This window comes from Dama dama, chromosome 9, assembly GCF_033118175.1.
Source record: "Dama dama isolate Ldn47 chromosome 9, ASM3311817v1, whole genome shotgun sequence".
NCBI lineage: Eukaryota > Metazoa > Chordata > Mammalia > Artiodactyla > Cervidae > Dama > Dama dama.
Window position 1 is genome coordinate 10,856,021 of NC_083689.1, and position 209,331 is coordinate 11,065,351.

General features: G+C 48.6%; 7 protein-coding genes, 1 long non-coding RNA gene, 1 other non-coding gene and 1 pseudogene across 20 annotated transcripts; 6 read left to right on the top strand and 4 right to left on the bottom strand.

The window, feature by feature from the left end:
* Positions 1 to 4,379: 4,379 nt before the first annotated feature.
* TMEM38A (transmembrane protein 38A) lies at positions 4,380 to 38,552 on the bottom strand. The gene is made up of 6 exons (XM_061149942.1): positions 38,385 to 38,552; positions 13,371 to 13,527; positions 12,965 to 13,149; positions 10,169 to 10,256; positions 6,750 to 6,867; positions 4,380 to 5,972 (listed from the first exon to the last, which is right to left on the bottom strand). The coding sequence occupies exons 1-6, from the start codon at positions 38,506 to 38,508 to the stop codon at positions 5,745 to 5,747; spliced, it is 900 nt and encodes a 299-aa protein (XP_061005925.1). The 5' UTR covers positions 38,509 to 38,552; the 3' UTR covers positions 4,380 to 5,744.
* LOC133061518 (eukaryotic translation initiation factor 2 subunit 1-like) lies at positions 7,355 to 9,695 on the top strand (annotated as a pseudogene).
* Positions 38,553 to 39,482: 930 nt separating the features above from the next.
* SMIM7 (small integral membrane protein 7) lies at positions 39,483 to 51,890 on the top strand. Of its 2 annotated transcripts, XM_061149943.1 has the most exons (5): positions 39,793 to 39,877; positions 39,960 to 40,001; positions 40,494 to 40,546; positions 45,057 to 45,147; positions 50,802 to 51,890. In XM_061149943.1, exons 1-5 carry the CDS (start codon positions 39,852 to 39,854, stop codon positions 50,815 to 50,817), a joined length of 228 nt encoding a protein of 75 aa, XP_061005926.1. In that variant the 5' UTR covers positions 39,793 to 39,851; the 3' UTR covers positions 50,818 to 51,890. The 2 variants fall into 2 exon arrangements, with proteins under 2 accessions (XP_061005927.1, XP_061005926.1); XM_061149944.1 differs by lacking the exon at positions 50,802 to 51,890 and having other exon boundaries at positions 39,483 to 39,877; positions 45,057 to 45,151.
* A 16,026-nt stretch (positions 51,891 to 67,916) lies between these two features.
* Positions 67,917 to 108,290, top strand: MED26 (mediator complex subunit 26). Its single transcript, XM_061149945.1, has 3 exons — positions 67,917 to 68,248; positions 104,810 to 104,884; positions 105,569 to 108,290. The coding sequence occupies exons 1-3, from the start codon at positions 68,177 to 68,179 to the stop codon at positions 107,219 to 107,221; spliced, it is 1,800 nt and encodes a 599-aa protein (XP_061005928.1). The 5' UTR covers positions 67,917 to 68,176; the 3' UTR covers positions 107,222 to 108,290.
* A 2,191-nt stretch (positions 108,291 to 110,481) lies between these two features.
* SLC35E1 (solute carrier family 35 member E1) lies at positions 110,482 to 129,312 on the top strand. The gene is made up of 6 exons (XM_061149947.1): positions 110,482 to 110,908; positions 111,313 to 111,383; positions 113,667 to 113,804; positions 114,831 to 114,956; positions 125,608 to 125,853; positions 126,323 to 129,312. Exons 1-6 carry the CDS (start codon positions 110,482 to 110,484, stop codon positions 126,551 to 126,553), a joined length of 1,239 nt encoding a protein of 412 aa, XP_061005930.1. The 3' UTR covers positions 126,554 to 129,312.
* On the bottom strand, positions 117,279 to 117,351 carry TRNAW-CCA (transfer RNA tryptophan (anticodon CCA)). Its single transcript has one exon. It is a non-coding gene; the product is annotated as a tRNA-Trp (tRNA).
* Positions 129,313 to 129,525: 213 nt separating the features above from the next.
* On the bottom strand, positions 129,526 to 133,704 carry LOC133061778 (uncharacterized). Of its 2 annotated transcripts, none has more exons than XR_009694033.1 (2): positions 133,526 to 133,704; positions 129,526 to 132,179 (listed from the first exon to the last, which is right to left on the bottom strand). It is a non-coding gene; the product is annotated as an uncharacterized LOC133061778 (long non-coding RNA). The 2 variants fall into 2 exon arrangements; XR_009694032.1 differs by having other exon boundaries at positions 133,521 to 133,704.
* Positions 133,705 to 133,860: 156 nt separating this feature from the next.
* Positions 133,861 to 153,099, top strand: CHERP (calcium homeostasis endoplasmic reticulum protein). 4 transcript variants are annotated; one of them, XM_061149948.1, is made up of 17 exons: positions 133,861 to 133,998; positions 134,307 to 134,480; positions 139,001 to 139,212; positions 140,280 to 140,417; positions 140,676 to 140,827; positions 142,357 to 142,501; positions 142,597 to 142,686; positions 143,935 to 144,187; positions 145,216 to 145,391; positions 146,995 to 147,430; positions 148,268 to 148,506; positions 149,355 to 149,488; positions 150,142 to 150,228; positions 150,584 to 150,727; positions 150,810 to 150,926; positions 151,411 to 151,505; positions 151,765 to 153,099. In XM_061149948.1, exons 1-17 carry the CDS (start codon positions 133,974 to 133,976, stop codon positions 151,956 to 151,958), a joined length of 2,811 nt encoding a protein of 936 aa, XP_061005931.1. In that variant the 5' UTR covers positions 133,861 to 133,973; the 3' UTR covers positions 151,959 to 153,099. The 4 variants fall into 4 exon arrangements, with proteins under 4 accessions (XP_061005931.1, XP_061005933.1, XP_061005932.1 ...); XM_061149950.1 differs by having other exon boundaries at positions 142,390 to 142,501; XM_061149949.1 differs by having other exon boundaries at positions 139,028 to 139,212.
* C9H19orf44 (chromosome 9 C19orf44 homolog) lies at positions 153,095 to 174,786 on the bottom strand. 6 transcript variants are annotated; one of them, XM_061149953.1, is made up of 10 exons: positions 174,607 to 174,623; positions 170,670 to 170,775; positions 170,398 to 170,510; positions 168,446 to 169,196; positions 166,069 to 166,381; positions 160,590 to 160,663; positions 159,007 to 159,424; positions 157,186 to 157,281; positions 155,409 to 155,575; positions 153,095 to 153,661 (listed from the first exon to the last, which is right to left on the bottom strand). In XM_061149953.1, the coding sequence occupies exons 4-10, from the start codon at positions 169,193 to 169,195 to the stop codon at positions 153,557 to 153,559; spliced, it is 1,923 nt and encodes a 640-aa protein (XP_061005936.1). In that variant the 5' UTR covers position 169,196; positions 170,398 to 170,510; positions 170,670 to 170,775; positions 174,607 to 174,623; the 3' UTR covers positions 153,095 to 153,556. The 6 variants fall into 6 exon arrangements, with proteins under 6 accessions (XP_061005936.1, XP_061005938.1, XP_061005935.1 ...); XM_061149955.1 differs by lacking the exons at positions 170,398 to 170,510; positions 174,607 to 174,623 and adding an exon at positions 174,694 to 174,775; XM_061149952.1 differs by lacking the exon at positions 174,607 to 174,623 and having other exon boundaries at positions 170,670 to 171,123.
* A 255-nt stretch (positions 174,787 to 175,041) lies between these two features.
* Positions 175,042 to 202,830, top strand: CALR3 (calreticulin 3). Of its 2 annotated transcripts, XM_061149181.1 has the most exons (10): positions 175,042 to 175,132; positions 175,345 to 175,446; positions 181,822 to 182,025; positions 189,264 to 189,358; positions 194,166 to 194,354; positions 195,437 to 195,544; positions 195,624 to 195,752; positions 196,696 to 196,788; positions 202,374 to 202,545; positions 202,702 to 202,830. In XM_061149181.1, the coding sequence occupies exons 1-9, from the start codon at positions 175,042 to 175,044 to the stop codon at positions 202,515 to 202,517; spliced, it is 1,155 nt and encodes a 384-aa protein (XP_061005164.1). In that variant the 3' UTR covers positions 202,518 to 202,545; positions 202,702 to 202,830. The 2 variants fall into 2 exon arrangements, with proteins under 2 accessions (XP_061005164.1, XP_061005163.1); XM_061149180.1 differs by lacking the exon at positions 202,702 to 202,830 and having other exon boundaries at positions 202,374 to 202,586.
* The last annotated feature ends 6,501 nt before the right edge of the window (positions 202,831 to 209,331 follow it).

Genomic DNA, 209,331 nt, shown 5'->3' on the forward strand with positions numbered 1-209,331 from the left:
TCTGTGAGGTCCCTAGAACAGCCAATGTCTTAGAGAAAGAAAGTAGAACGGTGGGTGCCAGGGCTGGGGTTCGGAAATGGGATGTTTGTGCTTAATGAGGATAGAGTTTCAGCATGAGAAGGTGAGCAATTTCTGGAGATGGACAATGGTGATGGTTGCATGACAATGTGGATGTACTTAATGCCACTGAGCTGTGTATTTAAAAATGATTAAGATGGTGGGAATTCCCTTGTGATCCGGGCTTTCATGCTGAGGGTGTAAGATCCCCAAAACTGCCCAGTGCAGCAAAAAAAAGAAAAGGTTAAGATAGCAAATTTCATGTTGTGCATTTTACAATAATAACAACAATACCATGCTGTGTATTTTACAGCAATAATTAAAAAAACATGTTGTGTATTTTACAATAATGATACCATGTTGTATATTTTATAATAATAATAAAACCATGTTGCGTATTTACAATAATAATACCATGTTGTGCATTTTACAATAATAATAATACCATGTTGTGGATTTTATATTAATTTGATAATACGATAATAATGCTAATAGTGATGGAGGTTTCCCAGGTGGTGCTAGTGGTAAAGAACCTGCCTGCCAATGCAGGAGCCACAGGAGCCGTGGGTTTGATGCTTGGGTTGGGAAGATTCCCTGGAGCAGGAAATGGCAACCCACTCCAGTATTCTTGCCTGGAGAATCCCATGGACAGAGGAGCCTGGTGGGCTACAGTCCAAAGGGTTGCAAAAAGTTGGACTTGACTGAGCAACTGAGCACACACAGAATAATAGTAATAGCAATAGAAGAACTTTTCTCTCAAGACCAAAGAAACTATGGAGCCTGACTCCTGCTGCTAAAATTACTCTGGACTTGAGAGCGGGCCATCGGAGTTCCCGCACTACCCCAGATGGCAGAGTCAGCTTGCCCAGCCAATCATCCCCCAGCCAGCCGGTGGCTTGCCCATCCCCTTCCCAAAATAGGCCTAGAGGCTATTTTGGTACAATCTGTTCTCTCATAAAATGAGATCCCAGAACATTCGTGCTGGACTGCAGGGAGCTGGCTTTCTACCAGCAGCCGGCAGGTGATAGATGAGCCAGAGCAGACTCTCTCTGGGGACTCTACAGAGCTGGCTTTGTGATCCAACTTCAGTGGCTCCTGCTGGTAGTCCTAGGAAGAAACTGAGGGTCTGAGAAGGGGGTTCACGTGCCCAAAGCCACACATCCTTGAAGGTGAAAAGACAGGATAAGAACAGGTCTGAGAAGCTTCAGAGCCTATTCTGGCTTTCCTTTTCTTTTTGATTAAGTAGAATTCTCAGCATAGGTCCTGTGAGTTTTGACCATGATCAAAAATCAGAACAGTTCTGCCCCCCTCTCCCCCTGAAACTCCCCTGGTCCCTTCGATGACAATCTCTCCTCCCACTCCTAGACCCTGGTACGCACCGATCTGTTTTCTGTCTCTATGTTTTTGCCTTTCCTATAGCATCCCAGGGGGCTTCCCAGGGGACTAAGTGGTAAAGAATCTGCCTGCCGATTCAGGAGACACAAGAGTCGTAGGCTCGATCCCTGGGTCGGGAAGACCCCCTGGAGAAGGAAATGGCTACCCACTCCAGTATTCTTGCTTGGGAAATCCCAAGCACAGGAGAGCCTGACAGGCTACAGTCTGTGGAGTCACAGAGAATCGGACACAACTTAGTGACTGAACAATAACAACAGAACATCCTACAAAGTGAGCACACAGGATGTAGCCTGAGTCTGACTTCTTTCAGTGAACAAATGCATATGTGATTCATCCACATTGCTGCATGTGTCAAAAATCCGTTCCTTTTCTTGGCTGAGTAGTTTTCCATTGTACGATCGAGTCATCGTATGCTGTTCACCCACTCACCAGCTGAAGGGCATTTGGGATATTTCCAGGTTTTGGTGATTACCAAAACCAGCCACTATAAATATTTCTTGTGTGAACTTGAGTTTTTGCTTTACTTGGAAATGGGATTGCTGTGTTATATGGTCAGGGATGTTAACTTTTATATGAAACTACTGTCTTCTAACTGTCTTCCACTAGCAATGCATGAGCATTCCAGTGGCTCCAAATCCTTACCAGCATATGGCATATTGAGTTATTTTTATTTTTCTCACTCTAAACAGTGTTGTATTCATTTTCTAGGGCTGACTTAACAGAACACTATTCACAGTTCTGAACACTGAACTGTTCAGTTGCTCAGTCGCTCAGTCATGTCCGACTCTTTGCGACCCCATGGACGGCAGCACTCCAGGCTTCCCTGTCCATCACCAACTCCCAGAACTTGCTCAAACTCATGTCCATCGAGTTAGTGATGCCATCCAACCATCTCATCCTCTATTGTCCCCTTCTCTTCCTGCCTTCAATCTTTCCCAGCTTCAGGGTCTTTTCCAGTGAGTTGGCTCTTAGCATCAGGTGACCAAAGTATTGGAGCTTTAGCATCAGTCCTATAGATAGGGTGACTTAACATAAATTTATTTTCTGACAGTTCTGGCAGCTAGACATCAAGGTGTCAGCAGCACATTTGGTTTCTTCTGAGACCCCTCTCCATTTCCTGTAGATGGCCATCTTCTCCTATGGCCTCACATGGCCTTTTCTCTGAGCATGTCTGAGTTCTAACGTCCTCTTTTCTAAGGACACTAATGTCACACATCTATTCTCTTTGGTGAACTGCTCAAATCTTTTGCCCATTTTTTATCAAGTTTTTTTCCTTATTCAAGTTTGTTTTCCAGCTTTATTGAAATGCAATTGATGTATAGCTAACTGCACACTAGGGCTTCCCAGGTGGCTCAGTGGTAAAGAATCCGACTGCCCATGCAGGAGACTCAAGAGACCCAGGGATTCATTCCCTGGGTTGGGAAAATCCCCTGGAGAAGGGCTTGGTCACCCACTCCAGTATTCTTGCCTAGAGAATCCCATGGACAGAGGAGCCTGGCAGGCTACAGTCCATGGGGTCACAAAGAGTCAGACACAACTGAAGCAACTTAGCATGCACACACACCTGACTGGTATATAGCTCCATGAAACCATCACCATAATCAGGAAAGTTAAGACCTCCATCACCTGGAATTTTCTTCTAGTTCATTGCCATCCCTCCCACCCCCACCCCCATCTCTCTCTCTCTCTCCCCAAGCACCCATTGACTAGAAGTTATTATAGATGAATTTGCCTTTTCTATAATTTTTTATGAAGGGAATCATCCCATATGCATACTTTCTGGTACAGCTTTTTCCCCCATCACAATGCATTTGAGGCTCATTCGCGTTATTGTTTGTTCCTTTTTATTACTGGACACTATTCATTCAGTTTGTTTCTTTTTCTTTTTGGCCACACTGTGTGGCATGTGAGATCTTAGTCCCCCTATCAGGGAGCACACCCAAGCCCCCTGCATCAGAAGCATGGAGTCTTAACTGCTGCACCACCAGGGAAGTCCCCATTCACCTTTTGATGGAACTTTGTTCGTTGTTTCCAGTTTGAGGTTATTATTTAAAAGCTGCTATGAATATTCATGTCCATGTCTTTGTGTGGACACATATTTTAATTTCTGTTGGACAAATACCTAGGAGTGGAATGTCTGGGTTAAAAAGTAATTTTTAAAGAAACTGCCAAACTTTCTTAACTTTACTTTTTAAGAAACTGCCAAAGTGTTTTCCAAAGTGGTTGCACCATGTTATATTCCCACCTGCCATGTATGAGAGTTCCAGTTTCTCCATATTCTTGCTAACACTTACTGTGGTCCGTCTCCCTAATTTTAGTCCTCTAGGGGGTGTGAAGTGGGATCTTTCCACCCATTTACCTGATGGCCAAGGATATTGAGCATCTTTCAGGTGTTTATCTCTATGCCATCCTGTGTATTCTATATGGCAAAATGTCCACCCAAATCCTTTGCTCCTTTTAAAATTGAGTGGTTTCCTTGTTAGTGAGGCTTAAGAATTCTTCATATATGCAGGATCCACTCCTGTTATCAGGTGTGTGATTTTCAAAGATTTTTTCCTAGTCTGTGGCTTGACTTTCATTAACTGGGTTTTGCACAGAGTCTTAGCTGCAAATCCCAACCATTAATCCCATTAATCATCCAACCTATTTTGAAGGGTAGTGATAGTCATCATCCTCTTTTTCCCAAGCAGCAAACAGGCTTAGAGAAGGGGAAGCCTGATGACCTACAAATGGAACAGTGAGGATTAAACCCAAGTCTACCTCATCCAAAACCCCACAGACTTCACCCACTGCCTCCATCTCCCCCTGGTGACTAAGGACTAGCATGAGCTTCATTCTCCTAGAAATTCCATGTGTCTCTAAGTTTACAGACTCCCATTGTGCCCTGAGGCCCAAAGAGCAAGAATGAATCAAACAAGCCATCAGGATTCTTTCACAACAAATTTATTTGCTGATCCTTCACGCTGAGCCTCGACAGACATGCAAGAGGAGGAATTTGGGGGCCCTGCAGCCTCAGGACCCACCAAGCTCCCGGGCATCACCAGATCAAGGCACTTTCCCAGTAATTGGGCAAAACCTGGGACCCCAACAACCCAAGGCCTATGTGACACAGCCACAGGCTGATGCCCTGAGCATGCCCTGAGCACCCACATGCAAAGAACAGTCCCAAGCCGGCCAATTCTGGGCCCAAATCCCACCTGAGACTGGCCATGCCCCACCCACCTACCCCTCTCGAATACCCTGGTGACCTAGGCTGAGGTGGAGGTGGCCAGGAGGGGCGCTCAGCTCCCACCCGCCTTGCTGTCCCTGAATCAAGTTCCCAGCCTGTTCAGTAGCAGCACGCGGTTTGGCACATAGTAGGCAAGTCTTTGTTGAATGACTGAGCGAGCGGCAACGAGGATGCCAGCACTGAGGGAGGTCTCATGGAGCTTCTGGAGTCCAACAGTGAGTGCTTGAAGCCCCTGGACTAGAGCCAGATCTTGGAACCCCCGCCTGGCCAGCTGCATTTCTTTGGTTTAGGGGGCAACCTGAAGCCAAGGATCAGAACAAGCCTCCCCTACCCTTCCACGCTCTCAAGTCTGGCCTAGACACAGCTACTGAAGGCCTCCTTTGTTCCAGGTAACTTGTGGGGTTCTCCAAGCCACAAACGCAAAAGATCTAAAACGCAAAACTGTTTTTTAAGCACGATGAACCTCCATCAAGGCCTCACCTCCTGACTGCATTGTGCTTCTGAGCTTACAAAGCTGGTTTGTCAGGTCCAGCCTCACATCTGCCCTTGTATACAGAATGGGGTGAGGGGCCGCTATACTGATGGGCACGCAGGGCTCAGAGCAGGTGGCAGCTTGCCCAGGGATGCCCAGGAGAAGTTGACAGGAAGAGACGTGGAAATCACAGCAGCTACCTTACAGCAGACAGTAAACATCCATCAAATGGATGAGCCTCAACATGGCTTGAAATTCTTTCAGAGTCAAGGTGTCATTTTAGGGAGGGAATAACAGGACCAAGAACATAACTGCCAGGGTTACCGGTCGGAGCTATTGCTGGGATTCTGTGGACTGCTCCCCCAAAGCTGTAACTCTATGGGGACCTGGCAGAAGAAGAAAGGGACTCCCATTCTTATAAATGCCCTTCACCCCCCATAACTCATTTAACCCCCCACACCAGGCCCGGAGGGTGGGCTGATGGCCCCAGTTTGCAGACAGGGAAGCAAAGGCCTGAAGAGGGGAGAACTGAGCCCAGGTCCTGGGTCTGGATCTTCTCCCTGGTGCCCTGAAGACCCCCTGGGTTGCCCCCTAATCCGCCTTCTTGGTCTTCTTCTTCCTGGAGCCCTCACTCAGCTCCTCCTTGGACTTGGTGGGCAGGGGTGAGTGTGGGGAGCCAGGCCCGCTGCCACCCTGGGATCCACCGTGGTTGTTATGGTGATGGTCGCCCCCTGAGGCCGACCCAAACAGCACGGGGCAGACGTAGGCTTCCAGGACATCAAAGGGGGAACTGTGGGAGTGGGTGGCCGTCAGGAACACCTGAGGTGGGATGACAGAGGGACAGGAGACAGCGAGAGAGCCAGCAGGAGGAGGAGGCAGAAGCAGATTGGGATGGGGGGATAGAGAGAGGAGATCAGAAAGTCAAGCGCAGAGGGAGCCTAGACTCAGATTTCTGGTGGCATGCACCCCTAGGAAGGTGATCGATTATCCTGCCTTTTGCAGGATGCAAAGATTTTGGTGCTTAAAATCCCAGCCAAACCGGAACAGTTGGTCGCCTTTTCCCCAGGAAAAGGCGCACACCTGGGCTCAGAGAGGAGCTATGCTTGGTCTGGGGTCACTCACTCCCTTCCTCTATTCAGTGTGGTCCCCTCCTAGGGAGCCAGCAATGAAGTTCCCCAGCTCCACGGGGCAGGGAATGGTGTGTGGCCCCAAAAGACCTTTCCTGAGTAGGAAGTGACTCCAACTCAAGGCCTGAGGGTTAGACCAGCACCATTCCTAATCCAGCCCGCTCTCCATGTCCAAGGCACAGAGCCCCCATACTCCAAACAGACTCCATACTCTCCTGCTTCCATCTTGGCCTTATGGGGTCCTCTGCTTGGAAGACCTTATTCTGCTCACTCTCACCCCCTCCTGCTGGACACTGATCTTCTCACACCCTCCTCTCAGGCATGAAGCTACTGACAAGCTCCTCCCCACCCCCAACCACCTCGACTTTAGGGCTGTCCTTTCCCCAGACACCCCAAGGCTATCAGCCCAAGTTTCCCATCCTCAGCCCAGGAAGCATGGGTCAGCATTAGCCAGGATGGGAGGACTTACCTTACACGATACCATGAACATGGTGAAGATGAAGATGAGGCTGGCTTTGGACACTGGGAGCCAGCGGGTCTGCTGGAGGGTGAAGAGGATGGCTCCATACAGGCTGGCCTTGGTGGGGCTGGATGGGGTGGCTCTGGTTATCCGGAGGGTCTAGATTGCTCAGGGCTTTGTTCCTCTGGCCCAGAGCCCCTTCTCCACCCACCCCTGCTGTGCCCAGCTCCCACCCCAGCTTCTCCGGGGTGCACAGTGGGAAGATGCTCATGTGACATGGACGAGACGGTACCTTCCTGTGCAGTAAAGAGTTAACTTGGTGCAAAGAAAGCTCTCTCCTCTGGCCTGCTCTTGAGAGGTACCCATGAAGTTCTGCCTGATAGGAATGTCTTTGTTCACCTAGGGACTCTAGGTCATACCAGATGATAACGATGTGATTTCGGGTGGGGTCTAGGGCCGCATGGTATCAGCTGAACCTCTGGAGGGACTGGAGACTGAGGTTGGCCATCCAAGATGTCAGTTAGGTCCATGTGACCAAGCTCCAGGAAAACCCCTGAACACCAGGGCTTGGGGGAACACTACTGGGTGCCAATCTTAAATACATACAGTCACACATGGATCCTGGGAGCAATAGGTGCTGTTCACACAGCTCCTTGGAGAGGGGACGATTGGAAGCTTTTCTCTCCCTGGATGCTATCCCTTGTGCCTTGTGCCTTTGCCAGTTTTAATCTGTTCCCTTTTACTCTAATAAACTATAACCCTAAGTATAACAGCTTGGCCAAGTTCTATGCCTCTTCCTAGCAAATCATTGCACCCGAGAGTGGTCTTGGGGACTCCTGAACAATGCACTCCCCTGGAATGTGGGATTATGACACACAATTATTATTGATTTTCCTTTTCTTCTTTGAAGAATAGGCTTCCAGTATTCTGACTTGCCCATGAGCTAAGTGTGTGAACACACCTCTCATGAGGATAAAATGAGACAATGCCATGTTTTGCAACATATGACATGGGAGGTTGTTTTCACTGGCACATGTTGTTGATGTTCAGTTGCTAAATTGTGTCTGACCCTTCACAATCCCATGGACTGCTGCAGCATGCCAGGCTCCTCTGCGCTTCACTATGTCCCGGAGTTTGCTCAAACTCATGTCCATTGAGTCAGTGATGCCATCCAACCATCTCGTCCTCTGTCATCCCCTTCTCCTCCTGCCTTCAATCTTTCCCAGCATCAGGGTCTTTCCAACGAGTCAGCTCTTCACATCAGGTGGCCAAAGTATTGGAGCTTCAGCTTCAACACCAGTCCTTCCAGTGAATATTCAGTGTTGATTTCCTTTCTGATTTAGGACTGGTTTGATCTCCCTGAAGTCCAAGGGATTCTCAAGAGTGTTCTCCAGCACCACAGTTCAAAAGCATCATTGGCATATAGGTGAGTCTTTTAATGTTGTCATATTTTAATGGCAATAGCTTTATGGAAGAAAATTCAACTAGCCTGATCCTTTCAGGTGTTTTAAAAATGTATTAGACTGACGCTGAGGAGAGTCGGTGGCTGCTGAGGGCTGATTGAGTCTGATCTCTCCGACTGAAGAGCGTGGCGTGGGACCCTGGTGTGGGCTTCACACACATACCTCTAGATTTTATCAACACAAATTTCCTGAGGTGGAAGATGTAGTGATGGTGAATGTAAGGTCCATTGCTGAAATGGGCGCTTATGTCAGCTTGCTGGAATACAATATCGAAGGCATGATTCTTCTGAGTGAGTTGTCGAGAAGGCGTATCCGTTCTATAGACAAACTCATCCGAATTGGCAGGAATGAATGTGTGGTTGTTATTAGAGTGGACAAAGAAAAAGGATATATTGATTTGTCAAAAAGAAGAGTTTCACCAGAGGAAGCAATCAAATGTGAAGATAAATTTACCAAATCCAAAACTGTTTACAGCATTCTTCGTCATGTTGCTGAAGTCTTAGAATACACCAAGGATGAGCAACTGGAAAGCCTGTTTCAGAGGACTGCCTGGGTCTTTGATGACAAGTACAAGAGACCCGGATATGGTGCCTATGATGCACTTAAGCTTGCAGTGTCAGATCCATCTATTTTGGATAGCTTAGATTTGAATGAAGATGAACGGGAAGTACTCATTAACAATATTAATAGGTGTTTGACCCCACAGGCTGTCAAAATTCGAGCAGATATTGAAGTGGCTTGTTAAGGTTATGAAGGCATCGATGCCGTAAAAGAAGCTCTGAGAGCGGGTTTGAATTGTTCTACAGAAACCATGCCCATCAGGATTAATCTGATAGCTCCTCCTCGGTATGTAATGACTACAACCACCCTGGAGAGAACAGAAGGCCTCTCTGTCCTCAATCAAGCTATGGCTGTTACAAAAGAAAAAATTGAGGAAAAGAGGGGAGTCTTCAATGTTCAAATGGAGCCCAAAGTGGTCACAGATACAGATGAGACTGAACTTCCAAGGCAGCTGGAGAGGCTTGCGAGAGAAAATGCAGAAGTGGATGGAGATGATGATGCGGAAGAAATGGAAGCCAAAGCTGAAGATTAACTTTGTGGGAAACAGAGTCCAGTTTAAGGAACACAAAGCAGCCTTCCTGGCTATAAACCCTAGACTTAAAAGTTTTCCAGTATCGAAAACTTCAAAGCTGAAAATTTTTTATTTCTAAGTATTTAAATGTTCCAACAGACCAAAACATGAAATGTCCTCCTAAATGTTAGCTGTTTACACACAGTAGCTCCAACACCTTGAGCATTTTTTTAAGGGAGTGGCCTGATTTCACTAGAGACATATCTTCAAGAAGAGACATAAATTGGGCTTATGATTTCCATTTCTGATATCTCCAGATTGGCACCCCTTTGTAGTTTAGTGCCTCCATGAAATTTACCAGAGGCACCCAAAGCAAATAGTTCCAACCTTTCTATATAAAAAGTATCAAGCAAACATTAAATAAATTTCTGGGATATTAAAAAAAAAAAAGTATTAGACTAAATGCCTCATGGGGTCCTGGCTTGAGTCCTGTATATGACCATCTGGTCTTACCCTTTTTTTCCACCTAACCCCAGCCACACTCCCCACCACACCCTCACTTCCCACCCAAAATCTGTACCCTGGCCCTGAAGAACCAGGCAGAATCTTTTCTGACTTGATAGTTGGCAGATGCACTGGCCTCCGTCCAGAGTCTCCTTTGCCAGAAAACTCCTACTCAATCTTCAAAACACATTTCATAGGTGTTGAAGGAGTGTCTTATCCCCCTGAAGCCCTGCCTAACCCCTCAGTAGTGTCAAGGCTCCGCCTCTGAGGTCCCCCAGCCTTGGCCTCTGGAAGCTTCTGGAAGGAGAATCAGGGGACCAAGGCTTCTCAGTTACCAGAGTATCCAACCCAGGGTCAGGCCCAGGGGGTGGGGAGGATGGGATACTCACAAGGACATGTGCAGAATCTCGTTGGTTTCTGGCTTCCAGACCCCTCGGAGCAGCTGCTCAAGGTTGGACATGAGAGTGACACCAGAGCCTGTGGGACAGGGTACTTCTGAACAAGCCGGCCACCCCCAGCTTCCCATTCTTCTTGGCTGAATTCCCAACAAGAAGTTGCTGGAGTCTTCTCCAGAGGAATGTTGAGCCTAAGGTGTTGCAGGTGGGGAAACTGAGGCCAAGAAGGGACAGTCTTCCCAAGGATCACAAGGCATATTCAGAGCAAAACCAGCATGAAGTAATGGGGGTCACATCCCACCTGCAAGATATGTCTTGATCAAATCTGGATTGTCTGCCCTCATGTTTTCAATCCAGGATCTTGAACTGTACAAGAGGCTTCCAGAGGGCTTCCCAACCCCAGCCTCTCTCTCCCCTTGGGTTCTGAGCTTTCAACCTTTCTTGAGCCACTTGCCCTCTGGAAGGCATGTTGTACCCCTGGGGAATTTTCTCTTTAGTACAGGCTTCCTAGAGAGACAATAAGGAGACCCATATCAAGATTTTTGGTTGAATTTCCAGAAGAATCTTCCCATTTACTTCAAATGCATTGGCTAAAGAGGCTTAGACACTCATTGAAGGCGTGGTTGTGCCCACTGAGTTTGCTTCTGGGGAGTCTTTGCCCCAGAGAGGCATTTGGCAATATTTGTAGACATTTTTTATTTCGCCACCGGGGAGGGAGCTGCTACTGGCAACTTGTCAGTTGAAGCCAGGGATGCTGCTCAACATCCTGTAACACACAGGACAGCCCCCACCAGAGCGTGATCCAGCCCTCAGCATCAGATGTGCCTTAGGACCCTGGCTCGCTGGAGGGTACTCCTGGGCATTTGGGAGTACCCACTTTGGTGGGCAGGAAACAGGAATACAGAGCTTAGTGGTATTTAGCACCTGCTCAAGCCTTCTTTCCCTGCCTTCTTGTCACTCCCTGGCCCACCTCTGCAACTGTTACTGTTGAACTGTCTATTTCTCCTTTAACTTCCCTCAGTTTTTGCTTTATGTATTTTGGTGCTCCGTTTTTAGGCGCACATGGGACTGATGCTGAAACTGAAACTTCAACACTTTGGCCACCTCATGCGAAGAGTCGACTCACTGGAAAAGACCCTGATGCTGGGAGGGATTGGGGGCAGGAGGAGAAGGGGACGACAGAGGATGAGATGGCTGGATGGCATCACCAACTCGATGGGCATGAGTTTGAGTAAACTCCAGGAGCTGGTGATGGACAGGGAGGCCTGGCGTGCTGCGATTCATGGGGTCGCAAAGAGTCAGACATGACTGAGTGACTGAACTGAGCTGAACTGATGTTTAAAATGGTTATATCGTCTTAGTGGATTGATCCACCATTATAAACTGTCCCTATGTAATTTTAGTAACTTTTTTTTTTTAGTCTTAATGTTTATCTTGGTCTGCCTGTTAGCATAGATAGAGGAGGGGGAAAAGGAGGGCTTCAAAATAGTTATGAATGTGAATGTTGAATTCAGAGGACCTGGTGTCAAACCCCATCTGTGCCCCTGTAACCACATGACCTTGGGCAAGTAATTTCATTTCCTTCCTCATTAGAAAGGGATGATGCTAACTTTCTGCTAAGGAAGAGTCAAGTAAGATGCACAAGGAGCTCAACTCAAAACTTACCCTGGATTGGGGATCTTAACCTAGAGTCTATGAACCCAGAGAGGAAACAGAATTACATTTTCATTTTCACATCCTTCACTGAAACACAGCCTTTCCATTTATCATGAAGGGAGGCAATTACCTTGGCAGGATTTGCAAGTCTATGACTGTCATCAACAGAACTCATGGATTTTTTTTCTTTTCACATTCTCATTGTTGTAGATGGTTTCAAATACCATTTGTGCTCAACACTGCTTCAAGAGCATGAGACTTATTAGAAGTCAGTGGAAGGTCTGCTATTTAATCACTAGTAAATATGCATAAAAGGCTTCCCATGTGGCTCAGTGGGAAAGAATCCACCAGCCAATGCAGGACACACAAGTTTGATTCCTAGATTGGGAAGGTCCCCTGGAGAATGAAATGGCAAACCACTCCAGTATTCTTGCCTGGGGAATCCCATGGACAGAGGAGCCTGGTGGGTTATTGTCCATGGGATCAGAAAAGGTCAGACACGACTGAGTGACTAAACAATGAACAACAATAACAAATAGACATAAAACTACTAAAGCCTATTTTTGAACACTTTATAACTACTTTAAAATAATAGGTTTCCTTTATTCTCCTATATATTTTATGTCATGCACTTAAGAAAACATAAAAAGGTCTGTAGGCTTTACTGGGCTGACAAAAGGGCCATAGTCCACCAAGCTTAACAGGGGTATGATTTCCTCTCTGTGAGGCCCTTGACAACGCCTGGAGACATTTCTGGTTGTTGCTCTGGTGGCAGGTGCTACAGGCATCTTCGTGGGTGGAGGCCAGGGATGTGCTCAACCCCCTACAACGCACAGGACAGCCTCCACACAGAGAAAGGTCCAGCCCCACATGTGAGTTGGGCCCCAGTTGAGAAATCTTTCTCCAGAGGCATTAGCTATCCTTGCTTCATTGTCCTATTTACTTTTTTTTTTTTTAATCTCTTCTGAACTTGTCACAATATTGCTTCTATTGTTTAAGTTCTGGTTTTTTGGCCCCAAGGCATATGGAATCCTCGCTTCCATATGGGATTGGCTCAGATGGCTGATGACGGCCACTGAGAAGCGACTCTCAAGTGGGGTGACCTCCCTTTGTCCTGATCACTGTCCTGCTTACCTTTGACCCACCCAGTGGCGATCATGATGAACCACCCATGGTGGTAGTGGTGATGGGCGTGATGGATGCCCACGGCGATCTTGCGAACTCTCACCACCTCCTTCATGGCCACAAAGACGAGCTTCACTGGCAGGAAGCATACACACTTGTAAAAGAGGTCCAGCGGGCAGAAGAAAATCAAGTACCTTTAGGGAGAGAATGCCAAGCATCAGGGGGAGACAGACCCTGGGGGCCCTCGGAGACGAGCTTGTGTCCAGACTCAGGACAGCTGGGTGGAGAGGGTGGTGTCAGGGCTAAGTGTGGAGGTTTGGCTGGCGGGTCCTAGTTCCTTCCACCTCCCAGGTGGTGGGATCGCCCTGCCCACCGGCTCTGCTCCCCCACATCCCGCCAGACCCGTGACGCTCACCAGACTGCTGAGGCCAGCAGGATGCTGGAGTTGTTGCTGAAGTAGTCGATCACGGGCTCCCCAAGGAGCAGATCAGCCAGGATGTAACTCCCAAAGCAATGCAGCATGGCACACAGCCAGGACGCCATGGGGTGTTGCTGGGACAGCTCAACTGCTCCTGAGGGGCACGGGGGTGTCCCCACCATCACCAAGGTGCTGAGGGCATGCTTCACCATCATGCCCTCTGACCAGCCCACCCTAATTCAGCCGCCTTCCCATATTGTCCGCCCAAAGCCCTGCAGTTCATCCATTTACAGAGGAAGAACCAAGGCTCAGAGAGACTGTACACATGTCCAAGATCACACAGAGAGAAGGCAGAACCAGGTTGGGGCTCTTTCCTCTGAGCTCAGAGAGGATGATAATTAAAACAAATCATATTTAGCAGGTCTTCCCTTATAGCTCAGTTGGCAAAGAATCCACCTACAATGAGGGAGACCTGGGTTTGATCCCTGGGTTGGGAAGATCCCCTGGAGAAGGGAAAGGCTACCCACTCCAGTGTTCTGGCCTGGAGAATTCCATAGACTCTAAAGTCCATAGGGTTGCAAGGAGTCGGACACGACTGAGCGACCTTCACTTTCACTTTCATATTTAGCAAGCATTCCTGGGTCAGAGGTGGTGATGGTGGTGGTTTACCCATCAAGCTGTGTCCGACTCTTGTGATCCCACAAACTGTAGCCCATTAGGCTCCTCTGTCCACGGGGTTTTCCAGTCAAGAATACTGGAGTGGGCTGCCACTTTCTTCAACAAGGGATCTTTCTGACCCAGGGATCAAACCCGGGTCTCCTGCATCTCAGGCAGATTCTTTACCGCTGAGCTATCAAGAAAGCCCTCTCAGACACTGGGTTTTAGTGTTTATAGGAAGGACTCATTAAATCCTCATTGATGACTGCAGCCAAGTGATCACTCTTATTATCCTACCCAAGGAGACTGAAACTTGTTTTGTTTTGCTTGGCCATGCCTCTTGGCTCATGAGATCTTAATTCCCTGACCAGGGATTGAACCCATGCCTCCTGCAGTGGAAGCGTGCAGTCTTAACCATTGGACCACCAAGGAATTATGAGGAGACTAAAGCTTGAAGAGGGCAACATGCAGCTGAGAACGTCTGACGCAGCTACTCCTGCCTTGGGCGGATGCCAAGATCCCCATAAGCCTATACCTGTACCTTTGGTCTTTCCTTATTTAAAAGAAAAAGAAAAAGTGGGTGCAGTAAAATATACATAAAATGTGCCATTTTAACCATTTTAAGGGTATGGTTCAGTACCATTAAGCACACCTATGTTATTGCACAACCATCCCCATTATTCATATTTATAGAGTTTTCACCTCCCAAAACTGAAACTCTGGCCCATCAAACATTAACTCCCCATTCTCCCTTCATCCCAGCCCCTGACGCCTACCACTCTTCCTTCCATCTCTCTGAACTTGACTATTCTAGAGATCTCAAGTAAGTGGAATCATACAGCATCTGCCATTTTTGTGCCTGGATCCTTTCATTTTGCATAAAATCCTCAAGGGTCATCCATGTCATAGGATATGTCAGATTTTTCTTCCTTTTTAAGGATGAATAATATTTCACTGAATGTGTCTACCACCTTCTGCATATCCATTCATCTGTCAGTGGACATTTGGGTTGCATACAACCTTTAGCTATTATGAATATGGCAGGTAAGAACAAGACCATACAAATATCTGTGAGTTCCTGCTTTCAATTCTTTGAGGTATAATTCCAGATGTGGATTTGCCAGATCAAAGGTTAATTTCATTTTTAACTTTTTGAGAAACTTTCCCACTGTTCTCCACAGCAACCATGCCATTTTACATTCCCACCAGCAATGCACAAGGGTTCCAACTTCTCCACTTCCTCGGTAACACTTACTGTTTTGTTTTTTAGGACTAGCTATCCTGATGGGTGTGAGGTGGTATCTCATTGTGGTTTTGATTTGCATTTCCTTAATGACTGGTGGTCTGGTATGCCCATCTCTTTCATAATTTTCCACAGTTTATTGTGATCTACACAGTCAAAGGCTTTGGCATAGTCAATAAAGCAGAAATAGATGTTTTTCTGGGACTCTTGCTTTTTTGATGATCCAGCGGATGTTGGCAATTTGATTTCCTCTGCCTTTTCTAAAACCAGCTTGAACATCTGGAAGCTCACAGTTCACGTATTGCTGAAGCCTGGCTTGGATAATTTTGAGCATTACTTTACTAGCGTGTGAGATGAGTGCAATTGTGCAGTAGTTTGAGCATTCTTTTGGATTGCCATTCTTTGGGATTGGAATGAAAACTGATCTTTTCCAGTCCTGTGGTCACTGTTGAGTTTTCTAAATTTGCTGGCATATTGAGTGTAGCACTTTCACAGAATCATCTTTCAGGATTTGAAATAGCTCAACTGGAATTCCATCACCTCCACCAGCTTTGTTCGTAGTATGCTTTCTAAGGCCCACTTGACTTCACATTGCAGGATGTCTGGTGAGTGATCACACCATCATGATTATTTGGGTCATGAAGACCTTTTTTGTACAGTTCTTCTGTGTATTCTTGCCACCTCTTCTTAATATCTTCTGCTTCTGTTAGGTCCATACCATTTCTGTCCTTTATTGAACTCATCTTTGCATGAAATGTTCCCTTGGTATCTCTAATTTTCTTGAAGAGATCTCTAGTCTTTCCCATTCTGTTGTTTTCCTCTATTTCTTTGCATTGATCGCTGAGGAAGGTTTTCTTATCTTGCCTTGCTATTCTTTGGAACTCTGCATTCAAATGGGAATATCTTTCCCTTTCTCCTTTGCTTTTCGCTTCTCTTCTTTTCTCAGCTATTTGTATATGCAGGTCAGGAAGCAACAGTTAGAACTGGACATGGAACAACAGACTGGCTCCAAATAGGAAAAGAAATATGTCAAGACTGTATATTGTCACCCTGTTTATTTAACTTATATGCAGAGTACATCATGAGAAATGCTGGGCTGGATAAAGCACAAGTTGGAATCAAGATTGCTGGGAGAAATATCAATAACCTCAGATATGCAGATGACACCACCATTATGGCAGAAAGTGAAGAACTAAAGAGCCTCTTGATGAAAGTGAAAGAGGACAGTGAAAAAGCTGGCTTAAAGCCCAACATTCAGAAAACTAAGATCATGGCATCTGGTCCCATCGCTTCATGGCAAATAGATGGGGAGACAGTGGAAACAGTGTCAGACTTTATTTTTTTGGGCTCCAAAATCACTGCAGATGGTGATTCCAGCAATGCAATTAAAAGACACTTACTCATTGGAAGGAAAGTTATGACCAACCTAGATAGCATATTAAAAAGCAGAGACATTACTTTGCCAACAAAGGTCCGTCTAGTCAAGGCTATGGTTTTTCCAGTGGTCATGTATGGATGTGAGAATTGGACTGTGAAGAAAGCTGAGCGCCAAAAAATTGATGCTTTTGAATGAACTGTGGCGTTGGAGAAGACTCTTGAGAGTCCCTTGGCCTGCAAGGAGATCCAACCAGTCCATCCTAAAGGAGATCAGTCCTGGGTGTTCATTGGAAGGACTGATGCTGAAGCTGAAACTCCAATACTTTGGCCACCTCATGTGAAGAGCTGACTCATTGGAAAAGACCCTGATGCTGGGAGGGATTGGGGGCAGGAAGAGAAAGGGATGACAGAGGATGAGATGGCTGGATGGCATCACCGACTTGATGGACATGAGTTTGGGTGAACTCCAGGAGTTGGTGATGGACAGGGAGGCCTGGCGTGCTACGATTCATGGGGTTGCAAAGAGTCAGACATGACTGAGCGACTGAACTGAACTGAACTGAATGGCTGGTGATACTGAGCACTTTTTTCAAATGCTTATTCGTCTTTTTTTTTTCTCTGCACCACCACTGTTTTAAATAGTTTAACTTATTTATTTGGCTGTACTGGGCCTTAGTTGTGGCATGTGGATCTAGCTGCCTTACCAGGGATTGAATCCAGACCCTCTGCATTGGGAGCACAGAGTCTTAGGCACTGGACCACCAGGGAAGGTTCTTATTGGTCATTCCAATATCTTCTTTGCAGAAATGTCTATTCAAGTCCTTTGTGTATTTTTTAAAAAACTGGGTTGTTTTTCTTTTGTTGAGTTGTGCTCTTATGGAGAAAGTTTATTTGCTTTGACTGGCCCCAGATAGGAAGGTACAGAAGAAATTTGAAAGGACAATCTGATGTCCTGCTTCCAAGTCTTGTCTTATTGGGAGAGTGCCATCAGGGCAGAGGGAAGTCACGAGATACTGGTACCAAGACGGACAGTGCAGGCATGCCCATGTGTTTGGAAGGGTGCAAAAAAAGCAATGAGCAAAGCCAGATAAGGGAGTCCTTGAATATAGAATTATACTGACAGAGTGGGGAGGGAGAGAAAGCAACCCCATTAGCAGCATAGAAGGAACAAAGACACAAGCAAAACTGTCCAAGCACAAATGCCACTTCCTCCAGGAAGGCTTCCTTGCTCTACTAAGCCAGTCACTCCTGAGGACTTCCACTACCCTGCGGACTCCACTCTATTGGTACTTCACACAATTTTTCACATTGAATAAAAGAAAGTAGCTTAGTGGTTGCTTAGGGATAGAGGGGATAGGGGAGATGGGAAGGTAAGAGCTCAAGGATCTGGGTTTCTTTGAGAGGTGATGGTTGCATAATTCTGTGAATATACTCAAAACCAGTGAATGGGATGGTTTAAATGGGTGTATTGGGTGGTACAAGAATTATATCTCCATAAAGCTGTTAAAAAAAATAAAAGGCCAGCAAAGAAAAGATGTACTATATTTCACAGTTTCTGCAACTGAAGATTGTTGCTTTGCTGTTTGGTCGCTCAGTCGTCTCCAACTCTTTTTGTGATCCCATGGACTGTAAGCCCACCAGGCTCCTCTGTCCGTGGGATTTCCCAGGCAAGAATACTGGAGTGGGTTGCCATTTCCTTCTCCAAGGGATCTTCCTGACTTAGGGATCGAACCCGTGTCTCCTGCATTGCAGGTGGATTCTTTACCACTGAGCCACCAGCTGAAGCCCACAGCTGGAGATACACACATACACAAATGATACTAATTGAGTCTTCTTGTTCAACCCAAGAAAGAGCATGTGAAACAATGGACTTAACTAGCAAATAGAAATAGGGACCCCACGCCTAAGGAAGATGGCTCAGTGCATTAGTTTCCACCTTGATGTACATCAGGATTACCTGGGGACTTTACAAACACCTGATCCCTCTGCCCCAGCCAAGTGTCTCAGTTGGTGGGTCTGGGGTGTGGCTAGGCTTGTAGATTTTTTAACGCTCTTGAGTGATTCCTCTGTGCAGCATAGTCGAGCACCACTGAGATAGGGGAATGAGCTGGTCCGTGTCCTGACATCCTGCAGCCCTGATAACCCCAAACTTTCCATCCACGGCTGAGAGGTTGGGCTCCCAAGAGCAATGGTTTTCAAACTGTGTTCCTGGGAACTATGAGGGTTTGCAGAAGCCAAGGAGAAATCAAGTGGGTATGCTGGAGTTGAAATGGAGCACAATTTCATTTAATGCTTCATCTCAGACTTTGGCATAAGATTTTGTTCAAAAAGGAGAATCTGGTATTCACATAGCTGCTGCTGCTGCTGAGTCGCTTCAGTCGTGTCCGACTCTGTGCAGTCCCATAGACGGCAGCCCACCAGGCTCCCCCATCCCTGGGATTCTCCCGGCAAGAACACTGGAGTGGGTTGCCATTTCCTTCTCCAATGCATGAGAGTGAAAAGTGAAAGTGAAGTCGCTCAGTTGTGTCTGACTTTTTGCGACCCCATAGACTGCAGCCTACCAGGCTCCTCTGTCCGTGGGATTTTTCAGGCAAGAGTACCGGAGTGGGGTGCCATTGCCTTCTCCACAGTCATTCATACAAATGTTCATAGCAGTTTTTATTTGTAAACAACTTAAATGGCTTCAATGGGTGAATGGATAAACAAACCCTGGTATATCTGTACCATGGAATACTATTCAATAATGAAACAGGGATGAAATGAACCAGGGATGCAAAAACTATCTGAACAGATCTCCGGAGTATAATGCCCAGTGAAAACTGCCAATCTCGGTTATGAACTGTCTGATTCCATTTATGTAACATTCTCCATGGGATAAAAACCATGGTGATGAGTGGCAGAGAGCAGATCAGTGGTTACCAGGGGTTAGGCTTCTAAAGAGGATCTAATTATAGAGGGCTTCCCTGATAGCTCAGTAGGTAAAGAATCTGCCTGCAATGCAGGAGACCCTGGTTTGATTCCTGGGTCAGGAAGATATGCTGAAGAAGGGATAGGCTACCCACAGCAGTATTCTTGGGCTTCCCTTGTGGCTCAGCTGGTAAAGAATCTGCATGCAATGTGGCAGACATGGGTTCGATCCCTGGGATGGGAAGATCCCTTGGAGAAGGGAAAGGCTACCCACTCCAGTATTCTGGCCTGGAGACACAACTGAGCAACTTCCACTTTCTTTTCACAAGGGAGTTTTCCTGGGGTGTCAGAACCACTCTATATCCTGACCGTGGTGGTGGTTACTCAAATCTACACATGTGATAAAATTTCAAAGGACTGTATTTTTTTTAAGTGCAAGGAAAAACAGCTGAATAAAGTCTATAGTAGGTGTTACTGGTGTCAATCTCCAGTTTTTTTTATTTTTTAATATTTATTTGGTTGTGTTTGATCATAGTTGTGTACACAGGATCTTTCATTGTGGTTAGCCAGTAGGGTTAGCTGTGGGGCACAGGCTTAATTGCCCTGTGGCATGTAGGACCTTAGTTCCCTGACCAGGGATTGAACCTGCATGCTCTGCATAGGAAGACAGATTCTTAACCACTGGACCTCCAGGGAAGTCCCAATTTTCAGGTTGGTTTGTTTGTTTTTTTTCATAATGAGCTATCATTAGGTAAGATGTCATTGGATGAAGCTGGGGAAGCTGGAAACTCTTTGCTTCATTTTTGCAACTTCTGGAAATTCCCTGGTGGTACAGCAGTTAGGGGGGCTTCCCAGGTGGCGCTAGTGGTAAAGAACCCACCTGCCGGTGCAGAAGACCTGGGTTTGATCCTTGGGTCAGGGGGATCCCCTGGAGAAGGGCACAGCAACCCACTCCAGTATCCTTGCCTGGAGAGTCCCATGGACAGAGGAGCCTGGTGGGCTACGGTCCATGGGATCTTAGAGTCAGACACAGCTGAAGCGACTTAACATGGCACAGCATAGCCGCTGGGCTTCGTGCTTTCACTGTGGAGGGTTCAATCCCTGGTAGGGGAACTAAGATCCTGCAAGCTGTGTGGCATAGGCACAATAAATAATAAATTACTTCTGAGTCTTGAACTTTTTCAAGATGAAAGCTATTTTAAGATCCCAAATTAAAATGAAGGTGGGGGGGGGGTCTAGTTCCTTAAAAACACATTAACAAAACCACTAGTGGTACAAGATTGATGTCTATTAGTCAAACTGTACAATTTGTACTACCCACTGAAAGTCTTGCAAATCTTTTGAAATAGTTCAGTTCTATCTTTATCCTGTCATTGTCATAATCTTCCAGTCACCGCGCCCCCCCAACTTGGAACTCGGGTGTCTTCTGGTGTGACAACTTAGTTCATCATCTTGATTCCTTCCCTCCCCCCAGCTTCATTTTCCAGAGAATGAATTTAGAATGAAGTTGTAAGAGACAGTCACTTAGTTCTCACAGCCAGAGGTGGTACCAATGACTATCTTTATTATTTATTTTGTAAATTTTATTTTAATTTTATTGAAGTATAGTTGATTTATAAGGTTTTGCTAATTTCTGCTGTACAGGAAAGTGATTCAGTTATGCATACATATCCATTCCTTTTCATGTCCTTTCCCATTGAGGTTTGTCAAAGGATGCTGAGTATAGTTGCCTGTGCTATATAGTAGGACCTTGTTGTTTATCCATCCTATATTCAGTTCAGCTTTAGTTCAGTCGATCAGTCGTGTCTGACTCTTTGTGACCCCGTGAACCGCAGCACACCAGGCCTCCCTGTCTATCACCAACTCCCCGAGTACACCCAAATCCACATCCATCGAGTCGATGATGCCATCCAACCATCTCATCCTCCGTCGTCCCCTTCTCCTCCTACCCTCAATCCTTCCCCGCATCAGGGTCTTTTCCAATGAGTCAGCTCTTCACATGAGGTGGCCAAAGTACTGGAGTTTCAGCTTCAACATCAGTCCTTCCAATGAACACGCAGGACTGATCTCCTTTAGGATGGACTGGTTGGATCTCCTTGCAGTCCAAGGGACTCTCAAGAGTCTTCTCCAACACCACAGTTCAAAAGCATCAATTCTTTGGTGCTCTCCTTTCTTTACAGTCCAACTCTCACATCCATACATGACCACTGGAAAAACCAGAGCCGGACAGACTATGACTAGACGGACTAGACAGACTTTTATTGGCCAAGTAAAGTCTCTCCTTTTTAATATCTGTCTAGGTTGGTCATAACTTTTCTTCCAAGGAGTAAGCATCTTTTAATTTCATGGCTGCAGTCACCATCTGCAGTGATTTTGGAGCCCAAAAAAATAAAGTCAGTTGCTGTTTCCACTGTCTCCCCATCTATTTCCCATGAAGTGATGGGACTAGATGCCATGATCTTAGTTTCCTAAATGTTGGGCTTTAAGCCAACTTTTTCACTCTCCTCTTTCACTTTCATCAAGAGGCTCTTTAGTTCTTCACTTTCTGCCATAAGGGTGGTGTCATCTGCCTATCTGAAGTTATTGATATTTCTCCCAACAATCTTGATTCCAACTTGTGCTTTATCCAGCCCAGCATTTCTCATGATGTACTCTGCATATAAGTTAAATAAGCAGGGTAACAATATACAGCCTTCATGTATTTCTTTTCCTATTTGGAACCAGTCTGTTGTTCCATGTCCAGTTCTAACTGTTGCTTCCTGACCTGCATACAGGTTTCTCAACAGGCAGGTCAGGTGGTCTGGTATGCCCATCTCTTTCAGAATTTTCCACAGTTTATTGTGATCCACACAGTCAAAGGCTTTGGCATAGCCAATAAAGCAGAAATAGACGTTTTTCTGGAACTCTCTTGCCTTTTTGATGATCCAGTGGATGTTGGCAATTTGATCTCTGGTTCCTCTGTCTTTTCTAAAACCATTTTGTACATCTGGAAGTTCATGGTTCACGTATTGCTGAGGCCTGGCTTGGAGAATTTTAAGCATTACTTTACTAGTGTGTGAGAAGAGTGCAATTGTGTGGTAGTTTGAGCGTTCTTTGGCATTGCCTTTCTTTGGGATTGGAATGAAAACTGACCTTTTCCAGTCCTGTGGCCACTGCTGAGTTTTCCATATTTGCTGTATACATATATACATCCTATATATATATATATATGTATGTATATGTATGTGTATATATATACATATCCATCCTACTACAGTTTGCATCTGTTTATCCCAAATGCCCATCCCTTCCCTCCCCCACCACCCCAGCAACCACAAGTCTGTTCTCTATGGGTGTCTTTTTCTGTTTTGTAGATAAATTTATCTGTGTCATATTTTAGATTCCATCTATAAGTGATATCATATGGTATTTGTCTTTCTCATTCTGCCTTACTTCACTTAGTATGATAATCTCTAGGTTCATCCATATTGCTGAAAATGGCATTTATTTCATTCTTTTTTATGGCTGAGGAGTATTCCCCAGTAGCTCTCTTTAAATAGTTTACTTAAATCCAATGAAAACTCCACTCAATGTGGATGTGAGATAACAAGGTTACAATACATGATCAAAAGACTAATCAAAAGATATAATCAGTCCAGCTCTGGGGATTTTGAAGGGTAAGTTTCTCTTTATTTCTAGTGATTGGATGAGTTTTGTCTCTAAATTGTCAAATCTAGGACTTCCCTGGTGGTCTAGTGGTTAAGAATCTGTCTTCCAATGCAGGGGATGAGGGTTCAACCCCTGGTCAGGGAACTAAGATCCCACATGCCTGGAAGCAGCTAAGCCTGTGTGTTGCGACTACTGAGCCTGCAGGTTACAACTCGAGAGAAGCCCATGAGCTGCCACTGGAGAAGCCTGCAGGCTGCAACGAAGACCCAGTGCAGCCAGAGAAATAAAAATAAATAAAAACTTAAAAACTGTCAAATCTGAAAGCTTGACCTCTTTAGGCCATGTACTAAGTGTGAAGCTATTGATGTAAATAACTGTATACTACTGATACACTCAACAAGTTGCATGCATGTGTGCTAAGTTACTCAGTCACGTCCAACTTTGTGTGACTCTACAGACCGTAGCCCACCAGGCCCCTCTCTCCATAGAATTCTTCAGGCAAGAATACTGGAGTGGGTTGCTGTGCCCTCCTCCAGGGATTCTTCCCGACCCAGGGATCGAACTCGTATCTCTTACATCTACTGCATTGGCAGGCAGGTTCTTTACCCCTAGCGTCACCTGGGAAGCACCCCAACAAGTTGACTTGATCTTAATCCTTCGGTGAGTACAAGGACCTTATCCATCTTATCTGCTGCTGGTTCCGAACCCTCCATCCCAGCCTCCTCCCTTCCTCCATGCTGGGCACCGTGCCTGATACACGGTAGCTAATAATAATTGTGAGTGAAGAAACTCCTAACGCCTGGAGCTTACATTCTAGCAAATGTGGACTGAACACTCAAGCATTGCAGTTATGTTGGGCACATTATAACAACACCCTCCCCTGCTCTCTTCACTTACTGAGTTCCTTGTTTTAAGTGAATTACTATTGTATCCTAGGCAGCTACATACCTTCATAGCATCCTCAAGGCTTCAGCCTCAGAGCCCAGCTTTCCACCCCAGGTAACCTAGGGGTCGATACCCCTACCTACAGAGAGTTACAGGAGGGAAGAGTACGCCCCTCCCCCCTCAAGTTCACGTCCATCAGAACCTCAGAAAGTGACCTCATTTGAAGCAGGGTCTTTGCGGATGTGATTAAGGTAAGGATCTCAAGATGAGATCATAGTGGAACATCTGGGTTTGTCCTGAATCCAACGAGTGTTCTTGTAAAAGGCAGAAAAGGAGAGGTAGACACAGATAAGAAGGTGTTGCGAGTTAAACTCACAAAGAGATACGTTTAAGTCCTAACCCCTGGTATCTGTGAATGGGGCCTTATTTGGAAATACGGTCTTTGCAGATGTAATTAATTCAAGATGAACTCATTATGTGGGCCTTAATACAGCATCTGGTGTTCCTGATAAGAGGAGATGGATCGCAGAGGAGGAGCTGTATAAAGGAGGCAGAGACTGCAGTGATGCAGCTGTAAGTCATGGAACTTCAAGGACGCCTCCGGAAGCTTTTCCTAAGCTTCCTTCCTAGGACCATCAGAGAGATCATGACCCTGCTGACACCCTGATTTTGAATTTCTAGCTTCCAGAATTGTGAGACAATACATTTCTGTTATAAGCCACCCAGCTCGTGGTGCTTCATTATGGCAGACAAAGGAAATTTATACAAAAATCCAGATGAGGGGGGATTCCCTGAAGGTCTAGTGGTTAAAACTCCATGCTTCCAATGCACGGGATGCAGGTTTGATCCTTGGTCAGGAAACCAAGATCCTACATGCCACATGACCAAAAAATAAATAAAATAAGAATAATAAAATAATTTTTTAAAAATCCATATGAGGTCAGAGGCAAAGATTGGAGTGATGTGTGTACAAGCCAAAGAATGCCAAGGATGGCTGGAAGACACCAGAAACTAGGAGAGAAGCACAAATGGTTCTTCTCCTGAAGCTTCCAGAGGGACCCAGACACTTTGACTTTGGACTCTAGCCTTCAGAACATGGAAAGAACAAATTTCTGTTGTTTCGAGCCCTCTAGTTTGTGGTCATTCATCATGGCATCCCTAGAAAACTAACATAGAACCTGACAGATGAGGCAACAGATCTTGAGTGGCTTTCTCAAGATCACCCCGGCTTCAGTGAGGATTTATGAGTTCTGACCGTGTATCAGGCTCTTGCCAGGCACTAGAGAAGCAGCCATAAACAAGAGTTGGTTTAGGGGTTACCTGTGTGGGGTCCGTAGTCTGGTAGGGAAGCAGAATGGTTAAATAATCCCACAAATGGAGGTTGAAACTCATAAGGGGGAGGCACATGGTACTTTGAAGGGTTTAATTCAGCAACTGTCTTAACTGAGGAGGTCAGACTTCATTTAGGTAGCAGTGCTTAAGCTGAGATCTGAACAATGAGCAAGGATTTCCTAGAGGATGAGGGGTGGAAGAGAGAAGATGATCCAGGAAAAGGGAGTGCGTGGGAGAAGGTGGGAAGGGGAGAGAGGGAAGCTAAGAGCTAAGGGACACTCGGCACAAGATACAGTGTCCAGGGAACTTCCCTGGTGGCCCATGGTTAAGCCTTCTCCTTCCAATGCAGGGGGTGTGGGTTCGATCCCTGGTCCGAGATCTAAGATCCCACATGCCTCTCAGCCAAAAAACCAAAGCATAAAAAACAGAAGCAATATTGTAACAAGTTCAAGAAAGACTTAAAATTTGGTCCACATCAAAAATATCTTAAAAACAAATACACAAACACATAAAACTGGAACAACATACTGTCAGCATCCAAGCCTCTTTCCCACGTCCTATGACCAGTGTTCTAAGCTCATGTTGGGGCAAGAAACATGAAGTTCACTCTACTCTATAGAAGGAGCTGCCTTCTTTTCAGATCAGTCAATCTCAGATCCGTCAATCAGATCAGCTGCCTTCTTTTCAGATCAGTCAAGCTCACGTTGGGGAAAGAAACATGAAGTTCACTCTACTCTATAGAAGGAGCTGCCTTCTTCTCAGTCAATCTCAGACAGAAGGCTGGGGAGGAGGAACATCGGCCCCTCCTTGAGAGGAAAGAAGCCCGAGTTTCCCTTGGACATACACAGTTGGGAGGATCAATAGGCAGAACCAGCTGAGAGGCAATTTGGCAACATGGAGGAAATGAGTCACCTGTGAGTCACTTGGCCCCAGCAATTCCATTCCTCACTATTTGCCCAAGAGAGAAACTCATGCATGTGAACAAAGAGACGTGGGGGTGGGGGTGGGGGGCGCATTTCACTGCCACGCTGACAGCCAAGAAAAGCAGAGTCTGCTGTTTCTTGGTGAGGGGTGAGTCACACAGAGGGCTGCCCAGGTGGTTCTAGTGGTACAGAATCCACCTGCTGAGGAAGGAGACATAAGAGACATGGGTTTGATCCCTGGGTCAGGAAGACATCCCTCTCCCTGGAGGAGGAAATGGTAACCCACTCCAGTATTCCTGCCTGGGAGATTCCATGGACAGAGGAGCCCGGCGGGCTACAGTCCACGGGGCAGCAAAGAGTCAGACACGACTGAGTGAGTGAACACAGAGTCACACAAATACTCTGGAATACCAGAGTAGTCATTTTTAAGTGAACTAGGAGCTTCCCTGACGCTCCAGTTGTTAAGAATTCACCTGCCAATGCAGGGGGCAAGGGTTCGATCCCCGGTCTGAGAAGCTTCCACATGCCACGGGGGAACTAAGCCTGTGTGCCACAGCTACGGGTCCTGCACACCTAGAGCCTGGGTTCTGCAACAAGAGAAGCCCCCACAGTGAGAAGCCCAACACCTCAGTGAAGAGTAGCCTCCCTGCTTGCTGCAACTAGAGAAAGCTTGCCTGTAGCAACAAAGATTCAGTGCAGCCCAAAATAGATAAACGAATAAACCTTAAAAACAAAAATGAACCAGAGTTAGGGGATTCCCTGGTGGTTCAATGGTTAGGACTCAAACCCAAGCTGGGAAACTAAGATCCTGCAAGCCGTGTGACATGGCCAAAACAAACACCAACAACACACTAGATCCAGATCTGAGCTCCTCACCCTCAGCGGTGCTGATGTGCGAGGCTGGATCACTCTCTGCTGCGGTGGGGACCACGGATGTCAAGGAGCATCCCTGGCCTTGTCTCATTGGACACTAATAGCCTACCCCCAGTCTGAAGAAGGAGATGGCAACCCACTCCAGTATCCCTGTCTGGGAAATCCCATGGACGGAGGAGCCTGGTGGGCTATCATCTATAGGGTCGCAAAGAGTCAGACACTTCTAGTGTGGTGGGTACCAAACCGCCACCTCATCCTGGTTGTGACAACCAAAAATGTTTCCAGATACTGCCAAACATCCCCAGAGGATAGATCTTCTGGCTGAGAACCCCTGCTCTAGATGCATCAACACTGATAAATCCCGTAAGGCTGCTGCTAAATGAAAAAGCTAGGTTGCAAAATGATATGTTTATGTATATTCTATGTATAATCTATATGTAAAACAACACAAACTGCTCCATGCAGTTCATAAATATATGTACACTGGTGAAGGTATACATACAGGCATGGGAATAATATAGGCTGATTTTAGGGCAGTGATCATATCTAGAAGACTCTTGAGAGTCCCTTGGACAGCAAGATCAAACCACTGAATCCTAAAGGAAATCAACCCTGAATATTCATTGGAAGGACTGATGCTGAAGCTGAAGCTCCAATACTTTGGCCACCTGATGCGAACAGCTGACTCACTGGAAAAGACCCTGATGCTGGGAAAGACTGAAGGCAAGAGGAGAAGTGGGTGACAGAGGATGAGATGGTTGGATAGCATCACTGACTGAATGGACATGAGTTTGAGCAAACTCCGGGAGATGGTGAAGGACAGGGAAGCCTGGCGTGCTGCAGTCCATGGGGTCGCAACGAGTCAGACACGACTCAGCGACTGAACAACAACATATCCAGAGAGGGAAACGGGGGAAGGGAGGGGACTGGCTCTGTCACTATTTCTTAAAAAAAAAAAAAAAAAGATCTGAAGCAAATCTATGTTCACATCTGGTAAGTGTAGCGAACACAGAGGTATCTGTGTCATACATATTCTGTATGTTTGAAATATTTCATCATCAAAACTAGAAAAAAAACAAGGGTCACCCTAAAAGTTGATAAGCAAGAAGGACTTGGGGTGCTCTCCTGCCTTATCATACCAAGCCCCCTGGCGGGGCCCCTCACTGCCTGCCCCCTCCCCAATGGGTGTGAGTGGGGGTCCAGGAACAGGAGGTCTCACAGCCTAGGGTGGAGCACCATGCTCTTTTAAGCACAGTAACCCACCAGCAGGTTCTAGAGGACTCTTAAAAGGTCATGTTCACAGAAGCACTCTTCACAATTGCCAAAAGGTGAAAACCACCCAAAGGTCCATCAACAGAGGAACGAACAAACTAAATGTGGTCCATCCACATAATGGAATGCTATGCAGCCTTAAAAAGAAATGAAGCATTGACAGGTGCTCCAACAGGGGTGAATCCTGAAAACAGGCTAAGTGAAAGAAGCCACAACACAACACACACTGTGTGATCCCACTGACACGGAATATCCAGAAAAGGAAAATCCACAGAGACAGAAAGCAGATTAGTGGTTGGCAGGGACTGAGGAGGGGATGGGGAACGACTGCTAATGGGGACCGGAGTTTCCTTTTCAAGTGATGAAGATGGTTCTTGAACTTATACATGCCATATGCGTGCCTGCTCTGTTGCTTCAGTTGTGTCCAACTCTTTGCAACCCCATGGACTGTAGCCCTCCAGACTCCTTGTCCGTGGGATTCTCCAGACAAGGATACTGGAGTAGATTGCCATTCCCTTCTCCTGGGGATTTTCCCAACCCAGGTATCGAACTCGAGTCTCCTGCACTGCAGGTGGATTCTTTACCACTGAGCCACTGGGGAAGCCCCACATTCCATATAGGTGGGCTCATATAACATGGCCCTTTGCATCTGGCTTCTTTCACTGAGCTCAGTATTTTCAAGGGGAATATTCATTTCCACTGCTGTACTGTATTCCATCATAGGAACAGATCACAAGTTATTTATCCATTTTCTGGCATATATTAATACATACTAAAATCAGAAACCTGCCTCATAAAAGTCGTTTCAGATTAAATCAGCAACACACTTCCCTTTCTCTTTACACCCCCATTGACTAACCACATGTTCTTGGACAAACCATCTTTTTTTTTCCATCTCTTTCCTTCTGTCAGGTGGGAACCCTAATCCCTTCTTTGCCTAACTCCTATCAGGGGTTGGAATCAAATTTTCCCTCCTCCATCTCACCCTGAAGTCACAAGCCCAAAGTACACCCTCTCTGCATCTACTAAGCTCCTCCATTATGAAGCCCAGTGCCTTCTTCCCTCCTCCGGGCATCTATTTAAAACGCTGCCAGCTGAGAGTTAATCCTTGGGAGCAGCTGGTGGGTCCTATAGGGGCCGGGTCAGGTGAGGCCCCCATGTTTTGCAGAAATGGATACCTCTGCAACTAAAAATAACCCCCAGGGGTTGAATTCTTTCCAGGATCTTTCCTTTGCCTGCTGGGACGATAAGGCCTGGGAGAGTGGGGTAGGGGTGTAGGAAGCCTGGGTTTTGCAGGAACTCCGTAGGCTCCTCACTATGCGGGAAGCCTAGTAGAAAAGTCACATGTCTGGGGTTTGCCTCTGCGGCTCACTCTGCAGTGGCTTTGGGCAAATGACCAGCACCACCCCCTCTCACCTCCAGCCTGTTTCCTCTTTTGTGGAAGGGAGAATGAGAGCATTCCCTCCACCAAGTTATGCCTATGATTCAGTGCTATGTTGATTATCATCATTATGCTTTTTAAAAAAGTTAAAGGGCATTCCTTTGGCAGTCCATTGGTTAGGAGCCTGTGCTTTCGCTACCAAGGGCCTAGATCAGGGAACTAAGATCTTACGAGCCATGTAGTGTGGCCAAAAATATAATAAATAAAATTGAAGTATAGTGTATTGATTTACAATATCATGTTAATTTCAACATTGAAACAAGTATACTATCAAGGGTAAAACAGATCACCAGCCCAGGTTGGATGCATGAGACCAGTGCTCAGGGCTGGTGCACTGGGAAGACCCAGAGGGATGGGATGGGGAGGGAGGTGGGAGGGGGGATCGGGATGGGGAACACATGTAAATCCATGGCTGATTCATGTCAATGTATGGCAAAAACCACTACAATATTGTAAAGTAATTAGCCTCCAACTAATAAAAATAAATGGAAAAAAAATAAAGATAAAAAAAGATATATAGCAAAGTGATTCAGCTATATATATATATATATATATACATATTTCTTCAGATTCTTTTCCAGTATAGATTATTATCAGATATTGAATGTAGTTCCCTGTGCTATACAGTAAATCCTTATTGTTTATTTTATATATAGTAATATGTATCTGTGGCTTCCCTGGTGGCTCAGCAGTAAAGAATGTGCCTGCCAATACAGGAGATGCAAGAGACACAAGTTTGATCTCTGGGTGGGGAAGATCACCTCGAGAAGGAAATGGCAACCCACTCCAGTATTCTTGCCTGGGAAATCTCATGGACAGAGGAGCCTGTCCACAGGGTGGCAAAAGAGTCAGACGTGACTTAGCGACTAAACCACAACTATATGTATCTGTTACTCCCATACCCCTATTTTATACTTCCCCTTTCTGCTTGGGCAATCACAATTTTGTTTTCTATGTCTATGAGCTTTTTATCATTATCACTACTTTCCCAGCAACCCTAGAAAGACAGGATGAGTCTCCCCATTATCACGTGAGAAGCCTGGGGCTGGCGGGGACAGTCTGCCCTGAGGATCCACAGCCACGCAGTGGTGGAGAAACTGTTCCCCTGGCTCTTTCCCTTTGCCATGCTTCATTCTGATTTCTTTTGATGGGTCTTAGAGCAGCACCAGGAAGCAGGAGAATGTGGGTTTCAATTCCAGGTTTGTCACCAAAGCACTCCCTCTCAATGAGTGAGCTCTGGCTGCTCACTCCCCATCTGAGCCTCAATTTAGTCATCTGTAGAATGGGGATGCTGTCTAGAGCAACCAACTGTCGCTGTTGCCATGGGCTGAGAGGTTCTGGGGCTTTGGATGTCTGTCTTGGGCAAACCTGGGTGACATGGTCACCCAGGGCTATTACTCACTTCAAAGGGCTATTATTTATTTCATCTTTGAAAGATGAAAAGAAATTAAGCTTAGTGCTTAGCAATTATGTGAGGGTTATTTCTGGAACTGAGCTGAAATGGAAAGTACCTGTGGGTGGAAATTTTAGTGGATGGACTTATACTACAAATCAGATCTGCCTAAGGAAGAAGCACTGATTCTGACCCTAGTTCTGACCTGTGATGGGCTCCATACATTCCCTCTCTGGGGGTTAGTCTCCTGTCTGTGGATGGCTGGGAAGTGCTAGAAGATTTCCCAGCGTATTTTTTTTTTTTTTTTTGCTGTACCAGGTCTTAGGTGCAGTATGCAGGATCTAGTTCCTGGACCAGAGATTGAATCCAGGCCACCTGCATTGGTAGCATGGAGTCCCAACCACTGGATCACCAAGGGAGTCCCCACAGGGCACTCTTAGCACTGCTACCATTCTGTGCTATTTAGTGTGAGGTCCAAACATATGGGAGGTGCGCTCACAGACTTTCTCTAAGGAAGTCTCTCTCTCCTAAGCCTGGAGCTCAGCTTTCTTCCTCACTTTTGGTTCTCTTGGGCTCGCCCAGTAATTTTTAAATGCTCAAACTGCAACAAAGATGTCCTTCGATAGGTGAATAATGAAACCATGGAACAGTCATACCATGGAGTATTATTCAGCACTAAAAAGTAATGGGCTATCAAGCCACAGAAAGACACGGAGGAGCTTTAAATGCATATTGCTAAGTGAAAGAAGCCAGTCTGAAAAGGCTACATAGTGTATAACTACAAGTCTGTGACATTCTGGGAAAGGCAGAAGTATAGAGACAGTAAAAAGATCAGACACTGTCAGGGATTTGGGGAGAAGAGGCAGGAGAGATGAACAGGCAGAGCTTGTGGGATTTTTAGGTTAGTGAGACTATTCTGTACAATACTACAGTGATGGATGTTTTTATTTTAGTCACAGAAAGTATTGTCTGACTTTGCAACTCCATAAACTGTGGCCTACCAGGCTCCTCTGTCCATGGAATTTTACAGGCAAGAATACTGGGGTGGGTGGCTATTTCCTTCTCTGGGGATCTTCCTGACCCAGGCATCGAACCTACTTCTCCTGCATTGGCAGGCAGATTCTTTACCACTGAGCCAGCAGCGAGGCCCCATAATGATGGATACATGTCACTATATGTTTGTCAAAATCCATGAAATGTACAACACGAAGGAACCCTTATGTCAACTACAGACCAGTTGATAATGATGCTGATAATGCAATACAATAATGGTAATAGGACAATAATGATGTTGACAATAATGTTTGTTCATTGACTATAACAAATGCTTCCCTCTGGTGCAGAACATTAATGGTAGGGGTGGCTGTGTGTGGAGGAGGTAGTCAGCCTATATGGAAAACTACTTTCAGTTTTTTGCTGTGGATCTAAAACTGCTCTAAAAAATTGTCTATTAATTAAAAAAAAAGAATGGATGTTCAAACAGCCAACATATAAACGTCAGTTCAGCTCAGTTGCTCAGTCGTGTCTGACTCTTTGCAACCCCATGAACTGCAGCACGCCAGGCCTCCCTGTCCATCACCAACTCCCGGAGTTGACTCAAAACTCATGCCCATCGAGTCGGTGATGCCATCCAGCCATCTCATCCTCTGTCGACCCTTCCTCCTCCTGCCCACAATCCCTCCCAGCATCAGGGTCTTTTCCAGTGAGTCAGCTCTTCACATGAGGTGGCCAAAGTATTGGAGTTTCAGCTTCAGCATCAGTCCTTCCAATGAACACCCAGGACTGATCTCCTTTAGGATGGACTGGTTGGATCTCCTTGCAGTCCAAGGGACTCTCAAGAGTCTTCTCCAACACCACAGTTCAAAAGCATCAATTTTTCGGCGCTCAGCTTTCTTCACAGTCCAACTCTCACATCCATACATGACCTCGGGAAAAACCATAGCCTTGACTAGGCAGACCTTTGTTGGCAAAGTAATGTCTCTGCTTTTTAATATGCTGTATAGGTTGGTCGTAACTTTCCTTCCAAGGAGTAAGCGTCTTTTAATTTCATGGCTGCAATCACCATCTGCAGTGATTTTGGAGCCCCCCAAAATAAAGTCAGTTGCTGTTTCCACTGTCTCCCCATCTATTTCTCATGAGGTGATGGGACCAGATGCCATGATCTTAGTTTTCTGAATGTTAAGCTTTAAGCCAACTTTTTCACTCTCCTCTCTCACTTTCATCAAGAGTGAAAGTGAAACCGGACCGCGCAGAAGCGCGCCGGCTGCGACGGACCGCTCAGAAGCGCGGCCGTGAGGAGTTACCCCTCGCCCAGGGTTGGGGTAGCAACCAAGAGCGTCAGGCTGCAACAGCTCAGGAGCCGCGGCTGAGAGGAGCTACCACACGCCTGAGGGCGGGGGCGGCAGCGGAGAGGAGCAACCCCAGTTCCAAGGAGTGGCTGCTGCAGGGCGCAGGAGGGCTGAGAGGAACTACTCCACGTTCAAGGTCAGGAGGGGTGGCCATGAGAAGATACCCCTCCACCAAGGTAAGGAGCAGCGGCTGCGCTTTGCTGGAGCAGCCGTGAAGAGATACCCCACGTCCAAGGTAAGAGAAACCCAAGTGAGACGGTAGGTGTTGCCAGAGGGCATCAGAGGGCAGACACACTAAAACCATAATCACAGAAAACTAAACTAAGCCATGCCGAGTGGGGCCACCCACATGGTGGAGAGGTCTGACAGAATGTGGTCCACTGGAGAAGGGAATGGCAAACCACTTTAGTATTCTTGCCTTGAGAACCCCATGAACAGTATGAGAAGGCAAAATGATAGGATACTGAAAGAGGAACTCCGCAGGTTGGTAGGTGCCCAATATGCTAATGGAGATCAATGGAGAAATAACTCCAGAAAGAATGAAGGGATGGAGCCAAGGCAAAAACAATACCCAGTTATGGATGTGACTGGTGATAGAAGCAAGGTCTGATGCTGTAAAGAGCAATATTGCATATATGGAACCTGGAATGTTAGCTCCATGAATCAAGGCAAATTGGAAGTGGTCAAACAGGAGATGGCAAGAGTGAATGTCAACAGTCTAGGAATCAGTGAACTAAAATGGACTGGAATGGGTGAATTTAACTCAGATGACCATTATATCTACTACTGTGGGCAGGAATCCCTTAGAAGAAATGGAGTAGCCATCATAGTCAACAAAAGAGTCCGAAATGCAGTACTTGGATGCAATCTCAAAAACGACAGAATGATCTCTGTTCATTTCCAAGGCAAACCATTCAATATCACGGTAATCCAAGCCTATGCCCCAACCAGTAATGCTGAAGAAGCTGAAGTTGAACGGTTCTGTGAAGACCTACAAGATCTTTTAGAACTAACACCCAAAAAAGATGTCCTTTTGATTATAGGGGACTGGAATGCAAAAGTAGGAAGTCAAGAAACACCTGGAGCAACAGGCAAATTTGGCCTTGGAGTACGGAATGAAGCAAGGTAAAGGCTAATAGAGTTTTGCCAAGAGAACGCACTGGTCATAGCAAACACCCTCTTCCAACAACACAAGAGAAGACTACACATGGACATCACAGATGGTCAACACCGAAATCAGATTGATTATATTCTTTTCAGCCAAAGATGGAGAAGCTCTATACAGTCAGCCAAAACAAGACCAGGAGCTGACTGTGGCTCAGATCATGAACTCCTTATTGCCAAATTCAGACTTAAACTGAAGAAAGTAGGGAACACCACTAGACCACTCAGATATGACCTAAATCAAATCCCTTATGACTATGCAGTGGAAGTGAGAAATAGATTTAAGAGACTAGATCTGATAGACAGAGAGCCTGATGAACTATGGACGGAGGTTCGTGACATTGTACATATAAACGTAGGAAGCTGCAAATCACATTTCTAGCTTCCCTTGAAAAATTAGTTCTGCTAGTTCCAGCCCCAATCAGGTGGCGATGCACATGGCTGGATCTCACCCGGGGACTGTCCTCACCTGGCTGTCTTACTCCTTTCCATATGTGACCTGCCAGGCCCTTGAAAGCACGGGAGTTTAAGACTCAGTCTAGATTTATGATTCTTAACTGGCACTGTTAATGTGCCAGTTAACTGACACTGGCAACATCTGGGGACATTTTTGGTTGTCACAATTGGGGTGTGCTCCTGGCCTCTAGTGGGTCAGGCTAGAGATGCTGTGAAACATCCTGAAACTCACAGGATGGCCCCCACCACAGAGGATGATCTGGCTCTAACTGTCACTGGTGTTGAGGTTAGGAAACACTGGTGCAGAAAACTGGATCTCATCTGGGGAACTTTAAAAAATATTAATGGGGGTACCATCCCCTGCAATTCTGATTTTCATGATGAAGTGGTACTCCCTGGACAACAGGAATCTTCAAAGCTCTCCAGGTGACTCTAATATGTAGTCATACTTGAGAACTTCTAGTCTGGGAGGCTCTTTGCATGGATCAGGTCTTAAAGTAGCCATTGATTGTCATTCAATCATTCATCCACTCATTCCCTCAATCATGCAGCCAGCAACCACACCTTCTTCTCTTCTTGCGTAGAGCTAGGCATCTTAGAGGTGAGTCAGATTTGGCCCTCCCTGCCCTATTGAGGAGCTCCAGGTTCTTTTAGTCCATCATTTCTCAAATGTTAGTACACTTGCAGGGATCCTGTTCAAATGCAGAGTCTGTTTCAGTAGGTCTGAGTGGGGAGCCTGCATTTCTTAACCCAGGGGTCACAGATGCTGTTCACCTGAGGACCACACGTTGTGCTTCTTCCTCATTCAGGATTCTCATGAAAGCCTGACCCAGAAAACGCCTGCAGCCCAGGGAACACATTGCCCCATGCCTTACAAATCGTTCTACTACCTCTCACAAGTGCCTTAGACCTAACTACTGACCAAGTTCTCAACAGATCTTCACAGGAGCCAGGTAAGGGAACCCAGATTATTGTACCAATGAGTCCATTTCACAGATGAGCAAACTGACACTCATGTAAGCAAAATAACCTCCCTGGTGTTTACTCACTGCTTTTAAAGGCAGAACTGACTTCCAGTTTGAAGATTATTCCTTAAGATTATTGGCTTTCAGGTTCACAAAATTCCTAGGGGCTCATGCATTCTCTAGCTGGCCCTGCAAACAGCACACAGACTCTGAAAAGAAACCTTTACAGAGGCTTAGCAGAAACACCAAACTGGGGGGCTAATAGCTAAGCCCAATGCCTCCCTTTTCTAAGGGTAGGCAAGTCCTCCAGAACAACTGTAGTGATTCTTGGGGTCAAGCAGACCTGGGTTGGAATCCCAAGGTTGTCATCTACCAGCTATGGGACCACAGGTTGATTGTATATGTAAATTAGCTTAGCCTCTATTTCCTCAGCATCCCTAGGGGAGGAGAGCTTGAAACAAGAGCATGCCAGGTCTCTATCCCAGGATTCAGTTGGCCTGGAGTAGAGATGAGATAGGGGAAGGGGGGGCCCCCAGGAGCCTCTAAGGCACTCTCTCAACCTTCAAGAACCTTCAGGCTCCAGCACTTCAAGTCCAGGAGATTTACTCTGTGACTCCAGCAGGAATGTCTCAACCCCTCCTGCGTGCTCCCAGCCAGCCCAGAGACCACTTTCCTTCCAGACACTTGTGTCCTACATCACTACCAGGCTCCTGCCCTCCACAATTCTAGATTTCCCAATGTGTGCTAGGTTCTGTACTTGCCCAAGAGACCTGGTATGAGCCACCAGGAATTCATCTGCAGACAGGAAATACAGCCCTGTGTTCGGGTTAAGACAATACAAAGCTTATTTTGCTTTGCAAAGTAACTGCTTTCCAAAAGCGCTTATAAAGAAATAGGCTCTGGCATGTGGACGAGCTAAAATAAAACAGAATAGAAACACTCGGCAGGCAGAGGACGATCCTATTTGCATAAGACTGTGCATTTACATCCATAACTACAGGGGTATAAATGCAGAGAAGGGAGGTCTGGAAGGCGGCCACAACATCTACTGTAATTATCTCTTTTTTCCTTTAGGCTTTTCAATTTGATTTTTCTCTTTAATGTACACTAGCACCTATCTTTATCATCTTAAAAAAAAAAAAAAGCTATTTCTGAGAGGATACAAGAGTAATTTACATCTAAGTGGGAGAAAGGATCACAAAGTTTCAGGTCTTTTTTCTAAAGCTAAAATTCTATTGTCCCTTTAGTTTGCTGTTGTGCTAGAGTTATTAAAATAGGAGGAGATGAATAAGAAACACTCCCTAAGCCTTGTATAAAAATAGGCTGCATTCTAAGGAGGCCATTTACCCCTACTGAAAAAAAAAAAAAAAAAAATCCAAGACTCTGGGTCTTCCCCCAGCGATTCTCCAAGAGGGTCTGGAGCTGGTGGGAGGAGGCTGACCCCAAATTACCCTGCCCTAGGGCCGGTCCTGCTCAATAAGTGGAAAGGATCCGGGCCAGAGCTGGAAGAATTCCCGCCGGGCTCCGAGATCCAGCACAGCCTCGGACCAGGCAAAGGGAGAAGAGGTTGCCCCAGAGCCACAGCAGGGAAGCGGCATCGGTGTCACTTTCTCTGAACCTGATCACAGCCCCCAGCACTGCCGGCCCTTATATAGACACTCAGCTGCGGCTTTGGCTCCCCGGCGCCAAGGGCAAGGAGAGAGGTCATGGCTGCAGGCAGCCAGGACTTGTGACCTGGCCAGCAGAGCCGACCCCCGCCTGCGCCCTCACCACGACCTAGCCCCTCGCCCAAGTTCATGCGACCCTCTCCTGCCAGGATTCCTGACCTTCTCTCTCCCCGCATCCTCCCCAGCACCTGTTCCCCACTCCTCTGGACAATCACGTTCCTCTCCTGCATCTGCTTCCCCTCCCCCAGCCCCACAATCCCAGGGGCTTCTCTCCTTGCCCTCGCTCACATCTGTCCCCTCTGCCTGCCCCCACGATACCAGAACCTGCTGGCTTCCCCGAACCGGCCCCTGGAACTGTTTCCCCACGATCCAGGCCTTTCCCCTCCTCCAGACCCCTGGGTTTCCTCCCGTCTCCCGCCCCGCAATGCCAGCCCTCTCCAGCACCCCGGCCCTGGCTCACCTGGCTCATACTTGAGGTAGAGGATGGAGACGATGAAATAGCTAAGGTCGAAAACAGGGAAGAGGGGCACCCGCGAGAAGCTGAGCGCAAGCTCGCCCAGGCTCAGTGCCGAGAGCAGCTCCATGGCGCCCACCGGGTCCCACCCCAGCCCCCGGCCCGGTGCGTCCCGTCGCTGGCAACTGCGCCCCCGCCGCTGGACCCGCCCCCGCCCGCCAGGCGCCGCCCCAACCCGGCCCCCGCGGGAGAGGAGGAGCGACCGCTGGCCTCCAGGCGGGGTCCAGTCCCATGGATCTCGGTCGGTCCAGCGTCCCACACTCCGTCTCTCGGGCCATCATGACCCGATACAGTCCAGCCCGGGAGAGTGGGGTGGGTGGATGATGCCGGGTGTGGGGTCGCTGTGGAGTTTGAGTTGGACACGGAATCTATCCTTGGAGGGGGGCGATATCTGTTCCTCAAGGAGCCCCCTCAGGCGGGACGGATCATTCAGGACCCCACTCCTGTGGGGCTCGGTTAGAACCCACGTCCTCTATGGAGCCCTTGGATCGAGACCGCCAAACCCCCATGGAACCGAATCAATTATGAACCCCATACTCCCGTTCCCCATAGGGTCTTTTTGGTCAGATCCCTCGTCCTCTATCGATCTGTCATGATCCCAGCTCTAAGTCATAACTTCTGTCCCCCGCGAGGAATCACGTCCTCCGAAGGAACCGCTCAGTAGGAACCCCCGCCCCCGGCAGTGCCGCCGGCTAGTGGGGCTCTTGCCTTCCGTGGGGCCCAGGAGGAGACCCTTTTGGAACCCAACAGTCGGGATGTATATGTCAGGGAGAGCCCACTGAGTCGGGATCCATTCCCCTATGCAGTTTAAGATCAAAAGATCCCGTTTTTCCAGAGGCCGCATCCTTTGAAAGCCTAGCGCAGCAGCTTCTGCGCTAGTGGTCTGGAGCGCTGGTCACTCACACCGGCGAGCGGCTTCCAATCCATGACCCAATCCGGCCCTCACATGGCTCCTCCCCCGTTGGGTGACGTCACGTTCTCGCCCCGCCCTTTCTTGGTTACGTTCAAGGCCTGGGGGCTCAGATGGTGAAGAATCTGCCTGCAATGCGGGACGTGTGGATTCGAGCCCTGGGTCGGAAAGATTCCCGGAAGAAGGGAATGGCAACCCACTCCAGTATTCTTGCCTGGAGAAGTCCATGGACAGAGGCGCCTGAGGGGCTACAGTCCATGTGGTCACAAAAGAGTTGGATACGACTGAGCGACTAACACTTTCACTAACACTTTTCAAGCAAGGAGCGGCGCTGTCTCTTCCTTTAAGGGGCTTGGCCTGTAGAAGGCGGGACTCTGCCCGCCTTGGCCTTTGATTGGCTCACCCCTCTCCAGAGCTGCTTCCAGATTGGTTGGCTCATGTGTCTCTCCCCTCCCTCCCCGAGGTTTCCGCTTCCTGTTCTGACGGACTCTCCGGCCGTAACGATGATCGGAGACATCCTGCTGTTTGGGTAATTAGGAGGATCAGCGGATGGGACGTGAGGGCCCTGTACGGTGGGGGGCGGTCTAGGTAACCGTATTCTTCCTCTGCAGGACGCTGTTGATGAACGCTGGGGCGGTGCTCAACTTTAAGCTGTGAGTAGGCCGCGTTGGACCGTGGCTCCATCCGGGGGAACTGTAGCCCCGCCCCAGCGAGCGTGAGCCTACCCTACGACCCCGGCCCCGCCCCCAAGTCCCGGCCTCTAGTTCCGCCTCCATTCGGGTCCGTCCTTCTATGACTGTCTGCGCCACCGCGACTTGAAATCCAGACTCTCAGTTCCCCCAGTATCCCTCTGCTCGCACCCATGAGAGCCTCAGGCCCGTCCGCCGAGAATCTCTTAGCCCTAACGTGTATTCTCAGCCCCGCATCTGGCACCCTCGGACCACCGCCTCCACCCCGTCGATGGCTGTAGTCATAGCTGTGATTGGCGGGGCAAGTGGTGGTCCAGGGAGAATCACTGAACTGCTCGAAGTCACAGCAAACCAGCGGTAGGGCTAGAACTCTCCTCTGAGCTGGGGATCAGGGCCTGGGGACCAAGTGATGTGTTTGTCCTATTGAAAATAGACGCTGTCTGCTTCTCTTTGTAGGAAAAAGAAGGACACGCAGGGCTTTGGGGAGGAGTCGAGGGAGCCCAGCACAGGTAAGGCCTCCTTTCAGGACTCTGAAATTGGTGCATTTCGGAGAGGACAGTTTTTTCTCATCAGTTTTAAGTGTGTGTGGTGGGGGGTGGCCCGAGTTTGTGCTGTTCCTTCTACCCACCTTTGTCATCCACTTGTTTCTCTTACCAGGCCTCCTTGCATAGGTCAGCACTCACATCACTTTTTACAGTTATACTTTTCTTCAGTGTGTGCTATCATCTGGCTAATATCTGCTTCTCACACTTGATCTTAAGCTCCAGAAAAGAGGCTCCAACTTGTTTTGGCTTCCTTGCCTGCTTGAAGTTCCAATATTCCAGTGTGAATGAATGAATATCCTCACAAATAGGTATTATCTTCAGAATGCTGTTGTTATTGTTTAGTCGTTAAGCTGTGTTCAGCTCTTTGCAGCCTCATGAACCAGAGCCCCCCCACAGGGCACCCACAGGCTTCTCTGTTCATGGATTCTCCAGGCAAGAATATTGGAGTGGGTTCAGAATGCTGTAGACCTGTTTAATTTTCAATTAGATTAATTTAATGTTCAATTAGATTAGCTTTCAAATGAGCCAGGAGATGTCATAGAAAAATTCAGATGTAAATTAGAACGTTCTACAACTTGGAGTTCAAGAGACCTTTTGGCATCTGTTGAATGGGAGTTGAGAAGCAGACCCCATCAAAGTGGGGCCTGTGGACTCTAGCTTATCCCAGCCTCCGCCCCCTTATCTTTATAGCCTTTTACCTGCCTGGCCCCTGGTGGCCCTTGAATGTATACTTGCAGCTGCTGCTGCTGCTGCTAAGTTACATCAGTCGTGTCCAACTCTGTGTGACCCCATAGACGGCAGCCCACCAGGCTCCCATCCCTGGGATTCTCCAGGCAAGAATACTGGAGTGGGTTGCCATTTCCTTCTCCAGTGCATGAAAGTGAAAAGTGAAAGTGAAGTCGCTCAGTCGTGTCCGACTCTTCGCGACCCCATGGACTGTAGCCTACCAGGCTCCTCCGTCCATGGGATTTTCCAGGCAAGAGTACTGGAGTGGGGTGCCATTGCCTTCTCCGATACTTGCAGCTAAATTGACTCATATAACTATTTGGAGTCTAATGGGACCTGTACCTGACTATTGTATCCATTCATCCACTCATTCACCTAGCATTTGTTGAGTTCCTGCTATATACTAGCTACTGTGCTGAATGCTGGGAACACAGGAGGGAACAAGACATGTAATTCCTGCCTTTGGGTTGTAGTTGCACCGAGTGGGACAAACAGTTTCTCAACAAAGAGCAGACAGTGAAGGAGAAGATGTCAGGGGAGGATAGCAATGGGGTTGCTGCTCCGGCTTCCTTGTGTGGAGGGAAGGCCCTCTGAGGAGGTGGCATTGCAGCCAAGGTCGTAGGTGCTATGATGGAGCATTGCATGGGGGCAACAGGAACCCTGAGGAGCTGTGACTCTGAACAGACAGTCTGACAGCTCTCCTTTCTCAGCAGCCTGCCTGGTGGTGGTTGCCTTGTTAGGTTCTTCCTACAGGTACTTCATTCCACCTCTGTTTCTAAAAGGTAAGGAGAATTTTCCTGTGTTACAGATGAGGAAACTGAGGCTCAGAAATATAGCTCAACTTTTTTGTGGCCACCCAGCAAATCAGTGACAGCATGAGGATTTGAGCCTGGGTTTTTCTGTCTCCAGAGGTTGTCCTCTCAAATCACTAGACTATCCATCTGTTCATTCATTCATATATGCATGCATTCATTCAGCAGTTGTGTACGTTGCTTACCCACTATGTGGAAGGCACTATTTTAGCTTGGAGGTAGCAGGAGCATTGATGACAAGGATGGTCAGAACAGTGACTTTTCTCTGATTGGGGGCTTCTTGCAAGGCTCCTTCAAGCTAGGACTCTGTGTGGGCTGTTGCCCCTGCAGAGAATGCTCCTCTCTCTCCATCGTCTGCTTGGCTGACCCCTAATATCATAGTGACTGCATTTATCGAGAGCATGCTATATAATGGGCACTGTGCAGCAGCCTTCCCAGTCCCACATCGTCCCCATTTATACTGGAAGAAACTGGGGCACACATAGGCCCAGGTCGCCTGTGCGGAAGGGCAGTAAACTTCAGCCCATCTTTAACGTCCAAGCTTATGCACTTTCTCATTGAGACTTCTTCTGACCCCTTTCCCTCCTGACGCATGCCAGGTTGGGTACCCCATTACAGCTCCCACAGCACTCACAGTGAATAATCAGTTATGTGGTTACTTGTTTAGTATTTGTCCTCCCTGGGAGCTCCTTAGGGTGGGGATACCCCATCTCATTCCTCCCTGTACCCCCTGAACTAGTGGCCTTTAGTCAGCCTTTGCTGAGAGGAAGAGAGGCCAGTTTTGTGATCCTGGGCTCAGAGAAGGGCCTCACCAAGCAGTGCCTTGCAGATGTCCTGGGGATGGACCTGTCTCTGACATTTGCAGTCCGTGCTGGGCCAACACTACAGAGGCTGTGTTACATGTCACTAACCCCGTGACTTGGACAATACTGTTGTTCAGTTGCTCAGTTGGGTCTGACTCTTTGCAACGCCATGGACTGCAACCCACCAGGCTCCTCTGTTCATGGGATTTTCCAGACAAGAATACTAGAGTGAGTTGCCATGCCCTCCTCCAGGGCATCTTCCCCACCCAGGGATCAAACCTACGTCTCCTGCGGCTCCTGCATTGCAGGTAGGTTCTTTACCGCTGAGCCACCAGGGAAACCCCTTTGGGCAGTGCTGGACTTGTCTAAACTATGTTGAGCAAGACCTTGTGCTGCTTTTGTGCTTGGATGGTGCAGCAGCGCCAAGTGGCCATCATGTTGGGTTGCTCTGGAAGTTTCTGGGCTCCCACCTGGTATTCCATACTTCCTAGACAGCCCTGGTCTGTGGATGGCACTTGGGGTGCCATCCTTGTAGAGCACCTCATCTAGATCCATTCATCTCATTCTGGAGGCCTTAAGAGGCTGGGCAATCAACTCAAAACCCCAGAGAAAGGTTCTGGAACCCAGATCTCTGGAATCTTTTTTTTTCCTAATACTTATGTTTTTTGGTTGTGTCAGGTCTTAGCTGTGGCACACAAGAGCTTCATTGTGGCATGTGGGATCTTTCATTGTGGTGCACAGGCTTCTCTCTAGTTGTGGTGTGTGGGCTCAGTAGTTGCAGCACACGGCCTTAGTTGCCCTGAGGCATGTGGGATCTTCTTGCCCCAACCAGGGATCTAAGCTGCATCTCCTGTATTGGAAGGCAGATTCTTAATCCTTGGACTGCCAGGGAAGTCCCTCTGGAGTCTTTATGTACCAAATTCCCTCTCCTTGGAGTGGTTTCTATTCCTTGGCATCAGTGTATACTAGAGTAAGTCGTCACCAAAGCAGAACTCTCATTTTAGTTGCCTGAATTACTATGCTTTTTCAGTTGTAAGGGGCTTCCCTGGTGGCTCAGATAGTAAAGAATCCATCTACAATGCAGGAGACCAGGCTTCAATCCCTGGGTCGGGAAGATCCCCTGGAGAAGGGACTGGCTACCCGCTCTAGTATTCTTGCCTAGAGAATTCTATGGACAGAGGAGCCTGGCAGGCTACAGTTCATGGAGTCAAACAGTTGGACACGACTGAGCACCTAACACTATCACTTCAGTTGTAAATACTGGAAACCAGCTCAGAACCCAAAATGTATAAAGCGAATTGAAACATCCAATGGTAGAATGGTCTTCAGACACATGTGGGTTCAGGGCTTAAGGCAGACCTGTAGCACGTGACCCTCCGCAGCTCTTCTTCCTCCTGGGTTGGTTTTACTGTTAGGCTGGCTTGTATTGATAAAGATGACCCTCGACCCACATTTTTTCTGTGGAGGGCCAGATCATAAATAGTTTAGGCTTTGTGGGCCATCAGTCTCTGGTGCAACAGTTCACCTCTGTGATTTGGAAGCCTTCATGGACAGTATGTAAATGAATAGGCATGGCTGTGTTTTAATAAAGTTTTATTTACAGGCATTAAAATTTGAATTTCATGTAATTAATTTCTTGTGTCTCACTAAATGCTTTGTTGATTCTTTTTTTTTTAAATCTAAAAAAAAAAAAATTTCTTCACTCCTAGGCTCTACAGAAGTAGGTAGCAGAGGCCGGTTTTGGCCTGTGGACCAGCCATGGTTTTCCAACCACTGCCTTAGAGAACTGGGCTTCCATTGTCACAGCCCAGCAACCCTGGGAAAAAGCAAGTGCCTCTTTCCCAGTAGTTGGGGCCAAAGTCCCAGGGCCAGCTCTCATTGGACGGATTTGGGTCACGTGCTTTTCCCTGAGCCACTCAGAGGCTGGGGCCTTGGTCCTCTCGGGGTTGGTCAGTGGCAGCTATAGCCTGAGTGCTCAGGGTTGGGGAACAGAGGTGGCCCAAAGGAAAAGCCATGCTGCTGCTGGAATATGGGGGCAGTGGGTGTGGGGCGGACAGGGACCTCAGAAGTACAGTGCAGTGGTGAAAACAGAAATGTGAGCACTGCTTGTGAAAATGCTTTCTGACTTCCCAGGTGACAACATCCGGGAGTTCCTGCTGAGCCTCAGATACTTTCGAATCTTCATCGCCCTGTGGAATGTCTTCATGATGTTCTGCATGATCGTGTAAGTCCAGCCGTCATCATTGTTCCCAGTGTCGTTCTCTAGAATGATCCTCCTGATGGTTCTGTGTCCTCCCAGTCTTCACTTTTGTGTCATGCTTTCTGCTTTCAAAGTAACTCTCTATGCGCGAGAGGAAACTGGGGTCTACAGGAGTTAAACTATGTCCCTGCAGTCCAGGCTGAAGCTTTGATTTGAGCATGGCGTTCTCCAAGTCCTGTCTGCACCCGGTGCCTCGGCGGGAGCTGCCAAGAGATGACTTCCCTGGAGCCTGTGGCTCCATCACCTCTTGCCAGCTGTTTTGCTTAGCCTATGCTTGGCGTTGGCCAAAGTGGAAAATACGGCTTGAGAGACCAGTTTGCTGCTGGGTTTTGCTCCCACCCTGCTGGAAGCCAGCAGAAGTGTATTCAGAATTTATTTCTGTTTTTTGTGCCTATTTATATGTTCTCATTAGATGAAAAATATCCCGTTGGATTGGTTTTCCTTTCAGTGTCAGGGCCATAATTCCAATACTGCCGTTAATGAATTACGAGACGCATAGTAAACAGACTCGGGGGAAAAAAAAACAAGAGAATCAGGGGTTCTAGGGCATGCTGGGCCCATCCCTGTGTCCTTTCTCTAAAGAGGAAGAGAATGAAAAGTTGGCTGTCTTGAGTCATTGAGATGCTGAACTTAGGGTTGCTGGGTGGTCCTTGTGTCAGCCAAGTAGCTGTTTAAGGGGATGATTCTAGGATTTAGGAGGTCAGGCGAGCAGGGGTTTCTGTGCCACTGGAAAGTATTTTGGAGCCCAGAAAGAGGATTGTAAAGGGCGCCTGACAAGTATTAGTCGTTCAGTTGTGTCTGACTCTTTGCGACCCCATGGACTGTAGCCTGCTAGGTTCCTCTGTCCATGGAATTCTCCAGATAAGAATGCTGGAGTGAGTTGCAATACCCTTTTCCAGGGGATCTTCCTGACCCAGGGAGCAAATCCGGATCTCCTGCATTGCAGGCATATTCTCTAGTGTCTGAGCCATCAGAGAAGCCCAAAAATATGCCTAGAAAGGCCCCTTTGGGGAATTTGGATGAGGCCTACCTAGGTACAAAGAGGGCTCATGAAGAGATCAAGGAATTTGCAATAGTGCAGAGAGTATAACTAAGTCCTCACAGAAAGTAGAAGTGTTGGGGAGCTTCTCCTTCATTCATTTTTTAGTATTTATTCTCAACTGTCTGTTGAGGGCTGTGCTCCAAGATTACATTTGAGACCGAAACAGCCATAGTCCCTGCCTTCAGTGAATGCACTGGTTGCTCAAACGGTCAAGAATCTGCCTGCAATGCAGGAGACCCAGGTTCAAACTGTGGATCAGGAAGATCCACTGGAGAAGGAAATGGCAACCCACTCCAGTATTCTTGCCTGGAAAATCCCACAGATGGAGGAGCCTGGCGGGCTACAGCCCATGGGGTCGCAAAGAGTCAGACACAACTGAGCGACTAACATCTTTCTCTTAGTGAATGCACAGAATAGCAGGGACATAGCAAGAAAATAGGAAAAAAATCAATTGCAAGGTGGAGAATTGAAGGGGGAGGCTCCCAGTTTAGGATGGTCAGGGAGAGGCTAAGAAGACGCCATTGAAATCAAGACCTAAAGAACGAGAGGAAGTCTGCCATTTGCAGCGCTGGAGACAGGCGTAGTAGTGCCGGAAGTGGCCTGGGCAGAGGGGAACTCGGGGTGTCCTCATCACTTTCTCTGTCCATTGGCTTCATCATCCTTTCTTACCTGACCAGCTTTCTTCACTACTTGTGTCTGCTGGCTTGTGACCATCAGGATGGTAGCCTCAGGCTTCATAACCTCTCAGCTCAGCCCAAGGCTAGCTTAGCCAGTAGCCCAGGATCCTGATTTTGATTGTGACTTTATAGATCCCTGACCTAGGCCAGCTCTTTCAGCCTGTGCTCTTGAGTGAGGGATGCTTCTCTCCAGAAAGGGCTCTGTCAGAGAGGCAGCAACTAGCTTTTTCAGGTTTTTAAAAAGTGGAAATCACCTAAATCTCCAAGAACAGAAGAGTCAGGTAGCTGAAAAGATACTCATAAAACCAATGGTGATGACACCATCACTGATAACATGTCTACACAGAATTTTCTTTTCTTCTTTTTGGCCATACTGCATGGTTTGTGGGAACTTAGTTCCCCAACCAAGGATAGAACCTGGGCCCTCGGCAGTGAGAGTGTAGAGTCCTAACCACAGGGCTGTCAGGGAATTCTGCCTCCCTACTCCCAGCCACACACACACTCAGGAAAATGTTTAGAAAATAAAGAAGGTAGGTACCTGTAAGTACACTCTAGCATCACACTCTGGCATTGTGACTTACACACAGTAACACTGAATAAATGCTGAATGAGTGAGTGAGGGAAGTAACTGCCAGTGAGGAAGGATCAGAAGGATCTAGTCCAGCCCGTCCACTGAGGTAACCATGCTGTGGAAGTCAGCGGGTCCAAGGGGATGGTTCACCATTCTGTACACTCACTTTTGTAATTGTTGGAGCCGAGCTCACAAATTTTTTAAAAGTCCTAAAAGCTTGAATCAACCCTGATTTTCATTGGAAGGACTGATGCTGAAGCTGAAGCTCCAATACTTTGGCCACCTGATGAGAAAAGCTGACTCATTGGAAAAGACCCTGATGTTGGGAAAGATTGAGAGCAGGAGAAGGGGGCAACAGAGTATGAGATGGTTGGATGGCATCATCGACTCAATGGACATGAGTGCGCTAACTCCAGGAGATAGTGAAGGTCAGGGAAACCTGAAGTGCTGCAGTCCATGGGGTCGCAAAGAGTCAGACATGACATAGTGACTGAACAACAACAACAAAACGCTTGAAATACAGGGAGAGGTGGAGAAGGCAATGGCAACCACTCCAGGACTCTCGCCTGGAAAACCCCACGGACGGAGGAGCCTGGTGGGCTGCAGTCCATGGGGTCACAGAGAGTCGGACACGACTGAGCAACTTCACTTCACTTCACTTCACAGGGAGAAAGGTGTCTGAATGTTTAGAGACCAAGGACACTGATATCTGCACCCTTGAAACATATCCAAAATTATGTAGATGGATAATTGGGTAGATAAATGGATGGATACATGGTAAAGTGATGTGTTAATTGCAGAATGTAGGTTGTGTGTTTGTGGGTGTTTGCTGAACTGTCCTTTTAACTCTTCTTTATGTTGAAATATTTGTAAAAAATTATGGGCAGGGGAAGATAGGGAGAAAAGGAAAGTGTCAAACCATGGAAAAAGATTTTAAGTAAAACGTGGAAGTCAGTCTTCACAATTCAGTATTTTGTAGTATTTTCATATGGTTGTGCAGTGGTCACCTCTAATTCTAGAATGTTTTCATCCACCCCAAGGGACACCCACTACCCATTAAGCAGTTCCTTCCCATTCGTCCCTTCCCCACCCTTAAGCAGCCACTGATCTCCTTTCCGTCTCTAATGGACTTGCCTGTCCTGCATATTTCACACTGATGGAGTCATATATGGCTTTTTGTCTGGCTGCCCTCATTCAGCATAGTTTCTTCTACGTTCTTCCATCTTGTAGTGTGTGTCACTATTTCATTTCTTTCTATGACTGAATAATAGTCCATTGTATTGATATGCCACAGTTTGCGCATCAGTTGGTGGATATTTGAGATGTTCCCACTTTTTGGCTATTTTGAATAATGCTGATACAAACATTTGTGTACAAGTGTTTATGCGGACTTAAGTTTTCAGATCTCTGGTATATACCCAGGAGTGGAATTGCTGGGTCATATGGTAACTATATTTATCCTTTTGAGGAACCGCCAGACTCTTTTTCAAAGTGGCTCAGCAATTTACATTCCCACTAGCAGTGTCTGACAGTTCCAATTTCTTCATGACCTTGCTAATGCTTGTTATTGTCAATCTTTTTGATCATAGCCTTTCTAATGGATGTGAAGGTTGATTTACAAGTTAATGTAATTGTAATTAACTTGTAATGATTTACAAGTTAATGACATCGAACTGTTGGCCATTTGTATATCTTCTTTGGTGAAATGTCTGTGTAGATCTTTTGCCAGTTTTTAGTTGGATTATTGCTAAAGTTGTAATTGTAAGGGTTCTTTTTGCATTCTGGATACCAGTTCCTTATCAGGTAAATTATTTCAAAGTATTGCCTCCCATTTGGTGGACCGTCTTTTCTGTTTCTTGATGTGTCATCTGAAGCGCAAATTTGATGAAGTCCAGTGTGTCTGTTTCTTTTGTCGCTGGTACTTTTTATGTTATAGCCTCAAGGTCATTGCCTCATCCAAGGCTTCCCTGGTGGCTCAGACGGTAAAGAGTCCACCTGCAATGGTTGGACTGGTTCAATCCCTGGGTCAGGAAGGTTCCCCTGGAGAAGGGAATGGCAGCCTACTCCAGTATTCTTGCCTGGAGAATTCCATGGACAGAGGCAGGCCAGAGGAGCCTACAGTCCATGGGTCGCAAAGAGTCAGATACAACTTTCACTTCACTTTTCAACCCAAGGTCACAAGGACTTTCACCTAAAAGTTTCTTGTAGATGTTTTATAGTTTTAATAATTAGGTCTGTGATCCATTTTGAGTTGACTTTTGTGTATGGTGTGAGGTAGGGATCCAGCTTCTTACGTTTGTCTGCTGTGTGACCCAGTTGTTCCTGCCCCATCTGTTGGTTTTTCAAATAACCTTTTTATCTTGGAAAGAGTTAGGTTTATAGAAATGTTGCAAAGAAAATACAGAGAATTCCCTTACACTATTAATTGACAGCACAAGGGTTAGGGGAGTCGAGTCTCCTCGAAGTTGAAAATCCAAGTATAAGTTTACAGTTGGCCCTCCGTATCCGTAGTCCTGCATCCACAGATTCAGCCAAGCTTGGATCGTGTAGTACTGCAGTATTTCCTGTTGAACAATCCAGGCAACCAAACCTTAGATCCTATAGTACTGCGGTATTTACTATTGGGAAAAAAAAATCCACATATAAGTGGTCTGGTACATGTTCGAACCTGTGTTGTTCAAGAGTCAACTGTGTTTATTTTTAACAACTCCGTAGTTTTCCCCTGTAGGCCTGTGTTGTAACCTGTATAACCATTCCCGAACTTCATGAACATTTACACAGTTTCTAGGCCTCTCCTGTTACAGATTTTTTCAGTTAACAGTTCTCTAATAATTGTTAACTCAAAGCTCTTTTTCATTTATGAAAGTCACCACTGACTTGCAGTGATAGAGCATGGGCTAAAATAAAATGTAGATACTTTTTAGAAGAGTTACTTTTTTTAAAGTGTACAGTTGAGGAGTGTTAAGTGTGTTTACACTGTTGTGTAATAAAGTTACTTGTAAAATCAGAAAGTGGTGTAAAATAATCTTAGTAATAGTATGTGTCTGACTCTTTGCAGTCCTGTGGACTGTAGCCCATCAGGCTCCTCTGTCCATGGAATTTTCCAGGCAAGAGTACTGAAGTGGGTTGGTATTTCCTACTCTAGGGGATCTTCCCAACCCAGGGATTGAACCTGCCTCTCTGAGTCTCCTGCATTGGCAGGTGGGTTCTTTACTGCTAGTGCCACCTGGGAAGCCCTTAGTAATGGTAAACAGAAAATATTTCCTGACAGTGTTTTCAAGGCTACAGCTTCCCATCCTCATGGAGGTTTGCCCTCTAATTTTTCCAGGCTGTTTGGTTCCTGAGCTCCAGATGCAGAACCAAGAATACACCTTCTCAGAGTCTCTCTTCCTCCATTCCTGACAACTTCAAGAATGTTCCTGACCAGAAACCGAGTGACCTTCCCAGAAAGTCCAAGCTTGTGGTGGGTGGAAAAAATGTTCACCAAGATGCACATGGTTTCCCAGCCACATCACTGTTTTCTTTTCAAAGATGTTTTTGCTTTGATCGCTGCCTTGAAATGCTGTCTACTTAAAGAGTCTGAGGAGAGTGTATGTAAAGGGCTGGGACAATGTTGCATTCCCCAAAGATAAAAGAAGCTATTTAATCAGAGCAGAATCTCTCTTCTACCAGGCTTTCCCTGGAAACCCATTTCTGTGTCTTTTTTGGTTTATTTTTAATAACCATCCTTTTTTGGTTCAAGTTATACAGATTTATAAAAATCTTTCTTATCCAGGGATCTGAAGCAGAAAGGTTGGCTTTTCAGTTTGATGTAGCCTCTCGTTGGACTGTGTTTGTGACGACTGAGCAAGTTCATTGTTGCTGGTTCAGGTCCAGATTCCTTCCCCATCACAGTGGGCTGTGCTCGGCCACCCCGTGCCACTAAGGTTGCCCCAGGACTTCGAGGGTGAAGTATTATGGGTTCCCATGGAAGAGAGGTGCAGAGCAGTTGGCAGGGCGGATGGGGGTTTTATGAGAAACTTTGCCTTGCCTGGAAGTCCTCTATTAAAGTAACTTTTGGGGACCATTAATTGTAGAGTTTTTAGAATGAGAGTGATTTATGTAGTGGTACTGGGATCCAGTTCTGAAAGCTTGGGTTTTGGGGTCTGCTTTTTAAGTGGATGATTTCAAGATTGACAAACAATAAGCCTCGTTTGAGGAAATACAGCATTTTGCACAGAAGCTTCTTTGAATCCGAGTCCGAATTTAATCACCAACATGGCCGTCTGGTGGTGAGCACCCGGATCTTACAGGTGTTTGGTTTATTTGGTGTGATGTGTGAAATCCAAGCTTGTAGGTAACCTGGTGGGAGGAAAAAATAAATATGCAGGCTTTTAGAACTAAGTAGAATTGAAAATAAAGCTCGTTTCTAAAAAGGGCCTTTTGTTTATACATTTTTTTAACCAAGAAGTTGACTTTCTTATTTTACTCATTATTTTTTTGTTACTGTCATTGGGCTGTTTAAAAGTTATTTTATTGAAGTAGAGTTGATTTAAAATGTTGTGTTAATTTCTACTATAGAAGTTGACTTTCAGTTTGAGTTGTTGCAGATTACATTGTGGGAAACACCTAGGGTTTGTCTTATTATGGAGGCTTTCAAAAAGTTAGAGAAGAAGCATTGTTAGATATTCCTTTTCAGATTTTGTTCAGTATATATTGGGCAAGAATTGGGCAATCAAGATTTTGATGGGCTGCACCTGAAAGAATAGAACGAGTGAGAGATAATGGAGGGGTTTTTCTAGGCCAGGTTCGCAATCACTTATCCTGTTGCTTAGCTAATTCATTCTGTTGGGTTGGCCAAAATTTCTTTCGGGTTTCTCCATAACGTCTTACAGAAGAACCTAAACAAACTTTTTGGCCATCCCAATACTTCATTGCTTCTGTAATTTATTCCCTGATCAAATCCAGGTTGAGCATCATCCCGTGGTTTGTAAGATGCGGGGAATGAGACTGCTGAATTGAGCTTCACCCAAGCTGGTGTCCTCGTCAGCAGGAACAGACGTGCCAAGATCTTGGCTAGTCAGTCCTCAAGCCATATGAATGGTGCGAGGAAACCTCTCTGCCTTATTCAGACCCGATGCTGAGGTTTCAATGAAGCGAGGCATTTGTGCATTGCGGAGATGAATCGAACTCAGAGAAGAGAATGCGGTCATTGAGATTTTGCTTCAATAGTTGTTTTTTCTCTGGAGAACTATTATCTCATTGTTCAGTTCTTATAAGCAATGGAGCTTTGGGGGATGCACATCAAAGGCTTTTGTACATTTTTAAAGTGGCAACTCGTGGATGTGTATCTTTAGGAAGCTTTTCAAGAACCCACGTTAGCAGCAAACGTTACCTGAGTTTGAGTTTAGGGTGCATAGGGTCCTACAGCATGCAAGTGCTTGTGTTCTGAGTCTGGTAGATGTGGGTTCAAATCCAATCTCTGTGTCTTGCCAATGGGGCCTTGACTGATTGCTTCTTCCATAAAAGCCTCCCTGTAAGCTCCTTCTTCCTTGACTGATTGCTTCTTCCCTGTAAGCCTTCCCTTAAGCCATTTTAAAGAGTTTTCACATCTTTAAAATGGGCTTGGGGGAAGAAAAAAGGGGGAGAAGTTTCTTGGTGGTCTAGTGGTTAAGATTCTGCACATTCACCACTGTGCTCCCAGATTGAATCCCTAGTTGGGAAACGAGGATCCCCCAAGTCAAGTGGTGTGACCAAAAAAAAAATGGGCTGAGAGTCAAGCCTCCCAGGTTTGTTGTAAGGTTCGGTCACCCTGAAGGTGGGCCACGTGCTTGACTTTGTGGCACCCAGTCAGCACTCAGGACTCGTGTGTCCTCACTGCCTGAATTTTCTCTCTTCTTGCCTTCATTCATTCATACAGTCCCCACACAGACTGTGAAAAGAGCACTCACGTGATTTTAAAAAACTGGAAGCAACGTCCAGCATGGAAAACCTTTTCATGTCTTCCCATTCCTTTTCTAGCATTTTCCTTATACATACTGGTAGTTTATACAGTGGATAAGGCAATTTGGGTTCTGCTGGTTTCTTTTTTTTAAATTGAAATATAGTTGATTTCTAATGTTACAGGTAGATAGCAACGTGATTCAGTTATATACATACCTATATATTCTTTTTTCTGATTCTTTTCCATTATGTAGTTCTCTGTGCTATACAACAGGGCCTTGTTGTTTATCTCTTTTGTCTATAGTAGCGTGTATCTTAATCCCAAACTCCTCATTAATTCCTTTCCCCCTTGGTAGCCATAATTTTGTTCTCTGTATCTCTGAGCCTCTGCTGTTTTCATTTCAGCACTTCCTTCATGTTTTCTGGGCTGCCAGAGAGGTCTCATCGTTCTGGTTTTTAATTCCCGTGGCGCGTCGATAAACCTCTCTCTCACCTTGCCCTCTCACGTGCACTTTGAACTGTACTGTGTCCACGGCTATAAATGCTACTGTGGTCACCACTGTGTGACCTCGGCTGGCTCCCTCACTGGTCGTTCCCAGAGCACCCGGGAAGGTTCCACTGCCAGGCACCACTGCTGGAGCTTTTGTTCGTTTTATTTTCTTTTAAAGTTTCTTACTACCAATGCCCATTCATTGTAGAAAAATTATGAAGTACAGCTTTGCTATAAGGGAAAAAAATCACCCATAATCACTTTCGCCCAGAGAGTATCACTCTGGGTACACATCCTTCTGGCTGCTTTTCCACACGTGTGCATTGGGGGTGGTAGATACCTTTTCTCTACATAAACGGGATCTGTGTATCTTCTGGCCTGCTTTCCTTACCTAATGATACAACCACATTTCTGCATTTTTTCCCCTTTAATACCATTCTTATTAATTGCAAGTAAGCCAAGTGTGGACATACTATAATTAATTTAATTGGTCCCCAGTTGATGGAGACTTGAGTTGTCTTTAGTTTTTGACTGTTATAAATAACACAGCAGTGGACATCTCAGTGTATCATCCCTAGTGGTTTTCTGGAGTCACTTTAAAAAAGAGTTTCCACTCCATATCTTGTAATAACTTATAATGGAAAAGAGTCTGAAAAAGAATACACACACAAACACACACACACACATATATATATATATAATGGAATCACTTTGCTGTACGCTTGAAACTAACACAATATTGTAAATTCACTATGCTTCTGTTAAAAAAAAAACCTGATATCAAAAAAAGATAGGATGGTAAAATGACTAAACTTATTATACAAACTTTCATATAAAAAAACACAAATATTTTAACAGCTTTAGGCTAAGAACTGCCCCCACCCCTAGAAATGCATCTTAGACACCTTACTTCTTGTCTTTTATTAATGTTCATTTGCTCCTGTGGTATGTATTGTTTATGCATACGTACATAATGCTTAACATACATACCAAAGAACTTGGTTCTAAGTCCCTGTCATCTGTGACTGGGAGCAGTGTCTGGCACTTAAGCAGATTAAATTTGCTTAAGCTGTGAGCAAGGATGAGGGTTTCAGCTCCACCCAGATAACTGTCTGAGGCAACAGCAGCTGACTTCATACCAGATGGCTTTCCACCTTAGCCTTGATAGTTAACCATCTTTGGTTCAGTCCAGTTCGGTCGCTCAGTAATGTCTGACTCTTTGCTACCCCATGGATCGCAGCACGCCAGGCCTCCCTATCACCAACTCCCAGAGTTTACTCAGACTCATGTCCATTGAGTTGGTGATGCCATCCAGCCATCTCATCCTCTGTCATCTCCTTCTCCTCCTGCCTTCAATTTTTCCCAGCATCAGGGACTTTTCCAATGAGTCAGTTCCTCACATCAGGTGGCCAAAGTATTGGAGTTTCAGCTTCAACATCAGTCCTTCCAATGAATATTCAGGACTGATTTGCTTAAGGATGGACTGGTTGGATCTCCTTACAGTCCAAGGGACTCTCAAGAGTCTTCTCCAACACCACGATTCAAAAGCATTAATTCTTTGGCACTTAGCTTTCTTTATAGTCCAACTCTCACATCCATACATGACTACTGGAAAAACCATAGCTTTGACTAGACAGACCTTTGTTGGCAAAGTAATGTCTCTGTTTTTTAATATGCTGTCTAGGTTGGTCATAACGTTTCTTCCAAGGAGCAAGCATCTTTCAATTTCATGACTCCAATCACCATCTGCAGTGATTTTGGAGCCCAAAAAAATAAAGTCTGCTACTGTTTCTGCATTTATTTGCTGTGATGGGACCAGATGCCATGATCTAATTTTCTGAATGTTGAATTTTAAGCCAACTTTTTCACTGTCCTCTTTTACTTTCATCAGAAGGCTCTCAGTTCTTCACTTTCTGCCATAAGGATGGTGTCATCTACATATCTGAGGTTATTGGTATTTCTCCTGGCAATCTTGATTCCAGCTTGTCCTTCATCCGGCCCAGCATTTCTCGTGATGTACTCTGCATATAAGTTAAATAAGCAGGGTAACAATATACAGCCTTGATGTACTCCTTTTCCTATTTGGAACCAGTCTGTTGTTCCATATCCATTCTAGCTGTTGCTTCTTGACCTGCACACAGATTTCTCAGGAGGCAGGTCAGGTGGTCTGGTATTCGCGTCTCTTTCAGAATTTTCCACAGTTTGTTTTGATCCACACAGTCAAAGGCTTTGGCATATTCAATATAGCAGAAGTAGATATTTTTCTGGAACTCTCTTGCTTTTTCAGTGATCCAGTGAATGTTGGCAATTTGATCTCTGGTTCCTCTGCCTTTTCTAAATCCAGCTTGAACATCTAGAAGTTCACCGTTCATGTACTGTTAAAGACTGGCTTGGAGAATTTTGAGCATTACTTTGCTAGCATGTGAGATGAATGCAATTGTGCGGTAGGTTGAGCATTGTTTGGGATTGCCTTTCTTTGGGATCTTAACCACCATCTAAGTAATAAATAAATGCCATTGCTTGCCCTGGAGCATGTCACATTGAGCTGCTGCCTAAAGTGAGAAGCCACACATGTGAAGATTGAAAAGAAGGTAGAAATTTGCGACAGCAGCTCTGGCTGCAAACTTTGGGGTTGATATTGGATATCCCATTTTGCTCGTCCACCCTTGCCATCTTAGGAGTGAATTCCATCTCTCCTTTCTGTAGATTTCTCATTGCACTGCAGTTCCAGATGCTCTAGAGCAGAACTTGAAAACTGGACCACCAGCCAAGTCTGGCTCACTGTTTGTTTTTATTAATAAAGTTTTATTGGTATCCAGCCACGCCCCTCTGGGTATGCGCTGTCAATGACTGCTTTCCTGCTTCAATGGCAGAGGTGCAGCAGAGACTGACCCATAGAGCTGAAAATATTGCCAATCTTGCCCATTTACAGGACAGATTCGCTGACCCCTGGGCTGAGGAGTGATGGAGAGTCTCAAGGTGCCCCTTCCTCCCAAAGCGACTCTGGTGAAGTCATCTGCATGCCTTGTGGTCTATATGTTAATAAAAATATTTGCAAACCTGCTGGAAAATGGACCTGGCCATTTTCAAGTGATGTGGTTCACAGAGCAGACCCAGTTTTACTTCCCTGGATAGTTAGGGGAGAAGACGTTGCCGGGCTCCCTGGGATTCCTCTTAAGCAGCTGCAGGAGATGTGATAATGAGACTGGCTCTCCTCTGAAGTGGTTAGATTTGAAAAGCCAGGGAGGCATTTCCTGTTCATGTCAAGCATTTTCATTAGCTCCTTCTTAACCAAATCTGAGTTCACGAAAGATTTGACAAACTATCTGATATTTTTGTATGTTGATGCAAGACATGTGCTGTTTGTGTATAAAGCAAAAGTCATGCTATTAAAAAAAAATGTGTGTGGGGGGGGGGACTTCCCTGGTGGTCCAGTGGCCAAGACTCCATGTTCCCAGTGTAGGGGGCCTGGGTTTGATCCCCGGTCAGGGAGCTAGATCCCATATGCTTCAACTAAAGCCCAGCATAGCCAAATAAATAATAAAAATAAAACATAAATATTTTAAGGAAAAGATATAAATTCTACTTTGGGGGTTGTTTTCACCATTCCCTTGATTTTGATTATGCAGAGGAAGGTACTTTATCCCCTTCAAGCCCGTTTTTGGCCCTTGAGAGTTCCTGGAAAGGAGTCTGGTTAATAGCAAGTGTTCCTGGATGAGAAATTGGGCGAAAGGATCTGTAGCAAACTGGAAATTCAAAGTCTACATTTTTCAGTAAGAAAAGAGCAAGAGCTCATCAATGTCTGGCTCCATGGCTTTCTTTCTGATCAGTTGGTTGGTTTGGGGTTGGACCAGGGCCTGGCAGGCTGCTTCCCACATCTGGCTTCCCTCTTGTCCTTTTGCTGCCCGCCACCTGTCTCTTCATGGTCCAGGAGGTGGAATGGTATGTTTTTAAGTGGTTGAAAAGCAAATCAAGACGCAAATGGAAAGGAAATTCATGTTTTTCATCCATTAAGTTTTTTGGGAACTTTGTCGCACCCATTTGCTTGTGTATCATCAGTGGATGCTTTCAAACTGCAAGGACAGAATTGAGTCCTTGAGACAGAGACCATCTGACCTACAAAACTGAACATGTTCATTGGCTGACCATTTACAGAAAGGTTGCTAGTCCCTGGACTGGACAATTAAAAACCAAAAGGATGTATTATGGATGGATCTTCCTCGTTTGTGTCTAGTTTGCATTAGTGTCAGTGGCTGTTAGTGGTAAAGATGGGCTTCCAGGTGGTGCTAGAGGTAAAGAACCCACCTGCCAATACAGGAGGCGTAAGAGACTTGCGTTCAGTCCCTGGGTCTGGAAGATTCCCTGGAGGAGGAAAGGGCAACCTACTCCAGTATTCTTGCCTGGAGAATCCCCATGGACAGAGGAGCCTGGCGGGCTACAGTCCATGGGGGCCACAAAGAGACATGACCGAAGTGACTTTGTACACCTGGGCCACAAGAGTGACTGTGCTGGAAAGGTTGTAGAAGTTATTTTAGGGGGAGTAAAGCATGCTGCATGTAGTTGGAGTTTATTATGTGAGTCAGAAAAAAGGCAGTAAGGAAGGTTGCAGTGGAAAGCACGGTGGAGAGCTGGCTGAGCCCCGGGCTCCGGCAGTGACAGACCATGACTCGGGGCCGCGTCTTCGCTCCTCTGTGCCCCCATGTCCCTGTCTGTGATATGGAGACAGCTACGGAGAGAGATTTGACACGTGTCTGTGACCTGCCTGATGTGGGGCAGGCGCTCAGTGAAATGACGTGGTCATTTCATTAGGGCCAGTACATTTTAAGTAATCATTTTAATATCTGTCTATGTATTAATTTGGTTTTTGTTACTGCATGCGGTCTTTTCTCTAGCTGAGGGGAGTGGGCTTCTCACTGTGGGAACTTCTCTTACTGGCTCTAGACACTTGACCTTCAGTGGCTGTGACACAAAGCCTTGCCCCATGGCATGTAGAATCTTCCCAGACCAGGGATCAAACCGTTGACCCCAGAACTAGCAGGCAGGTTCTTAACCAGCAGGGAAGTCCAGTACATTTATTAAAAGACATTCCCCACAGGGTTTTGTGAGGCTTGATTGAAATGAGGTCTTTGTCTCCTCTCACTGCCATAACAAAACGTCACAGGCTGAGTGGCATCAACAACAGACATTTCTTTTCTCATAGCTTTTGGAGACTGCAGGTCCAAGACCAGGATGTCAGTAGTGTTATTCCCAGTGAGGCCTCTTTCCTCAGCTCGCAGATTGCCATGTTCTTGCTGTGTCCTCACATGGCCTTTCCTGTATGTGCGCTTCTTATAAGGGCACCAGCCATATTAGATCAGGGGCCCACCCTTATGACCTCTTTTAATGTTACTTCCCTCTTTAAAGGGTTTGTCTCCACATACAGTTCAATTTAGGTTTACAGCTTTAACATGAATATGGACAGGGGCACAATTCAGTCCATAATAGATGGTCAAGGGTCTGGGCTGTAGGAGATACTCAACAGCTATTAGTTCATCTACTTGGCCAATAGTATGCTTTGAGGCATTAAAAAAAAAATTTTTTTTTAAGAAATTTTTGATTGGGTTTGTTTTTCTGGTGTGTTGACCAACAACCCAATCAAAAAATGGGTAGAAGATTTACTTAACAGACTTTTCTCCAAAGGAAATATCCAGATGGCTAATAAATACATGGGGAAAAAAATGCTCAATATTGCTTATTGTTAGAGAAATGCAAATCAAAACTACAGTGAGGTTATCACCTCGCACTTACTGAGCACAGGCCTCAGTAGTTGTGGTGCACAGGCTCAGCTGCTCTCTGGTGTGTGGGATCCTCCTGGATCAGGGATCAAACCCATGCCTCCTGCATTGGCAGACAGACTCTACCCCTGAACCACCAGGGAAGCCCTAAAACAGCACATTTATTATCTCACAATTTTGGGGGTTCAGTTCAGTCGCTCAGTCATGTCCGACTCTTTGCAACCCCATGAACTGCAGCACACCAGGCCTCCTTGTCCATCACCAACTCCCGGAGTTTACTCAAACCCATGTCCATCGAGTTGGTGATGCCATCCAGCCATCTCATCCTCTGTCGTCCCCTTCTCCTGCCTTCAATCTTTCCCAGCATCAGGGTCTTTTCCAGTGAGTCAGCTCTTCGCATCAGGTGGCCAGAGTATTGGAGTTTCAGCTTCAGCATCAGTCCTTCCAATGAATATTCAGGACTGATTTCCTTTAGGATGGACTGGTTGGATCTCCTTACAGTCCAAGGGACTCTCAAGAGTCTTCTCCAACACCATGGTTCAAAAGCATCAATTCTTCAGCACTCAGCTTTCTTTATAGTCCAACTCTGACATCCATACATGACTACTGGAAAAACCATAGCCCTAACTAGACGGACCTTTGTTGGCAAAGTAGTGTCTCTGCTCTTTAATATGCTGTCTAGGTTGGTCATAACTTTTCTTACAAGGAGCAAGCGTCATCTTTTAATTTCATGGCTGCAGTCACCATCTGCAGTGATTTTGGAGCCCCAAAAAATAAAGTCTGCTACTGTTTCCCCATCTATTTGCCATGAAGTGATGGGACCTGATGCCATGATCTTAGTTTTCTGAATGTTGTTAGAAGTCCGAAATGAGTCTCGCTGGGCTAAAATCAAGGTGTTGGCAGAGCTGGTTCCTTCTGGAGGCTGTAGGGGAGAATTTGTTTCCCTTCCTTTTCCAGCTTCTAGAGGCTCTCTGCATCCTTGTTTATGGCCCCTTCCTCTGTCATCCCAGCCAGCAGGGGCCGGTCTGATCTTTCTCATGTTCTCTCTCATTCTGACTCCTCCTCCCCTCTTCCCCATTTAAGAGGTCAGCAGAGTCGCAACCTTCCTTTCAGGCATGTGTACAAAGTCGCTTCAGTCATGTCCATTTCTTTGCAACCCAATGGACTGTAGCCCACCAGGCTCCTCTGTCCATGAGAGTCTCCAGGCAAGAATACTGGAGTGGGTTGCCATTCCCTCCTCCTCCTCCATTCCCTCCTCATCTTCCCAACCCCAGGGATTGAACCTGTATCTCTCATGTCTCCTGCATCTGCAGGCGGATTCTTTACCACTAGCGCCACCTGGGAAGCCCCCTTCCTTCCATCTGCAATCTTAATTCTCCCTGGACATCAAACACTATTTACAGGTTCCAGGGATTAGGACAGGCCTATCTTGGGGGCTGGCTTCCCAGGTGGCTCAGTGGTAAAGAATCTGCCTGCCAATGCAAGAGACGCAGGTTCAATCCCTGGGTCGGGAAGATCCTCTGGAGGAGGAAACAGCAACTCACTCCAATATTCTTGCCTGGGAAATTCCATGGACAGAGGCGCTACCGTCCATGGGTTTTGTAAAAGATTCAGACAGGACACATCACATTGAATCTACGGGGACTTGAGGCATGGGGTGTTACCCTGTCCGACAGTAAAAATTTTTGGTTTTGCAGACAACACCATCTCTTAACTATGCAACTTGCATTTTGCCACACACAAAACCACACAAACACATGGGCCTGGGTGAGTGGTTTCTTTTTTTCCCTTTTTTTGTCTTAAACTCATGGAAAATTTCAAATGCACACAGAAGTAGACCAGTGCAGAGATTCCGTGTACCCATCAGGGGATGATTTTTAAGTCTTTCTCATATTTTGCTGTACTTGACCAATTGTCTGTACTGCAAATATCTATTACTCGTGTTATCAGGAAAGAAAAGAAAAACCACAAAGAAGTAAACATCCGAGCATCCAGGAAACATGAGGAAAACCAACACTGCGTTTTGAGGTTAAAAAGGAAAAAGATGCAAATAGAGCTTATTAGAACCTCCATCCTTTTCTGCAGTCATCACCCGTGAGCCTGAGTGGTAGGCAGAGATCGGGACGTTCTCAGGGCAAGCAAGATCTCAAATCATATAGGCTTGGGTAGGTCAGACCCTTCCAATGGAACCTGCTTGCGCTTGTCTGCTGACCTTTCCCCCTGAAAGTTGCATTGAGATAAGAGATTCTTGTCTGGGCCATCTGATGCAATAATCCAGTTCTGCTTTAAGGCAAGTAGACTATAGTTGCCGGGATGGTGGGTGGGGGTGGGGGATGGGTGATCCCAGGTTTGACCACTTTGCATCAAAATTGTACTTTCACTTGGGAGTCTGTGTGCCTCAGCGACCCTGAAAAGCGCCTGGAAGGTTCAGGAAAGGCCCGAAGAAATTTTGATAAATGACCTGGTCCTGTGCGTGTGTTTCTGTGTGTATATTTCTGAGAAGTTCCATTGGGGATCTTTCCTCCTGGCTTCTGTCACCTTCCATTTGCCCACCCCACCCCCTGAGGTGAGTCTCCTCATTTGATTTTCCACATCAACCCCTTGACCTTCTGCTCTTTAGGGAAATGGCTTGTACCTGATTAGGTTCCTGTGTTTCCCCATGAGTCTGGGAACCCTGAGCTCTGGACCACAGTCATCATGTTGCTCCTCTCAACTTAAAAAATAGTCACAACCTGAAAGTTGACAGTTATGTTTTATTCAGTGGGAAGTTTTAGGGCTTTAAGCCCTAAAGACAGCATCTCAAGTAACCCTGAGAGAGCAGCTCCAGGGAAGCAAGGGGAGGAGCCAGGTTATGAAGTTGCACAACAAAGGGCAGATAGCCTGAACATAAAGAGATTATTGTTAAGTAAAGGAAACCAGCTATCTCAAGTGAAGGAATTTAGTGCTTTTCTATGTAGGGGAAGATGCAAGAGTCTGGGCTCACTGAAACCATGCCTTCTATAAGTATCTCAGGGAAGCCTGGCATGCTGCAGTCCATGGGTTTGCAAAGAGTCAGACATGACTGAGTGACTGAACTGAATATGTATCTCAGCTATCTGGGGCCAGTGTCCTGTGTTTTTTTACATTCCAGGTTCCCCAGTGCTGCCTCGTGGCTGCAGGGTCACAGGTATTGTTTTCTTTCCTGGTTGCCCTTAGGGTTCAGAAAGTCACTGACGACTGTGACCCCCTTGTTTACTGATATGGCAGGACGACTCCATTTCTCCCTCCCAGTCCAGCCACATGACTCTGACCAGGTCTTCTGAGGAGCCAAGTCACCCAACTGGAGAACTAGGTGACCAGCATGACAGACAGGAGTGGAGAAAACCCACTTAGTGATGGTGAGAACTAAGGCTGGCCAGGAACGTGGGAAATGCACGTGTGTGGCGTGTGTCAGCGTGTGATGTGTGGTGTGTGGCAGGAGGACCTCAGGAGGCCAAGGGCTTAGGCGGATGAACTACTTAGGCGAGATGAGACCACAGCATTTTTAGAGCAGGTGGAACAGTAAGATTCAAACCCTATGTTACAGCTGCCTGGAGTAGAAAAGGCCAATCATGGATGGAAGCTACAAATCCTTTATCCTGTAGTTCCTTCACTGAACTTCTTATTTTACTTTTGTAGACACTAAAATAAAACAATTCACTGGAGAATTAGTGGAGTGACTGATTTTGTTTCTTTGCTCCTGAGAGTAATTGAGAGAACAGGAAACTATAGTAAACAAAAGAATAGCCTCTAATTCAATCTAACAGATGATTAGATCATCACAATCAAAAGATTAGGTTATTTGAGCATTTCAATAGATTACACACTATTTTAACAAGATTAAAAAAAATTATACAATTTTTAAAAGTTCCTTTCCTTTTACAAAATTATTAGCTATATTCCCTGTGTTGTACAATACCTCCTTGTAGCCTGTCTTATACCCGGTAGTTTGTACTGCCCGCTCCCCTACCCCTAGACTGCCCTCCTTCCACTCCTTTTTATGATTGAATAATATTCCAGCATATAGCCATCTACTTCATTTATCCAGTCATCAGTGGATGGGCATTTGGTGTTTGCATGTTGCACCTATTAAGGATAGAACTGTTATAAACATTTACCTCTACAAGTCCGTGCCAATGTTATGTTTTCATTTTTCCTGTGGTGGTCGAAGGAGTAGAATCGCTGAGTTGTGTAGTAACTCAGACCTTCTTAAAGCTTTACTCTGGATGAGACAGTGTGGCTTCCACTGCGTCCCCTAGACCGAAGTGAGTTGCAGACCTCCACACAGAGTCAAGGAGAGAAGAGCCTAACAAGGGTCTGACTGTCCAAAGGGCTTCATCAGGGTCCTCATGTCAGGCCCTCAGAGTGGAACCTGACACATAGGAAGTACTCAATAAATATTAATTACTCCCTGTTGTCATTCTCTTGATTACTAAGAATAATAGAAAACTGGGGCCATAGGGAAAAAATAAACTGTTAGGACTTAGGTTGACACCCATCAGTCAGCCTGACAGTAGATCTGTCCTCAGGATTTTGGAGATTATGATTATAGACTAGCAGTATTTGAGTCAGCAAGTGAGAACTAGAGGCTACTAGAGGTCACAATGACCACCAGCGTGGACAAGGTCATCAGGAGGCATCCCATATTCGTTCCAGAAAATGTGGAACTTCAGGCAAAATTGTCAGCATAAAAAGCACCTGTGAGAGATAAGTGCTTTGGTTTCTTTCCTTCCAGTATTTTTTCTATGAATTATGTGTGTAAGCATGTATTGCATATCTTAATAAAACTAGATTGTAAGATATATAGTTTATATGTTGCATTTTATCATTTAACATTAAATTAGAAGCATTTTTCCATATTATTCAGTATTGGTTTATGATGGCTACATGATCTAGCTAGCTCTATGTCCTTTTACTTAGTAATTTGGAAAGTTCATAATGACACACAGCTTGGCGAATTTCTACATGTAGCACACATCCGTAAGACAAGACCACCACCCAAATGGAATTACAGGATCCTCTGATCTCTTCCAGTCCATAACCGTCCCGTTTTCATGAAATGACTCCCAGTTTATCTATATACCACCTTATTACTGGACACATAGGTGGCTTCCAATCTTTTGCCCTTATTAATGATGCTGCAGTGATCTTCCTTGTACTGACACATTTATCTGTATCTGACTGCTTCCTCTGGATACATTTCTAAAAGTTGCAAAATCCTGAGTCAGAGGGTATGAATATATGGAAACGCTCTCAGTTGACATGCTGCGTCCATGTCAATCATGGTACTTCAGAATTCCCCTCCCTCTGCTTCTACACTTTGCCTGGACAGTGTAATTATGGTATTGTATTAATCAGCCCCTAACCCGTTTTTAGGACTTGGCTTCAAAACTAGCTCCACAGGGGACTTCCCTGGTGGTCCATTGGTTAAGAATCTGCCTTGCAATGCAGGGCATGCAGGTTTGATTCCTGGTCAGGGAATTAAGATCCCACATGCTGCAGAGCACCTAAGCCCTCACCCCCACGCCACAAGAGAAGCCTGCTCACAGTAACAAAAGATCCTGAGTGCCACAACTAAGACCAGTCGCAGCCAAATAAATGTTTAAAATGGGTAACTACATATTCTCCATACATCTGTGTGTGCCCATGTTCATCCTCATGTGTATTTATATTTAATGCAATACTTCATTTATTAAATATTTGATCCTCCACTGTGTGACAGATCTGTATAAATATGTCTGGGTGTGTGTATACAATGACCATGTATCTGGATGAGACATTCATTCACTTACTTCACATGTATTTAATAAGCACTCTTTTATCTACTGGGCTTTTCTGATAGCTCAATTGGTAAAGAATCTGCCTGCAATGCAGGAGACCCCAGTTTGATTCCTGGGTTGGGGAGATCTGCTGGAGAAAAGGATAGGCCACCCACTCCAGTATTCTTGGGCTTCCTTTGTGGCTCAGCTGGTAAAGAATCTGCCTGCAATGTGGGAGACCTGGGTTCGATCCCTGGGTTGGGAAGGGAAAGGCTACCCACTCCAGTATTCTGACCTGGAGAATTCCATAGACTGTACAGTCCATGGGGTCGTAAAGAGTTGGACTTGACTGAGCGACTTTCACTTCACTTCTATGTACTTTCACTTCACTTCTATGTACTGGGCTTGCCAGATGGCGCTAGTGGTAAAAGAACCCGCCTGCCAATGCAGGAGACTTATATAAGAGACACAAGTTCAATCCCTGGGTTGGTAAGATCCTCTGGAGGAGGACTGGCATGGCAACCCACTCCAGTATTCTTGCCTGGAAACTCCCTTGGACAGAGGAGCCTGGTGGGCTACCGTCCATAGGGTGGCAAAGAGTTGGACGCAACTGAAGTGACTTAGCACATCCACATGCACTTTTATCTACTGGGGACACAGAATCAGTACCCTTAACAGAGCTCACAGTCATCTTATGTTTCTTCTTAGTTTACTAAGAGCAGGTCAATGGAGTGCTTTCCAGATTTTTTCTTAAACAATCTGAATCATGCTGGGGGGGGGGGGGGGGGTGTAAAGCAGCTTATTTCTAAGGGACCCTTGATTTAAAAAACAAGTCTGTTAAAAATAGAGGCAGAACCGGAATATACTCGGGGGAGGGCTTGTTTCTTTTGCTTATCAGTAGTGAGATAAAATGTATCTCCAAATGGGCTGGTTTCCAACCTGGACACGTGTACACAAAGCACCTCATTCTAGGAGGGAGAGTGAATAAATTAAAGAGAGGTAATTTGCCCGTATTTATTTTCTCCTACAAGTGTGATGTAAAACTTTTCACACGTGCAGGAGCAGGCAACCACAACCACGTGGGGAAGCAGCCGTTTTTTGCAAATAAAAATGCTTCCCAGAAGTATGACAAATACAAGACTAACAGGTGTAGTACAGAGACGAGGCGCGCATGTGGTTCTCATCAGCTGCCTCGCTCCTGTTTTAAATGTAGGGCTTCCTGTAACAAGGAGAAAAGTTATTTCTCTCGAGGCTGCGGCTAATGATCCACTGAGCCTGCCTTTTTTACCCCTTCGCATTATCGTATATTTAACAAGCGCTTCCACGGAGAGAGCCGGCAATGAAAGAAGTCAGTGAGGGGGCGAGGGGCGGGGAGAGGCCCTTAGACTCGACATTTAACAGCTCTGGGTTTGACCCATATCTCTGGGTGATCTTGGGCCTCAGTTTCCTCCTTTGTAAGGGTGTTTGTTTTCCAGCACCACCATGCAAAGCAGGGTGGAAGGGTCTTTTAAAACAGTGATTCTCAACAGGGGTCGATTCTACCATCCAGGGGACCTCTGGCAGTGACTTGGGGACCTTTTTGGTCCCCTGCAGGAAAAGGGTATTACTGGCATCTCGTGGGTAGAGACCAGGGATGCTGCCGAACGTCTTGCAACGCAACGGACAGGCCCTACAACAGATCCAGCCCCAAATGTTACTGGTGCCCAGGTTGAGAAACGCCGGGGTGGACACAGGTTTGCAACGTTGGTGTCAACTCATGCAGCTGGCCTCCGGGCTTTCCTAGCTGCGGTTGCGGCTCCTCCGTGAGACACTTTGCCGTCTTATGTTTTGGGGATCGTAGCCCGAGGCGCTGCAGACCCCGGACTCGCACCCACCCCCTCTGAAGGGGCGAGGGCGGCGCTGTCCCACAGCGCTTCTCAGTTGACACTTCAGCGCACAGAATTACAACGCGGACGTCTGCCTCCTGGCCTCCCCGAACGCAGAGGAGCTGGGAAGGACCCCGGGGTTCAGGAAACTTGGCAGCTTCTCCCGCCCGCGACTCCCGTTATCTTCGTCAGAATGGGGAAAGCTTTTCTGCCCTAGGAGTGGGGCCCTTCATCTGCCCTCTCCGCCCCGCTGCCCTGAGGGCGTCCGCCCAGAGCGCCAGGGTTCAAGGACTCGGCGCTCATCTAGCGTTTCCGTCGGAAACCTCCGGCCGCCACCCCCTCAACCTCCCGGCTTGGGTGGGGGCGGGGCCTCCAGGCGGCGGCCGTTGCCCCGCCCAACCGCCTCCCAACGGCTCCCTTGGCCAAGCGGCGGGGCGGAACAGAGGTGGGGCGACTGCGCCTGCGCGCGCATGCGTGGAGCCTAGGGGCGTGGTCTGCAAGTGGCCCCGCCCAGACTCGGCGTCTCTGCCCGCCCTATCTCCCAACCTCCTCAGCGTGGCGCCGACGCTGCGTGCGGCGCGGGTTACCCAGAGTGCTTCGCGCGGGGGTAGCTCACTGGAGTTTGGTTCTCGAGGCGGCGGCAGCAGCGGCGACGGCTCCGGCGGCTCCTCCTCCTCCTCTGGTGGTGGCGGCGCCCCGGGCCTGAGCCCCGGCCCCGGCTCACCTCTCCGTCACCCCGCGCGCCCCCTCTTTCCCCGGCGCCGCGGGGAACATGAGGCTCCGCTCCCGGAGGCCGGCGAGTGAGTGACCCCGGTCCCCCGCCTCAGCCTGCCCGCCCGCTGGCCCGGCCGCTCCCCCCCCGCCTCGCCCAGGCAATGACAGCGGCTCCGCCGTCTCCGCAGCAGATCAGGGACCGGCTGCTGCAGGCCATCGACCCCCAGAGCAACGTAAGTGCTCCTCACACAGGTCGAGGTGGAGGCCGCGTGGGCCCAGGACCCTCCCCCTCCCTAGTGCTCCTCGTCCACCGGGCTCCGAAGGACCCCCCGGACACCCAGCTGCCCCTGAGGGCCGCTGCCATCCCGGTCTCTCTTCCCCCGGGCCCGGGCCGGGGGCTGGTCGGGCAGCCCGGCAGCGCTCGGTACGTGAGGCCGAGGCTTTCGTGCGGCCTGGGCGAAGGGAGCAGATGGGAGCTGAGACTAGAGTTTTTCCCCCTCATCCTCTCTAATTCTACGACCCTTGCTGTTCCTGACGGAGCTCGCCCGCCTCGCCCTTACCGTAGGACCCGCGACCCCCGGGAAGCCCTCCCGGCGGGGGGGAGGGGAGGGGGAAAGGCTGTGATCAACTGGTGTCCGGGGTAGGACTCGGGGAACCCGTGCCGCCGGTGTCTCGGCCTTCTGGGTGATGAGGGAAGTCTTCTTTACCTTTCCTCCCGGCTGGAAGCACCTTCCTGGCTTCGGAGGGAGCCCCCCCGGCCTCCTTTACACCTAGCCGGGTGCCCAAGGCGCGTGGAGAGTCCCTTTCGGTTCTGAGAGTGGACTTGCCTTCGTTGGGTCTCTCTTGGGGTCGCTGCCGACGGAAGATGATCTTGTGGAGAGTGGGATTCTTCCTGTTATCTTTCTGGGCCTAAGTACTCTTTGCGTCTCAGACCAAGGCAGAGTCCCGCTTTTCGGTAGTGAATTAGAGGTGATTGTGTGCACTCCCATTCCACCCAGAGCCCTCCTTCGTCTGCCCCCTACGTGGGGCCCTAGCCTGCTGGTTTGTGACCTAGACAGTCAGGGTTAACCCCAGGGTGTCGCTTTCTCAGGTGCTGCTCCACCGAGACTGCTGTTTGTGGAGGGATCTCCCCTGCCCCCCACCGTGTGTGTTGGGAAAGACTCATCGTATTCTCATGTTTTCTCTGAGTGGTTGTCCGTGATAGGGGTCATTTTCCCTTGTGGCCAGAGCAGGTTCAGCAATGGTAAGATGCTGTAGCATCCAGGTATGAAGTGAGCCCCTGCATTTCCTGGGAGACCAGGAAGTGGCCATTGAAACCACTTTTTAATGTGCTGGGGATGGAAGAAATAAACCATCTTCGGCTTGGCCAGGTAACTTAGGTTTCTGTCACTGTGGGGACTTCTGCTTTTCCTTTATGTGAGTTTTATTGACTACTTTTAGCAGTAGGTTTTAGCCAGCACTCTGGGAATAATTCATGGTTGGATTGTACAAATTTGATAGAGAGGAGTTGTGATCTTTGTAAGACTGATTTGTGTATCATAAGTAATTCTGTCATTCCTGGTCTTCAGGCCCCATGAAGATAGGCTTGGTGGTATTTGTCTTTAACAAATGTTGTATACATTTTTGTTATGACTTTGGGGGTGGAGTAGGCACAAGCTATATAAAACCTTGCAGAATTTTTGCAGTAACTGGTGCTGCAGCAATTCCCAAGACTGAAAAATTAGAGGATAAAACAAGTGAAATGAAAAATGTAGCCTTGGTGACTTTCACCTCAGAGTGTAATTTCTTGAGTTCCATGTGCTGGTTTGCCTTCCAGAGATTCTGAATGGTTGCTGAGATATTAGCACTGATCCTAATACCACCTAGGAGAGCTTTGGGATCTGGAGGCGCTTTAACAGGCAGTCACCATGTTGTAGATTAGGTGGGGTGGTGACCTCAGGGGTTCTAGTGTTTTGTAAGACTCTAAAGCGTTCCTAGGAGAACAGGAGGAAGAGGGACCAAGCCCATGGTTGTGTTACGTATTATGGAGTGCATATTTCACGTGGCTTATCTGGGATGACTTAGAGTCTTACTGATGTAGTGAATGAAATCGGGGTATTGTCTCTGAATATGAGCGATGAGAAAGTGCCTCCTTTAAATGCTGCTGTTGTCAGTGATGTTCTTGAGTATTGTTACAAGCCATTTGACTGGAGTGTGGCTTGGAGCAAACTCCACAGAGAAAAACTCACAGCCATGGAGGAATAGGTTGCTGGCAGAGATGCTGTGACCATATTTCTGCAGTTTCTCTTGATTGAACTGGGCTCAGGTGAGAGCTAGGTGGCTTCATCAAGGCATTGCCAGCACGCAGCTGCTCTTCTCTGCCTTACCCAAGCAGGAACTCCACGTCTGCATAGTTAGTTGACACATATTTAAGATGCTCCTGGAAAATAAAAATGGGGACAGCGTTGAAGAGCCAACACTAAAATTAAACCTCTTCTGAGAGAAGCTATAGAGAATTGTGTCATTAATGCTTACCTTCATGGGCATGTAATTTTGATAACAGACTTAACTTTTGCTTGAAAAGTCAACTCAGGCAGCTGACCTAATACCCACAAGTATCTAAAAAGTTAGGGAAGTAACAAAGTAACATTTTCTGATCATCTCCCTGACAAAGGGGGTTCTTAAGAGGAAAGTTCTTTGCTCTAAATTCTAGCCTGTGGAGTGCTTGAATATCTATAGCATCAGGCTTTGATTTAATAATTTTTGCCATCTCAGTAATAAATTCTGTACACTCCTTTTCAGAAAGCAACTGAAAGTTTTTTGTAACAGTGGAAGCCTTACTCTTACCGTTGTATGGCAGCCCAAGGTGTTGAAAACCTTTCCGAAGTGCACTGTGTGCCTTTGTTAATCTTGTTTTGTTATGGATAAAGTTGAGGAGGACTGTCTTCTTCCAGCCCAGAAATCAAGAGTCAGTCCACTCAAAGCATCAGCAAGTGATTGGGTTCCTCATCAGCAAGTGATTAGATTTCCATTTGTATTGGACACTCCTTATTTTGCCAGAGTTCAGGCTTTGTCTTCCAGACCAGAGGACAACCTTCAGGAGGAGTTTGTTTCTCTGTCTGCTCTGTCTAGAGCAGAAGTGATAGGCATACTTTCTAAGTGCTGGTTAAACTACTGAACCCTAGACTCCTTCTTGGGTTCTCCAGCAGGAAATCTCAGGACTACATTCCTTCCTCAGTATTCTGCAGACTTCAGGTGCCAAGAGGAGGTGACCAAGGGGCCTCTGCAGAGAGACACATGGAAAAGATCGTTTTCCCACCTAGCAATTGGAAGGTGAGGATACCAGTGAGCTTCTTGGGCTGTGGGTTCCTCATCTACAAGCTGGGTCTGGGGACTGGTGTATTTGCCCCATAAACTAGATCCAGGTTCAGATTCTGGACCTGGGCATCAGAGACTAACATGAATTGTTGTTCTAGAAGTTTTGTCTTTTATTGCAGGATCTATTGTGTGAATTTTCTGAATAACAAATACTAACACACTTCTGCACAGAGATGTATGCTTTACCTGACTTTGTGCAGCACTTCAGCAGTCTCCTGCTTTCTTCTAACAGCCTGTAAAGGGACGTGGGGTGCATAGCCAGTCTCCCCTTTCTGTGGGTGCAGAAGCCGGCATCATGACAGTAGGTGCTGTTTAGTGTCTTCCATGGCCTGGAGAGGACAAAATGCCTTTGTTTCCTACTCACTTAATGTGAGGTGACTGCCCTAAAGTTAGGGACTTACCCAGAGTTATTAAGCGATAATGCTTCCAACTTTAAATGTACTGTAGTGATCTCAAATGTGGAGAGATGACTTCAGAAGAGGCCATGAGGGCAGTGTTCTTGAGCTGGTAAGAAAAGATGTGGGCGTGTTTTCTCTCCCACACAGGTTTATAAGAGAGTACAACTTGGGTTCGATTTACCTGTGATAGATCCAACAGGTTGATGACATTAGACAACCTGTCCCGGAAACATCTGAAGGTTTCTGTCAGGGGAACAGAATCTTGGGCCAGTCCACACTGTGATGTGGTAACTGCCAACTGATGTGGAACTTGTCATGAGTCTGGTGTTCCAGCTTTCTTTTTTGCTTCAAGATTACAGCACTTCTGGTGTTTTTATAAAACACCATTGATCCTGCAGAAAAGAGGAATCTTGTAAGTTCTGAAATGGAAGGCTGTTAGTTCCAATTCTCATTAATATATTATAACATATAAAATCTAAACATGTGGACTCTTCCTGATCACACCGGTGGCCCAAATTCAGTAGCCTTCCTGTCTTTGCTCTCTCTATTGTGGCCAGGATGTGTGAGGCCAGCAGTGTGTCATTTTATGACTTTGGGCAGTGGACAGGTGACAGTGTTGGTTGTCAAGCAGGTGTAAGTAAGTCCTTGTTGTGACTCGCCCTCTTCCTCAGAAGAAGGTGGACTTTACTTTCTGTCTTCACGGAGGTCCTCAGAGGTGGCTCTCATCAGGGGATGTTGTCCTGGCTGCAGGTCACAGAGGCCTGGAAAACAGGTCAGGTCCGCTTGGGGGAGAGGCATTTGTCCTGATACAGGTATAAACAGGCACTGTGGTCACTTGGACTCACAACATCGCTTTGAGTGGTGGGCCATGCCCTCCAAGGGGCCAAGCTTGGCATTCTGTGAAGGAGGAGCTCTCTGCTCACTTTGCCTCAATTTGTCCATGTGTCTGTCTGCTCAGATGGAGTTCTGGTTTATCCAGCACTGATTTTAACCCATCATAACCTCTCAGTGACTGCATCCAGTGGTCTCCTGCCACCCCTCCACTGTAAACAGCTTTCTGGAAGCTGGGGGCTCTGTCTCAGCAGAAGTCGTGCTTTTTCTATTTATTCCTGGTGGTGGCTGTCCTGAGTCTGCCTGGTGCCTGTGGGGCCCACTTAGCTGGTTGTCAGGTTGGGTGCCTGAGTTTGTGGCTCAGTGGCTGGCTGCGTAGGCAGTAGCATTTTCAGTCCGGCCTTGTGAGTGCCCACACTTAGAGCCCCCTTCTTCCACTGCTCCTTTTCATTCTCCGGACTGAGCAGGTATTGACACAGGGATTCCATGAATTGGAGAGCATTTCCTGCATAAGGAGGGCCTACCAGTATTCCGCATGCTGGATTTAAACGTATACTCTGAATGAATGCCAGTTCCTGGAAGGCAGTACACCTGCATTTCAATCACCAACTTGACACACGCTGTTTATGGAGATACATGATAAAACTGGAAAAGGTGGCTCAACTGTTGAGTAAATATTTCTAGTGAGTGTTTACGGTGCTGGCTGTGGAGGATGCAGACCTGGGGATACCCAGCCACTACCCTGCCGGGACCTGGAGCATGCGTAGTGTGCACATGGATGGTCAGGGGTTGGGCAGCCTCACAGGGCTACAGCTCTTAGATCCAAATGGAACAATTCTTCATGCGTCTTATTCAGAGATGGTTCAGAATTCTTAAGAACATAAAATGACTTTGTAGAGTTGTTTTTTCCTCCATCATTTGTGTTTTCAGAAGGAAAAGGAAGTCATTTCTTGGTTTGTCTCTGACCTGAGGGGAGTGGAGAGTTTGGAGGAATTACTGGCAAGTCATCGAACAGTTTACCCTCTCAGCAGTGGGATAGGAAGAGGGCTGGTGAAGGGCCTGGAGGCTGGTTTACAGTACAGGTTTAGGTTGGCTCTGTGTGGCTTCTGGAGGCAAACTTAGGACTCAGAAGGCAGGAGTTCCTGGGAGGTAGGTGCTCCCTACCTCGGGGGAGCTCTTGATGATCATCAGAGCTGGCTCAAGAGTCCAGGGCCAGCATGCCAGGAGGGTGTCGGACAGGATTGAGCCCTTGGTCAAGACTCAGACTCTTCACCTGTGAGTTCCTGGAGGTTCTGTGATTATGTATGGAGCCTGTTAAAATGAAGGGTCATGTCAGATGATGTGCCCCAGCCAGGTGGGTGGGGTTAAAAGCCTTCAAATGCTTCTGGGACTGCAACAAAGTTTCCTGGATTCGTCCATTGGCAACTATAAAAGGAAGAGCTCCCATTTACTAGCACTTACTGTGTGCCAGGGATGTGTAGTGTGCTTTGCATCCTGGGTAGTTCTCTGAACCACTCTTAGACGTGGATGCTGTGTCTTCATTTTAGGGAAGAACAGAGGTTAAGTGATCTTTCCAGTGTCACAGAGGTGGATGTGGGAAAGCTCTGTGCCCAAACCCAGTGCTGGTTGGCTCAGAAGCCAGTGGGCCTAACAGCCTGTTACATAAGCAGTGCCCAGAATGAAAGTTGAAGTCCAGTGCATCTTCTGAGGTTTACCTTAAATGTTAAGTGTTTTTAAACGTTAAGCTTTGCCTTTCCATTTTCTTCCCAGTTCCTGCAACCTTTCCCCTCTAAAAATCTTCTTGCCTACTGGCTCCTAACCTTTTGGGGTATCAAGTTCCATTTTTATGATCAGAAACATTCAGGAACTTCTGCATGATGGCAGGTGTACTGTTTTGTTTTGAAAAAATTCAAGGACAGAAGCTACTCCTAATCCAGTAATGTTTTGAAGTAAAGGTATAGCTTGTCATCAAAACAGCATCTACGGAAGCTTGCAAGCCGACTTTACCTGTTTGTGTGTGGTACCTTGTATCGGACCCTTTGCGCTGCCTCTGGCCGGGGCCTCCTGTCATCCCTACTGCTCTCCCTTTTCTAGAAACCTTTCCTGCTTTAATCCAAGAGGGTCTCCTTCAGGCACCTAACAGAACTTAAAAATCCTACATTCCTGCTGAGACTAGATCCGTTCCCGTAGGATGGCAAGTTCCTTGGTAACAGAGCAAGAGTTATTCCCCAAGTATCCAGGAAGAACTTCTTCGGCGAGTGGGTGCTCAGATGCTTGGTGACGTTCCTGTGAAAGGGCTGGTCTTCAGAACCAGCGGTCAGCACTTACTGAGCAGGTACAGGATGCCAGCACTTTGCACATTTAACCTATACAGCAATACAGCAACCTGGTGAGGCAGGTACCAGTGTAGAAACTGGGGCTCGGTGGACACGCTGCTAGAAGGGATGGCGCTGGGGTTGGAACCTGCCCACCCAGTCCTCACCCACCTGCTGCTGCCTCCCATGTCACTCGGGAGAGGGCAGTGGATACAGGACAGGCACTCCACTCTCCTGCCTAGATTTGGATCCTTAGGCTGGATTCTTCTGTACAGCATTTTTATGCTTGTTCAGGAGGAAAGTTGTACCTGAATACTCTGCTTTCTCTTGAATTGGCTGAGAAAAAGGTGTTTTTCACGTTTCGTTTCTTGGCTGGCATTTTTCACCCCTGACAGAGAAGGTGGCTCTTGATCTTAGATCCCTGTCTATCTGTGATCCCTGGAGACACTGATCAAATACCACCTAGAGACTCTTTGGCCTTGTTTGATCATTGACAAACCAAACCCTTTCGGACACCCCCCCCCCCCCCCCGCCCCCAAATTTCATTCTTCAGGGCCAGAAAGTGGGTGATGCTTTTTCCAGACCACACTTCATGGTAGGTCAGCCTGGTGGCTGCTATGGAAACTCTAGTCACTTGTCCACTGTGTGCAAAGTGATTTTGTAGGTGGCTGGCCCTAGTTCTGTGGTGGAGTCGGGAGAGTTACTGATGGAGAATTTGGCTGCACGTGACCATGGCTCACACCGAGAGGCCATTGGTGGCCTGGCTGTCCTCTTCCAGGTGCTGGTGGCCCTGCTCTCCTGCTTGTACCTTCAGTTGCGCCCCCTACCCACACCCCGGTCACACTTGGCTCTGCAGAGCACCTGGCTTGCTAAGCTGGCCTTGGCTCTCCTGGCACACACCTGCAGGCTATGTTCCCCTTGTCCCTGTGATGCCTTACTTGGATATTCCCCCTCCCCTATTCCAGCTTAGCTCTCTGGACCCCTCTGCCATCAGGTCCCTGGTCCAGCTTGGGGTGAGTAGTGGGCTGGTGGCCACAGGGTGATCCCCAACATAGCTACCTGTGTCCTTAAGGCCAGTCCTTCTTGAAAGCCATTTCCAGTGAACACGTCCCAGCTTTTTTTCTTTTTTTTTTTTACCCCCTTGGTGTGCCTTGGCATCTGTGCCAGGCAGATAGTTGGCAAGCCAGCTTTTTAGTGTTGTGGGGGTGGGTGAGTGACACTGATGTGGAGGTATGCAAAATAGGAACAATGGTTTTATACCCTTTCTGCTAATTATTTCACATTGTTTCCTTCAAGCATTCAGTTAGATAGTTGCAGGCAAAGCACCTTTACTACTTCTGCATTGGCTTGTGTTGCACAGAGGCCCAGAAGTGGATCTCTTCTCAGGTGACACCCTGGCTTTACTTCATCCCTCTGTTTTGCTTTTTGTTGCCTTTGCACAGTGGGCATCGTCTCCCCAGCCCCTGTAACTTTGGGAATCACTGTTAGCGACCATCATCCAGGGCAGAAGAGGAAGGTACTTCTTCCCCAGAAAGCTGAGCAGACGTTTCCTGGTGCTTTGATTGAATTTGTCTGGACTTTCATTGAATTAGCAGACTGTGTTGATTGGTTCACCCCTAAATCAGGACATGGTGTTATTCCACCCAGACTGACCCAGAGTAGAGGAGGTGCCCAAGAGACATTAGGGCACTGTTCATGGGAGAATGGGCTTGGTGTTACCTGGTAGTGACCCCTGGGTGATGCCTTTGAGGTGCTGAGATAGTCACCTCTTTAAACATTAAAATTTTGATATGATCACGCCTTCAAGTAGTTGGGTGTTGTGCTGGGCCTGGGATTGGGTCTAGGTGACGGAATGGACATAACTGAAGTATAAGTTCTGGAGTAAGCAATGGGTGGTTTGCATGGCATCAGATGGCAGCATGGGGCTCTGAGTACCCCTCGTTCTGGCTGAACTGCAGACTCTGATTTGCCTGTAGTCACACTTGGGTTCCTCGTATTAGCGCAGGTGCTCGGTTGCAGCTTTTGACCCCATCCTGGGCTAAGGAGCCCTTTGGGAGTCCAGGAGAGCCTCAGCATGGCCCTGCTTATCCTCTGTTCCTGCACGCGCCGTCACCTCCCCTGGTGCTGCAGTAACTGCCTGGGTGAGGCTGGGGAGGAGGAGGCAGTGCCTGTGACCAAGCAGGAGCCGAGCTCTCCAGCCTCATGTTCTCTCAGGCTCAGAGCATGGATGGTTCCTGGGAGGTCTGGTCAGAGCTGATTGTTGTGCCCATTTCCTCTTAACTGTCCCCTTCCCCTGCTTAACAGAAGCTGGTACCTACTTGATTTTCAGAGTTTGGTTTCTTTCCCTTAGGTTAGTTAGCTGAGATCAGGTCAGGTGATCTTTCATGGCCCTTCATTTTCCCTTTCCTATGTGTCGGGAGCTCTGACAAGCACCCAAAGTTGGTGATGTCTACTCCCCCTTGGCTGGATGCTGGCAGCTGGGCAGTGGCAAATGTGGGCCACATGTTACGATTGAGGTGTGTCTGGGGGCAGAGAGGTTTGTGAATGGACATTTCACTCTCGCTTCTATTTTAAAGGAGCTTCTTATTCTTAAGCATTTAAAGTTCTCCCTTTGAAGGCTGGTCAGCAAGCCAAAGCTGCTGCTGAGTGCAGGAGCCTCACTTCTCACCATCACCCTCCTGAGTGAGGTGAGCTCATCCTACATTTGTTTGTAACCTTTCTCCTTGCACCACCAAGTCAAAATACTATTAGGGATTAAAATTGGAGTGGGAGAACTGAGAGGGAAACTATTCTGTGTTTTTGTCCTCGACACCACGTGCATATGTGTGTTATGTGGATAGAACTGTTCCACGTGGTGAGAAACGTAGCAGCTCTGGGATTTGAACTCTTGAAGAGCCGTCAAGGATGGGTTCACTTTCAGATTGAAAACTCCTGAAGAATCACTCGGACTTGGCTTGGGGGTGGGAGAAAATGGTAGTCTCCAGAGGAAGTAGGGGAGGAGCTTGCAGAAGAAGCAGGGTCTGCTGTGCAGACAGAAGCAGCAGGTGTCCCTTGACTGCTGTAGCCCTCCCGTGTGGCAGGGCAGAAACAGTGAGACAGCGGTCTGGGCCGGGAGCTAGGGACTGTCTTTGGGTTGCTGGTGAACCTGCTTGTCGGCCCCACTCAGAGTTAGGGGAGTAAGTGTCTGCCTTTCGCCCTGCGGATGATACTCCTTTGTCAGGAGTATAATCGGCATGGTTTTCTGTCCTGTTGGTGGTGGGCTCCTCCAAGTCAGGAAATAGGAAGTGGCATCATCTGCTTTGTGAGATGAGCTGGCCTTGGGCATGAGGATGCATTACTGATGCTTGTCACTTGAGGCCGTCTCCCCGGGTCATTATGCTGTCCTTAGTGACACCGCAGGCTCAGTGCTGAATGCAGCTGCTTGGGAATGAAGGAAGCCTGAGGCCTGACGCTGAGTGGTTGCTGTGGTTGGCCCCCTGGACCATACTGCACTGGCCTTTCTGCTCTCTCCAGACCTCCTACTCACTGTACCTCCTTGCCTTTGAATATTTGACTTTTCTTTGAGGACCCCTGTCTGGCCTTTAAGACTTTCCCCAGATGCCTCACCATGGTTTCCAGTGAGCCCTGGGAGCTTGCAGGCCAGCCAACTACTGACCTCGGCATGCTGTGCTGTTTGTTGGCGGTGCCACAATCCACTGCTCTGCTGGCTGCCTCCCTCAGTCGCCCCATTCCTGTGAATGGGATCTCTAGGGAGATGTAGGCTCTTCCCAGCCAGTCTCCTGCATCCAGATCTTGTCTCTGTGCCAGCCCCAGAGTGAGTGTTCAAAAACAGACTGGGATGTTTCACTCTCTCTGTTGGGGCCGTGTGGCTGACTGGGTAGCGTGGGAGCTCTGTAGGTGACATAGTGAAGAAGGCAGTCTTTCTCCAGGTGGAAAACTTGGGCTTTAGAGTTGGGCAGAACTGAGTTGGGATCGTGACTCTGCTGTTCACCATGTAGTTTTGGATCAAGTTAGGTTTGCAGCCTTAGTTTTCCTTGGAGGATGTCCAAGTGGGACATCCTCTACTGACAGTGGGATGTGGTCCCTGGCCTGAAGCATCCTGGGTCTTGATGGGTGGGTGGTAGCTGACAGTTCACAGACTTGTTGGTGGGCAGCTCACCCCAGGTTCCATCCCTTGGTGGGTGTCCTTAGGATGCTTAGTGATTGAGGTCTAGCCAGTCATGGGGCTACATTTTTCCTGGCCAGTGATTGGTTCAGGGGCGAACCTATGACCGTTCGAAAGTTTTAATGCTTTGCTGGGGGTACTTGGGGGAGGCTGAAATGAGAAGGATGTCAACAGGTTGCTGCTAGGGTCTGCTGCATGAGGACAGCCTGCCCAGGAGTAAGACTGGCCCAGAGGGATGGGGAGGAATAAGTTGCTGGGGCTCAGTTGGCCCTAGGTGAGTTGGTGGCGTCTTTTCTTGGTGAAGTCCATTTATTTGACCTGATCTTTCTGTCACTTGCAACCAAGAGAGTCAGCTGAGCACAGTGTGTCCTAGTCTCTGGCATCCTCCCTCCTGCCCTGCTCCAAACCTCTCTCAACTGCTCATCCGCTCCTGACCTGCTGTTGCACCCCCACCTGGATAGTCTGCCCTCCATTCTCTTTCCTTCCTACCTGCTTCTCTGGGCTCAAGGTGCAACTTTCTTCCCACAAGGCCCTTGCCAGCTGTCCAAGGAGCACTGTCTCCTGTTCCTGGCATCCTGGTCTGATCTTGCCCACCTTTAACCTGTCTGGTGTGCATGTGTCCCTTTCTGCTTTGGTCCCTTTCTTGCTGTTGCATATAGTTCATTCTGTTAGGGCCGAAGACCAGTTTACTGTGGGTCCATCTCTGATTTCAGGCTGTGGATGAGCACGTGCATTGCCTAATCTGGCAGCACCAAGCTGGGTTCAGGGTAGAGAGAGTTCAGGTTTGGTGGGGACTGGGCAGAGCAGCTGCTTGGCTCACAAGCATTGGGGTTGGGATGGCTGGTTCCCCGAAGGACAGCCCTATCCTGTGATGACTGGCCCTCTCCAGACCTCAGCCCTTTGGGGTCCTCCTGCGGTGCGTCGGTTCCCTTCGAGCCATAGTGTCATGGTCAGCACTCAGGCATTGAGCGTGTCTTGTGTGTGTCACTCAGTTTTAGGGAGGCCGGAAACAGGACAGGCGGGGAGGTGGGCAGCTTTGCAGCACTTGCCTAGCCTGCTCTGTGGTGTGATGATCCCTCAGTCCCAGGCTCCCGCCATGCCAGGAGCGCACATACCTCCTCCCTCCTTCGGACTCCCGCTGAAAGAGGGTTCTGAACGCTGAACCCCTGCTGTGCTGTGGGAGCAGTGGCTCCAGGTCCTCCTCAGTTGCTTCTGCCTGAGTGGCCTCAGGTGAAGCGCCTAAAGCCTCTGGGCCTCAGTCTCTCTACCTGTGATATGTGGCTGTTGGTGCCATCACCTGGTGGTGGTGTCCTGAGGGGTTGAGCGTGTTAGGTGCCTGGTGCAATGTCTGACTTGGGCTTAGTCACCTAGAGGAGGGCGGGAGCTGCTGCTGTTTCTCTTAAAGATGAGGAAAAGAGTGAGGGAGCCTGTCCTTACCTGAGGCCTTGCAGCTGGAAGGAGCAGAGAGCGGATTTTTAATACTGTTAGTGGGTAATAGACCTGCAGGTGGAGTTCAGCCTGGTGGGAATCTCATTCAGTCTAGTAAGCAACCCTGCTTAACAAATCCAAGTGTTCAGTGTCTTTTGATGTCATCTTTGTAAGGACTTTATCTTTGGACTGTAACAGAAGCAGGACAGTAGCAACTCATTGTACGCTCACTCTGTGATAGGTAGTATCCCATTTAACAGATGAGACTCAGGCTTAGCCAGGGTAAGTAGCTGGCCACCGCACAACTGACCTCAGAGCCTTTCTTTTTCCCGGAGGCCACTGTGCCCACTGCAAGGAGGGGAGGCGACAGCGAGAATCCTTGCAGAGCTCTTTCCTTCCTGGCAGAGCACTGGTGCTGATGGAGATGGTCTCTGCCCACCAGTCCCGTGTGGCAACCCCAGCCACGTGTGGCTCAGGAGCACCTGCCTGACATGGGTGGTACCACCAAGGAACTCGCTTTAAAATTTGTTTAATTTTAATGCCTACCTCAATTGGTGTGCTTCTGGGCCTCATCCCTTGTGTTTTGGGTAAGAACTGAGACCTTTGTTGTGTTTGTCCACATGGGGCATGGGGGAGCATGGGGGTGCAGAGCACAGCCCCCTTCCCCTCCTAGCAACCCTCAAGTCATGACTCCTCCCCTGTCACACCCCCTGGTTTTTCTGGTATCTCTGAGCCCTGTTAGCGCCATTCCTGAGGTCTTGTCTTTTGGAGAAGAAAGCCTTCTTTCCTTTTCTTAAATACAGGTTGATGGGTGCAAAACTGTCTGAGCCTCCCCACAAATGAAAAAGATGAACGGATGGGCAGATAGAAGGAAAGAAAAATATTTCATATGCAGGGGTTTTGGAGTTAGACCTGGGTTCAAATCTGTATAGCTCTGTTTCTGAGATGCTTGTCTTTAGACAAATCACAGCAGATATTGCGGACAGTCTGTCAGACTTTCTGTCCTCTGATAAAGTGAGGACAGGCCCTACCCTACCAAAGGGTAAATAACGCCCAAAGGGAAGTCACTGTGTACATCAGAGACACTGAACACATGCAAGTACATCCCCCTCCCTGCTTTTCTTGAGGGGTGGGGATGGGGCCAGTTTTCCTCCTGGATGAGTTTGTAGATATTTAACTTTGGTTTTCACAGATGGTATTTTTTCCCAAAGATAGTCTTCGTTTTAGTGTGAGCAGTTACCAGACAACATTGCATAATTTTGCACATTTCTGAAAGCTCCCTGGGGGCAAGTAGGAAGAAATTGATTGTAGAACAAAATCTCAGGCTTGTAGACGGAAAGACACACTTCTTTGGAAGTGCTTGGGATGGAACTCCCAACCGGACTTACCACTTGCCTGAACTTCTCTGAATCCCTCTATATTGCAGTGCAGACCAGGGGAGGGAAGGGATCAAAATGCAGATTTCTGTGTGTGTAAAATCGCCTTTACGAAGCAGGATTCTTTCAATGTGGAGAACTTACTCAGAGCTAACAATCACAACCTCCCAGAAACATCACCAGATGGGGAAATATTGATGTGAGGAATAATTGAAAAATATATACCTTATACTCAAATATGTAGGTGAAATGGCATTGGCAGGTAATCGAGACTGGGCGTTAAACTGTCCTGTTGCTATTTTATATCTCCTACTCTTTTCCCCCTCATCCTACCCAACCTCGCTGGCAGGACCCAGGAGAGCTTCGTACTTCATACTTCTTCCCTTTTGAGAAATACTTATTTGGCAGGAGGTGTAGCTTTGGTCATGTCCTTTGATCTAGACATTTTTTAACTCTTGGAAATTTATTTACAGATACATGATCATTTTTAATAACAGTGTTAGTGAATATATTTATCCAATATTAATTGTTCATATCGTTAATTAAATGGCGTGGGAGAGGCTTAGGAAACACGGTGCATCCACTGAGTCAGATATCGTAGAGCTGTGAAGATTGATCCTGAAGACTGCAGAAGAATGGACAAGCTTTGCCATAATGAAGAAAAGGAGCTTTTTTTTTTTTTTTTGGTTGGCATCGCACAACTAGGAAAGGCACAAAAACTAGACCTTAGGATAAAATGGGAGGCATTTGTATTGGGGCAGTAGGAATGGTTTTTGTTTTTGCTTTTCCTATGCTCTGTTGTTTTTTCAATTAAACAGTAAAAAAAAGAAAGAAAGAAAGAAAAAGTAGATTGATTTGGCCTGAAGAGCACTCAAGATGAGCGCTCTTGTTGAGAGCAATCAAGATGTGGAGGGGATCATGGGGCCTCTGTGTACTGCAACCAGCGGAGAGAAGAGGGTTATTTTCTCTCGTGCTTTTTTGGGAGGTTTGGAGCAGGAGTGTGCAACTCCTTACCCCAGTGAAGTCCACCTGTCATGCTTCTCATGCTCTCAGAGCACAGGAGTCCAGCCCACCAGGACAGAGAGGGTGTGTATGAAGTTTTCCTCAGTGCAGTCAGCGCCGCTGTAGCTGTGGCTCTGTTCAGGCCCTGGGGTCATCTGCGCTCCCTGCTTTTCTTACCTTAATGCACCCCATCCATCTGTAAGTCCTACGCATGACTTTGGTGACTCTACTACCAAAATGTATATTCTCCTTTCATCATCTTTTCTCCGTCTTGCCCCTTCCAAACTGATATCAGATCTCACCATTGGCTTAAGATCCTCTGTGATTAGAACAGGCATCCCCTCTCCTTATTGTCATGAAGAATTGTTGCTTTCAAATTGTGGTGCTGGAGAAGACTCTTGAGAGTCCCTTGGACAGCAGGGAGATCAAACCAGTCAACGCTGAATTTGAGTGGAAGGACTGATGCTGAAGCATCAATACTTTGGCTACTTGATGCAAAGAACCGACTCCTTGAAAAAGACCCTGATTCTGGGAAACATTGCAGGCTGGAGGAGAAGGGGGCGACAGAGGGTGAGATGGTTAGATAGCATCACCGACTCAATGGACATGAATCTAAGCAAACTCCAGGAGACAGTGAAGGACAGGGTAGCCTGGTATGCTGCAGTCCAGGGAGTTGCACAGTGTTGGACATGACTTAGCGACTGAACAATAACAGTGACAGGTACTGTATGACTTGGCCCCTTCTTTCCTTTCTCGTCTCATTTATACTTCCCTCTCCCTCATTCATGGCTGTGTAGGTCCCCTCCCTAGATGTTACCTCAGATTCCTTCAGGCTTCTGTTGGCCAACCTTTGTAAAGAGCTCCCTCCCCTCCCTGCTGTCACACTGCCTGCCTACAGACTCTTGTCAGTTCACAGCACACATAGGAAATAGGGTGTCCAGGCAGGGCACTGGGAAACTGGAGCTGGGAATGGGGGGACGAGCAGTTCATTCCTTCAGTATAGTTTTGAGAAAAATAGAGTGTAAAGTGTTAGGGGATGTGCTAAATATTGAACTTTATTGACTCTCCCAGTAACATTATTGATGTTCCTAAAAGGGAGCACTGTGTCCTTGAACACAACTTTTATATGTTAGCTGGGTTTTTTTTTGTTTTTCCTTGACACTGATAATCACCATGGAGAAGTTCAGTTTGCTTGCAGAGATGATAAAACTTAGAACCATTTTTTAAGTACACCATAATTTATAAGAGGTAGCATCTAAAGAATGCAGGCTCTTTCCTCTTTTCATTTATTTGTAATGCTGAATTATAGTAATGCAAATGGATTTTAGTTTCATTCAGGGTTTATTTTAAGCACTTTGAAGTAATAGAGAACTCTAACTTACTCTGTGTGGTGTGCTTATACATGTTTGACAGCTGGCTTTCCAGGAAAAATGCCGTATATGTACATACATGATTATACTGATGGAAAGGATGGGTAGCAGACAATGTACAAGTAATCACGAAACAACACTTTATTTTGTAGCCAGTTGTTTCTTTCATACTGCTTTCCTTTTTTTTTTTTTGTTGAAGTTTTGTATCTATAGTTAACTTATGAGTTTAATTTTGACATGAACATTGACTGATAATTGTTATGTTAGTAAGTGAAGTAATATCTTTGCAAAATCAGATAATAGTTTTCAAATACTGGAAGAATATTTCCTCAATTGTTTGTGCTATTCCTATTGGCATGGCACACTTTGAAGTTTAATCTGCATAATCAGTATTTTCTTAAGTCTAAATCTCAGGGGCTGGCGAGCTCTTTCTGGACCAGATAATAAATATTTTCAGTTCAGCTTTGTAGCTCATACTGTCTCTGTCACAGCTCCGCCTTTATGCATACCACAGAAGCAGCCATAGATAATTTGTAAACAAACGAATATGGCTGTTTTCCAGTAAAACTTTATTTACATGGTTGATTTTATGTTATGTGAATTTTACCTCAATAAAAAATATATAAAATGAAACTTTTAAAACTCTTTACGAAATTGGTCTGGATACGGCCCAGGACTTTACAGAGGCCACCAACCTGAGGATAAATCAGGCCCTGATTTGTAGTGTTTGCCAGTTTCCATGGTATAAATACTTTGACTGTGTCTGATTTCAGGCTACTAGCATGATGTCACCAAATGTGAAGTTGGGAAGACATGCTGCAGTAGTAGACATGGCCAAGATATGGTAGTCATGAACAAGCTTGAAAACCAAAATAATAATGGCTGTGCTCAGTCGTGTCCAACTCTTTGCTGCCCCATGGACTGTAGCCCGCCAGGCTCCTCTGTCCTTAGAATTCCCCAGGCAAGAATACTGGAGTGGGGTGCCATTTCCTTCTCCAGGGGATCTTCCCAGCTCAAGGATCTAACCCGCATCTCCTACATTGGCAGGTGGATTCCTTACCACTAGCGCCACCTAGGAAGCCCCAAATAATAGTAACTGTGGGGAAAAGAGTATTACATCACCTTTGTTTTCAAATTTAAAAAATTGTTACACTTAAAAAAATTGAGGTATAGTTAGTTTATGGTGTTGTTAGTTTCAAGTGTACAGCAAAGTGATTTAGTTATATATATATTCAATTTTACACACACACATACATACATCCCTTTTCAGATTCTTTTCCACTATAGATTATTACAGGATACTGAGTATAGTTCCCTATGCCATACAGTGGGTTCTTGCTGCTTGCCTATTTTATGTCACAGTGTATATGAATCCCAAACTCTAATTTATCCCTCCTCTTTTCCCCTTTGGTAACCGTAAGTTTGTTTTCTATGTCTGTGAATTGTTTTTATTATGTAAATAAATTCATTTGCATCACTTTTTAGATTCCACATATAAGGGATATCATATGATATTTGTCTCTTTTAGCCATGTTAACGCTGAATCACTTTGCTGAATACCTGAAACTAACACATTATAAATCAACTAGACATCAATTTTTTTAAAAAAGCTATCCAAATGAAGATATCCCTTGAGAAGTAAAAGGAAATGCTAATAAAGTAAATTACATTACAAATTTTTTTAACCATAAATGGTTTATCAAGAAGCAATAAAGATTCCACTTAAAAGCTAGTCTTAATAAAATTCTAAAACTTTGTTTAAAAAATGTTAAATCCAGGACATATTCTATAAAACAGATAGGAACTCAAGTGATCTAGGATAGCAGTCACCCCAGACCCCAGGAATACGGCAGCAGAAGTAACACAGAGGTGGCATTCATCCTTGCTGATATGTTTTCACCAGAATGTTTGTCAGAGGAGCTCTGAACTCATTCCTACCTACTCCCTTAGACACTGTCTCTGTTATGCATGTTGGTGCCTTTGTTTTTCAGGAACTAGAAACATAAAGCTTAAAAGCACCAACTTGAGCCACACTGCCTGGACTTGATCTGGCTCTGTGACTGTGTGGCCTTGGGCGACTTACCTAACATCTTGGAGTTTCACTGTGCTTATGCAGAAGATGAGAGGTAGTAGTAATACCTATCTCCCGGGGTGGTTTTGAGGATTCACTGAGTTGATACACGTCGTGTCCACCCGACACACAGGCGTGCTTGTGCAGTTTTATCGCTGTTAGTGTCTGCTGTCTGCCTGACACTGAGCATAAGTAGAGGTGATTTGTGAGCTGGGTAGAGCTCAAGGGTTGTGACATCTCCTAGTACAGTATTTTTAAAACTTTAATTAGCCACAAAAATACAAATGGAGGTTTCCTACAAAAATCCAGCTATGTGACTTTTCTAGAAAATTTAGAATGCTGCCAGGCAGGAGATAACTGCCTTCCCACAGCCTTCAGCCGGCAGTCCAAACCACTCCCTTATCATAGCATTTCTTTAAAAAATTACTTATTTTATTTTTGGTTGTGCTGGGTCTTCATTGTAGTGCATAGGCTTCTCACTGCAGTGGCTTCTCTTGTTGCGGAGCACAGGCTCTGTACGCACAGGCTTCGGTAGTTGTGGCACATGGGCTTAGTTGTTCTAAGGCATGTAGAATCTTCCTGGACCAGGGATTGAGCCCATGTCCCCTGCGTTGGCAGACGGAGTCTCATCCACTGTACCCCAAGTGATTGATCATTGCATGTTTTAACAGTGGCTGTGTGTAACAGCTGGCTCCCAAGGTTCCTGAGTGCTGGCTGGCGTGAGCTGAATGCAGCACACTCTGGGGTTGAGACCCTCCCCTTGTCCTGCTTGGATCTGGGCTGCAGGCTTCAGGCTCCTTGTCCAAGATGGCATCGGTGCCTTTGCAGCTGACTCCTGGGATGGTTCTCTTGGTTGGAGTGTCTTGGAGGCCAGCTATTCTGAAGATGGTTTGGGGCCAGCATTTTGCTACAGACCCTTTGCTGCCCCGGGTTCTCTCTGGGACTCCAGGCTGAGGTGACCATCTCTCCTGGCCCAGGGCTTGGGAGGAAGCCTTCCTTTGGTATGTCGTGTTGGTGATTTTCTTCATAGCTTTGCATATAGTCACTTTGTCCTGTTTCCTTGTCAGTCTTCTTTCTTCCCTGCCATGAATGTAAGTCCCTCCAGCTCTCCCTGCTCCCTGAGTTCCTCCTCAGCACAAACACATTTTGATTTTCCTGGTAAATACTTAGCCACTGAATGAATTCTGGTGTCTTCTCTCTGTGAGCTGCAGCTGTTTTTCAGTGTGCAGCTTGAATGGTTTTGGCGCCCACGTCCAGGGTTTTCCTGATGTTGGAGACAGCCATTCCCTCTCTGTGTGCAGGGCACCTTTCTCCTTAGAAGTGGCAACTCTGTCTTCTGGCCCTGTTCTCCTGGCAGATCTCAGTCACTCTTGATGATCTCACCACTGAGCTGTAAAAATTGCTCTAGGTTTCAGCAAGATTAATGCCATGTTTGCTTCTATCTCAGCCGACCTCCCCAGGTATAGTGACAGTCCTGTTGATCCTCACCTGTCTTCTCAGCAGCCTCGGAGTTGGGGGGTGGGGGTGGGGCAGAGCAGCCTTAGTGCCGGTCCTCGAGGGTTGTGTGCACTGGGTGCTCTCTCCCTTCCTGCTGGTGGAGTCATGGAATAGATGACAAAGGCAGGATAAGATAACAGCCCTGACATCTGAGTCCAGTCTGCCAGACAGCTGGGCCTGCCTCTTCAGGACCCCGTGCAGGGTACAACAGATTTGGCTCTGCTTTCTTCCTCCTCTTTGTAGTGGGGTCATTGCATTGCCCAAGGTGAGAGTGAAAACCAGTTGAGGCAGTACCAGTTGCCATAAAAGTATTTGGACCCCTAGGGCAGAGTTGAACACCTGAGTTTATTTCTGAGGGAAAAATGAGATAAGAAGTTGTGAAGATGATCTTTACAACATTGGTTGCAGTAGGAGAACCCAGAAGGAGTTGGGATGCCCAGCAGAGGAGAAAAGTCAAGGAAATTATGATGCATTAATGGGACGTTTAGCTGTTAAGATCATTATGAAGCGTATGTAGCAACAGGAAGAGGTGTGCAATGAAGAAAAGAAAAACCAGCTATCTGTGATGCGGTTTCAACTATATAATTGTTGCAGACACTGGATAAGAGCAGGAAAGTCACCCAGAGAAACATTGCCATGGCTCAGGCTGGTTGGGGCTTGAGGGGCTAAGGCAGAACTTGGCCTCTGAGGTCAGACCTGAGCCATGATGTTGTCATCTGCCTCCTGGGGCTGTTGGGGTTCAAGAATGATGAAGGTGGTGGCCTAGAAGATGCTCTCAGAGGAAAGGAAGACCAGAGTGGGTGGAGGAAAACTCCAGAACTGAGGGTGAGGAGCTTGGGCACATCAAGCCTCAGGTCCTCATCATGGAGCCTAGTCAGTCTGGGTAAAAAGTTATGGGGCTGGATATAGGCATGCTCAGACAAAGCAACTGTCACAAGTTGGCTAGGAGGTGAGCTCAGGTCCACCGTACCAGGGTTGAAATCAGGATCCAAAGAAGACATGCCTTAGATGTGGAGAAAAGATAGCCTCTTCAGTAAGTGGTGCTGGGAAAACTGGACAGCTCCATGTAAAAGAATGAAACTAGAACACCTTCTTACACCATACACAAAAATAAACTCAATGGATTAAAGAGTTAAATGAAAGGCCAGAAACTATAAAGCTCTTAGAGGAATACGTAGGCAATACACTACTTGACATAAATCACAGCAAAAACCCACCTCCTAGAATAATGGAAATAAACACAAAAATAAACAAGTGGGACCTAATTAAACTTAAAAGCTTTTGCACAGCAAAGGAAACTATAAACAAGGTGAAAAGACAACCCTGAGAATGGGGGGAAATAATAGCAGATGAAACAACTGACACAGGATTAATTTCCAAAATGCACAAGTAGCTCATACAACTCAATACCAGAAAAACAAACAACCCAGTCAAAAAATGAGCAGAAAACCTAAATGACAATTTCTCCAAAGAAGATGTACAGATGGCTAATAAACACATGAAAAGATGCTCAGTATCACTCATTATTAGAGAAATGCACATCAAAACTGCAGTGAGGTATTGCCTCATACTAGTCAGAATGATCATCATCAAACAAATGCTGGAGAGGGTGTAGAGAAAAGGATAAGGATACCTTCTTGCCTTGTTGGTGGGAATGTAAATTGATACAGCCAGTACTGAGATTCCTTAAAAAAGTAGGAATAAAACTACCATATGACACAACAATCCCACTACTGGGCATATATCCTAAGGAAACCATATTTGAAAATGACACATGTACCCCAGTATTTATCCCAGCACTATTTACAATAACTAGGACATGGAAGCAACCCAAGATGTCTATTGACAGATGAATGGATAAAGAAGTTGTGGCCCATACATTACTCGGCCATAAAAAGGAACGCATTTGGGTCAATTCTAATGAGGTGGATGAACCTGGAGCCTATTATACAGAGTGGAGTAAGTAAGAAAGAGAAAAACAAGTAATATTGTCTATTAATGCATATATATGGAATCTAGAAATATGGTACTGATGAACCTATTTGCAGGGCAGCAGTGGAGATGCAGAACAGACTTGTGGACACATGGCGGGAAGGAGAGGGTGGGGCGAATTGGGAGAGCAGCATTGAAACATACACACTACCGTATGTAAAACAGATAGCCAGTGGGAATTTGCTGTGTGACGCAGGGAGCTAAACCCAGTGGTCTGTGACAACCTAGAGGAGTGGAATGGAGTGGAAGGTGGGAGGGAGGTTTGAGAGGGAGGGGACATATGTATACCTGTGGCTGATTCATGTTGATGGATGGCAGAAACCAACACAGTATTGTATAGCAGTTATCCTTCAATTAAAAATAAATAACATTTTTAAAAAAGACATGCCTAATGGGGCTAGTGTGAGTGGGTTTATTTGGAGGTGAGAGAAAGGGAGGTTTGCCTGCACTAAGGGTCCTAGCCTAGGACCCTAGTCTGAGGGTGGCGAACAGTGGAGTCAGCCAGTGGTCCTTAGAAAGCCTCATTACCTGTCAGATGCAGAAGTGCCACTAAGTGCATCCAGAGGTGAGGCCTGGGCCCCAGATGTAGCTGTGAAGCTGCCTGGGGGTGGGACTGCTCAGGCACTGGAGAAGTGTGGTGAGAAGGAAAGGGTCTGAAACTGTGCCTTGAAGAGCTCCGAGAGGAGGATGTAGAGGGCTTGAATGTAGAGGGATGTCAGGATCTGCCCAGGGTCCAAGAGATGAGGCAAGGCAGGGCTGAAAGGTCCTCGGCTTTGGTGAAAACTTGCCTGGGCAGAGCATTTTTGGTGCATTGATAGCCTGCATGCTCAATCATGTCCGACTCTTTGCGACCCAATGGACTATAGCCTGCCAAGCTCCTCTGTCCATGGGATTCTCCAGGCAAGAATACTGGAGTGGGTTGCCTTGGCCTCCTCCAGGGGATCTTCCTGACCTGGGGATTGAACCTGCATCTCTTCAGTCTCTTGCATTGGCAGGCAGGTTCTTTACCACTAGTGCCACCTGGGAAGCCCAAGTAGAGCTCTCTCTTAATTTCCTTTTCAGTGTTAATGTAAATTTTAGTGAAAACTTGTGCTGTTTCCTCAACTAGTTGCCATGGTCAGTTATGTTTGGTATCCACCTGTAATGGTGGCTACAGAAAAGGGAAGAAATAAACTTTTTTTAAAAGTTTTTAAAAATTAGTTTAAAATAGAAAATAATAATAGAAAAATGATATACGGAGGGAAATACAGTAAAAAGCAAAGTCTTCTGTGTTCCCAGTTCTCCTCAGTGTTCTTCGCCTGGTACATTTAAAGCAAGGAAGAGCTGTTGTGGCGCTTCTCCTGGAACTGGCTCCCACCTTGCCTTGGATGCCTGGTGACCAGGATGTCATGTCTCGCTGCAGGGCTGTTCTCTGACATTCAGCCATGGGGCTGGCTCTCATCCTTGGGATCAGTTTTGCCCCCTTTCACCTGTGGGATGCGGGTGGTTTGGGGTGAAGCAGACGGTGCTGATGGGGTCCACACCAGCCCAGTGGGGACGACTGTTGAGTGGTCAGGCTTTCCTGAGGGTCTCCATCAGGCAAGGTTGGGAGGAAGCAGTTGATTTGGCTTTTGGTAGTAGATGGCCTCTGGAGCCGGCAGGGTCCTCCCCTGTGCCCTAATCTTCTACCAGCAGCCTTCCATTCATCGGCATGCCAGGCAATGCCGCCACCTCGCAGATCGTGCTGTCACTGCATTAGCATGCCGGATTCTGGTGTTTGACTTCCCCATTGCTTTAATATTGCCTTTGCAAAAATCTCACCTGGCTTTCCTTCCCCCTGCTTATGTAATCCTTTGGAATCATTTCATGGTGGCCAAAGTAATTTAGAAAAAATCTTTGTCGTTGTGGTAACTTCTAGGACCACTGTGTTGAAAATAGAAGACTCTCCCCAAAGCCACTGGGTCCTACTGACCAAACATGGCCACCCTGGTCATAGCCTGCTGCTGCTCTTGTCTCAGCCTTCCCTCTGCTGGCCACCCAGACACAGTGTTTTTTCCCTTGTCTTCCATGGGGCTGTGTGTGAGCAGCACTGAGAGTCACCTCCCTATTCCCATGACCCTTGTGGGGCGGCTGGTGCAGGTAACAGCTGGCAACAGCAAAGGCCTGTTTGCTTTCCAGATGCTAACTTGGTGACTGCAGGTCCCAGCTTGCTACAGAGGGAGACCCCTGAGATGTTTATAATATTGGCTTAACACAGTGCCCAGCAATTGAGGACAGTAAGATGGGACTTCATTTATCCATCTGTCCTTCATTCACTCACACTTGAGAGTAGTAAGTGTCTAGCTCAGCTGTTTTGGGAGAGGGCAGGATTTCAGACATTTTCAGGCCCAGGAGCTTAATACATTGGAGAAAACTGAAGAGTGAGGGGGAGAAAGAAGCTGTCAGATGCTCGGAGGCTGTTTTCTTGTCAGGAGGATGGAAATAGGTTATCACTCACACCAACTGTTTGCAAGGAGAACAGACTGCTGTTTACCTAAGACTTTCTGTAGATGTTTGTGGCTACTGGCCTTTCCCATGTGAGGATAGGAGGTTGGCTCCCTCTCCAGGGTCTCCAGTTGAAGGATGACAAAACCCTACAGGCAGGCTGAGGAGAGCACATGTCCTGAAGCTCAGTCCTCGGGAGCTAGTGAGCCTGTCATGTCACAGCCTGTAAGACCCTGCCACCCAGCTCCAGCCACAGTGCATTTCCTACAGGAAAGCCAGGAATCACCTTTTCCAGGCCCACAGTTAGGCTGTGCAGTCTGTTGATGCACAGGTGTTGCAGGGCAAGCAGAATGTGTGGGATGGGGAAGGGGGCACAGCTCGAGTAGATTGAGATGAGGCCTGCTGGAGCCCAGTCTGTTACGAGGAGTGCGTTATACACATGTGCCTTTGTCACGCAGTGCTTATGATACCCCTGGGAGGCCTGGGCATGACAGCCTTCATTTTCCTGAAGGGAGAAGGGACTTTATGCCGCTCCCTCCACCCCAGGGGGAGCTGAGGCCGAGTGGGGTATCTAATGCCTAACCTCCAACAAAGAAGCCTTCCTTCTCTTGCCTCCTGCCCCCTCCTCCTCCTTCTAGGACCTGTTACATCTGTCATCTGTCTCCATAGTCGTTCCACAAATTCATTGAGGTATAGTTGACATATAATAAACTGTGCACACTTAAAGTGCCAATTGGATATATTTTGATCTGTGAATACACTTGAGAAATCACCACAATCATGGTACTAAACATATTTCCAAAAGTTTTTTCTTGTCCCATTGTAATCTTGCCTTCAGCCCACCCCCACCCCTGCTGCCGCTAAGTCACTTCAATCGTGTCCGACTCTGTGCAACCCCATAGACGGCAGCCCACCAGGCTCCCCTGTCCCTAGGATTCTCCAGGCAAGAACACTGGAGTGGGTTGCCATTTCCTTCTCCAGTGCATGAAAGTGAAAAGTGAAGTCACTCAGTCGTGTCCAACTCTTAGCGACCCCATGGGCTGCAGCCCACCAGGCTCCTCCGTCCATGGGATTTTCCAGGCAAGAGTACTGGAGTGGGGTGCCATTGCCTTCTCCCACCCCCATCCCTAGGCAACTGCTAATCTATTGTCATTGTAGGTTAATCTGTCTTTTCTAGAATTCTGTGAAATCGTGTATTCTTTTATTTTTTTTTTTTTGATCTGGGCTGTTTGTTCTTTCCTTATTTTGAGATTCATGCATGTTGTGTATATCAATAGTTCTTTTTTTGTTGCTAAGTAATGTTTTGTTTTATGAGTATCCTACAGTTTATCATACATGTGTTGATGGACTTTTGGGTTGCTTAATAATCTGTCAGAATGTATTCTGAGGTGATTATATCATTTTATACTGCCACCCCACCAGCAGTGTATGAGAGTATCAGTTGTCCCACACTTTGGTGATCACTTAGTATGGTCAGTCTTTTTAACTTTTGCTATTTTAATAGGTATATAGTGATATCTCATGATGGTTTTAATCTGAATTTGTAAGGAAGATCTGCTGGAGAAGGGATAGGCTATTCTTGGGCTTCTCTTGTGGCTCAGCTGGTAAAGAATCCACCTGCAATGCAGGAGACCTGGGTTCAATTCCTGGGTTGGGAAGATCCCCTGGAGAAGGGGAAGGCTACCCACTCCTGTATTCTGGCCTGAATTCCATGGACTGCATAGTCCATGGGATTGCAAAGAATCGGACACAACTGAGCGACTTTCACTATGACTAGTAAGGTTGAGTATCCCTTGAAGTATTTGTGTTTGCCATGCATATCTCTTTGGTGAAAGATTTGAATATCTGTTCACATCATTTGCCCATTTCACCCCCTTGGGTTCTTTGTGTAATTATTGAATTGAAAGAGGTGTTTATATATTCTAGAGACAAGTCCTTTCTTAGATACATGATTTGTGTATCTTTTCTCCCAGTCTGTGGCTTGCCTTTTCATTTTCACAACAGTGTCATCTTTTGAGGAGCAAATATTTTCAATTTTGACGAAATTCAGTTTGTTTTCTCTGTAGTTTGTGCTTTTTGTGTATTATTACTAAAGTCTTTGCCTTTTAAACCCAAGGTTGCTAAGATTTTCCTCCTATGTTTTCTTCTGTAGAAAAGAAGACGTTCTGTAGTTTAACTCTTAGGTTTATGATCTATTTTGTGTTAATTTTTGTGTATCTTGTGAGATAGAGGTCAAGGGTTTGATGTTTTCTTTTAGTGTTGTTTTTTGTCTATGGCTACCCAGTTATTCCAGTATTGTTTGTTGAAAGATTATTCATTCACTACTGACTTGCCTTACCACCTTTGTTAAGAATCAGCTAGCTGCCCATGTGTGAGTTTGTTAAAGGACTGTTCTGTTCCATTGATAATGTTCAGTTTGTCTTTGCACCAGTACCATACTTCTAATATGGGCTTCCAATTTTCTCTTTTTCCAAGTTTGTTACCTTTCTAGGAGCTTTGTGTTTCCATATAAATTTTAGAATCAAATTGTCAATCTCTCCCAAAGACCCTGCTGGTAAATAATCTGCCTGCTGATGCTGGAGACACGTATGTTGGATCCCTGGGTCAGGAAGATCCCCTGGAGTAGGAAATGGCAGCCCACCCCAGTATTCTTGCTTTGGAAATCCCATGGACAGGAGAGCCTGGCAGGCTTCAGTCCGTGGGGTCACAAGAGTCAGGCATGACTTAGCAACCAAACAACAGCCATCTTTCCATTAACTGATGCCCCTCTTAATGTCTCTCAGCCCTGTTTTGTACTTTTCAGCATTGAGGTCTTTTGTCAAATTTATCTGTAAGTTCTTCATACTTTTAATTGCTCTTGTAAATGGAATTGGTTTAAAATTTTTCAATTTCTGAATGTTTGTTGCTTGCGTATAGAAATATCATAGAATTTTACATGGAACTTATATCTTGCAGCCTTGTTAAACTCAACTTATTTTGTAGAATTTGTAAGATTTTCCATGTAGACTGTTCTGTTATTTATGAATAAAGACAGCTTTACTTGTTTTTCAGTCTAGATGGATTTTTCTTCCTCCCTCCCTCCCTCTTTTTCCTTCTTCCTTTTCTTTCCCTTGCCTTAATTGTACTAGGTGGAATCTCCTGACAAAAATGAGTAGAAGTGGTAAGCACACATCCTTGTTTTTGTACCTATTCCTAGGGGGAAAACATTCAGCTCTTCACCACCAAGTATGATGTTAGCTGTGGGTATTATTAGGCTGAGGAAGTTCTCTTCTGTTCCTAGCTTGCTGAGAGTTTTCATCAGGAATGGATGTTCAATTTTGTCGATTTTTTTTTCTTCTACATCTGTTGAAATGATCATAAGGCTTTTCCTTTTTGGCTTCTTAATATGGCAGATTACATTGATTTTTGAATGTTAATCTGCCTTCCCCACTTTAATTTCTAGTCTTTGTTTGCCATCTTCTTTCCTGGTGTAGGCATGCAGGATTATCCTTACCTGATTTGTTCCACTGTCCTCCCTTGAACCAGCTGTCTGTTCCTGCCCTTGGCATCAATACGACTTGCTGGTGGCCCATTGCTTGGAGGCAGACGTGGGCTAACTGCACGGGATTAGAAGGTTAGGTTAGTATTGAAACTGTGGCCAGGTGTATAACAGGCACCCTGGCTTCCTTGTTGGAAAAGTGGCATAACATCTCCCCTGGAGGTCTGTGGTCTTAGGAGAGAACCTAAGTGGTAGGAGCAGAGGCCCGCCCACCCACCCAGGGTGCTAGCTGGTGATGCCCAGGCAGTGGTCGCTGCCTGCCTGCCTCTCTTCAGTAACTTAAGAGCTTGCTCCTTCCTGGGAACACTGACCTGCTCAGTGCTCCTTCTGTAGAACCTTCAGATTGCCCTTGTTTTCCCCAGACTGGCCTCTGCCCAGAGTAGGAGCGGTGTGGACACCTTTCTCTGTGAGCTGTGAAGCATACTACATGCTGGGTATCTCAGAGGTAGCCTGGGTTCCTGGTCCAAGTTCTCAGACCTTGTTCTATGGGACCCTCAAAGGGTCTTTACCCACCATATGGGGGGGGGGTGGGGCGGGGCAAGGGGCTGGCTTGCCAGTACCTCTCCAGCCTCTTCAACCCCAGTAGCTCTGGCATCTGTTTCTAGGATGGGATGGCTTCTCAGACCAGTTTTTCCTAAAAGTATAGCATATACCTAGAAAAGTACATAAGCTCTAAGTTTATATCTCAGTGCATGTTTGTGAAGTGAACATACCCCAGTAACCCCCACCCAGGTCATGGAATAGAGCTTCTCCCCAGAAGCCATTCTTCTTCCCTCTCCTAGTGTCTCCCCACTCCCGACTTCTCTGACTTCTGTCACCATGGACAAATTTTGCCAGCTTTTGAGCTTTCAGTCCAAAGTAGATGTATTCTTTTGTATCTGGTTTTTTCATTCGACTTGTTTTGAGGTTTTACCTTCGATGTTATGTATAGCAGTACTGTCTTCATTTGACACTGAACAGCTAGATCATGACTTGGTAATCTGTTTAGTGTTGGTGGCCACGTGGATGGTTTTCAGATGAGACTGTTCTGAATACAGCTGCCCTGACCATTCTCAGGTTTCTGTTGGCCCCTACCCCAAAGTAGGATTTGCTGGGTCCTGGTGTATGAATGTTCATCCTTACATGATGTTTGATACCATGCACAGACTTTCCTTCCTGTTCCACGTGATGATGTCCTTGGTTTTCTCCATAGTGGCTGTTGCAGGAATGCCTCCCCTGTTGCAGGAATGCTCACTAAGAAAGTCCCCACACCCACTACTGGTTTTCTGGCTCCACACAAAGCCCAGGGCAGCAGGTGGGGGAAAGGTGGCCTTGAACCTGATCCCTCTCAAGTGTAGTCCCATAACGGCTCCGTGGTGATCCCCTTTCTTGAGCGCTTACTGTGAGCCAGTCAGGCTAGGTCCCGGGTGTTCGTGTGTGTCTCCTGCCCGCCCCCCCCAGGAGCCTGTAGGACACTCCTGTCATCCTCCCACTTCGTGGCCGAGGGAACGACTGAGTGGGTAGGTGGGTGGGCTCAGAGCGCTCTGCTCACCGCCCGCGTGCAGTGCTGGCTCGTGCTCTCTGCCCTGGAATGTGTGGTGCAGCCCATTAGGCCTCGTCCTGCCTGATGGCTGTTGTGTCACGTAGAACAGGCACACCCAACCCTCAATTACCTTTAGGGCCTGGTGAGTTTGCAGATCTCAGATTCCTGTTCTGTGGAAGCAGACGAGGGCTCCTCCATACCTAACCCTGTGACTTGCCAAGTGACATATCCACTGTGGCACTGGCAGTTCCTCTTACTCTTCTCACCCACCCAGCTCAGAACAGACATGGTGACCCCGTGTGGGTTACCCAGGAAGGTGAGGGCCAGCAGACCCTGCATGTCTGTCACATGTCTGACTCACCTTCACTGCTTAGCACAGGCAGCCTGGTCATCAGCGCTGTGGTCACTTTTACCCAGCAAGCCTTGGCAGCCTCAAGTTCTGGGGCTGGTTTGGGCTTGAGCCCCTCTGAGAAGGGGTATGGCCTGGCTTTCTCCTCCATAGTCCTTCGGATGTCCTGCAGGAGCCTGCTGGCTGTTGCCACCTTGGTGTTCCTGGCTGCTCAGTTCAGCCTCAGTTGCAGTGCCTCACCTGTTGCTTCTGCCCTTGCCTTCGGCTGTTTCTACCCATGCCTCACACTGGGCCACAACCAGCCCTTCCTCTTATCTCCCTGGCCTGTGTTTGGTGCCTTGTTGAGGGACATTCTAGGCTCTCCCCTGTTCTCAGGCCCCCATAGCAGCTTAGGTGAGCAGACTGGCAGACTCTTGATGCCACATGGGGCACTGCGCTGCCTTGAAAGGATCTTAGAAACCACAGAATAGCCTGATGGGCAGTGGACAGGGCTGCCTTGGCCTGACCACCCATTGGCACAGTCTCCCTAGAGGGTGGTCAGCGTGTCATTCAGTATCTACAGATGATCTGTGAATTTCCCAACATTCCGCACAGGCTTCCTGACTCCTGGAAGGAGGCCGGGCTCAGGTTAGTGGCTGGTCTCGCTTCAAGCCTTGGTTGGGCCGGCATTGAAAGCCAGGTCCGTCCCAGCTGCTTCTCTGCCCAGCCCAAGCACCAGGAGGCTTTCACTGGCAGCACGGGAGTGCTGTCACCTCGCTGTTTCCCTCAGCATTCTCTTGGAGGTTGGCCCCATCACTTCCTAAAAAGCTGGCTCGTTCTCATTTTGGATTGCCAGTATTCTGGGTGTATGTGGGCCAAGCACTGTGTGTGCCCCTCCCACGGGCTTCGGACGTTTCCTCTTACACAGCTGATATTCTTACTGGCTGTTTCCACGAGAGCACGGCTGGGAGGGAGGAACCCACCCGGTGTGCTGTATGCTGTCACAGGCACTGACAACCGGACCCTTCTGGAGCGTGGATGCAGATAGAAAACACCCTGCTTGGCTTTCTGACTTTGCAACTGCAAACTGTAGGAATGCACCAACTCCCAGATACGACACATTGAGAGCTCTTATGCTGTCTGAAAGGGCCAAATTATAACAGGAATTGTGCGTTGATCTGATTCAGAGGTCAGGAGAGTTGAAGCTTGTGGTTTTGTTGGGAAGAGCTGCTGGGACAGATGAGAGAAGGGGACAGCTTGAGGGCCAGCACTGTGGAGAGAAGTGCTGGCCTCCCCCTCTTCCCCCCACTTTGTCTGCAAGCCTCTCTCACCTCCGCAAGCCTCTCACAGAGGTCCCCTGGTTGGCCGCCGCTCATGGTAGCGGCCCTGGGCTTCCTCTTCCTGGGCTGCTCACGAGGTGCAGGCAGTGTTCTCTGCCGGCTGCCTGGGCCAAGTCGCAGCTGCAGTCGGCTGCTCTGGCCCCGGGTGCTCTGCAGGCTGTGAGCGCACAGTAGGCAGGGCCACGCAGGCGGCGGCCACCCTCCAGCGGCGGGCGCCCCGGGGAGCAGACGGCCCCGCTGATGAGGAAGTGCTTCTGTGCTTTTGCAAGTGGTGAGCTTGGTGACTGCGGCTGAGACGCGGCCCCCGCCCCGGTGTCGTCCTTCCTCTCAGCAGCCGTGAATGAGAGCGACTTAGCTCCTGTGGGTGTGAGGTTCCCATGGGGTCCTGGCAGAGGAAGGCGCCTTTGAAAGCCAGGCAGGGCGCTGACAGGGCATGTGCCTGAGGGAGGTTCCCCTGGCGCCTGCCTGGCTGTGGCACAGAGCAAGGCAGAGCGGAGCCAGGAGGCTGCACCTTGCAGAGCTGAGGGGTAGACTCAAGGCTCATCGGCTTTCCCTCACTTGTGGAGGTGCGGTGGGACACACGCTGCTCACCGCCAGGCTCAGCTCTTGCACTGACTTGTAGAGGCAGTTTGAGTCACAGAACGGCACCCGTTTTGGGAACGTGTAAAGTTCATCAGAAGCAGGAAGACTTGCTGTGGCTGAAGAGGGAGGCTGTGACCAAATCACAGACACACACTCGCCGGCAAAGCCCCTTTCACCTACGCGCACAGCCTCAGCAGACACGACTGACACCTGCCGTGGGGCTGGCAGGGCACAGTGACTCAGCCTGGATGACCTCAGAATGCGCAGCATGTCGAGAAGCTCGAGGTTTGCGTGCTTCTGGGTGCCATCTGTGTCGTGTTTGGGTTTGGAAGGACAGCTTGCTTGCTGATGAACAGTTCCAAAGCCTTTTGAGCTAATTGGTTTTTGTAAATTCTAGTCTAGACTATTCTGCTTTAAAAAAACAAAAATGTGACTTCCACATGGCTGGTTTTAAAGTGAACTCGCAAAAAAAATAAATAAATAAAGTGAACTCGCTTTTACCACTGACCTGGTGGGCTTTAAGCCCCCTGAAGGAGTTGGTGTGGGCTGTGCTGCATAGACGGAGGGCCACAGTGTGGTCACAGGCTGGCTAGACAGGCGGGGTGGGTCCCACCTCAGTGTGTGCCATTTCCAGGGCCTGGAGGGGAGACTCCAGTGCCATTGTCATTTATTTACCAAGTGGTCTGCAGCTCAGGGCAAGCATTGGAGATGGGCTGAAGGCCCTACTGTTGGAGATCTCTCCATCTCTAGAGTACCCCAAGAGGAGACAGAGGCAGCCCAGAGACCATCCATTGGTGCTCTGGGCATGAAGCCAACCCTGTGTGGCTACAAGGAACTCTGTAACCTGTCCATTTTCCCACCGTGGCAGGTCGATGAGAGTATGTGGGTGGGGTGCTGTCACCAGCCTGTTGGTATCTGGGAGCCCCCCCAGTAAAGCACCAGCTGGGCTGTGTGTGATGGGCAGACGCTGTGCCAGGCTAGTGTAAAGCCAATCTCCTCCATCTTCCAGCTGCGTGGTGAGCACTGGACCTCTGTTAGCTTCCTGGTTATCTGTAAAGTGGAGTTTCAAGAAAGAGAAACTGGAGACTTTGGTGCCTGCAGGAACCCGACAAGGAGTGGTCCTGTGAGAGTCAGGCTGAAAAGACTTAGTGCCTTAGCTTACTACTGCCTTTGAGTCTCACCAGTTCTTGAACTTGGGGAGTACAGGGTTTCCCCTTTGCCACCAGGGCTGCACACGTCTAGCTGCACTGCCAAGAGATTGGGGATTTCGAGTGGAGTGGGAACCGTTGATGCGTGGAGGAAAGGGAGCAGTGAGCGGGGATAGACGCCAGAGAAGTCTCAGTTCCTTGTTTCACATCAGGGCTGGAAATCCCCCACAGGGAGGTAATTACTCAGGGCCTGAGGTTTACCTACCTATGCCCTGAATTACTGCTAGGAGGAGGCTGATGAGTAGTGGATCTGCCCCCTTGGGCTGGCCCCACCTCTGCACATGGATCCAGACGCCGAGCAGTGAGCCAGCCGCAGAACAGCTCTCAGATGTGTGCTGAGGGGGTAGTGACATCCTGCACTAGGTGGTCTGAACTCTCACCCCCACTGCTTCTGAGGGCTGCCGCCCGCCCTCAGTCCTGTCAGTCAGGTCCTGTCACTTGTGGGCATCCAGTGTCCCTTCCTCCTGCTTATTCACTGTGAGTTGAGCAGCAAATGTTATGAGTTAGACTAGCTGCAGTTATGACCTAGCACTTGATGAGTGGCTCTCCAGAGGGAGGCCTTGCTGCTTCCCCCATGTTTCTGGTCCTCTCCTGATGGGAGGTCTGCATAAGAACCCTGGGGTCTGGGTTGGTGGTAAGGAGGGTCCCCTCCTCGCTTGCCAGCATGTGCCCCAGGGCGTCCCTGAGGTGTAAATGGGGACATGTTTGAGAAGGGTTCTTTCTCTCCCCTCCCTGGGCCCGGCTGGGAGGAGCCCAGTTTAGGGGGCTGCTTCCCCTCCTTTCTGCCTGGGATGGATATTGTTTCACTTTCCTGTCTGACTGTGGATACCCAATTGTCCCTTGTGAATCATGAATCTAAAATCTGCAAGCCCTTGGCACGATAGTGGAGTCAGTTCCACCCGTGGTCACCAAGTGACTGTGTTCACCTGGGCCTCACCCGGGGCTGCCCGCCGACTTCCCACGGATTTCCGGCCCTGTCTCTGCTCCTCAGAGTGCCCCGCTGCTGCCTGGCCCAGCTCGCCTGCTCCTTGCCTTAGCAGGGGAGCCCTCCCTGCTCCTGCCACTGCCTCCTCGGTGCCTCCTTGAGGACATTTAGGCATCTGCGTGCACAGGGGCAGACACCATCACCTGGAAGGGTGTTTACTTGCAATAACGAGGCCAATCAAATAATGAAAATATGTGGGCTGGGACAATGAACAATTTACAGGAGAAGTCGACATTAGTAGAAAGGGGAGGTGACACTTGGCTTCACTCATTATTAAGGAAATAAAGATTAATCTGTAGCTATTGAAGGAGTCCTAATGAAAAGATGAGGCTGCAAGTGTTCGGACGTCCCTCACATGTGAATTCTGCTCCTTTTGGGAAAGCTGTTTGGCAAGTAGTTTTGAGAGGTGGGTTTTTGTTTGCTAGTTTTGTTTTGGTTTCACTCACTGGGAATGAATTGCAGGGGAGAGATCCAAAGGCCCTGCATGCGCCAGGCTCTTCCTGAGCAGGAGGCTGGCTGTGACTGACCTTTAGGCTGTCTGGCCAAAGCCCCCTTTGGGGGCAGCGTCTGGGAGTTGCTCAGAGGCCGCCTCCCTGCACAACAATGGCATGCTGTCTCTTCTCTGATTGTGGGTGAATGTATTTTTGGACAGACAGGTGCCAGGAAGGACCTAAAATCAGGGTGGTCTGTTAGGGTAGTGGGTGAAGTTAATGGAAGGCAGTTGTATAGTCAGCCTACTTTCCCAGGTCTGTTCTTCCTGCTGGCATCCTGGCTCACGCCAAGGTCTCTGCCCTGGACCTCTCTCCCCTCCCCAGGGCTTTAATGCCATCTCACCGTCTCTGGAGTGCTGAGGCTTCTGCTGTCCGCCCTCCAAGGCCCGGCTTAGATACTGCTCTCACCACAGGCGCCCCTGGCCTGCCTTTTACCTGACACCTGCCTACCTCCCTGCCCCAGCGGTCCTGTACTGGGCTTTTTTTATAGGCCTGGAGCCTGGCTAGAAGCCTCCCCTTGGCTATATCTGAGCCTTGGCATCTCTGCTGTGCATAGGGCCCTCTCGTTGAGGGTGGAGGCAAGGGTCACAGGCTGCTGGGCTATCACTATCTGCTGGATCTGAGGCTGGAGGCCCAAACTCGCACTGCATAGAGCCCAGGACTCCTGTCTGTTAGCTGTGGTGAGGGCAGAACTTGTTCTGCTTCCTGGTGCCAAGGGCCTGACTACCTCCAGAATGCCCAAATAATGCTCCCCACACAGTGCTCAGCGCCCTTGCTAGCATGGCTGGAGCAGAGTGCAGCAAAGCCAGAAGGATGAGGCAGCAGGGTGGTCCTGAACTTGAGGAAGGCAGCAGACACAGTGCTTTCCACAGGGCCGAGAGCCTGAGCACCTCCTCAAAGCCGAAAGCCTCTTCGGATCCTCGCCTGTGACAGTGGGGTCCCCAGGCCTTACCCCAGCCCCACCCTGTGCAGCTTCCAGGAGGGTCTCTGGCTGTGCGAGGGTCTACAGTGCCAGCTTGCTCCAACCCCGAGGGTTGCTCAGGTGTTCTGCCTCCCCCCTCCTGTCTGGCAGCAGGACAGTGTCTGCCCAAGGACAAGGACACTCTGCCACTGGGCTTACTCTGTGGGGACGGCTGGTTCAGGAGTGCTTAGGGACCCAGGGCTATAAATATACTAGGGTGAGGTCACTGGGGTGGAGAGAGGCCATGTGGCAAGCCTAGGACCGTGTCAGGGCCAGAACCCCAGGGCTGGGGACAGGGAGCGGCTGGCCTTGTTCCTGTGGGACCAGCCTCACTGCCTGGTTTGTCAGGGTATTTTCTTAGACACCACTGCCTTGGGGCTCCAAAAAAATCTTTGTCTACCCCAAGGTTGCAAAGATAGTCTCCTGTTTATCCTAGAAGCCTTAAGAGTTTTTGCTTTCACATTTAGATCTGGGTTTCATATTAACTTTTGAGTATGCTGTGATGCTTAGTGTAATTGGAATCAACAGTGTGTATCTCCTGTGACTTTTCGTCCACCGTGGTTTGAAGTTCATCCTGTTGATGTACTGAAGCTGCAGTGTGCTCATTTCTAGAGCTCTTGAATTTCTTAGTGTGTTCCTTCAACTTTTGAACGACAGTGGTGTCGTTATAACATATGACCACATGACCCACTCTTTTACGTCACATTTGTAAAATGTGATGGTAATAACAGCTAGCACCTTCCCCTTGAGGTTGTGATAATTCAGTGGAGTAGTGCTGTATGGAAACAGACCTTGGTGGAACAGGGCCTGGCTCATAGCACATGTCATCTGAGGTATAGAACTGCGTGGTCACGAGACACACGGTGCTTGATTTGACCAGACTCAGCCCAGTGCTCCCCAGAGTGGCCACACCCCGGAACCACTGGCGTTGTCAGGTGCCGTTTCCAGCAGTCTGCTGCGTGTTCAGTGGAGCCACGTGTGGGTTCGGTCTGCCTCGCCTGATGACCGGGAGAGCTGAGCACTGCTGCACGGTCCCTATCTGTGCCTCCTGGCCCGCGTTCTCTGTAGGCTCGCATACCAGACCCACGGGGCCCCGCGGCACTGGTCTTCTCCCACCTTGTGACTTCTGCTCTCCTTGTGATGTCTTTAGATGAACTCTATAAAGATCTTGTTAATGCAACTAGATTGATTAGATTACTATGCACGGCTGTTTTAAATGTGGTGCATTTTATTCAATAAATCCTTCAACCTCCCGTCAGATGGCAGATTTGAGTGCATTTCCCACATCAAGAGTGAATCTTGTTTCATAAATGTGAATTTCAGTTGTGTGGCAGCCACTTGGGCAGATGGGTGTGTCCGTAGACAGACTCATAGTCACCTGTTCACTGCACTAGAGCAGGCAGACGGGAGGGTGCGCACTCGGTGCCATGTTGGCCCCTGGGAGCAGGTCGGAGGCGGCCGGAGGGGGGTCTCTGGTGATGCTGGCTCCGCTGGCTCCTGGGAAAGGGAGAGTTCTGGAGCAGGCCGGCACAGGGAGAAGTGCCTGGGGTCTGACAGTGGCTCTTGTTTTACAGATCCGGAACATGGTGGCGGTGCAGGAAGTCATCTCCAGCCTGGAGAAATACCCCATTACCAAAGAGGCACTGGAGGTGAGTGTCCCTGTCTGAGCCCTGGGGCGGCAGTGAGGGTGGGGCCTGGGCTGCTCCAGCCCTGGGCTTTCTCGACTTCTTGGAGCCTCAGAGACTTTGCTCACTGGCCCAGCGAGGTCTTAAAGGGAGGAGTGAGGGGGCATGCCCTTCTGGCTTGCACTGTACCAGCCCACAGCACATGCTTCCCACGGACACTGCAGGAAATACGAGCGGCTTTAGTTCAGAGTCAGGCCCCTCTCTCTGCAGGGGGCCCTGCACACTCTGCAGCGCGCAGCAGAGGCTCCAGTGAGTGATCCCGGCTCAAGGTCCCGCGTATTGTTGCCTTTGCCACAATGTGCTCTCACCTAGAAATCTCCCCTGGCAAAGTGTCCTTGCAGTGGCCTTGAGTGATCCGCGGCCTTCAGGAGTTGGGAGCCCGTGAGATGATGCTTCTGAGAATGCCCTGTCTGTCCCATGGACTATAAGATCTGAGGACTTGGGTCTGAGAATTTAAATGTCATGAGGGACCCAACAACTTCATAGGTTTTGTGTCTGGGAGACTGGTGGTTTAGGGGGCCTGTGGGGTCATTTCAAAGATACGGAGCCCTTCCCCCAGCTCCATGGGAAGCTCCATTTCCGTCCCAGCTCCCTTTTCATGGGGTGTCCCTGTCCTAAAAGCATGTCATTGTGTCTCTCTGGCTGTAGGAAACCCGCCTTGGGAAGCTCATCAACGACGTCCGCAAGAAGACGAAGAACGAGGAGCTCGCCAAGCGGGCTAAGAAGCTGCTGCGGAGCTGGCAGAAGCTCATTGAGCCCGTGCACCAGAATGAGGCTGCGCTGCGAGGGCTGGCGGCTGCCACCGGCTCGGCCAACGGCGGTGCCCATAACTGCCGGCCAGAGGCAGGGGCGGCGGGCCCACCCAAAAGCGTCCACGACCTGAAGTACCGCAATGACATGCCGAGGCTGTGCGGGCAGCGGCTGGACAGGTTGGGCAGCCGCAAGCGCCGGGGAGACCAGCGTGACCTCGGTCACCCGGGGCCACCTCCCAAGGTCTCCAAGGCGAGCCACGACTCCCTGGTACCCAACTCGTCCCCTCTCCCCACCAATGGGATCAGCGGGAGCCCCGAGAGCTTCCCCAGCCCCCTGGACAGCAGTGGGCATGTGGGCCCTGAGGGCAACCGCCTGGAGCACGGCGAGAACGACAAGCACAGCGGCAAGATCCCCGTCAACGCCGTGAGGCCGCACACCAGCTCCCCGGGCCTGGGCAAGCCCCCCGGGCCCTGCTTGCAGACGAAGCCTGTGCTGCTGCAGCAGTTGGACAGGGTGGACGAGACTCCAGGGCCCCCCCACCCCAAGGGGCCACCTCGCTGCTCTCTCGGTTCCCGGAACTCACGGCACGAGGGCTCCTTTGCCCGGCAGCGGAGCCCATACACGTACAAGGGCTCCCTGCCCAGCCCATCACCTCGGCCCCAGTCGCTGGATGCCACCCAGGTGCCATCACCGCTTCCGCTGGCCCAGCCGTCCACACCCCCCGTGCGGCGACTCGAGCTGCTGCCCAGCGCAGAGAGCCCCGTGCGCTGGCTAGAGCAGCCAGAGGGCCACCAGCGGCTCGCAGGGTCAGGCTGCAAGGCGGGGCTGCCGCCGGCCGAGCCCCTCCTGCCCCGGGCAGGCTTCTCCCCAGACTCCTCCAAGGCGGACAGCGATGCTGCCTCCTCCGGTGGGTCGGACAGCAAAAAGAAGAAGAGGTACCGGCCTCGTGACTACACGGTTAACTTGGACGGGCAGGTGGCTGAGGCCGGTGTCAAGCCTGTCCGGTTAAAAGAGCGGAAGCTCACTTTTGACCCCATGACGAGACAGATCAAACCTCTGACCCAGAAAGAGCCAGTGCGGGCCGACAGCCCTGTGCACACGGAGCAGCCCAGGACAGAGCTGGACAAGCCCGAGGCCAAGGCCAGCCTCCAGAGCCCTTTTGAGCAGACGAACTGGAAGGAACTGTCGCGCAATGAGATCATCCAGTCCTACCTGAGCCGGCAGAGCAGCCTGCTCTCGTCGTCAGGCGCACAGACCCCGGGCGCTCACCACTTCATGTCCGAGTACCTGAAACAGGAGGAGAGCACTCGGCGCGGGGCCCGGAAGCCACACGTGCTGGTGCCTCATGGCCCACCCACGGACTTCCCCGGGCTGAGCCGCGAGGTCACCCAGGACGATCTGGACAGAATCCAGGCCCACCAGTGGCCAGGGGTGAACGGGTGTCAGGACACACAGGGTAACTGGTATGACTGGACGCAGTGCATATCGCTCGACCCGCACGGCGACGACGGGCGGTTGAACATTCTGCCTTATGTCTGCTTGGACTGACCGGCCCCTCGGGCTCTTAAGTGCATTCCCACCTTGCAGTCGGCCATGGAGGACGGGCGCCAGGGCCCGCCGCCTCCAGTGGTTGGGAATCCGGGGGGTCCGGCCCGGGGCGGGAGGGAGGGGGCGAGAGTCTCTAGGTCTCTCTGCACTCATCCCTCTAAATTCTCCTTTTGTGAAATGCTGCTACCAGTTTACTAACAAAATTGCAAAGGAAGGACCGCGTGGAAGGAAGGCCAGCAAAGTGAGTTCAGAACTCTATAGCAAACCAGCTATAAAAAGCGTTAGTCTCCCACCCCAGAAGAGGTGTGGGTGCTTCCCAGCCCTGGTGAGCTGGGACCTCAGTTGCAGGCAGGCACAGAAAACCTGTGGGAGAGGTTACCTTTAACACAGCGACAGAAGCACGCATCTCATCTCTTTGCATTTTCTGTTTTTTAATATGGCCCTATGTGTTTGAGGCAGTGGGCAACACTGCGGCCTCGGTTTGCACCCCACCTGGCCAGCTTTCCCATCACGGTGCCTCAGCTGTAATGAGCTGCTGGCATCAGGCAGGCCAGCTGGCCAACCAGTTCGACCCATGCTCCCTGGGCGTCCACACATTTGTATCTGGTTTCAGTTACAGCCCAGTTTTTAAAGAAATGCTGCAAAAATTTGTTTTCTAAAGTTTATTTTGCCCCCTCTTCCATCTGACCACCAGACAAATAACTTGCCTTTTGTTCTTACCTCTTCAGTTTCCCCTTCCCACACATATCTAGAAAAGTTCACCTTTCTAGAGTTCCCTTCCCCTCAAAACACAAAAGTAACCGCGGGTGCTACTGGTGTGTAAGCTGTACTGTTGGGCGAGAAGAGACCTGTCTGTATGCTGGAAACACTCATAACCATTCCTTTAGATTCGTTTGCCTTATGGTTATTTGTCATAAACGCGATTTGCAAAAACAAGGAGCCTTAGTGAATGTACAGTACCTAGACTTCTGTGTTCTCAGGACGCAGAAGGGAGCAACTTTGCTATTTGGTCCAGTAAGTGGACACCTTGTGATATAAATGTGGAAATAATAATAAAAAAAAAAAACATTTGCACAAACCAGTCTGAGAATTGTTTTTTAATTTGGTCCTTTATAGCCACATTCATCCTTTCTGGATTCTGGATTAGCCAAGACAACCTGGACCCCATGTCCAAGGTTCAGGCCCCATAGCTAGCCAGGCTGTGGGGAGGTGGGCAGGGCAAAGTAACCAAGTCCAGCCTATTAGCCTTCTGCATGGAGACTGACCTCCACCTTGCCTTTCATTCATTCAGGGCCACAGTGCCTCTCCCACCTCCAGAGTCACCTGCTAACTCTGGGTGACAGAGTCAGAGAGGCCACATCTGTCTCCATTCCAGACCCTACTTTCCCTAGAAAGAGAGAGCTTTACCCTCCCAAGCAGGCTCTACAACCCAGGTCTCAAGTGACCTTGTCTTACCCCCTGAAATATTTGTAGTTCTTCCATGACTATAAAGTGACGATCTTTTAATTCTTCTCCCTCGTCTCTGAAACCATAAGCTTTGGCTTCCAATTTTTTTCAGTCTGGAATAGGTCATCTTGACCACATTTACTTGATTTCACAGGTGAGGAAGCAACTCCCCCTTTAGAGGAGCAGCCCCACCAGGCAAATCAGGAGGTCCAGAAACATCAGTCTGCAACAATCAATGCAGAGCTACAGTTTCAGAGCCTTGGGGAATTCTGACATAGTCCTGGTGCAGGGCATACCCTCTCCGAGAAGTGGGTGAAGTAGCTTTGAGGGCAGTCTAAGGTTAAACTCTGCCCCTGCCATCTACCACCTGTATGGACCTGGGCTAATCACTTTACTCCTATACACCTGTCCCCATTTGGGAGATATAAGTGATACCCCAAAGCTGTGAGGATTAAATTATCCAAATTTAGCGGGGGTGGGGGGGGGGTGGGGGGGGGGTGGGTGGTGAAAGCTTGTCATCAGGACCATGTGTGCTGTGGAATAACTAGTTTCCTTAGTCCACTGTGCCTGTTTTCTTACCTCTAATGTGGCCAGCTGACATGTGGGTATCCTGAGACCAACAAAGGGTCAGAGGCACAGCTGGAAGCTATTAAGGTGCAGGTTGGCACCCCATGAGCATCTCCTTTTCTCAGACCTGGGCTTTGAGGGAGGTCACTGCTCCTTCACCCCCTGCAGGCACCTCTCCTGTGTCTGAGTATCCAGTAAGCCCTAGGGTACAGATACTGCCTGACTTTGAGAACACAAGGTTAGGCTGTGACTTCCCACCAACATTTTGCGGATCAAGTTGGGTTGCCACTTTTTAATTTGCCAAGTAAAGATACCGTAGAAGAAAAATTTTAACACTCCCTATCACCCCCAAAGTTGGAAGTACATGATATTTCAAACAGTCCTGCAGTGTAAGATCATCTTGCTGAAAACACCGCTTTGTTTTCCTCCGTTGCGGCTTTGGGCTGCTCTCTCCCAACCGGTCCTTGAGCATCGGCAGTAGGGGCCAGCACCACGCCCCTCCCTCCTGCAGATCCCTAGAGACAGGAGCCCGAGGAGGTTGCCATTACTGCGACTCCCAAACTGGCCAGAAGACCCATGCCACGTCGCTTCCCTTCTCTGGGCTTCGGTCCATCAGTCGGTGAAATGAAGACAGTAATACCGCACAGCGCATTCCGAGACGTGCTCCAGGGCGTTCTGGGTTGGCCCCTCAGTTGGAGTGCGGCCACGGGAGTTCGCTCCCGATTTGCAGAAAGAATTTAGCCCATGAAGAGGTTTTCACCATTCGGTTTCTCTCCCCGAAAGGTCTGGTCTTTTACCTTTGTCTTCCGCCGCCGACCATCAGGAATCTGGCTGGAGGGCTCCAATGCAGCCCGGATATCGAGGTTTGACCCGCGAGCTCGATCGCCGGCTCACAGACACCGACATAGCAGGCTCCTACCGCTCCCTCCCGCCCCTCCTGCCTGTGCTCCGGGATCCAGTCTACGCTCGCTCAGGCCAACCCACTACTCTCAGAGCCCTGCTGGGCTCACGGTCCCCTTTTCTTCCGCTTCCGGGACAGACCCCGCCCTCCCGGAAGCCCACCCAAAGGAAGGCGGGGCCTACGTTCGCTACGTGGTGGCGGGCGCGTCGGCCGGCGCGTGGCGGTGACGGAAGCGACGGTGGCTAATAGGCAGCAGCGTTGGCTGGCGCTCCCACCCCCGTCCGGCCCCGCCCCCGCCCGGCGTCGGGCCGTCGGACGGGCGGGAAGGGGCGGCCGCTCGGGTAGGATGGCGGCGGCGGCGGCGGTGGGAGTGGGCGCGGGCGCCGGGGGCTCGGGAGCCGGCGGCGGCGGCGGCGGAGGGGCGCGCGAGGGCGCGCGGGTGGCAGCGTTGTGCCTGCTGTGGTACGCGCTGAGCGCGGGCGGCAATGTGGTCAACAAGGTGATCCTGAGCGCCTTCCCATTCCCCGTGACCGTGTCGCTGTGCCACATCCTGGCGCTGTGCGCGGGACTCCCGCCTCTGCTCCGCGCCTGGCGCGTGCCCCCGGCGCCGCCCGTCTCTGGCCCTGGGCCCGGTCCGCATCAGTCGTCCGGCCCGCTGCTACCGCCGCGCTTCTACCCGCGCTACGTGCTGCCGCTCGCCTTCGGCAAGTACTTCGCATCAGTGTCCGCGCACGTCAGCATATGGAAGGTGCCCGTGTCCTACGCGCACACCGGTGGGTGCCGAGGCTGGCCTAGGGGGCGGCGGCTGGCGCACGCCACCTGGGGCTTTGACGCTTGGGTCGGAGTGCGCCGGCTGGGGTGCCCTCGACGGCCTGGAATGTCGGGCTGAGAAGTCCGTTTCAGTCTAGAAGGCGCTGGAGGCCGCCAAAGCTTTTAGGAAGAGAGGGACACGCGCAGGGCTCTCCGGGAGGGAAGGGACTGAGAAGAAAGCTGGGAAGTGAGCAGGGCGGATCAGAACTGTTGGGTTCGGGGAGGGCCCACAGGTAAAGAAGAGCTGAAGTGACTTGAGTGGCAGCCAAGCCTTCCTACCCCTCCACCCCAGTGGGGTTGGGACAGGTCCCAGAGTGGGTTCTGGGACTAGCGCAGCTCCCTGAATGCCCCTACCCTCTCTTTGCAGTCAAGGCCACCATGCCCATCTGGGTGGTCCTCCTGTCTCGGATCATCATGAAGGAGAAACAGAGCACCAAGGTAACCTAGGAGGGTTCTGGGCCGGTGGGGGCCCCAAAGGCTTCCCAGCTGTTGCTGAGCTGGTGACGTGGTCCAGGTTCCTGGTCTGCAGGCTGCCTGGCTTCCTGTCAAATAAGGAAGTCATCTTCTAGACCTCTGGTGGCTCTTTTGCTGCTAACTTTCTGGAATCACCCCCGGGGCAGTGTTCCTGAGCATGTGGGGTGTGTGTTCCTGAGTTGTTTCTGATGTGTGGTCTCAGGATGCTGCCGCCCATTTCAGATCCAGCGGTCCTCCCTGTTTGGATTCCCAACCTGGGGTTGCTGGTAGGCAACTTGGATAACTTGGTCCCACCTTGACCAGACCACCCCCCCTCCAGTGGAATGAGGGTTGGAATATCTGACTCCTTGCTGGAACGGAACTCTGACAGAGTTTTACATCTTTGCAAGAGATAGTGGTCTGGCTCCGGATTTCTGGGGTCAGAAGTGAGAAACTAGTCAGAGGAATCTGATGTTGGCAAAGCCCAGCAAAGTCTTAGAAATAAAAACAGCCAGGAATTGTGAATGTCTGGAGATGGAAGTGAGAGCAGCCCGCAGAGCCCAGGGCTGCATGGGGAAGATGCTCTGGGCACAATCCAGGGTCTGTTTGAGATGCCAAGCCAGGGTATTTCCTGGCTTGGAGTGAGAGAAGCTGTGGCTTCAGCCAGAGACAGCCTTGCCCTGTGTCCTTAAGTGGAAGTGGGATTCCTGTTGTCCCAGCTGGAATCCATTTCATGCTGGACAGAGCGTCTCTTTTCTGTGTGGTTGGTTTCTGGTGTCCTGTATTTTATGTAACTTAGAATGGCGGGGCCCTGGATTAGCTTATAGAAATGGGGCCACCCCGGCTGGTGTTTTCTTTCGGTCAGTCTCGTCCCCTGCCAGATCTGGTGTGCCCTGCAGCCCACCCCCAGGGTGGTGGCAGATGTGACTGGTCTCCGCAGGTCGGAGTTGACCAGGAGGTGTGTGGCTTGCTTCTCTCAGTATCACACTGTGTTTATCAGGCTTCCTGATAGGGTCATTGTTCCTGGCTTGGGCAGGGAGCCAGAACCTTTCACAGGGAGGAGAGACGGGGGAATGGCTTAGGCAGGAGACTAATGATGATGATGATAGAGTAAGTGTGGCCCCACCCTTTCCAGATCAGGTCGGTGATCATTTCATCTCAGGGAAAGCAATGAGACTTCAAAAGGAAGAACCTGAGGGCCAGCCAGTAGTGAGGGAGCAGGAATTCTGGAATTCAGAGCTCTTACTCACCCTGTGTATGTGGGGATGGGGGTGGGGTGCATCACCATCTCCTCCCAAAATCTCTGAAGTGTTTTTCGTGTTTTTTTTTTTTTTTAATCTGTTTATTTGTTTTGGCTGTTCTCCATTCTTAGTTCCCTGGAGATCAAACCCTAGCCCCCTGCACTGGGGGCAGAGTCTCAACCAGGGAAGTCCCCAAAGTGCTTTATGAGTATTCTCTGTAGGGGAAGGATGAGCCAGGAGTAAGGAAAGCCACATGTTGGGTATGGACCCCATTTCTCTGGAAGTTGGGAGCCTATTTAGCCGTGAGAGCTCTGGGACTTTCCAGGCCCGGAAATGCTTGAACCTTCTGGAAGACCCTGGTCACAGCACTCACTCCTCGTTCTTGTAGCCAGCAGTTGTTGGGTGCCTGCTAAGGGCCGGGCACCAGCATAGAGCCGTGAACAAAGAGCTGCCCTAAAGGAGTGCAGGGACGCAGACGATGTAAAGGGTGCTTCTGGTGGGTGGAGAGCACTGCTCCCAAAACGCACAGCTGGGGAACCTGACTGTGTCTAGGGAGCATTGGGTCAGGGGAAGTTCTTGGCCTTTGTGAACTGACCCCTGAAGGGAAAGGAGGTCTCCAGCTGGAGAAGGTGCAGGGGGAGTGTCCTCACCAGGGATAACTGCATGTTGGAAGAGTGCAAAATAAGAGGGACCCGGGAAGCCCATCAGAGGCTTAGTTTCAGATCCTGGTGTGTTGGTGGCGGCAGCTGGGTAGATCCTATTAGGACCAGCCCTGGTTTGTGGCTCTTAATGGGGGTGCGGGGGGGCCCACAGTGACACAGCGCTGCCCTCAGGTACTCTGAGAACCATCTGCCTCCCCCCCCACTCTCCAGAGTATTACTGTCACAGCTAACACTGGCATCCAAAGTGGTAGGTGGTGTCCCTTTGGGGAGGGAAGAGAGAGCAGTCAAGGCTTTCCCCCGGGCATCAGTGTTGGGCGGCCCAGCTCAACCCTGGCCTGCCAGCCACTCCTGCCATCCTCTAACAGGTGTACCTGTCACTCATCCCCATCATCAGCGGCGTCCTGCTGGCCACCGTCACCGAGCTGTCCTTCGACATGTGGGGGCTTGTCAGCGCCCTTGCTGCCACACTGTGCTTCTCGCTTCAGAATATTTTCTCCAAAAAGGTATTGGGGTGCTGTCCAGGATGCACCTGCTGTTTCTGGGGTGTGCGGGTGGCGTCTAAAAAAGTAGCCAGGTAAAGATTTCAGTGTTGGAACAAACAACATCCTGTCACCCTTCTACTGGTTTCTATTGTTTTATTTTTTAAATAGCTTTATTATTATTATTATTATGAAGCTGACTTACATTCAATGTGAAAAGATAGAGAAAAGTACAATGAAAAGAAATCAGAAAATTTATTGAGCACCTATTGTGTGACAGACACCGTAGTAGGTGCTGGGGATCAAGACTCAACAGAGACCTACCCCCTGGCTCAGGGTTTCCTCTTTCTTGAGGAAAGTCACAGTATTGTTCCCTAATGAGAACTAGTGTTAATGCTAGGGGTTTTTTCCTGCATGGTTTTTAGAGTTGCAATATTATACATACTTTTTCAGTTTTGCTTTGTTCATTTATTATTTTAACATCGCATTTTCCCATATCATTAAAAATTATCACTAACTCATAATAATCACATTCTTTTCAGGTACCATAATTAACACAGTTGGTTTCCCTTTTGCAGCTCAGATTATTTCCAACTATTCCCTACAAATAATACAATTTATGAACATCTTTGTGTTAAACATTTTTCTGTTTCTCAGGTTATTTCCTTTTGATGAGTTTACCACTCTTGGGTCAGAGGGTATGAGATATTTACAGCTCTTGATACACTTTGCCTGCTTGTTTTCTGGAACCGTGTGCCAATTTAGACATTAACCAGTACCATCTCAGAGTGCCTGTTTCACTGTAGCTTCACCAGCAATTGAGTGCTGCTGTTTTTGTTTGTTTTTCTTTTCTCGGTCCTTTGCATATGAAACACTGTGCTTGTTTTAGTCATGGGCAGTGTGTCTCATCATAGGTGCACTTGTAGGTTTGGCAGTCAAGGTCAGATACCAGGGATAATGTGCGGTCACTATGTTTGGGGCCTGGGTAAGCGGAGCCCCTCTTGCCACTTATAGTTACAACCAGCCTTTAAAGAGGTTTTCTCTCTTCAGGTATTAAGAGATTCAAGGATCCACCATCTCCGGCTGCTGAACATCTTGGGCTGCCATGCCGTCTTTTTTATGATCCCCACATGGGTCCTGGTAGATCTCTCGGCTTTCCTGGTCAGCAGCGACCTGGTGAGTTGTCTGTGCCAAGAACATGCCCTTTTCTTAGCTGGTCCCGAAGTAGGTGCTTTGTCAGGGAATTACGCCTCTGTGTTGACTGGGGCATCGGGCTTCTGACCGCCAGCCCTTTTAGCTCTCAGCTCTTCGATGATTCACATTACATGCAGTCAAGGAAGTCGGCTTCTTGTGTATTTCCTTCTCAGTCGTGCTAGATCCCAGCTGCTGGTAACTGCTGCATCCGTGCCAGTGCATTCAAGGAAGAAGAAGCGGCAGCACAGGTGGCCGTCTCACCCTGTCTCGTTGCGGTCTCACTTGGCCTTTTTGAAACTGTGCTTGCACTGCTCGAGTCCTTTCTTGGCGTCATCTCTGTGCGGACTTCCATTGACTCCAGATGTACCCAGAGCTCTCTGAGCTGAGCCCAGGAAAGAGCATCTTCCCACACACCACCTACAGGACCAGCCTCCAGAGAATGTACTAGAAACTAATGCAGGCAACAGTGATAAGGAGCTGGGCATGGCTCTTCCAGGTCTGAGGTGGATGGAGTCAATGTAGGGCTTAATGAGGTCTGACTGGATTCTTTTTTTAAAGATCGGTGTATCAATTTTTTTTTTAATTTTTAGAATTTATTTTTTGCTTCGCTGGGTCTTCGTTGCTGCTTGGGCTTTGTCTAGTTGGAGCGAGCGGGGCTGCTCTTCATTGCAGCCCAGACTCCTCTTTGCAATGGCTTCTCTTGTTGCAGAGCACAAGTTCTACGTGCGTGGGCTCAGTAGTTGCAGCTCACGGGCTTAGTTGCTCCACAGCATATGGAATTTTCCTGGACCAGGGATCAAACCTGTGTTCCCTGCATTGGCAGGCAGATTCTTAACCACTGGACCACCAGGGAAGTCCCTGACTGAATTCTTGACATTTGTCTTTAATCTTTACCACCATCTATGGGTGCAGTGGCGGTTCTCTCTGGTTTTAGGGTGAGGAAACTGGCTCCATGTTCTAACTTCCTTTCTGTGTTGATCAGCTGTAATGTTTCTGTGACGAACTTGCCATCATCAACCAGAACTAGTTTATTACCTGGAAGTACAGTGCACAAAAAGCAATTTACTGCCTCTCTCGCCTTTTCAATTATGAGTTTTCAGAGTAAAGAGTTAGAGCTTACTTCAGTGTTAACTAGTGAGTTAAGGTTTTGTTTTTTTCAGGTGAAGGAGGGTTCTTTTATTGTTTTGTATTCCTGTGAACTCATGCTTGTCAGGTGAACACATAATTTTTTTAATATTCAGATTATCTTTGCTTGGGCCGATAGAGTCCCTCCTGTTGGCTCCCTGCCCTCCTGAGAGCACCTATCAGCCTTTGGAAGCTTCTGGTCCCACAGGGTGTCTTCCGTCATCTTGTGCACCTCCCATCCCAGAGCTCCTTCAGGAACCCAGGTTGCTTTCCACAGAGAGAGTGGTGTTCAAACACCTTCTGAGTGCCGTGTGTCCGCCCTGCTGTTGGGTTCTCGTCTTTAAGCCTTTGTAGTGGAAAACTAAGACGCATTTGGTGGCATAGGGGAGAGTTTATCCCAGTTCATTCTCATTCCAGTGTAACACTGCAGGACTTATTGCTTTGACTTTTTTATTTGCATCTTTTTCTGGTACACTTGGCTTCTCACAGAATTTCTTATTCACACACACCGGAGCTATTCATACATGATTGAACTGCACACACGGATAGTTGCTTCAGAGTGAGTCCCTATGAGACAGCTGCAGGTAGACGGTTTAGGTTTCTTTGCAGCTCTCTCTGTCCTTAGAGCAGCCTTTGTTACAAATGGACAACTGGAATATTGTGTTCTAAGGGTACTTGAAATAGTTGTTTTCACAGTGTGCCTCTGTCACCAACTTCATGTACGTTTGGGTTCCTTTACTTCGTTTGTTTTCAATTTTTAGGCAATCCCACCCCCACCCCACATAGAGTATGTCACACCTTTATGTTTCCAAATGATATGGCAGGGTTTATTCAAAGAAATCTGGCTTCACTTTCTGTTGCCTCCTCCCCCCACCCCTGTAAGTAGCCATTTTTATGATCTAGGTTTATCCTCTGTGTTTTTTTTTCCATAAACATAAGCAAACTCCTATATATGGTCAGCCCTCAGTATCCACAGATTTTTAACCAAGGATCAAAATTTCAATCCAGGGTTGGTTAAATCTGCAAATGTGAAAGCTGTAGATAGAGAGGGCTGAGTATAAATTGTACTACACCATTTTATTTATTTTAACTAAAATTTTTAATTAATTTATTTGGCTGCGCCAGGTCTTAGCAGCACTTGGGATTTTTTTATGATTAGCTGTGGTATATGGGATCTAGTTCCCTAACCAGGGATCGAACCTGGGCCCACTGCGTTTGGAGCGCAGAGTCTCAGCCACTTGACCACCAGGGAAGTCCCTGCAGTATGCCATCTTATTATATGAGAGATTTGCGCATCCTCAGATCTGGGGACTTCTGGAACCAATCCCCCACAGGTACTGAGGGCCAAGTGTGTTCATTTCTCCACCCTCCTTATACAAATAGTGACTCTTTAGATATTTTAGATACTTAGAAAAGGTTTTCACCAGTAACACGTCCTGGGGATCATTCCACACTGACCTGTCGGGTCTTTCCTTTTCCTTTTGTTGGCTGCTCTGTAGCGTCTAGGTGTGGCGTCAGTGCTGTTACACCGTGCTAACTCATCGGTGTCTCTGTATGCACTCACAAACAGCTATATGTAGATTTTGCTCTGCTGTCTCGTTGCTCTCTTTGCTTTCTCTTGCATTTAGGACGTTTTTTGGTTTTCTTTTAGTAATAAACTTACTTGTCTTGCTATTGGTAACCTCTTTTTCTCGTCAAGGTCATTTTTTTGTTTTTTAAGTTTTGATTGGGCTGGGTCTTCGTCGCTAGATGCAGGTATTCTCTGGCTACAGCGACCAGGGACTGATCTCTACTTGTGGTGTGCAGGCTTCTCACTGCAGTGCCTTCTCTTGCTGCAGGGCATGGCTCTAGGGTATGCAGGCTTTAGTAGTTGCCAGCTCACGGGCCCTGGCATGCACACCCCGTAGTTGTGGCATATGGACTTAGTTGCCCCACAGCACATGGCATCTTCCTGAACCAGGGGCTGAACCTCTGTCCCTTGCATTGGCAGGTGGACTCTTAACCACTGGACCATCAGGAAAGCCCTGAAGCCATATATTTTTTACCTTGATGGGACCCTTGTACATTTTCACAGCAGCCCTAGCAGCACACAGTATTCCACAGTGCTGCCTCCTGAAAGTGGGGTTCCTAGCGGGGCTCCTCCACCCTCCCCTGCATCTTCCCATAGCAGCCAGGTCAGTTAGGTTTGTCCTGGTGCTGTGCTCCATAAGGAAGGGAGAAAGCTTAGGCTGGAGAGCATCATCTGGACCTGCTAATCACCATGTTTCCAGGAATCAAAGGCTATAGCAGCAGGCAGTTCCCAGACAGTTCCAGACCTGCTGCCAACAGCTCAACTGTAGCCAGGTATGAATTTCCAGACTCTGAAGCAGGTGGCCCAGTTTTAAAGCTTGGACAGGATGGGTGAAGCCAGTATTTGAGAACTAAAAAGTAAATGGGAACAGGCAGGCTGGTGGAGAAAACCAGATTACAAAGTACCACTGAGCCAGCTGTGGGTTTGCTTTCTTTTGCCTCCTGTATCTTCAGCCTGGACTTAAAGCATCTGGAAACACAGAAGTGGGCACTGGGGGAGGAAGAGAGTGAAAAGCCCTCTTTACTAGCTTGCTGAGGGGGGCGGGGAGGAGATTCATGATGCTCTGAGAGCATAGGGGGAATCCTCTGTTTTCTGTTTCCTTTGTCCTCTCACGTCCCAGGCCAGCAGCAGTCCCATTTGGTGGTGGCAGCAAGGTCCCATAGGCACCTAAGATGCTGAGGTGGGCAACCTCCCTTTTCAGTCGCAGGATAGGATTAGCCCCTGTTGCATTTTTTTTTTTTTTTTTCTTTTCTTCATCCTCCCACTGCTTGGCCCCAGATGGAGGTACATTTGTAGGAAGGAATCAGAGTCAGGTTATTAAGTCCAGCTTTCTGACTAGATGATTGAAAGAGGGAGACCTCAGAAACCAGAAAATACCAAGGAGACATAGAAAGAAGGAACCTGGGGGAAATGATCTCATAAAACACCATAAAAGAGACTACCCTGGTGTTCCAGTGGTTAAGACTCTGCACTTCCACGGACATGGGTTCAATCCCTGGTTACAGAACTAAATCCTACATGCCGTGCAGTGCGACCAAAAAAAAAAAAAAAGGCGGAGCCAAAATGGAAAAGCAAGCAGAAATCTGAAATTCAGTTAAAGTTGGAAAGACAAAATTACCATTTTAAAAATAAAACAACAAAATCCTGAGCTGCACATGTGAGGATCTGATCCTAACAGCATACAAAGACAGAATATAGTCTACTACCCAGGACCAAGACTGGTCACTGGTAGAGCACACCTGGGACAGAGCTGTGTCCACTGAAAAGGCTTTGAAATCAGAACTGGTGTTGGAACCGCTACCCAGTGGAGGCTGGTCAAGCTTGTAGCCTGAACCTAGCTGAGTCTGCTAAAACCAAATATCAATATTCTCCATGGGACCTCGAGTCTTATAATATTCTAAATGTCCAGGATATAATCCAGAATTACTGGGCATACAAAGAAACAGAAAAATTTCAAGTCTTATGAGAAAAGACAGTCAACAGATGCCAGTACTGGGATGACACAAATGTTGAAATTATTGGACAAAGCCTTTAAAGCAATTATTTATAATCATGCTCCAAGAATGTTCTTGACACAAATGGGAAGAATAGAAGATAGAACCAAGTGGAAATTTCAGGATGGAAGAAACAACTTAGACTCACTGGATGGTATTGGATGAACTCAGTAGCAGAATGGAGATGACAGAGGGAAGTCCATAACTTGAAGATATATCAGCAGAAGGTATCTAGTTTGAACCACAGAAAGAAAAAGATTCAAAGACAAAAAAAGCTTGAAAACAGAAAAAGGATGCATTATTTATAGGAGAACAGCAATTTGGATAACTGTGGGTTTCTCATCAGTAAACCATGAAGTAGAATAACATTCGTAAAGTACTAAAACTAAAGAACCGTTAACACGTAATTCTATATCCAGCAGATACAGAATTTCCAAAATCACTGGATCTATAGAAGATCAGGAGTAAAGAATTGAACACCACTATCAACCAACTGGAAATCTCATTGACATTTATAGAGTATGTTACCCAGCAGCAGCAGCAGAATAGACATCTTTTCAAGTGTACATGTGGAAATTCACCAAAATAGATCATGTTGTATGTCATAAAAAAGAAACCTTAAGAAAAGGGTTGGAAATATACAAAGTATATGCTCTGATCATAATAAAACTAAAAGTAAATAACAAAAAGGTAACAGGAAAATCTCTAAACACTTGGAAACCAAACAGCACATTTCTAAATAATCCGTGAACCAAAGAGGAAGTCTCAAGGGAAAAGAAAAAAAATTTTAAGCAAAACTGGCCCTTTCAAAAAAGACAGAGGGATAAGACAGTACAAATAATCAGGAATGAAAAAGGGAACAGTACTGCAGAACTCACAGAACTTAAAACCATAAAAATACTACTGACAACTCTACATACATAAAATCAGCAAGAACTGAAATAGACCCGTTCCTCATAAACCACACACTGTCAAAATGTACCCACTCCAGATGAAAAAGATAACCTGAATCTTATAACTATTAAAGAAATTGAATTCATAGTTTAAAGCCTTCTAAAAAGAAGTCATCAGGCCCAGATGGTTTTATGGGTAATTTCTACCAAACATTTAAGGAAAAATAAACACCAGTTCTGCACAATCTCCTGTGGAAAACAGAAGAGGAAAAGAACACTTTTGGTTCATATTAACAAACCACAAAAAGGACCAATATCCCTTGGGAGCATGGAGGCAAAAGTCCTTAATAAAATATTAGAATAAATCAAATGCAGGGATATGTTAAATAACATACTACACTATGAAAAAGTGAGATTTAAATCAAGAATGCAAGGCTAATTCAATACTTTGAAATCAATCAATGTAATCTACTGTAATAGCCTGATAAAAAACACATAGTTATGCCACTCATGCAGAAAAGGCATTTGACAAAATCCAACATCCAGTCATGAGTTTTAAAAAGTCAACACACTAGAAATAGAAGGAAACTACCTCAACTTGATCAAAGGCATATATAGCTAACATAATGATGAGAAATTGAAAGTTTTTTCCCCTAAATTCAGGAATAAGGTAAAGATGTTCACTCTCAATAGGCCCATTCCCCATGATACTTAACACCACAGCCAGAGCAATAAAACAAGATAAAGAAATAGATTTGAAAGGATGAAATAAAATTCTTTCTACTCAACAAAATCTTATACTTCTTATATTCAACTGTAAATCATTACTTAAATTTTAACTTTAATTTTTCTGCTGGGCAAAGGCATTAATGAAAAAAGTTGAGAAATTATCCCCCTGTGTGTATATATTTGGAGGTAGATAGATACCTATATATATTAAAATTTTTTTTAATATAGAAAAGCTGATTGGAAATTTTACATTGACTGGCAAGAGAACTGAAATAGCCAAGTAAGTTTGGGAAAGAAGAGCAGAGTTGGAGGAATCACATTACATAATTTTAAGACTTTAGTATAAAGGTATGGATATTGGTGGAGAAAGACATCCATCAGTGAGCAGATAGGCAGCTTGAAATTATACTCACAGATATGGGTGACTGATTTTTTACAAAGGTTCAAAGGCAACTCCTTGGAGAAAGGATAGTTTTTTAACAAATGGTGTTGGAGCAAATGAACATCCATATGCAAGATGTGAGCCTTGACTTCAGCCTCACACATCATACAAAATTTAACTCATAAGGTATTCTAGACCTGAATATAAGAGCAAAAATGGTAACCTTTAGAAGAAAAAACAGGAGACATCTTCATGACTTGGAAATAGTTTGTAGACGTTACACCAAAAGCACAGTCCATTAAAAAAAAAAAATTTGCTAAAGGGGGCTTCGTCAAAGTTTAAAGGCTTTTGCTTTCCAAAACACTACTAAAGAAAGACAGGCTACAGACTGGGGGAAAAAATACTTGCCAGTGAGATATTGACAGAGAACTTGTGTTCAGGATATATAAAGAACTCTCAAAACTTGAGTAGTTTCAAAATAGGCCAAAGACTTCAATTTCACCATTGAGATTGTACACATGTGAAATATGTTCAACATCATTAGTCATTAGGGAAAAGCAGATTAAAACCATGAGGAGGTGCCGCTTTGTATCTAATAGAATAGCTCCAGTGAAAAGTACTGACAGTATCATGTTTGTCAAGGATGGGGCGCAACTGGAACTTTCCTGTTGTTGGAGCAGCTGCAAAATGGCGCAGCCACTCTGGAAAACATCTGGGAGTTTCTTCTGAAGGTAAACATACACTGACCATATGTCCCAGCAGTCTCCTGGGTGTCTGCTCTAGAGAAATGAACCTCAGGTTGACACAGAAGCCTGTGCACAACATTGATAGCAACTCTGTTTATGATCACAGAGTATTGGAAACAACCCAGATGTCCTTCAGCAGGTGAATGGAGAAAGAACCTGATGTGTTTGTACAGCTGAACATTTCTCAGCAATAACAAGTACCAACTGTCATCCCTTACAACAACTTGGGTGGGGGTCACAGGCATTATGCTGAATCAAAGAAACCTGTCTGAGAAGGTTCCATGCTGCATCTTTCCAGTTAGAGGACAGTCTCCAAAAGACAAACCTTTCATGGAGAACACCTAGGTGGTTGCCTAGGTTGGGGGAGGGAGGGTGCATAGAGAGGCCCTGGAGAGTGTCATGGGGTGACGGAGCTGTTAACTCTGATGGTGGTGTTGGCTACACAAATCAATATATGTGTGTGAAAACACATGGAACTATCCACCAGAAGGAAGAAACACTCAACTTTTTTGTATGTCACTTCTTTTAAAAAGCTGGATTGGCTGGGTTGCTTTTCTGGAAGATATCTTTGCAAGCAGCCTGCCTTGTAAAAATAGCTTGTAAGTCCCTGTGGGTTACCTCAGGGAAGAATTCCTGGGAGAACAGGCCAGCTCACCCTGAAGGCAATTCTGAGCAGGTCCCTACTTGGATCTCCCTCACTTTTAAGAGGACTATGTGACCCTTCCCTATCAGAGGGTGCTGGAGATAGAATCAGACCTCTGCCCAAGGACTGCTGCAGCTCCCTTCCTGGCAAGGCCACTAGACACCACTGTCCTGAGAGATCCAGCTGTGTCCTCCCGTGAGAGGCCAGAGCAGCCTGGGAGCTGGCCTGAGATCAGCCCAGGCTCTTTGAGGAGTTTGTGGTCCTAATGTTTGCTAGTTGGGGTTTATGGTGTTCAGCCAGTCAGTTTTGTCTGACTCTCTGTGACCCCATGGACTGCAGCACACCAGGCTTCCCTGTCCTTCATCATCTCCTGGAGTCTGCTCAAACTCATGTCCATTGAGTTGGTGATGCCATCCAACCATCTCATCCTCTGTTGCCGTCTTCTCCTTCTGCCGTCAGTCTTTCCCAGCATCAGAGTGTTTTCTGATGAATTGAGTCTTCCCATCAGGTGGCCAAAGTATTGGAGCTTCAGCTTCAACATCAGTCCTTCTAATGAATATTCAGGATTGATCTCCTTTAGGATAGACTGGTTAGATCTCCTTGCAGTCCATAGGACTCTCAAGAGTCTTCTCCAACACCACAGTTTGAAAGCATCAGTTCTTCGGTGCTCAGCTTTCTTTGTGGTCCAATTCTCACATCCATACATGATTACTGGAAAAACCGTAGCTTTGACTATATGGACCTTTGTTCGCAAAGTGCTGTCTCTGCTTTTTACTATGCTGTGTAGGTTTGTCATAGCTTTTCTTCCAAGGAGCAAATGTCTTTTAACCTCATGGCTCTGGTCACCTTCTGCAGTGATTTTGGAGCCCAAGAAAATAAAGTCTGTTACTGTTTCCATTTTTTCCCCATCTATTTGCCATGAAGTTATGGGACTGGGTGCTATGATCTTAGTTTTTACTTCTAGGCCCCCTTTATTATGGTGGCTTCATTCTGGCGAGGGTCAGATGGTAAAATTTTGTTTTTTAAAATTCGTATTTATTTTATTTTTGACTGTGCTGGGTCTCTGTTGCCGCATGCAGACTTTCTCTAGTTGCGGCACGCCGAGCTTCTCACCCTGATGGGTGCTCTTGTTGCAGAGCACTGGCTCTAGAGCATGCGGGCTTCGGTTGCTCTGCAGCATGTGGAATCTTCCTGGACCAGAGATTAAACTTGTGTACCCTGCACTTGCATTCTTAACCACTGGACAACCAGGGACATCGGCAACTAAAGTTTTGATGATAACATCATTTTCTGTTCGTTTGACTTGGGAGTGTTTTAAAGCACTTTCAAAACCATAATTGCATTTGGTCCTCACAGCAGCAGTGTTATACAGACTCATCAAGATCAGTCTTCCCCATTGCAGAGATGAAGCCAGAGAGGTTGGGCAGCTTGCCTGGGGGTTTCCAGTTATGGGGCAGACCAGAGCCTTGGGCTCCCAGCCTTGTGGGGGGAGTCTTCACACACCCAGGGGCTGCCACCCCAGGACCTCCCCATTTAATACAATGAAGAATGTCTACTATGTCTGTGTCCTCCTAAAATTCATGTTGAAACCTAAACCTTACAACATGATGGTGCTTGGAGACAGGGCTTTTTGGAGGTGGTTAGGTCATGAGGGTGGGCCCATCATGAATGGGATTTGTGCCCTTCTAAGAGGCCCCAGAGCTTCCCTGGTGGCTAAGCATAAAGAATCTGCACATCAGCGCAGGAGATGGGAGTTTGACCCCCGATCCAGGAGGATCATATGCCATGGAGCGACTGATACCGTGCACCACAGCTGTTGAGCCTGTGCTCCAGAGCCCACAAGCCCTAGAGCCTGCGCTCCACCACGAGAAGCCACCACAGTGAGACCGTGTACTGCAACTAGAAAGTAGCGCTTTCTCCCTGCAAGTAGAGGAAAGCCCGTGCAGCAATGCAGAGCTAGCACAGCCAATAAACATATAAATAAAATTGCTTTTAAAAAGAGAGAAACCCCAGTGTTCCCTTACCACTTATGCCCTGTGAGGACCCAGTGAGAGCCACTGCACCAGGAGGGTGCACACCAGATGTGGAATCTGCCAGCGCCTTTATCTTAGACTTCAGCCCACAGAACTGTGAGAAATCAACATCTGTTTTTTGTAACCCCTCTAGCCTGTGGTACTTTGTCACAGCAGCTCAGACAGGTGATGTCCAGTATGTAGACTCTGCTCTGCTAACCCAGAGCCCCGACCCTCCCTGCCCAGGGACAGGGGAAAGCTCTGGTTCGTGTCATACTCTGCACCCCTTAAGTACCTGATGTCCCCCCCGAACCTCCACTGCCTTGGCAGGAATGGGTGGTGATTACTATTGCGGTGCCATGCAGAGTTGTGAAGGACAGAGGGTACGTATAAAGCACCTGGTATCACACGATGAGCTGCCTGGGTCTGTTCCCCTCCCGGGAGTGTGGCCCCAGAGAAGCCACTGTATGTCACCACCCCCACCAGGGCAGGTGAGCTGCTCTGACCGCAGTGCCGTTCTCGCTCCCCCATCGCTGCAGACCTCTGTGGCCCAGTGGCCTTGGACGCTCCTGCTCCTGGCTGTCAGCGGCTTCTGTAACTTTGCCCAGAATGTCATCGCCTTCAGCATCCTCAACCTCATCAGCCCTCTGAGCTACTCGGTCGCCAACGCCACCAAGAGGATCATGGTCATCACGGTGTCCCTCATCATGCTGCGGAACCCCGTCACCAGCACCAACGTCCTGGGCATGATGACGGCCATCCTCGGAGTCTTTCTGTACAACAAGGTGAGTCTGGGCTGGGGAAGGCTGTCCTTTTGACACCCAAGGAGGCACCGAGCGTTGGTGGAAAGGATGGGGCCTCAGCAGGAACCAAGAGGCAGGGGTTCCAGCTCCCAGCTTTGCCACTGCCTGGCTTATGGTCTTGGCTCCGCTCCCTCCATCCTGGGCTTCCACTTTCCCTCATAGATGCCCCAGGCTCACGCCTCACTCTATTTTGGCTCTCAGTTCTACTGAGGCTCTATTGGGAATTTCACTCCTTCCTCGCGAAGGTTCTGTGTATTCCCTGTGAAGCTGTGGGATTGCTGGCAGGGAGGGCTGCTCCGTTAACTGTGCACTGGGCGTGCCCCAGCTCCACTCGGGGTGACTCTTGTGTCACCTTGAAGGCCTCTTGACCATGAATCCCGAGCCCCGCTGTGTCCTCTGCGTGCACCCCAGGCATGCAGCTGATGGCGTCACTGCTCTCTTGACTTTGCAGACCAAGTATGACGCGAACCAGCAAGCCCGGAAGCACCTCCTCCCCGTCACGACGGGGGACCTGAGCAGTAAGGAGCACCACCGGGGCCCCCTGGAGAAGCCCCACAACGGCACGCTCTTCCCCCCGCACAGCGACTACCAGTACGGCCGCAACAACATCTTGACAGATCACTTCCAGTATGGCCGGCCCACCTACCCAAACTCATACACTTTGAACCGATACGACGTGTAGAGCCTCGCGAGTTGGGCAGGACGTTCTGCCAGTCCTCTCCTCCATCCCCGCCCCCAGCAGCATCAGAAACTCCTGACAACCAGTGAATGTACAACCCAGCCAAGGGGGGATGGTGCGGAACCAGCAGAAGACCGTGGGGACCACCACCCCGAGCTCCGGTGTTTCACGCCCTTTCTTCCGGGAGCCTTGTCTTCTGAGGGCGGCGTCACTCTGGAAACCTTGGCTAGGTTTTTAGCTTTCTGTGTAGACTTACTTCCCCAAGTCTGTTCTTCAGAGTTCTTTTTCTGCTTTCCAGCCAGGACCCTCTCTGGAAAGGCACAGATCTCAGCGGGCGAGATGTGCTTTGCAGGGAGGGTGGCGAGGAAAGGCCCCTGGGGTGGTGCTTTGTGACTGGCCACTGTCAGGCAGGCGCAGGACCGAAGCAGGTGTGGAGCAGAGGAGTGCACGAGTTTACGAAAACCTCTCCAGCCACAAAGGTGGACTCAGCTCTGGGTCAGCCCCATGACGGTTTGCAACTCTGGCCAACATTCCTCAGTGCAGAGCAACTGCAATTAGCATTGAATCCTTAGAGCCTAATTCTCTCACCTGCAAGTCAGAGTTGGTATGCCGACCGAAAGGGAAGGGTGGCTGCTGACTCCCGACTCTCTTCCTTTGCTGGAGTGGAACGACTCTCCTCTCGGAGCAGCAAGAAGGATCATTCGAAATCATGTTCAGTATTCCAAGCTAAACTACAGTACTCACTTTGTTTTCTCATGAGCCTTCAACACTGTGCTTAACAGGATATCTGGTGAGGAGATGTTGGTTTTATGAGGATCTTGCATTTTTCTAGGGCATATTTTGTAGTTGTCTGTTTTTCACCTTGGTCCCCCACCCCTCATCCCCCTCTTAGGGGATGCAGGATGCATGCAGATTGGCTTATGGTTGGAAGCCCGTTTGGTTTTTAAACGTTTAAAAACAAGAAAGCTTGCTGGCGATGCGTATCTTGGCATATGTCTGCATCTAGTAGGAAGGAATGAAGTGTTCTGAGGCGCTTTTCTAGTGATCACAACCTCTGAACGTGAGATGAATCAAGAATGTCATCTCCATACTTTTGTGTCACAGAGCTTGGCACACTGATTCTGTTAGCTGCTCTAGCGGTGTTTCCGTCAGGATCTGAATCACGTCCCAGGGAAGGGGCAAGCACCAGGCTAGGATTTGGTTTGCCAAATCAGTCTTTGGTCAAGAAGTTTGGGTTTTAGCAGAATCACATCACCAGGAAGATTATGTGAGCTCCAAGGGTAACCCGTGTGCTGAGGTCCAGGTCAGGACACTGGCATCACAAGAGATTGTGGCCTCAGAGGGGACCCTCCCTTGACTGCTGGCTGCCTTCTTCCTCTGCCCTGCGCCTACCCTCTTGAACAGGCACTTGGTTTGATCAGCAGATGGGACCTCAGGTTACCTTTTACCTTCTGACATGTGAGATGGTTCTCTGCTCCGAGAGGAAGTGCCAACCGTAGCTTATGCTCAACTCCTGTTTGTTTTTGATAGTTGGAACTTTGTACATAGAGGTTACATTTTGTCGCTCATGGATGGGCAGCTCCTGGAGAGGTCATGAGGTCGCCTTCTGGCTTGAGTTTAGTACCAGTGGCCTCAGGAGAACCATTTGATGTTGGCTTGCTTTTTACTTACTTTGGCCCCAAGTTCTGAGACTACGCTGTGCGCAACAGGAAGGGGCCGTCCTCAAGGATGTTATTTGTGAACTTGCAGAGTGCCTTCATCAGAGGCAGTAGTTGGACCTGCAGTTGGTCCACAATAAATGGGGATAATTTTGCATGGCAAAGAGAGTACAGTAATTGTCTTTATGATAGGAACTGATTCCTTGAACATAAAACTGAACTCCAAAATGAATTATGCTTTTCTGCAGGTTTAATGAAATTTCTGAGGTTTCTGAAATTTGTGTATTTGTTTTTCCAAAGCAAGATCTGCTGGTGAGGGGAAATACCTGACTGGTTTCATTACGGTTTATAAATGAATAAACGGATATTTAGTTCTGTACATAAATCTACAGTGAGTACATACACTGGAATGAGACAATCATATTCGATCAGATCAGAAGACAAAGACATGCTTTTGAGACTTGAAAGTTCAGAGCGGACGTTGACCTCATGAAGGTCGCAGTTTTCCAGCCACTTGCTGCCCTGGCTCAGCCACTACTCCCTCTCACATCCACAGTTGCCGTTGGGTTCCGTCACCCTCCTCCCTGCTGGGGTTTGTAACAGCAAATTTAGTTCACCCATCCGTGGTGTGGCCTGCAAAACTAACTCAGACCCAATCCCTTCATTTTACTGAAGGGGGGAAACTGAGGCTCAGAGGGCATTTTTAAATAGTGTTTGTTCACTATCTTGAGACTCAGTGTGGAATTTTTAAGCACCTTATTTTAAGTCATTCATTATTTGGGAAAATCAAACCCCTGTTACAAAGGAGAGAAGCCAAACAGGTTCAAATGAAGAAGCACCTGGAGTTTCTGAATTTTGCTGTGTGTTTAGCACGCATCGTACAGCAGGTCCTGTGTTATCACTGGGACATAACCAGACCTGGATCCCTTAAGGTCTAACAGCCTTAGCGCAGAGAACATTAAATTATTGAAGAATCTGAAAATTGTGAACTCTTTATGTCACCGTGTTTTCAGGACTTTTCATGCTGTAGACTGTTCTGCGGGAATGATACTGTGTATATTCTTGGACGGCATTTACCAAAAATAAATGATGGTCTCCAGGGAATTAAGACTGGTCCCAGTTTGTCGGTGAAGGGCCCCTTCTGAGTCACTCTGTCATCAGTGTGTCCAGCCACAAAACGTGTAAGAGGCCGAAAGAGCACACCAACTTGGTTCCCACATCCAGGTATATTGCAACCTTTTTATTTTCCTGAGCCCAGATTTAGATGTGTGATTCATGGATTTGTGAGACAGTAGGATAAAACTGGAAATCACAGCATCACAGTTAATGACATGCCTTTATTGAACAGAGTAACATGGAAAATCCAAGAATGTTGCAACAGCTGAGCTTATGCACATCTGTGCGAAGGAACAACAGATCACACTGAGTACCTGATACACGTGGGCTTTTCATACACAACCCACAAAGGGTTACCCTTGGCCTTGCCACAGGTGAAAATCGGGCCCAGAGGGGGTAAGTAACTTGTCCAGGATCACACAGCTACTGCAGTCTGCCTCCAATCCCATTTCCCCCCATATCACTCAGAAACCACTGCCAACAGAGAATTTCCTTTCATCGCAATGGACAGGTAGGTTTCTTCTAAAACAATTGCCTACATCCTTCTGTTCAGTGATTTACTGAGTGCTTAGGTGGTGCCAAAAACAGGAAACAGATACATACGCCTCCTGCCCTCTGAGCACTCAGCTCAATTCCTAGATGTGTGACTAAGGAGCACAAAGGTGCTGTGTTAGAAGTGGGGCAGAAAATGCTAAAGTGCAGGGTTATTTGAGGGGCACATGGGAGTGTGTTGACACGCACTTTCAATTCATAGAATATTTTATTCACGCATTTTTTAATATATATGTCTCATTTAACTATCAGAACCCAAGAGGCAGATATTAGTCCATTTTACAGAGGGAAATGGCAACAGAGAAAGTCAGGCTTGGCCCACTGAACAGGGCTGGAACCCGAGTGTCAGACTCCAAGCCCAGGGCCCTCTGCCCTGCGAAACAGCCTCAGTACAGTGAGCGGCTTTGTCACCTTTGCCTCACACACAAAGATCTATCCTTTGCTTTCACTCTCCTGGGCCCCTGCGACAGGAAGACCCTGGAGGAGCTCTGATGTCCAGGTGACACAAGCAGCTTTGCAGCTGTCTGCTGCAGGGCCACGCATGGTGTCACAGTCTGGGAGTCGGGCAGAGAGCCAGCTTCAGGGACGGCCTCCTTGCTCGGACACCAGAACTGGAGCCCCTCTTCAGAGATGTCCTCTCCCAACCACTGGAATCCTCCTTTGTCACCCCAGGGCAGCTCCTTTGTGACCAGAGGTCCGTTTGGTGACAGGCAATCAGGCCCAAGGAATGCTCATTGTCTAGGACACAAAAGGATCTCAGTTCCCACAAGGCATTCCTCCTGCCGTGGCTTCAGCTTGTTGACCACATAGCGTTCAGTTATTGCAGAAGATGAGGCTATAGCCACACGAAGCTTTGGCTTTATTGAAACCATGGAGCTACATGGGCCTAGATTTCCTCAGTCAGCCACTACTTTTTAAAATAACAACTTTTATGGTTTATATGTAATTTTTTAGGTTTGGGAAAAAAAAAAAGCCAAAAGATTACCTATACAAAGGTCAAAAAGAAGGGGACAGAGAAAACAACTTGTTTTATATAGATATAAAGGTGCTTGTGAACAGTTTATGTCTGAAAAGGTACACATGAAGCTAGACATAGCAATTGCCTCTAAGAAGGATATATGTACTTTCTTCAAAACTGGCATATTGCCCATAATATTTTGTAAGCTGCGTTTTAGTAACATTTCCCTGTGTTACTAAATATTCTCCCCTGGTTCTGTGTCTACTCTATATGGTATTAGAGGATGTGCTACAATTAACCAAGCCCTATTGCTGCACCTTAACTACTATTTTAATGTGATAAGTTTGTATTGCACAATGTTGCACATGCTTCTGATCTAGGATAAATTCCTCCCAGCACATTTGCAGGACCAAAATGGGCATGCACATGGGTCTTAAATTCTTGCCTTTTTGTTACATGGGTCCCCTCAGCAAGTTCATCTCACCAAGGAGTGTGCGCTTTACTTGTTTACTTCAAGAGTTCTGTTTCTAGGTCCTTGAAGATCATCTCTGTGCAGCAGCCTCGACTTCTAGCAACTATCTCTCTCCTGCTTTCTCCTGACAAGTGGATTCTGATTTGGCCCACTGAAGTAAGCCTGGGGGAGGCTTTGTGATGCTTAAATTTTCAGTCTCAAACAGCATTTTAAACACTATGAGATGAATGTATGATATAGTGGTCAAGGGTATATACAACCTTTTTGGTGAGTAGCTGAGCAACATCAGCATTGAAAGTGCAAACCCTCTGACCTCAACACCTGTGTACATGCTAAAATTTTAAACAGTGGTTTAAAAGCACAACCAACCCAAGAGACTCCGGAGATTGGCTTCACTAAGGTCTGGTAAATCCACACCACATTGTCCTATGCAGTCATTAAAGACTGACCACATGGGAACTTCCCTGGTGGTCCTGTGGTTAAGACTGCACTTCCACTGCAGGGGCATGGCTTCAGTCCCTGGTAGGGGAACTAAGATCCCACATGCCATGGTGCAGCCAACAAAAGAAAAAAGGATACAATTTGTTTGGTTCAGAGATCCTGTTAAGAATCAGGTTAAGTGCTGTGTATTTTCATCTCACGAAAATACACGTGTGCAACAGGGCTATCTCTAGTCCAATCGTGGTGGATCACAGGTTAAATTTCTTTTTGGCTGCACTGGGTCTTCATTGTTGTGCACAGGTTTCTCCTGGTGGTGGCTTCTCTTGTGGAGCACAGGCCCCAGTGCCCGTGGACTCAGTAGTTGCGACACAGGGATGCAGCTGCCCCATGGCACAGAGGAGCTTCCCAGATCAGGGATTTAACCGGCATCCCCTGCAGTGCAAAATGGACTCTTAACCACTGGACCACTAGAGAAGCCCCGGCTTAAAGCTACTTGACACAGATCTTGACTGACAGAGAGCAATCACACTATCCAGATTTCTGAGCATTATACGACACAGAACATCCCCGTGATAGTCCCTCTGCCCAGAGTGTTCACATAGCTGGTTCCGGAGTGGGGATCTCAATCAAACCTCACCTCCCAGGGGCCCTCTCAGATAACCGTATCAACCTAGACACTGCCCTTCTCCCTTATCATAGTCTTCACACCCTTTGGTTTTCTCAGTAACACCTTTGAGGTGATACATTTGTTTACTTATTTATGGGGTCTGCTTATCTTAGCAGTGGGCTCATGAGAGCAGAGATTAGGTTGGACTTATTCATTGTTTCATCCACAAGTTACATCCAACCTGCCTTTCTGTGAACCAAGGATGGTCTTTACCAGGTGCACATTTGCAATCAACTGAGGACAACAAAGACTGACTTGGAATCTTCAACGAGCACTGCATTCTTCTCATTAGAACTGTATTTTTTAAACTGTACTCAATTATTAAATTTTAAATTCCACCAACAAGTATTCTGGACGTTTTTATCTTTGGTTATATAAGCACCTACATAAAAGCCTCATTTTTGGCTCTTGGCCATCAGAGTCTATAAAATACTTGCTATCTGGCCCTTTATAGAAAGCTTGCCGGCTTCTAGTCTAAGGCAATATCTCGTGTACAGGAGACAAATCATAAGCGTCAGATGGGAGAAATTACGAAACAACAAAAAAGAAACGTATCTAAAACACACAGACATCCATTTCCACAAAAAAAGATACCGTAAAACCAACCAAGTATTAATGTGATCAAAGCTATCTCAAGAGTGTCAGGTTACCGGGCAAGTCCACAGTTTACATGTCTCTTAACGCATACTGCTGCTTGTTACCTTTCCCCACAATTGGCATACATTAACATCATCGTTTTGGAAGCACTGTAACCGCATCTTTCAGGATGGCGCCGTGGCCTCCGGACGCGCGGTGTAGAGGGCCCAGCAACCGCAGGTCTTGGGCCCTTGCTCGATCACCGCTGCTTAAACGACTGCACAAAAGCCAGGGGAGCCCCAAAGGGGCGCACTCGGAGGCTGGCGGAGGTGAGGGTAGGGGTTTCCCTCGCCTTAAAATCTTATCAAACCGCTGGGTCGAGGAGAAGAAACCGAATTGAAGGATCTCTTGAACCTCAACAAGCCAGTTCCATCCCTGCGAAGCCCATAGCTTCCCGGTTCGGCTTCTACCTCCGGGAGGGCCCGGGGGGGATGTGACAGGAGCCGCGTCCAGGAGCCTCCCGGACGTACCTCACCTCGTATTTTCCTCACCGTCGCCCCGCGAGGAGAAAAGAGGCCCTGACATGGGCAGGAATTCCCCAGGCTCCCTATTCCCGCAGAGAACGCGGCCAGTCAAGCCCTAGGATTGCAACGCGGACAGCCCGCCAGCGGCTAACGGTCGTCCGCGCCATTCCAGCCATTGCCCGGCGTCGCGCAACAGGAGCCCACTCTGCACATGCGCGGAAAAGCCACCGCAAGTGCTCATCGCTAGCCCCTCCCGCGCGCCCAGCCACGCGCAGTTTCTTCCCGCCCGCCCCGTCTCCTCACTTCCGGGGTTTCCTGGCGACGGCCGTAAGTGGAGGGAGGAAGCAGCGCGCGAGGCCAGCCGTAAAACACTCCCTCGCGCCACTTCCGGCCGGCTTCCGCAGACGGCCCTGGTGGGCGATCGTGAGACGCCGGAGGACGTTCCCCACGGCCGGAGCCATGGAGATGCCGCTGCCGCCAGACGGTGAGGCCCAGTCCTGACTCGGGGCCCGTTGATCTCTCCCCGGGATCCCCAGCTGACCCTCCCCGCCTCCTGGGGTCCCCGGGCCTAGGAAGGGGCGGGGCTCGGCCTCCGGGGTTTGCCCGCGGCCTCTCCCGCGGGTCCTCGCATTCCCGGCGCGCTTCTGGCCCCTATCGGGACCCGTACGAGGGCGGCCTCTCCGGGGCCCACCCCTATGGACCCCGACCGGCGGACGCGGGCTGGGAAACCAGGGCCCCCGGATTTGGGCGGTCCTCGCTGACGCCCCGTGTGGCCTTTTCTGCGTCCTCCAGACCAGGAGCTCCGAAATGTCATCGACAAGCTGGCCCAGTTCGTGGCTCGGAACGGGCCCGAGTTTGAAAAGATGACGATGGAGAAGCAGAAGGACAACCCGAAATTCTCTTTTCTGTTCGGAGGCGAGTTCTACAGTTACTACAAGTGCAAGTTGGCGCTGGAGCAGCAGCAGCGTGAGTCCTCTCCAGCTCTCAGGCCGCCCCCTCTAGCCCTTCCTTTCTCCGATTCCATCTCGGGCTCTGGTAGAGCCCTATTTGGGGCTTATTTGGGGCCCCCAAACGCCTTATTTGGGGTCGCATGCTATTTCTTTGTGAAAATGGGTTAGTTCGGCATGTACGATCCTTTCCGCTATTCCTGGAGTCCTGCAGCCCTGAGACTGCGGGGTCCGAGTGTAGTGGAGAACGAGGTTATTGATCTTCCTTCTGTGCTGGGAATCAGGGATTCCTGTTGTTTTGCAAACATGACTGATGTCACCGAGCAGAGTGCTTCAGTGTTTTACAGAGAGGAAGTGATAGAAGCCAGGCTGAATGGGACCCTCCGGACAAATACCGGCTCTCTGGGGCGTCCAGCAAGGTTTTTGTGCATTTCTGGTGGTTGCGGTCCAGATCAAAATGAGTTGTCCTGTGGACTTTACTACTTGGCCGCTGTTTGTATTCACTGGTTTGTGCTTCAGGAACCCGGCCTTGCCCTTAAAGAGTTTAAGATGGAATTTGTTATCACAACTAGCCTATGAATGACAAATATAGACACCAGATGGACAGTCCCTGAGCTCACTTCTGTCTTGTTCAATAGCAAATCCCTAGCTTCTAGATACTGTTATGTTTTAGATTGCCAAGCAGTTGGGCATTGAAAGGTGAATGCCCCCTGGACTACAAGCTCCTTGAGGCCAACCAGACCTTGTTTGGGACATTATTGTGCCTAATAGGTAGCGTGTAGTAGGTGTTCTTATGGCAAAAGTACAGTGGCTTGAACAGGCACAGTGTGTTTTGAGAGCCGAGAGAGAAACCAAAGTGTAAGAAATCCAGCATGGCACCTAGACATGTGTAGACAGGAGAAGCGTTTGCTCTGGAGTGGGAAAGTTTCCAGGGGGAAAGTTTGGGTTTTCTCCCTTTGTTCAGGGGTTCTTCTGGTGCCTGTTGAGGTTTTTCACTTGTTTTAATGTTTATTTAGCTGTGGTCCGTGGGCTCCAGAGCTCAGGGGCTCAGCAGTTGTGTTATGAGAACTTGAGTTGCCTGTGGCATATGGGATATCAGTTCTTGACTGGGAATCGAACCCACATCCCCTGCATTGGAAGGTTGATTCTTAACCACTGGACCACCAAGGAAGTCTTGCCTGTTTAGGTTGGAAATGTGATTAGGGGAGATCTGTTGCCTGAAATTGTAGGCAAAATGTACCCACTTACCTATGTGTTTCTGGAGCAAACCATTCCTTAGCCTCAGCCCGTCAGGTTTGAAACCCCTGGTATAGGCAGTAGGGAACCACGAGAGAGGCTGAAACAAGGAAGAGGTGGGTTGGGTTTGTGTGGCCTATGTGGCGGACAGGCTGGAGGGAGCATGAGTGGAGACTAGGACCAGTGAGGCCAGCAGCTGGTGATAAGGTCTGGATTAAGTCAGTGAGTTGAGTAGAGAAAGTGGGCCTGGGGACAGCTAGGGTTAGGGGGTAGACTACATGAACTGAAATGCCAGTTGGCTATTGATGTGGGTGATATAACTGGGCAAGGGAGGACTGTGTTTGGGTTCGAGTGACCATGAGGCGAGAGATGCTTCTCCTTCAAGGGGAGCCCACTTCCACTCTGGAATGTCAGCAGTCAGAGGTGGCTTGGGACTTGGCGCCATAATGTGGGGAGCTTGGGGTGCTTCTAGCAGGCGAAGATGGAGGCTCAGGGAATCCTTTTTGCAGGTAACAGTATCTCTGTTGACATTAAAGTCTGTGACAGAGTTAACCAAGTAGAAACTGAGGAGACAAGAGTGTTCAGACAGAAGATGGAACCTTAGGAGGGGTTGAGGAGTAGTGGGAAGAGAAGCTCAGGGTTCCCAAAGCCCAGAGAACGAGTGATCTTGGAGTGGCCAGAAGTGAGGGTACAGAGCAGAGATGGCTGGCTTGAAAAGGACTTAGAAATTCTGGAAGCTCTGGGAAAGCTCTAGAAGGGTTTTGGTACTGTGTTCTGGAGCAGGGCTAGCCACTATGTAGCCAGCCTGGTGTTTTGAGAAGACTGAGTCCCGGGACTGCTCAGGAGTTACACCCTACAGACTCCAGTAAAGGACTGGTTTTGTTTTTTTTTCCAATCTGTTGCAGAAAGTACAGTTTTGCAAAGTACAATAAAAATGTGAACTTGTATGAGAGTTCCCTGGTGGTCTAGTGGTTAGGACCTCGGTGCTTTCAATGCCGGGGCCCAGGTTCAGTCCCTGGACAGGGGGCTGAGATCCTGCAAGTTGCACGGCACAGCCGAAAAAAAATGTAAACCATGAAACAGCAGACTGCTGTGAAAGCGCCCAAACACTCCGCTGCTATTTCTCTGCTTGTCTCAGTGTCACCTGGGGCTGGCCCCTTGGACCCCACTGGGATCAGCAGCACTACGGCCATGGGGTAGAGAAGAGGAAAGGGGTCAGGACTGGGCGTGGGGAAGCCAGTTCCTAGGGTGATGCGGGTCAAGGCAGAGTCGTGGCAGTGATGGCAGCACACAGAGGGGTGTGTGGTCTAGGAGGGTGACTTGACTACGTGGGGCAGCTGGTTAGCATGGGGTGCAAGGGAGAGAAAGGTGCACGAACTTCACTTCTGGCTTGGGTAAGAGGCGTGGCTGTTCCAGCCGTGGATCAGGAGTGGGGCTTTGGAAGGGGTGGGGCACAGGCTGAGAGGAAACCATACCTGTTTGAGGCATCTGCAGAAAATAGTGGCTGTTTGGTCTAAGGTTAGACCTAAAGCCTGAGGAATCCAGGGATGCCACTGATAGATTTAGGGCTTATAGAGCAGTGGTTCCCAAACTTTATGGCATCAGGGACCAGATTCATGGAAGACAGTGTTTCTACAGATGACGGTGGGGGCAGGAGGGGACTGGTTTGGGATGATGCAAGTGCCTTATACTTGTGCACTTTATTTGTATTATTATTACATTGTGATATATAATGAAATAATTACACAACTCACCATAATTAGATCATCAGGCATTAGAGTATTCTCATAAGGAGCTCGCAACTTGGATCCCTCACGTGCGTGGTTCACAGTAGGGCTCATGCCCCTGTGAGAATCTGATGCTGCCGCTGATCTGACGGGAGGCGGAGCTCAGGACATAATGGGAACGATGGGGAGCAGCTGTAAATACAGATGAAGCTTCGCTTGCTCACTGCTCACCTGCTGCCATGCGGCCGGGTTTCTCACAGGCCAAGGGTTGGAGGCTCCCTGTCATAGAGTGCAGATTGTCACTGCAGCCACAGGAATACATCACGTTCCCCTGGAGGTTTGCTCAGAGAAGAGCGTTTAGTTCACAGTCCAGGCATCCAGCATGTAAGAGTCAGACAGAGGAGGGAAGGGGACAGCCACACCGGCCACGTGCGACAAGGAGCCGAGACGGGGCCATCTGGCTGAGTGGGAATGGCTGCAGTTGCTTTGGGGGTGGGGTGGGCAGGCAGAGCCCAGGCCTCTGTGGGTTGAGATAAAGGGGAGAAGAACTGAAGATGAACCTTGGCTGTCAAATTGTTGGATGGAGAGGCACAGGCTGAAGGGAGTTTGTAAAGATTGAAAACTCCGCAGTGACTAGATGCTAATAGGCGGAGCCAGTAAAGATAGAAAATGAAAGAGAGCAACGGGACACATTTGCTGAAGCAGCACGGGGCGTGATCCAGACGGCACGCCGGGGTGATCCCATGGGGTGGCCTTGGGTGCAAGGACCAGAAGGCCCACCTCAGACCTAGGTGCCCTATGATGGGCCCTGGGCAGCACTCTCCACCTCATTGTTCTTTCTTTGGCTGGGCCCCCTGGCGGTGGGCCTCAGAAGGGCTCCAGCAGAGTATGATCATGTTCAGACCAGATGAGGCCCAAAGGCAGAGGGGGAAGCCATCTGTCCAGGGACCCTTCCCCAAGTCCTCCCTTCCTGTCTTATCTGGCAAGGTTCGCGGTCTGCGCTTGCCCATCCTGTCTCCTGCCAGCAGGATGGGGCAGCCTACGCTGCCTCAATCTGGATTGACCCCTGAACGCAGAAGAGTAGAGTCTGTGGAAGGGCAGGCGAGGGGCCCAGTGTGGGGAGGCCACCGCGTGTGTTGGGTCGCTGACACACTCCTTCCACGGGGCTGCAGGTGTGTGGGCTTGCTGGTTGGCCCTCCAGAGGCTCGGCAGCTTTGATATCTGGGAAGGGAAGAGTAGACTGGGGGACAGCAAGTGAGGACGCTTGGGGTCAAGAGACCCCCTTGCGGAGGGACTATTCAGGCCCAGGCGAGGGTGGAAGGGGGTGGCTTTGGGCTTCTGGGCCAAAGGACCGCAGGCAAGACCAGATGGTGTTAGCTGGAGAGTGGAGAGATGACCATCCCAAAGGTCTCCAAGGAGAGGGCGAGTGGAAGGGGCCCAGGGCCAGGCCCTGTGAGACAGGTCAAACATAGCTGGGACAGGTCGCAGGGGTCCTCTTCTGGGGGGTGAGTGTATGGAGGGGAGCTGCCCAAATGGCTGCCAAGGGGATACCTGGACCCCTGCCGCCCCCTCACAGGGGCTGCCTCTCCTCCTCTCCTGCCAGTCATCTGCAAACAGCAGGCCCCGGAACTGGAACCGGCTGCGACCCTGCCTCCCCTGCCCCAGCCCCCGCTGGCCCCTGCTGCACCCGTCGCACCCGCCCAGGGCACCCCGTCCATGGATGAGCTCATCCAGCAGAGCCAGTGGAACCTGCAGCAGCAGGAGCAGCACCTGCTGGCCCTCAGACAGGTACGGGCCGCTCCTCCTGCCCTACCCCTCCTTCCGAGGGGTACCCGGCACTCACCTCTGCCTCGGGTTCGCGCCTGTGCACTGATGCTGATGACAGGCGTCAGCACTGAGGATGGGGATGCCCCATTGCCCAGGGCTTGGTGCAAGGCAGCCGTCACTCCTCCAGCGCCGCCACCGCCTTTGCTGTGTTTAGCTCGGACCCTAGGGTTGCGTCTCCCCGCAGCAAGGTCACTGCATAGGCTGACACGCACATGCCCCTGTCATGCTGACGTGGACGCTGACAAGTGAGCCTGCGCGTAGGAAATGGTGTGACGGAGAACGCCAGGTGGCCTCTGGGGCCATGGGCACCAGTTCCTGCCCGTTAGGAGGAGGCTCTTATGAGGTGCACCCTTTTGTCCCAGTCCATCACAGTCTGGTACTTCGGCCAGATACAGTAGGATGAACTGCCAGAAACACAAGATGAATAAAAGGACACTTGAAACACCAGCCCCAGTTTTATTACTGGAGTTGAGATGCAAGTTGATGTACTGAAAACAAAACACTCCAGAATGTTCACTCTCAGTTTGCACATGGAGCCCTTCACACACCGGGCAGCCCAGCCTCAGCCAGCCCTGGGCTGACGGCTTGTCCCCCAGCAGCGCTGGGTCTCAGCCACATACCGGTTTGCCAGTCTGACAGACATAAGTCTGGCATCTCGTTTTGATTTGGGACGCCTGGCTGCTAGCGAGACTGCTCTGCCCTTACCTGTCTGGTGTGTTTACGTGTGTCCCCTCCATGCCTTGCTCACACCCGCCACTCGTTTTTCTTCCTGGTTTTGGTGAGTTGACGTGCAGAGATTCCTTGTTCCTCTGGGTCTTAACCTTTCCATCTGTCCCCTCTGGGGGGACATTGTCTCCCCTGTGTCTTGCCTGGCTTCACCCTCTGCCTGCTTTTGTACTGTGGCGTGACTCCGATGCGTGTCTCAGGCTTCCGGTGTGGATGCTGGGGGCGGGCCATGGAGGGGCCAGCCTGGGTGTACCTGCACCGGGGGCCTCCTCATGCCATCTTGGTGTCACCCGGCCTTCCAGGAGCAGGTGACAGCAGCTGTGGCCCACGCGCTGGAGCAGCAGATGCAGAAGCTCCTGGAGGAGACGCAGCTGGACATGAACGAGTTTGACAACCTGCTCCAGCCCATCATCGATACCTGCACCAAGGATGCCATCTCGGTGAGGATGGGGTGGGGGCGCAGGCATACTCCCAGAATCTGGTGCTCCTGGTGAGGTAGGGGCTCCCACAGCCTGTCTGGGCCAGGGCCACTCGGGACACCCCGTTTCTCCCCCTGCTTTCTGCCTGAGCAGTTCCGTGGGCTCCCCCTCCGAGAGAAAGGGAGGGTGGGTGGAGATTCCTGGGCACTCCCGGGCGTCTGCACACTCTCAGACCTGGGGAAGCTGGCCCCGCTTCACCCACTGTCCTGGCTGTTGCAGGCCGGGAAGAACTGGATGTTCAGCAATGCCAAGTCCCCACCGCACTGCGAACTGATGGCGGGCCACCTCCGCAACCGCATCACGGCCGACGGGGCGCACTTCGAGCTGCGGCTGCACCTCATCTACTTGATCAATGACGTGCTGCACCACTGGTGAGCGCCCGCCAGCCCCGCCGTCCCCCGCTCCTCCGCCCCCTCCCGGCCGCAGTTCTGCCCACAGGAGCCCGGCCTGTCCTGGGGCCAGGGATCCCTCTTCTAAAGAGGGTTGGTCTGAGCCACAAGCCCCCCACGGGGAGGACAGCCACCCCCTCTCCCCTCACACACACCCCTCAGCCCCTACCCTGCACCCCTCCTGAGGCCACTGTCCCCTTGCGCCTTGCTTTCAGGGCGGCTTCTGCGTGTTTTTCAGTGTCTGTTAGCTGCCTTGTTCATACCTGCCACTCACTTTTCTTTCTTCACTGATCTACACACACTCCGTTGCCCTGACTACACTCTGCTTCAGGAGTCCCCATGGGGCCTCCCGGCTAACCCTATGCCCCAGCCCAGAGACTTGCCTTCCCTCACCACCCAGCCATCCTAAGGCCGGGCCAGTATGTACTATCTCATGGTCTTTCTGGTGTCTTACAACAAAGATTAAGTCCTGAAGCCAGTGCCTGGGCCAAAGACAGGTGGAAGCTCATGGGGCTAGTGAGGCTAGCCTGTCGCTGTGAAGACTGGCTGCCACATTTGACCTTGAACTTGAGCGGCTGAAAGGACAGCTCCCATGAGGGCAGCAGGCTCAGACCCAGCTCTTGCCCCCTTCTGCCTGCGTGCAGCTGGCCCGCCACTCCCTGCTTCCTGGGCCACGCGGGCAGTTCCTCTTCCACTCCGCGCTCCCTGCCTCGCCTGCCCTTATTTCTTTGCCACTGGGAAACTGGTAGCTGCTTGGAACCTTGTGTGTCCTTCTGCTCCACCAGCCGCTCCATGGACTCAGGGCAGCTCGGCAGAGACAGCCCTGTTTCTGGCACTTCTGCAGCCATGCCCTTCCCGAGCCCCGCTGTCGGGAAGCCCAGTGCCGCCAGCCCTGTCCTCCTGCCTGGACTGCCCTCCCCCAGCCCGGCCTCCCGGCCCCCGGCCCTTGCTGCTCTCTCTGAGCTCCTTCGGGTGGGCTCGCCCCTTCTTTCCCAGGCTCTGACAGCTCGTGCAGCCTGGGGAGTCCCCACACTCACTGACGGCCACCCCCCGCCTGCGCCCTTCTCCTGCAGACCCGACTCCTAGGCCCCCTGACAGCCCACGCGCTCCCTCCTGGAAGGCGGGGTCCCTGCCCAGATTGCCTTATGCAGAGAGGGTGGCTGTGGTGAGCGAGGCTTCGGGGACTAGGCCCCGCGCCCACGGCGGCGCCAGCCAGCCCTTGTGGGCGGCAGGGGCTCTCACCAGCCCACACCTGGCAGTCCTTAGGCCACCCTGGGAGGTCAGGGTCACGGTGCTGATGCAGGAGCTGGGGGGACAGGCCGTGCTCTGCGAGCCCCTGGGCTGTGTTCTTTCCTACCACCATCTGTCCCTCGGGCCCGGCTGCCAGCATGGCTCTCGTGGGGGGCCCAGCCCTTGTCCCAGCCGGGTTGGGGGCCCATTTCCCGAGAAGGCAGAGGGGGCTGTGGCCAGAGCCGCGATGGTAACGGGCGCGTGGCTGGGTCCCGCCCCAGGGCCCTGACGCGCGGAAGGTCTCTCCCTCACAGCCAGCGCAAGCAGGCCCGGGAGCTGCTGGCCGCCCTGCAGAAGGTTGTGGTGCCCATCTACTGTACCAGCTTCCTGGCCGTGGAGGAGGACAAGCAGCAGAAGATCGCCCGGGTACGCAGGGCAGCCGGACGGGGCGGGGCAGGGCAGGGGCTGGGGGCGTGTGCACTCATCTTCCCCTGACAAGCCTCTCCCTTCTCCACGTCCAGCTCCTACAGCTCTGGGAGAAGAACGGCTACTTCGACGACTCCATCATCCAGCAGTTACAGAGCCCAGCTCTGGGGCTCGGCCAGTACCAGGTGTGCTCTGCTCCCTGAGGTTGAGGGGCTGGGTGGTGCCCTCAGGGTCCTGGTGGCATCTTCCAAACCAGATTCCCAGGGGTGCCCTGGTGTGGTGGTGAGCAGCAGGAGGCAGGGTCTGAGGAGCAGCATTGGGGCCCACCCCCTCCACGACAGCCAGTGCGCTCCCCCTAAGGGAGCCTGCCAGGGTGTCTCCTGGCGTGCCATGACCAGGTTACATGGTATAGGCCCTGCTCTCGGGGATGTCTTCGGCCCGTCTGCCCTGGTCCTCCAGGCATGATAGGATTGTGCGGAAAACCTTGAGTAATCTAGGCTGCCGTGGTCATTGTGTCGGGCACAAGGTCCCCTGTGTGCCTGAGTGCATCGCTCAGAGGGGCATCTGCTCAGAGGACAGGGTTGCAGGACAGGGAGAGGAGGGCCAGATCTCCTTGGTTCCCTCTGCAGTGGCTCTGGCATTGTACCCCAGCGACAGCTGTCCAGATAAAAGGCACAGCTCACACCCCTGTTTGTCAGGCCGTGAGGTGTCTTCCTGCACATCAAGAAGTGTCAGAAGCCACATGTTGACCGTTCCCCCTGTGATGGTCCTGACCACCACCCTCCCTACAGGGGAGAAGCTTTCGTGCTCAGAGAGGCAAACGAGGAAAGGGCATCTCAGACTTTTTTAAAATTCCCACTTTTTTTGTTGCTAAATAAGAATGGGCTCACATCACCATACCGCAGTGATACTCCCTGCTTTTCTTTTCTTGAGTTGGTGGCAGTAGCTCATGGTTACTGAGCCATCCTGGTCCCGTTCACTGTATTATGTCTCCTAATCCTCAGAGGTAGGTGCCGTTATTGTCCCATTTTACAGATGAAGAAATTGAGGCCCCAGGGAGGTAGTGACTTGCTCAGAGCCGTATGGCCTGTGAGCCTGTCCTAGGATGTTTGTCAGTGGTGGGGTTTTAATGTGTGTGTGTCAGCCTAGGGCATGGCCGTCCTTGTGTATCCCCTTTGTGAGGGGATTCTGAGCTACTGCAGCACTGACCATTACCACGTCTGGCTAGATTGAGATGCTCTGTGGGTGTCAAGCCCGAGTTGGTTATTTTACACGACAATCCCACGCAAGCCTTGGATCCCTGGACCTTGCTGCCCACAGCACCACCACAGCCTTCTGGGTGCTCCCCAGGCGTCTGTCCCTGTGCTGCTCCGGAGGGTCTCGGCCCTTGCGTCCCACGTGTGCTGAGTGCTGGCTTCCATGCTCTCCCCCAGGCGACCCTCATCACTGAATACTCCTCGGTGGTCCAGCCAGTGCAACTGGCCTTCCAGCAGCAGATCCAGACCCTGAAGACCCAGCACGAGGAGTTTGTCAGCAGCCTGACCCAGCAGCAGCAGCAGCAGCAGCAGCAGCAGCAGCAGATCCAGATGCCGCAAATGGAAGCTGACGTCAAGGCCACGCCACCGCCGCCCGCCCCACCCCCAGCCCCCACACCCGCCCCGGCCATCCCGCCCACCACCCAGCCTGGTACGTGGCTCCCTCAGCACCCACCCCCAGGAGGCAGCCTCCAGAAAGCAGTCTTCTCCCCCAGGAAGGGCTCGGGTTCTGCCATCTCAGGCCCAGTCCTGGGATCAGGTTCTAATCTACTTAAAAGCACCAGGCAGGTGATTTCACTGGTAAATGTAACCCAGCCCTTACACCTGAGACAGCTGTATACAAACCATCCCAGAGAATGGAGAGGAAGGCTCTCCAAGTCATTTTCTAGGCCAGGGTAACTTACATGAGATGCACATGAGCAGGGAAGGAAGTTTTTAAAAAAGATGTCAAGGACTTAAGAGAGCCAATGAAGTGATATTATTACAGTCTAGGAAGATCTGGATCTGTTGCGATGATAATTTTGAAAAATGTTAATCCATTGTCACTTCTGAGAAGAGATGAAGAAATAGTAAATAAAGTTTTAGCAAGTGAAATCTAGCAAAGGATTTAAAAGGTACATCATGATCAAATAGGGTATGTCTCAGGAATATGTAAGGACAGTTTAATATTAGAAAATCTGAGATGTTCCTGATGGTCCAGTGACTAAGACTATGCGTTCCCAATGTGGGGGCTCGGGTTCCATCCCTGGTCAGGGAACTAGATCCCACATGCCACAACTAAAACCCGGCACACCTAAATAAATACAAAATCTTTTTTAAATACTAGAAAATCTAACAAAATAATAATTGGAAAGAAATGATCTTTCAGCTAGATGCAGAAAGTGTATTTAATAAAACAATGATAGGAATTTTTGAGCATACTAAAACCAGCATGGTATAGCAGTCAGTAAGTAGGAAACTTATTGTCAAGTTTTCAAAGAAGAGCGGTGTGTGTCCCGAACAAGTCTTCTATCCGTGCTGCCTTCCCTGAGGCCGTGGCAGTTTTCCGTGGGGTCAGAAACCAAGGGTTTGTTGGGCAGTAAAGCCCAGCCTTGCTAGGCCCTGGGTGCTTGCTGAAGATCATTTCAGGGGCTGCTTCCTGCCGCCCCCTTCTCTGACTGCTCTTTCGTCTGGTTCTAGATGACAGCAAGCCTCCCATCCAGATGCCCGGGTCTTCCGAGTACGACACCTCAGGAGGGGTTCAGGACCCAGCCGCCAGCGGCCCCCGTGGCCCTGGGCCCCATGACCAGATCCCACCTAACAAGCCCCCGTGGTTTGACCAGCCTCATCCCGTTGCTCCTTGGGGCCAACAGCAGGTATCTCTTAGAACTTGCCACTGGGGTAGGTGGATGGCAGGCAGGTGTGTGCTGGCCCTGTGTAGGTTCATGGGCCTTTAACTGATTCTGCTGCAGGACACGGGGTGGTGGGCGCAGCCAGAGGGTGGGGACAGAGCTGGGGAGGAAAGTTGGGCCTTTGGATCCTTCCTGGGCGCTTGGGTTGCCGCACGTTCACGCAAGTGCTCAGGAGGTTCACAGTGTGGAGGGCAGCGCAGTGATGTGTTTCCTTCCTTTTCTAACTGGTTCGACCAGCAGTGTCCACATCTCATCACCTTAGAAGGGACGCGGTGCTTAGAACGGAAAGGGATGTGAAGGGCGTGCAGCCGGCAGTGTTTTCTGGGGCTGGGACACTGGTCCATCCCTCCCTCCAGGTTCCTTGGAGTCAGACTCATACGCCAGGGCGGGTGCACCTCATTCAGCAGAGCGTGACTGGAAAGCAGCCCACAGTTTGCTGTCCAGGCCTGGGCCTGGTCAGAGCATCTGGGTCCAGCTCTGGGCGTCCACTCGCCTGTGGGCCGGACATGCTGGGTGTGGCCCTCCCTCGTGACCCTGTATGGAGGGGGTTGCATAAGGGGATGGCTCTGGGCTGACGAGTAAGGGATCGTGGCTGTCATTTGCCCCCCCTCCCCTCAGCCCACCTCAGCTTCACAGAGGATTAGGCATCCACACAAAACAGCTCCCACCCGTGGGTGCCTGTGCTGACAGGCAGGTCGTGGGCACCCTCTGACGTGGGGCGCTTCTGCCCATTCTGTTGCTGTGGAAACGGATGTGCCTCAGGTCTCCTGGCCCAGTCTTCCTGGGGACCAGCAGGTTAGGCTCACAACAGTGGGGCTCCCTCACTGGAGGCCAGCAGTGTGCCTGCCGTCCACGGTAGGACACCACGGCCTGGCCTACCCACGTGGCGTCTTACACGTTTTGAAATAGTTGTTATATTGAAAATCTGGCTTTTGGGCTTCTCTCAAAAGAGCTGAGGGTGCAGTGGCCTGGGCTGGCCTCCCAGCCCTGCTCCTGGAGGTGACCTTCTGGGCAGCCTCACGCTGGCCCTGAGTCTGGGTTGCAACCCCGGCTCATTGAGTGTTGAAAACAGCAGCTGGGCAGGCTCTGGAACTTACTGTCTTCAGCTCACGGTAAGACAGGTCCTGGTGGCAGAGCAGACGCTGAGACGGGATGAGAGAACCGCGTCGGGGAGAGAAGTGACGGGAGGAAGAGCAGGCAGGCAGGGGTGTGGTCAGGGCAGGGGTTGGCCTTGGGCCTGGTGGCTCAGCCTGCACACCCGGGGAGCCCTGGGGAGGCACCCCTGCCCCGTGCCGCTGAGGAGCTCCTAGACGGGCGGGTGTTCCCCCCCTCCTGTCAGGCGTGAGGTGGGGGTGCGCCCTGGCCCCGATGTGGGTGCAGCATTTGAGATTCTGGGCCCGGGGTGCAGGCAGGTGCGGCCGCGCCCAGTGGGCTGGAGGCCTTCAGCTCCTGGTGCTGGGCTCACGGCCGCCCACCTTGGGGCCAGACACCAGTGTCGGCAGGTGGCTGCCGCACACCCCGGGCGCCCGGCACGGGCTGGGACTCACCTCCGCTCTTTGCCTTGCAGCCTCCTGAGCAGCCGCCCTACCCACACCACCAGGGCGGGCCACCCCACTGCCCCCCCTGGAACAACAGCCACGAGGGCATGTGGGGCGAGCAGCGCGGCGACCCCGGCTGGAACGGCCAGCGCGACGCCCCCTGGAACAGCCAACCTGACCCCAACTGGAACAGCCAGTTCGAGGGCCCCTGGAACAGCCAGCATGAGCAGCCGCCCTGGGGCGGGGGCCAGCGCGAGCCGCCCTTCCGCATGCAGCGGCCGCCGCACTTCCGCGGGCCCTTCCCTCCCCACCAGCAGCACCCGCAGTTCAACCAGCCACCACACCCCCACAACTTCAACCGCTTCCCACCCCGCTTCATGCAGGACGACTTCCCCCCACGACACCCCTTCGAGCGGCCGCCCTACCCTCACCGCTTCGACTACCCCCAGGGGGACTTTCAGGCTGGTGAGTGTGAGATCACCCTTGCGGGGGCAAGGTCCATCCTGGGGCCAGTGAACACATCCTCACCTGTCCCGAGATCCCTGAGGTCGGCTCACTCGCCGGCCTGCCCTGTGGCCTGGTGTGCCCCGAGCCAGGGTGGCAGGCAGAGGGGTCGTAGGGTGACAGAGAAGCCCAGCCCAGGCCCTGAGGAAGGGGGAACGTGAGGGCACCTGCCACACGTGGGCTGACTGATACTGTGTCTTCTAAAAAGTTTCGTTTCTGCTCTGCTTCTGCCTGGATTTTCAAATCCATTCTTGACTGTAAATTGAGCTGAGAGACCAGTAGGTTTATTGCTTATGTAAAGTGTAACAGGGCCACAGGCTGGGTGCCTCCCACAGCAAGGAATTCTCCACAGTTAGTTCGGGAGGCTGGAGCTCTGAGATCAGGGTGTCAGCTGGGTTGGTGTCTCCTGAGACCTCTCCTGGTGGCCCATAGATGGCAGACTTCTCCTTGTGTCTTCTCTGTGTTTTAATCTCCTCCTCTTATAAAGATACCAGTCAGTATTGGATCAGGGCCCACTCACAGGACCTCGGTTCCTCAGGACTAGGAGTGAATTTGCAGGGGAATTTGCACAGTTTGGGTCATAACATGGCTCTCTGAAGGGTATGTGATTTCCTGTGGTTCCTTCTTTCGCCCCTGAGGTCTATTAGGTGCGGCTGTGTGTAGGACAGGCCACTGCCAGCCCCAGCTATTCCTCAGGGCTGAGAACGAAGCGGTTAGATCAAAGGTGCTGGGCAGGTCTGCTGGCACTGCCCAGCTCTTGGCTTGCCAGCAGGCCTGAGTGCAGTTTCTGTCTTGCAGAAATGGGACCCCCTCACCACCACCCCGGCCACCGCATGCCTCACCCTGGGATCAACGAGCACCCGCCTTGGGGTGGGCCCCAGCACCCTGACTTCGGCCCTCCGCCCCACGGCTTCAACGGGCAGCCCCCTCACATGCGGCGACAGGGCCCTCCGCACATCAACCATGACGACCCCAGCCTGGTCCCCAACGTGCCGTACTTCGACCTCCCTGCTGGACTGATGGCTCCCCTCGTGAAGGTAACGATGCCGAGCTGAGCCCCAGGCTTCGCCGCATATGCTGGGTCTCCAGGTGGGAAGTTCATGGGTAGGATCCATTTCCCCCTTGGCTACAAGACGTTGTTTCCCAGGCCCCTTTCCCCCTCGTTTCCTGCACTTCAGTGAACTTGACCAGCTTGTCATTAAGGGTGTGCCTAAGTTATTGACCCCACCTCACACGTGGCCGTGGGCAAGGCCCATGTCCCTCTGCTCCTTTGAGCATCTGTCCAGGGCTGCAGGTTTGGTAGCTGATCAGAGAAGGCTGGGTGTAGGGGGGCGGTCCTCATGGGCCCAGCCTTGGAAGCCACCTTGTCCAGGGACTGAGGACAGGGGTTTCTCAGAAAAGGGGCGGGTACCAATCAACCAAGGCAGCAGAGGGTGTCGAAGGGAGCCAGGGCTCAGGGCGCTCTGGTCATGGCCCCTCCCTGGGAGTTGAGACGGCACACAGGGGCAGCGTGGAGAGCTAGAGGCCGAGGGCCAGTGGGGCTGCCCTTGGGGTAGGAGCTGGAGCAGGAGAGGGGGCACAGAGCCGGGCCCCTGCGGTGGGCATCTGGGGTCCACGGAGTGTCTGGATAAACAGGGTCTGTGCATTTTTGGTAGAGAGAGAATTCTGTAGCTTTTCTTGGCTCCCATGGAGCCCTCGACCACCCCATTCAGGAACTGAATCATTGGTGTGGCTGAAGCCCTACAAGAGGATGGGGTTTCCCAAGAAGGGCTGCCTGAGGCGCTCTGATGCCCAGGACAGCTGTCTGCTGCCCCACGGCTCCCCGGGTGGGATGGGCCTGGGGTGGTTGAGGCAGGGGGCAGTGACAGCGTGTTCTTTGCTGCAGCTGGAAGACCACGAGTACAAGCCTCTGGATCCTAAGGACATCCGCCTCCCACCCCCCATGCCACCCAGTGAGAGGTTGCTGGCGGCCGTGGAGGCCTTCTACAGCCCACCCTCCCACGACAGGCCCAGGAACAGGTATGGTGCTCCCGGAGTCCAGCCCGGGAGCTGGCCACAGGAGGGGAGGCTGCTGTCCCCTCCCAGCCTGTCCTCCCGAGCCTTACTTCACCAGAAACTCACAGCAGTCACACCTTCTTCTCTGGGGTGGTGTGAGGAGTCGTGACTAGGCGGGCCCACTTCTCCCCCAGCTCGCGTGTCACACGTGTGGTGCCCTCGATAAAAAGCTTTTACCACACTAGACAAGAGCTTCCCTCGGGAGGGTGTTTCAGAGACAGCCAGCTGCCGCCCAGCAGGCTTTGTCACAGGCGGCCCTCAGGACCTCCCCCCGATGATCTCACTTCAGCGGATACCCTGCCATGTGGCAGGGCACAGGCCTAGCTGCCGACATCAGGGTGCCTCAGCCCCCGTTATGGTAACCCGCAGGCCCTGCTCAGCTGTTCAGAGAAACCCCGGCCTGGAAAGGCAAGGAAGCCACGCAGGGCTCGGGGAGCATCCTGGGGCCCTCGGCCTGGCTCCTTCTCCGAGGGGCAGCCGTTGAGGCGAGCCCCCAAGGGCTTTCCCTGCTGGGCCCTCGCTCGGGATTCCGAGCGAGAGGGGCGGGCCTGTCGGGCAGGAGAAGGTCCCTGAGTGGGGAAACATGGGCTCAACCCCGGGACACCTGTGTCTTACAGCGAAGGCTGGGAGCAGAACGGTCTCTACGAGTTCTTCCGAGCAAAGATGCGGGCCCGGCGGAGGAAAGGCCAGGAGAAGAGGAACAGGTGAGAGCCACGTCCCCCGTGAAGAGCCAGTCTCCACGGTCTCGTCCCTGGGCAGCCTGCAGCCAGCTCCCCTTGGCCCGCAGGCTCGCGGTGGTGTCATGCCCAAGGCGAGGGGCGGGGATGGGGGTCAGTTCTGGTCTTTGCCTGGGTCTTGGGTGAAGCACCCTCCAGTGAGGGTGCTGGGAGCCGCTGCCCCCATGGCCAAGGTAACGTGGGACACACCAGCACGTGCACACAGCGTGCTGTTGTCTGTAAGCCTGACGGGAGAGGGTGTGTCTGCCCCCGCACTGGGCGCCTCTGGGTCCTCTAGGGCCAGGCTGGGGGTGTCTGCGGCTCACCAGGCCTCTCCCCGCAGTGGACCCTCACGGTCTCGGAGCAGATCCAAAAGCCGAGGGCGCTCCTCCTCGCGCTCCAACTCGCGGTCCTCCAAGTCGTCCGGCTCCTACTCCAGGTCACGGTCCCGCTCCTGTTCCCGCTCCTACTCCCGCTCCAGATCCAGGTGAGCCGGGCTCCGCTGCTCAGGATGCGAGGCCCAGGCCCCTCGCTGCTCGTGCTGACCCTCCCCTCTCCCCGCCCCGCAGGAGCCGCAGCCGCTCCCGCTCCTCCCGAAGCCGCTCCCGCTCCCGCTCCCGCTCCAGGTCCAAGTCCTACTCCCCAGGAAGGAGGCACCGGTCACGGTCCAGGAGCCCCACCCCGCCGTAAGATTTCTGTCTTAACTGTCCAATGACCTCTGGTAGCGCTGGAACCCTCTGATGCTTTGCTGTGAATGTTGACACGTGTCATTAGAAGACCCGCCCTAGGTGGCCCGCGCCAAGGCGGCACCTGGGGGCCCTGGGCGCTCGCTAGCACAGTGACGGTGGCATCGCGTCTCACTCCTCGCTTTTACCTCTGCGGTCACACTAAAGCCCGAGGCCAGGGCTGCGCTCTGTTCTCTAACCGTTTGACGGGTTTGGTGTGGCCGGCCGTTGCCGCCAGGTGTGGGGCAGGGACCGGCATCTTAGGGGACCCCTTAACTGGCTGGCGAAGAGGATAAAGAAGGCAGCTAGAGACCGAAACGTGTGTCTGTGTGTCCGTCTCACGCTGGCGACCCTCCATAGAAGCCACATGCTGTAATATTCTAAGTTTTCATTCCAATAAATGTGTCCGCTCTTTTGTAAAAGACGTTACCTGTCTTAATTTTAGTTCCTCGGCTGGTCTGGGTTCTAATTCAGCACCTCCTATACCGGACTCAAGGCTTGGGGAAGAGAACAAAGGACATCAGATGCTGGTGAAAATGGGTGAGCTTCCGGGGAGACTAGAGTCCACTCCAGGCACTCGGGGTATGGGGGGCTGAGGCAGGCAGAGGACGTTCCCACCTGGAAACAGAAATAGGAAGGGGAGCCTGCGGGGTTTCGCCAGTGCTTTCTGAGAGCGGTAGTGTTAGGTTTGTGAGCCGCATGTCCTGGAACTCCCTGTAGGCATTTCCACTGAGCTTCTTAAGGGCGCCACGCTTCGGGCTTCCCCTGGGTCGTAACCATTCATCCCTCTCTCCTTCAGGCTGGAGTGGATCCGGCGGCCTCGGCGTGAAAGAGCAAGGGATCCAGGACCCCATCAAGGGTGGGGACGTGCGGGACAAGTGGGACCAGTACAAGGGCGTGGGCGTGGCCCTGGACGACCCCTACGAGAACTACCGCAGGAACAAGAGCTACTCCTTCATCGCCCGCATGAAGGCCCGGGAGGAGTGCAAGTAGGCGGCGCGCAGAGCCACCCTGCTGGGCTCACTGCTGGAGGATGGCAGGGGCAGCCCGGCTCCCGACCCGGCTCTGCCTTGGGGAGCGACAGAGGAGGAAGACGGACGCGGGTCTTGTGACCAGTGCCACGCTGGATGGTGCCGAAGGCCCAGGCCCCACCCGCAAACCAGCTCTAACGTAGCAGCAGGCATCACAAGGAGGTGCCCAGCCCACACGGCCACAAGCTTATTTCCCCGGACAGTGAAGCAAGAGACGCAAGACCCCCAGATAAAAACTGTCACCGTCTCAAGGCACGGCCGTCTCACTCTCCCCTCAGCCCGCGCCTCTGAAACCAGGGGGAGTGTGTGCAGGGGCCCTGCACACGCACGCTGGGCCAGGCGCTGGCACCACTCACTCGTTAAAAATGGAAAAAAGCAAAACCTGATTTGCAGTTAAACGAGGTTTTCATTTTTATTCCAAGCGGTTTAGTTTTAGAAAAAAAGAATACTGATCTAGGCTGATCCCCAGTGAGATAATTTGAAACCTATTTCCTCTGAGACATACCAGCCCTTAATTCAGTTACTTTAGCTGCTTAAGTTGAGGATTTTTTTTTTTCCTTCTTCTTTTCTTTGAACATTAGCCATTTGCTGTTACCTGCAGAAACAAAAAGTTCTGAGGAAACTCACCTGAGGCATCTTCAGGTCACCGAACGATGACGCCCTTGGAGAACTTGTACCTTTAGCGTCTCTACTTGTGTTTTTCACTGAGAGGAGCCCCACACCAGCACGTGTGAGATGGCCCGTTCTCACCCAGAGTGTGGGCGCGAGCCCGGCCCTGCCTCTTCTCACCTCCTTCGCTGGTCCCTGCCCGCCCCCAGAGGTGGGAAGGCCAGAGGGAGCCGCCCTCCTCGGCATCCACGGGCAGCTTGGTGCGGTGCCGTTCATTTGTACAGAAACTTTTTTGGAAAATTCTTTTCAATAAGATGCAAAATCCTCTCCAACTTTTCAACCTGATAGGATAAACTCTTTGATTTTTGTTCTAGATTTCCCGTAGCTGTGAATTGTTCAAACCTGTCTGATTCAGGATAAAATGTAAACATGTGTTGTTAACAATTTATTGTGGATTTTACTGTTTTGCCTTCAAATAAAGACCTTTTTTTAAAGACCTTTTTCTCTGCGCATTTAAATCAGAAGCGTGCTCAGGCTGAGGCGGGCGGGGAGGCGCGTCCTGAGTGCAGACTGTCTGAATCGTGGAGTTGGGTTGGAGCTCTGCCTGGGTATCTCACGGGGGTCCCCAGCGTGGATGCGTGGCCCTGCTCCCTCGTTAGTCAGGGGGGCTCCTCACCCCCACCGTCTGCTGAGCCCCTGAGAAGCCAGCACCTGCCCCGGTGGAGCCACTCCACGTGGCATCACCTGGCACGCTGGCATCCCGCCGTCCTGCGCGCGTGGTGACAGGCTCCACCTGGGTTCCACTTCACTGGCCTGTGCTGTCCTCTCCCAACGACAGGCACGCCGACGAAACGGGGGCTACTCGGCTGGAAATGACGAGCGCCCCCACCCACCAAATGCCCCCTGGGGTCTCAGGGGTGAGTGTCACGGCCGGCGTATGGGACCAGCTCCTCAGATCCTCGGGTCCATCTCCCCTCCTGGCATCCATAGCTCCTTCTTCACCTCCTCCAGGGCCTCCTCCATGGTCAGCAGGGCGGGCCTGTGTCGTCTGATGTACTGCGGGGCAGAGGACACACACGGAAGCCGTCACCACTGCTGCCTCCGTGCGCGGAGGCTCTGGGTCCTGCGGATGGCACCTGTCTCCAGGGGCTAAGAGGAAGAGTGGTGGCATGCCAGGGGGCAATGCTGGGGAAACAAGAGGAGAGCTGAACCCAGGCAGGCACCCTGCAAGGGGCGAGCCCTGACTGGAAGGGGAGAGGGGCAGGGCTACCCGGCTGCCCTCAGAGGATACAGGCTGGGGAGAAGGGCTCGGGTACCCCCCTCAGGGTGTAGGCCTGGAGCACAGCAGGCCACCAGCCACTCAGGGGCTATAGGCAGAAGGAATCAGATCGCTTCAGCTTGCATTCAGCTCACACATGTCCAACAGCGGAACAAGTTCAAGGACCCCTTGGGGATGCCATCAGCCAAGTCCAGAACATGGGAAAGTGTCGACAGCCTGTTTTCTTCCAACCGATAAACTTTAAGGAACAAGAGGTGGGGAAGGGGGGCTGGCCTGTAAGCAGCGGTTCTCAGAGTGGGTCCCCAGTGGGCCCATGGGAGGAACACCCACTCCCAGGCCCACCCTACCACCAAGGCAAAGCCGGTGGTCAGGCCTTCGGGGCACTCACACTGCTCAGGGCTGCGAACCCCTGCTATATAGGTTAGGAGTCTAAAAAAATACTGAGCAAACTTGATGTAGGACTCTGGATCCATGTGAAAAAAAATAGGAAACGTACACCTTTTATGAGATGAGTGGAAATCAACACTGGACATCTAATGATGATAACTGGAAAGTCAGTTTGGTTTTGATATTACAGTGGCATTGTGATTATTATTTTTAAGTCCTTCTTAAGAAATACATACTAAAATATTTGTAACTGAAATGCTAAAAATCACCTCGCATAACAATTCATATAGTATGATGCCATTTCTATAAAGAAACACCTATCACATTATCATATTTAATACTATACCTATATATTTTATATGTTGTATAGAATATGTGACATAATATTGTACACATGCTTAACAGTTTATATTTTACATAGGAGAAATCTAAAGAATATAAATCAAGTTGGTAATAATTATCTCTGAAATTATGGAGAACTTTGTAAGTAACAGATCTCCAACAGAATTTTTATAAAATAATGTTTTTGTCATCGGACAAAAAATGAATTTTGGAGGAGGAAAAAACGTGATGAGTGTGATATCCCCGGAGCACCAGACCCCGGACTGGCGGCCCTCAGGAAGGGTCTGTGGAGGGGCAGGGCCCTCACCCAGGAGAAGGGCACCTTGGTCTGATGTCACACGGCACCCCTGCCCCAGCCCTGCTCACGGCCAAGGACAGAAAGGGGCTCCTTCGGCCAGGACCGAAGGGGGCTGGGGCCGCAGCATTCCCAGCATCCCACTTTGAGCCCCGGAGGCCCCCTGCCCTCTCCCCCATGGAAGTGGGAGCCCCGGAAGCCCCCCGCCCTCTCTCCCCCATGGAAGTGGGAGCCCCGGAAGCCCCCCGCCCTCTCTCCCCGATGGAAGTGGGAGCCCCGGAAGCCCCCCGCCCTGTCTCCCCCCATGGAAGTGGGAGCCCCGGAAGCCCCCCGCCCTGTCTCCCCCATGGAAGTGGGAGCCCCGGAAGCCCCCCGCCCTGTCTCCCCCATGGAAGTGGGAGCCCCGGAAGCCCCCCGCCCTGTCTCCCCCATGGAAGTGGGAGCCCCGGAAGCCCCCTGCCCTGTCTCCGCCATGGAAGGGGGAGCGGCGCCGTGGTCACCTCTTTGGTTTCCTCCAGGGTGTGGTAGTGGAATGAGTCTCCATCCAGGGAGCGCAGCAGGGACGCGTGCAGGTGCCGGCTGGCCTCGATGAACTGCTGCGTCAGGCTCAGCTGCTGCTTCAGCACATCGTTGAGCGCGAACACGGCTGGGCTGTATGCGGTCAGGGCTGCCACCCCGGCTCCGGGTCAGTTGTCGGCCCCAGCCCCCAGCCCTCACCGCACCCCCTGGGCAGCCCTGCACCCCCACCCCTCGGCTGTGGCAGGATGCCCTCTGCAGGTACTGCCCCCTCCAGAAGCAGCAGCGGCCTCGCCTCGCTATGTGCCTTTCTACTCAGTGGTAGATGAACTGCGGTCTCTGACCTGTGTGTGCGTCTCACACACTCGGCCCCCAGGCACCACCGGAAGCCTGTGCAGACACCCGACCCCGCCGACCCGACCCGACTCAACCTCGGCGTCCAACACGAGGGAGGAAGGCCAGGACGTGGCTCTCCAGGCAGTGCAGCCTCATGGTGTGGCTCTAACTCTCCTGAATTGTACACTTCAAAATAAGGAAGAGGGGAAATTTTACACTACGTCTGTTTAAACATGTGGGGCTTCCTGGTGGCCCAGCAGTAAAGAATCCACCTGCAATGCAGGAGACGGGTTCTACCCCTGGGTTGACAAGATCCCCTGAAGGAGGCACAGCAACCCACTCCAGTGTTCTTGCCTGGAGAACTCCATGGACAGAGGAGCCTGGCGGGCTGCAGTCCACAGGGCTGCAGAGTCAGACACGAGTGAAGCAACTGAGCAGGCACCCATGCATGTTTAGACACGTAATTAAAATAATTTAAAATGCAATTAAAATAAAATTCTTAGGGACTTCCCTAATGGTCCAGTGGTTAGGGCTCCAAGCTTCCACTGCAGAGGGCACGGGTTTGATCCCTGGTGAGGAAACTAAGATCCCACATGCCACATGGCATGGCCAAAAAAATTTTTTTAATATTTATGTAAAATTTTAACAAAATAAAAGTACAATTAAAAATAACTGCAATGGTTAAAAATGATCATTACTAAAAAATGATCATTACTAAGACTATACTCATGGAAAAGTCACTGAGGTCAATATTATGTTTAAAAAAAGGATGAGGGGTTTTTTTAAAGATATAAACATTTCACTTATGACCAATATATTTTAACATCTTCATCTTCTAAAAATGGTAAGAAAAAGAACAGGTTCCAGAGGACCCCTGGCTTCTCTCATGTGAGCATCAGTGGCCCCACGGGGACCTGGCACAGACTGGGTTTCCTACAGTGACTGTCACCTCTTCACTGGCGCCTTCCTCTCACCCCAGGCTTGGCGGGGGCCTCCCCAAGGCCCCGTGACTCCTCCACACTCAGCAAGGAGGCAGGGGCCGTGTCCACGGGACTGGGCCCCTCAGTGCTGGCTGAGTGCCTTCTGGAGGAAACCAGCTATGGAATCTGGAGAGAAAGGCTGAGAGGGAACACACAGAGATGGCCCTGTCGGGGCGGAAGGCTCGCGAGTGTCCCTGCTAACCCTCCTGTTTTCTCCAACACGGGCGTCCTACTGCAAGACAGACAAGGTTCTGGGACACTCAGTCTGTCGTCTGGGAGCCCAGAAACTGTGGCAGTTACCTGTGGCTGTGACCATTCCCACCAACAGATTCTCCAAACCCAGCACCCTAGGAGTGGCTGTACACCTCCAAGGGTGGGCATGAAATTTCAGGTAAAATGTGTCCACTTCACCTAAAGGGACCCACAAGGTGAGCTGGGCTGTTACCTTCTATGGCGTCTGCACTGATGACATGGCTGGTGATGGGTGCCGGGTCCACGTAGGCACCTCCCAGGGCTGGTCCGATGGATGCCACGCCAGCCGCTGCTCCAGACACAGGAGGAGGTGAGTGGGCAGGGTCCAGAGCAATGACTTTCTCATAAACAGGTAAGATGCTGAAATAGGCTATGTGAGTCTGTCTTTTTCTCTTTCTGAATGTGATGGCCACTCTCCTTGCTTTTTTTTATCTTTCCGCTTCTTAAAGTTTCCCCAAACCTGCCTCCATCTTTCTGGTAGGTTCTCCTTGTTCAATACACAGGTCAGGTGAGCTGGCTGAAGCAGTCACTCAGCTCAGGGCGGCTGCCCTTCCCTGGATGGGCCCTCTTCTGACAGCCATTTGTGACCTTCAGATGTTCCCTGGGCTCTTAACAGGCTGATTTATTTACGCTGCCTTTTTTCTCCTTCCTTTTGATGTCAGGCCTAATCTAGGAAATCAGCACCACGAAAGCATGTCTAAATTGCCAAGAAAGAAACAGACATGTGCCCATTTGCTGCCCAAAGGCTCTGTTGTCAGAAAGGCAGCAGGAAGACATGGGGAGGGACTCAGAGGTTTCTGAGTCACAGAGCCAGGGTTTAAAATCCTCCTGAATACCTTCCAGTGATTCTACTGGGCCCATCTGACTGACCTGCCTCCCTGAGAAACAGAACGGTCACACCCCTTGGCCAGGTGCAAGGTCTGGACAGAAATACCATGAAGCCCCCAGATTCAAATGAGCAGATCAAGCAAGAACATGCAGGGATTTCCCTGATGGTCCAGTGGTAAAGAATCCACCTTCCAAGGCAGGTTCAGTCCCTGGTCCAGGAACTAAGTTCCCATGTGCCGTGGGGCAACTAAGCCTGAGTGCTACAACTAGAAAAAAACCCACCTGCCTCAATGAAGAGCCCATGCACTGCAACAAGGGCCCAGCACAGCCAAAATAAATAAACTTTAAAAAGCAGGAATTGCATCCCAGTGCACAGCCCGGGAAGAAGCTCTGTCTGCATCATGGGTGTTGTCTAGACCAGGGGTCCCCAAGCTTTCTGGCATCAGGAACTGGTTTTGTAGAAGACAATTTTTCCACCAACTGGGGTGGGGGTGGTGATGCGGGGGGACAGTTTGGGGATGACTCAAGCGCATTACATTTGTTATGCTGCCGCTGATCGGACGGGAGGCAGAGCTCAGGCGGTAATGCAAGTGATGGGGAGCAGCTGTAAACACAGAAGATGCTTCGCTCACCCACCGCTCACCCGCTCACCTCCTGCTGTACAACCAGGTTCCTAACAGACCACAGACCTGCAGTGGTCTGTGGCCTGGAGGTTGGGGACCCCTGGTCTTGACGAGAAAAAGAAGCAGCACGTGTGTGCATCCAAAGTTGCGATCCCAGAGCATCTGAGGATGTGCTGTCCTGGAAGGCGGTCCCTGTCACACCTGACATTTCGGGCAGGGTCGCTCTCTGGTGGGGCCTTCCTGGCCACTGCAGGGTGTGAGCAGCGGCCCAGCCTCCACCCAGAGACAGTCAGTCACCCACCCTTGCCAATGTCCCTGGGGGCCAGGATCAGCCCCACTGACAACCACTGCTTTAGTCTTTGGTTTGAAACCTTTCAGTGTTTTGAAGCTTGGGAGACAGTGGGGAATACCCAGGGAGCTCCCCTTTTCTGTGGAAGAGGAAACAGGGGGCTGAGGTCCCACCAGCTGGCTGATGACAGCCCAGACCTCCTGGTCCGGGCGCTCCTGCCGATCACTGCCTCCGGCCTGCCCCTCCCTCCTCCGACCTCAGGCCATGTCCTTACCCTCAGCCCACTGGTAGGTGAAGGCGGGGTCGGGTGTCTGCACAGCCGTCTCCTTCACCACGACTCTTGGGACACCCCTGGCCCACTTTTTCCGTGACTTGGGACTTGAGGGAGGGAGGTCTGACTTCAGACTTGCAGAAAATTCAGACTGAGTGGCCAGTGTCCTGTCGGGAGACTCCTCTGAACAGGCCGTTGACTCAGATGCTGTGGGACTGGGGGATTTTTCAAAATCTTCTGAGTAAGTCAAGCTTCCCACGCTGGCCACAGGTTCCAGAGACGTCGGCCCCAGGCAACAAATGCCCTGGGGCCCAGGGGACGAGGCCGACGGCTCACTCAGGCGCTCGGAGATCTCGCTCTCAGAGCGGGGATCTCCTGCCCAGGGCCTTCCACTGGATGCCTTGCCCCCCTGACCTTCTTCCTAAAATGAAGGATGGCAGAGGTAACTGGAAAGTATTTTTGAATGAGCAACACAATCAAAATTTACACAATCAAAATACCACTGCATTAGAAGTGAGGGCACCCCGGGGACCCAGCAGGTGAGGGTCTACACAGTCCTTTCTAGATTTGGGCAGGCCAAGTATTGCGAGCAGGATTCTTGAAACCCTTCGGCACGAAGCTGCTGCACTTAACACTGATAGTGTGAGCATGTGTTAGCAGCAGGTGGGTGAAATGTGTTGTGTCATTATTATGTTTTTTTTTTTTTTTTTTTGCTTAGGTGTAGATGGATTATTAGTCCTAATACAGCATTTTTCTTGCTAATTTTCCACCCACCCCCTTAATTTTCCACCCACCCCCGATTATTATGTTTTATTAAACCTGTGCTGGGACTTCCCTGGTGTTCCAGTGGTTAAGAATCTGCACTTCTATTGGAAGGGGCACTGATTTGAACCCTGGTGCGGTAACCCTGGTGGATCCTGCACGTCAATCCTGAATGCTGCATGGCGCTGATGGTGAGGTGGTTACCAATACAGCAAGAATCACCATGGGGCACTGGAACAAATACAGGTCAGTGCAGGAATTGCTGTGGGGAGGCTGAAGTGGGACCTGCTCTAATCATCTGATACGTTAAATAACTCCTCTCCTATCACCTGAAATCAGGGTCTCTGCACATCGACACGTTGACATTCAAGACACAAATACTCTCTGCAGTGGGGGCCACCCTGTGCTCTCTGGGACACTGAGAGGCATCTCTGGCCACCGCCTACTCGAGGCCAGTAGCACCCAGCACCACAGTTATGACCACAATGTCGCCAGACATCGCCAAGTGTTCCCAGGTGAGAACTGCTGACCTAAATGAAGCATCACGGTTGCAAACCATTCCACGTAAAGATCTAAAGTGAAAAATCAACTGAGGGACTCCCCTGGTGGTCCAATGACTAAGACTCCAAGCTCCCAATTCAGGGGGCCCGGGTTCAATCCCTGGTCGGGAAACTAAGATCCCACATGCTACAACTAAAGAGTCCCACAATGAAGACAGAACATCCTGCATGCCGCTACTAAGACCTGGCCCCGCCAGAGTAGTAAAATAAATAAATAAATCTTTTTTTAAAAAAAGAAACAAAAAATTGGTTCACTGTACTTACTTTCCATTCCAAGTCTGATTTCTCACTGACAGCTGGAGCCAGATCATCCAGGGATAAAATGTTTATTCTAAAATCTGTAATTAAAAATGTAACATGGCAATATTTACTCATTCACTCCACAGGTATTGACCATCCTGTTGAAGGAACTGGGCTAACAGCTAGGGATGGGAAGATGCAAAAGTGTGCAGTCCTTGCCCTCAGAAAGCTAGCCGGGGCATCTGAGCACTTTTTCTTTAAAGGACGAGGTAGTAAGTGTTAATAGTCTGGGCTTTTTCAGGCTAGTCTGTCTCTCTCACCATTGTTCAGCTCTGCCCTTGTGATGAGAAAGCCACCAAGGACCGTGTGTAAACATGAGTGTGGCTGGGTCCCAATAAAACTTTACTTATAAAAACAGGAAGAGCTTCCCTGGTGGTCCAGTGGTTAAGAATACACCTTGCAATGCAGGGGATGCAGGTTCGATCCCTGGCCAGGGAGCTAAGATCCAAAAAGTAGTGGTTGTGGTGGTTTAGTCGCCCAGTTGTGTCTGACTCTTTTGACCCCCAAGGACTATAGCCCATCAGGCTCCTCTAGCCATGGGATCCTCCAGGCAAGAATACTGGAGTGGGTTGCCACTTCCTTCTTCAGGAAGATCTGAAAAATAGAGAAGAAAGGAAAAAAAGAAAAACAGGCCAGAAGCTTCCCAGCCCCTGGCCTACCCAGAGCGGCTCACAATGCAAAGAGGGAAGCGCAGTGGCAAGTGTGCTTGAGGGAGGAGGGGCGGGCCCTCTGCTGGGAGAGTGGCTCCTCATCCTAGGTTCTCATTTAAAGCAAGTTAAGGGCACCGGGGGGGGGGGGGGGGGGGGGTCCTTCCTGGGGGCTCAGATGGTAAAGAATCTGTCTGCAGTGCAGGAGACCCAGGTTCAATCCCTGGGTCGGGAAGATCCCCTGGAGGAGGGCATGGCAACCCACGCTGGTATTCTTGCCTAGAGAATTACATGGACAGAGGAGCCTGGCGGGCTACAAAGAATTGGGGTCGCCCACCTCCCAGAATATTGGAAATAAAAGCAAAAATAAAACAAATGGGACCTAATTAAACTTAAAAGCTTTTGCAAAGGAAACAAAGGAAACTATAAGATGAAAAGACAGCCCTCAGATTGGGAGAAAATAATAGCAAATGAAGCAACAGACAAAGGATTAATCTCAAAAATATACAAGCAACTCCTGCAGCTCAATTCCAGAAAAATAAATGACCCAATCAAAAAGTGGGCCAAAGAACTAAACAGACATTTCTCCAAAGAAGACATACAGATGGCTAACAAACACATGAAAAGATGCTCAACATCACTCATTATCAGAGAAATGCAAATCAAAACCACAATGAGGTACCATTACATGCCAGTCAGGGTGGCTTGCTATCTAAAAGTCTATAAGCAATAAATGCTGGAGAGGGTGTGGAGAAAAGGGAACCCTCTTACACTGTTGGTGGGAATGCAAACTAGTACAGCCGCTATGGAGAACAGTGTGGAGATTTCTTAAAAAACTGGAATTAGAACTGCCATATGACCCAGCAATCCCACTTCTGGGCATACACACCGAGGAAACCAGATATGAAAGAGACACGTGCACCCCAATGTTCATCGCAGCACTGTTTATAATAGCCAGGACATGGAAGCTACCTGGATGCCCATCAGCAGACGAATGGATAAGGAAGCTGTGGTACATATACACCATGGAATATTACTCAGCCATTAAAAAGAATTCATTTGAATCAGTTCTAATGAGATGGATGAAACTGGAGCCCCTTATACAGAGTGAAGTAAGCCAGAAAGATAAAGAACATTACAGCATACTAACACATATATATGGGATTTAGAAAGATGGTAATGATAACCCTATATGCAAAACAGAAAAAGAGACACAGATGTACAGAACAGACTTTTGGACTCTGTGGGAGAAGGCGAGGGTGGAATGTTTTGAGAGAACAGCATCGAAACATGTATATTATCTATGGTGAAACAGATCACCAGCCCAGGTTGGATGCATGAGACAAGTGCTCGGGCCTGGTGCACTGGGAAGACCCAGAGGGATAGGGTAGAGAGGGAGGTGGGAGGGGGGATCGGGATGGGGAATACATGTAAATCCATGGCTGATTCATGTCAATGTATGACAAAACCCACTACAATATTGTAAAGTAATTAGCCTCCAACTAATAAAAATAAATGGGGAAAAAAAAAAAAAAGAATTGGGGTCGCAAAGAATTGGACAGGACTGAGTGACTCACACTTTCACTTTCATTTCAAGCTCAGGCGAACTGCCCCTCTGTGGTGCCAGCTAGCCAGCTGCCAACGCCTGAAAGCCACGGGTGCAGGTTACTAGAAGAGGAAGGCTCCACGTAGTTCCAGTGCCCCATCAACATGTGGGCCTGCTCTTCCCTGGGAGGAGGAAGGCTGATGGGCAGTCAGGGTCAGGAGCAACTCCACCACATGGCTCATTTCATGACTGAAGCAAAGAGGCTGTGTGTGTGTGATGCAAGGGGGACGGGGGTGTCCCCACTGCGGGGCCTCAAAACCCAAGAAGGTACATGATCCAAACCCGGCTGAGTTGGGTGGACACTTGGTGGGGCCTCCAAGGTGTCTTAGGAAGGGGCTTCTACAGAGAACACCATGGAAGGGGCTTCCACGGAGCAGCCTGGCTGGGCTGGAGGGATGAGTGTCCCGGAGGAGGCAGGATGTGACCCGCAATTCTAGGAACAGACAGGGGACAGTCAGCGGGAATAGCTGGAGCAGCGCCCACCACAGGAGGCACAGAGCTGGGGGTGAACGGGAGATGGAAGACTGAGCGGCTCACTCTTTCTGGAAAGGTCAGCTGAGTGCAGTCCCAAATGCCAGGCCGCCCCAGCGACGTAAGACTGAAATGAAAGCCCAGCTCATCACTTCAGTGCTGAGGGCTCAGCCCGCCTCTGAGCTCCTCCAACACTGCCAGTTGCCAGCATGTCTGTGTTCACGGACAAGCCTCTGAACTAAGCGATCGTGGCCGGCTTGGGCCAAGGCACCGCAGGAGACCGTGGACTGGCAACGTCACTGTCATGTCGGCCAACCCCGCCTCTCACAGGCTTACTGTGCGGGAGGCCCTTCTTTCCACGCAGGAGGCACTCCACGTGCACTAGCTCACTGTCGTAGCTCCGCCATATTATAGACGAGGAAACTGAGACACCGAGAGCCTGAGGCCGTGTGGCCAGAAGGCAGCAGAGCAAGGGTGTCCACCCCACAGAGTGTGTGCTAGTCACTCAGTCTTATCTGACTCTTGGTGACCCCACGGACTGCAGCCCGCCAGGCTCCTCTGTCCACGGAATTCTGGCAAGAATACTAGAGCAGGTTGCCATTCCCTTCTCCAGGGGATCTTCCCGACCCAGAGATCAAACACGGGGTCCCACATCACAGGCAGGTTCTTTACGGTCTGAGCCACCAGGGAAGCCCCCACCCCAGGTGGGCTGGACCCCCAAACTCAGACTTGTCCTCACCACTCCTTGCTGCCTTCCTCTCCTGAAGCTGCATCTGGAGGGGAAGGTGGGGTCTGGACACGGAGGGGGCCTCTCCCAGCCAGGAGCGGGGGCTGAGGGGCAGCCTGGAGGGGCGGTCAGGGAGGGCCAGAACCCAGGTCTGGCGTTCCTGTCTGTTGCCACGTCGGCCAAGCCTGATTCTCACAGGCTTCCTGTGCAGGTACGCCCACCTTCTCATCCACACCCACAGGGCTAGCCAGGACACCCATCACCATCTCCTCTGGCCTGAAGACCTGAGCCAACAGCAGTGAGGTGCCACATGGCATCTGGCAGATGGTGGCCCCTGAGGGGGCTCCAAGGGGGCTTTCTCGCACCCTCAAGCCCCTTCCCCTGCACAGGGAGGGGTCTTTGGCTGGCTGTGCTTCTCCTCCCTGCCCCTACATCATGGTGCCTTAGCATCTCGGATTTTTTTTGAGGGGGCAGGGACACACCATGCAGCCTGTGGAATCTTAGTTCCCTGACCAGGGACTGAACCTGTGACCCTGCAGTGAAAGTGCAGAGTCTTAACCACTGGACCACCAAGGAAGTCCCTCATCTTGAATATTTTGAGCTGCAGGAATCTGAGACACAGAAGGGGCTGCAAGGACTCCCTGACCTCCTCCGAAGCAGGTCGTAAGACCCTGAGGTAAGACTCACCTTCCCTTTACCTGGGGGAAAGGAGCATCCTTATGTCCTAGATGGGGGGAGCTGAACCACCCCCACTAGCAGGCTTTGCTACATCTCCCGTCATCTACTGCCATCCTTCTATCACATTCTCCCAGGACTCTCCACTGCTTATCACACCTAGCAGGAGGCATCACCGTTTCTTTACATTTTCATTTCCTTATGAAGGCTCCTGGGTCACATAAAACTTATATGAAATACTTATTGAATCTCAGAATGCTCTTCTCCTGTTAACCTGTCTTTGGTTACAGAGCCCCAGCCGAGAACTTATAAGGACACAGGGGAAAAGCTAATTTTCCGCCCCTACCACTGATTCACAGGCTAAAGATTATCCCAGCACCTGGGACCTGGGGGCAGGGGCGGGGCAAGTTTGCGTGTTTGTCATCGTGCTCCTGACACCATCACGCCTGGCACCTGCTGGCAAACAGCAGGCACTCAACCCAGTTATTTAACTGGGTTTTGATGGTAAGGAAACCGCAGAGGGGAGAAATCCATGTTGGCTGCCCATCTTTTCTTTCTGCTCTTTTCTTAAAAACATACAGTATTAAAACTCATGTTGGGGACTTCCCCGATGGTCCAGTGGTTAAGAATCCGCCTTCCCGGCTATACCCCAATACAACATAAAAATTTTTTCTTTTTTAAAAAGAAAAGATCTGGGGAGTTCATTAAGGAGAAGAAGAAGAAAAAAAAAAAAAAAGAATCCACCCTGGCTTCCAGCGCAGGGGATGCGGGTTCGATCCCTGGTCAGGGAACGAAGACCCTGGCCACCGCTACGAAGACCCAGCACAGCCAAAAATAAAAAATAAACAAGTACATAAAAAACCATGTTGAATGATGGTGAAACAACAAAAATGTCTGTGACTGCTTAGAGGCTGGTTTCGTTTTCTGCATTTAAAAAGGAAAGGAAGCACACTTCTCTTTTACAACAAGGAAAACTTTCTCTCATATGAGGCTCTAGGAGGATTTGCTTTCGCTCTGTCACTGGGCAGGGTCACTAAATGAAGACTTTAAAGATAGAACGGGGACTTCCCTGGTGGTCCAGTGGTTAAGACTGCGTTTCAGACACACGGATGCAGCGGGTCAGGGAACTAAGAGCCCCCATGCCCCAAGGGGAGAAAGAAACCTGACTTGGCCCCTCAACTAGGAAAGAGGGTGTGGAAAAGCTGAGAGTGCCTTGCACCCCTCGTGATAATACCCTGTGACCACCACGCTGGGGACCTAAAGGCGGTCCCGCCCTCCCTGCCCAGGGTGACAACTCTGCACAGGGATGAGGGCTACCGTTCAGACTGTCATCGGTGGCTTCTGAGGGAGGCTCCTCCTGGGGCCCAGGCTCGCTCCTTCTCAGGGAGGATGAGAGCTCGTCGTCCTCCGAGGTCGAGGGCACTGACTCCGGAAAGGCACCAGGGATGGAAAGTGACACCGTGCAGGAGGCAGACGTGTGCGTCTGTGGGGAGCGAGTTCTCAAGCCAGCACCGCGAAGGGTCCCATCTGCTGACCGTGAGGTTGACAGCCGTGAAGTGGGGAAGGGCCTTGAGCTGGGAAGATCCTTGATGGGCCGTGAAAAGGCCCTCGGTGGAGTTGGGATTTCATTCTACGTGGGTGGAAACAAAAGAAGGGAAATTAACCAAACATATGCTAAGTCCCGATCAAGCGACATTGGGGTTGGTGGACAGTGTGAGACCTCATGATGACCGTTAACCGCTCTCTGCCCCTTTCTCTCTTCTCCCCTTACCTATGGAAGTTGAGGGACAACATTTAGGCAAGATAATCCTGGGATTAGAAATACTCAGAAGTATTGCTTGGCTTTCAAATCGTGTCTGACTCTTTGCAAGCCCAGGGACTGTAGCCTACTGGCCTCCTCAGTCAAATGGGATTTCCCAGGCAAGAATGCTGGAGTGGGTTGCCACTTCCTTCTCCAGGGGATCTTCCTGACCCAGGGATTGAACCCACGATGCCTGCTTGACTGGAGAAAGAAATGGTGACCCACTCCAGTATTCTTGCCTGGGAAATCCCATGGACAGAGTGGCTTGGTGGGCGACAGTCCACAGGGATTACAAAGAGTCAGACAAACTTAGTCACAAGAGTGACTAAGCAAAATTGGCCAAAGTACCTCTTCTGTAATTTCCCTTAATAACAAGTGTTGGTGAAGATGTGGAGAAATTGGGACCCTCATACACTGCTGATGGGTATGTAAAACAGTGCAGCCACTGTGGGAAACAGTTTGTCTGTTCCTCAATTAGGTACACACAGACTTACTATAGGACACAACAGCTCTGCTCCTAGGAAAAACCCAAAGAATTGAAAACTGGGACTCAAACAGATACTTGTAACACTATTCACAATTGCCAAAAGGTGGAAACATCCCAGATGTCCATCAGGGATAAACACAATGTGGTCCATCCACACAATAGAATATTACTCAGCCATAAAAAGGAATGAAGCATTGACGCATGCTACAACGTGAGTGAACCCCAAAAGCATCATGCTAAGGGAAAGAAACTGGACACAAAAGGTCACAGGTTATATGATTCCACTGGAGAAATGTCCAGAACAGGCAAACCCACGGAGACAGAAAGCAGATTAGTGGTTATTAGGGTCTGGAAGACAGGGAAACAGGGAGTGATTACTTGGTGCACGTGTCCATGCTAAATCACTTCAGTCATGTCAACTCTTTGTGACCCTATGGACTGTAGCCCACCAGGCTCCTCTGTCCACAACATTCTCCAGGCAGGAATACTGGAGTGGGTTGCCCTGCCCTCCTCCAGGGTATCTTCCCAACCCAGGGATCAAACCTGCATCTCCTGTGACTCCTGCATTGTAGGCAGATTCTGTACCACTGAGCCAACAGGGAAGACTGATAGTAATCAGTAACGGTTTACTTTTGGGAGGATGGAAATGTTTTGGAATGAAACAGGTGGCAGTTATACAACATTGTTGAATGTACTAAATGCCACTGAATTGTTCATTTTTAATAGGTTAATTTTAGGTTATAGGAATTGCACCTCAATTTAAAAAAAAAAATGGAAATGGAGCCTTCCCAAGTTAGTGATTCCCATATGGTACAACCAGCAAGCAGGCGTGGGTCACCAATGGCAGTGATCACGGCTGGGGTTGGATCAGTCATACAAAGTGCCGTCCTGTGGGGTATACAGTTACCAGCTCCACATAATGCAAAACTGCCTGACGTGTCCGAAATCCAGTCCCTTACAGAGCAGACCAGTGGGTCCCCGTGGGTCCCCGTGATTGGCTGAAACCCAACCCTTCCTCATCCAACACTCTCTCAAGTAGCTTATGGGTGATGGCGCTCATCAAAAGACTCTAGTGCTATGACATAAAGGTACAAATGCAAAGTTTTAACACAAGTACAAAATATATAAGTGCAAAATGCAGGGATGTCCCTGGTGGTCCAGTGGTTAAGAATCCACCTCGCAATGCAGGGGATGGATGCAGGTTCGATTCCTGGTTGGGGAATTAAGATCCCACATGCCACAGAGTAACTTGTGTTGCCAACTACTTAGCCCAAGAGCTCCGGAGCCGTGTGCTGGAACTAGAGTCCCCGCACCACAAGGGAAGATCCCACATGCCACAACTAAGACCTGATGCAGCCAAATAAATAAATAAAAAATAAAAATGGATAAGTACAGGCAAACCTTACCGAGGCTAGTTTTGTTTGTTCTTTCTCACTGGCTTTGGTGCTGGTGAAACCCTGATTGGTGGGTGTTTCTTTTTCCCTGGAAGATTCTATCAAGCTCCCTAGCAACTCTTTCATTTCCTCTTCATCACTGTCTGGAGAATCCAGTGTTCTAGGGGGTTGTCTCTCCTTGGGTCTTTGAGCATCCCTCTCCTTCCCAGCCTGGGCTTCCACAGCCATCTTTTCCACCCCTGCTTCTCTCTTCTTTAGAAACCTACTGGCCTTCCCACTCGGCATGTCTGTCTCAGGGAGAGGAATTTCAAGGGCCTGTTCCGGGGAGGGTTGTCCTGAGTTCTGTGAAGAAAGGTCAGCCGTCCTTCTGGGGCGAGTTCCCTCTGCTCTGCTAGGGAGCCAGTCCTCGGGTTCAGCTTCTGACGGACCCATCCGCACCTTCCGATTCCTGATCTTGCTCTCTATCTGAGCCAACTTCGTGAGCGCCGCGTTGGCCCTGACCTTGGAGGCAGTGGTTGACGGTCTATTTGAAGAGCGCCAGGGCTCACTCCCCAGGACAGCGTTGTCTTTCGGCAGGAAGTGTTTTCCACCCAGAGTCTGGTTTCTTTTTAAAAATCTGCTGGGACCAGGTGCTATTTTGGTAAGACTTCTACTGATACCAGAGTTCCGCATGTCCTCCATCGTTGAGTCTTCTAAGGAAATATCACTGAGGTCGCCAAAGATGTCACGCACAGGACGGCTGGGTTTTCTTATCAAAGCCATTCTAGGGAGTAAAGACAGAAAACTTAAGAATCAGAACACCTGATGTTCATACTGCCAGTTCAGATCTCTCAACACCTCCCGCCACTTGGAAGAGACCACATCCCCTTTTACCATCTGGCCAGAGCCGCTCCTCCAAGCCTGATGACCATCAGGAAAATAAGACACCTGGGCCTTCCCTAATGGTACAGTGGATAAGAATCCGCCTGCCAGTACAGGGGACACAGGTTCGATCCCTGGTCCAGGAAGATTCCAGATGCCACAGAGTAACTAAGCCCGAGCACCACAAGTTCTGAAGCCTGTGTGCCCTAGAGTGTGTGCTCCACAAGAGAAGCCACCCCAATGAGAAGCGCATGCACGGCAACAAAGAGTAGCCCCCGCTTGCCGCAACTAGATAAAGCCCTGGAGCAGCAACTAAGACCCAGGGCAGCCAAAAAATAAATGAAAAATATATAAATAAGACACCTGGTATGTTACCACTGAATTACCCTTTAGGGCCAGGTATTAGTGACACATGTTACATATTAAAGACAAAAGTCAGCGATTCTCAGGCCCCAGAAGAATGCCCGGTACTCCACTCAGAACTGCAGTATCTCATTTAACCCTCACTCGACTCTGTGAGTTGGTTATTGTCATCCCTCTCTCATAGAGGAGAGGAAGGAGATGAAGGCTCCAGCAGGTTAGGTCCTGATCAGTGAATTGTTATTGTTGTTCAGTTGCTAAGTCGTGTCTGTTTCTTTGAGACCCCATGGACTGCAGCACGCCAGGCTTCCCTGTTCTTCATTGTTACCCAGTTTACTCAAACTCATGTCCATTGAGTCAGTGATGCCATCCAACCATCTCATCCTCTGTCGCCCCCTTCTCCTGCCCTCAATCTTTCCCAGCATCGTGTCTTTTCCAGTGAGTCGTCTCTTCGCATCAGGTGGCAAAAGTATTAGAGTTTCACCATCAGTTCTTCCAATGAATACTCAGGGTTGATGTCCCTTAAGATTGACTGATTTGATCTCCTTGCAGTCCAAGGGACTCTCAAGAGTCTTCTCTAGCACCACAGTTCAAAAGCATCACCTCTTTGGCGCTCAGCCTTCTTTATGGTCCAACTCTCACATCTGTACGTGACTACTAGAAAAACCATAGCTTTGGCTGTATGGCCAGTGAGTAGTAGAGCCAAATTCAGAGCTTAGGCTGATTCCAAAGATCTCACTCACCCCCAGAGTTCTTTACTGTCTCTCCAGCTGCCCCACTTCAACTCCGAGTCAGTTCTACTCCCCAGTTGCACCCCAAGTCCAGTCTCCTCCTTTATCCAATTGTCCTCAGTTCTCTCAAAAAAAAAAAAAAAGAGCTGTTGAGCTTTTGGCTTTCAGCTGGGAGGAGGCCAAGGTGCAACTTTCGTTGGTCATCCCGAATCCAGGTTCATCCGACACCTGCCGCCTCCACCATGCTGCCTAAGTTCGACCCCAACGAGATCAAAATTGCGTACCTGAGGTCCACCAGTGGGGAGGTCGGTGCCACGTCTGCCCTGGTCCCCAAGATCAGCCCCCTGGGTCTGTCTCCAAAAAAGGTCAGTGATGACATCGCCAAGGCAACTGGTGATTGGAAGGGTCTGAGGATTATAGTGAAACTGACCATTCACAACAGACAAGCCCAGATTGAGGTGGCACCTTCTGCTTTTGCCCTGATCATCAAAGCCCTCAAGGAACCACCAAAGGACAGAAAGAAGCAGAAAAACATTAAACACAGTGGAAACATCACTTTTGATGAGATCGTCGACATTGCCCGGCAGATATGGCATCGGTCTCTAGCTAGAGAACTTTCTGGAACCATTAAAGCGATCCTGGGGACAGCCCAGTCTGTGGGCTGTGATGTTGATGGCCGCCACCCTTATGACATCATAGATGATATCAACAGTGGTGTGGTGGAGTGCCCAGCTAGTTAAGAACGGCAAAGGAAAAAGAAAAAGAAAGGATTATTTGACAACCAAAAAAAGAAAAAAGAGCTGCTGAGAGCCTGCCCTAGTAGTCCAGTGGTTAAGACTCCACACTCCCAATGCAGGAGGCCCGGGTTCAACCCCTGGTCAAGGAACTAAGATCCTGCATGCCACACAGTGAGGCTAAGCAAATAAAAATAGTTTTAAAAATTGGCTGTACTATTTTTTTTAAGTTGTTTTTGAAATTCAGTCTATATGTTTAATGAGCTCCCAAGAAGTCTTATTTTACTTAGTATAAGAACCAGTGCCACCAAAAAAAAAAAAAAGAACCAGTGTCCTGGGAGCAGGACTAGGGGCTTTGGACAGACAGGCCGCCCTCTCCTCCTATCTTGCACAATATGTCAGCCGTGTGTTGTGCGTGTGTGCTAGTGTACATTTTTCTGGGGAGAAGGGCCTGAGTTTTCATCGTATTCTCAGAGTTCTCGTGTACCCCTGAAAGAATATGAACAATCCATTGAAAGATTTACCAAGGTTTCAAAAGATTTTAAAGACTTGGGAAAAAAATGGCACGGGTGGGTGTCTGCCGCAGGCCCTTTAGTGAGGAACGTGGCAATGGCCATGAAAATGTGAAATGCACAGAACCATGACCCCACAATTCCACATCTGGGAATTTACCTACAATTACATTCTCAAAGTCACATAGAGATGTCCAAGGAATGTCTCGGCAGCATTATTTGTACTGATCAGAAACACAGGCCCAGTGAGGTCCAGATAACCACAGGCACACAATAGAATATTAGGCAGCCATTAATGGAAGGGGGAAAATCTGTGTGCATAACATCTCCAGCAAATGGTCTGTGAGGCAGAAAAGACGAGCTGTAGAACCATGCCTCAGCTCCATACTGTTTGAATGGTGGGACTTGCCTGGTGGTCCACTGGCTAAGACTCTGTGCTTCCAACGCAGAGGGCACAGGTTCAACCCCTGATCAGAGAACTAAAATCCCACATCCTGAACAGTGCAGCCAAAAAAAAAAAAAGAAAAATACTGTTTGAATGTTCTACCAAGACTGTATCTGTTACTTTTATTAAAAAACAAAAAAGTACTGTGAGACCCAAAAAAGCCTTTCCCCCCCTCTCTATCCACTTGGAAAACTACTTTATTAGGATTATCAGAATAAATAAAGGACAGTCAGTTATTTGAATTTCAGATTAACAGCAAATAATTTTTAAAAATTAAGTATGACCCAAATATTTTAAGGTAAAATGTTCTGAACATTTTATACTAAAAAGCATTGTGTTCCAAATGTCTTTATATTAAAAAATCATGTTTATCTGAAATTGAAATTCAACTGGGTGTCCAGTATTCTGAGTTGTTAAACCTGACAACTCTACATCTTATACACCTTTTAAAGCTGAGTTCAAATATTTTGTGCAAGGCAAAGCATTTAACCCAGTCCCGAAGATTCTGGACAAGAATGAATTATTTTTATTATCTTACTGTCTGTTTCTCTGATGAGTGTGCTTGCTTTCTTATCCTCATCTTAACAATTCATATACTAAGAGTGCCCAACATAGGCCTGACCACAGGGGTCAGTGAATGGAAAACCACACAGAATTCCTAGTGGGAGTGACCCTGGTCAGGTTACTTAACCACTCTGTGCCTCAGTTTGCTCATCTGTAAAAAGGGAATAACAGGATTCCTGTGTTCCTCATAGGAATCCCATGTTCAGTATGGGGCACGGAATAAGCATACAATAAAATTTAGATAGCTGTCATGATGGTATTGGGGGGGCTTCCCAAGTGGCTCAGTGGTAAAGAATCTGCCTACCAATGCAGAAGATGCGGGTTCAACCCCTGGGTGGGGAAGATTCCTTGGAGAAGGAAATGGCAACCCACTCCAGTATTCTTGCCTGGGAAGTCCTATGGACAAAGGAGCCTGACAGGCTACAGTCCATGGGGTCGGGAAAGAGTCGGACACGACTTAGTAACTAAACAAAACAATAACAATGACAGTATTTGGACTACCTGCATAACGGGCTAACTTTTAGCTGCAGGGACATGGTGAAGGGGAAGTGGAAAGCACTGGAACAACATCAACAGCTATCTCTGTGAATATTTTTGTAGTTAAGGCCCCAGGCCATTTCATGCTGGTCAGAGGGCAAGCCTGACCCGCAGGGCAGGTTTTCTGGCATCTAGTTCTTCTGAAAGGTTTAAAATAAATAAACAAACTATTAAAAAAAAACTTTTTTTTTTAAGGAGGGGGGAATTTCTCTGGTGGCCTAGTGGTTAGGATTCCAGGGGGTGGGATTCAGTCCCTGATCCAGGAAGTGATATCCTGCAAGCCCCATAGATCAGCCAAAAAAAAGAATTAAAAAAAAAATTAATGTTTAAAAGGGTAAATTTCATGTTATGTACACTTTACCACAACTAAAATAGATATGTATTTTTTAATTAAAATTTTTTTATTGAAGTATAGTTGATTTACAATATTGTGTTAGCTTCAGAAACATGTATTTTTTTTGTAAAAACACATTGTAAACTCACAATTAAAAATAAACCAATAGGCAAAATATATGAACTGATATTTCACAAAAAAAATACACAAATGGCCAATAAGCATGTAATAAGATGCTCAACATCATCCATGAGGGGAATTCAAATCAAAGCCACTATGAGATCCCACTTCACACCCACTAGAGAGACCTGTAATCAAAAGTACAGAAATGAACACGTGGTTGGTGAGGATGTGAAGATATTAGATAGAACCTTCATACCCCTTGGAGGAGACTGTAAAACGATGCAACTGCCAACCTGGAAAACACTCTGGTAGGTCCTCAAAAAAGTTAAACATAGTTACCATAGGACCCAGGAATTTCAATCCCGTTCAGCCCAAGATAACTGAAATGTAACAGTTCTTATTCATAATACACAAAAAGTGGCAAAAACCCAAACAGCCATTAACTAGTGGATGGATGAGAACTATTCAGTAATAAAAAAGAACAAATAATGATACACACAACATGCACACGTGTCAAACACACCACACTAAGTGAAAATACCATATGATGCAAAAAACCACGCACCCTATTATTCCAGTTACAAGGACTGTCCAGAAAAGGCAAATCCACAAACTCACAAAGCCCATCGGTGGTTGCCTGGGACTGCGGGTGGTAGCAGGGATGGAGAGATACACTTGGGGTGACCCACAAGTTCGAAAGCTGGATGGCGGTGATGTTTGCACCATTTGGTAAATTTTTAGTAAAATAACGGAATTGTAAGCTTAAAAGGGGTGAATTGTACCGTATGTAGATGAGTTATCAATAAAGCTGTTAAAAAATAAACCAATTTTTGGAAACAGGGGCGCCCCTCAGACCAGCGGGTTGTTCCCCAAGGCCTGGAGCGACCCACATTGGGCCATCTCTCCAGAGCGCCTCAGACGGCGAAACTGAGGCTTGAGGCCCCTGAACCGCCCTCCAGCTGCCCGACCTACTCAGCTCCGGAGCGCGGCCCGTTTCCCTCAAATCCTCTCCCGACCCCAGGCATCAAGCCCGGCCGCCGCCCAGCCAACCCCGCCAACCTCCTCCAGCGAAGTCCTTCCGCGGAGGCTGCCGCCGCTCACGGTGGAACACTCGTGCCAGAGGGGACCGTTGCCCTCGGCAACGGCGCCAGGGCGAAAGAGACTACATCTCCCGGGTCACCCCGCGCCCTGAAGACCAATAGCACTCCAGGTCACAATCGCAAGGCATCGTGGGAGTGGTAGTTTTGGGGCGGGCCTGGCGTGCACCGCGCGTCAGAGCCCAATGGAGTCTCGGGTCATAATCGCGAGGCGTGACGGGAGCTGTAGTTCCGGGACGGGCCCGGCGGGCCGCGGAGACCGCTGGACGCGCAAGAGGCAGTTGTGAGACTAAGTGGTGCTGCACGGTCCATGGCCGCGGCTCGAGTTCCGCTCTGGGCAATCTGTGTGCTGCGGGTGGCGCTGGCCACCGTCTACTTCCAAGAGGAATTTCTAGATGGAGGTGAAGGGGCGACGCCTATGGTGGCGGGGGTGTAAGCTCCCGCATACCCCGTTGCCCATCGGATGGCCTGAGTTGCCATTTGGCACCGGCCTTTAGACGAAGGATCGGTGGTATCAAAACCCTGAAGCTTCGAAGCCTCGAGCGTCCCCATCATTCTCCCCACGACACAAATTAAGTTTTCAGCCCTAACCTGTGTTATTTACCCCCTACAGAGCGCTGGCGGAACCGATGGGTGCCTTCCACTAATGACTCCCAATTTGGGCATTTTAGACTCTCCTCCGGGAATTTTTATGGTCATAAAGAGAAAGACAAAGGTTAGTGTAGGAATCGTGAGATTAATTAAATGAATATTAAACGCCTCATAGCAACCTTTCAAGGTAGGTGTGGCACACCCCAACACCTATTTCACAATTCGGGAAACAGGCCTGGGTAGGGTCGTTTTGTCTTTTCTCTCTTTAGAAGAGACCAAGATGATGTCTCTTTACAAGCACTAGTCGGATGGGTTTGGAGACACGAGGGCCTTGGGCTCCAGAAGGAAAAAGATTAGAAGATACTTCTCATTTTTATTTTCAAGTTTAAAAAAAGAAAATTAAGGTTATATGCTGTCAAGTGGATGGATCTAAGGGGGTCCAACAGAATAAATATAGTTTACGACTGCACACCCAGATCAAGATAGGAACTTTCAGGCCCCAATTCCACCCCCAGAGGCAAGTCCCTCACCCCCACCCTGCCCCAAGTCTGTAGCCTTCTGGTACCAAGAATAACCTCCATTCTGGCTTCTCATTCCTAATGATCAAAAGTAGACTAACTACTGCCTGTTTTTTTATGCACCCAGCTAGATTTCTAAGTTTTTTTTCTTTAATCCACCTCAGGCCTTAGTCACAGCATGCAGGAGCTTCCATTCCCTGGCAAGAAGATCTTTTTCTTGCCACGCATGAGCTCTCTAGTTTTGTCACTCTGGCTTAGTTGCTCTGCAGTGTGTGGGGTTTTAGTTCCCAGAACAGAGCTTGAACCTCTGTCTCCTGCATTGCAAGGCGAATTCTTAACCACTGGACCACCAGGGAGTCCCCTCTTCATTGTTTAGTTGTTGGGGGAAAAAGGAAGGGAAATAGTATTTAATGATGCATTAAAGTTATACAATGTTCCATGCAGTGTCTGAAATCTCACAGTCCATAAATAAAGGGTTAGTGGAACACAGCCATGCTCAGTTATTTGCATACAGTCTGCGGCTGCTTTCAGGCTACAATTCTTTTTTTTTTTTTTTTTTTGAGAGTTACAAGTTAAGTTTTATTTGGGACAAAATGAGGACTGCAGCCCTGGAGGCAGCATCTCAGATAGCTCTGAGAGACTGCTCCCCAGGCTACAATTCTCAAGGCAGAATTGTGTAGTTCAGACTCTCAAAAGTGTAAAATGTTTATTTCCTGGCTTTAACAGAAAAAAAGTTTACCAACCCCTGATTTAGATGAAAAGTTCCCCTCTTCACCACCTTCCATTCACTTTCCTTCGTCTTCCATCTTGGCCCTGTTAACACCATCTTGCCCTAACACCCGGCAACCTCTGGTTTTGGAATGTACTTGCATTCTTTCATAGATACACATTGCTCCAAATTGTCAGGCTGTAATGGAAAAAACGGAGTGAAAATAATCAGTTCTATGAAGCTTGTCTAAGGAGTGGGGTTGTCATTTGTTTTTTTCCCCCACAATAGCTTTCCTTCCTCCAACCTGAAAAGCTGAGACTCTAGACTCTGCATTTCATTCACTCCAGCACAAGTCTACTGAGAGCAGATACAGGCAAGGCACTGACTATACTGGTTAATTCGACCCCTCATTGTGGTCTCCCAGGATCAGGACATAGAAGTCATGGATGGAAAGATCAATAGAAGTTAACTAGACAGAGAAGGGAGGTGCTGAGAGGTGATGGTGATAGCTGAGGAGTGGGGTGAGGCAGATGGCCTTCAGTTCAGTTCAGTGGCTCAGTCGTGTCCAACTCTTTGCAACCCCATGGACTGCATCACTCTAGTGATACAGCACTCTAGGCTTCTATCACCAACTCCTGGAGCTTGCTCAAACTCATATCCATCGAGTCGGTGATGCCATCCAACCATCTCATTCTCTGTTGTCCCCTTCTCCTGCCTTCAATCTTTCCCAGCATCAGGGTCTTTTCCAATGAGTCAGCTCTTCACATCAGGTGGCCAAAGTATTGGAGTTTCAGCTTCAACATCAATCCTTTCAGTGAACACTCAGGACTGATCTCCTTTGGGGTGGACTGGTTGGATCTCCTTGCAGTCCAAGGGACTTTCGAAAGTCTTCTCCAACACCACAGTTCAAAAGCATCAATTCTTCGGTGCTCAGCTTTCTTTGTAGTCCAACTCTCACACCCATACATGACTACTGGAAAAACCATAGCCTTGATAGATGGACTTTGTTGGCAAAGTAACGTCTCTGCTTTTTAATATAACTTTCCTGCCAAGGAGTGAGTGTCTTTTAATTTCATGGCTGCAGTCACCATCTGCAGTGATTTTGGAGCCCCCCAAAATGAAGTTTCTCACTATTTCCATGGTTTCCCCATCTATTTGCCATGAAGTGATGGGACCAGATGCCATGATCTTAGTTTTCTGAATGTTGAGCTTTAAGCCAACTTTTTCACTCTCCTCTTTCACTTTCATCAAGAGGCTCTTTAGTTCTTCTTAGCTTTCTGCCATAAGGGTGGTGTCATCTGCATATCTGAGGTTATTGATATTTCTCCCAGCAATCTTGATTCCAACTTGTTCATCCAGCCCAGGGTTTCTCATGATGTACTCTGCATACTGACCTTTTTTGGCAAAGTAGTGTCTCTGCTTTTTAATATTCTGTCTAGGTTGGTGATAGCTTTTCTTCCAAGGAGCAAGTGTCTTTTAATTTCATGGATGTAGTCACCATCTGCAGTGATTTTGGAACCCAAGAAAATAAAGTCTGTCACTGTTTCCATTGTTTCCCATCTATTTGCCATGAAATGATGGGACCAGATGCCATGATGTTCGTTTTCTGAATGTTGAGTTTTAAGCCGACTTTTCACTCTCCTCTTTCACTTTCATCAAGAGGCTCTTTAGTTCTTCTTCACTTTCTGCCATAAGGGTGGTGTCATCTGTGTATCTGAGGTTATTGATATTTCTCCCGGCAATCTTGATTCCAGCTTGTGCTTCATCCAGCCCAGCATTTCTCATGATGTACTCTGCATGTAAGTTAAATAAGCAGGGCGATAATACACAGCCTTGACATTTTCCTTTCCCAATTTAGAGCCACTCTGTTATTCCATGTCCGATCCTAACTGTTGCTTCTTGACCTGCATACAGATTTCTCAGGAGGCAGGTAAGGTGGTCTGGTATTCCCATCCCTTTAAGAATTTTCCACAGTTTATCATGATCCACACGGTCAAAGTCTTTGGCTTAGTCAATGAAGCAGAAGTAGATGTTTTCTTGGAACTCTCTTGCTTTTTCGATGATCCTACAGATGTTGGCAGTTTGATCTCTGGTTCCTCTGCCTTTCCCAAATCCAACTTGAACATCTGGAAGTTCTTGGTTCATGTACTGTTGAAGTCTTGCTTGGAGAATTTTGAGCATTACTTTGCTAGCATGTGAGATGAGTGCAGTTGTGTGGTAGTTTGAACATTCTTTGACATTGCTTTTCTTTGGGATTGGAATGAAAACTGACCTTTTCCAGTCCTGTGGCCACTGCTGAGTTTTCCACATTTGCTGGTATATTGAATGCAGCACTCTAACCACATCATCTTTTAGGATTTGAAATAGCTCAACTGGAATTCCATCACCTCCACTAGCTTTGTTCGTAGTGATGCTTTCTAAGTCCCACTTGACTTCACACTTCAGGATGTCTGGCTCTAGGTGAGTGATCATATCATTGTGATTATCTGGGTCATGAAGATCTTTTTTGTATAGTTCTATGTATTCTTGCCACCTCTTCTTAATATCTTCTGCTTCTGTTAGGTCCATACCATTTTTGTCCTTTTTTGTGCCCATCTTTGCATGAAATGTTCCTTGGTATCTATAATTTTCTTGAAGAGATCTCTGAAAGTGAAAGTTGCTCAGTCGTGTCCAACTCTTGACTATACAGTCCATAGAATTCTTCAGGCCAGAATACTGGAGTGGACAGCCTATCCCTTCTCCAGCGGATCTTCCCAACCCAGGAATCGAATCAGGGTCTCCTGCATTGCAGATGCATTCTTTACCAGTTGAGCTACCAGGGAAGATCTCTAGTCTTTCCCGTTCTATTGTTTTCTTCTGCTTCTCTGCATTGATCACTGAGGAAGGCTTCCTTATCTGTCTTTGCTATTCTTTGGAATTCTGCATTCAGATGGGTATATCTTTCCTTTTCCCCTTTGTCTTTCGCTTCCCTTCTTTTCTCAGCTATTTGTAAGGCCTCCTCATACAACCATTTTGCCTTTTTGCATTTCTTTTTCTTGGGGTGGTCTTAATCACTGCCTCCTGTACAATCTCACGAACTTCCATCCATAGTTCTTCAGGCACTCTGTCAGTCACATCTAACCCCTTTAATCTATTTGTCACTTCCGTTGTATGATTGTAAGGGATTTGATTTAGGTCATACCTGAATGGTCTAGTGGTTTTCCCTGCTTTCTTCAATTTAAGTCTGAATTTGGCAATAAGGAGTTCGTGATCTGACCCACAGTCAGATCCTGATCTTGTTTTTACTGATTGTATAGAACTTCTCCATCTTCGGCTGCAAAGAATATAATCAATCTGATTCCGGTATTGACCATCTGGTGATGTCCATGTGTAGAGTCTTCCCTTGTGTTGTTGGAAGAGGGTGTTTACTATGACCAGATGGCCTTATAATTGCCTGGATGGTAGCGGGAGGGACTGCAGATCACCTGAGAGAGAGATGGGTGGGGGGAGAATGGAGAAGAGAGAGATAGGTGTGGGAGTGGGAAGTCAACTGTGAATTCAGGCTTAGACATACTGATGTAGAATGCCAGATTCATTAATGATGGCTCTCAGCATAGGCAGTTATGGGGACAGGAGTATGTTGCACAGAAGGGTAAGTTATAAGAAGACTGGCTGTTTTCAGGTTTGTCTTTCTTTTTTTAATTTAAGCATAGTTGATAGTTGATTTATAGTATCATGTTAGTCTCAGGTGTACACCACAGTGATTCAGTTATATATATATATATATTTTTTTCAGGTTCTTTTCCTTTATAGGTTATTACAAAATACTGAGTGTAGTTCCCTGTGTTATTACAGTAGGCCCTTGTTGTCAGGTTTGTCTTATGGTCCAGTGTAAGGTAAGGAATTGGTTCAGAGCTGTGTGACTGCTGAAAAAGGGAGTTTGGTCTTAAAGTAAATGACTAAGGTTGTATAAGATGATTCACGTGACAAAAGGATGATTTTCTTCGTAAAAATAGCCACTACACAGATGACACCTATGAATCAACTCACCCCATGCAGTGAAGCACCTTTTTTTTTTTTTCCAGATCAGCATTCTGTTCTCCTTTAGCCATTGTGTCTCTAAAGTAGCTGTTTTATGATGAGAATTAAGCTAAAGAAGTAGACTGCTCCATGTATTTATTTATTCAACTTTGTATTTTGTATTGGGATATAGCCAGTTAACAAACAATGTAGTGAAGGGACTCAGCCACACATACCCAAGTATCTGTTTCTCCCCAGACTCCCCTGGCATCCAGGCTGGCATATAGCCCTGAGCAGAGTTCCATGCACTCTACAGTAGGCCTTGTTGGTTATCCTTTTAAATGTAACAGTGTGTGCATGTCCATCCCAAATTCCCTAACCATCCCTTCCCCACATCCTTCCCCCTGCAGCCATAAATTCATTCTCTTCAGTCTGTGAGTCTCCTTCTGTTTTGTTGGTTCATTTGTATCATTTTTTGAATATGGATTCCACATATAAGAGCTGTTATAGAATATCCCCCCTTCTCTGTCAGACTTATTCACTCAGTATGACAGTCTCTAGATCCATCCCTGTTGCTGCGGACAGCAATATTTCATTTTTTAAAAAATTATGTAGTTAATTAGCTTTGACCACACCGGGTCTTCATTGCTGTGCTCAGGCTTTCTCTAGTTGTGGCGAGTGGGGGCTACTCTTTACTTGTGGTGCGCAGGCTTCTCGTTGCGGCTTCTCTTCCTGCAGCGTGGGCCCTAGAGCACATGGTCTTTAGTAGTCGTGGTGCACAGGCTTGGTTGCTCCACGGCATGAGGAATCTCCCTGGATCGGGGTCACAGCCATTTCCCCTGCACTGGCAGGCAGATTCTTAACCACTAGACCACCAGAGAAGTCCCAGAATGCTCCGTTTTTTAACCCAGTTGCTACAAAGCTTCCTTGTATATTCCCACCCCTTGGAAAATGAAGGGAAACAAAATGAATCCTTTATCCTTAATTAGACCGCGTATCTGTCCATTAGAACTGAAGCGTTTTTATAACTTAAGACTTAACTGGTGTATTAAATACAAAAACACATACATGGGTATGTGAGATGGAAGTTCTGTGGCAGCAGAGAGCCCGTTAGTGACACACGCATCGCATATCATCGTACAGATGTGCTCTAGGTGCAGGATCAACATAAATGGTTGGGAGGTTTATCAGGGGTGGGGGAGGATAGCCATTTAATTCCTGCCTTGCTGAGTGGTGTCATTCCTATTCCTTCATGAGTACTTTTTATTTAAAGGTCTGCAAACCACACAAAACAGCCGATTCTACGCCATCTCTGCACGGTTCAAACCATTTAGCAATAAGGGGAAGACTCTGATCGTTCAGTACACAGTGAAACACGAGCAGAAGATGGACTGCGGAGGGGGCTACATTAAGCTGTTCCCTGCAGACGTGGATCAGAAGAACCTGAATGGGAAGTCCCAGTACTATATTATGTTTGGTGAGTTTCGATAGTGCTGACAACCATTTCTGATGATTTTTGAAAACCCTTCCACCTATAGGATCCTTAGATTGACTTTGCTCAAGTTGTGTTGAGAATATCTAACTAAAGGTTTTTAGTACTGCTAAACCTAATTAATTTGGAGGAGGGCATGGCAACCCACTCCAGTATTCTTGCCTGGAGAACTCCATGGACAGAGGAGCCTGACGGGCTACAGTTCTTGGGGTCACAAAGAGTCGGACACGACTGAAACGCCTTGGCATGCCAACACACAGATTTAATTAATATAGCAGAAAGGCAACTGTACCATTCTATTGTTCCAGGGAGAAAGTTATTTATCCAATATTTATATAGCCCAGGTATTTTGAATACCTCAGGAATGTATACCTTGACCATGGGCCATGTCAGCCCAAAGCCTTGTGTATTCTGGCTGGTGAACCAAGGATGGATTTTTTTTTTTTTTTTCAAGGATGGATTTTTAACTTTTTTTTTTTTTTGGCTACACTGCATGGCTTGTGGGGGTCTCATTTCCCCAACCAGGGACTGAACCTTGGCCATGGCAGTGAAAGCCCAGAATCCTAACCACTAGGTTACCAAGGAACTCTCAGGTTTTCAACATTTTTGAATGATTAAAAAAAGGACAGTACTTTTGATCCATAAAAATAATAGACACTCAGATTTCAGTGTCCACAGGTGAAGTCTTAATTGGAATGCAGCCTCGCTCTGTTCATTCACATCTTGTCTATGGCGGCTTTCAAGCAGCAGTGGCAGAACTGAGTGGTCATGACAGAGAATATGTAGTTCACAAAACCAAAACTATTTACTGTCTGGATACTTACAGAAAAAGCTTGTTGACTGCTAGAATACATTAAATGTCTCTTAACACCAGGAGTAATTAACATCTGTGCTGGAATTGGGAAGGGACCACATTTGGCTATAGGAACTAGACATAACTGAAGTGTGTGGATTCAAAAACCTTTAGGAATGAGGAGTCTGGGAAGATGGGGGAATAAGAAGTACCAGGAATCTGTCTCCCCACCTAGACAACAGTTGCACTGGCAGAATCTTTCTGATGTAACTATTATGGAACTCTGGAGTCAGTGGAAGTATCGCACCTTCCAGCAGAAGACTGGGGAGGTCACTGTCGGTGAGTTTCAGCTCTTTGCATGGTAGTACCTACCCGTCTCCCACCTGTAGCCACATGGCTGACAGACAGCTGTGCACCCTATTCCTGGAGCAACTTCTACTGGAACCAGGGTAGGCAAAAAGCATCCTGTCCTCCAGATATCAAAGCTCTGATATCTGACGGCTGACTCCTGCTTCTGATGGTAGAGGCACGGAAAAACAGATGGCTAGCCATTGTTGTTACACCTCCATACATTGTCGTAAGCCTCTCCTCTTCCAGCTGAAATGATTCCCAGGAGACTAAAAGGGCTAGAACCCTCCCCTCCTACCCTTCATTTTTCACCTTTCCCCCTTTAGGAAACTAGGCATTAAAGACTAGGACATTAAAAAAACAAATGCATATGCAAGGGAAACTAAAAAGTGACTGCACATACCCAGGAGAACACTCAGAAAAAAACTGAGAAAGCCCTGTTTATGCCACAGGCTGACCCTTGGTACAGAGTGAACCTTCAACAAATCAAGCAAAAAAACAAAAACAACAAAGCAAAGCCTACTGAAGGAGGAGAATCCAATTTCCAGAGTTAGCATTAGACTCAAATGTCCAGTGTTTAGCAAATAATCACAAAGTATACAAAGAAGCCAGAAAGTATGGCCCATTCAAATGGAAAAAAAAATCAATATAAACTGTCCCTGGTATTAAGACCTAATGACAGCCCTGTTAGACTTAAATATCTGTCTGAATGATTCTAAAAGAACTAAATGAAGATGTAGTGAAAGTCAAGAAAAGTATGAGAAAATGGAAATACAATAAGGAGATTGGAAAAGAGCAAAAAAAGAAAGAAAGAAAGCTAAGGATATAGTAAACTTAACAAGAACCCAAAATCAAATTCTGGAGTTGGAAAGTACAACTGACATGAAAAGTTCACTAGAAAAGTCAAAGGCAGATTTGAGCAGAGAGAAGAAAGGATCCAAGAACTTGAAGATAGGTTAGTGGAAATGATCAAGGCTGAGAAGCAGAAAGAAACAAAACGGAAGGAAAGCAAACAGAGCCTAAGGGACCTATAGGACAGCATCAAACAAACCAGCATATGCACTATGGGGATTGCGTAGGAGAAGAGAGAGAAAACGGAGCAGAGAGAATATTTGAAAAAAATAAAACAATGGCCTTACAAATAGCTGTGAAAAGAAGAGAAGCGAAAAGCAAAGGAGGAAAGGAGAGATACACCTATTTGAATGCAGAGTTCCAAAGAATAGCAAGGAGAGATAAGAAAGCCTTCCTCAGTGATCAGTGCAAAGAAATAGAGGAAAACAACAGAATGGGAAAGACTAGAGATCTCTTCAAGAAAATTAGAGATACCAAGGAACATTTCATGCAAAGATAGGCACAGTAAAGGACAGAATTGTTATGGACCTAATGGGAGCAGAAGATATTAAGAAGAGGTGGCAAGAATACACAGAAGAACTGTACAAAAAAGATCTTCACAACCCAGATAATCACGATGGTATGATCACTCACCTAGAGCCAGACATCCTGGAATGCGAAGTCAAGTGGGCCTTGGGAAACATCACTATCAACAAAGCTATTGTATGTGATGGAATTCCAGTTGAGCTATTTCAAATCCTAAAAGATGATTCTGTGAAAGTGCTGCATTCAATATGCCAGCAAATTTGGAAAACTCAGCAGTGGCCACAGGACTTGAAAGGTCAGTTTTCATTCCAATCCCAAAGAAAGGCAATCCCAAAGAATGCTCACACTACCGCACAATTGCACTCATGTCACACGCTAGTAAAGTAATTCTCAAAATTCTCCAAGCCAGGCTTCAACAGTACATGAACCAAGAACTTCCAGACATTCAAGCTGGATTTAGAAAAGGCAGAGGAACCAGAAATCAAATTGCCAACATCTATAGGATCATCGAAAAAGAAAGAGAGTTCCAGAAAAACATCTATTTCTGCTTTATTGACTATGCCAAAGCCTTCGACTGGGTGGATCACCACAGACTATGGAAAATTCTTAAAGAGACGGGAATACCGGACCACCTTACCTCCCTCTTGAGAAATCTGTATGCAGGTCAGGAAGCAACAGTTAGAACTGGACATGGAACAACAGACTGGTTCCAAGTAGGAAAAGGAGTATATCAAGGCTGTATATTGTCACCCTGCTTATTTAACTTATATGCAGAATACATCATGAGAAATGCTGGGCTGGAGGAAACACAAGCTGGAATCGAGATTGCCGGGAGAAATATCAATAACCTCAGATATGCAGATGACACCACCCCTACGGCAGAAAGCTAAGAAGAATTAAAGAGCATCTTGATGAAAGTGAAAGAGGAGAGTGAAAAAGTTGACTTAAAGCTCAACATTCAGAAAACTAAGATCATGGCATCTGGTCCCATCACTTCATGGCAGATAGATGGGAAAACAGTGGCAACAGTGACAGACTTTATTTTTTGGGCTCCAAAATCACTGCAGATGGTAACTGCAGCCATGAAATTAAAAGACGCTTACTCCTTGGAAGGAAAGTTATGACCAACCTAGACAGCATATTAAAAAGCAGAGACACTACTTTGCCAACAAAGGTCCATCTAGTCAAGGCTATGGTTTTTCCAGTGGTCATGTATGGATGTGAGAGTTGGACTATAAAGAAAGCTGAGCGCTGAACAATTGATGCTTTTGAACTGTGGTGTTGGAGAAGACTCTTGAGAGTCCCTTGGACTGCAAAGAGGTCCAACCAGTCCATCCTAAAGGACATCAGTTCTGAATATTCTTTGGAAGGACTGATGTTGAAGCTGAAACTCCAATACTTTGGCCACCTGATGTGAAGAACTGACTCATTGGAAAAGACCCCAATGCTGGGAAAGATTGAAGGCAGGAGGAGAAGGGGACAACAGAGAATGATATGGTTGGATGGCATCACTGTCTCAATTGAATACACTTCGGGAGTTGGTGATGGAGAGGGAGGCCTGGCATGCTGCCATGTCTCACATTTACTCTTGAATTTAAAATCTGAAATGAAAAAGGTCTTTCTTTAGATTAAAAAAGAATTTTAGGTGGCTCAATTTGAGTTATGGTGATTATTCCCTCAAAACAGGATGGCAGAGATATCTGGCAAAAAAAAAAATTGCCACTTGTCGAATTAGAGATGATTTCACAAATATTTGATTTAGTAAGATTTGGTAAACAAAATAACTGTAAATACCCACCTAAATACTGCCTTTAAATACATTCAACATGTCTGCTACATGTAAATTGCAAAGCAGCATATTTTGGAGTAAAAAAGATATTTAAAGTTTTCTGTATTATTTTGTTTTTAACTCACAATCAGTTACATTTCACTCAAACCCATTGTGCCACTCTTAGAACACTTCCTGTGATTTCTTAGCTGCAGTTTTTGGTTTGAGAGCAGCTTGCAGGTATTGAAGAGAAAGAGAGGAATGTGTTTCATTGGGCCCTTCCAGGGGCCTTAACTATGCGATCTTAGATTATGTTTAAGACCTTGGAAATGGGTAACATGGCCCCCATTTTGCAAATAAGGAAACTGAGGCTCAGCAAGATTAAAATACTTGCCCAAAAGTCAGGTCAGCCCCACTTCTGAGCCTATATGCTTCCATTCTTCACAAAAGTCCATTCCTGCATAGCTATTTTATGAATGCTGTTAATGGAAAAACCAGAAAAACAGATTTTTCTGGTCAGATCTGGGCACATTCTGAAGCTGAGTTTAATAGTAAAAGCGTGTAGGTGCTTAGAGATAGAGAAGAAATTTCTGACCAATTTCGAGGGAAAAATAAATTTCATGTTCCAATCCCAAGGTAATAGTTCTGTTTAGTTCAGTTGCTCAGTCATGTCCGACTCTTTGTGACCCCATGAACCACAGCACACCAGGCCTCCTTGTCTATCACCAACTCCCAGAGCCTACTCAAACTCATGTCCATTGAGTTGGTGATGTCATCCAACCATTTCATCCTCTGTCATCCCCTTATCCTCCTGCCTTCAATCTTTCCCAGCATTGGGGTCTTTTCCAATGAGTCAGTTCTTTGCATGAGGTGGCCAAAGTATTGGAGTTTCAGCTTCAGCATCAGTCCTTCCAATGAACACCCAGGACTGATCTGCTTTAGGATGGACCTCTTGGATCTCTTTGCAGTCCAAGGGACTCTCAAGAGTCTTCTCCAACACCACAGTTCAAAAGCATCAATTCTTCGGTGCTCAGCTTTCTTTATAGTCCAACTCTCACATCCATACATGACCACTGGAAAAACCATAGCCTTGACTAGATGGACCTTTGTTGGCAAAGTAGTGTCTCTGCTTTTTAATATGCTGTCTAGGTTGGTCATAACTTTCCTTCCAAGGAGTAAACGTCTTCTAATTTCATGGCTGCAATCACCATCTGCAGCAATTTTGGAGCCCCAAAAAATAAAGTCTGTCACTGTTGCCACTGTTTTCCCATCTATTTGCCATGAAGTGATGGGACCAGACGCTATGATCTTAGTTTTCTGAATGCTGAGCTTTAAGTCAACTTTTTCACTCTCCTCTTTCACTTTCATCAAGACGCTCTTTAATTCTTCTTCACTTTATGCCATAAGGGTGGTGTCATCTGCATATTTGAGGTTATCCAAGGTAATAGACTTTCATACAAATAGTTCACATAGCTTTTGTTTTTTTTAAAAAATTAAACTCTTTTCCAGCAATAACCAAAAAAAAAAAAGAAGAAATTTCATAAACGATACATCTTCAGGGAACTCCACTGGGAGATATATGTGGTGTTTTTTCTCCTCCCATAGGATGCTATTTCTAAGTTCAATGGCACATCTACTCTGATAAATTGTTAATATTCTTTAAATATTATGTGCAGCCTAGTTATCTCTTATTTAATCTGGAGGTTCATCACTACAGGTTCTAGAAGAAATGGAAGTCACCTGCTTGTGTTTACAGAGTTTGTTCACGAGGGTGGGTACAGGCTTGGGTCAGCAGATATGGTGGACTTCGATTTGAGATAGAAAGACACGCAGATACTCTCATACATTCCTACGGCTCCAAGTCAGTGGAGGCGCAGCTGGGTGGTAATGCCAAACTTTCTCAGAAGGCTTGGCAGATTCTCTAGATCCCTCCAGTAAACCTTGCTTAGAATATTCAGAACTTCTTAGTCTCTGAGCAAGAAATAAAGTATCCTACAGAATTCCATTTCCTTAGTGACTGAAACTTGATCTCATACCAATTTAAAAATCATTAACTTTGTTGTGTGTTTTTTTTTTAAGGCTTTTTTTTTGTTGTTGTTGTTGTGGACCACTTTTAAAACCTTTATTGAATTTGTTACAGTATTGCTTCCATTTTATGTTTCTTTGTTTTTGGCCATGAGATGTGTAGGATCTTATCTCCCTGATGCAGCACCTCCTGCAAAGTCTTAACCACTTGACCACCAGGGAAATCCCCAAAATCATTGAATAGAACTTCTTACAGACTTCACCATGCATCAGAATCTACATATTGATCTTAACCTCTCTTTTGCTCATGATGTGGGGATATTGTTAAGAAAGAATATCTATATATGCGTATATTTTCTTGGAGCATAACAATAATAACAGTAAATATTGAGCATTGCCATACTAAAAGCTTTACATAGATTAGCCCCTTGAATTGGCAAAATAGCTTTGTGGAGTGAAGATTAACACCCCCATTTTATAGACTGGGACACTGAGGCAGGAGAGGCAAATACGTTTTCTGCAAATATGCCTCAACATGAGAGGTGGTTGGGATCGGAGCCAGCCAGTCCAGCTCTGGAGCCCTCCTGTGGGCACAGGACCCTGGTCAGAGCTTCTGAGGGAGAGTCTGAGGTTCAGACTGCATGTGGTGGGGACGCTTACCAGACTGTTGTTAGACCTTCCTTTTCTTCCTCACCTGCTGGCTTAGCCTTGAGTTCAGAGTGGCTGTGGTGACTGTGACCTGACCTGAGTGTCGCTGTCCATTTAAAAAATCTCCCTGCGGGCATCTGATTATTCCCAGACATGTATGCTCCCTGTGTCTTGTTTACTCTTTCAGGAGAATGGTGGGGATATTGCTGTGGTGATGTATTACGGAAGGAATTTGAGAGCGGTTAATTTTTGTTTGTTTTGTAGGACCTGATATTTGTGGATTTGACATCAAGACAGTTCATGTTATTTTACATTTCAAGAATCAGTATCATGCAAACAAGAAATCAATCAGGTGTAAGGTAAATGCTTTCCTGTTAAATTGGTGATCATGTTAATTCTTGAAAAGATGCTAATGGAAGTTTGTAGAAAATAGTTTTTACCTTAAAATATTTAAGGGAACCATGGGGGTGAGCCTTGTCTGTCCTGTCCCCACTTTTCAGTTTAGCAGGCCCATTAGAGACACTTGTCCACAACTTGGATTGGATTGGGTTCTGAAGTCTTTTGTTTTTTTTTTTTTTTTTTGGATGAAAAATTATTTTATTTTAAATTTAAATTTATAGTTTTTTAAAACTTTTTATTATGTTGGGATATAGTTTAACAATGATTAACAATGTTGTCATAGTTTCTGGTGGACAGAAAAGAGATTCAGACATATATGTGTGTGTGTGTGTGTGTGTGTGTGTGTGTGTGTGTGTATAGACGTGTATCCATGCTCCCCCAAACTCCCCCCCCACCAGAAGGGCACACTTACTTCTCACCCTGAGCTGTGACATCCACTTATAATTTGCTTCATAAGGGTTATAGCAGAATGGTGGCATTTCAGCCCCCATCATCATTGGGCTTCTCAGGTGGCGCTAGTGGTAAAGAACCCACCTGCCAGTGCAGGAGATGCAAGAGACTCAGGTTCGATCCCTGGGTCGGGAAGATCCTCTGGAGGAGGGCATGGCAACCCACTCCAGTATTCTTGCCTGGAGAATCCCATGGACAGAGGAGCCTGGAGGGCTACAGTCCATGGGGTCACAAAGAGTTGGACTGAGCAACTTAGCACGCATGCACATCCATCGTCATTAAGGAATGAAACATTCAGGATGAAAAATCAATCTGGAGGAATTAATCTTCCAAATACCAAAACTTTTTTTTTCCTAAATATTTATTTGTTTGGCTGAACTGGGTCTTAGTTGCAGCATGTGGGATCTTAGTTGCAGCATGTGGGATCTAGTCCCCTGACTAGGCATCGAACCCAGGCCCCCTGCATTGGGAGCAAAGGGTCTCAGCCACTGGACCACCAGGGAAGCCCCCCAAAACATTTTAAAATGGGAATATTTCTAAAATGAACGCATACATCCTTTACCTTTATACCCAGAGGATCCTGTGAAAATGACCCTTTAGGCCTTAGGGCCTGTTTATACTCAATAACCCTGCCCCAGGCTTCTCCAAAGAGGCAACTTGCATTAAGTCCCTGGTGTCTGGGCCTGGGAAGAAGTACCCTCCCCAATGTGCAGCCCCCACTTTGAAGGTAAGCACCAGGAAGTAGGGACTTGTCCCCTGAGGAATCCCCAGCACCCATAGCCTCTGGGAATCTGAGCAGGACGCCAGTGTGTTGCAAGATTATTGAGAGCAAGTAGAGGAAGCATACATGCGTGCGTGCTCTCTGCACATCCAACTCTCTGCAACCTGTGCCCTGTAGCCCTCCAGGCTCCTCTGTCCTTGGGATTCTCTAGGCAACAGTACTGGAGTGGGTTGCCATGCCCTTCTCCAAGGGATCTTCCTGACCCAGGGTTCAAACCCAGGTCTCCTGCATTGCAGGTGAATTCTTTACCAACTGCGCCACCCGTGAAGTCAGGGAGCATCCATACTTGTCTCTTACTCAGCACTGAGCAGTGAGTGTGGCTTCCTCGCAAAGCCCCAGTGAGTCTCTGTCTGCAGAGTGGTTTCTCTCAGGGTCCCACCTGCCGACCTGGTAGTTCGAAAGGGTCAGCAGGTACCCCTGTATATGAAGACCTGACACCCTCCCTTGGGGGAGTGAGGAGGAGCTCAAATTCCAAGTCTTCCTCCTCCGCCTTAGCGTTGGACCAGCGGGCACGTCTTCGTGATTGACTCTGTTCAACGGCAGCTCAGGTGTGGGAGAATGAAAGGGGGTGACCCTACCAGACCGAGGCTGTGAGTTCTGGCCTGGACGGTGCCTGGGAGGCCAGAACTGGGTCACCTGGAGGCAGCAAGCCTACAGGGCCCTGGGTGGCACCGGCAGGCCGATGACGCCTCGGATGGGTGCTGCTGTTTCTGCAGCCTGCTAGAAAAATAAGAGATGAGTCTGTTGAGGGAGCTTTGGAGCCTCGGATCGTAGCAGCTAATCAGCATTAGGGCCTCCTGGGTGAGGAGTATGGTTGTCTTCACAGGGCTCCGATTTTCTCTGTGATGCTGTAAAAGATGCTGTAAAAGAAACATACTGGTCAGCCCTCCGGGGTTTTCACGGAGGAGGTCTGGTCTGCATTGTTAGAAAAATACCTCGGATGTTCTGGGGAGGGAAGGAGAACGCAACAGGCAGAGAGATGGATGAGACTGTTAGATCAAGGCTTCAGCAGGGTGCAGAACCAGGGGCATTCTATTTCATTTCACTTTTGACTGTGCTGGGTCTTCACTGCTGTGCAGACTTTTCTCTAGTTGCAGCGAGCGAGGGCTAGCGTCTCTTGTTGCGAAGCACAGGTCTAGGGTCAGAGTCTTTAGCAGTCACAGTTCGCAGGCTCTAGAGCACAGGCTCAGTGGTTGTGGTGCACCGGCTTAGTTGCTTAGCGGCATGTGGGATCTTCTCCGACCGGGTGTGGAACCTGTGTGTCCTGTATTAGCAGGTGGATTGTTTACCACTGAGCCATCAGGGAAGCCTGGAACCTGGGAACATTTTGACAGATGATTCCTGTGTGGGGTCCGAAAGACTTGGTGATGTTTGGAATGTGGATGTTGAGGGTGGATGATGACCCTCAGCAGCATTGCTGTTAAATAGGAGGGGAGATAAAGGCCAAGAAAGGGGTCAGGGCCGACTCAGGGGTCGTGTGTAGAACAGCTGGTTGTGAAATCCGGGTTAACGCTGAGGAAGCATGCGTGTGTGTGCCCAGTCGCTCAGTCGTGTCTGACTCTTTGCGACCCCAGAGCCAGCCAGGTTCTGCTGTCCATAGGGTTTCCCAGGCAAGATTACTGGAGTGGGTTGCCATTTCCTCCTCCAGGAGATCTTCCCAACCCAGGGATTGAACCCGAGTCTCCTGTGACATGGGTGAAGAGTAGATTCCTGGAAACGTGGAACCTGAAGCTTGGCTGACAGGTGGGATTAAGGATGTTGGTTTGAAGCTGTTTGCATATGTGTGAGTGTAGCTGTTATCCCTCAGGAGGCTCTGAGCCTGTGGCCAAATCTCAGAGGGTGCCAGCCGTGGGGCCAGCAAGTTCAAACTCTAAGCTGAGAAAGGTGAGTGGAGACAAAGGCAGGCAGAGAGCAAGGGGAGAGCATTGGAAGAATCGTGCATTCAGCTGTCAGAGCGGACTACAAAGGCTGAAGGGGACATGGAATAGACTATAGTGCTGATTCTGGATAGAGTTATTGGCCACACAGTATGGCAGACCAAAGGGGTACTGAAAATTTTTTTTAAATTTTATTTATTTACTTTTGTCCGTGCTGGGTCTTCATTGCTGTGTGGGCTTTTCTCTAGTTGCGGCGAGGGGGGGCTACTCTCTCGTTGGGGTTCGCGGGCTTCTCATTGCAGTGGCTTCTCTTGTTGTAGAGCACAGGTTCTGGAGCACTTGGGCTTCAGTGGTTGCGGCTCCTGGGCTCTAGAGTACAGCCTCAATAATTGTGGTGCACGGGCTTTGTTGTTCCACAGCATGTGGGATCTTCCTGGACCAGGGACTGAACCCATTTCTCCAGCATTGGCAGACGGATTCTTTACCACTGAGCCACCAGGGAAGCCCCTGAAAGTGTTTTGATTTCGCCTTTAGCAGGGACAGACTCCTCCTGTCAGGGCCTTTGTGCTGGGGCGGTGGTTCTCAAACCTGAGTGGTATCAGAGACCCTGGAGGGCCTGTGAAAGTGACCAGAGGTCTGCTGAGTTCCAATGCAGCAGATCAGGGCTGACCTGGGAACGAGCATTGCCCATGTACCCCCAGTGAGACTGTTGCTGCCAGGGTATGGTGCTTGGGTCCCCTCTGCTGGTGACTGGCACATCCTGGGAACCCCCAGCTTCCCTAGGCACCCTCCCACCCCCCTTCCAATCTTCCTTTATTTTATTTATTTTTGGCCGCACTGTGTGGCTTGAGGGATCTTAGTTCCCCAAGCAGGGATTGGACCCATGCCCCCTGCAGTGGAAGCGCAGAGTCTATTTTTTTTTTTTTTAATATATTTATTTGACTGCGTAGGTCTTAGTTGCATCCTTGGGACCTTTCGTTGTGGCACACGATCTCTAGTTGTGGTACCCGGGATCAGGAGCTGCGGCCCACGCGGGCTTAGTCACTCCCTTTTATGTAGTTCCCCGAGCAGGGATCAACCCTCATCCCCAGCATTGCAAGGCAGATTCTTAACCACTGGACCACCATGGAAGTCTCCAGACCTCCTTTATTGAATGTTAAATGCTCTCCTTATGTCCAGTCTGGGCTTTTAACCATGCCCAAGAAAGAAACCAGGCCTGCCCCAGCCAAGCTTCAATTGTTGGACAGCTCATCAGGATAGTGTTAGGAAGTTCTCCCCCGTGTTGATATCTTTCGGAATACTGAACAGGAAGTTGTTTTCCGTACAACTTTTCCTAAGTCAAACAACGCAACGGTCCCGTGGTTCACACCGACTTTCCCCATCATGATTGCCCAGGAGGTTAGAGGTGAGAGCAATTACCTTTGCATAGAAAAGGGATCAGCCACACAGGAGGGCTGCCAGCAGTGAGGAAGTGCTCTACGGAGGGGTGACTCTTCTGTAGGACACCCGTTCATGGTCAGGTCAGCCCCCTTTTTAGAGTGCCTCTGCTTGTGTTTACGGTAAGGCTTTGAGCCATGACAACATGCACTGCTTACCTCGACCTGCCTTGAAACATCGAGGGTCTCATTCTTTTCTTCTTCTCCCCCCCCAAACATGCAGGTTGATAGTTTTACACACCTTTACACTCTGGTTTTAAGACCAGACCTCACTTATGAGGTGAAAATTGATGGTCAGTCGATTGAATCAGGAAGCATCGAGTATGACTGGCAGTTAACATCGCTGAAGAAGATGGAGAAGCCATCAGCAGAGGCTGAGGGTTGGGATCAGGCTGCCAAGGACAAATCCCAGGTGTGGATTCTCCCCGCACAGCTGCTAGAAAGTGTGAAGCGTAGTTTGTAAGTACCCAGGAGCCGTACAACTGCTGCGTGCCTCGTAGGGATGATGACAACAGTAAAACAAGACGCCCTCTCTAGAGCGTATGCGCTGAAACCAGCCACACAGCTGCGTACTTCAGGGTATTGTAAAAGAGTTAAGAGTATTTGAGATGAAAGCAAGAAGGGTTTGTTTTCTTAACCGATATTTTTAAAATCTTTATTTTTATTTATTTGGCTGCACCAGGTCTTGGGCTTCCCAGGTGGCTCAAGTGGTAAAGAATAATCTGCCAGCCACTGCAGGAGACTTGAGTTCAATCTCTGGGTGGGGAAGATCCTCTGGAGGGGAGCATGGCAACCCACTCCAGTATTGCTGCCAGGAAAATTCCATGGACAGTGGAGCCTGGTGGGCTACAGTCAATGGGGTTGCAAAGAGTTGGACACAACTGAGCATGCTTGCACCTGTGCCAGGCCTTAGTTGTGGCATGTGGGATCTTAGTTTCCTGACCAGGGATCAAACCCATGACCCCTGCAATGGGAGCATGGAGTCTTAACCACCAGGCCACCAGGGAAGTCACAAACCAATGTCTTTTTCTGAAAAAGGAAAATGCATCAGCAACCTTTATTAAAATGATTTTCTTTTCATTCTGCATTTGAACGTAGTATTTTGAGCATCATACTTGTGACTGACAACCAAGCATCCATGACTGTAACAGCTGTGTATTAAGTTTCCTATTGTTGTTCAGTCAATAAGTCTTGTCCCCCTCTTTGCGACCCCATGGACCGCAACACGCCAGGCTCCTCTGTCCTTCATTACCTTCCGGAGTTTGCTCAGATTCATTTCCACTGAGTCGGTGATGCTGTCTAACCAAAAGGACTGCAAACTGCAGGCTGTGATCGAAACCCTGGTGAGGTTAGGAACCCCAGCACTCAGCTCTTCCACCATCAAGCTGAGGAAGAGAAAAGTGCACCTGGGGTCACAGGCCTGCCTCTGCCTCTTGGCAGATCTCCTTTCTCAAAGCTGAGAATCTAACTCTCTCCCCCTGCACACATTTGAAGGACTGGGAGAAGCATTTTCTGGACGCCAGCGCCAGCAAGCCGAGTGACTGGAACAGCGAGCTGGACGGGGACTGGCAGGCGGCCATGCTGCAGAAGCCTCCGTACCAGGTGCGTGGGTGGCATCGTCTTCCTGCCAGCCCCTCCCTCCCGTGTCCCCTGGGACCACCGCTTATGGTTTGTCTTGCAGGATGGCCTGAAACCTGAGGGCATAGACAAAGATGTGTGGCTCCATCAGAAGATGAAAAACAACTATTTGACCGAATACGATCTCTCAGAATTTGAGAACATTGGTGCCATTGGACTGGAGCTTTGGCAGGTCGCTCGTTTTGTCTTGTTTGTTTCTGCACTGGGTCTCTATTGCCGTGTGTGGATTCTCTGGTTGCAGCGAGCAGGGGCTACTCTCTAGCTGTGGAGTGTGGGCTTCTCATGGTGGTGGCGTCTCTTGTTGTGGCTTTCGGGCTCCAGAGCGAGGGCTCAGTAGTCGTGGTGCATGGGCTTAGCTGCCCCGAGGAATATGGAATCTTCCAGGACCAGGGATCAGGCCCATGTCCCCTGCGTTGGCAGGTGGCTTTTTAATCACTGGACTGCGAGGGATGTGCAAGTCACCGGGTTTTAAACTTGCTCTAGTTTAATAACTCTGAACTTCGGCCTGAACTTCTGCTCCTGTCGTGCACCTGGCACCCCTACCCAGACCCAAAACTTACAGCCCTAGATAAAACGGACATCCTTCCTGCCCTCTGGACACTTCTTGTCTGCCTTCCACGCCCCCTGGAATTCTGCCTGGAGCTGGCCTTGTGGTGCCTGTCAGCTCTAGGATAAGACTGCAGGTTCTGACTTAGTGGGTCCGGGGTGGAGCCTGAGGTCCTGAATCCCTCTCGATGTTGATGCTGCCCATCCATGGCTCACACTTTGCACAGGGAGGCTCTCAATCAGTGATTCTCCAACATCACTGGATGCTCAAGTCCCTGGGGAGACCTTCAAAGCCTCTATGTCAGGTCATACCCCAGACCTGCTAAACCAGCATCCCTGTGAGTGAGGCCAGGCATCAGCAGTCTTGTCAGTGTTCTCAGTGGACCCCACACACAGCCAAGTTTGAGGACAGTGCCCTGGAGGGAACTGACGTTCTAGAAAAGGGTTTCAGCCTGTGCTGATATCGACAGCTAATCACTGTGACAGTACTGAATAAATCACAGCAGTTTTTATTTTGTGGACAGTTTCATTTTCCACACCAGTAACAAAGGTCTTATCTTCATCCACAGGTGAGATCCGGAACCATCTTTGATAACTTCCTGATCACAGATGACGAAGAGTATGCTGAGAATTTTGGCAAGGCCACCTGGGGTGAAACCAAGGTACAATGAACACAATAAACCTTTTTTTGTTCTTTCTTTCTTTTTTTTAAGAAGCCAGCCGTTTATTTATGTATTTATTTGGCTGTGCTGGGTCCTCACTGTTGTACGTTTGTTTCCTTTACTTTTGGTTAGTGGGGGCTGCTCTTTGTTGCAGTGCGAGGGCTTATCATTGCAGTGGCTTGCTTCTCTTGTTGCAGAGCGCGGGTTCCAGAGTGCAGGCTCAGTAGCTATGGCGCACAGGCTTATTTGCCCCGTGGTATGTGGGATCTTCCCGGACCAGGGATTGAACCTGTGTCCCCTGCATTGGCAGGTGGATTCTTAACCACTGGACCACCAGGGAAGTCCATGAACACAATGAACTTTGCTTTTGTTATTCATTTATTTCCACACTTGAGTCTCACATATAGAAAAAGGTGTTTTACTTTTTCTATAATAAACACCCCACCCAGATCAAGATATAGAACATTACCAGAGCTCTAGGAGCCTCCTCATGTCCCCTCCCAGCCGGCACTCACCCTCAGAGGAACGGCAGTTCCACTATTGCATCACTGCAGATGGATTTGACCACCTTTTGAAATTCATATCAATGTAGCTACCCATTATTTATTCATTCAGGCCGTGTTGTGAGGCTCATTTGTATTTTCCCATAGAGCAGTAGCTTGTGCTTCCTTTGTGAATATTCTAGAAGCTATGTGTCTGTTCTCTGTGGATGCAGCTTTGGGATGCTTGCAACTTGTGGCCTCAGGGATAAGCTGGTTCCCGTCGTTCCTGTACCTGTCTTTCAGTGGCCACATGGCCAGGAGTAGACAGAACAGTCACCAGTTCATACTCAAACAGTTTCCAGCGTGTCACCTATTTACATTCCCTTCTGCATGGATGAGAATTTCAATGCAGAAGGGAATGTAAATCTTTGGCCATGCTAGGCATTACTGTCAATTGCTGATGAGTTGGATTTATTGAAGTCTGACTTATGTGCTGTGAAATGTACAGTTCTGTGAATCCTGACAAACGCTTATAGTTATGAAAACACCACTAAAAATCAAGATGTAGAACAATTTCGTGCATGTGTGTTCAGTCGTGTCTGACTCTTTACAACTCCATGGACTGTAGCCCGCCAGGCTCTTGCATCCATGGGATGTCCCAGGCAAGAATATTGGAGTGGGTTGCCATTTCCTTCTCCTGGGATCTTCTCAACCCAGGGATCGAGCCTGACTTTCTTGGATCTTCTGGATTGGCAGGCGGATTCTTTACCACTGTGCCACCTGGCAAGCCCAGGACAATTTCACCACCCCCAGAAGTCTCCTTGTAGCCAAGCCCTCCCCTACTCCGGCAACTACTGATGGTCTGATATCGTCCGTATTGGATTTTTTTTTGAAGTATAATTTATTGACAATGTTGTATTAGTTTCGGGTATCCAGCAAAGTGCTCTCTCTCTATATATATGTGTGTGTGTTTCTGTATTCTTTTTCAGATTCTTTTTTCCTTATAGGTTATTACAAGATGTTGAATATAGTGATTCCCTGTTCTGTACAGTAGGCCCTTGTTTTTATGCCCCTATAGTTTTGCCTTTTCCAGATTGTCATGTAAATTGAATCATGTAGTGTAGGGTCTTCTTTTTTCGTCTTTTTCTTTTTTGGCCTCACTGTGAGGCACGTGGAATCTTAGTTCCCCAACCAGGGATCGAACCTGTGCCCCCTGCACTGGGAGTGTGGAGTCTTAACCACTGGAGGCATGGAGTCTTTCTGAGTCTGCTTCTCCCACCAAGCGCAGAGTCTACAAGATTTCTCCATGTTACTGGGGTTTCATCAGTGCTTTGTTTTTCCATCTTACTGAGTAGTTTATCTGCTCACCAGCTAATGGACATTTGGGTTCTTTCCAATTTTTAACCGTATGATCAAAGCTACAAACAATTTCGTATGTAGTTTTTTGTGTGTGTGTGGATGAGCGCTTTTATTTCTTTTGGTTAAAACCCAGGGTGGGGTTTGCTGAGTTGCATGGTATGCCTTTAACTCTATGAGAAATTGCCAGACTGTTTCCCGAGGGGCCGCACTGTTCTGCACTTCCTCCAGTCTCCCCAGCACTGGGGATTGTGGGTTTCTATAGGTGTGTAGTGGTATCTCTGTCTAGTTTTGTGTGTATTTCTCTGATGAGGAATGGAGGTGGGCACTGTTTCATGGCTTTTGTGGCCATTTGGATATCCTCATTTGTGAAATACCTGTGTTCTTAAATTAAAAAAAAAAAAAAAATCTTTTGGCCCCACTGCATGGCATGAGGAATCTTATTTCCCCAACCAGGGATCAAACCCAGCCCCTCTGCATTGGCAGCACAGAGTCTTCCCCACCGGGGAAGTCCAAAATACCTGTGTGTTAAGATGTAAGTTTTGTTGTTAATCAGGTATGGCAAGACTTCCAGACCAGGAAGTGGCCACCATCAAAAAGATAGTTTGTTTTACTAACAGATCCTGAGAGGAGCGGCCAGGCCAGGCCATGCCATGCAGGGCCACATGAGGAAGCACCAGGGTTGGTCAGGAGGCAGAGGGAAAGGGTGGAAGATATGAGCAAAAAACTGTGGTTTAGTCTCCGCAGGAAGGAGTAGATGAAGCAGGATAAACAGGCTTAGGATTGGCTAGTTTTAAGAATTTCAGTGGGCCCTGGGGCACTAGTTCTCTAGCACCTGGCAATGGGATAATTCAGATGAGATCTCAGCCCTGAATATAAAAAGCCCAGTAGTGGAGGTGGTTAGGGATGTGAGCTCTGGATGTAGCTTGCATATGAAAGGAGTTCTTTCAGTCACTGACTGTCTCTAAGACTCAGTCCCCTTGGAGGGGCCATCCATCCCTGGGTCAGCAGGGCCCCACACATCAGAGCAATAGAAGCGTGTCATGTCCGTCATCCTGGACCAGCTGCAAAGTGGGTGCTTAAACTTTGAACATTTCATCTCATTTTAGGGGGAAACTTCCCCTCCACTGATGAAAGGTGGTTATCACTAAGGGATTTTTCTTATGAGCCGCTTCTTCTTGAATCTGATTTCTGCCGCAAAGGCTTACTAAACTCTTTTCGGCAATGACTTCGGGAACCTCCTTGACATGTCTGCACTCAGTCCTGGCCTTTCTTTTAATTACACAAGTTTGGATTTTCTCATTTAGGCTCTGAGGCCTCTTCTCATCTGTCCCTTACTGGTCAGCTGGTTGAAAGACAGGCCCAGGTGCTCTGGGAATGGAAGAAGGAGGGGGTATTTGTTTCCTGGGGCTGCCATAACAATATCACCACAAACTTGCTGGCTTAAAACATCACAGATGGGAACTTCCCTGGCAGGCCAGTGGTTAAGACTCTGAGCTTCCACGGTAAGAGAGGTGGGTTTGATCCCTGGTCAAGGAACTAAGATCCCTCAGGCCTTGAAGCTCGTCAAAAACAAAAAAGCCCATGGCAAATGTATTCTCCAAAATTCTGGAGGCCAAAGGTCCAAAATCAATATCAGTGGGCTGAAATCAGGGCATCAGCAGGGCTTTGCTCCCTCCAAAGGTTCTAGGGGAGAACCCTTTCTTCACCTCTTGCAGTGTCTGAAGGATCCAGGTACTCCTTGGTTTGTGGCCACATCCTTCCAGTTTTTGCTTCTGTCTTCACATGGCCATCTCCTCTTCTGTTTGTGTCAAATCTCCCTCTGCCCCTCTCCTATAAGAACACTGTGATAGAATTTAGGGCCCACCTGGTAAGCTAGTAGAATTTCCTCATCTCAACATGCTTAATTTTTTTTTTTTTGGCAAATCTTCAATAACATGTTTTTTTTTATATAAATCTTTACATTCTCTTTATTTATTTATTTTTTTCCATTTATTTTTATTAGTTGGAGGCTAATTACTTTACAGTATTGTAGTGGGTTTTGTCATACATTGACATGAATCAGCCATGGAGTTACATGTATTCCCCATCCCGATCTCCCCACCCACCTCCCTCTCTACCCAATCCCTCTGGGTCTTCCCAGTGCACCAGGCCTGAGCACTTGTCTCATGCATCCAACCTGGGCTCGTGATCTGTTTCACCATAGATAATATACATGTTTTGATGCTGTTCTCTCGAAATATCCCACCCTCGCCTTCTCCCACAGAGTCCAAAAGTCTGTTCTGCACATCTGTGTCTCTTTTTCTGTTTTGCATATAGGGTTATCGTTGCCATCTTACTAAATCCCATATATATGTGTTAGTATACTGTAATGATCTTTATCTTTCTGGCTTACTTCACTCTGTATAATGGGCTCCAGTTTCATCCATCTCATTAGAACTGATTCAAATGAATTCTTTTTAATGGCTGAGTAATATTCCATGGTGTATATGTACCACAGCTTCCTTATCCATTCGTCTGCTGATGGGCATCTAGGTTGCTTCCATGTCCTGGCTATTATAAACAGTGCTGCGATGAACATTGGGGTGCACCTGTCTCTTTCAGATCTGGTTTCCTCAGTGTGTATGCCCAGAAGTGGGATTGCTGGGTCATATGGCAGTTCTAATTCCAGTTTTTTAAGAAATCTCCACACTGTTCTCCATAGCGGCTGTACTAGTTTGCATTCCCACCAACAGTGTAAGAGGGTTCCCTTTTCTCCACACCCTCTCCAGCATTTATTGCTTGTAGACTTTTGGATAGCAGCCATCCTGACTGGCGTGTAATGGTACCTCATTGTGGTTTTGATTTGCATTTCTCTGATAATGAGTGATGTTGAGCATCTTTTCATGTGTTTGTTAGCCATCTGTATGTCTTCTTTGGAGAAATGTCTGTTTAGTTCTTTGGCCCTTTTTTGATTGGGTCATTTATTTTTCTGGAATTGAGCTGCAGGAGTTGCTTGTTTTTGAGATTAATCCTTTGTCTGTTGCTTCATTTGCTATTATTTTCTCCCAATCTGAGGGCTGTCTTTTCACCTTGCTTATTAGTTTCCTTTGTGTGCATAAGCTTTTAAGTTTAATTAGGTCCCATTTGTTTATTTTTGCTTTTATTTCCAATATTCTGGGAGGTGGGTCATAGAGGATCCTGCTGTGATTTATGTCGGAGATTGTTTTGCCTATGTTCTCCTCTAGGAGTTTTATAGTTTCTGATCTTACATTTAGATCTTTAATCCATTTTGAGTTTATTTTTGTGTATCAACATGCTTAATTTAATCACATCTGCAAAGCTCTTTCCCCCTACATTGTGTGTGTGCGTCCTAAATCGTTTCAATCGTGTGCAACTCTTTGCAACCCTGTGGACCGTAGCCCACCAGGGTCTTCTGTCCATGGAATTCTCCAGGCAAGAATACTGGAGTGAGTTGCCATGCCCTCCTCCAGGAGATCTTCCCCATTCAGGGATCAAACCCACATCTCTTTCATCCCCTGGATTGGCAGGTGGGTTCTTTACCACTAGCGCCACCTGGGAGGTGCTCTCCTACTCCATATATGGTTACATTTCCAGGTTCCAGGAATAGGGACCTGAATATCCTAGGGGGGTTCTTTTTCAGTCAACCCCAGCTGGTGTGGAGGCAGGGGCAGGCTGTATGCTGACACCCAGTCAGCCCTCAGAAAGCATAATCCCTGGCCACCGGCTCTTTGTTTTTTTCCCCAGGGCCCAGAAAAGGAGATGGATGCCATACAGGCCAAGGAAGAAGTGAAGAAGGCCCAAGAGGAAGATGAGGACGACATGTTCATGGGCAGGTTTACTGGGCGAGAAAATAGCTTCAGAGCATTCCACAGAAGGAACGAGTTTTAGTCATCCCCACCCCAGATAAAGATGACTGGTAAAACCTTGTTTCTTTACTTTATTCTACCTTTAAAAACGCAAATGTCCCTATGCATGGTCATTTGTCCAGTTTTCTTTGAAAATGTTCTTATTCTTCTCAGTGGGGTGGGTATGGTTCTCCCTGAGAATCTCCTCTCCCCTCCCCTGCCCCCAGGTCCTTGTTCCAACCTCCCCCCATCCTGGTACCTGGAAACATTTCCTCTGGACAAACCCAAGTGCTGGAGGAAGCCTGAGGCCAGTGAGACTCTGGCCAAAAACACCACACTCTCTTCTTAATCCCCCCCCCAAATGTTTTATAGAAAAAAGGTAGTAAAACTTACTTTGAGAAAGGAGAAACGATGCTTCATTGCTTTGGGTTGTAAATGACTGGGGCTTCCCTGAGAGCTCAGTTGGTAAAGAAATCAGTTGCTCTCCTGCCTGCAGTGCAGGAGACCCCAGTTTGATTCCTGGGTTGGGAAGATCCCCTGGAGAAGGGGTAGGCTATCCACTCCAGTATTCTTGGGCTTCCCTTGTGGCTCAGCTGGTAAAGAATCCACCTGCAATGCGGGAGACCTGGGTTTGATCCCTGGGTTTGATCCCTGGGTTGGGAAGATCCTAATAATATATGGGAAACTTTTTCAGTATGGAATCTTTATGCAGCACCCTTGGTCTAGAAAGGTTTTGCATGCCTCCCTTGCACGCTGGTTATTCCAGAGAACCCAGGCTTTGTGCACAGATGTTTAACATTCCATAAAGAAGGTGATGCTTTCCCCCCAACTCTGTGGCCCACTTCTATGGCCGTTGGTTCTCTGTAAAACAGAGCAATGAAATCCATTCTCTCAAGTGAAAATAGTGATTACTTTGCAGTTTAATTTTTTTTCCCTTAAATCAAATGACTTGCTTTGAAAAAGCCACACATAGAGGCTTCTGTTTTGAAGAGCTCTGTTTTCACACAGAAATTTGTGTTGGGAATAATCAAATCGAGGATACCAATTTTGGAATTTGGAATTCAGTCATGTTACAAGGAAGCCAAATAAAATTGGAAATGATACTGAGCATGTGGATAAATGATTGGTGTGAAAAGTCTGACCAGGAAGTGAAGGTTGGGCAAGTTTTTGTTCTGGCTTTGATCGAAGTTGGCAGACTTGCGACCTTGAACTTTCTCGGCTGCCGGATCATTTTGGTCTTCCCAGGTAATCAGGGGTTATCAGTCTCAGAAGTCTTCTCTGGTGCCTCAGTGGTGAAGAATCTGCCTGCTAATGCAGGAGTCCCAGGTTCGATCTGTGGGTTGGGAGGTTCTCCTGGAGGAGGAAATGGCAACCCACTCCAGTATTCTTGCCTGGGAAATCTCGTGGACAGAGGAGTCTGGCGAGCTACAGTCCATGGGGTTACAAAGAGTTGGGCACTTAATGGCAACTGAACAACAACAAACTAGTCTCAAAAGCTAAAGACTGACTCCCTGGAAGCGCAGGGGTGGGATTCAAACACTGCCCACCTTTTAAATCTCTAAACAAGGAGAAAGTTAATGAGGAAAGAAGCAGTGCTAGAACTCGAGGGAAAATGCCAGAAACAGCTGAACAAAGATGGGTCAGACCAGCTCAGACCCGGCAGGACTCATTTTCTGCAGCAGCGCAATCCTGGAGAACTTTCTTCATCTTTGTGGCTAATACAGTAGCCACTAGTCACATGTGAACCCCTAAAATGTGCCTGGTGGGACTGAGAAATGAATTTTTTTCTTTAATTAATAAACTTCATTGGGTCTTCGCTGGTGATTCAGTGGTTTAAGAAAACAAGCTTCCACTGCAGGGGGCATGAGTTCAATCCCTGTTCAGGGAACTAAGATCCCACCTCAAGGTTGGTTGCCTCAAGGTGCAACCAAAAAAATAAAAATAATAAACTTCATTTTCTAGAGAAGTTTTAAATCCACAGCAAAACTGAGCAGAACTGAGAGAGTTTCCATATACTGTCTGTCCCCACATTCGTATACCCTGCCCTACCAATGACATCCCACACCACCGTGGTTCGTTTCTGACAACTGATGAACCTACACGGATACATCATTATCATCCAGATCCGTATTGTGCATTAGGGTTTGCACTTGGTGCTGTACCTTCTCAGGAGGAGTGAATTTTTAATCTCACTTAATTGTAATTAATTTTTTCTTCCAGTTTTATTGATATATAATTGACATACAGCACTGTGTATATTTCAGGTGTATAGCATAATGATTTGATTTACATACATCATGAAAGGATGACCGCAACAAACTCAGTGAATGTCCATCATCTCATATAAATGTAAAATTAAAGAAATAGGAAAGAATATATGTTTTCTTTGTGCTGAGAACACAAGATTTACTCCCAACACCTTTTATATATAACATACAGCAGTGTTAATTATATTTATCCTGTGGTACATTATATTCCTAGTACTTATTTTTCTTATAACTGGAACTTTGTACCTTTTGACTGCCTTCATCCAATTCCCTTCCCCCAGCCCCCTGCCTCTGGTAACCACAGATGTGATCTCTTTTTCTCTGAGCTTATTTTTGAAGTATAATTGTCCTACAACACTATGTTAATTACTATTCCACAATATAGTGATTGAGTATTTCTATACATTTTAAAATGAGAAATAAAGTCTTGGGACTTCCCTGGTTGTCCAGTGGTTAAGACTCTGAGCTTCCAATGCAGAGGGGGCATAGTTCAGTCCCTGGTTGGGGAATCAAGATCCCATATACTTTGTGGCCAAAAATACATAAATAAAAATTTTTTAAAAATATAAAGCCTTTATAGAGGCAGTCAAGTTAAAATGACGTCATTATGGTTAACAAAAGCTATGACAAACTAGTGAAGTGAAATTGAACGTGTTAGTCACTTAGTCATGTCTGACTCATTCGACCGCACGGACTAGCCTGCCAGGCTCCTCAGTCCATGGGATTCTCTAGGTAAGACCACTGGAGTGAGTAGCCATTCCCTTCTCCAGGGGATCTTCTTGACTCAGGGATCAAACCTGGGTCTCCTGCATTGCAGGCAGATTCCTTACTGTCTGAACCACCAGAGAAGCCCCAAGACAAACCTCGATAGTACATTAAAAAGCAGAGATATCACTTTGTCGACAAAGGTCTGTATAATCAGAGCTATTTCCAGTAGTCATGTACAGATGTGAGATTTGGACCATAAAGAAGGCTGAGCACTGAAGAACTGATGCTTTCAAACTGCAGTGCTAGAGAAGACTCTTGAGAGTCCCTTGGACAGCAAGGAGATCAAACCCGTCAATCCTAAAAGAAATCAACCCTGAACATTCATTGGAAGGACTGACACTGAAGCTCCGGTACTTTGGCTATCTGATGCAAAGAGCCTACTCATTGGAAAAGACCCTGATAAGATTTAAGGCAAAAGGAGAAGGGGGAGGCAGAGGATGGGATGTTAGAGAGCATCACTAACTCACTGGACATGAATTTGAGCAAACTCCGGGAGATAGTGGAGGACAGAGAAGCCTGGACTGCTATAGTCCATGGGGTCACAAAGAGTCGGACACAACTGAGCATGCACGCACATCGCCATATGTGGAGTGGCCACTGTGTTGGATGGTACAGCTCTGGACTCTGGTGAGAGAGACCCCAGGATGGTTGATCCCTGCCCAGGATGGCCACCACAGCAGTGGAGGGAGTGACCTGCTGGGACTCTTATCCTGGAGCCTCTGATTCCAGTCAAGACCAGGCCAGAGTGTCTCTATGTGGTTGTCCCCCCTGTAGACTCTTGACAGTGAGGCTGGAAGCCTGCACACGTTTCCCAGACACCCCTGCCCACTAGTGTCCCGTCATGTTCTGTGAGAAGGACGTCAGAAGACAGGTGGAGAGGAGAAGCCATTTTTTTTCCAGGCTCCTGGCTGCCCCTTAGTGGAGACAATAGCAATGACTTTAGCAACAACAGCAGAGGGACTTCCCTGGTGGTCCAAGGGTTAAGATTCTGAGCTTCCTATGCAGGGGGCATGGGTTTGATCCCTGATATGAGAACTAATATCCCACAATGTGGCATGGCCAAAACAAGCAGAAAGCAATAATGGCAGAAACAGCGGTGGCTAGTGAGGACCAGCATCCGGGTTCCTGCTCAGCGCCCAGTGGTGGTGGGTTTTGGAATAACACCCTTTCCCTAAAGAGGCTAGCAGTTTCCTCCTGTTACTAATCTTCGATAACCTTGCCTTCCCCTCTACTTTTCCAATTTTGTACTCAATCTCCTGTATCAAATTGCCTTCTGTTTGAAATACAGATACTGCTGGCTTCTCTTTTCCTTATGGAACATGGACTGATAAAGCACCCAAGGCAGCTAAAAGCCTCTGTCACTCCCGCCTGGACCACTGCTGCATCTTTCCAGGTGTTCCACTTGCTTCTACCCATCCCCTCTCCATCCACTTTGCCTGCCTTATCCAGAGCCAGTGTTCTAGAACACAGAGCTGATCATGTGCAAAACAGTCTGGTGGCCTCCCCTTCCTCTGTGCACAGGGGGTGAAGGAGCACGTGAGACCGAGAGCTTGGAGCTCGGAGAGCAAGATGGTCTCAAAACGAGGCCGAGTCACACATGGTCTTGTTTTTCTGCTCTTCACACAGTGCTGCCCCATCAGACTATTATGTGATCTGGCCTTGTCTCCAGACCTTCTTGGGCTCAGCTGATAAAGAATCTGCCTGCAATGCGGGAGACCTGGGTTTGATCCCTGGGTTGGGAAGATCCCCTGGAGAAGGGAAAGGCTACCCACTCCAGTATTTTGGCCTGGAGAATTCCATGGACTGTATAGTCCATGGGGTCACAAAGAGTCGGACACAACTAAGCGACTTTCACTCTCACTTTCAAGACCCTCTGTCTTGCTCTCTGAACTCCAGCGTCTCAGTCTCAATATGTTTCTTTGTTCTTCAGCTCCTTTTTGCTTGTGGTGGTTCCAAGCCCCCACCATCACTGAATGCACCCTCAGTCTTCAAGGGTCACACCCTTGGGCTACTCTGTAGCACTTATCACTGTGTCTACTTATCTATTTCCTCACGTGATTTTTTTTTTTTTTTCTTTTGGATTTTTTTTCCCTTCTAGACTTGTGGTTTTCACAATGGTGGGGGCACGGGGGTGGCCTGAGACCAGCAGCTTCAGCACCTCCTGGGGATTTGTTTGTTGTTGTTCAGTCGCTGAGTCGTGTCCAACTCTTTTTGACCCCATGGACTGCAGCACCCCAGGCTTCCCTGCCCTCTACTGTCTCCTGGAATTTGCTCAAATTCATGTCCACTGAGTCAGTGATGCCATCCTCTGCCACCCCCTTCTCCTTCTTTGCCTTCAGTCTTCCCAGCATCAGGGTCTTTTCCATCAGAGTCTTTGCATCAGGTGGCCAAAGTACTGCAGCATCAGCTTCAGCACCAGTCCTTGCAGTGGCTAATCGGGGTTGATTTCCTTTAGGATGGACTGGTTTGATCTCCTTGCAGCCCAGCAGACTCAGGTCCCACCCAGAGCTATAAATCAGAATCAGAGACCCAGTCTGTTTAGCAGACCTTCTGGGTAGCTCCAGGGTGAGACCCATTTGTGGAGAGCGTGTGTGTGCCCAGCTCACCAATGGAGCACCTGTGTTCAGTGAACATTTGACTGTGAATAGTTTGTTGGATGAATCACAAAGCACGTTGTGCTCATTTGAGTGGCACAGGGTACATCAAGTTGCTGAAGACCCTGGAGCAGGAAGCTCGTGAGACTTCAGAGTGGAGGAGGTGGACCGGAAGCTGTGCCCTCACCACCTCAGGATTGCTCAACCTTCCAGCTTGACTGCCTAAGAAGTGGCGCTGTCACAAGAAAGACCACGGAAGGGGAACCTGTGCTGAAGAAGCCTGTGTCACTGTGGGCAGTGCCCAGTGGGACCTTCCTTCGTCATCCTTTCAGTGAAAGTTGGCTAAGGATGAGTGGAAAGAAAGAGTTGTGTTTGATTCTTTGTGACCCCATGGACTGTAGCCCACCAGGCTCCTCTGTCCATGGGATTCTCCAGGCAAGAATACTGGAGTGGGTTGCCATACCCTCCTCCAGGGGATCTTCCTGACCCAGGGATCGAACTCCGTTATTCTGTGTTGAAGGCAGATTGTTTACCGTCTGAGCCACAGATGAGCAGGTGGAGCTAAAAGAAGGCAACACATGTCTCAAGAAATAAATGCCTCTCCAGTAATGGTCCTCCGGCAAACATCAAATGCCTGCCCTGTGCAGGGTACAGTGCAGAGGTAGAACGACAGCAAATACATACTACCATTTCCTCTTTTCAGAAGAGGGGACTAGGGGTGTAGAGAGGCTACTTGCCAAGGTCACACATCAAGAAGGTGGCGGTTGGGAAATAATCCCAGGTGTTGTGGGTGCTGCTGCGGTGCAGAGAGGTGAAAATACTGCAACCCTGTTTAGCTGACACCCATATGACACACACACGCACGCACACGCACACACACACACACACACACACACACGCCCCTATCCTGGGACAGGGTGCCTTGTTGGGAAGGGTGGTATACACACACACACACACACACACACACACACACACAGGGCCCTTTGTTGGGAAGGGTGGTGTACACACACACACACAGACCCCTATCCTAGGAACAGTTGTTGGGAAGGGTGGTGTGTACACACACACACACATAGACACACACACCCTATCCTAGGAACTGGGCGCCTTGTTGGGAAGCGTGAGGATCCTTTTTGCCAGGCGCACGGGAATGGGAACGGCATCCCTTGCAGAGGGCCCAGAATCGGCAGGGACCTGGAGGGCTAAGGGACCTTGGCACAAGAACGGA

Bases quoted from the DNA above. Each gene is read 5' to 3' on its own strand.
- SMIM7 (XM_061149944.1), top strand. From the start codon at position 39,786: ATGTGTCTCTCCCCTCCCTCCCCGAGGTTTCCGCTTCCTGTTCTGACG. The intron at 39,878-39,959 runs GTAATTAGGAGG...CTTCCTCTGCAG, and splicing joins GGAGACATCCTGCTGTTTGG to GACGCTGTTGATGAACGCTG. The intron at 40,547-45,056 runs GTAAGGCCTCCT...CTGACTTCCCAG, and splicing joins GTCGAGGGAGCCCAGCACAG to GTGACAACATCCGGGAGTTC.
- SLC35E1 (XM_061149947.1), top strand. From the start codon at position 110,482: ATGGCGGCGGCGGCGGCGGTGGGAGTGGGCGCGGGCGCCGGGGGCTCG. The intron at 113,805-114,830 runs GTATTGGGGTGC...TTCTCTCTTCAG, and splicing joins AGAATATTTTCTCCAAAAAG to GTATTAAGAGATTCAAGGAT. The intron at 125,854-126,322 runs GTGAGTCTGGGC...TTGACTTTGCAG, and splicing joins GAGTCTTTCTGTACAACAAG to ACCAAGTATGACGCGAACCA.
- TMEM38A (XM_061149942.1), bottom strand. From the start codon at position 38,508: ATGGAGCTGCTCTCGGCACTGAGCCTGGGCGAGCTTGCGCTCAGCTTC. The intron at 13,528-38,384 runs GTGAGCCAGGGC...CGTGCCCCTCAG, and splicing joins CTACCTCAAGTATGAGCCAG to GAGCAGTTGAGCTGTCCCAG. The intron at 5,973-6,749 runs GTAAGTCCTCCC...ATCCCACCTCAG, and splicing joins TGTTCATGGTATCGTGTAAG to GTGTTCCTGACGGCCACCCA.
- CHERP (XM_061149948.1), top strand. From the start codon at position 133,974: ATGGAGATGCCGCTGCCGCCAGACG. The intron at 142,502-142,596 runs GTACGCAGGGCA...CTCCACGTCCAG, and splicing joins AGCAGCAGAAGATCGCCCGG to CTCCTACAGCTCTGGGAGAA. The intron at 150,728-150,809 runs GTGAGCCGGGCT...CCCGCCCCGCAG, and splicing joins TACTCCCGCTCCAGATCCAG to GAGCCGCAGCCGCTCCCGCT.
- MED26 (XM_061149945.1), top strand. From the start codon at position 68,177: ATGACAGCGGCTCCGCCGTCTCCGCAGCAGATCAGGGACCGGCTGCTG. The intron at 68,249-104,809 runs GTAAGTGCTCCT...CTTGTTTTACAG, and splicing joins CCATCGACCCCCAGAGCAAC to ATCCGGAACATGGTGGCGGT. The intron at 104,885-105,568 runs GTGAGTGTCCCT...CTCTGGCTGTAG, and splicing joins TTACCAAAGAGGCACTGGAG to GAAACCCGCCTTGGGAAGCT.
- CALR3 (XM_061149181.1), top strand. From the start codon at position 175,042: ATGGCCGCGGCTCGAGTTCCGCTCTGGGCAATCTGTGTGCTGCGGGTG. The intron at 195,545-195,623 runs GTGCGTGGGTGG...TTTGTCTTGCAG, and splicing joins TGCAGAAGCCTCCGTACCAG to GATGGCCTGAAACCTGAGGG. The intron at 195,753-196,695 runs GTCGCTCGTTTT...CTTCATCCACAG, and splicing joins TTGGACTGGAGCTTTGGCAG to GTGAGATCCGGAACCATCTT.
- C9H19orf44 (XM_061149952.1), bottom strand. From the start codon at position 170,981: ATGCCATATCTGCCGGGCAATGTCGACGATCTCATCAAAAGTGATGTT. The intron at 166,382-168,445 runs GTAAGGTTTGCC...CCACCCACGTAG, and splicing joins AACAAACAAAACTAGCCTCG to AATGAAATCCCAACTCCACC. The intron at 157,282-159,006 runs GTAAGGACATGG...TGTCTGGAGCAG, and splicing joins CACCTACCAGTGGGCTGAGG to CGGCTGGCGTGGCATCCATC.